This window comes from Phaenicophaeus curvirostris, chromosome 1, assembly GCF_032191515.1.
Source record: "Phaenicophaeus curvirostris isolate KB17595 chromosome 1, BPBGC_Pcur_1.0, whole genome shotgun sequence".
NCBI classification, from domain to species: Eukaryota; Metazoa; Chordata; class Aves; order Cuculiformes; family Cuculidae; genus Phaenicophaeus; species Phaenicophaeus curvirostris.
In genome coordinates this window covers 166,748,047-167,036,404 of record NC_091392.1, presented here as the reverse complement: position 1 = coordinate 167,036,404, position 288,358 = coordinate 166,748,047, and the positions used below count along the sequence as shown (strand labels likewise).

Sequence of the window (288,358 nt, the reverse complement as noted above, 5' to 3'; positions counted from 1 at the left end):
CAAAAAAACAACCCCCGATTATTATCCAAGCACAAGTGGTATAAGATCATTTATCTTGATGGATGTCACCTTAGAGCACATATTATCCCTATCTCTCAAAGTGTTTTTTCCCCCTTATTTCATCTCTGACATTCATTGTAAATTTAATGATCCACATACGATTTGCTGGTGTCTCAGTCTGGTGTTTTGAATCATGAAACTAGTGCTAAATTTATGGCACTGCAGTACCACTTAGTGAATCATTAAGCAGTACAATGATTTTAATGATTTGGATCATACTGGACCTCATCACTGTATAATGAGGTTCCATTTAGTGTAAATTTTATGTAAAAATTCAATTTGCAAACCAACAACATGAAACTACAACATTTTTTCTAACCTGACATTGTATTTATTTATTGGAATTTCCACCAATGTTTCACATGGGGAAAGAAAATGTTACCTCATTACAAAAATAATCTGTTACCATCCTCACACCACTGGAAAATACGTACTTTCAGACTGGTATTTTTGTAGAAATATGCTCTTGAACCTCTAAAGGGTCCTGTTTTAGATATTAGAGTATGCTGAATTCAATTGCTATATTACTGATTTGGCTAAGCACTTGGAGAAGTGATCGTTCAAAGGGCCAACAGACTCCCAAACCTTTCTTTGCTGGAGAGGATCCATGAATGCAGAGGGGAACTTTCCTTACTGCCCAGCTCAATAGCACTGGGTCACTCCATTGCTTTCCAATGGTTTCCAATATAATCTCTCTTTCTCAAAATGAAGGCTTTCCCTGTTGAATGTTCACAACTTGTTTCTCTAAAACACACTAATGGAAGTTACTAGATATATGCTGCCAACGCAAATACAGATTCCACACTTGGAGCAGTTTTACACTACAGAAAGTGTAATGGGTACAGTGGAACCAATGTATTGTTAGAATAAATAGAAGGTCGTATAGAAAGTTTCCCATTTGTAAATTGGCAATTTCAGACACTTTTTCAGTAAAGTTTTCTTCCAAGCCAATTTTTGTCATACAAAAGCAATCTAAAATACTCATTGATAATACTTGGATCATTCTCTAATTCCATTTCAGGTAATCCCTTGGTAGCATTAACTAAAGTTGTTGGGGCGGAGTTCTAAATCAGAACAATCTTAATGGGAAGGAAGTACAGTTTTTGAAAAGACTGATGGTTTTTCAGTTCTTCTCCAAATGACACACATTTGAGGAGACTGAGATTTAGTGAATTAAGTTATTGAAGCATTACGTTATTTTTGAGGTGATGGAAGAACATGGGGATATTCTAAAAATCCTTACATTAATTGAAGTATTAGCTCAACAGCACATGGTCGCTCTGACTCTAAGTACTTTACAGATGTCACAGGGAAAAAAGAAGTGAGTAGGATGAAAGAGGTTTTATTTTCCTCCAAAGGAAAAATGCATGCAAGGAGTGATAGTCACCATGCAATATATCAAATATATATAACTGACAAATAAGTAAAGTAACACAATGACCCTAGCAAAAGCTGCAAGAAATGCTCATGCTACAAAATATCCTAGAATGGTGCAGCCACTTTTCTTCACGGCTACCCAACTCAGACGACCAGTGTTCTCTTAAACAGCATCAGTGGTTAAGAATTACATGATACTACTCACCTGTGCATTTTTTAAATGGAGAGGAATGAAACAGACATAGAAGCTCCTCTTAGCCTTTCAGCTTTCTTTTCCATGGTGGAGATACAGGCACACTATTTTATGGAACCAGAAATATTCAGTAATCTGACTTGAGAGACAGTGAATCTTGCTCTGTAATGTTGTGGTACAGCTGGAAAGTACAGTAGAAAAAAATACTATATAAACTCTTTAGCAAATAATTTGAAATATATTTTTTTAAAAAAAATACTATTGAATCCACATTTACTTGTAACAGTGTTGTAGCCACAGGACTGCTAGCTCTGCAAAGCAAAAACTGTCTTTAGCCATATATACTATGCAAAAATGCCCTCTGCACTTTCTCTAAGTATAAGTTTAGGAAATAACAAGACTTGCTTTCGTCTAGCTGAAGGGATATACACATGCACAATCTCATATATAAAACGGATTCAATAATACTCTCAGCCATAGGTTTATGAGTATCAGAACTAAACAAGCCCAATTTCCTATGGATTTGTGTCAAGCTCTCCTGTTAGACTATGTTTTCGGTAAACCCTTCCTGCTTACAGACAGCACTTTTTGTGAGGATCCTCTGTTATCTGACAATGGATGAGCAGTGCTTGCAATCTTTTTTTTATCTGAGTCATTAGTAAGGTCTCTCTCTTCAACTTTGCAATCAACATTACACATATCCATAGATTCATGATCCACGAAACTTATCCTCTGCTGTGAAATTCAGTCAAAACCAGCTAAAGCGTATTAAGAGAGGAGGGGTTGAGGGAAATAGTCAAACACACCTAGAATGAAATATCATAAATGCAGAAGATCTTTTCCCTTTGCAATCAAAAGAAAAACAGAAAGTTGGGTTGGAAGTTTCCTCAAAGGTTGTCTTTTGTCTAAATGAGGTGGAACATTGTAATTTGTTCTTGCCATGATCTCAAAATTTCATAACAAGATATTTTTAACATGCTGTATCAGCCTAGCTCAGCCAGGGCATTCAAATTAATTGGCCTGCAATTTATTTTAAAGAGGGTGCAGCAAAACCAAGAGAAGGCTTTGGAATCTCTTAAAGGCATCTTTTGTTGTAGCATAAGCCAGAACAAAAATCTTCCTAAAGAGAAAAAAATCTGGTCTGGTGAGACAAAGTAAACTATGAAGACTGACAAAGATACTCCAACATACGTCTACCTAACAAACTCTGCAATTGTCAGCTCTTAGTGGTGGTTTCTTAATGAGAAAGGGATTTTCAGGATGAATAAAGGTCTACTCATCCATCAGTATTGGTCAGCTCCTGTCGACTAACAAAACTCTGGTCAATTTTCCCCAAACTTGATAGAGTAATACAGCCAAAGATAATTAATTTTAATAACTCTTTCAAGAATCAGCAGGGAGGCTACTAAGGGTTTCCATGGCTGCTAAGCCAACTGGTGTTTGCAGACGACCTACTGATGCCCATGCAGCCTGGAGTCAGTAAGAGCTCTGTGGCCACTTGCACAGGCAGAGGTTCAAGTGTATGAAAGCTGACTGTGGGCATTAAAGCAAGGAAATTATAAGAGATGTGAAAGACAATTGAAGGCAGTGTGGTAGGAAATAGAATTATTTTTGATGTCTAGAAGATATAAGATTCACACTGCCGCTGACTAAAAATCCCCACAACTCTAAGAAAAATTGTTTCTGATGTCTTGCCAAAGTAACTTTACATAGTTAATAAACAAGTAATAGCCTATGCTCTGGAAAACAGGAACTAAAAGTAGGGTAGCAGCAGCACTAGTTATGTTACTACAAGGGTTTCTTGAGTCATTCAGATTATCCAATTCATCTGGACTATACAAGTAATGTGACCCATACAAACAGCGTTCATAACAAATAATACTTTGAGCCATTCCTTAGCAAAGATTAACTAACTGACAGGTTAGGATGACAGTTTGTTGTTTTCCTGAGCAGCTTTGTTCCAGCTCATACAGAGTGCACAGTTCATCCAACACAGAGATTAGCTATCTAAACAGACAAATAAAGCTTTAAAGCACTTAACATGATGCTATTCAGAAAAAAAAAAACCTGTTGTTGTAGGGTTTGGGCTGTGAGAAGGTAATGGTGTTGAGGAAAAAAACCTATTGCTATTGCCAAAGGTGACTTGTGATTCTGGCCAACAGCCTAAAACTCCTCAAAGGTTAATGTATGTTTCAGAATATTTCATGTAAAACAGACACTTTAAAATCAATTTGAATTATCCACCTCATAAATCACCATTTTTTAAAAATGTTGGCTGGAATCCATCTGAAACTGAAGTTATTTCTTCTACAAAGTACAGATCAGTCATATATAGTCTTTATTTTAAGGGTAAGACCAAAGCTAAAAAGTTTCAAAAACACAGTTTCTGAATGTGAAAATATCATTTTGTGGCTGTGAATTGCAAAAAAAAAAAAAAAAGGGCCCAAGCTATCCCTGAAAACAAAAAAAACCTGACAAACTGCTCCTCCCTACACACACACTCAAGGTTTGTCACAGATGAGCTGGAGGAGGATGAATAGCATTCAGATACTGGAAACTCTATGTACTCTTTAATTTCCAACAGCTTTTACTTTTTTGCCAATTGCATTTCTGAGGAGCCAAGGACAAAAATAATGGACACAGTAAACTTTATTTTGGCACCTTACCCACAATCTGACCAGATAAACTTGTATTTTTCTAGGTTTTAACAGAGTCACTTGTTAAAATAACAACAATTAATTCTGCATAAAATTTAAGTTGTATGCTGCTGTTTTTTTGAAATACTCTAATAGTTTACAACTTAGTTATCTGGGACTGTGTGTGTATCAGGGCATTGTCACCTCCAACATCATCTTAGTATGTTTTATCCAAGATCATAATGCACTTCACATGATCTGATTTTTTTTTAATTTGACTTATAATTGGTGTGTAATAAAAATCTCTGTCATAAAATCAAAGTAAATTTTCCCATTGGATGATTCTCTATCTCTTTGGTCACTGGCATGTATTCACAATGTTTTTTCTATGCACAATAGCACCACTGCAGCCCTACCTCTTCTTATATGATCTTAATTTTATGCTTTAGTGGCAACTAACCATATGAAAACCAATAACAAGCAGAAATGTAGTTGGCAGTGGAATGACTAATATCACAAGAAAACCTGAATGAAAATGACAATTAAAAGGATTCTGATAAAGGGTATCACCAACAGCCTAGTAATCTAAGGAGGTATTGATAGACAGAAAGATTATCAGAGGTCCTATTTATAAGAACACATGGACTTCAAATGAAGTGGAATTTTTTATTAATTCTGAGAGTGCAAATAATTTTTTTTTGTATTTTAAAACCTCATATTTTTCAATTCACAGACATTTGCTTTCCAAAATGGTTTAACTGCAGATATTTTGCTCCTTTCTTTCTCTGTAGCCTCCATGATATTAATGAAAAGTAACAATATAGACATTTACAAGGTAAATATTATTTGTACACGTGTACATATGCATGCATTTAGTGTACAGTGTTGAAACAATGGTAATGGTAGAAAACTTTTGGAGATAGTCCAGTATTTATGAAAACCACAAGGAGTTTTTAACTTGATGAATACAATACTGTAGTTAAATAAATTGTTTCCTATACTGTTGCTAGTTATTAACTTTGATGCTGAGTTCTAAAATATTATTAGCATTAAAAGACCTGGGATACAACATGATTTATCCCAAACCTCTGAACTTTGTTGTTAGCCCATTGTTGATCTTATCATTTGGATTTTAAAATATCTGACCAGGGATTTTTTCTGCTCCAACAGTTTTAATTTTGCAAGCCACTGGACCTTAATGTGAGCTAATCTCTTTACCTATTTTGTATGTGTGGAGGGGGAAACCTAAGAAGACTTTTTTTGTTTAAAATAACGAGTTTATGTGCATGCACAGCAATTACTGACATTTTACAAAGTTCATATTGCTGTACTGCATATCTCAAACGTCTGTATCAGGGCACCAAAGAGGTAAGATCCACTGTGAAAACAGAGTCTAAATAAGACATTAAGTTAATACAGGAGTGAGTCCATTTTAATAGTGCAATTTTTGCTTTATTGCATGATACTTCAAAGAGGCTTGAATATAATTGTTTTCCATTTTCCTTCTCTTTTACACTAATAAAGTCTGTCCTAAGGATATTCTACCATGGAAAGTAAATATATTTCTTGTACCATGTACAGAAACTATAGTAAGAGTTGCATTAGGAAAAGAGGGTGATGTATGGAATAGATGACGTATTGGTTTCCATGTTCTGTTTAACACTGACTATTCACTCAGCACTTAATGAGGAACCAAAACAGTGAGAATTTTGTAACTGAGAAATATGAATAATTTTGAAAAATAAGAAAAGTGCTACAAAATAACAGTAATAATAACAATCGTAATAACAGGATACTCCTCAAGCCTGGATTTTAAGCTGCCATTCTATTTCAAGGGATCTGCAAAGTTTGAAATCATGCTTAGAATATATGAGAAGTATTAGAAAGCAGTATTTCAAAATATGGCACTCTGAAAAGGCAAAGTTCAACTATGTATAAACATAAGTAACCTATTTGCAATTTGTCCACCTTCATGATTTTGTGAATCTCGGCTGTGCCACCACCAGTCTTCTCCTCTCCAAACTGAAGAACAGAAGCGTTTTGAGTCTCTCCTCATAAATCAGCTACTCTGCCTTCTAATTCTCTATATTCTTCTAAAATCTGTTATGTCCTTCTATAGAGAGGCCAGAATGGCCCACAGTACTCAAGATATTGAGCCAGAAAAGTCATAAGCAGCAGGAAAATGACAGATCCTGTTTGGCTATACCTTCCCCTCTTTGAGATGACCAATCTTTTAAAGGCTTTACATTTATGTGCATTGAACCTCATTTGCCACGTTTTTGAAGACTGACTCAGATTTGTTTAGGTCGTTTTGGAGTTCTCTGTCATCAATATAAAATTTTACTCAAAAATGTGTCATCTACAACCTTGGAAATTGCTTTCTTTAGTTACTTCTCCTGGTCACTGATGAAGATGTTCAATAAAACTGGCCCAACCAACTATCCACATAGCATCTCAGCATGGTTTTGTCTCTATTCTGAAGAAGACTACTAAGTTCTGTCCTTTGCTTGCTGTCCTCAAACCAACTTGCATAAAGGAACCTTTCTTCCCATCCTGTGTCAACACAGTTTCTTTAAATGGGGAAAACTCGTGTCAGAAATGTTTGAATACAGAAAACTTTCCAAGTCTGTTGAAGGAACTTGATGCATATTTTTGCAAATAGCTATCGCAAATTCCAGAGGTTTGAAGTTATAGGGTTTTTTAATTGCTTTTATCAAAAACTATAATCTTGGCTATTTTTCTAGAAGATCAAAACAGCATGGAAATTTCCAATGTTAAAAACAGTTGCCACAAATAAAATAAATGCATGGAATTTCACACTTTTACTTAAAATGCACCATAAGTCCTCTAATATTTATGTACAATAGGGTGTAAATTTAGGACTTGCTCTTCGTGCCCCTGTTGTAGTTAGGTTTTAAAGGACATGTGGTGTAGTGCAACCTTAGCAGTGAATTTTCTTGTTTTGATGGTTTTCTGCTACAGGCATAACATTACTTTTGTGACTATATTGTTGAGAGAATTCATTCACATGTTGATTTCTAGCTTTGAAACTTGAAATTCCTTTCAGAATATACACATTCATGGAATCTCAAAACTAAATAATTGAATAGTGTCTACAGGTAAATTATCAATAAAAAAAGAGTAGAATCAGCTCAAAGACCATAATGTCAGACATCATAGTGAATGCTGTTTTTATTATGCTTCAAACTGTAGTCAGAGACCAGCATTCACTGTTGAGGGAGTGGTTTGGTTTTTCTCTTTCAGAATCTTCTCCTTTTACATGCATGCATGCTCCCCAAGTGAGCATCCAGCCTCACATCTTTCTTGTTCTGGTGTGTAATCCTCAGTTATCCTCTTGTACTCAAGTCCCTGAGTTAAGTCACCTTTGGTATCTGCTGTCTTTATGCAGTGGATCTGATTTAGTTCAGACATTTTTCATTTTACATTTCAAGAAGATGTTTAGCCATCGTCTAGTACAGAGATGATTCAATCCTTAAAAAAAAACCCCAAACACGTTTATTTTGCAGATCTAAACAAACTATGTATTGATAAGGTATTCAAAATATGAAAAAAAATCCCAGTATGATATAGATGCATAAAAAGGATTTCAAAGAGTTTAATCAGACTGTTAAGCATACGTTTTTTACTGTTGCAGGGTCATTCTTAACTAGTGTATGAAATACATTGCTAAAGATGATATATAACCATATAGTATTTTTTTTTCTTTTTAAATGCCCAGTATAAGACCACACAATTGAATGTTTTTTAGTATCTATTCTTCAGGCAAGATGAATTTGCCATGTGTTTCAGAGGACATATGGTATCTCAGTAATTCATACTGTATCAACCTCCTAAACAGATTAAAACATTTCTTCTTGCATGACAAAAGCTGACACTCTGTTTCCCTGGCTAGTAATATAAGGGACATTACCAACACACAGCAGCAGAAAACTGTATCAACACATAATATTTCACCAATACACACTACAGGCATCAGTTTTGCCAAGAGTCATGATTTTATCTTGAATCTTATAACAGTTAATTTTTTACCCAAAGTACTAGTTCTTGAACAGTGTAAATAAATTACAATCTCAGTCTGGGCGTATTTTACAAGTATGTCACTATCTTTTCAAGGGACAGTGAAAACATGTTCTTTTTGCCCCTGAAAACCTCAACAAATAGAGAGGAAAGAAGAACTACTGATTTTTTTATTCCTATTTTACCTCATGTTATTTACTGTAGCTTAATATCTGTGGAAGGAACCATTCAAAATCTTTTAATTTGGTGATTGGCATTACTGTGATGAATCACGCTGCTACAAATCAATAGCATCTTAAAATTAAAAATAAAGCATTAAATTACTTCTAAATTATCATCGTATACCAAAAATACCATAGGATGAGTTCAGAGAAAGCAAACGTTGAAATTCATAAAGTATTGTCATTGCTTCTTTGACAATGACGTTAATGTTTGTAGCCAGTTTCATTTTTTCTTTTAGAGTAAATTCTGAAAAAAACTATCCTAAGGTGTACAGAAATGCTGGAAAATTTACTTTACAAACCCTATCTAAGTGTCCTACATTCAGCATCAAATCTGTCAGGTAGAAGTTGCAGAATTGTTAGGTCAGCACTACAGTTTTTTACTAAGAAATTATCTCATTACAAAGAACTTCTTCAAGTCCCCATTCTTAGAAGTACTCTTGGTTGCTCATCCCTGTCCTGGTCAGCACTGGGAGTAGATCACAGTGTAGCAATCCTCCCAAATGAGCCATGAAGACTGATAAAATACAATCTCAAGTAGCTGCTGGCACCTCCCTGTCAAGCTCACTAATGAGCGCTGTGTTACTGCTAGAGTCAGCTGTCACATTATCTCTAGGCTAATAAACGGATCCAGTGACAAACAATACACAAACAAAAAGGAGCTGATAAAGGATCTTTCCTTTTAATTCCATTTCCACGTGTCCCTAGGACACAATCAAGTTGTTGGTAGAGATTATTTTCAGATTGTAGAAGGAAGTTTTTTGCTGTTTGCCAGTTTATGCATTTATTTACTTTTAGTTGTGAGCAACAGAAGACAGATAAGTAAAAATACTATGGTTCTTTGTTTGAAAGTTAAATCCAATAAATATGTAATATTTGAAAAAAGAAACTATTTCCAAAAGCGATTTTCATGCTTCTCTCTGTTTCCTGGTTGTGACTGGAAATGTGACAGGTATGCCAAATCTCAGTATGAAAAACTTAGCTGAGGTATTCTCTGCACTAGAAAAAAACAACAGAAGGGATAATTACCTACAAAAAGTGGGTCACAGAAAAATTAATTCCTGATTGCACGTATGGAAGATTTAAGTAACGGCAAGGTACCTCTGTAAGCTTAATTCAGCACCCTTGCTGAGAGTTTGAACATTGACAATTCCAAAGATTGTTCTACCAATCAATGGATTTGTGTGACATGAAATATTAGAGGAAAGCCAATTTCTAAGCATTCATTAAAAGCACTTGCAAATCCTACCATGTATCTGAACTCAACAGTGTTAATTTTGGGAATTATATATCTGAGAAAAGTGCATCATATATTTGTCTTTGTGCACAGATTGTACCATAAAGAAGCTCAAAAATTACCATGGCCCAAGAATGCAATTTCCAATTCAATAAAAAAAGAAAAGGAATAGAGAGGAAGAATTGATGAACAAAGCTAGAAAACACATCATACAAAACCATGAAGAGTGAAAACAAATTCTTCTTCCTTGTGAACTAGATTCCAGTGGGAATGAGATGCCTGTTTTGTCAGTTGTGCAGCCACTTCTCATACAACCATGGGGTGTTGCAATTCAGCTACTCTGTTTCAGGCTCTGAAGCAAAGCAGCCCTCAGTGCTCACAGACTTCCCTTCCCCACCCTCACTAATGTCCACCCACAGCTTATCTCCTGCTGGGTCAGTGCCAGTCCTTTCTCTCTTTGTTCCTATCAAACTTTCCTTTCTTCATCCACCTCTGCACATGTTCCTTCCAGCCTGCCCTTCTCTGGTTCTCATTCTTTCTCTTCTGCATTGATTCAGAAGACTTTTGACATTTGAAAATGTTGATGTATTTGTTAAAGAACCAATATGCCCTTCCATAAGGATAACTTTAGCTGTTAAACACAAGTTAAAAACACGTTTTGTTGCATGTACCAGGAAAAGGTCCCATATTCACTTGAGCACTAAAAGCAATGAGGCTTGCTTTATCCCATTAAACACTAATTCCTTACCTATAGAATTGTTGCAAATATCACATACAACGCGGAACGGTCTGAAGATATTTTGGAATTCACACTGAGCTGGAAATAAATGAGCTTTGGTTTCTTTAGTTTTTTTCCATTGTCATTTCAGACCTGCTGTAGTGATTATTTCAGGAAATTAAGTTCTATCATTTAGTTGTAGTTATCATAGATGATTTTGAGTAGATTTTTTCCTTTTTCAGATCTCTTAGACATTTCATACAACAAAGAAAAGGAATTTGAACAATAAGGATGTTCACAAAAGATACCAAAGTTGTAATAGAGTTTTTCTTACTGATATCTCTTTATATTTATCATAGGAAGAAAAGGCTAATATAGAAGAATAAATCAAATATTTACAATATGCAGTATCTGGGGAAAACATTATTAGTCATTGAATTAATGTCTTACCTACCTGGACAGAAATTCAAGATGTGATTTAAACTTACAATACAGTGTGTTCTGTAAGTGACACTTCACAAGGAACATGATTTCTAAAAAGAGATACTTTAATATATGCGTATTAGTTCATGAACATTCAAGTGTACCTACAAGTGGTCCCCTCTGAAATCCAGGTACTCTTCTCTATAAGATGCCTTGTGAACTGTATTCTAGAACTAAAATAGAATAATGAACAGTATAATGTTATGTGAGTCATGCATGAAACAATACATACCCCTTTGTAATAGTACTCAGTGTGTCAGGGTAAAGATCCTCTTACAAAAGGGCAGAGCTTTGCTCTTATAGTTTCTGCAGTTCTTGAGGCAAATTATTCCTTGAATGCTTCTCCATATGTCTTGTACTTTGTGCTATAAACGCGAATGTCATAGGTGACATACAAAAGTGTCATACACTGTTCACAGCAGAGATAAAATCCTGACAGTAGATATAAGGAAATATTTTTCTACATAGCAATTAATACAGTTTTGTATTTCTGCATTCTTAGACATGAGAAGTTCAGGCTATTTATATCGGTTACCTATAGATTTATGGTTGTAGATAAGTTTGTCTAAGCTTACTTGCATCTTGCCAGAGGTTGACAACAGTAGACAACTGTTACAAACCTCTGCCTGCAAGTCACGACTACACATCTGTTACAAAGCAGTAATTTTTGAGAGTTAATTCTTCTCTTACAGCTCTCAGTTATCCATGTAAACTACTTGCTCTCAATCCAGTTCCTACCAGCCCCATGAGAAAAGAGGTTGTCACTGTGGTTTATTTTAGAATATTTGCTGGTAATTTCAGAATGATAAAACTTGGATAAGAAGAAGTCAACATTTTCTTATCCCAAAAAACATTGTCCAAAATTTTAGTCAGGCACATTTTGCAACACAGTGGGAAACAGCACCATTGTTCTAGAAATAATTCTAGCACTTCAATTTTCAGCAATTTCTTGCTTTTTAAAAAATGGGAGCAGCACTACAGTAAAGAAATGGATATCCACACAAATACATGTGAACAGCAAATCAGAACTTTGCACATTTTTTATCTGGAGAGCTTGCTTTTGTTTTATAAAAACACATACATGAAAGCCAAGCTGCTTCTGTAAGTATACTGCAACAACAAATAGTACTGCTGGCTATCTCTGCTTTGTTTTTATGTCCTGCAGAGAGTGACATCTGTGTGCAAATTAAGAACAGATTTGTGTAAGCTAGCTGTGAATGCAATATTTGGGAAAAAAAACCCGAAAACTTAAATATAAAATAATAGATGCAATAATGAATTAATGTAATTCAATTTCAAAACACCTATTACTTTCCAGGTGTACACATTGCTAAAAATCAAAGTATTAATTACTAACAAATCAAAGTGGTATATTTTAATAGATTATATTACTTCAAGTACTTGTGCTTTTAATGGCTAAAGACATCCTCATTTTGTCCTGGACACAATATCTTGAGAATAAAAGAGCTGGTAGTTAGGACATAATGTATACAGAAAAGTTTTGGGAGGATTTTATTTTGCATTTGCTCTAATCTTGTCCACAAGATGAACAAAAATGAACAGCTGGAGCTCTATAGGTGGCTCCTCAATGACAACTTTTCCGCAAATTTCATCTGGAAGGGAATCCAGTTCATGCACTCTAAAACTTCTCTGCAAATACTGACCACAAAATGGAAAGTGGAAACAGATTGGATACTGTCTTTAAAAGGTATTCCTGATCTGATCTAGAACAGTAATGCAGGCCCATCCATTAAAGTCAGCTGACTGAAAGCATTGTCTGTCCCCAAACTCAGAAAAAAAATTCTTCAAGAAATGAGACTGTGAATGTATTCTTCAAAACAATAGAAATAATATTTGTAGTTTTTATTTGAATTTGTACTTTCAAATCTCTGGAAAGGCTAGACATCCAAGTTATTTCCATGTGGTTGCCTACTCCTACTTGAAATTAATAGGATATCAAGTTGTATGTAATGCACAAATGGTCTGCGGAGCAGGAGCTGCCTTAATGTTCAATTAATGCCCTGCCTATGAGGGAATTCTGTCATCATTTATGTAATGAATACCTTTTTCTGGAGAACTTGCGTAATCTCTGCAAAGCCCACCATCTCACTGAACCTGGAACAACCAAAAGCCAGGAATATTAAGTGGGATTCAATTGCCTAAACATTGGTGTCAATTGCCATTTGAAGTGTCCCAGATCACCCAAGGCATATCGAACTAGCAGTAGTGTAGAAACCATAGTAGACCTACACTGTACTGGAGTGATAGGCAGAGGCCTGAGTAGGACACTTCTAGACTCCTAAAGAAATGCTCAGTACCTGGGAATTGTCTTAGCATGGCGTGCATTGCCCTCACAGTTTCTCTCAGTTGGCTATGAGGGAAACTAAGGTGCTAACTTAGAAGAGAAATATAACATCTGTGTGGCTAAAGTTTTGGGGAGAAATGTTCTCCACAGTTTGTTGAAGAGAATACCCTGCTGGGAGGGGGCATTTCTTGCATTCTTTGTGGCAGACATATGATTTACACTTTAATCTCCCTCTGTCTACATAATCATTCTAACACCTGAGCTATTAAAATAATAGCACTAAATCCACTGGCTACGTTTTCAGAAGAATATGGGGCAGCAGCTTTTGCTGTGTCTTTGCTAGAGACTGACCTTTTCCCGTTAAAAATGTCCAGTGCTGCAGGCTGCTTAGAGAAGACAAAGAAAAATTTGATTTAGTGATCCCAACAAAAATTAAATACGAAACAGATACGAGACAGCCCATTCTGAAAAAGTGAGGCAGCCAGAATCAGAGCTGGAAGCACTAGCAGGCCCCTTCTACCAAAGCCTGAGACAATGAAGCACTTCTGCAAGACTCTTAGAGCAGGCAGCGGGCAGGTGTGAACAGTACCAGGAGAGTCAAGGTTTCTGGCTGAGCTGACTAGCTTTCTCATATCTCCTCTTTTAGGTTTCCAAGTTTAAATTCCTCCTCATCTGCTGCCCAGGACACTAGAAGTGTATGCAGGAATGTGCTAGTTACCTACCAGGGAAAATATGGCTCCAAATCCCATCTTTATTGAACCTTCTGCCTCTGGTTTTTAGCTTTATGTAGCATCCTGAATCTTACTTACTGACTTCTCCTGCTATCTTTCTTAATTATCGGCTTTTGTTATTTTCCCCTTCATGTTAACAGTGAAATAATGAGTTAGACAAGCGTTCTTTTGGAAGTGTACCTCCCGTTTAAAATATCTGAGTCTGGTAATTCTTAATACACACACAGCAGCAGAGAGATGCTTTATTCACGATGTCATGGTACAGCTATTAATGATACTCAGAGGACTGAGAATTACCATTTCGGATATGTCCAGAGCAGTAAACTGGTAAACAAGCCTACAGTTAGTGCTATGGATGATTTGAATCAACAAGGGTGAAAAGATTTGGTTACTCTGTGTATTAGTGTTAATAGGAATAGATTATAGAGGAATATTTGTGATGTGACCTTCTGTGCACTAATTGAAATAGTATTCAGAGTCAGCAGTGGAGTAATCAAGTTAAACACTGAATCATAAATCATCATGAAAAGTGCTGTCACAACTTAGCCATTAATGCCCTGTATTGCTGGGCAGCCTTACGAAAATATCTGCTATGCCGATCTTTAGGTTAATAGGAACAGAAATGGCATTTAAAGACTATTTGGATCAAATCTGCTCCGAGGTTGAAAGTGTTACTCTGTTAATTTACTGGTAATTTGAAGTGATGTAGTTAGGGTTAGAAGCAACACAGCTGAGCCCAATATAGCTAAACAAAGCATGGCAGGAATTCATCTAATGTTTATTTAATTGCTGTAAAATGCAACACTGATACAAATTTAATATCTATATATGTGTATCTTATCTTTGTCCATCAGCATAGAGGCCAAAATCAAGCACACAAAAATTTAACTTCATGGTGTGGTTATGTAGCTAAAGCAATTCAAGAAGAGACTTCTATGTATTTTATAAATAGATGTTAAAATCAAATTTCACTGTTTTTATGAAAGCTGAAGGACTTTTAACAAAAGATTTGTATAAAACTAAATGCTTTTAATTACTTTTTAAATGTAGAGTTCTTTTAATCTTGCATTTGCAAGCTTACCAGAATCAGAGATAAATGAGGTTTCCAAATGCAGTAAATTTCTTTATAGTAATTCTGTGATTCAGGTTTGATCAAAATAATAAGCATAAGAAATATCACAGCTGGAATGATGTATACTTTTTGTAATAAAGACCTATGTCTCAACACTGGCAAAGCTTGTGCTAATTTGATTCGTTACTCATCAGATTACTTAGACAACTAGATGCATAATGTTTGGGGGGGCATCTATTTATCATGATTTGCCTCAAATATTGTTAATTAACATTAACATAAATTGCACCAGGCATCTGGTATAAAGAAACTCATTTTAAACCATGAGTGAAGCCAGTATTTTCAAAAACTTCATAGATCCTTGCTTCGAGAAGGCATCAAAATATACGATCATATAAATGTGTGCCAAATGCAGCCATGGCATATTAAAATCTGGAAGCAACAATATTTTATACAAAATGATTTTTCATAAAAAAATCAGCAAGTATGGTTCTCTGTAAAATGTGTCTATTCATGAACAACAAAGCATAGGGCAGGGGAATTTAGCTCTTATAATGGACTGTAAAATTAGCTCAAGTGTTTGGCTAAGTCCAGTTCACTTTCTTACACTTATTTTTTGTTCACATGTCTATGAAGTACTTCACGTTATTGAGATTAAGTTCTGTTGTCTAGTTTACGGTTGTAAATTAGATTACTGTTATCCCAGAATTTCCTTAAGTAAATTAACAACTTTTAGCCATGAAGTCCTAGGAGTTTGTCTTCTTAGCGATATATGATAAAGGAAAGAAATTAATAAGGGAGCTACAAATGAATAAGGACATATAACGTATTTCTAAACACAAAATTACTGGAAATAACTACTAAGTAAAACTGCCATAAAATCTGTCTGGGTTTGCAGGGACCTGACATTGTTTCACACACAGGTTAAGGAGATTTCCATAACTGATTTGTTCTGAAACATTGAACGGCGTTGGAATTTGGTGTATTTTCAATATTTGCTTGTGAATTTTCATTCTTTTCAAGTTCAGATGTCACATATCATAAAATAACAGATAGATCGGATGTGGGATTTACCTCATGTAACTTCAGCTAATTGACAGGGATCTAACCTGATCTTGGAAGTCAATTATGAGGAACAGTCACTTAAAGGAAAAGATTCATTCACTTACCTTAAGATGGAAATAGTTGCCCTACCAAAGTGCCTAAATCTACTACAGATGATCACATAGGCTAAACCTAACCATCCTAAGATGCCAGATTTGTCATCCGGGACAACTGGAGCAGGATTGGGTTGCTTTAGAACAGAAACTAATACTATCTGAGAGAGAATACCTCAAATGTCTGCATCTGTCTGGGCCAAGAATCATGGTATAGATGAGAGAACCTGCAGGAACAGCAGCTGAAGGTGGAGGAGATAGCACAGAGCATCTCACATAATGTTAGATGCCTCTGAGTAAGTAAATAAAACGTGTCCTTGCTGGGGCGTGATGAATTCCACCCATAAATTTGAAAGAGTTTTCAGGCAAACAGTTGTGACTGCATACTACTTGAAAATTACTTTAAAAATACATGGGAGTAGAACGTACTCTTGCTACAAGCAAAGCAATGAAGTTCAGGCAATCTAGGTTATTAACTGGTATACAAGTTTAGGATCAATCTTAAATTGCCCAAAATTATAAGTGAAGAGGATTAGCTTGCATTCTCTCACCACTTTTTCTTTGTTTTATTCTATTCTTTCAAAGGTAACGTTTAACATAACTTATCATCTTCTTTAGCATCTGGCTGTGTGAGGTAAAAAAGGAATGTTTTTGTTTTGCATCATTTAATCTGAAACCTTCCAGAATTTGCCTCACAAGTATTTATGAAATTTTGCAGGGCATTATCTAAAAAGCCAAACAGCTGTTCCCAATTTGTATACATGGTAATCCTAAATAAAATTACTAGAAAGAGTTTCTTCCCTCATAGAAAATACATTTCAAAACACCAGCTCAATCTGAACTCTTCTTGATATTTTCAATGTGTTCAGTTAGACCTTATTTGAATATTAAATTTTGACCACTAAAAGTAAATTAAAAGCTCATTAAAATCTGTTTCTTGGTATAACCTTGCTGCAGAGAAGTACTATAGTTGCTTTATAATAATAGCTCTGGTGGACAATGAGAAATCGATACTCAGAACAATTTTGCAAGTCTCGGCAATGGAAGCTGTACACACCTTCACCCTGAAAGTCAACTCAGCTGGCGAGTGAAACAAAACAGGTTTACCACAATACAACTTCAAGGCAAACTGTCCTCCGTGGTCTTGACTGATCTTAAGGTTATCCTGCAAGAATATTTTCATTTCAGGATACGACCCCTTCCACACAGAAAACAATTTCTAGGCCCCTTACCCTCTGGGTGATGGTAACAATCGATACCTGAAAGAGTACAATTTAATCTTTTTAGAACTTTAAGTAATAGGAGATTCCAAGCAATTAATTTCACAGAGTTTTATGAGAAATTACAATTTATTACATTTTCTGGATATGTTAATTTTTAGCAGTTATTGCCAAATTCAGCCTCAGTATAAAAGGGCATAATTCTATTGAAGGCAGTGGTGGTATATCAGTGCTGTATATTCCCTATTTGGACAATGAGGCTGTAAATAACCAAATACATCAAAACTAAAAATTGATTACTCTATTTTATAGTCTCTTAGAGTGAATAAGTTTATGATTTAAAACCATGTCATAATAAAACTGTGCCGGGAGGAAATCAGAGAGAGAATGCAACATAATGGGCCAAAATCAGTTTTCAGGCAGAACAATCACATTAAATTCCACAGAATTGTGCTCATTTGAGAGTTTATTTTGTTTTCAAAAGAAGGGGAAGATATACTGCTGGTTTGCTTTCTTGTTTGCCTATGAAACAATATTTTGTATACTCGATGGTATCCTGTGCATACTTTAAAATTAATTCTTAAATACAATTGGTTAATAGAAAGAAGATGTTATAACAATAAACAGCATATTTCACACATTTTGAGTACTTGTAACAATCAATAGATTAGAAGCTGAAACTTGCTCTAGGAACACTTTAAAATAATTAGAACTGTTGGCCAGAGAGGAGCCATGAACAAAAAAAGCAAATTGCATTTTGAGACTAAACAGGCAGGTCTTCCAAGGTACAGTAAGTGGAGAGCTGCCACCTGCTAATGTCATTTGTGATCCCTAAGTGCCTTTTTCTTTAATTGTGACATTTGATGCATATTATTTTTATTATGTTCTCTTATTCTGACTGTATAATATCCTTACTTATTAATGATTGTTTTTATTGCATCTAATAATATTCACATTCTTTGCATTTGCCTCTTACTATGTTGCCTTTGCAACCTGTACTACCAGATAGGTTCAGTGGAATGAGAGCCAACACCTGGCCTCAAGGACTTTGAAAATTGTTCAAAATTATTTACACAGTTCTAACTGGAAATCTTTCTTATATATTTATGCATACACACAAGTGTGTCTGTTTCTGTACACATAAATAAAACAAAAATAAATAAAAGGTCAATGCAATATAGATTACACAATGTAGCTCAATATTCTGCATTGCTATAATCTTATATAAATCCAGCTTGCACAAATGGAGCAGGTGCTTTTAAATTTATATACATAAATGTAAATAATGCATTATTATGCACATACAAATTATATTTTCACACACTCTGCAGTTTACCTCATTTGATACTGAAAAATACATAATTTCATTCTAGGTAATGATAAAATAAAGGAGGGAAAAGACATATGTTCATTTAAATTGTTAAAGCTGAACTTTTTATTAGGTCTGAATTAAAAATCTACTGTAGTGACCCTGTCTTACACAGTATAATTCCCTAAAACTTCTAAGTCACTCAATGATAAGAGGCCGATCTAAATGCTTCCACTGCATTAATCAAATACCAGGTCTAATTAAAAGAGCCATGCACAAAGCTTTTTCAAAATGTTGCTAAGGTATTGCAATAATTTCTGATCACCCAAGCCTGGAAGACAAATAATTAGAGCTGCCAGAGCATTCTGATGAGTGATGTCAGCATCTCCAAGTGACCTTCCCTCCACTAATTAATTTTCATCTTAAGAAAAGAGACCCTGTTGTTGCACGTTATTAATTGAGTTCACTAAAAGATGCGCCTGATTAATTTTTGTTGATAATACTTGTCATTCTATGCAGCGGCTGTAATCATTCTATTGGGCTTTATTTTTTTAAGTTGATCTAGGTCTTTTACTATGTGACTGATACAGTATCTTCCATACAGAATATTGTGCGTAAGGGCATAGTCTATAATGTGAGCACACAGCTTTCATTGTCACTAATAGTTTAAGTCAAGTGGAACTTTCATGTCTAGTTTGCTAACTTATTTTCAGTTAAGTTGATAGAAATTTTCCCTTCTACATCCTGAGACTTCCTTCAGTTTCCCAGTTTAAGAGATTCTCACCTTTTTTGACTTACTGTCCATATCATACCTGCCTTTGATTGTCCTGCCAGATAAAGAGTACTGTGTGGATGTCTCGTAAAAAAATACCCAGGAACTCAAAATCTGGTAAGAGTTCCAGGACAAAGCCATGATCATGATAGCTAGTGGAGCCAGAGCGCCTCATCCACAATGAATTATCAAAATCACAAGTTTGATCTATCCCAAGAAGAATTCTCCCAGGCAATGGTCATGTCCATTTTGTAAGAGCAGGGCTGCAGACTTCAGTACAAACATGATCACTGTGGGTCTTTTGGTACAGGGTGGGAAAAGGGAGATGTGTATTGCCACATGGGTAGAAATAACGATGCAACATCAAGGACAGTTTCATTTGCAAATTTAGATGTGGCTACAGAAGAAAAAATGTGATGAACTCGCAAAACATAACTGAATAACAAAGCTTCAGATACGTAACTCAGTTTTCCATTTCTCATATCAATGACATCTCTTGAACCCTCCTCTGAAACTCATCTAATTTGTAAAGTGCTTGCAGGAGCAGGGAGAGATGAAAACAAAGACAACCTGCAATTCACAAGTTTCTTTCACTTCCTTAGGCCATGCTTCATAGCTTCATATAATTTCATAAAGGCTAGTCTTATGTAATTCTGTATGTGAAGAGACCTACATGCTTGAAAATGTTGGAGGTCTGAAGTGCTCATGAGCTCCTTGCCTATAATGAACACACCTGAACATAAGGCTGTGCAATAATACGCAATACATCACCAAGGATTTTTCAAGAGGTGAAACTGATTTCCTGTTAAACAATCTTAAAATGTATAGGCAATGTAAGCCATGAAAATATACATATTTTTCCCTACTTTGAGGAGTGTTTTAATCATGTTTTAATCAAGATAGCCGTGATTAACAATTTATCAAATATCAATTTAACAACAAAGATTATGGAAATTTTCCCTAAGCCAGCAAACAAAATATGATTAAAAGAGTTCTTCGCAGCACTCTGTTGAAAATATGCATAAATCTATTGTTCAGCTATGTTCTAGCACATGAAGGGATGAACATATTGTAAAAACAGTAGGTTACCTGTATCGAAAGAAAAAAAGGAAAGGGAGTTAAAATTGCAGTAAAAATAATTATTTACAACAGATTTGACGGTCTCTTTTCTTCTACATTCAAGCCTGGATTGTATTTTCTGCACCTCACACTGTGATGATAGCAACACTGTACCTTGCTTATCTTTGCAAATGTCCTTTCCTGAGGTGTCTGGTTATAAAGTTTGATTGATAGGCAGCTAATAAAATTATCTGAATGTGGAGAAATGTTTGTTATGTTGGAAATTTTTAAGTACCCAAGCATGTTCTTAAAAGCTTAGTATTGAATTTTAAACCTGTGATTGCTCTTCCTAAAATCTTCTCCAAAATAAATGGTTTCTGCATTTTCCTTTTGTTGCACCCTCAACACCATACCTACAGCTGCAATAGCAGCTTTGATTTTTCATTAAAGAAGATATTGATACATAAGCAAAGACATTAGCAGAGAACTATTGGCTTCATCTCATTTTCTTTGGTTTTTCTTTCTTTGGCTAGATATATAAACACAGATCACAACTGTTAGATCCCTTTTGCTACATCAAATCGCTTTTCATTTATTCAGGTTTCCTTTGATACTTTCTTCAAACAGATTCACAAAACACTTAAAACACAAACAAGCATCTTAACATAACTAAGCTATTTGCCCCAAGACCTGGAGAGAAGATGGTAAAAAAATGTTTTGTTGTTTGTATTCTTAAAAACTTTGGATACTGCCAGAATGAGGATGGGATCATACACACAAAAGACAACTTTATAAAATACCCTTGAACACTAAAAATAATTACCTAGTATATTCACTATTTCACAGATGCTTATAATGGTTAATACAAAAAAAAATCAAGTATTTAAAAATATTTTGTCTTCATTAAATATATAGTTGATGGTATGATCACCAGGAGGAAGTAGTGGGTTCAAGCATCCTCAGATTCATACTGAAGTGAATGCACACATGCACCCACACACTTTAGCTCATGTAGCAACCTATGGGAAAATAGATGTCTTCCTGAGAATCTCTAAGAGTTAGTGCTTTCCCTGTGTTAAATACTGAGTGTGTATGAAACAAAGAATGAATCTAGTAAGATAGAACACCTACACATAAGCAATAGATTGACCTACCTAGGTTTTATATGTTGTTTTCCTTCTGTTTCAATGCCATTAGGCCAACACTAACTTTACAGTTATGCCGAATTAACTCCAAGCTGTTGCAGGAAAGGCTGTGGTTTCCTTTTCCTTCTTCTTCTTCCTCTGGATAACCAAGTGGTTGCAGGATGAGCTCATCCACTGCTTGGTGATCCAGTGGTAAATAAACTCTGAAAAATATTTTTTTTAAATGCTGTTTTCTGTCCTCTCAACCTGCTGAACTAATTCCCCCTGCTTATACAACCATTTGATTCACTCTAACGGCATGGTCAGGGCCAGGGAGCAAGGAATGTCTCTTTCAGAGGCAGCTTGGCATGGTATTGAGATCGCATCCTCAGTTTTACAGTCTGGCCATGTAAATATGGCTGAGCAATGTTTCTCTGCCAACAAAACTACACTTCCTTTCCCTCCCTAGATGGGAAATTTCCAACCCCACTCCTAACTCCAAGAAAACTAGTTGTCTGGTCTTCTATAAAGAGATATCCGAGGCAGAAACCAGGTCCCAGCTGTAGCTATCTAAATTAGGTATCTATATGTGAACTAGATGTCAAAGCTCCCAACACATGCAGTGGAGGACAAGGATTTCTTTACATCCTTAAACAGAGGTTGTTTGGGAACACCATACAAAGCTTAAGACAACTGCTTGAGATTGGCAGATATAACATAGGACCTGCAGAAGACCTATGCACTTAGGGAGAGACAGCCAGGGACTGATGAAATACCTTGAGCTGTCTCAAAAGGCATTAGATACCACTGTAGAGGTCACTGGCTATAGAGATATTTTTGCCTGCTGTAATCAGAGCTCAGGCATCTCACTTCTGTTTGACTACAGCTAGCTATTGGATTGTGAGCTGAATTTAAAACCTCTTTAACAGCTCCAAAAAGGCAACTTTTTCCAAAATCTTTTTTTCTTCAAATTCACTTTCTATGCCACATGCTCCAATCAAAATACCAGGTTAGCATAATGTAAGAAAGTCATTCAATGCTGCCATCGTCTAGCTCAATTTTTATATTTTTTATATTTTTCTGAAGAATCTACCACCTCATCAGCTTGCCGACACCATTTAGCATCTGAGAAACACACTTTCTTACTCCTGTACAAAGTGACACTAGTTTGTCGAAAGCACTGCACCTCACGTTTCCTTCCCACTGAGAGGAACCCAGAGTCCCTCCATGCAATTCCAGTCAAATTACATGACAGAGAAAACATCTTTTCAGACTACAGAAAGGCCTGACAAATTCAACAGAAGTTTAATCTCCTCCTACTGTGCTTTATCAGTATACTTCTAGTCATGAAAAATGGGCAGTTTTCATTTCACTGTCCAAAAGAACAGTCTATCCAATCTACATATCAGCATGAGTCCTCACTACCTGCACTCCTAGATGTCTGGAGCCATGGGCAATTTCAATCAAATACAAACCAATAAGCTCCTAGAGTTTACATTCAGGTGGGAAACAATCAATATTAGTGTCAGCATTCAGGGCAAGTTTATGAATGGTGCTTGTCTCCATTAAATGTTAGAGACCCCACACTGGAGGCATCTCCAAGGGCTGCTCCAACCACAAGTAAAGCGGGTCCCAAGCTACTGGGTACCAGAGCATCCAGTCAGGAGCCACAGGTCTGTAGAAGCCTGACTTCACAGGATTTGTCCTGACTCCAGTTGTGAAGACTCAACTCCACACCCCAGCTGCCATATTTGTGTGGTCCTTTTGACTTTGTTGGGATTGTTCACATGTTCAGATGGATTAGGCCAACAGGCTTACTAGTGATGGATTTTATTCTGCATGACTGAAGGAACAACATTGGCTCATCATATGCTGACTGCTACACATATGCATCAAGTGATGACTTTTGCCTTCTGACCAGAGCTGACTAAATCTATGAGTTATGGATGAGAGACTTTGCTGTCTATTACACATCCCCTGAGTCTTTCAGTCCTTCAAATAGTCTCCAACATTAGCACTAGGCCAATGACACACAATGATAAAGTTTTATTGCTATTGTAGACTTTTCCAATTTAGAGTACTCTCAGAGTCATCTTTGTGTGTAACTTTATGCCAGCTATGCATGTATACACCGTGTATGTGTAATTGTTTTGGATGATATAAGCTTCCATCAGAAAGAAGATAAGCTGAAATTACCAAATGTGTTTTCATCAATGACCTCCTGTTAGGCTCAAGAGTCACTGGGTTAAATGTCAATGATCTGATATCTACCCTGTAGCAAAGCAATCTCTTTATTCACAGAATATCTACTATTATACTGAGTACAAATCAGAGCAGCTGTTTTCCCATTTACGAGATTTATATAGCTATTTAAAGAAATTTTTCTTGTGAAACCACTGATAATATCATCTCAATAGTAAAGTGAATGGTTTGAATCAAATTTTCTCCAAGCTAGGCACCAGTTTTGTGCATCAGCAGGAAGTTTCAGAACATACTTTTTATAGAAATAAAGATATATACAGGCATATTAAACTTATCTTTATCCAAAGCATGATTCAAATCTCCTATTAAGGCTTTAGGTTACCTTGTAGGATGGAAAAGGAAAAATAGTACCAACACACTGACACATACACATAAAAAAACAAACAAAAACCCCCAAAAGCAAACCCGCAAAAAAACAAGCTAAAGCAGTCCCAGCAGAACTAAGGAAAGACCTTGTAACCCTTTGCTGTAGTTATGTTTTTTTTCAGAAATATTCTTAAAGGGTCCTGTAGATAAAAGAGGAGGCCAGACCTCCTAGCAGACTGTAAAATAGTTTGACTGGCCAGCTGATGATTCTCACTCCATCCAGAGCTGGTTCCCTTCCTCCTGCTGATCACTGCCCCACAACTATGAGACTCCTGCTGCTCATCACTTCTACCCTCCTATTTAGAAACAGAAAAATGTGCCCTGCCAGTGGCCTTTTGCACTTCTGCCTTTGCTCATCTTCTAGCTGTGGTGTATGCAGTGGTCTTTGTGACCCCTACTTTCTTTTTGTTTGCCTTCACCTCTCTCTCAAAGACGTTATGAGAAACAGAAAGCACAACATGTGTCCAACATCCTGAACTGCCTCTGCTCCTCTGCCATTAAGGATCACATTGTCAAGCCAACAATGGCTCTGCTGGCCTCTCTTTTGCTCCCTGGGATACAGACCCATTTGAATTTCCTGTATTCATGAGCTTCTTATTACTTGTTCTCCAAAGTTCTTCGTATACAAAACTCTTCCTATTCTCACTCTGGGAGATATCAGTCTTTTTTTCTCAGAGTAAGAGAGTTCACCCATTATCATATAATGTAGCCCCTCTTCTTTGCACAATAGATAAATATTTCCAACATTTCTTTTAAAGCTAACAAGGAGAATATGTTAGAGTAGAATCAACTAACACTCAACAGCAGTCTCATTATGGTCTCAGAATGGAGATGGAAGATGAGGGTAGGGAGAAAGAATGTTAAAAAAACTCTGGATGTCAATAATTAAAGGTTCCAGACAAGTCTCTTGTGCCATATTATGCTTTGTCACTCATTATGTTGTAATCACAGGTGAGAGGAACAAGCTCTTCCACACAAACTGGGATTAGAGTCATGAGAAGACAGGGACTTTAATTAGCTGCAGTTCTAACTTTTAACTATTGCCCTTGTAATAATAGAAGGATTCTGTTTCTCTGATATAAAAACATATCTCCTTCTACATACCTTCTGCTTCTGTACCGCACCCTAGCTGCTCACAGTGCTGAGGATTTTCTTTTGTGGTTTCTTTTTCTGATTGATTTCCATTTGTTTCATTTTTTCTTGACATATCAGAAATCATCAATCACATAATTAAAAAGGAGCTGTAAAATCATGATTGATTGCTATCCAGAGCAAAGGAACATGAAATCTCCACAACAATTGAGTATGTTCTGTGAAGGGCTGAATACCTCTCTGAGAAACCAGCCTAACTGGTAACGCCAGCTTCACTCATTTAGAGTGTTTAGAGGAATTTTTTTTTCATGATAAATTTTACTTTAGAGCTGCTAAGAGAAATCATCAGAAGTCAGAAAATGAATCCTAAAAATAGTCAGTGGTTGTTCTGACATCTTTATTTTAATGAATCTTTTATTATACATTTACACAATATATTTCCATAGGAAGAATTGCCACATTTGTTCTACAAGATGAACAGTTGTCCACGAATGAGACAGCTGTTCTGTTTCCTCCTAGCCTCATACTTCAGCATACAGTCCCCTGCCTCGTGTACTGAGCAACATCCAAGCCTCACCTCAAAAATAAGGGTTTTTTTCCTTGATAGGATTTGATTTTATGATACATGCAAAAAGTGTCAGAAAACCTCACAATCATTGATCAACGTATGCATGTTTACAACACTTTGGGGGATAGGAATGCAATCTGCATTATCAATTGTTTGCTCCATTGAAACAAAATGTCTGCTTTGTTTCAGACGTCCTTTAGATGGCAAGTGTAAGTAAGTAAGCAAGAGCCTTCTTCACAACGCTGTGGCTGCATTCTTCACATCTGCACATTTTTCAGCAGTCAGAACTTACAGATTTTCCCAAATACTGCATGCGTTTACTTTGACTAACGTAGCATTTGTAGCAAACGAGAGATCTACTGTTAAAAAATTCAGTGCATAAACAAAAAATGTGTTTTGAAGATCCTAAAAAGCCACAAAACAGGACTTACTCCTTTCCAAATGTTAACTCCTATTAATCACTTACGGACATAAGACATCAGTCCACATAAACTGTAATATTGCACCATACGTAAAGTACTAAGGCATTATACTGGACTATATATAAAAAAAATCATTGTCCGGTTTTTGTAAGATATCCAAACTTTTCTGCTTTGACACCCAGACAAACTCACATCTGGGCAAAGGACAGCCCAGCAAATTCAAGTTTGGTATAATAATCAAATGAAAATTGAAACTTCAAATTGAACAAAGAAGATATGTGGAAAAAACAGGATTTTCTAGAGTGAAGCATGGGTTTAATGATGTTAATACATAACAAATTTGCCCAGGGAAAATTAGAGGCTTCTGTAAGACATTCAATCTCCACAGAAGTATGTGAAAATATTCTCTGAACAGACTATTTAACAAAGTTCATCTAGTTACAAAGGTCCAGTTACATTAAAATACAAAATCTCCTGAACTGAACTAAGTGGCTGAGCCAGGATATAATGAATCTTGCCTCATCCCACAGCCCACAATGCTACACTAATTAGCATTTTCAGTCCACTGCCCATGGCTATGCTGTTAATTTTACAGGCTTTTGAGTAACTCCTCTGCATCATTGTGGATGGTGATGTATCTTCTGGAGAGACATGAAGTTAAAAATGCTTTTGTAACCCAGAGTTTGCGGGAGAACCCAGAGCTCAGAAGTCAAGCTATCTTTTCCATTTACAAATACTGGATGCCAAAATCACAAAACTAAAATTACTGCAATTTTGCCAAAGCCAACCCTGATTTTTAGATCTCTGTTGAAGGCAGTTTTGTAGCTCAGAGAAGCAAAAGGAGCACTTATTCCAAGCGTGTGAAAAGTAGTAAATGGGCTGCACTTTCAAGAGGCTTAAAGAGATGGTGATGAGAAAGGGAAAACACTTGAAAGGGTAATGCTAAAAAAAAGGTAAAAATCTTTCCTATGGTTCCAGACTACCAGTCCTATAACAGAATGTTGATTTCTGTATTGCCCCATTAACAGACAAGCACAAAATATGCAACTGAATTCACTTCCTCAGTTACCTACACAGTCCCTGGAACCACTCTTTGAAACTCAACTTACATTTATTATATAAAACAGTGTCCTTAAACATTCCCTGAGTAACGCAACCTTAAATCTACTACTACTACAGTAGTAATGGTGTTCAAACTAACAAAATGACCTGTATGTTAACTGCCGTACAATCACCTATAACTGATCAGTTTTATCAGATCTGAAGTCACCATTTTGTAAATATCATTTTACATATGTCACCATCTTTTCCTCCAGACAAATTCATCAAGCTTCAAGGGTTTGCTATACTGGATCCATGTCATATTTGGATTTTACCTATAGTACAAATGCCATTTGGATAGATTTCTTGTTTGCAAACAGAAAATGGCAACATGTCTCATTACATGAGTTCTTCATTGTTGAACAGCCCAACCTCCCCCCGCAAAAAACACCAACAAGAAAATCTGCCAAAACAAATAACTAACTACCTGAAAACATGGTATATGAATTTTCTTATGGTTATAGTATAGATGTGAATAATAGAAGAGATCCATATATCATTAAAAGATGCTTTTCTCAGATTTCATTATTTTTTCAATCTAATTTTTATATTCACATGGATATTTTTAAGGTAGGACTGAAAATCAAATGCCAGGTAACAAGTTCAAATTTTTTTTAAGCTATTCTTTAAAAAACAGTATGAATTCTAATGTCTTCCATACATTTCTAATTGTGGCCTAAATAAATGACTGTATAATTAAAATAACATACTTTTATTTATACATTGATGCCTACTATTTGCTACTGTTATGCATTTACAGTAATATTGTGGGATATTGTATTGACCTCCTGATATGATATTCTTTTTTTTTTTTTTTTACCTTTGTGGACTGCATTAAAATCTGCCTGTAAAGGGTAGAGTGTGTCTACAGTTATAGTGGTGTAAATTTGGGACAAGTATTTGAATGACAGTGAAGTTTAACTGTTTTACTGAGTACCCAATATGGCTGCAGGAAAAAAAATTCAGTTGTGGTAATAAGGAATACAATAAGAAAAACATGGCAAGAATTGAGACAAGCCTAGATGCTTAAAGCTCATTTCTCTTCTCACGTAACTAGATAATTAGAAAAATCAGAGTCAGTGACATAATTTCATCTCACACATCAACTCTCTGATTAAAATGTATACATGGGGTTTGGCATCTGACTCAAATAAAGCTATTCTTGTGCTCTCATAGGGAAAACACAGGCACTATGGGGGTGAATATACAAGAGAGAATGGGAAATTACACGATCCATCAATACTGAGGAATGGGGCAAGGATGTATAGCCTAAAATGAAAGGGTCACAGTAACTCAAAAAGTCCTATGTGGACCTATGTGATGAGAAACATCTTATATGTCATTTACTAGAGCGGCATTTAAAAGAATACACTGCACAGGGTTCCTCATTATTCATTAGAGTTGAATCCCCATTCATTCTCCTTTATATGCCATCCTGAATCTGCCCTACAGTGTCTTTTACAGGGAAATAACAATAAACTCTCTTATCAACAGCTTGTTGTAGCAGATACAATACATGGAGTACTGAGATCAAAAAGAGCATGAAAAGCATTTCTGCCAACATCGTACAAAATATTGAACATCTGCTATATCTGGGATCCTGGGAGTTGTAATTATAATTTTTGAAATCTGCACACAAGAGTTATAAATATTAGAACTGTAGCCTGTGAAAGCCATGAAATATTTAAGTTGTTTGGCAGGCTTAAGAAAAACTCATAAACTTAATTTAAGCAGCCAAACACTGTATTTTTACAGATTTTACATCTTTCATGTCATTAGTCATATAAATTAAAGCAACCACAGAGCAGCACAGAAGTTACAATGGCAAGTCCTGTGTGTAAAAAAAAAGGTCAGCTGGAGATTTAAGACTTTCACCAACACTTCACCTTTCCACTTACCCTGTATTTCAATTCTTGTATTGAATTTGTCATAGGTATTTTTAACGCATCCATTATCTTATTGTCTGTCAAATCCCAGAAGTCTGCTTAATGCTGTACACATGTATAAAGACAGTGGGCTAGATTCACTGGCTGTTTGGCAATGCAAAGCAGTCTCTAACCCACCGTATTTAGCCTGTTATGTGAGGTCAACGGCTCCTCTGAGCTGTTAATGAGAAACTCAAGAGTCTTGCCCACCTTTCTTGCTCTAAAGGCACAGAGGGCAAGGTGCATCCACATGGTGATCTACCCTTGAGGCAAAGCAGGTATCTCACACAGGCTAGTGATGAAAGCATTGAGGAAGGAGCCTAGAGAGCTTGGCAGGAGACAATAATAAGTTACTGCCACACCTAACAAGGTATCATGAACCAAACCAACATAATAGCAGAGGAGGAAGAGTAGTAAGAGAAGTGAGAAACATGAAGCTGTGCATAGGGGACTTTTCAGTTTGTTACGATCTTTTAAACTTGTTCATACACATCAGAAACATGCTGGTGAAAAAATAACTCAGTTTAGACTAGTAAACGCAACAGTCATTTCACAGAAGCCAAAGTATGAAAAGACCCAAAGGCAAATTCTCATTTCTACAGTGTGTGCTCCACCTGTTAGATAGCCATATGCTACTAGTGAAAATGTAGCTCTGCAAAAGGATTCAGGGATCTCCAACTGTGCCACCAAAAGTGAAGAAAGGCATTAACCTGAAAAGAAATAAAGCAAAGAATGGAAGCATGAGAGCCAAAATTTTGCCCTTTATAAATTCAATATTCAGCAGAGAACACCACTCTGAACAAGGAACTCATCTGACATCGGAGATATTACATTGGGTTATTGTAAGGAAAACAAAGAAGAATGTGCCTCAAGGGGCACAAATACATACAGCCTATTCACAGAAATTCTCCTTTGAACTACTGAATTATCAGTAAACAGACAAACATAGCCCTGCCTTTGACTTACCTAATAAAACATGTACTTTAGGGCCAGATGACATGGGACTATGAGACATTAGAGTAGGTATTAGTTAATTTAATGAACCTAATTATGATCTGACTTACATATATTTTACACCAGCATAATACCATTGCATTCAGTGAAGCCATTAATGAACTGCACCTCTGTGTTGCACTGCCAGCAGATTCTCTTTGCAAAAGTACTGTATCCAGACTGAGGCAGATATACCATAATCAGAGGATCACTACAAATACAGAGCCTATCCTATAAATCCTTTTTCTAGTTGCCATTTTAGGATTAGAGGAAAAAGCTGTGCCTGGAATGTCCCCCATGCTGCAAAATTGCATATCTCTTCTTCCAGATAAAGTCTGAGTTTCCCATGTTGTAGCTACTTCTTCAGCCAAAGAAGATAGTGATACAGAAAGAAGGGCTTGTAAAGTTCTCTGGAGTGCTCACCTTCTTTCATTAACAGGGAATCTGGTCTCTGAATACAGTCTGGAATTTAGCGCAACTTTGCAAATGTCTTTTGACCCAAAGAGCAACCCCTATTTGCACAGAATGGCTGTGCATCTGAACTCATAATCCTCTTCCCAAGAAATTCATATGCTGTACAGCAACTGATTCACTAAATATCACAGAAAGTGTGCTTGAAAGTTCCACACACAAAGTATTTTACAAGAATTTTGTTAAAATCAATTATTTCAAAACATCATTTCAACAAATGTCACTGCCTGTCCCATTCTTTCATGCACACATTAACAATAATATTTGTGTTAGAGCATACATCACATGCAGCCTTCACTGTCCTCATTTTCACATGCAACACTGAAAAGCTATTTCTTGTCATTCTTGGCACAGGCAGTTTTAAGTACAATCATATGCTTGGTTTACAAGAGTTTTAGTGGAACAAGCATGCCCCATTCCCCTGACAGACACACAAACATGCATACATCCATCCAGCAATGAAAACATCAGCTGGGAGTCATCGATGCTATTGTTATCATCCTCATTCTCTCATCTGAAGTCCTTCCTCCAATAACTGTTTCTTTACCCAGTCTCATAGATGTGATATTATAGAAGGGCTGAGTGGACACGTATGAGGAGTTTGCCTTTTGTACTTCCCTACTACTTCCCTCAATTTTCTTGCATCTACAGGGAGGAGGAATCAAAAGCTTGGAAAGCGGATGCCTATCAGAATGGAAAACCTACATAAGACCCAAAAAGACTGTAAGAGACCCAAAGATAATGACTGTGTCTCTGCAGTTCCCTGCCTCTCTTAAGCTTAAGAATTTCTTAAGCTGCGTTCCCATCTTGGGCCAAGCACTCTGGCAAGTCTATCGTGAAGAGTTATTATTCAGCTTCAACAGCAACTATGTTATAGCATCTGTATAATCATAGGTCAGTACTGAATTCCCACCTCAGCTATTATGGTGAAAAATTTCTTCAAAGATCATAGAATCATAGAATAACCAGGTTGGAAGAGACCCACCGGATCACCGAGTCCAACCATTCCTATCAAACACTAAACCATGTCCCTCAGCACCTCGTCCACCCGTGCCTTAAACACCTCCAGGGAAGGTGACTCAACCACCTCCCTGGGCAGCCTGTTCCAGTGCCCAATGACCCTTTCTGTGAAATTTTTTTTCCTAATGTCCAGTTAAATTCCAGTTAAAATTAAAATTGTATCTTCATAAGATAACCAGTAAAATACTCCTAATGAAATTATACGAGGAGGAATAGAAAGTTATTTAAAGCAACAAGGAATCCTTCAATTTTTCTGTCCAGAGGAGGGTCAGGAAGGCTGATCAGAGGGCTGGAGCACCTCCTATATGAGGACAAGCTGAGAGAGTTGGGCTTGTATTGCCTAGAGAAGAGAAGGCTCTGGGGAGACCTTGTAGCAGCTTTCCAGTACTTAAACGGGACCTGCAGGAAAGATGGGGAGGGGATCTTTATTGGGGAGTGTAGGGACAGGGTGAGGTGGAACAGTTTTAAGCTGTAAGTGGGGAGATTTATATTAGATGAACAGTTGGACTCGATGATCCGGTGGGTCTCTTCCAACCTGGTTATTCTGTGATTCTGTGATATTAGGAGGACAATTTTTACAGTAAGGGTGGTAAGACACCGGAACAGGTTGCCCAGAGAAGTTGTGGATGCTCCATCCCTAGAGGTGTTCAGAGCCAGGCTCCATGAGGTTTTGAGCATCTTGATCTAGTGGAAAATGTCCTTGCCCATGGCAGGGGAGGTAGAATTGGGTGATCTTTAAGATCACTTCCAATCCAAACCATTCTATGATTCTACAATTCTCTGATAAGAAGCTGAAATAATCATTATGAGGCTTTTCAGACAGCATTACAGATTTTTATTTCAAATGGTGGAGGGCTGAATTTCTAGAAAAATAATTTCTTATTTTTCCACAGTAAAAATCTGATAGCTATGATCTCTGCGTCAGTCATCTCTGAATCTTAGTTACTTTTATTTTCACCTACATTTCTACAGCATTGCATCAAGATGCCTGTGTAATATTAGGTGTTTGCAAATCCTAATAATAAAGATTTTAGGATGACTTAGCTACATCCCTAGGAGTTCAGGCAAGCTTCTATACACCTTAGCTGGAATCCAAGTTCTTGGAAAAAATAAATAAGCAAAGGTACACTTTTGATAGATATTAAATATTTTTTTAAAAACTGAAAATTAAAAAGAAGTCATGGTCACTCTAACATGGCATTTTTAATTAGCCCAAAGATTAAGCTAAACTGCCCTGAATATAGTATAAGGCTCACATGGTTTTGAAATTATCACTGGCCATGTGTTACTATATATTAAAAAAAAAAAAAAAGATAATTCCCAAAGGATATGTTACTTTATATTATTGCAATACTATGCGGGCTGGACTTTCAGGTGGTTTAAAAATTGGCTGTACTGCTACGTCTGAAGGTTGGTGATCAGTGGTTCAACATATGGCTGGTAGCCAGTAACAAGAAAACCACCCAAGGGGTCAATACTAGAGCTGTACTTTTCATCATCTTCATTAATGATGTGGTCAATGACACTGATTGTACCATCAGCAAACCTGCAGATAACACCAGTTTTAGAGAGACTGGTTGACATGATGAATGGCTGAGCAAGCCAACGATGTGGTTCACCATGAGTGAGGTGCATGAGGAAGAGTGTGACCTTCAATATGCTCCTCTGAGCAATGTAGGTGAGCTTGCACGCAGGAAGCGGTCAAGTGTGTCCTCCCCAGCTCAGGAGGGACGTGCAGAAACTGAAGAAGGATCCGAAGATGGTAGCAGAGATTATGACAATCGTCAGGGACCTGCAGTTCACAGTTTATGAAGAGAGACTGAGGGGGTTGGATTGGTTTAATCTAGCGAAGAGGAGACTGAAAGATGATCAAGCAGCAACCCACAATTACCTGAAGAGTAGTTACAAGAATGAGGGAGCCAAACTCTTCCATCAGTGGCAGACAATAGCAAAGGTCAAAGACCTCATGTTTTGGTTTGCAGATTTCCAAATGGGCATTAAGGAAAATATCTTTGTTGAGAGGGAACAGGTTGTCCAACATGGCTTTGGCATAGCTATTCCTAGAGGCCTTTAGCACTCAGTAAGACACAGTCCTGGAGGATGTCTTCCAGTATTGGTGATAACCACACTCAGAGCATGATTTTGCATTAGATGACTGCCAGATCTCCCTTCCAAAGAATATATCTGTGACTCTCAGTTGTTTCTGTGACTGCTGGAAGTGTACATTAGCCGGGAAGACTGCAAACACTTTTGTAAGAACTCGGTGACAGCAATGTTTTAATCTGTGTTTAACTATTAAACATAGTAACATCACTTAAATCAAGGGGAACAGGAGTAGGAACACAAAGTATTTGTTCACATTGGCATGTCCAGGTGGAGCGACTTGTTTATAGTCTCTCTATCAATAATGTGGGGTCTCTACAGTGAGCATGAGCACATAGTACGCATGCACAGCATATATACACATATAAGTCTTGTGTACTGTTCTTAGTCACAATGAAGCCACAGGAATTCAAAATGAGCAACTCAGCTAGGACAGTGAGGACAGAGGCAGCAAGTTGTCAAGAAGCAAAGGGGAAAAACCCTTCACTCATGCCAAGGCTTACAAGAAGAGATGTTTGTAGCACATAGGAAACAGGCAAGTACAGACACATGCACACACAAATCCCCATGTGAGCTGGTCAGATTGAACAAGGGTAATCATTTTAATCGCCCAAATTGCCTGACTCCACATGGTGCCATCAGAAGCATTTTCATTTTTATCCAAATCAATGTCACCATTTTTCTTAAAAATCAATGTGGAAAACAAAAGCAAGGGTAGAGGAAGATGCAGTTACTGAGCCCTCTGGAAGCCATCACAAGGCAGGATGTCAGCAGGAACACCAGACTGTTGACTTTAGCAGCTAGGACATGTCCAAAATCTTGCAGATGAGAGACACTAAAAACAGATAGAGAGAAATTCTGGTTTTGTACTTAAATTAAAATAACTTGCATTTTGGTTTTGTTTTTTTTTTTCAATTATAAATTCTCCTTCCCCAGTCTTGTACCTAAAAATATAATGTTCAGTCTTGTTGAATATATCTTTCCTTCACTTTCCCCTAATTTGTATTAGACAGCAAAGTGGCTTTAAGTGAAAATTCAGTGAGTGTCTGTCTTATAACGCATGTAAAGAACTGACAAAGTCAGGGACACTTGCTCCCAGCCTGCAAAAAGTTATTGTGAAATCTGAGGAGAAAGTGCTTTTCAGCCTAGCATGTAACCTGTTGAAAGCAGAAAACTGAGGCACATTCTGCAGACCCATAATGTGACTGAGGGAAACTCTGAAAATCTGTTAAAAAATTACCTTTCCATAGACTTCTGTTGTAAACCTGGCCATCTAATATTTACCACAAAAATATTTGTCCAGAATCTCCAGTTTTCCTTATTAGTTTTCTTTGAAAATAATTTTATTTCTTTTATTTTTGGAGGAGAATGTCTGTCAGCACACCTTTACTGTGGGCTTCCTTTCTGGTTTCCAGAAGGAGCTCTGAATCAAAAAAAAAAATAGAAGTTTAACAGGAGCAGTCTGGGATCTATAGAATTCTCCCAGAAACAACTGCAAATGCATCCACAGAACACATCACACAGTCACAGCTATCCAGCAGCATGACAGCTATAACTAAACGAGGGCAGTCATCAATCCTTTAAGAAACATGCTTTGACTTAATTGAGAGCCAGATTGGTTTTGCCCTCAGCAGTATATCCTCGTAGTATTTTTTATATGTTTCAAAGAAAAACTGACATTGAATATGCCGCAAAATATTCAGATCATAAGAAATTGTCCTGTCACGACCTAATAATTCTGAATTGGAACACCCACATGAATTTGGGTTAGAATGTCTGGGATCAAGTACAAACACTTCACCATCACGGGCTTGCAGGTAGTTCAGAAAATCCTGCTGCATGTTACCTAATGTCAGGCTTCTCAGATGAACAACCTAAATTCTCCAGATAACTTCCCCATTAGAGGATTGGTATTGCAAATCTATGTAACTGAATAAGGTTATTCAAGAAGCACCACGTTTTGATAACAAAATCCTTTGTGATGATTATCTAATAGCCAGCATTTGTTCAAACACTTTTAATAGACCCTTTTTATCACATGCAAAAAGAATTTCAGTGCTAGTTCAGTCTCCTGTTTCATTCTGTCATGAATCACTTCGTAGAGACATTTAGAAGTCAATAATCCACTGTAGCTTTGATGACAGGTGATTAATTTCTACATTTTAGAGACATAATAAGATTTAGCAATAAAAAGGCCTTGAAGTAACCTACCAAACAGCTTTAATCTCAGCCTTGGGACTGTTGCTAAATATGAATGCTTGTACACAAATGTGGATGATTTAAGTTAGCAGGTTTTATTGCAGACTTCTTGCCTTTTCATATTAATCTTGCTTTACAATCAGGCTATCTATACAATCAGTTTATGCTGAATATTGTTTCTAACACAGTACTTGGGGGAAGAGAGTTAAATTATTTACCCACGAGGGCTATATTCTACTGAAAACTAGTTTTACATGCTTTTCATTATGTGGCTTACTAACACTTTCTGTGAGGCAAGGTTAGATGAGTAAAAAAAAAAAATAACTCACAGACACACCTAACGAGTCAGTACCTGACTGCGCAACCACGCAGAGCCCTCAGGGCTCAATCCATCACACAGTGAAACAGGTAGGTGTATTTTGTTAACTTCAGCTGGCAGATCACTGTAACAGACATATTTGAATAAAAGAAGAAATTCCATGCTCTCAAGTCATGTTCTGGCTGTGGATATAAATATACCTATACAGAGATATACCTCTATAGTTCCTTATCCAGCTTTTCTGAGTTCTTCCAAATATTGCCTGGATCCTTTTCTTTCAAGAGTGGTTTTATATTGAAAACAGTGTTTCAGAAAACTGAATAATTATTCTTTTAAAACCTCAGGTTCTTGGGTTTTCTTTTTACATGTTTAGGAATACATCTTTCTACACAAAGTACTTTGGTTTGAAATCTTTTTGTCTATAAAACACTAAATTTTCACTGAAATTCCCTCAGCCAGAATTCTCAAGATACATTCACAAAATGGTTCTGTAGGCTGTTTCCCTCAGGGAGAACAAAACTCACAATGCTGCAGCAACTGCCTTAGAAAACCCATTTGCTAATGCTGAACTGTGAACTTTCCTAAATTAAAAGGGGGCCTAAGGTGACTTGCCTAAGTTACTGTTTGCTGGTGATCATATACCTTCCTGTGTAAAAATACACCGACAACAAGCACAAGCAGCCTTGGTAGCTGGTAAGACAAAACAAGTCAGAGAGCTCCTGTGTCCTTCTTGCAATGTGCTAGCTTTGAAGAAATCAGCCCCTGGATGAAAAGGTGGTGGAGGAACAGAATTTCTCACATCTAAGAAATTTAAACGCGGAAGAATATCACTGGTACTATGCTGCTTGTGCTCTGTATTTTGTGAAAGGCAAAGTACTAGCAAAGATGGAATGGTTGCTACCTCTCTCAGTCTCTCAACACCTTTTGGGGTGAAAAAAGTAAAGGGGAAGAATTTCCATTGCAGAAGGAGTAAAAACGTCAGACATCACCTAAGAAATCCCTAAATATGGGAAATTAATTTAAAAAAGAAGAACACTTTAAAAATGAAAAACCAAAACACATGTGACAGAAGCAAAAGCAGCAACAACACCTCGTTCCTGCCAGAGGCTTTGGGGAGGAGGAACAGAGGCCTTAGCAATAATGACGAATGGTATTTTATCAAAGACAAATGGTGGCAATATTGCATTTCACTAGCATCTATTAAGAAGCCATTTGAATTTTAAACTCATTTAAAGTAAAGGAGATTTCAATGTCAGGAGATGCGGGTTATGATGTTTAGGACAAGCGCTAAGTGAGGGGGCAATTGGAAAGTTGTGGGATGGATAGAAGGGACTAGCGGTAGTGGTGAAAAGAACAACAAGGAATCTACATGAAGGCGTAGGTGGTACTTTTTGGCTAAGCATAAAATAGAATCAAGGAACAATTCTATATCCTAGCCATATTCCTTTATAAAGGCAAGACACAAGTGTTCTTTTCTTCCTTGGTAGAATTTATTTTCTGCTGGAAGTACTCTCAGGCACCTTCGTTGGAAGGAATCATACTATGCTCTGTTCCCCATTTTAAATGATCAGGAATGAGATCACCTTAGTCCTAATGTAACTCCTGACTTTCTTTATAGATTTTAGGTTTATACATTCTTTTAGTTGCAATTTTCAATTTGCAGTGCTACAGACTAGGGGAAGTGTGGCTAGAAAGATGCTGGTGAGGGGGCTGGAGAACAAGTCTTAGGAGGAGCAGCTGAGAGAGCTGTGGTTGTTTAGCCTTGAGAAAAGGAGTCTGAGGGGAGACATTATTGCTCTCTACAACAACCTGAAAGGAGGTGGTAGAGAGAAGGGAGCTCTTCTCCCAAGCGTCAGGGGACAGGACAAGAGGGAATGGCCTCAAGCTGTGCCAGGGGAAGTTCAGACTGGATATCAGGAAAAAAATTTTCATGGAAAGGGTCATCGAGCACTGGCAGAGGCTGCCCAGGGAGGTGGTTGAGTCATCATCCCTGAAGGTATTTAAAAGATGGGTAGAAAAGGTGCTCAGGGACATGGTTTAGTGGCAGGAAGGAATGGTTGGACTTGATGATCCAAGAGGTCTTTTCCAGCCTGGTGATTCTATGATTCTATGATTCAATTTTACCCCGCATTCGTAAGTACCAACTCTTTTATTTCCTTCATTTTTCTTGTTAAGTAATAGGAATGAAAATTAAAATCTGCTCCTAAGAATTTGACTATGAGAACACGACACACAAGAAAAACAGTGATTACAACTAAAGCTCTGCTAAAACCACAATTAAAATTTGTCAGACCTGTAAAGGACGTAAAATTTGGGACCACTAATGAGGGAAACAGCAGGAAAACAAGTAGATACAAGTTAAATCTGAAGGCAAGGACAAGTCAACAAAGGACAAGTCAATCCATGACTGAGGCTGATGTTGAGTTATGATGTAAAGGTGAAAGGAAAAGCGAGAATCACAGAGCCATCCAAACAGGATGCAAAACCCAAAAACCCTCTGTGCATTTGCAATGTGTAAAACTCAAACAGTTCTCACAGGCAACGTACAGAATATATTGATTAATTTCACTATTTGAGCATATCAGTTTTGCACTTCAGATTTTCCAATAGTTGTGCCTCAGCAGGGAAAAGAGCTGCTTCTTTATGTAAAGTAGCAAAATTGTGCGTGAGGATAAATACATATTAAGGAAATGAATCATAGCAAGAGACTGGACAGTTGAGGCAGATTAGACATATCAAACAGCAAATGGAGGGGTGAGGTACTGCAGTGGAGCTGCCTCCGCTACAGAGGACAGGAAGAATTATGACATTTATGCATTTTCATTTCTACAGGTGGGGACCTCAAATCATTCCACGGGCTAGACTTTTAGTATCTCTAATCTGATCCTGCTGAGGTACACAGTTGGTATAATTCTGACTTGTCAAAAGAATGCACAAGACACACTTAAATCTCTTCATGGCCCTAGCATGAGACATTAAGTTGGAACTACTCGTGAATACAGTAGTTTTTTCAGGATATTATGTCCCAAGCAACATGTTGCATTTTCAGTTTCCAAAATTAATTTTTCTTTATAAACTATGTTCTTTAATTCTTTGTTGTTTGGTTTGGGTTTTTTTTACGTAGACCTCCAATGTGATATAGATTATTTGAATTACTGTGGAAGGGCATTTCTTATTGATCACTCTGCTGAATCAGGTGATTCATGATACAAATTGCCCAAACATTAATTTTTTTTAGATCTAAGGGATTAAATCCTGCCTCTACTCAGGTCAAAAGAAATAAACTGGGGTTTTTTTAGCTGCTAAAAATACAACATATCCCATACCATTTTAGGATATCTCCTTTTTGTCAAAGCAAAATACCGCAGAAAAAACTAAAAGCCCAGTGGCTAAGGAATTTTTCTAGGAATTGTAGCAGTTCCTGAAATTCTAGCCTACACCTTAATCCAGTGAATTCTATTTCAAAGGAACACCCTGCCTAATCTGCCCATTATTGTGAGTTAGGAGTCTCTTTCATGAAAGTTGTGTGAATCTCCTGCAGTCAGTTCTGGAGGTTCAGTGTCAGGGGGCAGAGTAAAACACTTTAAAAAGCCCAGCATGGGATCAAGCCCCTTTAGAAAAATAAGGAGGGACAAAATGCATTTCAGTGGGTTCTGCAAATTTGTTAAATAGCTATGCTACTTTAAATAGTTATTTCCACTGCATGTAATCATTACGAGCTGCTCCTGCTTGCTGAGCTTAATACAACTGCTCTGGACTACTTCTGTTACTGGCTGCTAGATCACTGCAAAAACTCAGTATTTTTGGAATGGGGACTATGACATGAAAGTGTCATTGCCACAAACAAGCGCTAATGGACTCGTTCTTTTTTCTTTTCCAGAAAACAATTGCAAAACAACCCATGTTTACACATTTCTTTCTCTGTCAAGAATGTAAGCAACATCAGTTAATACATGCTCTGGGTATGACAGGCAGCTCTGATTTGCCCATGTTTTCTCCTGCATGACTGTAAATCTCACTGTGTTTCTATGTTTATAGTCTAGTCATTTTTAACAGAATACACCCCAAAATATTTTAAGACATATGTGGAAATAAAGCTTATTTAGATCATCCCATCTCACACATCTAGTTGTATCTAGCCAGCAAAAGAAATGGCAGCACATTTCTCGTCTTACCGTCATCCTACCAGGCCTCCATCCCTGTCAAGTTTTCAGGGAAAACCATCCTCAGGTTTTTTGATCCTTAGACTTGAAGCAATTTAGCTCATATTTTAAAAGCCCCATCTAGCTGAGGAGAAGATATTTGTCCACTAGATCTCAGAAAAGATGTCTTTTCGCTCTCTAGTTTTCACCACAAATTTTATTGGTAGAAAGTTTCTCCCAATAAAAGACATTTGAGCACCAGAAGAACTTTTGCCCATAAGAGTTCAAAGCCTTTCTACAAACCACCCCCCCCCAATATTGTGAAAATTTCCAGTCCTCTGTATTCATGGATGCAATTTCTGCTTTGAGAATCCTGTAAGTAAGTGCACCTTTGATGCTGTGCTTTTTTTCAAGACACTCTCCATGGGAGAGCTGGATGTTGTGCGGAAGATACACTGATCATGCAGAGTAATTCCATCACCAATATGTTTAGGTATTTACTTAAAACCAGATTGGTATGACAAGCAGTCCTGCAGTACGCTGTGAGCCTACGTGGGAAATACGGCACAGCTGTGAAGGAATGGGCTCCAAGGAAAGGGCTTCAAGGTCGTCTTGAAGCCATAGTGTGCTGAGCATGACTTACCAACTTTTTGAGCATTCAGGTGCAAACAGAGAGTGGAACAGCACATGAGAGAAACCATTGCCTTCTGTGAGTAGAAACCACAAGTCCTCCATCAGGATAAACACACACAAGATTAACTACTTAGCAGACTGGTATCTACTTCAAAAGGTGTTGTAAATGTTGCGTTAGGAAGCACTGATCGCATAAAGGTCTGTGCAGTCCTCTTCAACCTGCTGTGCTCAGCATATCCAGACTAACTGCAGTGTCACCCTTGACTATATGAATCACAAAAAAGAGCACACAGGTAAGTGCATTGTTCAGAATGAATGACATGGCTGAAACAGGAGCTAAAGTGCAGTGAGGTATCAATTGTAGAATATGTTCTTTGGGATTGGATTCTTTAACAGAGACATTTATACATCCAACAAACCAACGTGCCTACATAAGCAAACTTTTTCGAACGACAACTTCGTACTTAGTTTATTGCCGTCTACCACCCCTTGATCTCCTTGGGTATTACTTGCCAGGGACTAAGTATTGGCTGTGTTGATTAAATGGCAAAGCTCCCACAGAATTCAGGATTCTCGGTATTTTATCCAAATTGTCTTCTTATCCATGCATTTAGGACTATTTCTTTTTATCTTTCCAACTAATTTTTACAAGATGAATTTTATTTTATTTCCTGCTGATACCTGAACCACCATGAGGTTCTTTGGCTTTGTCTTCTGTGGATGCTGATTTTCATATTCTATCTCGATTTAGTACTGTCTGTGATATTTATGTATTTTCATGCCTTCAGAAGCACAAAAACTCAAAAAGTAAAAGACATTATTGTAAGGGCTACAACATATCATATGTGTATCACTAGTAAATTACACAAAAAAACTAGTTAAAAGGTGGACTTCAGGAATGAAGTTGTAAAACAATTTTTCACTAGATATACTAGCAGGCTGAGCCTGTCACTGCATCAAGCAGGAGAACCAAACTTTGCTATGCTGAGAAATTGCTATGTGAGGAAACCTAATATATACATCTGCTGCTGAAGCAAATGACAGTAGCTTCTCTGCAGGCCAAGCCTGTAAAAGCTAATGTTAGCAAGATGTGCAAGACTAAATAACAGGCATCAGGGTCACACATCTTATTAAAATCAGTATTTTAAAAACTGCTTGCTTTAAACATTTACCTTGACATTGTAGATTATCTTTAATACCAAGGCAGCTCTTATTCAGTTGACCTCCATCTGAAGCAGCTAAATTCCAGATATAGGATTGATTTTTGGTCTTCTTTATTTAAAGAAAAATATGAAGCAAAAATAAAGCTTCAATATATTTAAAATTTATGCTTGCAGAGACAGATGAGGGAGAAATTCAGCCAGCTTCATTTTGTGCTGAACTAGATGAGAAGGTTGGGCAAGATATATTTTGAGGGGAACCTTCATCAACAGATAGCCTAGATGGTTATAATTAGCAATTTGCCCCCATTTCAACTGTGTTTAGTATAATTCACAGTCTTAGAGTTCTTCCTGACTTGGTAGCACTATTTAAACTGCAGTTGTTCTCTGCAATATCTGCTTTTGAGATAATGCTGTAGTCTGTAATTCTAATCAAAGTTAACATGAAAAGAAAAGCTTTGGATTCTTGCAGGTATTTGTTGATATAGTAATAAGAAATAGTGGCATATATATACTTTAATTTCAAATTTTTAACTGTCAAATACTGTAACATTTTACTGCACCCAGAATCTAGACACATCGGAAACCTAAGAGAAAACCACAAAAATTATACTCTTGTAATAAAAGAGCAGAGCTCCAAAACCTGAAGTTTCTCTAGGTGTCAGGTAACAGTCCAACAAAACGCTTACTCAAATAACCAATCCACACAGACAAAAATTGTCAACCACAGCTGGTAACTGAAAGGTCAATTATCTTCCCTTTGCAGTCAATTCACATGATTCAAGAAAAAAAAAAAAAAAGCCATTAGAACAAAAGAAAAATGAGCAATCTAAACAATATTTTAACAAAGTTTGCTTTATTTCTTCTCTTTGTTACTGTTGAGCTCTTGATGCTCACTAATAAAACTTCAGTAATATCAGCACTAAAGTTTTGTTTCACCTGTCAGCAGATAAGTAACAGTTTAGTAATGCCTTAGGGTGATTGATGGCAAAGTAGCAAAAAAATAGCTAGTACTATAAACCCTATTTACAACATCTAAGAAGAACCTTGAAAAGATAATACTATGGATTACCTTTGTGTTATTCTCTATACTCGTTATAAAATTTGTCACGGGGTCTTTAATTGTCTCATTTTCCATTTTTTATGGGTTTTGTCATGACAATAAGTTTTCACATAATTCAGCGTCTGCTAGATTGCTACCAACTATACGGCAGAAGTCCAAATGTGTTAGAGATGCTGTAGTGTGGTCATCCAGCTCTTCAACTCTTGTTCACCTAGTGATAAAATTTGTGAAAGAAGAGCAACAGAAATTTTTATGCCCTCCAAATGAGCAGCCATTGCCTACCTGTTACTTTCACTACCTTCTTCTTTCTCTTTCCCTGGGCTGTCCACTCAAGGACTAATCAGCTTGCAGAGGAGTTGGACCTGTGTAGACCCCTTCGAGGTGCCAGTGAACCCCGCACTTTTACTTCGGCCTCCAGAACTCTGAGTTTTTCTCACGAACCCAGGATATTCCTACTCTTCTTTTTCTTTTAATGAAATCCAAGACCCTCAAAGAAAGACAAAGGAAGGGGAATAATGAAATTACCTAGATGCTCAGTAGGATGCATAAAATGCACTTTTTCCCCATATTTTTTCATTTTGAAGTCAATTCCAAGTTGTTTTCAGGCGAGTCATGATGTTTTTTACTACCCATGGTTCGCAGTGTGGATGGCCATCAATAAGTGTTGGTGTAAGATAATCAAAATCTTGTCTTCCAGCAAAGACATTTATAGCTCCTAGTGCAGCTTCAGGGAAGGTTCCTTAGAGCCTATCTGGCAAAGCTCATGAAAAACACTTTCTTCCCTCTCCAGCTGGCTCAGTAACTCCATTTCATCCTAGAAGACTGTGGTTTGGCCTTAATTATTCAGATTTGTAACATTTTGCTTGCACTACAGCAATGTGATATTTGAGTGTAAAGACCAAAGTCTAAGTCCAAAAGCTGCGTAACAACATATTACTATTACTTACGTTATACTGATCACTGCAACACATTTTGTTTTTCCTGCTCCCTACTTTATTTACAGACTTAGGCATACTAAAATAGCATGTAAAGCAAAAGGATGAAGACAGTTTTCCTCTTTGGCACAATCGAATTTCCTTCAACATAAGTAAAACTTCACTTTTTGGAAGTCTTCAGGCAGTTCCAGAATCCTATAACAGCACCTACAAAGAGAAGAACCACCAGAGATTTCACTTTTTTTCAGTAAAATGTGAGTTTATCTCCACTGATGTGTTTCTTCTGACATAAACATAAACTAAAATACTTATAAATACATGAATACTATTTAAAAATTTTTAAAACATTTTTTCCATTATATTGACTTCTCTTTCTGAAAGATGATGATAAAACCAGTATACAGCAGTTGTTAGTCAGTACCACTTACCATGCCAGAAATCACTTATGATGAGTCTGAAGTGAGAACCTACACAGGACAAATTTGTTAATAAATGACATAGAAGCTCTTTAAAATAGTGGCTGGAATGATATGTAGGATTATTTCCCAGTAAATGCAGTTGCTATGCAGAGATTTTCACTATCTGATAGGGTTTAGGATTCTGGCAAACAGACAATAGAAACAACAGAGTAAAGAGAATAAACTCAGGAAAGGTCTGTTTCTGTTACCATTCTTTGTGCCCTCTCCTGTATTTTTGGATTCAAAGTAAATGATGGAAATTGATGTAGCTATTATTCAAACCCTACCTCTTTTACGACCACAGTCACAGAAGTACCACAGACTCTGCACCAGCTTCAGAAACCATACACAGAAGTCAACCTGTGCAGAGATTGCAATGCTGCAATGTAATCATTCTTTCAGAAAAGGGAAGAGACACTGACCAAAAACGTATCTTGCACCAGCAGGGCAAAATGTTTAACTGTCTGTGGCCAATGCATTTATTAACTCTTGAGATAATTTCATTTCCAGAATTTCCAGTTCTGAGGAAAGACTACAGATAAAGAATAACAACGCAAAGCAGCTTCTATAGCCATGAGGAGCAAACTCATTAGTGCTCAATGCAGCTTCATTAGGTGCAATAATAATAAAAATAATGATAAGACTGTATAAGAAAAGAACAGATTATGGATGAATACCTGACTCACTGCATGTTTATTCAGGAAGAGAAGTAGTCAAGTGTCATCCCTTCCTCTCCTGTGCCGCCTACTAGTATGAGAAGTAGTTAGGCCAGTAACGAGGAAGGAGGCGAGGTGCAGATGGAATTCAACAGGAAGTATCATGTCCCGTTCTCATTAGTCATTGTTTTTATCAATGTAAGGCCACCTTTTAAGGCATGTATAAAAGAGCAGAATGATACATAAACAAAAAAGCCTGTGTTCTTAAATACAATTCAAAGTGAGCTTTCCTAGGAGTCATGGATATTGGGATACTGAGTAAACAGGCCTTCAAGGTGTACACGTCATTGGTATTAATAGGAAACAGAAATGTTCAGTCCTTCGAACAACCAAATCTTCATAGTTAATACTTTGGTCTCCAGTTTTCATTCCGCAGTTTCTATTGGATGGTCTTCCTCGACTTCCTCTGTTTAATACACACAGAAAAGCAAATAAAATGGCTGTAACTCCTGTTATACAGGTATGAAGGAGATGAGAACACGTGCTGCAAACTTTGCTGACATGATATTGCCTATTATACTACAGGAATATGTGCTGCAGTACAAGATGTGCAATCTGATGCACAAACCTGACTGGTAGCCTCTGGGAAAGCCTGCCTGGACCTAAGAGATTGGGGAAGTGTTTGAGGAGGTGTATTACTATGAAGATGCTAAACAGGAGAAAAGTCTATGAGTATAGTTTATGTTTTTATATATATATATAAAAACATATATATTTATATATTTTTATATATATATAAAAACATATATATTTATATATTTTTATATATATATATAGTTTATAGTTTCTGTGAGTATAGTTTATAAAATTTAAAATAAGCCAAGAATACACATACTTGGCTGCTTTCTTATTTATGTTGGTGCAAGAAGCATAAAGAAAGATCAGTATTTATCCAATATATCACAGAATCACAGAATCACAGAATAACCATGTTGGAAGAGACCCACTGGATCATTGAGTCCAACCACTCCTGCAGGTGTTGATTTAGTGAGATGGGACAGACAGGTACCCATAGTAATCTCTCTGTGCCCACTGCCCAAAATCTGGAGTATACCTTGTCCTTGGCAGTGTGATTGAGTTGCACGGCTTGTGGCTCTCCCAGTGCTAGAATACAGATCTTTCTCGTGACATTATGCAGGAGAGACTTGGGTAAGAATTTTCAAGTGAAGTGAATTTTTGTGAAGTGGCCTACTAGAGAACATATGCAACTGGTTTTCTTTCCCTGAATAAACCAGAAGTGTTGTGATCTTAAATCACCTTCTGCTAGTGCATAACGCCGCAAAGGAATTTGTGAGGTGGAATGGCAAATGAGAAAGAAAATGAAAAATGAACAACATTTGGGTGCCAAAGAAGACCAGAAAATTCTTCAACAGAAGGAAGGAAGAGAAAGTTTCTCAGCTTTTATTCTTACCCTATGACTCCCAATATTTGCATGCTAAACTTTGATCTTACAAAGGACACAGAAATCCTTAGTAGGACAAGCAGTTAAGTACATAAATTTGATCTCCCAATAGCTGGCGAGGAAAGAAAAAAAGAAAACCTTGTAGATAATAAAGTATGTGTACCATTCTTGAGAATTATAAACAATTGGAAAAGAAAATTATAGCTTTTGTTTTAATTTATATTTAGCATTGTTAGGTTTTCTTTGGCAAAGTGTATTCAGCAATAGTTTATCAAGGTAATTATTCAACTAGTAAATCCCTTATCTTGAGCACTGCCTCAACTTCTTAGTTCATTATTTTGTTCCCAGAAATAAGGTGGGAGTTTTAGTACATTGTACGTTTCACATTAGCAGGCTTTTACCATACAGTAATAGGTCTGTTTAGCATTAAATGTTTAATGGGGGTGGAGGGTGGGGGAGAAGCACAAGGAAAATGTATTTAAAATGATACAATGAAGCATTGTTCCCTTTGTGTCATTGAACATGGGCCAAATATACCATTCATTGGTAAATACAGAGCTCTGACATTTAACGCTGATATTACAGAGTGATGTTTTCAGAGACGTATGTTCAGTAACTGCATCACATTTACAATTGTCTTTTAAGTTTTAATTTCAGTTCAAGCTACTAAATCACCATGAAGGCTTATTTTTAACTTGTTATATAAGAAGCTTTTTTTAAAAAAAATCAAGGAAACATCTCCAAGTATGAAATATGTCAAACTGAAAGCTGCTAATTTTATAACTTCAGTATAGTGATTTTTTTAATTGGTTTTTTGAATTTTAATGCAAGATAAAAAGTGTTTCTTGTTTTTTAGAAGTTTTCAGATTTTATTTTTAAGCTGTTCTAAGGGAAGTAGGAATTTTAAGCGTATCTATTGTGAAATATAAATTAGATTAGAACACATGATCCCACTAAGCCTAATTGTCTCAATAAAGCTCTGGGAAAAGTTATGATGAAACTGTAGAAAGAAAGGATAATGTACTATTATTGAGTTGCTCACACATTCCAATATTTCAGTATTTGTTCTAGAAAACCTATTTTCCTCAATAGCATATACATCTTAGACAAATTAATTTTGCTTCGGATTGCTGTGGGATCAGGGTTTGAACAGAGCAAAGCCAGTTGCCATCTGCCTTGACAAGAGTTTCTGCGTGTTTCTTCTTGAACATAATCACATCTAACACTTCCATTGAACTCCTGAAACGTGTAGTCACCAGTGCTGAAACTTCTCACATTTTATGGGTCCCACTCATACTTGCCTGGCATTGCTCTTCCCCTTCATCTCTAACACCACCAAACATACTGTGTAGAGTCACCACCGAGAATTTTCTTCCAAATCCATGTTAGACCTCTAAAGTTGCCCTCTATTGCAAGTTCTTTCCCCGTGGACTTAGCTTCCTCACTGGCAAAGTTCAGGCTCATCCTTTGTTTATTCCTCACATATCTTAAAATGCTGTCATCACTCTATTGCCCACACATTTTGCTGCCCCAATCCTCTTACTTCTTTAATCATTATTCCAGTCTTTTCACTTTAGTCTTTCATTCAGCCTTTAACTTTGGGGGTGGAGAAGGATTACAAAGGTACATGGGACCCCACTACCCTAGCTTTAAGAAAATCTCACCCACAAATGGAAATTCAGTGACAAGGTGAATGTAGTTAAGTCACAGTCAGCACATCTTGCACGCAAAACTGGTTTCCCACTTTTCAACATCACTTTACAAATATATTTCTGTCATCTCAGTTCAACAGGGCTAAAACATTCTTGTTATTTCTTCGTTATTCCTTTTCGGTTTCCTCAGACAGCACTTTAGTCTATACCCCAAATACCATGCTTATACTATGCAGATTCTTTATGCATGTCTTCTTTCAGACACAGCCTTTCTTACATACTCACATAATTAGGAATTTTTGCACAGAGTTTCATCCTTTCATGCTTGGGAGCTCTCCATAAACATCTACCTTCAAATCCATTTGCTTCAAGGCCTATGAAAGACCTAAAAGCAGTTAGATTAGTAGTGGTTTATAGTAATTTGAATGCTGGGGACAGAACACAGCTTTTTCGTGTCTATGAGAACAAGTTTGAGTCTTCATACATTGTTTAGGAGATTATAAGCATCTTATTCTCCCATTACAGAAAACACATGCTAACTTCTCCAGGGATGGAAAACAGATTAAAACTTCCGTCTTTCAGCCTAACTTCGTATTTTGGTAAGCCGTCCTATTTGTTAAATTTGTAGGACTGTTAATGAAATTGTAAGGTACCAAATGGTGCTGATTAAGATGAACAAGTATATCAGTCACTAAGGAACGGGCTCATATTTGTCCATCTCAGAAGAATTATTAAGTAGCATTGTGTTATATGATACATTCAATTGACGAGCTTCTCATTGACCAGCACCCCCAAGTCCTTCTCTGCAGGGCTGCTCTCAATTACATCATCCCCCATCATGTACTGAAATCGAGGATTGCCCCGACCCAGGTGTAGGACCTTGCACTTGGCCTTGTTGAACCTCATGAGGTTCTCACAGGCCCAATTCTCCAGCCTGTGCAGGTCCCTCTGGATGACATACCGCCCTTCTAGTGTGACAACTACACCACTCAGCTTGGTGTCATCTGCAGACTTGCTGAGGGTGCACTCAATCTCACTGTCAATATCATTGATGAAGATATTAAACAGCATCGGTCCCAGTATGGACCCATGAGGGACACCACTTGTCATGGATCTCCATCTGGACTTTGACCCTCCTCTTTGAATTTACTCTTTGAACACCACCATCTGACCAGTTTCTTATCCACCGAATACTCCACCCATCACATCCCTGTCTCTCGAATTTAGAGAGAAGGATGTTGTGGGGGACTGTGTCGAAGGCTTTACAGAAATCTAGATCAATCATATCTATTGGTTTACCCATGTCCGCAGTTACACCATCATAGAAAGCCACTAAGTTGGTCATACAGGATTCTCCCCTGGAGAAGATGCGCTGGCTGCCATTAATCACCTCCATGTCCTCCATGTGCTTTAGCATAGCTTCTAGGGGGATCTATTCCACGATATTCCCAGGCACAGAGGTGAGGCTGACATGTCGGTAGTTCTCAGGGTCACCTTTTCTACCTTATTTAGAAATGGGCACAGTGTTAAAACTTCTTCCAGTCACCAGGGACTTCTCCTGCTTGCCATGACTTTTCAAATATTGTGGTGAGTGGCTTGGAAACCACATCGGCCAGTTCCCTCAGGACCCTGGGATGCATCTCATCATGCCCCATAGAATTATAAATGTTCAGGTTCCTCAATTATTTGTAATGAGTGTATCAGGCTACTTGCTTGCTACGAAGAGAACCAACAAGATTAAAGTTAACTGCAGTTTCCCAAACACTTTGATCCAAGTTGCAGCATTAACTTAATTTTTTTTGCCTAAAACTAACAGCAATATAGCAATTTGCTATATTAAAGGATGTAAATGAGCAAAACTAATTGCATTCCTAAGTCTTATTAACACACATTTTATTCTGAGATTTGAAGATGTGAACCCTCAGGTTTGCTTTACCTAATTATATGGAGTATAAGAAATGAAATGATACATTTGTGAGGAAAGGCATTTCCCATTTGAATTTTGTACATAAAAATTAAAATCATGTAAGGAAAGGAGATAGTTAAAAAAAGTACTCTTACCACAGTATTTTCATTCAAGAGTTTTTATCTCTCAGAAAGGTAGATCTAAATAGTTGTAAATCTGACGAAGAAGTTAATTATGAGGGAAAAGGGCCAAAAAGTGAGGAAGAGAAGAAGAAATATCATTGGTTTGACAACGATGGCTGCCAGAAACAGCTTGCAAATCATGGAACTATGCGGGGCCGAAAAGTTGACTCTAAATTATGGTGAGACTGGGTCTCTAAATCACTGAGGAGCAAAATTATTTCAGTAGACCTTTAATTTTCAGTTATTGAAAGTCAACATCATGGCAAGCAGCTGCAATGTTTTACAGCAGACTATCATGAAAGTATTTTATTTTTCATTTCCCAAAAATGTATGAAATTTTCAAACACAGGTGAAAATCAATCATCTCACTAATCATATAAAAGGCAGCTCCCTTCCCAAGTGACATATGAATTCACAGGATAATGAAGGAGATGCACAAAGTCACCTGCTCTTGCGCCTGTATTGTACTGCATTTATCCATGCACTCCCAAGTGCTCAACCAGTCAACAAACAGGGTTATTTTAGCAAAGCCAGCAGCATAATGACGAGAAAAGAACACTCATTGAAACAAGCAACCTCTTTCATTCCCCAGCTCCCCATCTCCCTAACGTCACTTTCTGAACACAGCATCTTCTTTATCAGGCAACTGGGGACTTTAGCATCAAAACAACCAATAGCCACTGATTAAGTTTTTGCAGTACTGCATAGGACAAAATTCCTTCTGCTTTACGCCTTCTCTCTCTGGACATACAGAATCTCACCTAGAACTAAATCTCTAATCCCTTAAACAGTACTAAATACTAAGCACAAGGGTAAGACTAAAGTTTTACTTTTTCTGAGACATTAGGCAGGTCTGTGAGTATTTGCTGTTTGGAGCCCAAAACCCTTAACTGAGAAGAGGTCCCTATCTTTTGCAAGATTTCCCTTGCATTTTCAACCAACAAAAACGCTGAACACAACAACACTATCCACCTTCAAGATTCAGCTTGCCCTTGAGATAGCGGATATCTCTGTAACACTGAATAAAACGAAATCAACACAAAAGCTCAAACCTTTCCCCATGATTTTCCATCCTGTCTTACTACACAACCTGGATCCTTTCAAATTCGGACAAAGATTTGTCCAAAGGATAACACATAGGAACAGCATTTACAAGGAAGTATTTCTAGTACTACTTTGGATATAGCTGCCCTTTCTTAGAGGCAGAGAAGAAAGCAGATGCCAAATAACTTTAGCCTTTTCGGATATTTTAAATGCTACTAGCAGCAGAAGTTAGAATTGGGTGCTGAATCTCACATGTCTTAGTCATGTTAACCTGCCAAAATGTCCCTGGCTTCCTCTAGAACAACAGCTCAAGCCAAGTTGAAAGCTAAGCCTTTGTATTTGCATAGTTCTTGACCAGATTGGTGGGCCAGATTGGCATGACAATGCCAACAGAGTGTTTTGGAATCATGTGTACTGTCCAGATTGGAAAAAAAGTGACCTTCAGATATTTTTGATCAATTTTAGTGTAAAAACATTTCCCAGTCACTAAGAGATTAAACTCATTCTTCATTTGTAACTAGAGCTACGCAAATTGGTACGCTCAGTTGGTTCAAGATCCAATTTTTTATTCTCTTAACTCTCTTTCTTTCAATTCCTTTCTTTATTTTTTTAATAGAAACAAATTTTTATTCCAGAAATCTGAAACATAAAAATGAGAGATAATACAACTTCCTTTTTTACTTTTTTTTTTTCATTTTCATTCTTCAAATTCAGAAACAGTTTTTGGCTTTTGTCTCTGGATTTATTACCAAAAAAGATCTTGGTTTACTTTTGCAGATTTCTTATTATAACATGCCTTTTTTTCCCTGAATTCCACATTGTTTTCAGAAAAGAATACTTGCTGTATTACTGAAGATGACACAAAAAAACTAGAAGGTCGGCTGGTAATTCTCAGGCACTGTCAATGCCATGATCTTAATTTCTTTGTATTTCTACTTTCTGTTATATCATCTTTACATTTATACGTACTTACATATAACCCACAAAAAAATCAAACAATGTAGATTTTTTAGAAAGTAAAATGGAGAAGGAAAAAGTAAATATCTCTTTTCCAGAAGAGTAAGATTGTGTGCAAAAACTCAAGAGATATTGGCAGAAATCTGCTTCAAAACTTGGTATCTGAACGTAGAAATGGCTGTTCTTCAAAACTTCTGTTGGAACCTCAAGTCAGAAGAAGTTATTTTCACAATCTGTTGTATATGTTTATCCTAGCAACAAAATCAGGATGGTAATGTATATTAAAGAAAACAAGATAATATTTTGTCCTGTTTTAACTCAAACTATAGAGATCTAAAACTCTTTGATTTTTGTGGTTCGTATTTTGAATTTATTTTTTTTTAATGAAAGCCCAAGAAAATGCACAAAAGGAATGTAGTGAACAAAAAGATGAAAAATTACTGAGATGCCCAAAATAAAAATAATATAGCAATGCTGGCAAAGCTAATTGCAATCGACTAATTCTCTTCAATTAACTGAAACTTTATAGTGCTTTAATTCCCTCTCTACTTTACGTAAAATATGAAGAGGTATGGCCTTAACTAGATCACAATCTTTGAGACTCTAAATTCCTCCACCAAACCTAAGGACTCTTCAAAGAGGATAACCCTAATGAAGAATGAGGTTATTCTGGATCCAGTTCAATGGGATGAGCCAAATACGATTAACACCATAAGGCTCCATCTATAGAACATCTTGTACTAACAGTATTAGAAATATTAAGTCAGGAGGACACAGACCATACAACAAAATACAAATACAGTGATTTTCAGGAGGCTGATGTTGATAGGAATTAACTACTACAGAATTGTTTCAAATTTCATAACAGTGTAACAGATACCTGTAATAAAATTCCATAGGATAAAACTGCTTCTCCAGATTTGGAAATGCCTACAAAAGCAACAAAAACAAGGAAAGGTGAATTAGTTACCAACAATGCTGAAAAGGTAGAGGTTCTCAACAATATCTTCACCTCTGTCTTTAAGAGCATTTTTGGACCCCAGTCACTAGGAACAAAAACCCAGAGCAATGCCAACATAGGCCCACTGTTAGTGAAGGAACAGTTGGTGTATGTACTGCTACAGGAGCCTGACCCCAACAAATTGATGGGCCTTGACAATATCTACCCAAGTGTGTTAAGAGTTAACCAATAACCGTAAAGTATGAAATTACAGTCTTCATACAGAAGCTACTAGAACCTGCAATTTTAAGTATTTTCTTCTATTTTGTACAACTTGATACTATGTCAGCGTATTTCCATTAGGCAAACCTATTGAAAATTATTTTACCTATTGAATGAAAATATTTCTTACATTAGAAGTTTAAATAGGTAGTGAAATTAAGTTCGACAATTATACTAAGATGTTTTTAAACTACAAAGACAAACAATCATAATAAAAAATGTTCCTGTTTAATCTACAAAATAAGTACATTTGATTTTAATTATCTGGATAATGACCAAGCAAGTACATCAGGCACATCCTTTCCAAGAGATAATGAAAGGCACAGAGGAGCAAACAATATCCCTGAGAACAGACCAACACATTCTGACTCTAAAGAGGACTCCAGTAATGAAAATCCGTCTTTTGCAAATGACTCATCTTCTGAGGACTGCGGTGAAAATGTTGAAAATCAGGATGATGCATGTGAAAATAAAATTATCAATATGAAGATGAGGAACAGCAGTCTATCACTGAAGAGCTGTTTGATAATAATGAAATTGAGGAAACAGCTAGTGGTACAGAAACAAATGAAAGAAGAGGAAATGTCAATGATAATAGTGAATCAGTAACTTTCTTTAAATACAAGAGGAAGAGATAGCAGACAGTGAGGGAATACACCAGACAATGATGTCCCTGGCTCAGTAATGAACTGAAAGGGCTAAAAAGGTTAGATTAGAAGGAAGAATAAATAAAAAAAAAAAAGAAATAAACTTCATGGATGAACTAAGACTGCATTCAAATCTAAACAGTAATTTAATTGCAATATTACTATACCCAGATCCCGAGAGGGGCTCAAAAGGATGAATCAATGAGAAGTGTAGGTGTTCAAGCCCCCTTGGGATCTGGCTCTTCATCTTTCCTGAAATTAAGACTTCTATTGACTTTACAAGGAAACAGTCATCTGTTTATCTTAATCTCCACATTAGTTGATGATACTAGCAGCAGTACTGATGATAATGTACCTGATATAACACCACCACAGGAAACTAATGATAGTAATGAATCCTCTTGCTGCTGAGGTACAAGGATGCAAGCACATACATCTCTTTAAAAAGAAAAAACTCAAACAAACAAAACCTAAAAGCAGATTATTTTTTAAATTAGTGTTTCCATTACCAGTGTCTTCCTGCTGAACACATTTATTTGTAGTTCTTTTTTTCCCCACTCCTTAAACATATATTTCATAAATAATTTTTAAAAAATTCAGCTGTTTCAACTCTTTATTGTCAAACTTCCACAGAGATTTAAAAAGACACTCGGTTTCTACTAGCTCTGTCTAATTATCATTGTGTAATGGCTGATTAATCTCTTTCTTTCCTTTTTGTCTAAAGATAATCAGTGGTTAACTGGTATATAATATCAGTTCCTGAAGCATCTAATTCTCTGTCAGACCTATTTTTAGAAGCTTGTAACTTGACCATAAATTATCACCTTCAATTGATTTTAACTGATATTATTATTAATATTCTTTTAAAGAATGTTAAGAACAAAATCAACAGAGAAATTTTACTGAACTTTTGACCCAATGTGCTCTTCATAATTTCATAGCAAATGTTGCATTTTTTGTCTAAGCTTAATCGCAGTATTGAAGTGGTGCCCACCTTTTAACTTTTAGACAACTCGATAAAAAACAAACCAAAACCGAAGTATTCTTTCACACAACACACAACTATAATAAATTGTGCAATTCATATTGGATGTTGCAGAAGCCACATCAAAACAAAACCACATTAAAACAAAATAATTTTAAAAGCAATTACAAAAAATCCTGGAAGTATTTTAGAACTGTTAGACATTAATCTTGCAGATGAAATCACCAACTGAAGATGTAACATATGTGTAGGATACTATGTCAAAGGTTGTTTAATGACATGCATTGAATCTGTGTAGATAACAAAGAGAATTTATCCTTGTTGCAAAGCAAGAATTTTATCTCTAGGTGGAAAGAGGTAGAGCAGCACTGTTTTTTGAGCTTTAGACTTCAACATGTTTTAGATATGAAAGCCAAGGATGTGTCTCAGTGTTGTGGTTTGAGCTGAATTCGATTCAGTTTTGTGTACATTGAGTGCACCTTTAGCAAGTTTGTGGATGACACTAAGCTGGGTGGAAGTGTCGATCTGCTGGAGGGTAGGGAGGCTCTGCAAAGGGATCTGAACAGGCTGGACCGCTGGGCAGAGTCCGATGGCATGAGGTTTAACAAGGCCAAATGCTGGGTCCTGCGCTTGGGGCACAACAACCCTGTGCAGTGCTACAGACTAGGTGTAGAGTGACTAGAAAGCTCCCTGGAGGAGAGGGACCTGGGGGTGTTGGTTGACAGCCGACTGAATATGAGCCAGCAGTGTGCCCAGGTGGCCAAGAAGGCCAATGGCATCTTGGCTTGTATCAGAAACAGTGTGGCCAGCAGGTCCAGGGAGGTTATTCTGCCCCTGTACTTGGCACTGGTGAGACTGCACCTTGAATACTGGGTTCCGTTCTGGGCCCCTCACCACAAGAAGGATGTTGGAAAGTGGAAAGTGTCCAGAGAAGAGTGACAAAGCTGGTGAGGGGGCTGAAGAACAAGTCTTATGTGCGGTCTCACCAGTGCCGAGTAAAAGGGGAGAATCATCTCCCTGTATCTGCTGGTCACGCCATTTCTGATACAGCCCAAGATGCCATTGGCCTTCTTGGCCACCTGGGCACACTGCTGGCTCATGATCAGTTGGCTGCCAATCAACACCTCCAGGTCCTTCTCCTCTAGGCAGCTTTCTAGCCAGTCTTCTCCTAATTCAGGTCAAAGAACATATTTAAGGTATCTTCTATAATCCTTGAGCAAACTTAGATTTGAATAAAGAATGAGCTGAGTAGGTTTTGGTAATACAGATGTGTAAAAATCAAAGGAAAAGAGCTTCCATTCACTCCTTTGAGCTTTCAGAATGCCTCTAGGTCTTTCTGTTAGAAGACAAGAGTCCCTTAGAAGGATCAGAAAACAATATTCTCTTTGGAGCCATTTAGTATCTGTAATACAGTTGCCCCTTTATGAAAAAAACCTTAATTTTACTGATGGATAAATTTAATGTAAAAGTGCTTAAGATAAAAAGAGCATTTTAGATCTCTTAGCTTTGCAAAGTCAAGCACAGACAAGATGTACTTTTTATTTGAAATGATGCAAACTATCTTATGTTATCTAACCATCTTGGCTATGTAACCAAGCACTCCAAGGGCTTGCCTATTGGAGTGGTAAGAAAGAATACAAGAATTGCCAGTGCTAGTCCAAAATTTTACAGAATACATGCAGTAAATGTATTCAGGACCCCAGTGAACAATGTTATATAAAATAAGTCCTCAGAAGATTCGTGCAACAACTGCAGGGCAATCCACACTTAACATGGGTGTAAATACAACCAAAATATGTATCAGGAAAGAGGTGGCAGTTCACCAGTATTAATGCAGCTTCTTCTTTTCACTAAAGCCAGATGCCTAGAGTTTGAACATCTGCTCCAAAATCACCACACCCAAGAGGTCACAGAACAGTCCCTTTCCTCATGTCATAAATTGTAAACCTGAAGTGCAATCAAAGCTATAGTGTCCAATGAGATCCATCAGAGTTCTAGGCCTCTCCAAACAGCAAGGACATAGTCAATACAATTGCCTACATGATTCTAGAAAATTGTCCACGTGACTTACTACAGAGAGGTACAAAATAACCCATCTCTCCCTGAAATATTCATCCTGAGAGAAAAAAAAACCTCGATTGTTCTGAAATCCAGTGGTTTAGTCCAAAATATTTAAACAAGGCATACAGTCCAATTACAGAAGATATGTTAAAGACGCTGTAAGAACAACTGAACTCTGCTTTATAGCTATGGTAGAATTTTAGAATGCATTAAAAATTTAAATTTTGAAGTTTAAAATTTTAAAACCTCTCCTTGTAGTAAGACTCTGTTATTACTCAACACCTGCTTTGCAGATACCCAAGAAGATGACAGTCTTCAGGAAAAGGAGGGATGACCCTGCTGAGTGAGGTTCCTCAGCAGATATGTAACACTATGACTACTGTTCTAGCTTATTCTCTTCTTTCCTTTTCCTTCCTTTCCTCCACAACAGTGGGATACTTTTTTCTGTTCTGAGATGTACAAAGCAACTTTCTGAGGGTACTTTTATGAGAAGAGGTGATTCACTTTACAGTTTTGCCTGTCGAGTTTTGGTACTGTTAGAAGGATTTATCTCAGCTAACTTCAGCTATCTAAAAGTTAATTTTCTTAAATAAGATTGCTATCCAGCATCTTCTCATTAACTATAAGGAGGAAAAGTACCTTCAGAAGGCACGTAACTCTAAAATGTATGCATAGGACATGCAGGGGCATGCATCACTGAAAGAAATCTTTATGAGGACAAAATTTTTGGCCATCTGCTGAGTAGTGCTGGATGTCAGGTTCTTGCAAGTCATTTCCAGATTTGAAAGGGGCAAGGGAAAGAGTGATTTCAGTCTCCCTCTGTCTTATATGTGACTTGTTTTACTCCCACACACGCGCACGCATGTGTAGAAACAAACACAGAAGGTAGCTAATTGCATTTAGCAAATACAGGACTGTGAATGGCTTTGGTCATAATTTTTCAGCAAGTACATTACTGGGGGGAGATAAGAAGAATTACTGTAACTGAATTTAATTGGAATTAACGTCTGACTCTAGAACACCTATGAAACACTGTGCAGCCCTCTGAATGTCAATGAGACACCATTTACCGTGAGGAGTTGCCTTCCTCTTCTTCTAACAAAGCTGAAACTGCACCTCCTCTCCTCTCACGGTCTGAGATCCTTGGCTACTTTCAGTGCTATTAGAAAAATAAGTCTTGATAAATAAAAGGAAACATTAGCATTCCCAGCTCCAGCACTGAGAGTTGGATTGGTACCAGGGAGCACAGGTGGTTGCTGTTTTGAGACAGGCATGGGTAAAGAGCAGTTGTATACATCTTGCTCTTCCCTCCAGATTCTTTTTCCTTTTCTTTTCCCAAAGTTCTCATTTGAAGCTTGGCATGAAATGGCTTAGAAGCTGAATCTGAAAGCCTAAGTGCAGCTTCCTAGTATAACTGCTGTCGCCAAGCCCGCTGAAGCAGGATAGGAAGGGAAACAGGAATTTCCCCTTTGAAGCCTTGCTTTAGTGATCCTGCCACAACAGCACTTCAAAGAGAAGCTGTTCCTTCCCCTCTCAGGCCAGCATCCACCCTCAGGAATCTTTACAGAGGAGCTGGGCTCATTAAAACCCTAACAGCACAGGAAATGGTGTAAAGAACCAAATGAAGTTAGGCACTTCATTTATTTATTTTGATGTAGGAATTAAACAACATTGTCATAAATCTGGTAGCAAATCCTGGCCACATCAGAGAAAGAAGCCAGCAAACATTTCCGAGGGAAAACTGAAAGTCGCTTTAGTTCTCTAGATAACAACAATTCTTCTTTGTTAAATCTCATCCTAAAATCTGCTTTACAACAGGCTGGCTTAGATCAAGGCAAAACTACAAGAAGGCAAATCCCTGTGGAGAAGAGCCCAGACTATTTTAAAAACAATTGGGTTCCAAAGTTGGACAATCTGCTGACAAAAGGATGCTACCTCTTTAAAAAGGAGTTTCAACTCATCTGTCTCTAATTATTCATGTAAATTAAATTCTACAAGTGAAGAAAAATTCATAAAAGTCATACTTATTCATCTCAGAGGGAGATCTGGCATATGAATAGTGCCTATAACCTCAGAAGGTGAAATGTAGAAAATATCACGGGCAACTCCCACCTCAAGTTAACTGAACCAAAAAAGGGAGAATCCTGATGTGAAGGAGACTTGAAGGAGATCCTCCCTAATCGCTTCTTAATAGACTCACAGCCCTGACACAGGAAACAAATCAAGAATTCTGAGGACATGTAATTGTTAATCACTCGCATTCACTATAAAATTCAGTAAGAATGTAGAAGCACAATGAACTTTATCACACTGAAAAATAAAGCTTACTGATAAGGGTATTCACAAGCATCTATAATATACTAAAGTAAAAGCTCTAGTCATGACAATTCCATTGTACTTCCATAGTTATTTATTTGCTTCCAGTAAAGTAGCGGGGGTGGAAATAATAATAAGTTGTAATCAATATATTTCATAAGCAATTTTTTCTGTAGGATTTAGCAAACCTAGATTTATAGTTCTAACCTGTTCAAAATACTTATTAGACTTCGAAAAGATGAAGCAGACTGAGTTTCTCTGGGAAAATAAAAGAAGACCATGAGAAGAAATTGAATTATTAGCTCTTACCACAGCATCACACTGTCTTAATGAACATTGCGTCAGAGTGGCATTGCAACTTGGAAAACTGAAATTTAGGGTTATTTTTCATTTTTGCTCTCCTAGAAAGGAACAATGGTGTCTGCAAAGAGGGTGATAGAAAGCAGTTAGGAAGTCTGTAGAATAAATCACATAATTTGACACAAAAGGGTTAAAAGAACAAACAAAACTATATTAAAGCTATTTAGGCAGGTGTTTATTCAGTGCCAAGACAGAAGACCCATACTTATCTCCTTTTCATTTAACCTTCCTATCCAGAGGCATGAAAGAATACCGCAATGGGGTTACCTCTGCCCAGAAATATACACTAACAGAAGTGGTGCAACCCCTGGTGAGGTTTCCAGATCATGTATGGTTTGTTGATTTATTCCACTAAGCCTTTCTAGCATAAATAGAGCTTATGCTGACAAAAGAGTACTTTAGTTAGCAAAACTTCTTAAGCTAACTCCTCAAACAGGAGCACTAGCAGTGAGAGCAAGGGTTTTTTTCCTGTTTGCTGTTGCCACTGCCTTCACACTTCACCTTTTATCAAAATGGAAATACTGTGAAAAGTAAAACCACATTCTGACCAGCAGAAAATGCAAGCCAAAGTTTCTAGTATAGCCCCCATTGGAATATATATTTATGTACATTTGTATACCAATACAACTTCATTCATTACAGAGTGAAAAGAAATTGTTCTGATACAGAACTTTATACTTAAACTGATGCAATTTAACTATGAATGCAGTTATATATACATATGGTAAACGTGTGTGTTTATATGCATATGTTTACAGTGTGTATATATATATACACAAACATTTACCATATGTGTATATATGTATCTGCATTCATAGTTAAATTGCATCAGTTTAAGTATATTAGTACAAAATAAAGACAACCGCTCCACCAGGTAACAGAGCAACACAGACTTCAAGTGGAAGCAGAGCCTCATACAATAGCAGAATTACAATATTAGGTTGAGATGAAAGTTCTGAGAAACAGCTTTGCCCTGTAATTGGGCCAGTTACTGGTTCCCCTTCAGTGAGTTTGCTGACAGGAGCCCCTGTCTTCAGAAGGTTCGGTGCCACAATTGCCTGCTTCAGCCTCTCCCTGAATCTAATTGCCTGCTTTCTTGTGTTTCAGATAGAAAAGCTGATTGCCAGGTATGAGGGATGGGAAGGATTTTTCCCATACCACCAAACTGCTCTGTGTAGTTTGGGTTTTTTTCTGCCTTCTACTCATTGTCCAGCAGGTCTGATTTTGATGGTATTTAAACAAGTGTTGCTGCAACCTTGGGCTGCGTGAGGAGGTTGGAAGGGCCCCAAGGGCTCTGCAACCTGGTAGGACACCAGCAGATGAATCCTGAGCATATATATTTATAGCAGGACAGGGGATATATTTCTGCACCTTGAATGGTTTGTGTCTCGTTGTGTGTCCTGTCCCAGTGGAGTCCCTTGCGACAGATCAGAGGAAGTATGGCTGTTACTATATACCACATTAGAAGTTATTATTCCCAGGTGAGATCCAGCTTCGCCAGCAACATTAGCTGGTTTTACTCCAGGGAGATTAACAGCTGTGAAATACAGCTACAGCATCCTCATTTAGCCAAGTAGCATGTCTCTTACCAGGCACATATCCAGGGCTCACTCCGCTCACACACCTGTGCCTTAATAACACTTTACTTATGAAATTTCAGGGGATACTGAAGGTTTTTCTATGGTATTGCTATTCTAAACTCATTTCTGGAAGGTTTATTTAGCTTGTCTGTTCCACAGAGCTATGAGGTATAACTCCACACAAAGACAGGGAGGTCATACAGGAGAATAACCCCCCTGGAGTTCTTCAAAGTCTGGCAGAAACTTGTACAAAATCCTCAAAAGGTTACTAGTGAAATACTGAAATTCCCCTACCTATGACTGATATATTTAACAGGCTCTCCCAAACTCCTTCACAATCAGGCTAAATGTATTCAGCAGTATCAAAATTAACATGACATACTTTCCCAGCACAGAGATAAGCAATATTTCTGAGGTCAACAATGTAGAAAATAATTTTCTAAAGGTAAAATATTAAATTATGTCCAATGCAACGTACAGATAACCACAAAATTTCACAAAATTTTCTCCAATTGTATCAACATCTTAAGTTTCTCTTGCATGGACTTATTCTAGTATAGTTAGAAGAGAGATCAAAACTGGCCTTGCAGCTCAAAGCTGGTTACAAACTTAACTATGAAGAGACTAGTGTATCTCCATAATTAGCCCATCAAACAGGGAATGTACTTGTCAGCCAGTGAATGCATATACAATTATTCAGCAATGTTTAAAGGAGTAACGGAGTAAACACGATCAAAGAGCATCCAAGAATTAGGGATACATCATTTTAATCTCTGAAAATTGCGCTACACATCAAATGCATGACAAATAGAATAAGTAAGAGAAATGTTTGATTTATAAAGTTTGAATACCACCTAGGGGCTATGGTGATATTATGCACCAAAAAAATAAGCAGAATTTAAGTTTAAATTTCACCCTCAAAACTAATCGATTTTTATTTTCTGTACTGCTGAAAAGAACAGTGAAACATAGACCCAGCTCATGTTTGAGTTTTTCATTAACTGCTCACATCCCACAGACAAAGTTTCTAAACAGCTGAAGGAAGCCCTAACCTATCCTTGCAATTACAATGACTTAGTTGTATCCACACTCCTTCATGCATCTTTTTCATTGATCTTAAAATTCTGATAATAAAATAGCTGATCTTGCTTATCACTAAAACTTAGCTACAGTTAACAGAGTTTCTTCCAAACTTCTTAGCTGCATGTAAAACACTATAAAAGTGTAAGTGATTTCTGCTGTGTGTTTGATCATACAGGGTAAACAGTTCTCAAACTTCCCAGTCATCATCTGCTGTTAAGTGTTCATACTTCTGCGCAGGTGAGATAAGCCAGGTCAGTCTCCCTGGGCCCATTTCCTTACAGCTGTGCTTGTTCTTGGCTCACGCCACACAGTATCAGCCTCTAACATCTACACAGATATGAAATACTCCCACAACAATTCTCTTTGCTATCAGGTGTTTGGATCTTGAGCTGTTTGGTTGTGTCAGATCAACCGCAGTATATTTACACCAGCTGGATACTGAGGCATTTGGGTATAGTTCTGAGTTGCAGAAATCTAGAAAGAACAAAGAGAAATTCTGAATGTAGTACAGTTCAGAAGCAAAACCACTGGCATACTCTTTCTGTTTGTTGTTATTTAAGTTAAAGGGGAAAAAAAAAGCAGGCAAAAAGCAAGTCTGGATTCTGCTTCATTTTTCTATTTCATGTTAAGGCTAAGATGTGGCTGTCACCTGTCCCTGCTCATGATTTATGTGGGGTGAATCAGCTCAAAACCTGGGTTTTACCCCACCTCTCAAGGTGGCAGTATGAATACACTGCTGACTTTGGCAAAGATGGTCCATGAAGCCAGAAGATAACACAACAGGATGGGACAGTGCAACTTCTGAATGGTGACATTAACACATGACATGAACACGTGACATTTATGCACCCGAAGTCCTGTCCCTTCTGTGTGAAGCTACTGTGCAGCAAGATCATACAAAAACATTTATATAAATAATTCTGCCATTAAAAAAAAAAAGGATGCTGACAAATCATGGTGTAAAGGATGTCTGCCCCTCTTAATTAATGCAGCCCTGCAACAGTACCCTAACTCAACCAGGACCTGTCAGGGTAATCGTCTTCTATCTCAAAAAAAAAAAAAAATACTCCAAACCCAGATTCTAGTGGCTTTTTTCCGAATAAAACCACACAGATACAGTTTTATGACCTAAATGTAAATGACAGAGGATAGAATTGAAAGGGTTGATAAATAGCCATACCCCTCGCCCACTGGCAGGATGTGTTGTTTTCCTTGGGAGAAGTCTTACAGGGGTTTCTTCCTTGGGGGCTCTGGTTGTGTTGGCATCTCCTGTGTCGCGCAGGCTCCCTCCCTACTCCCTAAGGCACCCAGAAATTTTCCCCCATTACTCTCTCCCAGGGATGAGCCAAGCTCTCCCTGCTCATTATGCTATTCCAGTGTATTCACCAAATTACAGGAAAAAGCTTTTCTTGGCTAGCTCTTTAAAACAAAGATGACACACATTGATGAAAAAACAGCAAGCAAGTGCATAAACCAGATGTCATCTATCACAGGTCTCCCCGTCCTCAAGTAACTGACAACTCAGCTTTATTCCCTCTCCTGCCCTGTAGCTCACGGTGTGCCTCAAAGCTCACTGAAAACAGATATTGATCCAAGATGCTGCAAGGATAGAGCCTTTTGAGCAGCTTTGTGCCATCATTTTTCCTAAGGATCTGAGAGTTTAGAAAGGCTGGGTCAGCTCAGAGGGAGCCAGGATTTAGCCCAGCACAAGCACAAGAGTGGGAATGTCTGCCCTAACTGAATACACCCAGGACACGCTTTCTCTGCAGACTCACTGGCACGAAACATTTGCTCTCTGTAAAGGTATATTTTTTTATTGCTCAGCCACTCTCAACTAGATTAAGGGTTTTTTTATTACCTTCATCAACTTAGTATCTGTCACTTTCAATTATACCGACTCATATTTAAGAATAATGCTAATTATTTTAAATGTGTTTGCTGTAAATTCAGCCTATGTTAAGAGCTATAATGCAAATCATTTGTGACTTGAATCTTGAATTGTAATTTAAAAAAGGCTTTGTATTGTTTGTATTGCCATAGTGTTCAAAAAAACAACGAGGATCTGGATGTGGCTGTAGGAAAATTATAGCAGACACATAAGAAGACTGGCTTCCTGTCTCAAATAACTCCCAAATAATAATAATAAACAATTAAAAAATGGATTGAAATGATTACTGGTCCTGAATTTGTATTTCAAACATCTCTTCTATCAGACACACAATACTACACAAGGAAAAGGAAAAACCAGCAACAAGAAACAATTAATATAGTTAATTTTCATAATGATTTGGTTTTTTCTAAATAAATATATAAAATGTAGAACTAGCAAGTCTTAGCACCCACTCACTTTTGAGGTGCAGAGGCACAAGCAGCAGACGTTTCATAAACATTTCAGAAAATACAAAGCTCTTGAATTGAGAAAAATCTATACAGTTCTCTTTGGATTTTCCAGAAGTACTTTAATCTAGGCTTTCATTTTTCAGCTTTCAAGTTTTAAATATAAAATATTACTCCCATGGTTAAAAAGGGATAAAAGGACTAAAATCCACCTTATAAAGAAAATGATATTGCAGCCAATTTGTAGGGAGATTATTAGTCTCTGCAGTTACACCAGCTTCTCAGAATAAAGCAAACTTAGAACTAAACATATATCAGTTATTTACAAGCTGGAAAATATCACAGGTAAAATGAGATAGCAGTGACACCAGGTCACAAAATGATCGTAGTAAGACTAAGATCTTTCTGTGATGTTTTAAGGGCTGGGGAACAGAAAAGAACAGTTGGAAAAAAAATCTATAAAATGTTAAGCCAGGAAGAAACAATCATAGAATCATAGAATGCTTTGGGTTGGAAGGGCCATTTACAAGTCATCTAGTCCAACACCCCTGCAGGAACAGGGACATCTTTAAACAGATCAAGATGCTCAGAGCCCCATCCAATCTGACCTTGAATGTTTCCAGGGATGTGGCCTCCACTACCTCCCCGGGCAACCTGTCCCAGTATTTCACCACCCTTGTTGTAAAAAAATTCTTCCTTATACCCAGTCTCAATATACCCTCCCTTAGCCTAACACCATTGCACCTTGTCCTGTCACAACGAGCCTTGCTAGAAAGTCTGTCCTCCTCTTTCCTGTAGGCCCCCTTTAAGTACTCCAGGACTGCTATAAGGTGTCCCCAGAGACTTCTCTTCTCCAGGCTGAACAACCTCAAGTCTCTCAGCCTGTTCTTACAGGGGAGATGCTCCAGCTCTCAGATCATTTTTTGGCCCTCCTCTGGGCTTGCTCTGACAGATCAATGTCCTTCCTGTGCTGAGGGCTCCAGAACTGAACGTGGTGCTCCAGGTGAGGTCTTACCAGAGCCAAGTAAATTGGCACAGTCACCTACTTCAACCTGCTAGGCACGCTCTTTTTCATGTCAAGAAGATGGTCAAGAGCAAATAGGTAGCTATGGATAAGATTTTGCCATCTGCTGAAGAATTAAATAGAAGAAAGACGTAGCACAGCCACATCCAGCTGAGGACCTCAAACCTATGGCTTGGTCCAGAACGCTGGCTCTTGCTGTTGTCACTTTGATCACACATTTTGATTTAAAGACTCATTTTCAGTGATGCACAGGGAAACACAACAAGGCTTTTCACTTCCAACACTGTTTATAGTGTGTCAATCTGTACCTCTTAGACTACAGAGACTTGTGGCCTTGCTAAAAGGTCAGATTTAATATTATTGTGCTGCAAACTTCTACTGGAAGACAGTAGGTAATTCCTGCCCTGCCTCACTTATAGCATGAATATCAAGGCTAAGTGGTTTTACCCAGGCAAAAGCTAACAGAAGGTGCCAATTTCATCTCCTAAAGCTTATGAAGGCACAAGACCTGAAATCCCCTGAGCAAACATGTCAGCAAGCAGCTATTAACCAGCAGAGAGGCAACCTGACTTATTGGCTTGCAATAAGCTTACATGTTATATGAAACCAAAACCAAGACTCTGATCCTCAGTCTTTGTGTTAGGAAAATAGAAAATACGTAGCATTTTGATATGTAAAGTAAAAAAATAGTGTTTGTCTATTTGTTACAATTATCAAGGGATATATTTTCGGGTAGGGCATGCTTTGTAGAGCTGTATTATTCCCAAGTATGTGTTATCTGTTGTGACAGAATCGATATTACAAGGGTTTTCTTTTTTGCTGTTCTTAGAAAAGTCTAAAGAATATTTCTCTGCACAGACATAGTCATCTAAGTGGAAGATGTGATACTCCATAGAGAAAAGTGCATCTCAAGAAGCCTGTATCCCCAGATTTCTATTGTCTATAAAAGAACTCATTCACTAATTGTTCACAAATTAACTTTTGGAAAAAAAAATCATGGAAAGCATTTAAATTTTCTTTCAAAATCAGTGTATAGTTTAACTTCCCATCCCGCACTTACAGCCCTAAATCTGGAAGATAACCCCTACCTTGCTTCTAGGTAACCTGGGCAAAGAAATATCAAGCAAATGCCTGTGATGGAGTCCTTAATCAACTCGTTTGAAACAGAGCCGTGGACATTTGGACCTCAGAAGCAAGATCTCTGCCCACAGAGTGGAGGGAAAGAGTCAGCAAAATATCCTGTAGAAATAATATGGAAAACCTTTCAGTTGTTTGGCCCCAAATTTATTATACTGGTGCAGTTTAAGGCGTATTTTAATGCCAGACTGGCAGTGATGCCAACATTCGCTTTCACTGATAAAGAAGGGGAAGGCACGCAGTAAGCTGGGGTTACTGCTAGTAACTCCAATTTGAACTGGATGTTGATGACAAATATTTTCTTTCCATTCTGTTCAGGATGGGAGACACTTAAAATGCACACCTGAACCTCCCTCCATGCAGACTACTTAGCACATTAGCTTGCCCTAGAAAACTACCACATGGGAGAAGTCTTTTAGACAAATTTCCCCTAGCAACTTCAGTATTCCTTGTGGCTAGAAACTGCAGTGACCTCAGCAAAGCTGCTGTCTTGTGTAACTGCTCTCACCCTACAGAACAGTTGAGCACAGTCACTGTGTCCTCAATTCAGCCATAGAAGAGATAGAGCAATAACCTCCATTTTAAGCCCCCTGGGAGTACTTGTCCCCGCACTTGCAGAGCAATGTGCTCATCTATCCCAAACACACACCATGAAGGAGGTAAAAACCAAGGAAGGTACTGAAATGTGTTCCAGATAGCTTGATTTTTACTCCATGTGTTCATAGGTCACTTTCCATAGCAAGATGAATTTAAAATAGAAAATTCAGGTTTCATTCACATAAATACATGGCATTTCTACTTAGAATCATAGAAATATAGAATCATTTATGTTGGAAAAGACCTCTAAGATCATCAAATACAACTATCAGCCCAACACCACCATGCCTACTAAACCATCTCCCAAAGTGCCATGTCTACTAGTTTTTTAAACACCTCCAGGGCAGGAAACTCCACCACTGCCCTGGGCAGCCTCAGCCAGGGCTTCATCACCCTTTCAGTAAAGAAATTTTTCCCTATATCCAGTCTAAGCCTTCCCTGGTGCAACTTGAGGCCATTTCCTCTCTTCCTATTGCTTGTTACTTGGGAGACGAGACCAACAACCACCTTACTACAATCTCCTTTCAGGTAGTTGTAGAGGGCAATAAGATCTCCCCTCAGCCACCTCTTCTCCAGACTAAATAATTCCAATTCCCTCAGGTCCTCATAAGACTTCTTTCCATTCATTTTGAAAACTGGTTTAAAGCCATGATTTTACACTTAAAATGTAAATGATTGCATTTTAAAAATATATTAAACACAATTCCCTGAAATAGCTTTAGAGTACTTCTCTCTTCCCTCATTCTCTTTTCTGTTTCCACTAACTCATAATTACTAGGTTGTATTTACATGGTTTGCTACATCCACCACACAACAGAGCCTCCTTTTGTTTGTTTACCCCTTAACCAACCAGCTTGTGACAATAATTTGGTTTCTAGACCAACACAAAATTACTGGAGTAAGTAATCTTGTTTCAAATTCTCACCATCTGTACAGAATCTCAAAAGCCAGGTGCTTAAAAATATCTTTGAGAATACCTGTGGAAAAACACCGATCATCCAGATATTCACATACCTACAACACTAAACACAGAGAAGGGGAGCTTTGAAAATTCTGGCATAGATTTCAATGCTTCCTGCAATAACCTTAGATAAAATGCATTGTGCGCGTGCTTCAAAACTCTACTTCAAACACTTGTGCCAGTGAAATGCTGCCATTTTAATTCACAGCGAACAGTGGATCACCTGCTGAGTCCAATGTTGGGTCTAAAGTTTTCTGTCATTTAAAAGCAGTCTTTTGACTTAAATTTAAAATCAGTGGCTTACACAGTGAATCATTACAAATCTCTTGCAAGCTTTTAAATCAATCAGTCAAGCTTAGATAGCAGTGATTTGGAGAATCATAGCTCGGAGGCTTTGGGGCCTTTTAGTGCAAGGGCAATAAAAGTAAGCTATTTTGTAGATTAAAAGAATAGTGGTTCGTTTGCTTTTTAACTCCCAAGGACTACCCAGGTTTGACTAATTTTACCACAATATTTGAATAAAAATAAAATATCCTTTACTGAATATTATTCTCAAACTCTAAAACAGAGAATAACACATACACAAAAAAGCTCATTTAATCTTAACTATAAAACTTGGTCTACAATGAGCCTTTACTCAGAAGATAAATTATTTTCTGGCTAATAATAAAATGCTTTTCAGTGCAAAGGTAGCTAGAGAATTGCTGCATTGGTGGCAAAAGTCGTGCCAACTAGAATTAAAGATGCTTAGCATTTTCCATAAATACAACACTTTTTTCAGCTGCTCATAACTCTGGTGGAGCTGAATCATGACGCTGTAATTTTCTAAGACTCTGCCTGGTTATATCTTGTTTCTTGGAGAAGAAGGAGCAATTAAACAAAGGATTTTGGAAGTTAGTCAGAACAAGGTTAGAGAAAATTTTTATTCACAAAAACTGTACTTGACTCCATACATCTTCCACAATTTTTCCCATTTGTGTAGGTACTGTTGGTCATCAGTCGTGCACTTTATTTACCTTCATAACCTCTAGTGTTGGATGAAAAATGCCTGTTTATGAGAAATGTTATAGTATTTGATTTGTTCTGTCTCTGCATACTTTTGTGTGTGTTTATACATACATATAGTATGTATGTGCATAAATTATTTACATATGTGTATGTATATGCACATAAATATACAAGAATATCATGGAATGATAAAATGGTTTGGGTTGGAAGGGACCTTAAAGATAACCTACTTCCAAACACCCTGCCATGGGCAGGGACACCTTCCACTAGATCAGGTTGCTCAAAGCCTTGTCCAACCTGGCCTTCAACACCTCCAGAGAGGGGGCACCTGCAGCTTCCCTGGGCAACCCGTGCCAGTGCCTCACCACTCTCACAGGAAAAAATTTCTTCCTTATACCTCATCTAAATCTACTCTCTTTCACCTTAAAACTGTTACCCCTCATCCTATCACTGCACATCTTGATAAAGAATCCCTCCTCATCTTTCCTGTAGCCCCTTTGAAGTCCTGGAAGGTTGGTACAAGGTGTCCCTGCAGTCTTCTCTTCTGCAGGCTGAACAATCCCAACTCTCTCAGGCTGTCCTCATGTGGGAGGTGTTCCTTGGATCATCTTTGTGGGCCTCCTCTGGACTTACTCTAACAGATCCATGCCCTTCTTGTGCTGAGGATTCCAGAACTGAACGCAGTGCTGCAGGTGAGTTTTCATGAGAGTAGAAAGGCAGAATCAACAGCTGCTGTGTGTATTCTTTTACTTTTCTTTTCTTTTTTTTTTTTCAGTTCTCACACAGCAGAAAGGAAGGCTGCCTGTTCATTTTGTTCTGACATCTCCTCTCTGCCAGAGGTGAAACTTCCAGAAAGAGAGGTCTGTCCCTTTCCTGACAAAGTGTTTTCTTTCCTGGGAAATGGAGGAGATGAAGATGGCTAGGGGTAGGTACACGCAGTATGGGCTGGGAGGCTCCTGAAGGAGCAAAGGGCAGAGGGGAGGGTGGAGGTAGCCACAGCTGAGACTTTGGGGTGACAGAAAGCAGGTTTTTACTGTAACCAGAGGAGTTTGTGCAGCTTTGTGAGGAAATTAATTTTACCACTTTGGAAAGCCAGGATGCAGAAAAACAGGAATCAACCCAGAAAGACACAATGTGGAGAGAAATTTATTTTCAGATCTTTTACTTCAAGCAGTGCCAATGAATAAAATCTCTCAGGGCAAAATGTTTTTCTTCACCTTATTATTACATATTATAACCAAACCAAGCTTTACCAACTGGAAGACCAGAGCTGTGTCTTGACACACTCACTCCACTGCCTCCCTGCTGCAAGTATTCAGCTGAGCCTGGGTCCTTCTGCCCTCCACGTCCAAGGACTTGAGTGCCTGCTCTGGTCTGGGATCTACATCTAGCCCTCAGCTGCTGGCACAATTAACTAGCTTTGCTGCAGTCTCCTCAAGCTAGGTACCCAGCTGGCTCTCTGTAATACAAAAGAAGGAAGAGAGAGACTTTAGGGATCCGTGAGTCATTTTCCTCTTCTCAGCAACACAAAGCGCCTTTGGCTATGGACCTCGAGGACTATGCTCTATGCCACATCCCTAGCTCACCTCCGTGTTTCAAAAGGGAAAGAGACATGGAGAATGAGAAATGACAGATAATTGCTTGCTATTCACTACGATTTTTCCTGATGTGGTGTGTGCAACTCTGTGAGGAAGCCAGGGAGCAGCCCATCGTTACAGCTCAGTAAAAGCCACATGCAATCAGCACCATGTTCCATCTGCTTGAGTCATCTGCCTTTGATAGCATCTACTGCTGGTTAAATCAAAACATAAACTCACTAACGGACAGTTACAATATTTCTGCTGGAAAGCAAGTTTTTCTGTCGCATCTGACGACTTGTACTTTAAACAATAAAATGGGTATAGACAGACCTCTAAAATTATTATGTCAAACACAGCAGTGCACACAGTCATGTTGTGCAACTATATATTTAAGTTAGATTCTTGTAATGAATACTGGGCTCTTGGCCGCCGTCATCTCTTACGATAATGAGTTTCACGTATTAATTATGCATTGTGTAAAAGAACATTTCCTTTGATCCATTTTAAATGTTGTTCTTTGACTGCATGGGGAACTCCTCCATCCTTGTGTGGTGTGATGGTGGGGGGGAACCAGCCCATCACCTGCACTTCTCTTGGCTTCAGTGGGACTTGGATGCACTCAGCCTCTTGAAAAAAAATAAAAAAGGCTAATTTTGTGACTTCTTGTAGATTTAGGAGCCCAAACTTATGTATTCCACACAAAAATAATCCTGCAGTTAAGCATAACCAATGATTTTCTTTTGCAATGACTAGTCCCCTCCTGCTTACACGTCAGAGTCCGTCAAAAATGATCTGAGGGCTTGAGCATCTTCCACATAAGGATAGGCTGAAATAGCTGAGATTGTTGAGCCTGGAAAAGAGAAAGCTCTGGGGATACCTTACAGCAGCTTTTGAGTACCTGAATGGGGACTGCTAGAAAGCTGAAGACAGACAATTTAGCAAGGCTTGTAGTGACAGGACAAGGTGAAGTGGTTTTAAATTAAGGGAGAGGAGATTTAGACAGGATATAAGGAAGAAAGTTTTTACAGTGAGGGTGGTGAAACACTGGAACAGGTTGCCCAGGGAGGTAGTGAAGGCCCCATCCCTGGAAATATTCAAGGTCAGTTTGGATGGGGCTCTAAGCCACCTGATCTGGATAAAGATGTATCTGTTCCTAAAGGGGGGCATGGACTAGATGACTTGTAAATATCCCCTCCAACACAAAGCAGTCTATGATTCTTATGATTATTACTATAATGCCTAACTTACGCATTAAATTAATCATGTAAGTAATTTAAAACCTATTTTTCACACAATAGGCCTAAGATAAACCCTGTGTAGTCAATAGAAACGATATGTATATTCATCATCTTTAGATCAGACCTAAGGTCCATTTTGTTCCTAAAATAAACCTTGCTCCAGCAAATTTTGCTTGTAATTCCCTGAGCTTTGTGCCTTTCTGTCTGTGGTGCTGTATTAACATGCTTTTATTGAATTATATTTCTCATTCATGTTAAACTGAAAAAAATTAAGAGCTTGCAGCAAACTAAATTCAGGTAGATATAACATCATAGGAGCAGCGTTTGAATAGAAACATGAATCGGGTAATAAATAGCTCACTTTGATCATTGTTTTTAAAATCTCTTGAACCATACTTTGATTAGTTCTATTTAATATTTAACATCTGGTTAGTCAATTTCAATCTGCAACGAGCGCTGCTGGAAAAATTCTGTGCTGACTAAATACATTTATAATACTACAAAGCTGACATGTAATTGATTTTTGTTCCCATAAAAGGATTATGTTAACTTTTCTTAATCCATATATTAGGGTTTTGTGAAGTCCAGTGAATTCACACTAGGGATACTAAGTGTTTATTCCCTATCAATATTTTATGTGAAAATGATAGGATTATATTTTAGCCTAAGTACTGCTTGCTAGCTTTTTCACCGGAGAACAGCTGAAATTCAGACAATATTACAGTGCTGTTATAGCATTGATAGAGTGAAGGACTATTTGGAGTTTTCTGGTTTACATTAGCCAAATAATAGCATACTAGACTTAAATTTGGTCTGGATGTAAGCTACCAAATATTGTTTCTCCTTCTGCTAAAAGACATAAAATTTTTAATTTTCATAACTGAACAAAAAGTATTCAGCTATAACCTAGTTAAAGGCTTGATTTAGCGAATGCAGTATTTCAGATCAATGTGAGTCTAGGAAGACAATGACAATGAAAACTACCAGTCACCAGTGATGCTGGCAGCACTCAGTTGCCCAAGGCTAATTCAACCAATTTGGTAATCCTGTTTATGTCCATCCTAACAGAATAAGTATCACATTAATAGTATATGTAGTGCCCTTAAACAAATGCAGAATTAATAAAAGACACAATCAAAGTCTTTACCTGTCTCAGGTTTATTTTATGAAAAAAACCCCGCTTAATTGATCAAGACACGACTATAAATAGGGGGAGTACTAAATCAGGCAGGGTTAGTTGCCAAAGGATGTCACCCCTTTTGCCACAGTCAACCCACCCCTAACCTAGAACAGTAACTCAAATAGGCTTTGCTCCAAATATTAGTCAAAGAGCGAGGAACGAAGCAATATCCACCCCTCTATATATTATTGGGTCATGAACCAATGCTCTGATCCAAGGCCAAGTGCCATAACCACTTGCTCAAACCCTCACCCAACTTGGCTTTGAGCACCTCCAGGGATGGGGCATCCATGACTTCTCTGGGCAACCCGTTCCAATGCCTGCTCACCCTCACAGTAAAAAATTTCTTCATAATGTCTAAACCTCTCTTTTAGCTTAAAACATTTCCCCCTTATCCTATCAGGGCATTCCCTGATAAAGAGACCCTCTCTGTAGGCCCCCTTTAAGTTCTGGAAGACTGCTAGAAAGTTTCCCTGGAGAGGCAATCTAATCTAGAGTGAGGGGCAATGGTATGTACTTGTACACATTCCTCTCAGAGAAAAATCAGGCCTCTGCTTGCAATCAAGAAATAAATTTCTGAAGTAGAAAATTATTAAGCAATAAGAAAAATCCAAAAATTAGTGTCTCCAGCAATAATATAGCCTATTTTGTGTTTCTATAAATTATTTTCCTTTTTCTTTTATCTTCACTAGGATACAGATTTACAGCATAAGAGTAATATTTACATGAACTAGGAGGCAACTGCACTTTAAACATTTGCTGATGTAAGTTCTTCCTGCCTTTCAAACTACCCACACTAGTAAGAAGGAAAGTCTTTCACTTTAGTTTGTCCAGAGCATCCAGAAGGTCCCCTGCTTAGCACATAAGCAACAATTTACTTGCTTAGGCCACACACGAATGAGAGTTTTATAGGGAGAATACCCTGATGTCAATTCCATTATGCTAACGGTGATATACAAAATTTACATTATTTGCAGTGATAAAAACTTGAGAAACACTGAGGCATCTGTTTTGGAACAAGGATCCTGCAGCGTACATAGCTAACTCTGAACACTTCTTTTTCAAAGTTAGCATGGGGCATATAAATGATACATGACTTCAGGGCGTTTTTCATTGAAAAAACCTGTTCCAGCCTCCATTCCGCCTCTGAAAGATCATCCCAGTATATGTTTAGACTATTGAAATATAAATATATGATTCATGTCCCTGGACATTGTTGACCAACTAATATGATCCTTCTCACAAGTCTGTAGTATAAGTTAAGGACAAATTTGTTGGTTTTACTGAATTCCTCCAGGTATCCTGCCTGAACAGACTTGATGGCATTGTTGTGTAAGGTCAGAGTTGGTAGCCAAACTCATAGCAAAAAGTCCTTCACCCACTATTGTGGAAAAGCAGACCCTGAACTGACACTAAAACCCTAGGTGGGAAATTTAAACCTTAAGTAAGTGGTCAGTTAATCGCCTGCAGAAGCAAAGGGACAGATAGCATATTTGGTATGCTAATAGAAACCTATTTACTGCAGGAAGTGACAAAAACATCAATCAAATCAGAAAGGGCTATTAAGAACTGTTAACTCCCTTTCAGATGAGCAATGATTTCTATTGGGAAGTAAATAAATATTCATGACAGGGAGCCGTGACAGAAATCTCACCAAAATTACACTCTGGCAAGGCTTCTGCACCAGACAAAGCTTAAGGAGAGGCAGTTGGCTTGCATTTTGGAGGGGAATTGAGTATTTAGAGAACTCTACACATGGGTCTATTTCTGTTTTCTCTTTTACTTCCTTGAAAACCTGCTGTAGGTAGAGTATTCCAATATTGTCCAGTAATTTATTAAAAACTGAGATTTTTAAGGATGTAAATTCCACTAGAGGCTCCTACCCCGCATACTTGTTCTGGTATCTTCTTAAAAATGTCTTTTTATTTTTCCCAAGACAAAAAATCTTTTAAGAATTGATACTGGATCTTGATATCCCATGCAGGGGATCATATCATTTAAAAAGGTTTGACATTTTACGCATGAACAGGACATTCTGCCTACAGCACTCTAACTTATTTTGAGAATAAAAAGTAAAAATGGTCATTATGCATTTACAATCTCCCAAAACCAGATTGGAAAACAAACAGTTGATGGTTTTTCCTTTATTTCTATATGTAAGAAATAAATCTTTACCTCCTACTTCCTCTTTTTAGGCTGACTTATGGGAAGGTAAATTCTGGCTTCATCTATTCCCTTTCCAACAGTTCAAGAAAAGTATACTTTTGCCTTATTTTAAGAAAAAATTATCAGTGTGGGTTAATAAATTTCACTACAAATGTTTATTATTAATATATTAAAATATTCATTACTAATACACTGGTGTATTAGTAACGTAACATAAAATTAAATAACCTACTTACAAACATGGCAGTCTTCCATGCCAAGTTTCAGCCTGAAGCAAATTTTTGTGATTAAGCTATGAACGTCTTTAATATTGACATGACCTTAATATACTGTCTTAAATGTCTCCATCTTCACGATTTGCTTTCTTTTTGCTGTGTCCTAGGTACGTTGAACATCAGTTCAGCTGACAGAAAGAACACAGGACCTATAGGAATCCCAGATCCTTCTGGTGCAATCCTAGAGTCAAAATACTCAGGTAAATAGTAGGAAATCTCAGGTAAAAGCTCATCTGTGTGTGGGCTGCTGAGCCTGGTACTAAATGTCTGCAGGCTCTCAAGCAATTCTGCTTTTCCTCTTTTCTCTTTTTTTTTTTTTATTTCCCAATGCCTGCAAGAATAAGGGCATGCTAAGAGTAGGGGAACTGAATCTTAGAGTAAGGAATCACCCTGAACACTGATTATATGATAGTCAGGCTATGTAATCGGAGTTCAAGAAAATCTCTGCCTCTCAGACGTGGAGGTGAAGAGGTATTAACTGCACTGTTTTCAGCAAAGTTGAAAATGATTGTAAGTGCATCTACCCATTTCAAAACTTCAGCCTTAAGTGTGTGCTTCATTTTTTGTGAGCATCCTAGCCACCAGCTGGTATGTGTATGGGGATGCACATTCAAGCTCAGCCATAACAACTGCACAAAACTCTTTGAATGTAATTTGGATGACAGCCTAAACCAAATTTTTCTTTAGTTAAGAGAAAGCATCATCCCATCTCTGTGAAAAACTGTACCATACATGCAAGTCATTACAGGTATGAACCAAAGTAGATGCATTTGCATGCAGTGGTACAATCAGCTCTCTCTCTAAAACTGTCATTTTTTTTTTTCTGGTTATTGGCAATATTACAGTCTCAGTACAGTTACCAAATATATAATGTATCTGTATGTAATTACATTACTGCAGTTCATCTTATCACAATGGACAGCCAGGCAGATTCAAGTGCTACCATCTGATTGCTCTTCATTTCTGTTCTTCGTTTCTATTTTGTAGAAGTAAGTTGTATCAAACACTGTATAACTGCTAAATGATTGCTTGGAAGAAGGCAACTAAGCTCATGTCTGTTGTCCTTATGTCCTGTTGTTCCTTTTCAGGCAAGGTGTCATCCTTTATCAACACATTTCCCCGCAATCCAATAAAGGATAGAGAGTCTCCTTAGCCCTCCTTTTGCTGTTAATGTAGTTACAGAAACATTTTTATTGTCTTTTATGGCAGTAGCCTGATTAAGTTCTAGGTGGGATTTGGCCCTTCTTATTTTTTTCCCTGCATAACCTCACAACACCCTTGTAGTCCTCCTGTGTTGCCTCCCCCTTTTTCTAAAGGTCATAAATTCTTCTTTTCCTGAGTTCCAGCCAAAGCTCTCTGTTCAGCTAAGCTGGTCTTCTTCCCTGCCGCCCCATGTTTTGGCACACAGACACAGCCTGCTCCTGTGCACTTAAGACTTCCTTTCTGAAGAATGTCCAGCCTTCCTATATTCCCTGGACCTTCAGGACTGCCCCTCAAGGGACTCTGTTAACCAGGCTCCTAAATAGGTCAAAGTCTGCCCTCCAGAAGTCCAAGGTGGAAGTTCTCACCCCCCTCTTCACTTCTCCAAGAATCAAATACTCCATCATTTCAGGATCATTATGCCCAATGTGGCCTCAAACTACCACGTCACCCACAAGTCCTTCTCTGTTTGTGGAACAAACAAAAGTAAAGCTGGGGAGGGACTTTTTACAAGGGCATGTAGTGGTAGGATGAGGGGGAATGGCTTTAAACTGGAAGGGGGAAGATTTAGACTAGAGATTAAGAAGAAATTCTTCACAATGAGGGTGGTGAGACACAGGAACAGATTGCCCAGGAAAGTTGTGGATTTCCCCTCCATGGAAGTGTTCAAGGCCACGTTGGATGGGGCCTTGAGCAGCCTGGTCTGGTGGGAGGTGTCCCTGCCTATGGAGGGGGACTGGAACTAGATGGGTTTTAAGATTCATTCCAACCCAAACGATTCTATGATTCTATGATCTACCCATTTTTTTAGGGGGACAAATTGTAATTCATATGTCACCATTCTCAGGCGTTTCCGTGACTTCTAACACATTAATAATCCTCGTATTTTTGCCGCTGCACGGATCTCCATCCCCTATCTCCACAGAGACAACAGACCAAAGGACATCACTAGCACACCATCCCTCAAACACTGGTATGCAACCTCCAGGCTTATCTCTAGCAAGCCTGTTTTTATCCCTTTCCCCCTTCAGATCTAGTTTAAAGCTCTTTCAATGATCCCTGCTACCTCCCATGCAAAGATCCTGCAAGACCTCAAAAATATGGTGATATTTTATGAGTTCACTACAATTTCTTCATTATAAAGCTAGTAAGTAATATGTGGACTTTCAGGGAATGAGAGGCAATGTTGTTGCATGACTCTGAAGGTTACGTCTAATGATTGTGGTTGCTAAGTATCTCTGTTCTTTCCATGCTAGCAGTCTACACCAAGACAAGAGCTGACACTCTGGTCAGAGTCAGTCAAACTGGCCTTTTGACCAGTCTACAGTTCATCAGCCCTTTTCATTATGGAAGCTGTGGCATGTGATTAGAGTAGTTGTCTCTCGTAAAACAAATAAACATGTACAGCTATCAAAACCTTTCATCTTCATTCGAAGATCTGAAAAATATAGTTAGTGTCAAGACCACTTTCTTTGCAAATATCTGCCTTTGAAAATATGAGAAAACACAGGCCAACCTATCAGGGTTGAAGTTTATCTTAGTTTTTACAGACATGACAGTAGACTTATGAACTGTAGGTGCTCTTAAATATCAGTATTTTCAAGACCTTTGGAAATTTTAAAAAAAGAAGTGCTGGGACTGAAACTGTAACAAGCAGCTGTCAGAGCTAGAGACATAAAATTAAATCTATGATCTTGTAACAAAATCAAAAGTGACAAACCTGCTTGGCAAATATAAAAACAAAAATTCAGTAATACTTACATATCTGATCATATTCAAATTTAACTAAATAATTAGCGTGAAGAGATTTGCTTGCATATGTAAGTCAAGTAACTATTTCTTGCATCCCTGAGTGCTGCCTGACAATACTATCCAAGTAAAGCCCACTCAGGTACCTACCAGGTGTGAATTTGTAACCAGATTACATGGCTGAAATCTATTTTGGTTAATAACCAGAGGGATTATTCCCTATGTGGATTTAGCCCAACCCCAGAGAGATCTAATCTCTTTAATGGTTTGGTTATCAGAAATTGTACCATATCTGTAAATTCAGTGTACTTAGCTACTTAGAATATAGGTGACTATAGCACATTTGTGAGCTTCTTTAGGAACCTAGTCATATGCTGTGGTGGTTTGGGTAAGTGTGTGCAGTTATAGTCACTCTTGTCCCCTCAGAGCTGCAGGGCCAAGCGTCGGCCACATGTTTCTGATACGGAAAGTGTGGGCACCACTGGAGCTCAGCTTTCCCATGAGGCTCAACATCCCTGCCCCTGCCTCAAGATAAATCCAGGCTGTAGAAGAGCTAAAATATGCTACTGGCGGGACTGGGTGATTTTCAGTACTGGAATACAAGAAATAGGTTGAAATGGATTAGTGTAAAAAATGGAAGGTCACAAAGCTGAAGGCTAGTAACAAGAATATGGATTATGAGCTGATAGTTTATAAATTGGAAATGCCAGAGGAGAAACAACAGGCTGTGTCAGTCAAACACAGAATACTTATGTGTGTTTTAGTCTGAAAAGAAGATTCCTAGAGCATATCAGGGAAGATATATCCAGCAGAGAAAGTACAAAATTAATGTCATACACTCAATTCACATTTCACCTGGAATACTGTGTGCAGTTCTGTTTATTCAGGAAAGATGAATTCAGATGGAAAAAAGGTCTAGAAAATGGCTTATAAAATAGTCTAGGGAATGAGGAGGAGAAAGCAGAAAGGAGACTAAAGCTGTGGTCGCACATCCACACATCACTTCTGCCAGCATAAGTGCAGAGGTGTGCTGTTCCTGCCTCCATATCACTGCCCACCCCTGTCAGGGGACTTGGACCCCCAGACCTGTCAGCTTCACTCCTCGGAAATTCACCGAGGGAAAAGAACAGGTTGAGGAAGACTAACATGGATGTAAAGTGTACATGATTTAATTCAGGTGGGGGTTACTCGTTCTGTGTACAGAGATTATGGAGCTGCTTTCTTGTAGAAGGGTTGAGGGCAAAGCTCTTTACTGTTTTCCAAGAGGAGGATGGTATTTTAACAACTGATATTACATTGGCAGAGCACCCTTACAAGCAAGGAGATGGACACAGGACTGCCAGAATGCCTTCCAATTGCGTGTTCGTTTACCAGTCCCATACTTGTTTCTACGTATATGAAAGACTTCAGAGATTTATGTCATTTTTTATCTTTACTGCACTAAAATAAAAGTAATAGCACAGCTCTGGAAGAGAAATATTCCTCCAAAGGAAGAAGAATTGATTCATAAAGCTCGGCAAATTACATTCATTGACAAATTAACTCTCTCTGAGAGATCAATATCAAAATTGTGCTGCAACTTGGGCTCCATTCCATGTGTCCCACAAAAGGGTAAAATCCCTGCTAAACTATTCCTTTTATAAATGAATGGCGATTTTATCACTCAGAGGACCTAGAAGTGGCTAATTGATATTTAGATCTCTCCTTTTGTATCTCATGCTGAATATGTAAATGTGTGCACACAAGTGTGTGTTTGTGTGTGTGAATAAAGATGCAGAAAACTGAATTACTATTTATTGCTTTAATGAGAATAGTCTCCATGGTGCACAACTGTTATTCAACTGAAATGGCAACTGCTGTGTAATAGTTTATTTAACAAATTTTGGTGACCATATTAATGGAGGCAATGTAGAAAAAAATTAGCATTTCAAGAAAAAAATAGGAAAAGATTTAACAGATTTTATACCAGTGAGCCTCCATTATTTTTTTCAGGTAAATCCCAGGTTGCCAGAAGATGTCACATTCTTGTTCATATCACCTCTACTCTGCTCTTGTAAGACATCTGGAGTATTGTGGTCAATTCTTCAACACAGGATGGACAGGGATCTGTTAAAGTGAGTCCAGAGGAAGCCATGGAGATGATCCAAGGGCTGGATTACCTCCCATATGAGAACAGGCTGAGAGAGTTGGGGTTGTTCAGCCTAGAAAAGAAAAGGTTCTGGGGAGACCTCCTAGCATCCTTCCACTAACTAAAAAGGGACTTTAGGAAAGATAGGGAGGGGCTCTTTATCAGGGAGTGTAGTGATAGGACAATTCATAATAGTTTTAAGCTAAAAGATGATAAATTTAGATTAGATATTAAGAAGAAATGTTTTATCGTGAAGGTGGTGAGGCATCAGCACAGGTTGCCACCAAAGTCGTGGATGCTCCATCCCCGGAGGTGTCAAAGGCCAGGTTGCATGGGATCCAGTGGAAGGTATCCCTGCCCATGGCAGGAAGTTGGAGCTGGATGATTGTTAAGGTTCCTTCCAGCCCAAACCAGTCTATTATTCTGTGATTTTTGCATCAATGTAATTTCTGTGTTTCACTTTGCCAAAATATTCTGCCACTCACATTTAGCCTTAAACAAGCAAAATTCCCTGAGGAACCTACTCCCCCAAAGAAAAAAAATCAGTAGTCATCATTTTAGCAAATGGATAGAAAAAGAGGAGGCATTTGATAGTAGACTTCACATGCTTTGGATGGCTGGTATTTTAAGCCAGTCATAAACTCAGCCTCACTGGCCTGTTAAAGAGGGATATGGCTGCTTTGCAACACCAAAGCAGTGCAAAATGGATAGAGCACATCAGTGAAAATGGTCCCAGATGTCTTAAATAATAAAATAATATACTAAACGCTTTGCAGTGCTAATGTGCCTTGTGCACACAGATCTCAAGGCACCTTACAGACATTAATGAATTAAGCCCTGTAAAGTGGGTAAGTATTATCCATATTATGCCCAAGGGGAAACTGAGAAACAAAGATGTAAGATGATGGTCCAGGAAGTCTGTGACAGACGTGGGAATATAATCCAGGTCTCTTGCTCCCCACTCCAGGGCTGGAGCAACAAAACGCTCTCTAAATTCATCTGTCAGTTACTTTTTTAAGTAGATTTAGTCCTTATGAAATTGACAGCCCCGAAGTCTGAAGTGCTCTATTAAACCACAGCACAGGTACATCACCAGCACTGACTGCGTATATTTTTCTCATGCAATCTCAATAATAAGTATTAAATGCACTTGTCTGGAGTCTGCAGGTTGCTCTTTTTCTATCCTGCCCATTCAGAACTCAAATTTCTCAGTAGAGGTTATTGAAATACATACCAGCTGGAGCTTGCTCTAATGTGAGCATGTAATAATAATTGGTGACAAATAATATGTGTTATTCAGGCTAAGGACCAAGAACAATCCATTGTCACACTGGTATGCAGTTCAGTTCACCTTTACCAGGGTAGATTTTTGCTCAGAACTACAAAACCCACATCAATTGCCTCAAAACTAACTAATATTCTTAAGAAATTGGACTGTGTGGGTTTTTTCTCTCTTCAGAGGTTTGAATTCTATTACAACAGACAATTCAAGCAATGCCAGCTTTACTGCCACTATCACAGAACCAGTCAGGCACAAAGGGACCTCAAGAGGTTTCTGGTCAAACCTCCTGCTCAAGCAGAACCAGCTCTGAAGTCAGCTCTTATAAAGCCAGTCAGGCTTTATCCAGTCAAGTCTCAAAACTCTACAAGGGTGGAGACTACATGGTTTCTCAGGGCAACCTGCTCAAATGTTTGGTTTTCCTCAGAGGGAATTGGTTTTCCTCACACCTATCTGGAACTTCTGCTGCTTCAACCTATACTTTTTCTTGCCCTATATCTCTGAAAAGGGTCTGGCTCTGCCTTCTCCAAACCAACCCATAGGCACTGGTGGACTGTTAGGTGCCCCTGAAGATGCTTTTTGCCCAAGCTGAACAACCCATTATACATCAGGTTGTCATCTGCCCCATCCCTGGAGGTATTCATAGAATCATAGAACAACCAGGTTGGAAGAGACCCACCGGATCATCAAGTCCAACCATTCCTATCAAACACTAAACCATGCCCCTCAGCGCCTCGTCCACCCGTGCCTTAAACACCTCCAGGGAAGGTGACTCAACCACCTCTCTGGGCAGCCTGTTCCAGTGCCCAATGACCCTTTCTGTGAAAATTCCCATCAACAACCACAGCAGTCTCCTGATATATCTGCCAGCTTCCTTCAGCATCAGAGTGGACCATTCTTAGGCTTGGAGGCATTTGCCTTTAAACATCTGCTGGCTTTCCTAAGCTCCTTTGCCCTTTAAAGCTGCCTCCTGTAAGATCTCACCTTCCCTGAGTAAGCTAAAATCTGGTTGCCTTAAGCCTGTGGTCTGTACTCTGCTACTTGCCTTCCTCACTCCAGGATGTTGAAATGTATTGCTTAATGGTAGCTATGCCCAAGATTACCACTGTCTGTCACATCCTCAACCAGTTCTTCCATCAGGACATCACCTTACCTAGCATCTGTGTTAACTTGTGCCCAACACTCTTCAGAAATGTCCTGGACTGCTTGTTTCCTACTTGTAACTTTTTGCAGGTTAATTGCTTAGGGTTTCTAATACAGGGTTTTCCAAGTAACTAGTGTCCCAAGCTAACAGCATAGACCAAAGACAGGAGTTGAGTTTGTGATTCAGGACCTGGACTTATAACCTTCCCTCTAACAACCAATTCTAATTAGAAATAAGGCATTTTAAAAAATGAGATTAATTAACTGGTGGCACTCTTTCTTCAGAGATGTTGCTGACACACTGTCACTTGAAAGCTTTAAATTTAAATTATATATTTTCTGAAAAAAATCATTATCTATCCAAAAGTTACAGCTTTGACGTAGAAACCACTTGGAAAAAATCTAAAGCATCTATTATGCATGACAGGCAAGCTTCAGATTAGAAGTTTATATGTTCCAGTCTCATTCATTATCTGGAAATCCCACTCAACTTACACATAAACCACAAGGCATTCATAAGAAAAAGTAGTTTTTGCTGAGCTGGGTTGGATTAAAGACAGTGACCCATTGATAAAAAGCTTTGTACCTCATAGTGATTCCCTAACTTGGACCAGTAAGTATTAATGTTATGTCTTCTAGAATGAAGCTTCTTTTCTGGAAAGATAAGCATTTCAGTTCAATTTTTGGCCTTTATTGAGCACTCAGGCAAGGTTATCCATCCCCTGGACATAAAGGTAATATTGCTTGCATACATTGCTCTCAATCCCAGATGTGTTTCAATAAAATATTTCAATCTCTTCCTAAACTATAAACAAGTACTGCAAAAATATTAGCCTAGATGATTTTCTAAGTGTGCATCACAAGTGAAAAGTTCAAACCATTTTGCAAAGACTTGGTATAACTTCTGCATTTTTTGTACGCAACGCTACCTAAAATTGTCATAGAAGATTTTACGTTTTCAGTCTTGAGAAACTCGGTGCCTGCATGGAGAGATAGGAAGGAGAACAGCAGTCTGCTGTGTTTTATCAGGAACTACTACCTAGGGAGCTACCTAGAAATGCTCCCAAGCTCTGGATACTGGTTCTTCATGTTACTGAACCATCAGAACAGATTTTGCTGTGGTTTTGGCCCAAGTCAAACAATTTTCTTCCAGGCATAATTTAGGAGACAGCAAGCATCAAAGAGGATGATGAAGTGGTAGCATTTACAAGCACCTACCTTGTTTTGGAGGGTAAAGATTTTAACAGCATAGTTACCAACGATTCTATGCCTATTAGCCTTGATGCCAGGGGGCAGTCCTAAAAATATTTAAAATTTACTATTTTAAATCTAGCCTCTAAAAGACACAACACAGACTTCACTTCTAAGGTTGCGAGAGCATTTTAAAGGCAGCAGAATGAATACGGGACATTTTTGCTTTCTTTTGGAAACAAATTGAGGACTAAGGACTGCAGACAACATAGCCAAGCTTGACCTACTGTAAGGATAAAACCTGGACTTTTGAGTTTAAAGCCATAAGCACTCATTGTGCTTTTTTTGCTAGGCACCATGATCTACTCTGTTAATAAAAATACTATGCAAAACGTATGTGTTACTTAAGCACATTGTTAGGTTTATTCTTTTTTATATTAACTGCAGTACTGTAAGCGGCGTTTGGATCTCCTATACTACAAAACACATTCTGTTTATAGATTTAACTCAGTGACATTGTGCAGGTCTTATTTTTCTTATTTGGCAAATGGATGAGTAGTAGTTACCTAGAGAGATATTTAATAATAAAGATTATGGAGGACATAGAATTGCATAAAAAAATCTCTTGGCTTGGAGCTCAGTGCAAGTCTTAACCTTGGGTGCAAGTCAACATATGAGAAAGAGGCATTTTCATCCAGAATCAATTATCACAAATGCTCCCACAGTCACAGCCAAAATCACATTACTCACAATAAATTAACAGTACCTGGCAATTCTTTTTAAGTGCCTATAGTTTTAGATTTAGAAAAAAAAAAGGAAGAGTTAAAGTGCAGTGCAAGGAAGGAAGATTATAACTTACTATGTCCTCTGCTGTGCCCTACCCTCTTCTGTCAAAGCATCAGTCTCCTGTGTCCATGCTCCGTGTCCCATAGCACATTCCACTCCCATTTTGGTCCCTCTACTCCTTACATGTTTCCTTTGTTTGCTCCTCAGCACTCTTGTGCTTCCTTGCTGTTCCTCTACATGCTATCTTTTCAATCATCCCTCCGCATACTTACACTCGATATTAATAATGAATCTTCATCCTCTTCCTTCTTTTACCTTGAAACAACATATATTGTACAAGCTCAGAATCTAGCTTCAGAATGTTTAGATTTTTACTGTACTTTTTTTATTTGAAATTATGTGTAACTTACAGCAGGTGAAATTCCAGGCAGACTGGCTGGTACTGATCAAGATAAGGAGCAGGCAGTGAGGCTGTTCTCAGACAGGAGGGTGATCTTGCCATGGCTACTCACATTGGCTGCCACTTCACAATAGATCACTGGCTTCAGCAGCAAATGTCAGAAAAATAATTCTGTAACTATTTGCCAAATTATATATAGGATGAATTTACCTCATATCGAAGCATAATTAGATGTTCAAGGAAAGTAAACATGAGTTGAGAAGACTAATGCAGATTCGCCTGTGCTAATGCTTGAGGAAGAAGAGGCTTAAGATAATATTAAGGGTGTAAATACCTAAAGCACACAGATTACTCTCTGCAGTTATTATACGTCAGGAACCATAGACTGGTAAATGTAGTGTTAGTAAACTGGTTAAATGGGGATTGCTTTTACATAACATAATACAACTAAACCCAAATGACCAGCATCTCCATAAATCTTTACTAGTGCTTTTCCACAATGACAATCAAATAATATAACAGCACGCTAGCACCCTTCACTATCATGAGTGTGCGTTCACAAGCAATGGCTTTGTGATGAAAGAACATCACATTTTCATTCTTCACACGGACACTAATTTTTAGTGGTCTACTTTTTTGTAGGAATGATGCTTTGAGCAAGATAGTAGCAAAAAGTTTTCTGAAGTTTGTAATCTTGAATACTTGATGAAAGATTCAAAATCCTAGTGCTGTTTTTCAAGCCATCCTTTTGTTTCTAGGACACAGCAGTCAATAGAGGGAAATAATGCCATGCAAACTACTTGGCCAGTTTGTGTCATAAAACACAATTTGTTTTTTCCTAATTGATTCACTAAGACCTTTTAAATTACCAAAAACATTAAGAAAGCTGAGAAAAGTATCTTTGAAGAAAGTACAATGCAAATATTCCATGAGAAGAAAATGAGACAATGTTAACAAATAAAATGAGTTGCTGAAACTCATTTGCTTAATTCTAATTAAGACTGTTTCTGTTAGTTCATGCACAACTGGGTAAAGAAAAATAGTGATGCAGATAGGATTCCTGCTTTCAGTAAGAAAGTATTCCTGTACAATCTCGCTTATCTAAAAATAAAAGAGAGCACCTTTTATTCAGATCTTGTTATTTCTCTATCAGAAGTACACTGGGATAAGAAAAGCTGCTTTTACCATAGCACTGAGGCAGAAAGAACAGGAAAATGTAAGGTAACTGTTCTCTAATATTCATGTACATCAATTACATGCAATAAATTCCCTGCTGTTTGAGCACAGACAGAATCTCAAATGCACATATACTTTGGCTATTAGAAAGTATAAACCAAACAGTGACAAACAGTGACTATTTGTTGTTTAGATTTATTTTCTGAGTAATATAACTGGGTGAAAAAAAACCCAACCTAGTATTGAAGGATGTATCATTTTTAATCTCAGTGCTCTGGCTACTGCCAACATCAGATAGAGTGTCTTATTGCAATAATTCAAAGACCTCTCTATTAGTTTCTCTAAGCCTTTAAAGTAAATGAAGCTTTTAGAACAGGAAATGTTACGCACATTCTCTAATTCTCCTTGGGTCTGGGACTTAAATTTATCTTGAGGAGAAATTCAAGGTAAACTGTATTTTACTTAATGCGTTAATCTTTTTAACCATTATTGTTTGATACACTATCCAGGGCGGGTTTTTTTTCTTTTCAATACCTGCAATAAAAATTGCTGTTCCTCCCTTTTGCAGTTAAGCCGTACTAGCAGCAGCATATTAAGGTTGGGAGCTGCTACCTAGCATTACCAACTTTGGGAAGTGATATTCTCTAATTGCTCACATCCAGCAGGTCAATATTCGCTGTACTCAGAAGGGGTTAACGGTCTGAATCCACTGGAACAGTGTTTCTTGAAGAACAATAGAAAAATCATTAGTGTGTTAACTGAAACAATACCATACTTTCCTCTCTATTGTTTAACCTTTTGTCCACATTACAAATATCTCAGTGTAGTTCTTATCTTTGACCTTGAGGGACTGTAGCTTTATCAGGGCTTCCTTTTAGATCACAGATGACCTTCAGCTGATATCATTGAGCCCTGACCTGCCTCAGTGATCTGCTCGCACAGAATACATATGCTGAACAGTGCCGGTGTGTGCAGTAGGGGTAAGTGAATTATTTACAAAAATTTGAGTTGACACCTTTTATCAAATGTGGAAAGATGAAGACAAAACAGCTGCTATTGCTGTCGTAAGCAATCTGCTGGTGATTGAATAAAAGTGTCAAGAAAATGGCTGCTTGATGGCCTTTTGTTCTCTCTCATCCAGCTTGATGTTAGTTTGAGCTGTCAGTTAGGAATCACGGCACAGTGATTTATCAATAGGCTGAGTGACCTTCCCGTTCAGCCTGCACTAGCGTGAGAAGACAGCACCCTCTGCTGCGGGCAGCCGCCTCTCCGCCAGCACCCAGGCACCGCTTCCCAGCACGAGTGGCAATATGAAATCATATTCACCTTTTTTTTTAATTTTTTTCTTATTTATTTTCTCCTTTTTGTTTTATTTCTATCAAGCCTTGAGCGCGTAGCTGGGAATGCTCAGAGGAAAAAGAGCCGTAGCCGGCAATAAGGATGCACAGGCTTTCTAACAAAAGGAAAAAGGATAAGCGAATCAATCACTGGTACTCGGTCATAACAAACTTGCTGTAATTACACAATGGGATGTGGAAATATAGCATCTGTGAGACAAGGCCAATTTGTGACACGGGTTTGAAATATAGTGGTTATCTTATGCTGGATAATTTCCACACTATTCGCATTTCTTCTATAGCTCCCATTCTTATCACTGTATTTACTCTCAAATACTCTCACACAATAAAGTATTGACTCCCACGAAGTCATACGGCTTTCTTGAACTTCTGGGACTAATGATGCACTCGGGATGTTTCTGGCACCGCACTTGTCCTCTCTAAGAAGCTGAGCCTCCTTCCACCCAGAAAACAAGCTAGGAAAGCATCAGTCTCCTCTCTGAACTCACTAAGTTCCCAGTGGCAGCTGCTCCCAGCAGAGAATTTAACTTCTAGCAAGCCTATGCCAGGTCTTCCCCCTGCATGTAACATTCCTGTCCCACCCTCCTCACAGCCACCTTGCACTCAGCAAAGCCGGGTGCGGGTGAGGACCCAGGCAAAGGCAGCCTGCAAGCAGCCAGACCCACCTCCACCTCCCCTGTTGCTTCAGCAGTGCACCTCCTTTCTGCTAACAGACCCCAAGATACCTACAGCCAGACTATGCTTTGCAAAGCATTAGCTGCTTTCAAAGATGTTTTCTTCAGATATTGCCCTCTGGAACAATTCTCTCGCCTCCAGCTTCTTTTCACAGGTTTCTGTTAAATTTAGATATGACTTAGTTTTTGATTCCTCTCTAGTAGTCTTTTTTCTCACAGTTTGTGGACTGATATTCCTGTAGTGCATAGCACAGTGCAAGTCCTTTTTTTCATTTCTGAAGGTCTTTATTACAATTATCAGCTGGAACAGTAATTGTTGATACTTTTTAACTTTAGTTTTGATAAGGCTAAAGTAAGGAGCGATTTGTTTTTTCTCGAGTACTCCATTTTTCACACTTTCATGCACTCACACAACCCACAAATCACCTTTGTTTATTCCTAGTGGTGGAGAAAAAACCCAAACCAGTGACTCAGAAGGGCTAGTGTCATTTTGTCTCTACATACAGAATTTAAAAGTAATTCTGTGAAAGAAATTTCCCTTAAAAACTACTGTGATAAAACAATGACTAAAACTCCCAGCAGCTGCCACTGCTGAGAAATTTCCTAATTTTTCTTTTTTTTTTGTTAATTTTTCACAGCAGGGCCTTTTTTTGTGTATATATTTAAGCATTTCCTTTTAGGACCCACCAGTTAAACCTATTCTTAGCCAAGGTTCAGCTCTTAAACCTATTCATAGCCAAGATTCAGCTCTTAGCTGAAGTGTAGTTAAGTTTTGTGAGTCTTGTGCATACTCATCCAGGCCAGATCCTGTGGCTGTTTCCATGTGGCAAGAGACTTTCACTGATACAAAGACCTAGATTCCAGGACCAGCACCAAAGAAACATCATTTGGACTAGGAGAGAGTTCCTTTGGATGGCACGTAGCTGCGCAGCGTGTTGATGAGGAGAATCCAGACCAAAGGATATCCATGTAGTATCCCAAACTGATGGGGTATTAGAATGACAAGAAATATTCTAGTTACAAAGGGACACGAATTTTTATGTCTCTGTCCTAGGCAGGTGCAGTCAGCAGCTGAATAAGAGGTTCACATTTATCAATACTTGTCTCAAAAAATAAACCTTTTTCCCATTTATTTTTCATAGCAGTTTCCTTATTTTTCCCTTGGTTTCATGGGCATGATTTTCATTTACATTCCTGTTCAGTCAGAGTCAATGTTCTGAAATAGGAGTTAGGCTGTTGTTAATCTGACAGAAGTGAAATCAGAATAATGGCCAACATTTTCTAGGCAGACAAAGCATCTTGGTTGAAGCAATCTTTGTGCTGAGAAACACTTTGCTGGTTCAGATGAGGGTTACCAAACTGAAAACTGTGTGTAGGTCTTAAAAACAAAGTTCTTTAGATCATGAAAATCTGCAATAGGACATTCATCTATAAAGGGCCTGCTCATACACTGTCCTCACACCACAGCTAATGCATCAAAACCTGCAATGGGTTCTGTGTGACAATTTTTCCCCCTGGTTATAGAAGATTTTCTATTGTATCTACATGTTCCACTAAGATGTCTTGAAAACTTGTGCTGTGAGCTTTATTATTAGTTTCTATTATTTCAGTAAAAACTATTACAACATTTTGCACTTTCTTGTGTTTAAATGAGCATTCACTTAATTTCCTTGGTTTTTATGTACACACATTTTTTCTCTCAAACTTTAAAAACCCCTATAATAGCTGTCAAAAAGAGATGTGTTTGGTGCTTTAGTTGCAAAGATCAGCAGAAATATGGAGGGCACACATCTGTCATTTGGGATTATTTTCATAGGGCTAGTGTTCATATTTTCAAACAAAGATGTTGATAATTTGCACAAAACATACTTAGATCTTTCACTGAAGCACGTGAAATAATTTTAAAAGTATTGAATGAGCACAATTCCCTGGGCAGATGAGGACTTTTTAGGTGGCACGGTGGTACTATCGGTTAAGAGGGCTACACAGAAATTCTCCATTCAAGATGCTGTTTTTCTTGTAAGAACAAAATTAATTCTTAGGGTGAAAATTTTGGTGTTAAACTTCTTCTTCTCACCTTTGTTGCCAGTCATCCCTCTCCTTCCAACTCTCATCCTCCACATGCTGAAGCACAAATATGGGGCCTGTGCAGAAACTCTCCCATTGTCTTTGGCGTATGACAAAGATGTTCTTAAAGAATGTCAGTAATCCATATCCGCAGTGGCTGAGGGAACTGTGTGGGGCTCTTGTTTGGGACTGTAAGATACAGCCAGCAGGAACAATGTACAGCAGTTCTACAGCAGGGTGGAGTGAGAACTGTTTCAAGCACAGTCCCAAGGAGGCATTTCTAGGGGCATTTACCAAGTAGTTAAACTCCAGTTTACCATTGGAGCAGGGACTCCTGTTCCCAGTAAGCCTATCTCAGACGTGAGTGAATTTCAGATCTCTGAAACTATGCCAGAAATACTTATAAGAGACTAACATTTGTCAGATTAATTCCTTAGACATTCTATCCACACTAGATATGCCCTGACACAAGTGAAAAGGGCTTTCCTTCCAACTGGAATTGAAATTTGTTTTTTCTAAATGTGGGTGTCTACGTTGCAGCTGCAACAGTGTAAGTAAGCCTGTTGGAAGGAAAGCAGGAGACAAATGGGATAAGGACTCTATGATAAGATATTGGGAGAGGGACTGAGTAAAGCAGGAGATATAGATGCTGGGCAGACAGTTTGGGAGAAGAGTTTGAGTGAATCCTGTCTTCCCACCATCCAGCTTCTTGTCTAATCTGTTGTTGAAAAGCCTGAGAAGAAGACACTGAGCACGATTTGCTGAGGAAACAGGGAGATGGATGTTGAGGAGTTGTTGAAATTAAATAGAAAAGTGCAGCTTGGAGAACGAATGTAATGAAGCAAGGAGTGGAAGGGAAACCAAAAGTGACTATCTACAAAATACACCACATTGGCCCTGCAAGACATCTACATTGTGAAACTCTCTTTATTTGTATGCCCCACATAACTCTTGATGTATTCAGTGAAGAGGATGAACCTGCTGAGCTAACAAGACAAACATAGTAATCTAGTATTCCTGCCCATTAACTCAAGTGGCTAATGTTTTTGTGATCGATGTCCACCATCCAGAAAGCACTACCGACGGCTGTTCATATGACATAGACTGACATTTCTGGGTAGGATTTTTTCTCAGTTTATTGTCTGAGAAATAAACGAAAATGTGGTAGAAGAATTTACAAAGTTCTGCCACTCAAAGACTGTAAAATACCAAAATTAAAGTCATTGACAAGAACTCTAATTTGCCCCTGTGCCTGTACTTTAATAAGTCTTTAAATTGGCATCATCACATTCTATTTTTCCCATTATTGCATTCAGTTCCTGTTAAGGCTAATGTTCAGTTAACAAATGGGTATTTGATATTGTTGCCTCCTTACTGTTTAGTGTATGGCCCAAGGTCTTGCCACATATTGTTCAAATCCTGCTCTCAATACAGAATTATTAATTTCCCCAAGGGCTTATTTGTAAAACTTTCCTAAATATTTCTTAGGCATTAGAGAGTTCACTTTCTTACCACCTCTGGGAGATGAGTATCATTATTCCCATTTTACATTTGGGAATAATGGCACAAAGAATGTGGGGCCCAAATTGTTCAATAGTTTGGGATGTTCCGCTTAAGAACAACAGGACCAAGTATTTGTGAGCATGTAGCATTCTACAATAAAATTACAATTTACTTCAATTTCAGTTGTGAGTGCTTATTGCTTCTGTAAATCAGACTCCAGACACCCATAACACAAGAAACACACAATTATTGACCACCTGTTCAGTGACTTGCCAAGCATCCCACAGGAATTCCGTGACAGATGCACAGATAGAGTAAAATTCCCTGTGGCTGCATTCAGCTCCCTTAACCATGACACCTTCTTTGCTATTTTTACAGTCTCTTATTTTGGCCACTATGTGTGGGATTATTTCATCAAACTTGAACCACCTAGAGGTTAGCCCTGAGCTGGTCATCATGCCTCTCGGTAGAAAATAGTAAGACTGGCTGAATCACTAAACTTCTGTAAGAATAAATGGGATGGGAGAGTAGGTGCCCATCATTTCCCTATCACTACAGGGAGATTCTAGAGTAGTTTAGAATATATACTCAGCATTTAGAAGGGTAATTTACAGTAAAATAAATCCTTTCCAGTATAACTTTCTTTTCTGTAAGAAAACAGCACATCCTTCACAAAAATCTGATAAATGTCTAATGCTCACCTTCACCTCTGCAACAAGTAGTGTCCCTCAGGGGTACATACTGGGACCAGTGCTGTTTAATATTTTTCATCAGTGATAGAGACAGTGAGATCAAGTGCACCCTCGGCAAGTTTGCAGATGACACCAAGCTGAGTGGTGCAGTCATCGCACCAGAAGGACAGGATGTCGTCCAGAGGGACCTGGACAGGCTGGAGAAGTGGGCCTGTGTGAATCTCATGAGGTTCTACAAGGCCGAGTGTGAGGTTTGACACCTGGGTCAGGGCAATGCACAGTTTCAGTACAGGATGGGGGATGAAGTGATTGAGAGCTGCCTTGCAAGAAGGACTTCGTGGTGCTGGTCGATGAGAAGCTCGACATGAGCCAGCAATGTGCACTCGCAGCCCGGAAGGCCAACCGTATCATGGGCTGCATCAAAAGAACTGTGGCCAGCAGGTAGAGGGAGGCGATTCTGCCCCTCTATTCCTCTCTTGTGAAACCTCATCTGGAGTACCGTGTCTGGTTCTGGAATCCCCAACATAAAAAGGCTATGGAGATGTTGGAACAAGTCCAGAGGAGGGACACAAAGATGATCAGAGGGCTGGAGCACCTCTGCTGTGAGGACATTCAGACTGGATATCAGAAAAAAAAAGTCATGGAAAGGGCCATCAGGCACTGGAACAAGCTGCCCAAGGAGGTGGTTGAGTCACCATTCCTGGAGGTATTTAAAAGATGGGTAGACAAGGTACTCAGGGACTTGTTATAGTGGCAGATAGGAATGTTTGGACTCGATGATCTTAGAGGTCTTTCCCAACTTGGTGATTCTATGATTCTATGATTTTATGATAAATACAGCAAAAGTTTTGTACATGGAGCATATGAATAAAAATAGGCTCATAATGCATATCATAGAATCATAGAATTCACTGTCATGTCCTGTGGGAGTAAATTAAGCCATAATCCCAGCCTTATCTCAATCTACATAGCTTCTAGAAGTACTTTTTGTTACATTCTTTCAACACTGGTTTTGCAAGCAAAACCCTGCTTAACTCAGATAGGGCATGTCCTTGTCTCAGTCCTCCCTGTCATCTCTTATGCACATTACTGTCTGTATTGTCACATTTTCTGATAACAATAAAGAACCCATGTTCTGTATATAACAGAGGGTGGAATTTTCAATCCACAGAGAATCAGCTCAAATTCAAACCTCAGGTCCAACTCTTTGGTAAAAGCTATATCATCAGGAGCCCTTAGATAAAAAAGTCCACAACATGGCTGAATCACTGAGATTGAATCCAGATTTGTGGGAGTCTAGTAAGTCAGGTCTGTCATAACAGGCTACGTTCTCTGCCTAAAGGAGTGAAATGAGTGGTTTAAAAGAGCTCTAGAAAGCAACTCCACTGACCTAAATCAAGGCATCTGTATTGTACTCCACACCTGGAGTCTCACCCTTAGAATAACGAAAAGCCAAGTGCTTGACTCAAGCCTTCTCCAAGTGAAAACCACTGAAATCTGTCAATAAATTCTGTTGCCTTGGAAAAGGTTGTCTCAAGATACCATAAATGCCAACAAAGTCACAAAAATCAGTAGGGAAGCCAGCATAGTCTTGAGAAGAGGTTACACCTGAATGTCTGGAATGAAAGAGAGATCCTAATTCAAACAAAAGTAAATGGGTATTGTTTATTTGTCAGTAACACTCTCTACCTGGATTTTGTAGCTTGCACAATTTACAGTTGCTGTGTCAAGTGTCTTGGCCAACTCCATATGTTGCCTTGGTAGTTTTATTGGGATAAAACAAGAAGGTGCTCTCCAACAGCAAGATTTTAGAGCACTGTAACTGATATAGTGTAAAGGTAAACTCAGTTATGCTGGTCTGAACACCAGGTGCATCTCCAGATATTCATAAACAACTGCACAACAACCAGGTGCACAATATCAGCTACACACCCAAGGTGTATCAGCCAGAGAAAGTGGTAGACTGCAGCTGCTGCTATCTCCTGTGGGAAAGAATGCATGTTCATACCACTGAAATTAGAATAATAGAGCACAGCACAAAAGGTAGAAGAGCTGCTTTAGTGCTCAGAGTGGGTTCCAGCTGAATTATGTGCAAACACAGTTCACAGTATAACTCATCAGTTTCTTGCTGATGAAATCCCCTGGGCTGACTCTTCGTATATCAAATCAGTGGAAAACTTCATCAAAAACAGGAACAGAGTCAGGTAGGTCTTGTCAGGGTTTAGAAAAGACACAGGAATACAGCTCATATCCAATACCGCATTGCCTCTGTGTGCTCCATTTATTTTTCCTAAGACTTTGTACAAAAAGGTGCAGCCAGAGTAATCCATTTCATGGGTTAAAAAAGTGAATCTTTTCCAGCCTACAATAATTTTTACTTCACATTGTCTTCAATCTCTATGTCTTCAATGTGCAGGGATAGTTGTCTGCCTTAAATCTCATGTACGTATGCATCATGACTTCTTCATAAAAGGACTGTAGAATGTTGAATAATATGTAAATTTTATGTTGTAATGAATTGGGTCCTAAGATCTTTAAAGGTCAGACACCTGATATAATACATCATGTTCTTTAATATCAACTACAAAATAACCGTAATAAATTTTACCACTACCATATCCTCACACGCTGTTACCCACAAAGAAGCACCAAAGGAAATGTGTCATTTGTCAAAACATGTAGGAAAACTGACATGTGTACAAGTAATTTGGAAAGTATTGCTAAGGTTAGGCATGGTTATACAAGTTACAAGGTTGACTTTTGAGGGAAGTAACACACCACCAAAGAGCCTGTTGCTTAAATTCTTTAGAAGATTCATTATGCCAGAAGGCTATTTCCTTTAAAGTCAACTCGCATCTAATGAAATGCTTGTGAATTAAAATTAGCTAGCAGAAGCTAGACACATGGTGAACTGAAATTATTGCTTTTGATGTGGAGTAAACAAAACAAGAAGCTGTAACAGGCAAACCAGCTCATTTAGGCACATATTCAGAAAAGCCTTTAAGAGTATTCTTAAAGCCCAAAAGTTAAATGTGTTTAAATACCTCACTGAACAGGAAAGCCATAGACGTATGTTTCAATTTCAACATATCCTTGAATGTTTATTATAAAATGTACTGAGTAATTAGGTTCAATAGGTATTTCCTTAGCAGAAATAACTCCCAGCAATATTAATGCAAACCCGAGGAAAGGTGAAGAAAAGTGTGAAATATACATCAGAATTGGCATGCTGTGACGACTGGACCAAAGACTTCTTGGGCACCCTGCAGCATCAAGAAGGATAGGACAAGAACAAAATAGTATGTGGCTCCCTGGAAAATCTGGACAAAGATAATCTGTGAGTTAATTTACTGCTTCTTCACAGTCTGCACAGGTAGACAGCAAAGCCAAGGACAAGCAGTACACATACTCACTGTTTTCTTTTCTCAACCAATTTGTGCCTACCATTCCTGTCTTTGAAATGTGAAGGCAATGAACCAGTTACAAGCTATGAGAGTGGCAAAATCACCAAACTGTACTTTATAGAAATAATAAAAAAGTAGGAAGAGTCCCTGACCTTCTCAAAGATAGCAAAAGGAAACTCAGAAATGGTGCAGATCGTGTCAGTACAAGGAAAGATGCATCCAGCCATAAGTAACACCATTGGTGAGGTTTTGTCACGTGACTAAAGGAAACTTCTTCTTAAGTCAATTAATGGTTTGTTGTTGTTCTATGATTGCCATCATGCAATGCCAGGAGTATGACACGTATTTCTGGTCCTCTGGTATGCTCCACTGATGCAGGGTAGGATTGCATAGGATTTTTTTCTTCAGATTCACTCATTTCACCACATCCAATGTAGGTATCTACTTGAGAACTGCATGTCCAAGTCCTAATTAAAGAAAGAACCAGGGCTCTCGCTCCAGACCATCCCAGTGAATCTCACACTGCTACTTCAGAAGGTCTCACCTGAAATGGAGCTGAGCATGCATGCATGGGGTATGAATGGAGCAACTGACTGTACTGTGAACTTCAACACGTAGCTCACATAAGGTTGTCTGCAATGTAGATGTATTCATTTAGATAACAGAGTCCCAAGGTGACTCCCACACTTCCTATTACTTCCTACTTATCCAAGACCAAACTGTTAATCACTTATAAGTAATGACCTCAAAATGCAGTGTCTCCTGCTGAGAATATCCAGAGCTCCACACCCCAGGCAGGGATGGTGAATGAATGGGCTCAAGTTTCAGCCCTAATGAAAACTCCTTCATCATTAACCACAAGTGAAACCCCAATGACCAGCTCTTGAACAGGAATAATGAATGTGATGCTAAATTTTAGGCACTTCTCTGTTGTCATTCATAACGTGTTGTTATATTCTTGTTCTGCTGAGTTACAGCCATGGTCACTGGCAGAAAAACAGTCCCCGAAGAGAAAGCCTCTCTGAAAAGAAAGTATAGAGGAGGGGTCCCCTTTGGCTCTCTTGCAGCAGGAACAGATAGACAGGAACAGAAACAGCATGAGAAAGAGGGAAAATCGGTGAGATTCCATAATGTCTATATTAGGCAGATTATACTTGCCCACCTTGCAAAAGTCTTTAGAAACTTACTATTTAAGTCCTTACAGAAATTTACAGGGGATGAAATATGCACATTGTTACTTTCTTATGTATTTCCTATGTCACTGATTCTTCTTCTGATACCAGCATCTAATCATCAGGTATTAAAGAAAGAAGAGATTCCCCATTAGTGGAAAACAGATGTATAATATAGGGTTAGCACCTGAAGAATATAATTTTAATTTTGCCATTTCATAAAGAAGCCTTAATTCATAAATGTTAATGACACTGAGGTGTAACAGTCGTTTCCCTGGAGAAAGATTAGACCTTATATCATACTGTATATTGTGGGACTCAGTTTAAATGTGGTTTTAATTATCATGTACATTTGATGAATTTTTTAAAGTTGATTCCATTCCACTTATGAAAAATATTTTCATTTACATCAAAATTTAGGATTTTACTGTACATAACATAAACATTCTTTTTTAACCACTAACATTTTTGTTCTTTTAAGTCATTGCAGTTCACCACCAGAGAGTGTGTGTATGCAATAGATTTTTTCATTCACTAGTGTTGTTTACCACAATGTGTGATGCACAATCTTCTAAAACAGTTTGCAACATTTTAAATTAATTCTAATATAGGTTTATCAGTTCCTTGTTATGGTGCAGAACTTATATTAAATTCTGTGATCCATAAAACCTTTTTTGAATGACACATAGTTTAGTTTTTCATTTAGAGGCTATAAAAGTGTTCACAAAAGTTATGTTGGAAAAAAAATGATTGAAAGTGCTAAAACACTGTACAGAATATAAAATCCTTTCATAGACTTTTTATGACACATGAAACATGAGTCTTAAAGGTTTAATGTTACTGACTTTTATACAAGGCTTTTTAATTCTTGATTCCAGTTATGGTTCTGCAAATGAACTGTGACATTAAAAAGAATCAGGCTGGAACTGCCTTAGCTTTCTCTCTAGATGAGTTTCTCCTGGCCATGAAGGGTTCACATAATCTGCCCCACCCTGCCCACGTCTGGTTAGCGTTAACTTGCTTTAGCAGCAGCCAAGTGTAAATCCTGCACTGCATTAAATCTGTCTAAGACATAGCATCCTACTCAAATTTGTCATTAAGTTTAGGTGGGCTTACAAATTATTAAGAAGGGTGAAGTGCTACTTAATTTCCATTTCTCTTGGTATTTAATAGTGTACTACAACAATTGGGCACATAGTTTAACTGACTGAATACAGAACAAGCACTGATATACATACTCCAAATAAAGAGAGATGAAACCAGTTATTTCATTATTTGCACAGGGGCAAAGAAGCTCATGCTGTTGGAATCAGTGGAGGAACAGTTTTTTACACATTACAACAACTAGTGGAAACCAAGTGTTCACGCATGAACCACTCCCCCAGCTCACCAGATTTTCCAGACTCTCCAAGGAAGCAGTGTCAGACATTTTCTGGATCCTTCTGTGCACGGATCTGTGGCTAGATGACAGTTGTACACAATATGCTTCCAGCCAACTGCAGACAAGACCATGTTGGAGGGTGTTCCCCAGCAGTGACCTGCAGCACATATACCATATTAGGGACACTAATGGGTGAAAGAACTGCAGTTTTAGTTGAGTCCATACCTACACAGGTACTTTGAATACTCACATTCTGCCTGAAAAGCAGTTCAGCTCCATTGGCCAAACGACTTAGGAAGGCAAGAAAGTGATTGAACCTAGGTTTCTTTTGACCTGGACATTTGCAGATGCCCCCTTCAAAAGCTCTATCTGAGCAAGTTGTCTATACAATCAACATAAAGAAAAAGAATGAGACTAATTTCATTCTGAAATAAGTATCCTACAGCATTACAAATTTCTCTCCGCTGAGTACAAAAGCAGCTAGGATGACTAGGTCAGCTGTAGATGTATACATCTGTACATAAGATGAATCTTGGCCTTTGAGTCTCTTCAGAGCAGCCTGTCAAGAGATCTTCGTTGTAGCAGATTGCACCCATGCAAGAGTTGCATCATGCAATTATTCCCCTTCTGCTGCTAGCAGTCAAGAGAAACAGCTGTGATTTTATCCATAAAAGTAAAAAACATAGAATAGGATCAATTATTTGGCCCTGTATGCACGAGGCATGCTGCTATTTACATCTACACAGCTAAAATCCTTTTATTTCTAAACAAAGTAGCCTTTCCTCTACTTCTTTCTGAGAAGAGCCTTTGGCTCATGCAGAACTCTGCCCAGCTAACATTACAGAGAGAGAGGTAGTTAGTATGGTCTCTTGCTTGCACAGATGGACAAGATGGGTGATTCTGGACTATGCTTAAGTCCAGACCCCAAACCTGTTTATTTCACCTGTGCTGATATAGTCAAAGGTTGCAGGTTAAGAAAGATAGGAATATTCTATGTTCTCCCTTCATTAATGTGTATTTAATTCCCAATACAATTTGATACAACAGAGAAGATTAAGATTGAGTTTTTAAGGACAGGGGCATCTTTTGACTGGTGCAGTTTTTTTAGTAAGTGCTGCATACCTGGAAAACAGGTCATCGCTACGTTGTTATTGTTTCCATTTAGATTTAGATTAGCTATTAGAAGAAATTTTTTTACTGTGAGGGTGATGAGGCAGTGAAATAGGTTGCCCAGAAAAGTCATGGATGCCCCATCCCTGGAGGTGTTCAAGGTCAGGCTGGTGATGCTTTAAGCAACCTGATCCAGTGGAAGGTGTCCCTGTCCATGGCAGGGGAGTGGAACCAGATGATCTTTAAGGACCTTTCCAACACAAGCCATTCTGTGATTCTGTGATCCCATTACTATAATACATACAAATTCTGTTTGTAGCCCAGGTTCATACAGGTTATGTACTAGGCTCTTTACAAAAAAAAAAATTGTAAGAAAAGGGAGACTCAGATAAAGGCCTGTTACACGATACCTTTTACAAGATTACATTCAAAATCCCGTTGCTTGGTTGCTAAGACTCAGAAAATTAAAAAATAATACCAAAGTTTTAATTTTTTCTCGACTGCTATTACTCAGTAGGAAAGCTGCATTGAAATGTAGGTACTTCTGGCATTTTAACCTAATACTGGACCCACTACTCTCTGTTGCCATTCCCATGTTTTACAAACCTAGTCAAAAAGTAGGAAAATGTAAGTATGTGAATGAAATACTTCATTTTAATGTCTCAGATGCCTTTTTATGTGTGGGCCTATTTCTGCTATAGAGGAGTGCAGAGTAAAATCTCTTCACTGTCTTCTGCAAAACTAAATTGACAAAAAGATCTTTACAATAATGTTATTGGTTTCTATTTAAAAAATATATATCATGCAAACTATCTCACAACAGAACAAAATGTATACACACTCAAATGCAGAAATTACCAACAACCTGCTGGTCCTTTGCCTCTTAGTGTACCTTTAGGTTGCTAGTTGATGCAGCTGTACTATTATCAGTACATGTTATGATCAGCTGGAGCTCAGTACCTATTTACTTTGGGGCACGATAAACTCAAAACAGCTATTGTAGACTCTCATGCTTGCTTTATACTTCGTTACAAAATTATTATAGCACACTTAAGCTTAATTTCAGTGTATGCCATACTATAAGTTGGTGGAAGGGAACCTCACTGTTCTCTACAGGGTTCAAAAACTACAGTAAAAGTTTGCCAGCTTTTTTTTTTATTATTCCAATTACCAAGTGGCAAAACCACACTTACAGCAGAAGTTAATAGTGCATGATTGTGAAGCAACAATCTTGTTCATGAGCACTGTGTCCAGCAAATGCTATGGGCAATGTGATTCAGCCACTGATGAAGAAAAATCCACTGCCGTTACCACAGCACATTGATCTATTCTGAACTAGTTTCATAATTTCAAGGTTTGCATCAGTTGCTATTGAAGATTTGGCAAGCCCATTAAAGGAAGATAGAAGCAATTTGAACACTGTTTATCAACTTTAGCAACCAAACTTTATTTTCATTTTCCTTTTTAAGCTTTTTAATTTAGCTTTTGCCTAGAGAATGTTCCTGAGTTGTGTTTGTAGGAAGAAATATTATTTTTACAGTGTGAAGCAGAAGAAAAGAAAAATAAAGCTATAAAGTGCCATGAAAAGCTGTCTGCTACAAGCGCAATATTTCTCTCCTGACAGAAAAGCTCCATGTTCTTTTTCCAAAACCCCTCACTAAACTCAGAAACATCGATCCAGACATTTCTATTGCTTCCTTGCTCCACAGGTTGATTACATACTTCATGAAAACTCAGAGCTGTTGTAAATTTTCAAACAAGAGAAAGCCTACCGCTTATCCACGCCACAGCAGAGGGGCATTTCAACTTGCCTTATAGCTTTCCCATCCACCATATGTATTCACTAGCTCAGGACATATTAAAATATTAAGTAATGTCAATCTCTAATGCAAATACAAATTAGAAGTGATTCCTTCCTTGCTTTCAAATGTCTGTAATAACAACCCTTTATTTCAGTGATTAGAAAAGTCCTTTATTTGCCAGAAAAAGTAACAAAAAATAGCTGAAAGAACCAAAGTCAAAAATCAAGGGTTTTTATTGTCATTGCTTGAGTATCAGTTCCCTTTCAAAAGTATCAGGCTAGGTTTAGTCCATGGTGTAACTCTTCCACCTTATCACTTTCAGTGACTCCTCCTGTGCCCAGTTTCAAGTGCAGGTATACGAGGAGGGGGTATCTTCTTACAGCAGGTCATCTTGGTGTCTCAGGCCTCCCCTTTCTCCTTGCTTTTTCTTCGGGACTTCTTCACTACAACACAGCCTTTTTGAGCTTCTTTCCATAAACCATTCATTTAGTTAGAATGAACCCCAACTGACAGCTGCCTTTTTCTTTTTTTTTTAATTTTGAGGAAGGGAAGGTTTGAATTAAAGTAGAATTGAGAGAACATCATCTTCCAGGAAAATGTGTTTTATGAAAGAAGCAAAGAACTTTTTGATCCAAAATACCAAAACCAAAATAGTTGTTAACTACAGTAATAATACAGAAAGAAATTGTAACCGACAGGACTATATGAGAGACATTGGAGAGAAACAGAAAGAAAGGACATTTTCTTAAGCTATTGAATTAAGGTAGTGACAATCGGAGAAAAAAAAGAAAAGACACAGAAGTAAAAGACAGCAAAAAAATTATTATGTACTGAAAGAAATTAACTCCTTGCCAAAATTCTGTAGAGGTGCCTAACCTGGATGAGTGTTGAAAATAAACAACACAAAAAAGTGCCACAGAGATACAAGGCAGTACAGGAGATAAGCAGCATTAGAGAAAAGTAGGAATAACAGCACTAGTAAGGAAAACAGAACTAGAAGGAATCAAGAGTTGTTAATTCTAGCTTTCTGCTATCCCAGATGTAAGCACTTACTACTGAGAATATAGCTTTCACACTTTTAGAATTCACTTTTGTTCTGTGCTTCTTTCCTTGAAAATTTCTTCTGCCTCTCACACGCATTTTGTGCTTGTCTCTATAGTTCTTCGCAAGATATCTAATCTTTCCTGTCATTTTGGGATACTTTTCTACTTGTCTTCTCTTCTTAGTATACAAACTTAATTTTTTCTATTTATAACTAAAGGAAATTCCAGGTCTCCTGTAGCTTTGACTGCCTAAATCTACATTTAGTTTACTTCATTATCTTACTTGAAATTGTTCAAATTCATGCTTTTTTTTTTAAATTAAGATACTCAGCTACAGATATACTTCAGCTTTTCCTTCTCTTGAATTCAATTTCAATCAAACTCTGATTTATTCATCCAAGATCAGCTTTTTGATTATGTATTTATTTTTCACTTAAAGACAGTCTAAGCTTTTACTAGATAGTTCTACTATCTATCTGTTCAGGAAGAGTTGGTGAAAAAAACTCTGACACACTTTCAAACAAAAGACATTTTTTTTCTCATAATTCATAGTCAAACTGCAGAACAGTTAACCACAAGAACTTTGTGGATGCTTAATGGTTACATGGGTTGAAAAAACAAATGGACAAACTAATGAAGGAAAAAATGAAGGTCTAGCAAGTACAAAAATGTAGCCATTATGACTAAAAGTCCCTGAGCTGTAAATCAGTGAAAGGTGTGCTGGGCACATATCATCACATGTACTTCTCTAGGCATTTGCTGTTGGCTGTGTTGGAGCTGGGCTAATGGGATTTCTGCTTCAGCATGATAGAGCCATTCTAATATTGCTATTAGCACCACTCAGCTTTAGTACAACTTGGCTTTGGTGTATATTGGAAAAGAAAAGTAGCTCATAATGACTGAACTTGCAATATTTTCCTTCTCTCTTACTGCAATAGAGGACTGCACACAATTCAAATGGGATGAAAAGCATGTATAGCCAACTCCTAGCCCTACACCAGAACTTCCCTTTTTTTAACGATTCTGGATCAGATTGTCTTTTTTTCCTTGGAAACTCTCTCTCCAGGGATCTGTGAAGATATAAGCTCCACGTAGCAGGCTGAACCAGAAGGGTCACAGCTGTAGATGCCAGCTAACAGAGGCAAAGAATTTAGTTCCCTTGACGTTGCGCACTTTACTACATCTCCTCAATATTAATCCTTTTCTAGATGGTATTTTAATATACTTGTATCATAATGGGAAAAGCCACCAAAATACTATTAAATACAGGGCCTGTGAAAAGCTGCTGTTGACTAGCAGGATTTGGATATTGTCCATGGTGTTGATCTATTCTGCCTGCAAACAGAATTAAATTAATGTCAGAGTCCTCTGGCCAATACATATCTACATCCACAAAATGGAAAGCATCTTGATTCATGCAATAGTGGCACTGAGCTGACTAAAATAATATCCTTTTCACTGCCATTATACTAACACAATATAATTGGGGAATTGCTAGGGTCCCTATATTTAATTTTAGTGCCTCAGCAAATGATCCTAATAGCCTAATGGCTAGATACTGCTGTTGCTAATGCTGTTCAATTGACTAGGTTTCAAAGTGTATCAATGAGTCTTTTAAGTATCCACTAGAGCTGTAAGGTTTCAGATTACAGCTCTTAAACTATATGTGATCTCTAATGAAAAAGGGGGGAAAAAAGGAATTGATAAAGCAAGCGAAGGCAGCAAAGTCAGCAAAATTGCACAGGCAATCCAACTTCATTCTATAACCGGGTGAGCATATAAATTTTGTTCGGTCAGTAAAAAATACGCCTGGGATACTAAGCAACAATGCAAATAATAATCCATTTTTTAATAATTAAATCTTAGTTAGTTCCTCATTTGGTCACAATGATGATTTTTTTTATAGAACTATAAGTATAATCATGGGATTTGTAAAAAAAGATTGCCTTGTAGATTTTTATGAAAATTAATGCATATCCAGTATTGATCCTGATTTGTACATGTTAAAACCAGCCTCCTTGGATAAAATATTCTTAAAGTCAATAATATGCTGTAATCTCATGTGGCACTAACAAAATAACACAAATGACAATTCATTTTTGTTTACTTGTCTCCTCCTTAATGGATTGATAAATTTTGTTAAAAAAAAAAAGAAAACTACATCTTGTTGCATAGTAGGCATATTTCTAAAACAGTTCTGATTGATTTTTGGAGTCATTTGTGAAGGAACAATCAATCTCTAGGATTCTTTCCTGCAACATATTTTAATGGCTGTTGATGTATGTTGTGCATATCACAAACAATCAAAACGTGGCACTGAAGGTCTTAATCCAACAAAAACTTTACACTTGCTTCTCTCAAGCATTTGATTCTTCCAAATTTAGAAACAGCTCCAGCAAGGCACAGCTGTTCTCACAGGTTGTAAGTTAAGCACACGTATTTGCAGATTCTAGCCTAAAAGAAGCAGAGATACTACATAAAACAATGCTGTCATCATCAGAGTTTATCTGTGTGCAATGCCAGCTGCATTTATTTCAAAGTGCCCCAAATTAATATTGCAGTTCTTTCACTTTTTCAAGTAGCTGGGTTTTTGCAACCTCTTGGAAAGAGAATAAGAAATTGTGAAAGTGCTGTCACGATAGTACTAAAAACTACATGTTTTTACTGAGGCAAATTGAACAACCTTGACACTATTCTTCTGCTGAAGATAATATTACATTTCCTTAGTTATGGCAGAAGGAGATATTCCTATTGATAGGAACAGTTGGACTCGATGATCCAGTGGGTCCTTTCCAACCTAGTGATTCTATGATTCTGTGAGAGAGAAAAATAAATTAATTTACTCTGCCAATACTAACTGCTAAAAGGAAGTAGGGTTCCCAGGTATGGAGATGCTTTTCAATTCTGTTGGATAGGTCAAGTATTTTCACAAAAGCAATCTCAGTTGATATTTTGGTATTCACATAACAGAGAGAAAAACTCAGTAAATGGTAGTAAAAATAAAGTCTGAATGGGGCAATTGTACCAATTTATCTTTCAGAGCAGAGGTGGATTTGGAACAGCATTCGCCAGCTATGAAAGAGTTCAGCAAACAGCCAAACCAAAATTCTATATTTGGGCTAAAAGGTAGAGCTCCCATGGCATCAGTCTTATTTCCAATAGGGCAAATTCCACACTGGAACTTGAAACTTGAGTTTACCGCTGTGGGAACACACTCTTCCTCATGTGAATTTAACTTTTTCTTGAACAAAGGACAAACAGCCTCCATACAAAACCATGTTGACACAATTATGATTTTTTTAGAGTGAAAAGATTAAAAAAACATTTGTTGGACCAGACTGTAAAGCACCATTAAGTTCAGTACAAATGTATATGGACCCGATCTATGGAAAAGTTGGTACTGCTTTGCATTAACTGCTGTCCAGACACTCAGTTTCCCATCACCGTGTGTTTGTGCTGTCCTTATCCCACAGTTCCTGAGATTTAGAAGTGATCCAGTGGTACTAAAGAGCAAAAAAAAAGCAAAAAGAGAAAAAAAAAAAGCTATTTCCTTTTCTAAACAAAGCCTCCTCCTTTTTCTCTCTTTTTAAATGTTTCACTTTTAAGAAGAATCCCAGTCTTCATAGGTTTTCTACAGCAGGAAGAATAGTGTCAGTGCCTGGCAATTTTTAAATAAAATTAATAACAAATTCATAACAAATTATTGTCAAATTTATAATGTTGCCTTTTTTTTTCTTGTTTTCCTGCTTCTGAAATAATCTAAGAAACTATTATTTATTAACAAAAGTGAAGAAAAATGTTTTATATGTAAACCATATCAATTTAACAAATTACACACCCTTGAAATTTCAGTTTAAACCAGTTAAATTCTCTGGCTAAACAAGACTGCGACGTTGCTCCTCCTTTGTGAGAAGATTTGTTCCAGAGACAGATTAACCTATATGCTTTCTGGTATCTGTAGGTATGCATTAGCTGAAATACCTTCTTACCTCTTCCTGATTCAATTTAAGGAAAGAGATTATTTGCATTAATGTTACCTATTAGGTCCTTTGGTTTCTTTTTGCCTTAAACAGCCCTACTCCTAGTCTTAAACGCCTAGAAATTCCATCCGGCCCTCCACCATTCATTAAAACAAACACTGCCTATTTGATTATTTGCCATCTCTCCACTGAAACAAAAGGGTAGATTGTCTGCCCTGGGAGACACCTGGAAGGTGCATGGAGTACAAAGGCCAGAATTCAAAGGAGTTCCCAGTATATTCAACAAGCAATTACTTCTGCCTGTGATGGGAGACTGTCAGCTTCAAACATGAGGCATTCTTTGGAAAGATTAGTCCAAATTACATTTTATTACAGTGGCCTCCTTGCACGGCCCAAACTTCATCTCGTTCTTATTCTAATGGAATTCAATCAAGGGTATTAATATATTGTTTATGACATGTTTGGAGTTCTTGTGTTATCAGCACGCATTCATGAGAGAAGCTTCAAACAGGATCAGATAACAGTGAGGTGGATGTTGGATGTTGGACAGCACAGGGGATTTTATCATCTTGTTGAACCAGTGGCAGTGATTAAATTAAACTGTCTGAACAAAGCTTTTGCATGTCAGGCTGTTGAATGGCAAAATGAAAGAGTGACACACTTCAAAGATCAAGGAGAGAAAAAGCTGGAAAACCATACTTACGTAACTTCTTATTTAATATATAAAATAACTGAACCATTGGCTGCCAGGGCTTATACAAGCAAATAATCAGAACAAAATATTTTATGCATTCTAGCATGAATTCGCCAAGGTGCACAAAAAGATTCTCATATCTCTGTTTCTTCTGTCATCCCAGTGAGCACCACTTTGAGTCTTACTACTTTTTCCCCACCATGCTTTTAACAAAATTCCAGAAAATGTGATTTATTCCAATTTCCCTTACAGATTAGTTTTCAGATTTGCAATGTCCAGAAGCACAATTCTTACATCTTTTCTACAATGAGCAATACCAACATCTGTAATTTCATAGACACCAGTAGGCCTGTTTGTGGAAATAAAAAGTGTTCATAAAATCAAGGGCTAAAATAACTAGACCTCAAACTCCTGAAATGCAAGGTGGTCAATAACTTGTATTACCTTTTAATATCACTTTTTTTAAAAAAAGTAAAGAGGTGATAATATGGAAAGACTGCTTGAAATAAAATAAAATAAAATAAAATAAAATAAAATAAAATAAAATAAAATAAAATAAAATAAAATAAAAATTAATGAACTGCATGCTATTGCCTGAGAATGCCTGGTTTCTGAAAATAACTACTTTAGGCAAATTTCATTTGGATAAGTGAGATTTAATGTGTAAACCACAATTTATAGTATAGCATACAACTTGCAAATATTTTTGGTATGAAGTCAGATATCTCCCTTCTACCAAATTTTGCATAAACTAATACTGCTGTCGTTTCATCTATTACACTGTGATCTCCATCATAAGAAGTCTTTCTTCTAAAATCCCAAATAAGGGAGTCCTAGATTTAAATTAAATAGGCTGAACAGAAAAGCAATTTCTGTTACAAGGTTTAGCTGAATCTTCACCGAGGATGGATTATTGGCTAGGTGTTCATTTTCTTTAAAAAAAAATCATTACTAGCATAAGTCAAATTTTACGAAACATTTGAATGATTTTCTTTCATTCTGTGCAGAACCCAGAATAGGTCTTGACCTTAATCAGGGTTTTAACATAATATGAATTATCATTTCTTATCAATAATAATTTCATCCTATTGCTTTACTTTGCACATTTAAACAAGCTTTAGTATGCTTTCTGCATAAATAAATAAATTTCCTTTATTTATACAGCAAGATTAATTTGTTTTCATGTGCAAAAATGAAAGCATCCTTATTTTTATCAGAGCTGTGACTTAAAAAACATCTTCAAAACTTGCAGTGTTTTTATTTGGTAATAATATTCTTCGATCTTGTAGAGCCACAGTGCAATGACATCCATTAACATTCAAAACTAGAGAATGCTTTCAAATTCAAATCCACTTGAGATGGTACAGTAGCAGAAATGGAGCCTGAGGGAAAGAATTTTGAGAATAAATAGAGGACCAACCCATTAGAATATTCCATTGTGTATATCAGTTTTCATAATTGGTGGTACATATGTGTGCATACATGTTTGTATTTCATTGCAGCTCTATGAATAAATCAAGATGTAATATTTATGGTAAACAGGCTAAATATGAGAAATTTCAGTGCACTACAGTCTTTATGTAATAGTACAAAGACATTGAATTATCTGGTGCATATTTAAGCATATATCCATGTGTGTTCTTATTTAAGAAAAAACACACAATAACTTTCTAGATATACCTCTTTATGGTAGACATTTCAGGAATTTCAATCTATGATTTACTGTATGCATAATTCTAACTTTTTTATCCTCCTCTGTTTCTGTCTTCAAATAACACTATAGATGAGAAAACTTAATAGCCGAGTAACATGAAATGTTGTACTTGCTTAGAAAATGTAATTGCTTAATTATCTTTGCAAAAGTTAAATATTAAATGTTCACTGCTTACAGAGGATGGCCAATCTGACCAAAATAATGTAACCATTTTACTAAACCACAAGTCTATTTTACTATTTTTTTTTAAGCTATAATTCAATTTAATTTTTCAAATAATTTTACCTAAAATAAGTATAAAAATGCTGGCTTTAGTATCATGCAGATTTCTAGAGTGTGCTGAGATGAACAGCATTCCAGTGGAAGGAGTTCAAGAAGCTCTTCTCTTTAATTTTAGTTCTGCTACCAGAGAAGGCCAAAAAACAGTCTCATTATTCATGCGCATATTCATATAAGACAAGGAGAATGTCACCCAGGTTGTATACCAACTTACTACATTCCTCTGTGCTGCATTTTTTCAATGTATAGAGTAAAATAAAAATCACATGGTATTATGTACACAGGTAACATTTTTTTTATTGTGCATTTGCATATGTATGCATGCACTGTGTATATTCTTTATTCTTTTACTTCCCTAATACAGGTGTAATTCACCAGTAAGTAGGTTGAAAGCATTGAACAGCCATGATAATAATAGTTGAAAATTTCCTCTGGTGTCTTTCAATGACTATGTGATTTACTGACACTTTGCAAATCAGATAACCTTCAGATATTTGTAGTATAAGGTCCTCAGCCTGTGAACATTTATACATAAGATCAGTTCCACTGCGTTCAGCAAAAATATTGCATGAATAACGGCAGTTGTGTCTCTGAGACTGGAATCCATCTGATCAATAACAAAAGGCTGTGTCTAATCTAATCTAGATAATTAGCAGATTAATATAATTTGATTTATCTATAACAGTAGTCTAAAACAAGTCAGCCTGTGCCCCAAAATGTTTCTGTCCACTAACAAACAAACGTGCCTAAGGCAGCTAGCTCAGACCTCATTGTGGCAAATGTAAAGTTAGACAAGGTGAATCTCAAAGCTAAATATCTGCAAAGTCTGGTTTGAGCATATGAGAGAAAATGTCTCCATCCTGAACGATTCAAGTGCATGGGAATTCTTCTATTACTCATAAGAGAAAAATAAATATATTCAAGAGAGGATTGTAATCCAAAGCAGGAACAAGACGAATGTTTTCATGGGCTATATAGGTATGAAAGAATACACTAACGCTCTTTGAGACATTCGTTCCTTATAATCAACCTTTCTTAAGTTGGTTCGCTTCAAATAATAGTAACTTATTAATTGTATTCAAACAGCAAAATTCAGACTTTTTTCCCTGTAGTTGTGCTTCAGAGGTGCTATTAATCATGGAAATATTCCCATTTCAGGGAAAATGACATTTGAGCCTCACTCCCTGTATTGCTAAGGACTTCCAAACACTGTATAGAGTCTGAGGAGAGTTGCTTGTGAATTCCTTTCTTACCATACTATTCCAAAAGAAGTCATGGAGACACTGGCTTTAATAGTCCCATGTTTTCTGTGTGCTAATTCATGAAAATACTTCAAACTACTATCAAAACAGTGGAGTCCTTTTTATCTAGTAAAAGCCTCATTTAGAAGAGCACGCTACAGCACGACTTTCTGCAGCTATAGGACACATTACTTCAACTAGAAAGCCTGAGGAGTCTGTTCCCATTCCTAATATCTAGGAATGTTCTAATTATTCTTAAACACGCCTATTAGAAATATTAGCACATCAACATAAAGCAAAGGAAAAGGCAATTTAAAGTGTGCGAAAGGAGCGAGGCAATATTTTACTGCCTAAACTATATGCTTGTGTTAATACTTGTGGTCAGAATCCATCATCATGCATCAATGCATGCCAGGTTGTGCAGGAAAGAAGCACTACTCTAACTGGCAGCCATAACATGGATCAAAAGACCAGAGTGATATGCTAATTTGGTTTAAGATGAATAAGCATGTCAGCCACAGCATTTTATGTAAAACAGAACTTGTGAAGTTTTACAATCGGGTAGACACCGGAAAGGAATTACAATAATCCACCTTGGAGGTGACAGAAGTACTATATGGATTAGCATTTCAGCCGTGGCCTGAGAAAATATTATCCCCAACTCAGCAACAGCAAGCACATAAATGAGTAAAAAGCATAGTGAGAATGGCATGTAAACAACCCCTAAAGAACACAGAGTAAGATGACTATGATTATCTCTGGCAAGGGATATAGGGGAAAAAAACCAGCTACAGACAAAGAACAGGAGGAATCCATTGAAGTACTTATACGTGGCTTTTATCTCCATAGTATCTGCAACACCTTTGTGCCCTTATCTGAAGGCCCTTATTCATCCGTGCATTTAAACTGGCAATTTCAGCTGTTTCGCGGAGAGCTAGAAACTCTACCCAATGCCTGGCAAGAGAGAGGGTGACTCCTATGTCTCACAGCACAGGGCTGTGAGAGACGTTAGTTCCCAAAATGCTTCTGAATGCCTAGGTAGTTGCTGTGGCCCCCAAAGGTGTTGCTCCCTCTACCTTTGCTCATGAAATGAATGAGGGATTTTTCTTTTTCATATGTAATTTGATACTGTGTTCTAATAACAGTTCATACCTCTTGGCATGAAGATTACACAAGGAGATGTAGCAAAATCACTGGTGTATAACACAGCTGCCTGCTTAAAAATGGGAAGTCACACAGAGAGCACAGTAAGCCCCTGAACTTGGATTTGAGGTGGCTATGAAGAAGATTACAGAAGAAATTAAAATATTTAACATTCCATCTTAAACATTTGCACTTTAATAAATACTTGTACAAGCCTGGGAGCATTGGTTAGGCCTCCGTCTTCGAGAGAGAGGAAAGGTAATCTTTGCTGTTTTCAGGGCAATTATTCTGGACACAACTTTAAAACCCAAGGCTTATATTAAATGTATATACCAGCATTTCTGTGCCTCGTTTTGAACGAACAAGGATTCGTCAAGTGCTAATGTACCACATAATGTTTCCTTAGGGAATTATGCTGGACACAGTATGAGTCTAATTTAAACTATTATAGGAATAGAACATAAAAAATACAAGGATTATGCATTTTGATAAATATGAATATAATTTCTTTTTGTTTCACTGGGATAGATTACACCTGGACAGGTGTTTTGTGGGGACATTGCCCATGAAACTGATTAACCTTATTCTACTGAATGCCAACAGGCATTTTAATTGAGAAAATATTATAGCACATTCGGTGTCAAGTAGTTTAATGGTGTTTAACCAGGTGCTAAATAAGTGTCAAATACTAAGTTCCACACTTCTAATACGTAGGTTGCAAAATAAAGATTAAGCTGGTATATTTCACATTACATAACCAGGCACAATCCTTGTACTGCGTAGCAAATAGATAAATAAATAAGGCTTAAGTGTACAGGATCTAATCAAGTAGACCTAGGTTCACAGCTTTACTAACACATGAAAATATTTATGTGGGAAATATGCAGGGCAAACCCCACTGAACTAGCATGCATAGTTACATTAGTATTCCATATATTCCTGCAAAGTTTATGCTTTATATTAATTTACAACAAAGAGCAGATTGATAAGTAAATCAGTGTAAGAGCTGTATGAGCTTCATTACAGAACCACGATCTTTTACTGTCACTGTCTTTGTCAGTCTGCCTTGCTACTCTTCTCTGTGTTGGATTTGAAATTGGCTTGTGAATTTTTTTACAGAACTGCAACAAGTACATCACTCCCCCTTTTTCTTCTCAATTTAAGTAATGAAACATTATAAATGTCCCTACCTTTCTGCCTGACTCAGAGCAGCAGATAACAGAATATTTTCCTTCATATTTTTGTAGTTCAGGATGCTTTAAATTTTGTTGAGCTGCTTAAACTTCTCACCCTCTGAGGAATGACTTTTACTCTTCAAAAACATTTTGGACAGTTGAAGAACATCACAGTCCTGGTCCCTCCTGAGGACTCCTGGTTCTTGTGAGGTTTGTAGTTGGAGCGTATAGCTTGTTAACAGGCAAAACCTTTGGACTCATACAATGCCTGGGAGAAACTATTTAGCTTGCAATAGATTTGAGCTATGCTGCTGTAAGGGAAAAATAAACAAATAACAACAAAATGTATCTTTCAATGCCTATTTTTATATAGTCTCCTCTAGACAAAAGAATTAACAAGACACTTGCAACAGTGCCATCTGGTGACTCCTAGTCAGCCCTAATAACAGGATGAATTTTCAACAGTTACAAATTTGTAGTATAAAAGATACCCAAAATAATCAGAAATGTCTTAGTTCTCTTTTTATTCAATAAAAATCAAATGTATTTCAATCTTGGATTGATTGTTGATCTGGAGTGAGGGAAATACTCTGATTATCTTCTGTATATATAAACAGCAGTCAAAAGAGTAAGACATACAATAAAGTAAAAAAAAATTTAAATATTACATCGTGTATTACATACTTGAAACTACAAAGGATCTATTTGTGTTAAGGTAAGTAATGGGACGAGGAAAAACATAAGCAAAAGATCCTTAGTCTAGCACAATATAGTCTAGAATCTGGAGAAATAGGATAAACCTTGAATTAGCACTAATATTGTACGAATCTTTCAAAACAGGAACTGTGATGACCCAGGTAACTTAAGGCTAGTAAGCACCATAAAAAATCCAGAGGAAACAATGGAAAGATAATAAACTGATGTGGGATTCAATTAATAGAAAATTAAGGGAATGAATGTAATTAATGATGGTCAACATGTTTTTTTGTAGAAAATAGGTCTTGTTAAATAAAACTTATGTCATTCATTGATTGGATTGTTAATTTGGTTTATAAAGTTAACTGCATACTTTTGGTCTCTGGTAGGAAGTTTTGACTTTAGAAAGCTTGATACCTTTTTTTTGTTTGTTTTAAATGGCCTAAGAGATCTCAGTAAAAACTCTTTTCACAGGACTCAGAAATGGCTAAATCTTTCAAAGTTCAGTTTCCAAATGCAAAGAAATCATTGAACTTGGCTTAAATAAGGCCAGGCTACAGGAATGTGGCCATATTACATAATGCAAGAGCATACACAAGCACGAGCACCCATTCTGATTTTAGCAGGGTGCTGCAAGGATCAGTAGCTGACCTGACACTTTGTCGCTGATAACCTGGAATTAAATTTTAAAAAATATTGCTGAAATGGTTTGTAAAATAGACAAAACCCAGGTGAGTGATAAATGTAAAGACAAGGCAGACAGACAGAATGATAAGGGCTTAGTAAGGTGGACCAAATGAAATGCCCAGGGAGGTGGTTGATTCACCTTCCCTGGAGGTGTTTAAGGCACGGGTGGACGAGGTGCTAAGGGGCATGGTTTAGTGTTTGATAGGAATGGTTGGACTCGATGATCCGGTGGGTCTCTTCCAACCTGGTTATTCTATGATTCTATGATTCTATGAAATGTAATACATTTTAACAGACCCACGAAGAGCTAAACGACTGGGAACAAGTTGGGCCATACATGAAAAGTGAAGGACCATGTCCTGCGAAACAATAACTTCGGAAAGGATTTACAAGATCTCTGAGAAAACATAATTCAATCATAAGTGTGATACTTGGATCAAAACAGAATAGGGCAGAATGATGTTATCTCCACATACAGCACAGGCAAAAGTGCTATCAGACAGAGGGGAAGGCAAAAAAAACCAGACAGGCCACAGAGAAGACCAGAATATGCACTGAAGAGAAGAAGAAAAATGCTTTACAGAAAGGAAAATATTTTCAGCTTATCAAAAAGAAGATAGAGTGGTGAGTTTTTAAGAGCTCCCTCAGGAGAAAATCCCACAGACTAAAGGGTTCTTTAGTTAAGAAGGAAAAAGCATGACAAGCAGCTGTGTACTGAGCTCAAGCCAGAAAAATTAAAACGAGAAAGAAGGCACACAAAGCTTAATAGTGGAGATGATTAACTATGGAACAAACTGACAAAGAAAGCAGTGGATACACTACCTCTATTAATGTCTCCATCACAAGAATAAATGTCTTTTTGGATATGCTTTATCTAAACACAAGTTATTGAACTCAATAGAGGGGCTGTTGGGTGAAATTCAAAGGCTTGTGAAATACAGGAAGTCAGAGTAGACGATCTAATAGGAATATTTGCAAAGACTAATCTTGGCCTCAGGATACTCATCTCCTTGGGCTACCTCTTCAGTCAATAGAGAGTTTCCTTTAGACAGCAATTCAGAGGTGAAGAATAACTTTAGTGCTCAGATTTGCCCCTCTCCACTGAAAGCTTGCCTCTCTCCACTACCTGCAAAGAAAAACAGATTTCAGGATAGTTGAAATCTGGGTTTTTCACTAAAACACCACCACCTTAAGGTATAAAGTTACAATAGTATTAAATATTTGGGGAAGGGCTTAGTAAGTGAACTGCAGGGAGGGTGGGGACGGGGATGAGGACAGCTCTCTTTCCACTAATTAGTCCTTGATAACCTAATCTACGCTGGGAGCCGCAGTTTGTCCCTGGGGGATTATCACCTATAGCAAAAGGCTAAAGATTAACATGGCACTTCTTCCCCCTTCCTTAAGTATCCTGGTTTAGGAAATCTAAATCCTTCCTGCATACCTCTCTCATTTTGGGAAATACAGACAAGCAACAACTCCAGAAATATATTCGGTGGATGGAAAGGAGTGCAGGTGGCAGAGCTCATCCTGCCTCTAATTTCTCTTTTCACTGCTGGAAATAGTACAAGTTGTCTTAGTTCTTACCTGATCTACCACATCTAATAAATGTGGCTATTTCTTTTAAAATGTGCCATTACAGTACTGGTACATCAGCTGGTGTATCCTCACCAGGATGGCCTATCTTCCTACATTACAGTCAGTCTGTGTGCTGCCCTTATCTTGACTGTGCCTTCTTGCCTTAAATATTGTGGATTGCTGAGCACCTACCAGAAAGTACATGAACATCAGGAGGGAAAAGCTGGAGCAGCTGTAAACTACAGAGGGTTGCAGAACTTCCATCAGCACAGTTTCTAAGAATATTTGTATAAAGTTTATTACTCTGAATAAAAAAAAAAATAAAAAATGTAACTACAGCTTTGCTATGCTGAAAACTCATTTTGTTGTAGCTATTTTACCACTGGTATATTTTGTCTGAGTAAAAATTAAATGCATAAAATACAAAATATTCAGTGTTTTAACCTCAGTTCTCTCCTTTGTGTCATGCAATCAATAGCACATATTTTTATTCTTCCATCTAGTTTTGGAATGTTTTAAAAAATAAATCAAAAGGTTAAAATGCAGCAATCCTTCATTAAAATGGAAATTGATCCTAAAATACTATTCATTAGAATCCATGCAAAACTAACAGAGGGTTTTATAAAGTTGCCGCAGTGATTGCAAATGTTTGTCTGCCATCTAGTGGAACATGCAACAGTTTTCAGTAATATTTATCCTCCTACTTTGTGCTCTACAAACACTGGAAGTTCCTAAAAAAATAATTACAGAAGTAAGCATGAAAAGCATGAAGGACAATGACAACAAACTTAATCAACAAACTTTAATTGCTGCAAAGACAAAACAGTCACCTTTGTGGATACAGAAGTCTGTAACACAAATCAGGTTGTGTCACCTCGTGATTACAGAAGTTGGGATGGGCAAAGATAAATATGTTGAAAAGCAGGGTAAAAGTTCTGGTTTTTACTCTGAGATTTTTTACTGAAGATATTTTGGGTAAACCTAAACCTATAAACAGAGGCCAAATGTGACTTGGATAAATAGTATTCAACACTGCACAGGACAGTAATAATAAAGAGCAAAGAAAAGTTGCATTTTAAAAGAATGAAGGATATTTACGTGACATCTCTACACACAAGATTGGCATACATACGCAATGCATTAGATACGTACACTGCGTGGTGTAATACTCTGAAGGTATTTCAAGGATACATAAATACAAAAGTCTGTGCACGAGGACAAGGAACAGATTGGGCCATGCAGAATATTGTGCAACTTCAGCCTCTCTGATAATACTGCACATATCAGGATCAGTCAAAATAATTCCATAAATCAAAATTCTTTCCAGGACAAAAATAAGTTACCAGGAAAACTCCACTGAATACTGCCTGATTATCTTGGGGAAATACTATCCCATCTGCAAGAAAGGTTGGAGGGAGGGACCCAGGAAACTACAGGCCTGTCAGTCTGACCTCAGTGCTGGGAAAAGTCATGGAACAGGTGATCTTGAGTGCTATCATGAAGCACATGCAAGAGAACTGGGTGAGGTGTTTAAAAGACGGGTGGATGAGGTGCTGAGGGGCATGGTTCAGTGGTTGATAGGAATGGTGGGACTCAATGACCCTGGCAGTCTCTTCCAACCTAGTGATTCTGTGATTATAGAAATGACTGCTGAAAACCTGGAAAAGATTAAGTCTGACCCTCTATAATGAGACGTAAAATTGAAGGGAAGGGAGACCTATTTCAACAAGAGTGCCCTCCTGTGGGAAAGCTAAAGGATCTGCCCAAACAATAGCATGTCTTTATGCTCTCCATTCAGTCACAGTTAAGGTGAACAACGTCCATATTTACTGTTGGTTCATATCCTGTATTGCTATTTCACTAACTTAAAAAAAAACCTCACAGGATGCAAGTCACTGCTGAATTTGGCCCAACATACCTAAAAATGGAACAGCTGCTGAAAAGTTGTCTAACGAGAGCAAAGTGATGGACATTGATTGACAGAGACTGGAAGCTTTATTACTGATGTCATTCTTAACAGTGAAATGCATAGCCTAAGATACCATGCTAAAAATACAAGCCATATTATCAGTCTGTGTATGTGCCATACATATTTTTCTGCCTTCAATGCTAGTGCAATCATCACAGCATGTAGGAATAAATAGCTGTGCATGTACCTTGCTGAGTTGTTCCTTTGCCTGAGATTGGTTCCACCTGAATAGTGAAGCTAAACAAAACATTCATTTTTTAATTAAAAAGTGCTTGATTTAAAAAGAGCCTGAATTTTTCTTCAGCCTGTATTCCTGTGTATACAATATTTTATATGATTCAGATCGTATCCTGAATTCTCCCCAAGAGAATAGTGAGGCTTGCTTTTATATGCCCTAGGAAATGTTTGTCTAGATATTTTTGTTTGTATCTTTATGTCAAAATGTGTAAGACCAGTGTCTGATTCTCCTTTAAACCTGTTTCAAATCCTACGCATGCCGCAGTACTGTATTTGCAAGTGATTGATATTTTTCCTTAACACTGTTCTTGAAGCATTTACGTCTTGACCTTTATGTCTAAGGTGTATATTATTATAACACCCCAGGATTTTCATAGCTGTAAATCACAAATTATAAATAACCGCCTGCTGCTCTTGATACACTTAGAGATCAAACCAAGTTTGCTGGTCACAGGAATGAGACTATTTCTCTGTCCTTGATTAGTTGTCCTCCACAAAATTATAATATCCTGTTCACAATCATCTCCCTCATAAGGTAGCTTGGGAACAAAACCACGGGATGTACCAAGCAGAAAAATGAGAAAATGAGAAAGCAGGAAAAATGTCACCAAGAGCTTTTCTGGGAGCAGTGGGATGGAGCAACAGTCAGTGAGTCTGCTCCTTCAAGTAGCATACTCACAAGCTGTGACAACAGGCAGTGATGGCAGAGGGTGTCAGCAGCCTCATTGTTTCACCACTGCCAGCTCCAAGGCCAAAGAAAGAACTACAACAGTACAAAATATTTTAGCATGGCCAGGTGAAGTGACAGAGCCTGATCGACAGGCCTAGAGCAATGTGGGTAAGCCATGGATGATTCATATTGCGTTGTTATATGTAGTGTTTAATCTGTAACATCTCACATTGCTGTTATCAGTGTGATTGTGCCGCGCTATTCTTGGTCCAAGAAAGTGTGAGAAAGAAAGGCAGTAAGCAGCTGGGGCCAGAGACTCCGCATTTTTGGGGTGATGTAAATTGTTTGTTCAATGGCACAAAAGCTAAGCCCCTCGCAGCAAGGAGAGGGCCTTGAAGCAGTAATCAGACAGCAGTACGGTTTTACTTCACGATTTCTACTTCACAAACCTATTTTCTGCATCTAGCAGGAACTCTTACTACAACTTCAAGAAATCCTCACAGTGAAGTAGCTGTTTATGCTGCTTTAAAAATCCTTCTCACTTTACCATTTTTCAAGAGTTGATATTTTCTTTTTTACATTTTTAAAGGTATTTTTTTCCAAAATCCACTCTCAAAGTAACAAGACAGCAAAACAGATAACAACACGTGTGTGTTTACTGCATGATAACAATGGTGTGTTTTAAGTGAAAATTGCCCTGCATAAGTTGAAGGATACTACCTCAACATCTCGCATGTAACCCTATAAAAATAAAATACCTAGCCCACTAACATTTCCACCAAAGAACGTTCAAATGGAATTCAGTACATTTTGTTTCCTTTCATACTTTGCCAATAAAATCCCAGGTTCTCCAGTTTATTGTTTGCTAGTGATGCTAGGTGACTGGTCTTCAATTCTTTTATCACCTTTGCTGTTTTAAAGGTTGAAATTACTTTGGCATAACTTTAATTCTTCATAATTCTCTTTAACTTAAAGTAATATTTGTGGTTAAAAGATTCAAATCCTCTTCTGAAGGCACACCTAAGTCCCTAGCTCAAGTCATGCACAGTGATGTAAAGCCCCACTGTTCAGCATTAGCTCTCTTTAAAGCAGGTTGTCTACAGCCACACCACATAGCATTTTCTCACAGGTCACTGCTGATTCTCAAGTTACTGTCACTTTTTGTCACAAAAGTATATTCAAATAATGAAGGCTGCAGGGTTTCTATAGCATGGAACTAGAAGCATGGAAAAGTAGATGGCAGTGTTTGAAGCTGAAAAGCATTGAGGAACAATGGACGCACCCAACCTGATGAAGCTGGGAGCAGTCCTTAGAGTAAAGTGTGTACACAACAGCAATCAAGTTTATCTCAGAGGGAATTAGTTCATTGACTGAAAAAACAAGTCTAGGACTGAACTGGTATTTGCTCAGCTGGAGAACAGCCAGTGGGCAAGAACATTAGCTGAGAAACATACACGGGCTTTTCATGAATGCATATCTATTAGGCCAAGTGTCTTGGCCTGACCGTCATCCAGCATTTTTATTTTTGTTTGCTAACAGATTTATGTTTTTTTCATAACTGCCTGAGAAACAAAGCCTCCTTAACATTATGATGGAGATTTCAGGATCATATATTTGTCTTTTCACATTAGTACTCTACAATCTCTTGCAAAGTTAACTTCCTACTTAAGTTTGCATTTCTAAAAATGTAATTATACAATTACTAATGTCCGGATCCTGAAAGTTACCTAGAATGCCATGCTCACTGGAGGACTGGATTCATGACTGCACTTAAGCGCTCACAGCTGTGCTATATCCAACACTAAAGATTGGTGGTATAGGAATAAGAAACAACAAGTGCTAGGCAGGACTGCATTTTATTTACAATCACTGAAAAGGAATGGGAATAAGCAGTCAATTCCCACCAGAGGTCACCAGTGGTACTCTGCAGTCTTTGCTACGTTGCATGCAGTAGTAAGGCTACAGCAAACTGTGAAGAACTGCAGAAAGACATGTAACACTACACCTTGAAGCCATGCTCACAAAAAAAATATCAAAAAAGCTTAAATAGCAGCAGCAGAATAGATAAGAAACCATTTTCTTATGAAGTAGAATTCCTGGATGCAAGGATATTTACTGGAAAGTAACATGCTAATCAATTTACTGTGTATACTATAAACAGTTGTTTTGGCATCTGTGAGGATTCCTAGTGCTGAATTAGAAGATATTCCTATAACTGTTTAAGACTCCTTGATTTCCACCAACCAAATATATATGGTTTGAATAAGAAAGAACAATTTAGCCTTAGTATTTTTAGGTCTAATAATCAGAACAAGTATAACAAACATAGCATCTGAACCCTGTAAAAAAAATTCCATGTAATATAGAATGTAAATTTACATAAATTTCTGCTGGATAACTGGAGTTCCTTTACTACTGAAGTTAAAAAAAGAACTTTTTAGAGCAATTTGATTCAAAATGACAACCCATTATCTACATTATCAAAAGTGCTTTATTGCATACTTTTAGATTGAGACTGAAGTCACTATCCTTACTCTAACTTACAATAAAGTCAGGATAGGCTTCATTCTTATCTGGTCTGTAAAGCAAAAGCAAAACTGTACACGTAGCTTTTCACCAATGCAAGAGATAAAAGCCAGGATATATTAGTATATATATTATAAAGGATGCATTACCTAGCTACACTTGTTATAACATCTGTTGCTACACGCTAGTAAGTTCAGCAAGTATCCAGTATCTGACACGGTTTAAAAAATACTTGATACCAATGAAGAACAACTGCATTATATTCACACACATCAAGTCTTATTAAAAAACCTTTCAAAGCTGTTCTATTTACCATCTTTTTCAAGAAGATTACAGAAATACTCTGAAACTTTCACACATACACATGCACTTATTCTTCTGAATAGTGGCAATCTTCAGACTCTCCGTTAACTTTAACTTGGCATTCTTCTCACACAGAAATCTTCTCCCATGTCAGCCTGTCATATTTTCAGCGGCCTAGAAACAGAAAAAAACCATTTATTGCCAGTCACCAAAAGCAGACACCACATAGATGAAATTTAATCTTTTCTTGTAACTATTTTAATTTACCTAGAGAACTTGAATGTCTAAAAATATACTCCTTATGAAAATTAGATCATGTGTAGTGTCTCCAATGAATACTTCCATTTTAAAAAAATAATACTGTCAACTGCCATTAGCCTTTATTAACGTAGCCATTACTGCTTGTTTCTGTTAAATTGTCTATCCTGTATCTGAGCAGCTTGTGTGCTGTACATTTTACCCTAATGCTTTCAAGAACTGTTCAAATGCATTAATTTTTTTCCTCTGGAGTTTACTTCTTTGTACAATTTATAGTAATTAATACTCTCACTCATACAAATAAATTAGTAACATAAAACTTAGAAGAATGACACTCACCATAACTGCATAAATCACACTGACAATTATTTGATCACAGTCACAAGTAAGTATCTTTATTACTGAATAAATGAACCCAGCCAACAAAGTACAGTTGTTGGAGACTGACATTTGTAAATTTTAATCCAGTTATGGGACAAACAGGCAAAGGATAGCAATGGGAATGATAAACTAGTAAAAGCAAAGGAAACAGTGAAACAGCCCTAAATTACTTATATGCACATAGTTAAAGATATACATATGCAAACATTTAAGCATGTACACAAATATAAATTATGCATGAGTACAGAAAAATGTTAAGTTATAAATTAACTAAAAACCGGTGAAAAATAGCCCTGACTAGCATCCATCAATTAAAAAATCTGTAAGTTTAATCTAAGAATCAGAATGCAGTCTTCCAGAACAGAGATAGGTAAGCTAGATATGTTTCCCTTCTGTCTCCCCAGAAATAAACAAATATAGGATACAGTAGGTATCTTTTACATACATATATATGTATATGAAATTATTTATATATAAAATTGAAGAAGATAAAAATATAAGAAATCATGTTTAGGTAGACAGTAAAAAATGAAAATCCTTTAAAAGGCAAACAATGATTTTTTAAACCATAGTTGCCTTCTCTACTACCTAAACAGGTAAACGCAAAAGCATGAAAAGGCCTACATAGAAGTACACTATGAAATGACCTCTTGTTTGAATCTGGAGCAATTCGAAGCACAGGTTAATGTGGTAAAAACAACATATGAAGATGACATTAGCATGCTGCATACTAAGTAGGCTTGAGCTTCTAGAAATGAGGCGATATGGATTAAAGGAGAAAGCAGCAATTTATTTGCGATATGATGCATATAAGGGGGCAAATGGTGGCTACAAGTGCCCAGAATAAAAATCTGTGGGTTTTTGTTGTTGAGTTTTTTTCCCACTCAAAGGAATTAATTATTTCTGAAGAGATTTTATTAGCACTTTGCATTTCTTCGTGTCACCTTCAGTTGTATTCATTGCCTTTTCTATGGAAGAGTTCATTTCCTTGATGTAAAAATGAGTTAAATCTTAGTACAATTCACAAATTGAAGTATAGCAAATTGAACATAGATTTGACTCTTAAAAACAGATTTGTAAGCTATTTAAGCAAAAGCATTACCTTCAGAGCTTCTGTAGCCTTACGTAGTTCTTTAATAACAGATGATAATGCTTCTGGATTTATCCCCTGCTCACAAAGCCGCACACAAATAGACAATGTTTCCATATCCAAGCCAGTGTTTAGTATTCTTGAAATCTCAAACAGAACTGCAACAGAAAAAATGAAAGCATTTTAGACCCTAGAGCCTATGAAATTCACTCATCTAAAATGTTACTCATCAACATTTAATTTCCACGCTAGAAGGTGAACTTGACAGTTGTGGAAAGCTCTTGCAGTCTGAACTTCAAGAACAGCATTCGTGCCCAGCACAAGCTAGTAGCCACAGCTTCTAACCTACATACCATGCTTTTCTGGTTCAGCAAACTTAATACTGGATAGTGGGGTTTGAAAAAAAAAAAAAAGTTACAAACTCAATAATTAACGTGCTTGCCAACTATTTTAAAAGCAAGCTATAAGAATACTACATGTTTTTGAACTCCAGATACTGATTAAGTCCTACTAAAATGGACTGGAAGCACATTCTTAAAGCTTTAACAGAGAATGTCAGATTTTCCAGCCACCTGTTCCATAGCTAAACCTGTCTTTAGGTCTCATATTATTAGTGGTTTAAGGACAAGCAATACAATTTTTACATGACTCAAAAGCAGCACCACATGCCAGTATGAAATGTTTTGGAGGAGATGCCAGTCAAATTTGGGCAGAAACAAACATATTTCCCACTCTCTCCTTCTAGATCTCACCTGGAGGACCCCTTTTCTCTAATTCTTCTAAACAGTTTGCTGTAACTTGTGTATAACTTACTGAGATCTTATTTCTTGTTGCTACAGAGATTTCCACCCTGAGGCTAAGACCCTAACAATACAGGTTGATTTTGAACAGGTGGTATTCGTGCTGTTTCTGTAATCACAACTCCTCCAGACTAGGGGAAAGTGAAGTAGGTAGTCTTTCTCACCATATAAAAGCAGCATGGCAAGTCACTACTGTCCACTTGACAGTTACAATACTCCACTGCAGCACACCCTCAGTCACACCTATCCAGATCAAGACATGAAAGGCCTAATCTGTCCAGTTAATTCCCCTGAAGATGCAGGGAAACATCAGATGCTATGAAAAATACTTCCAGGTGTAACAATACTCTTGAAGCTCAGACAAGTAGGTTGGATTAAGAATATTCACAAGTTTAAGACACAAACGCCATTTGTCAGACCAAAGCCCTACCTACAAGCCACAGGGAAGCTTTTTAGCTCCCAACAAGGCTTTCTGTTCCCACTGGCTTGAAAGCAGTTTCCAACACATTACACATGCACGCCCTGTCCACATGAAAGCACCTTCAACAGCCAGATACAGCAATAACAAATTGATGCATTTGCAGTAAAATGCCATTGAACATTAAGAGCTACAGAACTGACACCTTCTCAGAAACAAACAGTTCTTGCTTTCTTTAATCATCTGAAGTTCATCATAAAATTCACTAAGCTTGTGATGTATCTGAAGGCAGAGCAGTAACCTAACCAAAGGTAAGTTGTTCCAATTTCCTATGTCAGCAAGAGTTGTGGTCACCAGTTTATAATAGGTGTCGAGGCAGCATCTTTGGCAGAAAGGCGCAGCGATTTGTCCACCAAAAATATTGAGCTCTTAACAGCAATTCTGCAGAGAAAGGCTACTGAACATTTATATCTGACATTCTAGATTATGCATTTTACTTGTCTAAATTACTAGATATAAAAGAACACTTTAATATCAATCCAGTTACTTCCATCAGGTGCTTACTTTTTATGCAGTAAGTTAAGATGCATCACAGATTTCATGTTTTATTTAAAAAGGTCTAAATAATTATCTTAAACATATTTTTGCTACTGCTTATGATGGGCCTTCATCAAGAAAAATCTAATTACGTGGACAGCTATCAATGCTTTACATTTGCAGTTACTTCACCAAATATTCTTAAAATGGAAATTAAAAGATTGTTACTCTGAACAGTAAAAAACCAAACCAACTTATTTATTGAATGCAGTAAAAGTTCAATCATTAATCTAAGACTCTACTTAACAAAATCTTTAAGGATTAAGTGTAGTTTTAAGTTAATAGAAATTTCTTTTCTTGTAAAAACACCTGACATCAGGAAGAGATTAAATTATGAATGTCTATCCTAAATAAAATATACACATTGTTACATAGGAAGCCTGGGCTCCTAAATCTGAAGGCTAGTACACTTTCTATAGCAGTTTTCAAAAGCCTTTCTTTGTTTTTAAATCCACATATCGTCCCATGGATCTAAAGCATTCCTGCAGAAGTGCAGAAAGTACAGTGTCAGTACAGTCAGGAGAACTTAGTACCACTGTCCTTCCCAAACAAATCTCTTTCCATCTGCACAGAATGGTTTTATCCTCTTGAAGCATCAGAGCAGCCATAATAATCCAGCTGGTCATAACTTGCCTCCAGCAGCAGGTCAGAACTGGGTAGATGAGCAGCTGAAATGCTGATTTTTACACCAGTTAAACTCATGAAGGTATTTGCTATGGAATTGTTATGTTACAGCAGCTATAGCTATAATACAAGGGAAGATCATGAGAAATAACAAACTCAAAGCAATGTCCCCCTGCACACAATCTCTAGTCCCTCATTAGAACATTTCCAGATAGAGTTTTCTTATTTAACAACCCTCAGGGCACTTCTTGGCAAGCTTCCACTGTGCCTGAAATCCCTATGAGCTTTTGGCATAGCCCTTCCATGGACTTCCGAAGTTTCACGCTACGTATCACTAAGATATGTCTCCTCAACCTGCCAGCTTTGACTTCTCACAATCAGGCTGGAAAAAGAAAGTGAACATCTGATCGTTACTCGCCCCCTTGACATTTCTCATAGCTTATAAATCTTGGAAATATCTCCCACTACTCCCAATGCCACTTCTCACATTCTCCATCCTACAGAAGAACCAATTTTTTGTATCCTAAGCTACTCTAATTCTGCAATTAACTTCTCAAGTAATCTACTTCAGTAGTCATCCGCAGGAACAAGACTATAGAATCACAGAATCACAGGAAGGTTTGGATTGGAAGGGACCTTAAAGACCATCCAGTTCCAACACCCCTACCACAGACAGGGACACCTCCCACTAGATCAGGCTGCCCAAGGCCCCATCCAAGCTGGCCTTGAACACCTCCAGAGATGGGGCAGCCACAGCTTCCCTGGGCAACCTGTTCCAGTGTCTCACCACCCTCATCGTGAAGAATTTCTTCAACGTCTACTCTAAATCTTCTCCCCTCCGATTTATAGCCATTCCCTCTAGTCCTCTAGTCCTAGTCACATACCCTTGTGAACAGTTCCTCTCCAGCCTTCCTGTAGGCCCCCTTCAGCTACTGGAAGGTCACTGTAAGGTCTCCTTGGAGCCTTCTCTTCTCCATGCTGAATAACCCCAACTCTCTCAGCCTGTACTCACAGCAGAGGTGCTCCAACCCTCTGATCATCTTTGTGGCCCTCTTCTGGACTCGCTCCAACACTTCCATAGCTTTCTAATGTTGGGAATTCCAGAAGCGGACACAATACTCCAAGTAGTTTCACGAGAGAGGAGTAGAGGGGCAGAAACCTCTTCCTTGACCTGCTGGCCACACTTCAATTGATGCAGCCCAGGATATGCTTGGCCTTACAGACTGAAAGTGGACATTGCCAGCTCATTTCAAGCTTCTCATTAATCAGCACCTCCAAGACCTTCTGCACAGGGCAGCTCTCAATCACACCATCCCCCATCCAGTATTGAAACCAGACATTGCCCCAATCCAGGTGTAGGATCTTGCACCTGCCCTTGTTGGACCTTGTGAGGTTCACACAGGCCCACTTCTCAAGCTTGTCCAGGTCCCTCTGGATGACATCCTGTCTTTCTGGTGTGACAACTGCAGCAGTCAGCTTGATGCCATCCGCAAACTTACAAAGGGTGCACTCGATCTCACTGTCTGAATCACTGAAGAAAATATTAAACAGCACTAGTCTCAGTAATGACCCCCGAGGGACACCACTTGTCATGGATCTCCATCTGGACCATCAAGCTGTTGATCACTAATCTCTGAATGCAACTATCCAACCAATTCCTTATCCATTGAACAGTCTATCTATCAAATCCATAGATTCATATAGTGGCCTGAATTGGTAGTGACCCACAAGGATCAACGAGTCCAAGTTCTGTCCCTGCATAGGCCAACCCCAACATTCACACCAGGTTATCTAAGGGCACTGTCCAAATGCTTCTTGAACATTGATGAGTGCAAGGCTGTAGATCTAGTCTTTCTGGACTACGCTAAAACCTTTGACACAGTTTCTCACAGCATTCTGCATAGGAAACTGTCAGTCTCTTGCCTCGACAAGTGGACATTCTCCTGGGTGGAAAATTGATTGGATGGCCTGAACACAGTTGTGGTAAATGGAGTTAAATCCAGCTGGAGGCCAGTCACAAGTGGTGTCCTCCAGGGCTCAGTGCTGGGTCCAGCCCTGTTCAATGTCTTTATCAATGACCTGGATGAAGGCATCAAGTGCACCCTTAGCAAGTTTGCGGACAACACTAAGCTGGGTGGAAGTGTCGATCTGCTGAAGGGTAGGGATGCTCTGCAAAGGGATCTGAACAGGCTGGACCGCTGGGCAGAGTCCAATGGCATGAGGTTTAACAAGGCCAAGTGCCAGGTCCTGCACTTGGGGCACAACAACCCTATGCAGTGCTACAGAGTAGGAGAAGCCTGTCTAGAAAGCTGCCTGGAGGAGAGGGACATGGGGGTGTTGGTTGACAGCTGACTGAATACGAGCCAGCAGTGTGCCCAGGTGGCCAAGAAGGCCAATGGCATCTTGGCTTTATCAGAAACAGGCACCTCTACCATGGGGACAGGCTGAGAGAGTTGGGGCTGTTCAGCCTGGAGAAGGTTCCAGGGAGACCTTGTAGCAACCTTCCAATACCTGAAAGGGCTACAGGAAAGCTGGGGAAGGACTGTTTACAAGGACATGTAGTGACAGAACGAGTGGAAACGTCTGCAAGTGGGATTGGGGAGGGGGTTTAGAGTAGACATTAGGAAGAAATTCCTCAACATGAGCGCTATAAGGCACTGACACAGGTTGCTCAGGGAAACTGTGGCTGCCCCATCCCGGGAGGTGCTCAAGGCCGGGCTGGATGGGGCCTTGGGCAGCCTGGTCGGGTGGGAGGCGTCCCTGCACTTGGCAGGGCGGTTGGAGCCGGATGATCACTGAGGTCCCTTCGCACTCAAACCGTCCCACGACTCCATGACAAGCCCCGAGAGAGCCGGGTCCCGCCCCGTCGCCGCCACCCACCGTCCATGGTCTCCCGCACCGCGTTCAAGCTGGCGGCGTTGCTGGCCATGGCGCCCCGGCCCGCGGCCCCCCGGAACCGGAACCGGAACCGGCACCAGTACAGGCGCGCGCCCGCCCCCCCCCGCGGCCCCGGGTGTCGATTGGCCGCGCAGGGCGGGGGGCGGGACTCCGTTCGAATTCGTGCCGCGGCGCTGCCGCCGATTGGCCCGTTCGAGAGCGGGGCTCGCAGCCATTGGCCCGGCGGCGGCTCCCGCGCGCCGCGATTGGCCCGCGCGGGTGGGGGGCGGGGCGAGTTAAAGAGCGGCCCCGGCGCGGCGCGGCGGGCGCTGCGGGTCCGGGCGAGTATGAGCGGGGCGGCCCGGTGACTGGCGAGGTACCTGCTGCCCCCAGGCCGGGCGGCTCCGGGCTGGGGGAAACGGGGACGAGAAGGGCGAGGAGGGCACCTCCCCGGGGGAACCGTGCTCCCGGGCAGCCGCTGTGGCAGCAGAGCCGACGGTCCTTCTACCCCGTTCTCCCTTCCTTCCTTCTCCCCCCGCCTTCCCTCCCCCCCCCCTTCTTTCTCCCCCCCCTCCTTCCTTCTCCCCCCTCCCCCCTCCCCTCTCCCCCCTCCCTCCTTCCTTTTCCCCCCTCTTCCCTCCTTCCTTTTCCCCCTCTTCCCTCCTTCCTTTTCCCCCCTCTTCCCTCCTTCCTTTTCCCCCCTCTTCCCTCCTTCCTTCCCCCCCTCTTCCCTCCTTCCTTCCCCCCCTCTTCCCTCCTTCCTTCCCCCCCTCTTCCCTCCTTCCTTCCCCCCCTCTTCCCTCCTTCCTTCCCCCCCTCTTCCCTCCTTGCTTTTCCCCCCTCTTCCCTCCTTGCTTTTCCCCCCTCTTCCCTCCTTGCTTTTCCCCCCTCTTCCCTCCTTGCTTTTCCCCCCTCTTCCCTGCTTGCTTTTCCCCCCCTCTTCCCTGCTTGCTTTTCCCCCCTCTTCCCTGCTTGCTTTTCCCCCCCTCTTCCCTCCTTGCTTTTCCCCCCCCTCTTCCCTCCTTGCTTTTCCCCCCCCTCTTCCCTCCTTGCTTTTCCCCCCCCCTTCCCTCCTTGCTTTTCCCCCCTCTTCCCTCCTTGCTTTTCCCCCCCCTCTTCCCTCCTTGCTTTTCCCCCCCCTCTTCCCTCCTTGCTTTTCCCCCCCCTCTTCCCTCCTTGCTTTTCCCCCCCTCTTCCCTCCTTGCTTTTCCCCCCCTCTTCCCTCCTTGCTTTTCCCCCCTCTTCCCTCCTTGCTTTTCCCCCCCCTCTTCCCTCCTTGCTTTTCCCCCCCCCTTCCCTCCTTGCTTTTCCCCCCCCTCTTCCCTCCTTGCTTTTCCCCCCCTCTTCCCTCCTTGCTTTTCCCCCCCCTTCCCTCCTTGCTTTTCCCCCCTCTTCCCTCCTTGCTTTTCCCCCCCCTCTTCCCTCCTTGCTTTTCCCCCCCCTCTTCCCTCCTTGCTTTTCCCCCCCCTCTTCCCTCCTTGCTTTTCCCCCCCTCTTCCCTCCTTGCTTTTCCCCCCCTCTTCCCTCCTTGCTTTTCCCCCCTCTTCCCTCCTTGCTTTTCCCCCCCCTCTTCCCTCCTTGCTTTTCCCCCCCCTTCCCTCCTTGCTTTTCCCCCCCCTCTTCCCTCCTTGCTTTTCCCCCCCTCTTCCCTCCTTGCTTTTCCCCCCTCTTCCCTCCTTGCTTTTCCCCCCTCTTCCCTCCTTGCTTTTCCCCCCTCTTCCCTCCTTGCTTTTCCCCCCTCTTCCCTCCTTGCTTTTCCCCCCCTCTTCCCTGCTTGCTTTTCCCCCCTCTTCCCTGCTTGCTTTTCCCCCCTCTTCCCTGCTTGCTTTTCCCCCCTCTTCCCTGCTTGCTTTCCCCCCCTCTTCCCTCCTTGCTTTTCCCCCCCTCTTCCCTCCTTGCTTTTCCCCCCCTCTTCCCTCCTTGCTTTTCCCCCCCTCTTCCCTCCTTGCTTTTCCCCCCCTCTTCCCTCCTTGCTTTTCCCCCCTCTTCCCTCCTTGCTTTTCCCCCCCCTCTTCCCTCCTTGCTTTTCCCCCCCTCTTCCCTCCTTGCTTTTCCCCCCCCTCTTCCCTCCTTGCTTTTCCCCCCCTCTTCCCTCCTTGCTTTTCCCCCCCTCTTCCCTCCTTGCTTTTCCCCCCTCTTCCCTCCTTGCTTTTCCCCCCTCTTCCCTCCTTGCTTTTCCCCCCCCCTTCCCTCCTTGCTTTTCCCCCCCCTCTTCCCTCCTTGCTTTTCCCCCCCCTCTTCCCTCCTTGCTTTTCCCCCCCTCTTCCCTCCTTGCTTTTCCCCCCCTCCTCCCTCCTTGCTTTTTCCCCCCCTCTTCCCTCCTTGCTTTTTCCCCCCCTTCCCTCCTTGCTTTCTCCCCTCCCCTTCACTCCCTTCGGCTTCGCCAATGTTTCTTTTATTATGGTGGTTTTCTTTTGTTGGTTTTTTTTCTGTTTTGTTTGGTGGTTTTTCTTATTTGTTGTAACACTTTTCAGTGTTGTTTCTTTTCTCAGTTTTCCTAGATTCTTATTTCAACTGTTCTTCCTACCAGCCTTATTTATCAACTTTTCACGTCAGCAGGTCCAAGCCAAAACTAACTTAGTTTTTGTTTGTCTTTTAAATGTTTTTTTGCTCCTTAGAAGTGGTTGATCATGTCCTGATATCTTCAAGTCAAAATTATAATTTCCTTTTTTCCCCACCTGCATTCTCTTTTCTAGGTATAGTTTAGTGTTATGGGTGATACACGAGAAGCTAAAATGCAAATAACACCAGAAACTCCAGGACGAGTCACATTCCTGAATCCTTTTGAAAGCCCCAGTGATTATTATACTCTTCAGGAGCAGATTGTCTCCAGTCCTTTGGTGTTTAAATCAACAAAATCCTCATCTGTAAGATCTAGTCTTCACTTGCCCAACTATATGAATACAGTGTTAATGTTTTGAAATGCATTAAAAAGTCTATTTTATTTAGCATACTTTATATACTAACCCAAAGAATTCTGGGGGTATTTGGTGTGTCTTTTGATTGCAGGAGTATCCTGCTTTTAATAATAACATTGTCAGCCTTCTTACCTTCCCGTTGTGTTGTTTTTTCCTTCTTTAGCTGTTAGGTGCAGCAGTAGATGAGCATCTACCCACTGAGTGCTAAAACCAGTTGGAAGTAGAAAATGGACAGTTGTTGTATGTGGCGCTGTCATCCTACTTAACCTGAAACAAAGCCAGCTCCTACTTATGTGCTAAGTTGGCTGGATGCAATTAAAACTTAATTGCACTTCTGTTTTTCGAATACCTACTGGAACAGTCTTTTGTAATTACATGTTAAATAAAGGGGTGAAGCTGCTTTATTTTTTTAATTGGGCTTTGTTTCGAACTGTGCATGGCATTGACTGAGACTTTGCATGGGGTTACAACTCCTAAGCCTTCTTGGAAATGTGTGGTGAAAGGAAGGCTGATCTGTTATTTGATAATTTGGGTTAGATGCAGACACTGGGTTTTCATGGAACTGCAAGTTTGATTATGGCAATCTAGAAGTAACTAAATTTTATCCCAGGTTCTGTATCTTTAGTAGAAAGATATTGTCCTCAGAAATTATTGTCCTCAGAAAGATATGTCCTCAGAAATTGAGAAGAAATTGACACTTCAGTTTGTAAATTTTAGCTGTAACTGTTCACTTCGTGTTATCTTGTAAATCAGTGTAATACCCTACCAGGATAAAGAAGCTCGATTGACTTTATCCTGTGGTTTTATTTTTATCTTTTCAGTCTAGCAAGCATTAAGATGTTCCTTTTTTTTTTTTTTTCTTTCAGACACCAGGAAAATTTAGATGGTCTATTGAGCAGCTTGCTCTAATAAATCCTGTGGAAATTGACTCGGAAGATGTTCGACGTCAAGCAATGCATTTGAGTCATGCTAGGTAACTTGCCATCTGTTTTGCTGCAGTTAACTTAGCTTGAATATTAGAATGCTGTTCTTCTGCTTTATTGACATTTCAGCCCAGCATTAAAGACTTATTATTCAGATATTTTAAACAGATTTTTATGTGCCCCTGATGAGGATATGGTATTTAGATGAGGCTGCCTCTGTATTGCTTTTTTTTCATATTAAGAATTGCTGATCCACTCTGATTGTAGTTTGGAAGACGGCCAGATAAAAGCAGACACTGGAAGCAAGAAAATATCTTGCCAATGATTATTACCAAGATACCTCTCCTTGTCTCAATGCAATTAATCTTCCCAGAGTGTTCCATAGTGAATCCTATAAAGTGTAAGCTTCTCTCGTCTTGGGGGCTTTTGCAGCAGGGTAGACATGGGAAAAGTAGCTAGGTAAGCCAGTACTGTTTTTGAAAGGTGTAGATTTGGCTTCATGTGAAGGAGGGAAGACCCATAAGCTTGTTGTCCTTGAGGAGAAGGAGATGGCCCTTGATAGGAATTGATAGGAATGGCTGGACTCAATCCAGTGGGTCCTTTCCAACCTAGTGATTCTATGATTCTATGGCTAGTTACTTGAAATAATTTGGGGACCTTGATCTCAACTTTTCGTTTGTCTGAAAACAACTTCCATGGGCAAAACAAGTGAGTAAGTAAAACAGGCTTGTTATTCACAGCTCACCTTGAAGTCTTACTGATAGTACAGGACAGCATGCCAAGGCAAGGCTGCCAGTGGTGAATCCTGTAAATGCTGCCGTACATTTCTCAGATATGAACTTGAACAAACCATTTTGCCTCATGGCATGAAGCACCACAGTTACAGAAAATAAAAGTCTGCCAATCCTGTTTATGCCTATAGAACTCTCAAGTCCTGTTAGTGAAATGAAAGACAGACAAAGGGATGGTTAGGGCAAGAGGCCTCCCAATATTGTGAATTTGACCTATTGTTCTTACTGTCTGACTGTAGCTAAGTCTCTCATTTTGAAAAGGAAGAGTTATATGAACAAATATTGATTTCTTGCTGCAGTGGAGATGTAGAAAGAATATAACTGTTCTCAGCTCTATTTGTCAGTTGCTCTGTCTTAATGTTAATCATTTTTCTTAACATCTTGATATTCCTCTAGCAGTCAGTAGGTTTCAGACTAATGTTTCTTACATGTTATAAAGCCTTAAGCCTCATGTTTTTAGGGAGTTGATTACATTGTTTCTTGAAACCTATTAGGAGACGCACAAACTAGGTTTAATTTAGGTGGCTTGGGTGACGGTTCCAACGGTGATTAGTAGTATGGCCTATAGATATAAACATGCATTGTCTCAGTAGGTCCTTTCAGTCTGTCCCACTGTTCTGTACCCACTGTGATTTTTATTTTGAATTGTCTGATATCATAGGACCATAAAATAGTTTGGGTTGGAAGGGACCTTAAAGATCATCTAGTTCCAACTCCCTTGCCGTGAGCAGGGACGTGTCGCACTAGACCAGTCTGCCCAAGGCCCCATCCAACCTGGCCTTGAACACCTCCAGGGATGGGGCAGTCAACACTTTCCTCGGCAACCTGTTCCCCCACCTTCATCATGAAGTTCTTCCTTATGTCTAGTCTAAATCTGCCCCTCTCCAATTTATAGCCATTCGCCCTAGTCCTATCTCTACAAGCCTTTGTATAAAGTCCCTCTGCAGCTTTCTTGTAGCCCGTTCACGTACTGGAAGGTTGCTATAAGGTGTCTTCAGAGCCTTCTCTTCTCTAGGCTGAACAACCCCAACCTGTCCTCGCATGAGAGGTGCTCCACCCCTCTGATATGACTAGGAAGTGTCTAGTTTGTCTATGTGTAGAGTTGCTGTGCTCATGTTTGAATATTGCAGTGTAGTACAGACTGAGGTGGTTATTTCTTGTGGCTGGAAACGTGGTTAAATGCATATAGATGTATGTGCATGTATGAGTTTGGTGACTAATTTTAATTTACATTTCATAAATACTGCTTTATGGAGTGTAACTATTTCAAACTGTTAAGTCTCCATTATGCAATGTAAACAGTTTGGGTAGCAGCACAGAGTAAAATCTCATGAGCACTTTCTGAAGTTTAGTATGTATCAGTGTAAACCAGGTTTTGCGCAGTATCAGAGTTTCCATAAACTGGGCATCATCCATATGCCGTGTTTACTGCACTGCTTGAGACTAGGACAACTTTTTTCTGGCAGACTGTCTTAGTGAAAAATAGTCTGTCAGTAACTGAGTAGACACAGTGACACAGTCCTGTCCACTAATTTTTCTCCTCTTTTTTATTTAGCCTGGAGAAGAGGAGGCTGAGGGGAGACCTCATTGCTCTCTATAACTACCTGAAAGGAGGTTGTAGAGAGGAGGGTGCTGGCCTCTTCTCCCAGGTGACGGGGGACAGGACAAGAGGGAATGGCCTCAAGCTCCGCCAGGGGAGATTTAGGCTGGACATTAGGAAAAAATTTTCACAGAAAGGGTCATTTGGCACTGGAACAGGCTACCCAGGGAGGTGGTTGAGTCACCTTCCCTGGAGGTGTTTAAGGCACGGGTGGACGAGGTGCTAAGGGGCATGGTTTAGTGTTTGATAGGAATGGTTGGACTCGATGATCCGGTGGGTCTCTTCCAACCTGGTTATTCTATGATTCTGTGTTAAGCATTGAAAAAATTGTACTGCATCTTGCATGGTCTGTCAGAGTTGCAAGTGCTCCATTGCTCTAAAATGCTTACAAGACTGGCTTGTTTTTATTCTTGTTAAAACACATGACATTTTCACTGTGGTGTTTTCCTGGAGTTAAGCACTAAAGGCAAAGCATCCTCTTGTGCACTAACCAACACTTTTAGAGGGAACTGTTTTCCTGGTTCCCCTGTTTCTCCCTTGTAATCAGGCTTGTAAAGACTCTTATTACTCGTGATCCACTATGCATAAATATACAATGATCGTATGCTTATTTGCTTGGTACAATAACTGGATTTTGTGCAAATGTTTTCATAGAACTGTCATTTTGGCATCTGTGCAGGTCTAGTTGAAGATGGCATGTCCAAGTATGCAGATCTATTCAAAGTCTGATTAGCATCAGAGAAAGACGGCTTTGAGGGAAAGTCTGTGTATATATTAGGTACATCTATATGTGTTTGTGTACCTAACAATGTCTTATCTGACTGACTTCTAAAATTATTTGGGGATAACTCAGGTCCACTGCAGTGTCTGAATGTATAATGCAGTTCAGCAAAGATGATGAATAATCATTGATTCACTGTAAAATTTTTGAAGCTTATAAATTATAGTAGTGACTGAAAGTGACTTGTGGGTGGCTATTAAAGGAAGTGCAGTTGTAGAATCTCACATGTCATTTGAAGATGACTGAAGTAATTACAATAGTTAACCTAGGTTGGTTTTCTCTTTTTTTTTTTAAAAAGCTGCATGAGGGAATGTGTTAATTGGTTCAAACTGAAATAGAGTATTGTATACTGAAAAAAATATGGGAGAGTAGCTACATGAAGGGGGGAACTGCTAGGAAAGTGGGCAGTGTCACGAATTTGAGAATGCAGACATTCCGAGAGTATCTTCTGTTGCTCTTTTTGTTCCTTACAGCTGTTTTTTATTGTTTAATTTTGTACTGACAAATTTTTACAAGCCTAATCTAATGACAACTGTAACAGTAAAGTCCATTCATTTGACAAGTTCAACATAACTGTATGGATTGTTTTGGAATATCAGTTATGATTGAGCTTTTGTCCTGTTTAAGATACTTGCTGATACAAGGAATAAATAGAGGATTTGTAAGTATGTACTTATAAACAGTACAGATCTTTTTCAAAGGAACTGAGGTAACTTACAAGTGCATTTTTATTTCTAAACTTATACTACTATATTATTGCACATAACAGTAAAAGCATAAGATTTGATGTGGTTTCATTTATAATGTTTCTCAAGCATCTGTGAAAGATTACATGGTTGGACTTTACTGGTTTTTTTCCAATTATGTGATGGCTTTGATAATGGAGTTGTTTTTTGTTACTCAGAATTGATAAGGAGACAGAAGACAGAAGGCAAAAAGCCATTGAGGAGGTAATAAAACTTGCTGTGCTATCAAGTATTGATTTGTTTTAGCTACTTATCTACAAAAAAAGATCCATGTCTATTACAGGATTTCAAGGATTTTAAAACTCAGAAGCCAGTTCTGTTTTACTGGTCAGTAAGAAAGTAATTTTGTGTCCTCATCCCTTGCAGTTGGAGTTGGAATCCATACAATCTTTTTCTTCCCATCTTCTTTCATACACCTATGTGTGGAAACAGCAGATTTTTCTTTTATGTTGCTTGGCTAGTGGAATGTACCTGATTTAATTTTTTTACTCTCCACCTGTCTAGCAGAGAAGAAAATCTTCACTATAGAAATCTTCAATATTATTTCAATTTAAAAACATGAAATAAAATGAGGCTCTGATAGGCAAGCCTTCCTTAGTGTTATTGACCCTTTCATATTATGTCATGCTGTTAACAGTTTCTGTCCCTATAGACAAAAATGTGTTTTCTGTTCTTGTAAAGGTGCTAGCTAGTTGACCTGCAGCCAAGATAGTCTGCTGTTCTAAGTCTGTATTAAAAAGGGCATTCCTTCTTTGTGAGGCATAAACTAATGGATTATGCAGTTGAACAGCTTGAAACCAAGTCTCTGATAAAAATTATGCCTTTAATCGTTGGGTATTTCAAGCTGATTTTTTTTTTTCGTTTGCTTTAAGTCTCGCTTTTATTGGGAGAACAGGATTTGCCATGTATTTCTTGGAGTTAGGTAATAGTGCTCATCTCAGCGTCAGGGTGTTGTAGAGTGGAGCTGTGGCAGCAGATGCAGTTTCTAGTTCAAAGTACTCATAAATGTTTTACTGCTAGTTTAGTCAAATACACTAATAACATTGCCAGAAAGCTTTCATTGTCTGCTTCTTTTACTATTACTGCGGTGTCTGAAGCACTTCTGCAAAATACCTCAATTGTTAAAATACAACAATTTAACAAACTGAAAATTGGAATAAGTGCAGTAAGTATGGTAGAGAAAATTCAGATTTTAAAATTGATAATTAGTGTCAAATGAAACTTCTGTGCAGTTTTTTCTCTGCAGTCTTGAAAGATCTAAGGTGGTACATGTCGTAAGAACTTGGAAGTTGTCTTCAATTCAAATTCTTTTTTCTTTAATCTCTCTTGGCCTGAAAAAATGAAATATTTGAGTATAAGGGATAAGTATAGGATTGGGAGACAGAAGAGTTAAAATTGTAATACAGAGCACTGAGTAGTAAAAGTGATGACTTAATTTCTTCTTGTTCAGGGTCCAAATCTAAATTTAAGTTGAGAGTCTCCAACTTAAAAAGATGCTTAGATGGTTTCTTTCTATTCTACTCTAGTTTTTTACAAAGAGACTCATAGTTCCATCTCCCTGGACTGAGCATGAAGGCAAGCAAGTTTCTCAATTTAATTCAACTAGAAGTAAGTTGCTTTTGTGTGTGTGATTTTTAGCTGTTCTCTCCCAGTGCTTTCTTGTTTAAAAATAAGTTATTAATCCATAATATTTCAGAATTTCTCACTTTTGTAGCCTTGCTTCAAGTTTTTAAATCTTTTTCCTTTCTTAACCTGTCTCCAGCCAGTTTAATTTACACTCATAACTTTACTGTGTCAATACTGCTAATAGCCACATCTCCTGCTTCATCCCTCCCTCCCTCCCTCCTGCTTCATCCCTCCCTCCCTCCCTCCTGCTTCATCCCTCCCTCCCTCCTGATTCCTTCCTCCCTCCCTTCTGCTGTCTGCACATCTGACTTACTCTGACTGCTTTCCTGCCAATACAAATGTATAGGAAATGAGTACCTTTCCTTATGTGAATTCTTGTTTTCCTTTCAATGTCCTGCTAGCTGACTATTACTGTGTAGGGTTGTGGGGTTTCTAAATTTAATTTATACCTTTTATTGGATTTTATTATTAATGCCGCTGTTAAAGTTTATGTTTAACCAACAGAATATATACCAAGTGGATTACAGGCTGCACAAATGTCAGCTATAAGGTGCTGTTAGCATTCAGTATTATTTGCTAGTAAATTATTTAGTTGGGACTTTTTGAAAGATTTGGAAGAGGCTCACCTGTTAAAATATTTTATCAAGGAGATGCAGCTTGTGGATAGTGCATTTTTAGTTGTCATTTGTAGGATCATCACTTCTTGGGCAGAGCCATAATCCTAGACCTGAGTGAGTGGTGAAAGAAAACGGTCTAGTGTGTTCCATAGCTGTATAAAATAAGTAGAGTGTTAGATTTTATTTTTGTCTGTGTGTTGGACTGCATGATTTTCTGGAAATGGTTTTTACTTGAACCCAGCCTCTGTGGCTAACAATAAACTGAGTTTAAATCTGTAATGTAGAGAAGCCTGCAGGAGACAGAGATTTGAAGCAAAGCTGATTCTATTTCACTAAGTTTTTCTTAATAGAAAGGTGTTGAAATTCTCTTAATCAGCTATAATGGTAACTTTTCTTCAGTTCTCCTTTCTCATCTTTCCCAGACTTTGGTGCAAAAATTTTGATTAGTTGTATTAAATATTCTAACTACTGCTGCTAAGATTTCAAAACTCTATATGCAATGCATTCTTAAATTTAAGTTCTTATCTGTTTTGCAGCCATAGATCTAAATAGTATTTCTCCAATTGGAAGACAGCTAACTTTGCAGCCTGGGAAAAGCAATGGTGGGTAAAAGGCAACGTCTGAAATCACAGGCTTTCTTTGAAGTGAAATAAACCATTTTTAATGGCTATTTAATTTCAAAAGGGAATTTTTTTGTTAATATTACTGTAGAAACTTTTTTCTTGGAACTGTGTGATACTATTCATTATAATTACCTCATAGTAATTTAATTCTATTATACTCTTTCATATTTTCTCAGAAGTAAAAGTCCTCTGTAGACTTTAGAGAGCATTTTTTCCAGTTCAATATATGCACTTTTTCTATATTAAAGTGCATATAAGCCTCAGGTTTATGGGTAAATTACAGTTTCAAGGAACCTTTAATGTGTTGGATCATTTTGGGTTAGAGAATCTTTACTGCTTTCTCTGCCAAATAAATAGCAGAAATCTTAAGGCATCTTTTAAACTATTTCATTTCAGATAACTAAGTAATGTTTTCCTCCAGGGTGTTTTTCTGATCTTTCTCCCATTTTGTTTTGAATCCTTTCTTTCTTCAGAGACCTCTTTCCTCAGTTAAGAATGTCTCTAGAGGCTTTTATGTTACAATCCTTGTTTTATCTCTATGCCTGAGAATGCTGCATATGGTGTTGTCGAATTGGGATCCTAGCTGTAATTAACACTTTTTCTTATTGCAACTTTAACTTAAATAGCTCAATTCCAGTGCAATTTGAAAGTGATTTTTTGTTTCTACAGTTCTAGTAAATGGTCACTGCAAGCTAATTTTGTTGGTTTTATTCATTGCAGCTGCTTGCCAGACAGTACTGTCTTTGCCAGTGGATTTTAATTTAGAGAAAATACTAGGTATGTCATGCAATATCTAAATTTAATTATAAATGTCTAATTAGAAAACTTGGGTTTGTATTCTTTGGGGTTTTTGGTCTTAAGAAATGTTGAAAACCTAATGTATGAATGAGAGTTTTAAAGTATGTGTTCTAAATAGATGTTATTGTGTGTTGCGTGGGACATATGACTTATCTTTATGTTTACACTCAAATCATATAATTTAAAAGGGAAAGGATATGGAGGACAGTTGGAAATCGCTTAACAATTCTGAATGCATAAAAGGTATTCAGCAGAAGACACCCTGCCTCTCCAGAACAGAGCAGTTATTTAACTTGGCAAAGCTGTTAGACTTGCAGATTGCTGGACATCAAGGCTCATAGCCCAACCTTGCCTTGAGCAAAGTTGTGCTCTAGTTCTGTGCCATTAATTTAACTGAAGCCGTGGTTGTGACTAGTAGTTGTGCGGAGGCAGAAAAAAGCCGTGATGGCCCAGTGGGGAGACAAGAAGTCCAAATTAACAGTCTGATTGTAACTGCTGTATCAAGCATTTGTTGTCAGCTTATCAGGCAAGAGGGCTGGAAAGGCTTGTTCTCAACAGTTCAAATATGGGCATAGTGCGTATGGCCACCTCATTTTTTTGGCTTCTTTCTATCCCAGTGTTGAAGTTCACAACCCTGATTGTGGATCATCAAAATTAAAACTGAAAACCACAACCATATCTATTGCTTTTGAGTTTTGTCTTAAAAATGCTTCCATCAATGTATAGTTTGTGAATTTATGAGAAATTTAATCTACAAGAAATGTCTCAGTACATTGTAAAGCTTCTTTGTTACCATCTCTGTGCTTTTCTACTGTAAACTGCTTGTTGCTTTCATTTTCTTCGAGTTGAATCTAGTTTGCCTTTGTATCATGATGACCATCAAAGCACATGGGATGCCTGAAAAAGGGTCTAGTGTTTCTTGAGTAGTATAATAACCCATTTTTCACAAGTCAAATGTGAAGAGTAATACAAATTTGAGAGAAGGCCAGTAAGTAGATGCTTAGTCAATATTTTTTTTTTTAATGCAGGCTCTGTATCAAAGGATGATAGGCAGAAGTGGAACCTTTGTAGACAGGGTCGACTTTTTGTAATGACAACAAGTGGTTCTTTGGGATAAGTTTAATTACCTGCTGTGTTGATAAATTAGATTAAGTGTTTTAATTTAGTTATATATGTCTCTGTAGTGGACGATGTTTTTATTTCTTGCATTCTTATCGGAAACAACTTCTCCACATTTCTAGGTGAATATTTTAGAACGGATGAATTTGCAGATCAGTCTCAGGAAAATCTGAGCTCTTCATCACTCAGAAGAAAGCTATTTCTAGAAGAAAATGGAAGCGTATCCGAGTGTTTGTCCCCTTCTCTACATAGTCCATGCAGCAGTCAGGCACTTGGAGTGATTTGTTCAATTGACATATCTCCAGTTCGGTGCAGAAGCCCTCTGGAAACATCTAGCTCAGTAAGTAGCCTGGCTTGGGGGCTGGATGGGATGTGACCTAGCTGACACAAGAGTGATTCTTAAAGCAGGTTTTACAGATTTTGTGTTCTAACAGACTTGATGATGAACAACCATTTTTTTTAATATGGGAGAGTACGGTATTAGACCAAAGGGTTGTTGTTTTCTTTCAAATTCAGGAAAAACATTATGGGAACAAAAAAAAGTCTTGAAAGAATACATTACTGACTCTTTATTATATCAAATTCTTATGTTGTGCTGCTGTTCTTTTGTATAGAAGGAATTATACTTTAATTTTATATTAGGAGAAGGAAGTAGAAACTGATACATATTCAAGACTTACTGAAAGTATGTTGAAACTATTTTTTGCATAAAATGCATATACAAAATAAAGGCATTTTTAAATGCATGAACTGCTGTCTGAAATACTATTTGATATGAGAAAGTGGTATAATTATTTCCCTTCTAGTTCATAAACTCATTTATGGTGGAAGGAATGACTTGCAGGTCTTTGAACACAGTGCTATATAAGGTTTTTTTCTATTCCATTGATCAGAGATTTCCAGTGAATAGACATTTATTAGAAAACAGACCATAAGGTCTGGTTTTCTTTAAATTAAGCGACGTGAATCTTATTCCCCAGGGGACATAGCACAGCTAAACTCTTTTAGGTGCCATAGTTTCATCTGTTTGGCAGCTGAAGTGTGTTTAAAAAATGTTACCCCAGCAAAGAGTGTGGCTTAGGAAGAAAAAGTACTCGTTATGTTAACCTAGTAAAGAATTCCTACAACATAACTGTACTGCTGAAAGTGAATTTTCTTTTTGTACCATATTCTTAAGCAAGATCACAACCACTATTCTTTTTCTCTTGGGGAAAAGTATTTTGTCTGCTGCTGAGTTAAATAATTTGATAACATGGATTCCATTCAAATATAGATAGTGGCTGGCTTTCATCTGCATTGTTATGAGTAAGAAACTGAGTTTAAATGCTTGGCTTTATACACTAATAGCATTAATTCCCCATTTAGGCTTTTCATAGTTCTTAAGTAGTACAGATATTATAGTCTTAGTTGGCATTATATGACAGTTTAAGTCCACTGCTCTTATCCTGTGTGGAGGCATAAAGTCCAAGTGAAGAGCTGCAACTGGAATATTTAAGCTAAACTAATGATAGAGATTGTCACTGAGCAGTTGCAGAGGATTTGCTTTCCTCAGTGCTGCTGTATTAAGCTTTTTAATTAGAATACTTTATATATGTGTGTGTATTAGTCAGTTTACATTATGAAAACATGCCTTTTTTATTTATTTTTTTTACCAAAGGGTCAATTTTCCTCAAGTCCTATTCAGGGAGGAACAAGGACTTACAGTCTGGGAAGTATAACCAGTCCCCCATTTCCAGAGGGATCTCCTGCAGAAAATGGTTCTACATTTTCACCAATTCCTTTTCATATAAGAAAGACACCACTGTCAGGTATGATTTAATTATATATGTATTTTTTTATATGTGTGTTTGTTGATTTATATACTTTGATATTAAAAAGTGATGTGTTCTTAACCAAACTTTTTTCTATTTGGAGGTGACTTACTGTGCTTGGCAGACCAGCAGACTCCTCCTGTATGACACATTTACTGTTTAGCGGTGAAATATCTTAATGATATAGGTGTATCTGCTTGCAAAAGAAGGGCTAGGGGAAATCTTTTAAAAGAAGGAATTGAGTCATAATAGGAATGAAAAAAATTTAAAGGGTTAATCTCGTGTGATGAGGATGTTTAAACTCATGCCTGAACTACATCAGGTCACAGTTCTGCTTTAGCATTCTGGAAGCATTTTCATTGGACAAAGATCGTAGCTTACGTTTTCAAATCATGTGACATCAAGATTACTTGAAATAAAACTGTCTGGTGAAGAAATAGTAGACATTTTGTCCTTGTTGCTCTAGAAAATGTCTATATTTTGTTTCATCCATTGTCTGGAAAGATTTAACATCACATTTATATGCAACTCTGCTCTGAGCTTTGTGGTGTTTCACCACCATTACACATGGAGATTGGATAGGTTTGATTTTCTTGAAAATTTTATTCCTACCCTGCATTCTTTTAAATTTCTATAGAATCTGTGCAACTATATATTTTATTTTTGGAAGAAAGCCACAGAACAAGCCTTCACATGTTTTTCTTGTGAACTACTTGTGGTATTGCCATTTGAAAATGGAAGGCCTTCAATACAAGAAGCTGTGTCATAGGAAACACATTTAGTGGTTAAAACAGGATTGAAAACTTGCCTTTACACTGATAATTGAAATGCAGTTTAAATTCCCCTTTGGAGCTGGGAGGCCATGCTCAGTGAAATACTAGGTAGTCTGATAAAACTATTGGAAGACTGTAGGGTTTTGAGGTTGATGACTAACTTGACTAGGACAACAGGAAATGGCCTCAAGTTGTGTCAAGGGAGGTTTAGATTGGCTAGTAAATAAAAATTCTCTGCTGAAAGTGGTGGAGCATTGGAAGAGGCTGCCCAGGTAAGCAGTGGAGTCTTAATCTCTGGAGCTGTTCAAAAAACTTGTAGATGTGGCACTTCAGGATGTGGTTTAGTAGGCACGTTGGTGTTGATTTAACTTGATGATCTTAGAGATCTTTTCCAACTTCAGTGGTTTTATGATTCTATCTCCATCTGACAAAGAATAGACTAACTTTGGTTGTTTTTTTGTTTTTTTTTTTCTTTTCTGTGAACAGACCAAAGAAAATTTAAATTCTGTTCCCCAGATATTCCTTCTTCCTCAAATAGAATGACACCTCCAAGTACAAGAACTCCTTATATAGATGGTTGTTCTCCAATTAAAAATTGCTCTCCTATGAGACTTGGAGCATGTAGAGGAACTGCCCAGTATCAGACTTCTGTCATTAGAATACCAATTACAGTTGAAAATCATAGCGAGGCTGAGGAAGACAAGGAAAATGCTTCTCCAGCAGAAACTGGCTTCCCAGAAATGGTTAACGGAGTAAACCTATGTCAGCAAGACGGTGATACTTTTGCACATGGTACACATCTCGTTGTAGCAACTATGTCTATCACACCAAATTGCACGGAAGCTTGTCATCAAAGGTTGTTGTCGCTTCAGGATATAGAAGGCTCAAAGGAAAATAATACAGTAGATATGGCTGATGCTGCTGAAGCATCAGAGGAAAACACTTGGATAAAAGACACAGTTGGCAACAGCAATGCACCCATGACCAGCTTTATGACAGGGATTACTTTCAGTATTGAAAACTCTCGCATGTGCATGTCACCCCTTGCAGAAAGCAGCACAATTCCCTGTGACAACAGTAGTATTCAGGTAAATGTAAACTTTTTTTTTTTTAATTTTGCTTCTCTGTTATGTATGCCATTCTGGAAGTAACTGTCTATATTCTCTTACTGGATGTGGCATGCAGGTTGTATTGTGTCTCTTATTCCTTTCCCATCCCCTTTTTCTTCTCAGTGGTGTTAGCATAGCAATCATAAATTATTTTAGTGTTATTGTGGACAGTAACACATTTAACTTTATCCAAGTTAAATCTGACAGGCCAGTTTTCAATTTGTTTGCTATTAACTGGTGGTAGTTGGTTTGTTGGATTAAGTTCTGATAATTAAATGCAAGTCATATCAGGTATGAGAATCTGAGGGTGAAAAATTGGTGAAAAATTGCAGTCTGTTTTTAAAGCCTTGCTTCTTGCTTTCAGGTGGACAGTGGGTACAATACGCAGACATGTGGAAGCAGCATTATGGATGCTGTGGGGACTGAAAACAGTTGCAGAGAAAATGATGTGAATACCAACATGCTTCAGAATAAATCTCAGCTTCTTAGAACAAAGGTAGGTGTTAAATGGTGATACAAAAGTGATAGGCTTCCCATCTAAAGCATCCATTCCCTATTTAATTTATTTTCAGCAAGCCTGAGGGAGGGGAGAGACTGTCGGATGACAACAGAGCATGTTCACCTAGTATCATTTAAAGTGTTAGGTTGAAAGCAAGAAATAAATGCAGGACAATTATTGTAAGCTGGCAATAAAATTAACATGTTCCATGACAAAGCCAAAGGTAGTTTCAGAGAAAACTAAAGTATCTCCATAAAAAGTAGTTGAGGCTGCTTATGGCAGATGCCTTGTGCTCTAGCTCTTATTTTTTTCTTTTCTGTTTGTTGTTCTTCCTCCTTTTTTTTTTTATTGCTAAGTTTTTAAATGTTTTAAATGTTGCCTGGGGAGAAACATGTTTTTTTTTGAAAAATTGTCTGCCTCCTCTTTTCATAAACTAGCCTCAAGTTTCGTAGACCATAGCTGGTGTGGGGACTTGGTGGGGAACTTTCTGCTTGTGTAGTTGTTTAATTACTTAGACCAATCTTAAAAACAAACAAACCAAAAAACTGCAGAAAACAATATTTTTTCCAGCCAAGGCTCCCAAGCTCAATCTTATGACTGGTGGGAAGGAGTTTTCCTTCTTCCAGAGAATGGGAAGCAAGGCTAGTTTAATTTAACAGGCTGCCCAGGGAGGTGGTTGAGTCACCTTCCCTGGAGGTGTTTAAGGCACGGGTGGACGAGGTGCTGAGGGACATGGTTTAGTGATTGATAGGAATGGTTGGACTTGATGATCCGGTGGGTCTCTTCCAACCTGGTGATTCTATGATTCTAATTGGAGGAGAAAGTCAAAGTCATCTCTCACTTAGTAATTAGTCTTGCAGTCTTATAAACGTAAGAGTTTATGGTTTACAACTTAGTATTGTTTACAGATTTTTAAGGGGAGACAGTACTGGCAAGCTCATTCAGCCCTGACGTAACTTCTATGTCTGACATGCTAAAAGCCACTTCTCTGCCAAGGTAAAGAGCAGATTGACAGTGTCTTGCAGGCCACTGACATCGAATTTTGAACTCACTTAAGATTACTGGAAGAACAGATGGATATTTTATCTTTAATGGCTAAAAATGGCCATCTGCTGTGAGGTATTGCCATAGTACTCTGTTGGACATGGATTATACATGTGAATGTAATAATGAGAATTGTTTGTCTCAAATATCAAACCTGTCCTAGAGACTCATCCACATCATGCAGCTTTCTTCTTCCACTGCTGGTCTTTCAATTGCTAGATCCCAACTTAGCCCATTTGGATTAGGATTTAAAACAGTTTTAAAACTAATTTTTCTTTATTGACCTAGGAGAGCTCCATTTTAAACCACAAGGACAATCAGTTGCTGAGAACAAGATCTCCAGAGAAGCAATCCTGTTTCCAAAAAGCAAAACCAGACAGTACAGTATTTGGTCAGAATGCAACTTGCAGTACTTATGCCTGGAAACATAAAAATGAAAATCCAGTTCAGGGATTTCACAGAAACGGTATGTAGTTTTCTGGAGAGCTGAAATTGTGCTCTCTGATATTATATGTGTGACCTCAATTACCTGGATTATACATAGGATTTTGCTTTTTTAACTCAAATGTAATAAATTGTCTGGTATGTATTAAAGGAGTTCTTAAATAATGTGGGGTTTTCAGGTTTTGTTAACAAATTTCTTGGTATCATTAACTGAGCCTTTTGAAAAGGCAGCTAGACTTGGTACAAAGAAACCATGGTGTTCTTCAGAATTGTGATTCGGGTGGATTTGGTGAGGAGCCCTGTTCTGAAAGTCACTGGACAGGAACAAACAGCTGGGGGTGTGGTGGGAGCAGGGCTGGGATATGAGGAGTGTCAGAGGGGTGTCTGTCAGTCCAAGGTAATAGAGATGGAACTCGTCTGTGACCTTCACGAGGAAAGAATAAAACCAGCATTCTAGAAATGCGTCCCTGGAATACATGTATGTTTTATAATAGGCTGCAAACTGTTGAAAATGGGTGCTTTAATTAAGTTTTCCCTGTGAACAGCTTCACGAGAACTCCATTCCAGTTATGGAAATTATGCACTTTTCCACAGTTAAAAAAAAAAAAGTTTAATTACGTTACAACAAAATAAGCTTTATGTCAAAACAAGCCTTTTAGCAATTTTTTGAGCAGTTTTTTTCATGGTTTGATAGGAAATTGCAACTCTGTCGGTTAGCTTTACCATGTACTTAAGGAAAATGAACTGTTGGCTAATGAAAAATTAAATATTAGTGTTGTTACTTCAGTAACTGTATTAGTACCAATCCTGAAGTTGATCACACTGCTCCACCAGTGTCTCTTAAGAATGCTTGTGCCTAAATGGATGCCCTGGTGCCCTTCTGAACAAATATAAGAAGGTGTGGTTAGGTTAACTGGTCTCTGTACATCGTTAAGAGAATGGTGCAGCCTTCTTTCTGTTAAAGCAAATGATTACACTTTAAACCTAAAGGGGAAAGTAAATTCCTAGTACTTTTACATTGTTTACAGATATTGCAAAATATTTAGATAAGCATTCAGGTATATCATTAACTTTTCCATGCTGTTTATTGTAAAAAGTATTAATAGAAACAAATTCTTGATATTTTCAAGAAAACCATTGATGAACAAAAGTAATGGAACGAGGAGGGTCTGGAAGCCCAGAATTCCCTTTGCCTCATCAAATCATATTGATTTAAATTTGATATGATTTCCTTTTAAAAGAACCTTCTGGAACTCATAAATGTGAATAGGGTGGAAATCCATATGTTAATCTGCTACCCCTGGTGATTAGGAGGAGGAGAGAGGAGGGAAATAGTAAGACCTCAGTGCTTGTAGAGCTCTGAAGTGAACTTTGTTGGATTAATCAAACAGATAAGTCTGTTCTACTGCATGCTCTAGGTGAAGGAGTCCTCTCTTTCCATAGCAAGGATATCCAATCCCAGGATACTGGGTGGAAGTTCTGCTTCCTATTGTATTCCACAACCCACAGAAAAGCTGGTAATAAAGGGATAGACTGTGGCTGCCGAATATCTATGAGCTGGTCAGACCTAACTCTGAGGGCAAACTGACATTTGTTGAAGATCTTCAAAGCAGAGGTGTAAACAGAATTGCAGAGCATTAAAAACCCTCCCCCGTTAGACCTGAGACCTGTGCGTAAGTGTTACATGAACAGAACAGTTCCCGAAATATTTTCATTAATAATTCAGCAGTGAAGGCTTTCTGAAAGACATACTTAAAAATGGAAACTTCTATACCATCAATAAAGCATCATTTGGTTTCAGTTCTCACACTGTAAATATAATTGCAAAAGTTCCTTTTGATTTCTAACCAGCCAAAGATGCCAGCAGTATTTTTACTTCCATAGCAATTTAATCAATATTTCTGTAACACATCAGATTGATGGTAATGGAACCTAACCTCCTGAATGACCTGTTTAATGATCTTGAAACAGTGCCCTGCTAAAATACACTGAATTGGTAACTTGTAGGGAATTAATTTTGTTAAAGTAGAGAATGAACTTGGACTTTTGGAAAATGAGTTGATTGAATGGTGCCTTTAAAGTGTTCCTGGCTTTGCCTTGTAAGGTTTGTAGCTCAAAAGAAGACAAACTTTGACCACAATTTAAAACGTGACCCTGCATCCTTTCTGTTTCTCATAGTAATTATCTAACAAGAATCAACTGAAAGGGTGAATTTCAGATTTCTGGACTGCTCAAAAGATTTACTTTTGCAAGTGTGATTACTAAACATAGTAGCAGTGTTAACACAAAAGGGAAGATGAGAAGCAAGGTGGTCCAAACTATGATGTTTCTGAACTGTTCAGCATGATATGTATAATTAAGACTTTTATTTTTTTAACTAAAATTTTTGATTCTTTATATGTTCAATGATCAGAGGCTTTCAGAGTATTCACAAACAAATAAAGCAATCAGAAATACTTAATTGAACCCTGTCTCAGTATTTTCTTAAAGGGAAAAGTAACAGCAGAAATGGGTGAATGTGAGAAGTAATTAAATATCCCCTGCAAACAAATTGCCTGTTTTGTAGTCCTCAATTAGATGGGAATAATTTATTTTATGAAAATAATGTGTATTTTTTTAGGTCTGTATATTTGTTGTCATTTTTTGTGGACAGCATTGTTTCTGTAGTTGCACATAACGTATTGGTTGACACGTTGCACAACCTAGTAATCACTTACATTTGATTAAGTTCAGTGGTTTTTAGTAAGAGTCCTTTAATGTGCGAGTGTAAATTATGCAATGAAACAGAATAAAGACATCTCTTTCATACTTAGATCGTTTAGGGTTGTTTTTGCTACAGTTTGCAGCATCCTTTGAGTGCTGCCTGTAAGATGTGTCTGTACATTGTTTGTGTTGGAGGTCTTAGGGTAGAGCAAGTTCAGTCAAGGACTCAGCAAGCTTTTTGTTACATGCATACAGTTAAAAAATGGTTTCAGTTGCTCTAAAACACAGTACTGGATTAAAAGCACAGGACCAGTGTTGGATCCAGTGCTCTACGTGACTTGCTTGAAACTACATTTTATTTTTAAAGTTTCTGGAGACTTTTAGAATAGTGGTGACAGGATTCAAATGTCTTCAACATGGTTTTTTAGAAGAACATGCATTTTTTGATGTACTTTATAAATCTGATCAGTGACAGCACACAGAGCGAGCATGGCCAAGTGACAACCACATCTTGATCAACTGTGACCCAGTGAATACCCAAAGAAGCCACTGAGGAGTAAACAATGGGTACAGAAGTTTGTGAGCTGTAAACTCTTGGAATATCTGAGGAAGAGCTGTGTCTTGGCTCTAAGAGCTATGATTTGGCAGCAACAGAAGCCATCTATGAAAACTGCTATAATCCCAGGCACTTTGGAGGACAGTTTTATTGAAATAAACTTTGAGAGTTCAGTAGCAACCACCTTGAAATCCCTGAGGTGGCAGCTCAGCACTGAATCTACATGGGCACTTAAGATTACTTAAGTCCTACAGCACATAAACAATGTTTTATGACTGCTGCCAGGTGCTGCAGCTTGACCGTAGCAATGCAGTTCTGGGCACAAAATGGTCAGGGTTTATTTTGAATCATTTCCATGAAACTTGTGGTAGCTTATTTGTAAATTTCTATGTAATACAAATATCACTGATGGTTTCCATCCCTTCATCAGGGTCTAAGCAATGGTTTTTAAGTCGCCTTAATATGCAGAACAAAGAAACTGTACTTTTATGGTATGGTTTCTCTATCCATATTGTGTGCATATATACACACAGCTAATCTGGTGTGAGAGAGAGAACTTCCCCTCTGTGGAATTTCATCTTTCCATATCGCACTTCAGACCAGTAACAAGCAAAATTACTTTTTAGTCCTGAAATACTAAAGAGAATGCACTGAAGTCTCACAGGATAGACTCTAGAATGGTCCTAAGGCTGTTAAATAACTACAGAACTATTCCTTCCCTTTGTAGAGTCATTTATTTGGACCCACAAGACAAAATAGTAAAACTATTGTTTTCCTGCAAATGTGTATTCTTTAGAAGATTTTTTAAAAAGTCAGTTTTACAGCTTATTAAAATGTATATTTAAAAGTAAACAAGATCTGTTTGTAGCATTTTGCCCATAGGGAAAAATTTGTAAATACAAGTAACTCATAATTGATTTCCTGTTAACTTTTACATCCAGCTATTTTTGTAGCTTCTTTTTCTTTTTCTCTGGTTCATCCTTGCTGCTTGTCGCTGTAGACAGAGTTGCAGACTCATCACTCCCCGATATCTACAGTAAGAAAAGATTTAGAAGTCAAAACATTTTAAACTTGGAAGTTTAGCTTACACTATACTGATAAAACTTGAGTTTACTCATACAGACCTTTTACAACCACTGCATCAACATCAGAAAACTCTGTCAGCAGCTTATCTGAAAGACTGTCTACCTTGATTTAACAATTAATGCACTTAGCTGAAGAAAAAGCTAAGGGTAATACATACAGTAGCAGCTATAAAGCTGCCTAATGGAAAAGGACTTGGGGGTGTTGGTCAACAGGGTCTGAACATAAACCAACACTGTGTGCAGGTGGCTCAGAAAGCCAACACCATCCTGGCTTGTATAAAAAATGATGGGGCCAGCAGAAGTAAGGAAATGATGATGCCCCTGTACTCAGCACTGGTGAGACTGCACCTCAAATACTGTGTTCAGTTTTGGGCCTCTCAGTACATGGATATGGGAGGTGCTGGCGTGTGTCCACAGAGGGGCAGTGAGGCTGATGATGGGTCTGGAGCACAAGTCCTGTGAGGAGTGACCAAGAGAACTGGAGTTGTTTAGGCTGGAGAAGAGGGGGCTGAAGGGAAGACTTTATTGTTCTCTACAACTACCTGAAAAGAGGTTGTAGAGAGGTGGGTGCTGGTCTCTTCTTGCAAATAACAAGTGACAGGAAAGAAGAAATGGCCTCAATTTGTGCCAGAGGATGTTTAGATTGAAAATTAGAAAACATTAGTGGTGAAGCATTGGAACAGGCTTCGCAGGGAAGGGGTAGATTCTTCATCACTGAAGGTGTTAAAAGAATGCATAGAGATGGCACATCAGGACATGGCTTAATAGGCAGGGTGATGTCAGGCTTACAGTTGGACTGGATGATCTTAGAGGTCTTACCCAAACTTAATGATTCCATGATTCTGTGACTAAACTGGCAGCAGTTCTTTTGCACCACCTTATATGTGCCACCTTCTCTCTTGTTTGCCTGCCTTAGCAAATACTTATAAGAGAAGGAGTACAAATGAAACAGGTGAAAAGGGCTCTTGGAACCTAACAATTTTTATTTTGCTTTTAAAACAATTACCACTGCCACATTTTCTGAAGTGCTCCTCCTGTTAGGCTCAGGACGCTGCAGAGCAAAGAGGCATTGTGCTTTGGTAAAAACAGGAAAAACTTTCAAAATAATCAGAAAATAGACTTTTTCTACAGCAAGGAACAAGAAAAATAGAGAGCCCTTATTCTTACAGAGAACAACTGGTCCTCAAGGACAGAGATGATCACAGTGTGCTACCCTATTTTTGAGAATATGGAAATGAGTGGCATCCAAGCACAGAAAAGTGAAGCAAGCTATGATGAAATACAGTAATTTAAGTAGGGTTCATAAAACAACTGGACCAAGATCAGACACGTGTATGCTTTTCTACACTGCACTCTGTGTAAGGGTCTGATTAGTGAAAATATTAAATGCTTCAGGAGCTTGATGCAAGGAAGCTAATCATGAGGACTTCAATACCAGGTAATGTTTTATGTGAAGATGACAACAGCATAGACCAGTAGAAGAGAATTTATTTGTGTTAGAGTAACACAAGCACCAATACTGGAATTAAGCCTGTGGTGGTAGGCAGAAAGCTATGGTTTTGGTCAGCCAGGTAAGGTGGCAACTCTTACGACATGCTAAGGGGTAACAGAGAGGCTGTGAGAATAAACAATGTGGTAACAATAAGTTACTTCCAGCAAACTACTGTCACAAGAAGGCTCAAAGCTGAGTCCAGGTTTTCAGGTGCCATAAAAGCTTGTTTCTTTGAGCAACCAGTCAGAGAACCCAGAAAAAGTAAGAAGTAACTCTTGCCTGAGAACCTGCATTAACAAGTTACCCACAGAACTGTCCCGAAAATACTGATTTCGGTGTACATGCTCAAAATGTATCACTATGGTAGAAGGAACAAACCCCCAAGCCTTAAAAAGCATTACATCAGACATTACAGACACCCTTTAAAAATTGAAAGTCCTGTCCAAATGAAGACTTAAGTGCAAAATTAAAATAAACAGGCAAGCCAAAAAGACTGAGGAAAAGTAGTAAAAATTCTCTTTCAGAGAGTGAGAGGCAGGGAATTCTTCCTTGCTCCTCCATCAATGCATACCTTGATGATAAAAAAACCCTAAAGCAGGCATGAATAATAGGTCATCAAAATGTATTTGAAGCACTGAATAAAATAAAGAACAACATCAAGAAAACTGTTACAGATGACCATCATTAAAGTTTAGAACAAACCGGTTAAGAGGATATTAACAGTGCCAGGACTAGACACTGTACATCAAAGAGCTCTAAAAGGAAGTGTAAAAACTGTCAGCAAGCAACTGTTGGTGCACATAAACCCACTGCTGTAAGCTGGTCTGGCTACTGGATAGAAGGAAAGACGATGCAGTATTGCCACATAACACCAGAGAGCACAGACAGTGTGGCCCTGACTGTATCTATGATGTACTGATGTCCAGAGCTGGCATTAGCCTTATTTTGTGTCTGTTTTCAAGGACAAAATTTCTTAAGGGACTGGAGTCACTGCAAAAGGAGCATTATGGAGTTGTGCCCACAACAGCAGCTCTGACAAACAATATTGAGTCCCAGCAGCAGGCAACTTGGCAGTGTATTAATTTGCAGCAGGATGCAAGGTTTCTTTCTACTACAAATTTCTGTATCTACCACTGCCCTTTGAAATTATGAATGTTGCCTTCAAGTCAAGCTAATACAGCAGCAGGTCAAAGGAAGAAATATTTACATGTGTTTGGAACAGATGATTTCTCAGGGAAAAAAAAAAAGTTTCACTGTATAAACAAGGACTTATTACTTATTTGGGGTTTTATCTTTCCTCCATTCCTCAACTACTGCAACCACCTGTTTACAAAAAAAACCCTCACATGTAACTTAATGATAAGTACACAATCTTGTAAAAGCACGAAAAGTACCGAGCAGGCCTGAGGTGTGAGACTAGGTGAAAAGACCAGTGTCCCAGAGACACTAAGCAGCCAGAACTGAAAAGCCTTAAGAACAGAGACACAGTTATTAGGATGTTACAGTTCTCTGAACATTATCACGACAGAATTTTTTTATTGTGAAAGTTATAGAAGAAAGGACTGCTATTTACAGCCAGCAATTATAGTTTCCTCCTGAGCCACCCATCACAGTTGCACAGTAATTTACTGGAGCTAAGAGAAGATCCTACTGAGTTTTGGCAGATTTTCAAAAAGGAGATTTGATTACAGAACCATAAAATTCAAAAGATATTACTTTAGGAAATCATCATCTTAGCCATCAGTGGCAATATCCCTGATGGGCCCAGAAGGGAAATTTAATTTAGAGCCCTTCATTGTTTTCAGCAGCCAGTGACAGCAGACCTCTGTTTTATTGAGAGCAGATATGAAACAATAACTACAATCTGCTGCTAAATGATATTTTTTCTGTTAGGTTAAATCTCAATTTTACTATATGCTTATTTTTTAAGATTACTGAAGGGTAATATGCTGCTACGAATCACAAATCTTGTGCCTTACCTTTGGTTCTACCAACACCATCCGAATTTTCTGATGCTGGATGTTGGAAGCATCTAACGTAACATTCACTTTAACTTTATCGAATACATGTAATGTTGTGTCTTCCACAGTAAGTGATGGTATCTGAAAGTTCAAATTTTGTGTAAATACTCACTGCTTGATGCTATATAATATTTTTTTAGGAAGTTATTAATGTAAAATAAACCAAAACAGAACACGAATTACTGTCCTGAATGTTCAGTGTCATATGTGGTACATACATTTTTGCAGTATTTACTCAGATAATTAGATATTAGTAGTATGTATTACAGTAATCAATTCCTGTCAGAAGCTCTTTTTTGAAACTTACGAAGACTGCAGTGGCAGTACTACTACAGATCAATAAATCTGCATTTAGAAAAGCCTCTCTAACCCTTCTAAATCCAACTAGAATAGATTGAAGTAATTCTGTTCACTTACCAAATGAAAAAATATGGGTAGTTAGGAACAAACCTTATAAAACACACCTCATTGTTGTAATCCAGTTTTGGTGTTGGTTTATCTTTTTCTTCAAAGAAGACCGTTCCTTCTAACCCATACTTAGGGATCAGAACCACAATTGCATTTTTTCTTACAAATAATATATATGCATCTTCATTCACTACTCCTTTGCTTTTGAAGAACAGCTATAACAAAAGCAGAATACACGAATAAGAAAAAAAAAAGCACTAGAACTTTCTCTTTTGGATTACAAATATACTGGTTTAGAAAATAAAACCATTCAAAATAAAAATCCATACTTAGTGATAATTACATATCATATATTGAAAGCAGATTAGAAAAATTTCATAAGCTGTTTATAACATTAACTGCAATATTAAGCATTCATCATATTTATAAAAGATTCAAAGTAAAAAGAATCCTCAATGTGCAATTATTGTAAATTTTTCAGAAGCTTTTCCTCAAAGAAGCAGCCCTCATTCTTAATCATTCCTGCAGACTTGCTTGTTTTCACTCTACAAAGCACAACTCTATTGCTACAACTCAATGTTCCCTCCTTTCCTTTAACATCAATATGAACTGTCCATAGTTAATCCTCCCATCTCAGAACTACTCACCTGCGTATGGAATGCAACAGATGCTCTTTGTGCATATTGAGCCATTTTATGTCGGTAGTTGAGATTTTTACATATATCTGCTAGTTTATGCTTATCTGTAAGTTCTGGGTAAGTACTGTCTGCTCCTATGGCCACTGCCAAAAGTCGATGTACAATAATGTCAGCATACCTTCAAAGATGAGATTAAATGATCAGTGACATATAACCCCATATCTTCTTTAAAAAAGAAAGTTTCTGAATAGAATTGTTTATATAAATCTTATAGATGAAAAAGCTTTTGTAATTATGACAGTCTGCTGATAACTCCCTCTATTAATTCAAGATCCCTGTCTTTGCTGACCACAGATACGCTCTGCAGAGTCAGAATGAACTGTACTGTTTTCTAAGAGAAATTCTTTACAATATTCTACTAAAAGAGCCTGTGTTGTTGAATGTTTACACAGAAGAATCAAAGCTTTAGTTTTAGACTAAAGAATGATGTTTCACCATGGCAGCTTAAGCCACTCCCTCTTCCCTTTGCCATGAACTAGACAAATACAGTGTAAGATGGTATTTCAATCCGATTATTCTGCCAAGTGTAATCATACTTGAACTTCTTGCCACATTACTTTTATTGGACCTTTGGCTAGGAACTTTTAAGACATCTTAGCAACTAAAATTTACTATTAGGACTCCAAGAAGCCCCATAAATTATCTACACAAATGCACAGGAATCTTAATCCACCTCTAAGAGATTTCACCTGAAATGTTTCTAAGGAGCAAAACACGACGATAAATATTTTCCTCAAAACTTGGACACTTGAAAGAAAAAAAACCTCATTTTGCAAGAGGTATGATTTCATTACAGTGCAACAGCTACAGAAGCAACTCTCTAAAAAGCAATGTTTTTTTAAGTAAAATAGAGTCTCCTCAAAATTTAAACACAGCTTCCACCTGAAAAATGACTGGCCAAATTCTGCCTCAGTGTCTGGTTGACTTTGTAATCCTAATTGATCCCGAAGTGCATTTCTATGCCAGAGGTATGCATTAAGGATCCATTTCTCTTATTTCTATGAGTCTTTTAAAAGAAATTAATCAGACTTCAGGAGCCATAGACAGTGCATGTAGGAGCTTAACATGAAGACAGATCACCATGTAAAGCCACTGCTGTTTCAACTGAAATCTAAAGCTGAACATAAGCAGTATTTTGTTTTAAATAGACAATATCACAATTTAAAATAGAATTTCTTCACAAATAAAACACTTCCTTTTGTCCTCTGAAACCTCTGTAAAAAAAAAGTACCTTCTAATGGGTGAGGTAAAGTGGGTATAAATAGGTGAGGCTAAACCATAGTGATGAAAATCATTATCCATTCCAGAGCAGAAATAAACAGCTTGCATCATGCAGCGCGTGGCCAAAATTCGTAGCAGTGTGTTTACATAGGGGAATGCAGCAGATTCAGCCTTGTCTAATGATTCAGCTAAAGCCTTTGCTGAATCTGTCTTAATTTCCAAATTCTGGAAGGACAAGGAAAAAAAAAAATAAAAAAGGTCAGGTATTACTAGCAAATTTTAGCAGGTTATAAGCAGAAATACAACAGCTACATCCAGGCTAATCTTAGCAAGCGGCACAGATATCACACCTAATAACCTAATGGAATACCACTACTGCAAAAAAAAAAACAAACCCCAAAACCAAAAAAAAACCTAAAACCACAAAACCATGCGCAGATCCTTCCATCTTTATTACTAATGCTCTGCAAACAATGAAAAGCTAAGTCAGTAGCCCAAGAATTCAGAAAAGGCATACACTCACAGCGAAGAAACTCTTCATGATAATACTAACACGTTTTTTATTTCCTTTGGTTTGATATTTCCATCTTGTATTTAATAATCAGAAGGGGTAAGAAAACAAAAATTCTCATCCAAGCACAATGTAAGCAGTAATCAATCTTGCTGTATTTCCTCCACAAAATTATTAAAACTTATACTTGGGAAAGTGATTTGTAAAACTACTACAGTAAAATCTGTACCACATGACATTAAGTTTGTTCCCTGTATGCCAGTGTTCCCTAATAAAAATTCACATAGTATAAAAAAAGTTTCATCACAACACCAGCTGATATTTCCTATCCTTTATGTATACCACTGACAATAAAATATGATCTAGACATCAAGTTATGCCTCTGCTCTGGTAGAATAATTGCATATTTTTTAAAAAAGTGTAACAAATATAGCATATCAATATTGAATTTTGATAGTTCTGTTAGAATAGAGGAAAACCACTTTGGTTTATTAAAAGTATGTTTGTATATGCATAGGAATTTAGCTGTCCAACTAAAACAGTACCTTAAAAATAATTTTCACACCACAAATGAAATAATTATCATTATTGCAGTTTTATAGGAGCAGAAAATTAAACGGGCTGGATTTGGCCTTATCTATTAATTGTACACTGACAGAATCTGAGTTTCTGTCTTGCTGATGGGGAAAAGAAAAAAAAGAGGGTGGGAAATTGCAGGGCAAAGAAATATGAATAAAGAAATGGGGGGCAGTTGAATGGAAAGGAAATATGAATACCACCATGTCTAGAAAATTAACTTTAAAAGTTTACCTCAAACAAAACATCCTGAAATTGGAAAAATCATGTTTCATACTTGAATCAGACTTGTTTCAGGCTAAATTAACCTCTAGATGAACTAAGGAGAGGATGGAAACTATATAAAGACACATGAACACATTTTTTTACCTCCTGACTGTAACAGAGATGCTATTTGATGTGACTGAACAATTTAAGTACATTAATAATGTATATGATCCAAAACTGGCTCAAAAATCACATGTGACTTGGAGAGTAGGAACATTCACAGCACACAAGAGTTATAATACAAAAGTTAAGATGATTTGCTTTCTTCACCTAACAAAGGGTTTTAAAAAAACCACAAGATTCTTCCTTGCATCCTAAAGGTACATGTATCTTGCAACAACTACCGGCAATTTCAAAGTGTAGCTGATACACTTCCAAAACACTGCTTTCCAACCCTTATTCTCAGGCAAATCACAAACCAGAGAGAAAACAGAGCTTTTAGTAATTAACTCACTCAATTAGCACAGTAAAAACTTGCCTTGGAATTTGCAGCCTTCACAAGGATGTCATAATTTGACGGGGGAGGAGCAGGATGTTTCCGGAGCAAGGCAAACTCTGGGAACTCATCATAAATTTTTTGTGCTACTGAGATATTCGCAAGCAACATAAACTCTTCAACCATTGAATTTGTTTCTCTATCAACATAAAAGATTTTGCATTGTTAGAAAAGCATTAAATCATATTTAATCTGACTGCCTAATGAAGAAACATTCCACGACCCTAAAAATATTATATAATACTAGCTACTGGGTTTGAACACTTATAGAATTGGGCAAACGTTTTTAAGATTAAAATCATAGCAATTACTTATTAAGTTTCAAATACCAAGTCAGAAGAAAACCCCTCATAGTCTAAAATAACAAATTACATTAAAGTGTTCTTTAAAATACCCCAAAAGAACAACAGATAAGACACTCGGTATCTTCCTAAGATTACTCTTCAAATATTGCGAAGTTTGCAAGCACCATGCTGCACACCTAAGTTGTGACAGCATAAATGAGTTTAGATTTTAGCACACAAAGTATCTAGATGAATTAACTAACTGAGGAAAACAAAATGCATACTTGAGCTCTTTAGTCTGCAGATCAATAGGATCATGAGTCTCACTGTCCATGTGGAAACGAACTTCTGGTGAGGAAAGAGTTAAGGCTCTGGAAGAGAGGTAAGTAGTATTAACAAATTACAGTACAGCAGACAAAGCAGCTGAGTTGCAAGCCTGTACACACCACCTGGGCATATCATGAAAATATAATTTAACATTAGCAGAAATTTTAAAATTTAGCAGAAAGTAAAAAAAATCATGGAATTAATGTTCAAATCAGCAGAAATTATGACGTTGACACACACCAATAATGGCTCCTAAAATTTCAAATGCTACTCCTCCGGTTGTGTTTTTATAATAAACGTCTGAAATGCACATTGATTGACCTCGTGAAAGAGGAGTTAACATGCAAACTTCATAGTTTTGGGGAAGTAGGTATAGGTGTTTTTATGCAAAGCAAAATGGCAAAATATTTCTTTCAAAAGATTTTCACTGGAAAGATGGGCACAGAGGACCATTATACACTGTGACAGCAAAAAATATCTAGAAGAAAAAAGGGAAAAAGGTTAACAGGGACACTGCACAATTTACCCATTATCAATTCTTTTCTTCTTCAGAATTTTTGCCAATTTGTTTAGTCCACGTAGGCTTGTAGTAATATCATCATTCATAGTTGCTGAATCAATTCTCATCTGTGCTTCAGCATAAGTAAGAGAAGCCTTGAAAAGGTTTAAGAAAAAAACAAAAACACAACACAAAATAGACATTAGGACACATAACTGACTACTGAAAAGAAAAACATAGTTCTGTCTTGCAGAAACTGCAGTTTGCTACCAAAGATGTTTCAAAATAATACAGAGCTTTGCATTCGGCACCCAAAAGCATGTCATTTTCAAAGGATAACGGAGAAAAGACAGATGAAGAAACACCAAGCACGTAACAGTATTTTTTTGTGCTGATCACTGATGTATTTTATACACTAGAGGTCTAATCTTCAGAAATGTACTAAACACCTACAGAGTCCACTGAATTTAACTAGCTAGTAGATATATTGGACATGGTGGGTATGTAACAATATATTTATTCTTTTCAAATGAAATATCATAAGAAAGGAACTGCACAAAAACCACTACAGCCTTAGAAGTTTAAAAGAACAGGAGAAAATCAAACATTTACAGGATTTAACCATCATTTTCTAATTCTAAGAAAATATAAGTCAATGAACAGAAAGAAGAAAACTTTATTATAAAGGCTGTTGGTCACTGTTTTTATAAAAAGTTCTCCAGCTTCTTTTCATAAGTATAATAATATTTACTTGACTAACCTTGGAATTAATAATACTCTTCGTAAATCTTGTTTTTAGAATTTCAGCCTTATGGTTCATCTCCCAGATACATGAAAATGCAAGCCTAGAGAGGAAGATTGGGGAATCTCTTGAAATCCACACTTAAACATAGAGAGAGTTTTGTCATCATCAAAGTATGGAACACATGTGTATACCTGTCCACATTAGATCTCAGGGAGCATAAATTGGAACTAAGTAACTCTGGAACCATATCAATCCTCTGCAAAGTAAAGAATAAAAATCATGACTAGTTACAAGCACTTATTTTACTTTCCTGATTTTTAATATGCCAAAAGCTTGGAAATAATAATTACTTTAGGTTTTTCACTCAGATTTCTGAGAGAAAAGTAAGCTACTTCAGAGGAAATTCATTCCAAGATCCATTTTAATAACTGGGTTATTTCTAAAAAGAAATTGTGGTCTGTGCAAAATAAGTTAAAAATAAACAGGACTAAGCGTACAGTTGTAATAAATACAAATAATAGGAAACAATGGAGACTTAGTTATCACAAGAAAAAACAATGAAAAACGCAAAACCACTTCTGCAATTTCAGATCAAAACTAGAACAGGAGTCCAATTTTAGAACTACATGGTCTTAAAGCTTCAAACTGGTGTTGAAAGAGATATTCTCCAGATAAGGAATTTAAAAAGAAAAGAAGTATTTTTCCCTCTTGCTGTGCTTTCTGAATGACAGAAAGAACCTCCATTTTGATAGTCTGAGGCAAATTAAGTGCAGCCCAAAGGAGGCTACCTTCCCCCTGCCCCCTTTGTTTAGAGATAACATCTCCACTCCCAAGAATTAAAACAAAACAAAAAATCCATCCAATTCATTGTACAAAAAACTTTTCATACAGAAAACATTTACCTTTTCACACAGATATACTGTTGTTCCTCTTTTTGCCGACTCCTGATCCAAAGCATTTCCTGGGCGAATAAAATGGCTGACGTCTGCAATATGTACACCAACCTAAAATCCAAGCATATTGTGCATCTTATGAACATGAAAGCAACTTTCTCAAGTTTTTATTTACAACTCAATTTCCCCATTCTCAGTTCCCTTCAGCAGCGACTTTATTTAGTAACAGAAGTAGTTAAAGCCTATTATACTGATATTAAAAAAACAAGAGTTGCAGTAATTATAAAAAATAAGGGCATGTGTACATTTAGTGGAAAGTTACAGTCATTACTGATGTCTGGCAGTTCCAATACCTCTTTAATTTTCTTAAAGGCTCACTGCAAATTTAGTCTAAATAAAGGAATATCTTCAACTTTTCTATTGATAGTTCCTTTCCCTAGCTATAGATATCCACATTTATACTTAGCTAAAGCAGTAAATATATTCTGTTAATTTCCATGCCAAATAAGCAAAAAAATTGGCTGAATGTAGATGACATTAAATTCCCACTTCTGACACTGATGTAATGCAAATCAACTCCCTTTCTTTTTTACCATCTCACAGTTTTGTGAACAGCATTTATTTCTTTTACAACAGATCTGGAGCTTTGCTCATGTAACTTACTGTTACCACTACTACACTTTTCACAAAATAAAGGAAAAGGTAAATAAATAAAATGACTGCCTTGATTTAAAAGAAAAGGAAAAAAAAAGAAACAATACCTCTGTATTTCCATTTTCTAATTCTCTCCAATGTAATGCATCATCAATATCCGTACAGCCAGGAGGATCAACACTACAAACACACAGATGCCTTAAGTCCTCGCGGTATTTCATATCCTAAAATTGAGGAAAAGTTGTTTTCAAGAACATTTTCCACATTAAAGTAAAAATGATCATTTGAGGAAGGCACCTTCCGTAAGATTTTCCAAAGCAACTAAGTGCTTTCACAGTGGATTTTTTTTGTCCAAGGACAAAATTCACAGTAATATTTATTTAAAAGATCAAAACAGACACGCAGAAACTACAGTGACAGAAAAACTAAGAGTATGATTGAGTACTGAAAAATCTTCTATTCTATAGCAAACAGGAAGAGGAACAGAATAAAGCCACAATCTTTGCACGATCTCAGAACTACCAGGACCAGGAACCAAGATTTTTTAAGTGCAATTTTGCTGGACAATTGTTTAGGATATGACTGCTCACAACTAACTTCAGCTTTCTAAGGCTTAGATGTCTAGACAGTTCAAAGAACTGCACACTATGGAAGTATCAACTTTTGTATGATGGCTACAAATACATCTCATATCAGTATCTTAGACCAGACAACTGATGTTTAGACAGCCAATTTACACAAAGATACCGCCTTCAGTATAGAAGTACGTAATGAATTATAATAAAAAGTCCACCTCAAAAAATATTAAACCACACGAAATGTGTAAACGCTCAGCCCAGCCCAACACAAAACAGAAAAAAACATAGCTCAGCCCAAAAAAAACCCATGTCATACTCAACTCGTTCCCTGATGACATTTTTTTCCTTATATTCTAAAGCACCCATTACCCATATTTAAGCTACAAGGCGAACATGAAATTCACTAATGGCATTTAAAACCAGCATTTTTGGAAATCACGATTTCTCTTTTTCTAATTACTTTGCTGGATAATAGTAGGATATATTAAAGTCTCCTCTCCTCAGATTATTTTAGCAATGACACATGTTGCTACATTTGCTTACAAAGCTATTTAGGAAGATGAAAAAGCTTAAGGGTGATCTCAGAATTTTTTTATTTTTTTTTAATGAAGCCAGTAATATGTTTTTTATCTGAAGATGTCTATCCTGAACACAGTTTTAGCAAAAACCTAAACTTGCAGAGACCTTTTTTCCCCTAAGAAATCCAGCTGAAAGTCCACCCTAAGACAAAATGGTTTTAGACACCAATTTTCCTTTATTTTTGGTGCACTGTGATATTCAAGAATGTCACAGTTTGATTTCAAGGCACAGTAATTATTACAAAAAATTAAAAATTGTTACCTGTTCTGTAATGGTCCATGGCATTTTTGGTAGGAAATTAAGGACACACTGTGAAAAAGGCTGATGAGGAACGTCATGTTCAAGCAAAAGAACTTCTGTCTCTGTCTCTTTATCTCCAGCACGTCCCAAGTTCTTTACAAAATGACCCTAAGAATATACATACAAATATATACACATGCAAACAAACCAATACTGTTTGCCCAAAAATAAGTATTTGAGACCATTATATGATAGGTTATTACTATTTTAACCTACACAGGAGTAATCTTCCCTTCTTCAATTAACCCTCTCATCTTTATGAGAGAAATTTAATTTCAAACATTTAGCTGACTCAATAAGTCTGAATTTTGTCCTTCCAGCTCTTTTCCTAGAATGGCAATAAATGAGTAAAGCCACAGTGAAAGGCTCCCTTTTCTAAGAACCCAGCCTAAACAAGGCAGTACCTAGTTAGCCTAAATAAAACGCCTTAGTTAACATACATGTTCACTGAAGAACCTGAGGATAAAGCTTATGATGTATGATAACCCACACCTGGATTTCGGTGGTAGGAGTACACCAAATAATTTGAGGACTTCCTTGAGTTGCACCATCAAAAATGGGACTCAAAGAACTTAAAATTCATGTCAATACTTTTTGAAGTCAACTAAGCATTGCAGATAATAAACATCTTACCAAATAAACACATAAAAATTGGACAGATAGAAGTTCAGAAGAAAACACTTACATTAGGATACCTGGAATTCCTGGGCCAGCCATCAATAGCAACAATTATTCTTTGTCCTTCCAATGTATCTGCTTGTCTCGTTTCTATTCGAATGCGAGGAATTCTGCGATCAGCTGGTGTAAACAAATGTCGCCTTGCCTATTAACAGACAGAAAAAGGAACAAGTAATTTCTAATTAAGAGAAAAAAAAAAAGCCACACTTGATTATTTCCTTACCTCTTTGATCTGTGATTTGGAAAGCATGCCACAAAACGGCCGCCAGTTTCGTTTTATTATGCCCACTACTTTTCCTGTAGGTCTCAGCATGTCCTTGTTAACAGAAGCCTTCAGCTGGCAGAAAACACAGAGGTTAAAAACGCTGAACTCATGCTAACATTTTTGACTACAGCATGTGTCTCAAACCTTGGCAGTAACAACTTACGCGTCCAAATAATGCCATAAATTCTACTATGGCTTCTTAAACAGAACTATGTCTCCCTGTGCTTTGCAGGGCTTCTTAATATTTTCACTATGTGATATGACTACCTTGTTAGTTTCCTTGTTTTTGTGAAATAATGTTTATTAAAAAGACCAAACAAAAGAGCACAAAAAAAATCTCTGTAAAAAATGTTACCTTGTTGCACTGCCTCTGCTTACTTCACAACTATCTCTATTTTCTTTTCCAAGCTATTATTATAATAATTTTTACAAACAGTTCTGTCTTGCCTGAAAACTCTTAAGTAATTCTAAAAAGAGTAATTAAAAAACATCCCCATGGAATTCAGTAGGAAGATGGTGTCTCTAAAGAAATAAAATTATTTGTCAGACAGGGTATACATGTGTGTGCACTGCACACATGTTAAGCCGAAATACTACAAAAAGCTTAAGAATATTTTACAACTAGTTCAAAACATATGTATTGCCTATAAAAGCCGACTGACATCATGATATAACATCTGTTCCTATTCTAGGAAATCCATCAGCGTATAGCTTTGAATTATTACCCAACTGCCACTCAGTAACTTCAGATTTATTAAGTATAACAAAGTAGTGTGGGAGTTTCTGGTTGAGATTAATTTAAAAAAAGTAATAAACATATTCACATCTTTAATGCAGCCACAGGACTACAATTAAGTTTTATAATTTCCATATTCAAAATAGCTTTTAGGAGTCAGTATAAGAAGGATGTATAAATCTAAAGCCTAACAATGCTGTCAGGATACTACAGATTTCACCTCTCTCTTAACACAGGTTAAGTAAAAAAATATTTAATTCATACAATGTTTTCTTTCTCCTCTTCATTTTCAATGTTGTCCTCATTCTGGCCATCATCCTGCAAGACCACTGAGGATGGTGCAACCCACTCATCTTTTGCCAGCAACTCCACAGCTACAATATCTTCATGAACTGCTCGGTTTAAATGTTTCAGTCCCTGTATAATTATCTGGATTTTTTAGAAAATAAAAAAACAGAATGCAAATATGGTAGCAACGGAAGACCCAAATCAAAGAAGTATAACAGAAGAGTATCCATGTGTGACAGGCTCTGTGCTCTAAAGAATATTTTTAAGGCATGTTTCTGAAGCATTTTCTTCTGCTGAGATTTCTTTCAGTACTGATCACACTATTTCAGGATTCCAATTGCCTGTAAAAAATTGATTTGTTTTCCCCAAACTACTTTTTTTTTTTTTCTTTTTAAATCACACAGTCTTTCTCTTTCTGCAGGGCAGCAGACTCCACAGACTACTGGGAGATAGGAATAAAAGAAGTGGTGAGCCAGAAAAGCACCTCCAGCTGCCACTACAAACAGGGAGGGAAGAAACAACTGCTGCTGTTTTCAAACAGCATCTGTACAACAGAGAATCCAGCAGGCAGACAGCTGAGTAACTGCCTGGAGGCAAACAGCCAATCTACTCATCACCAGGCATGAAAATAGCAAGAGAAATAAAGTTGGAGAGCCTCACCACAGTGAGGGTCACCTCATGAGCGGGCTCACCAGTTTTTATGAAAATCCTCCTACAAACCTGTTGCTATATCTTTCAGCATATATTTCAAACTAAAAGAAGTGTTATAGTCAAGCTGGAAAACTACTAAAAATTAAGGCTCAGATTTTATCAAAGCACAAATTATAAACACAGTTCTTTTTCCAAAACCAGCCTAGTCAACATTTGTATACTGTATATCTATAAAAATAAACAAAGCCAAAGGGTCAGAAAAACACAAAAGAGGAAAAAATACTGTAACGCTTCTTTTTAACAACATACGTCACCATGAAGGAATTACATTTTAAGTCATTACGGAGGCTACCTGAAGTTCACAGCATTAAGTGAAAATGAAAAATTTACCTCTTTATTTTCTTCAGCATCTCCATGAACCCAAACAGTACCTTCAAGATAATTCTCTCTGCTTGCTCTGAAGGCTCCTTGGAGGTAAATACCAGATTTTATCCCTTGCTGTAGTTTGCTAAGAGGAATATGTTCTGGGAAAATTATTTTTCCACTCTCTATTTCTTTCTTAAAACAAAAGGAAAAAGAAAGCAAGGAAATGTTCAGTCTTTTGCATTCGTAACTACTCCCTAAAGGGAGCTCAGGAACATGACATTCAAGCTAGCAAACTCCAAAACTCCAGCTACATGAGGGTATGAATATGCACAATAATGAAGAACTACTATTAAGCAGTAATTTTTCTAATGAAGCATAAAACTCATAAAGAACAGAGAAATGTGACAGTTCTGGGAATGCCTCCTTTTCTTTTCCTATTTCATAGAATCACCAGGTTGAAAAAGACCCATTGGATCATTGAGCCCAACCATTCCTATCAAACACTAAACCACATCCCTCAGCACCTTGTCCACCTGTCCCTCAAACACCTCCAGGGAAGGTGAATCAACCACCTCCCTGGGCAGCCTGTTCCAGTGCCCAATGACCCTTCCGTGAATTTTTTTTTCCTAATGTTCAGCCTAAACCTCCTCTGGCAGAGCTTGAGGCCATTCCCTCTCGCCCTGTCCCCTGTCACTTGGGAGAAGAGACCCGCACCCTCCACTCCACAACTTCCTCTCAGGCAGTTGTAGAGAGCAATGAGGTCTCCCCTCAGCCTCCTCTTCTTCAGGCTGAACAACCCCAGCTCTCTCAGCCGCTCCTCATAAGGCCTATTCTCCAGCCCCTTCACCAGCTTTGTTGCTCTTCTCTGGACTCGCTCCAGAGCCTCAACATCCTTCTTGTGGCGAGGGGCCCAGAACTGAACACAGGATTCAAGGAGTGGTCTCACCAGTGCCGAGTACAGGGGCAGAATAACCTCCCTGGACCTGCTGGTCACACCATTTCTGACACCAGCCGAGATGCCATTGGCCTACTTGGCCACCTGGGCACACTGCTGGCTCATGTTCAGTCACTGTCAACCAACACCCCCAGGTCCCTCTCCTCCAGGCAGCTTTCCAGCCAGACTTCTCCTAGTCTGTAGCACTGCATAGGGTTGTTGTGCCCCAAGTGCAGGACCCAGCATTTGGCCTTGTTAAACCTCATGCCACTACACTCTGCCCAGTGGTTCAGCCTGTTCAGATCCCTTTGGAGCCTCCCGACCCTCCAGCAGATCGACACTTCCACCCAGCTTAGTGTCATCCACAAACTTGCTAAGGGTGCACTCGATGCCTTCATCCAGGTCATTGATAAAGACATTGAACAGGACTGGACCCAGCACTGAGCCCTGGGGAACCCCACTTGTCACTGGCCTCCAGCTGGAGTTAACTCCATTTATTGCCACTCTTTGGGCCCGGCTATCCAACCAGTTTTGCCTGCAGTTACTTAAAAAGATAATGCTCACTTCTACATGGTTTGGACAGACTGACTAAACATATACTTAATTAGGAAAATACTAGCATAGCATTGTGTAGCAAAGGTACAGCATAAAGTGTAAGTATGCACTGTAAGCTGTATGGAATATTATGAAAACACATTACTGCGACTAAACTGAAGCAGTCAGACAATTAGTTAAAGCTGAGTGAACTACAGCTAATTGCTGAAAAGATCAGCTAAGCCCTCCGCTTTCTTTCTCTCTTGCATGTCTCATACCACTCTGTTTGAACCAACTGATGAAATTAAACTTCCTTTTTTTTGGCGGTGTTAAGTTTTCAGCTGTATCAGTCTTATGTGAAAATATAAGTCTCAATTCTGATAAATACAAAGCACAAGGAAATATAAGAGGATGCAGCTCAACTTCAAGCTGCAGCCTGCATTTGATGTCAACTTAACTGACCATAAAAATCAGGACTTTTGATAGAAAATGCTTTTGATAAATAAATCAACATAACTTACATAAACTTAAGCTAAACTTTCAAACAGTACACATGAACCAAATACCTAAATGGTTTGCAATATACACTTCTGTAGTTGCATTTTGTTTCCATTATTTCTAATATTTATACACATTCTTTAACCAATTGATTTTATTCTCATCTTCATATCAGTTAAAGAAAGTAACTGGCTTTTTACAAAGAACAAGTTGCCCACTAATATGCATACATGCAGCAGTAAAGCAGCTGCAATGTTTCATTTTTTCTCTTCAGCTGTCAGTCACGCTGCCAACATAGTAATAAAGTCTAGAATTCTCATTTTCTAAAATGATGCTAGTGGCCTGACATGTTATCCAATAATATACTGCAAACCATTTGTGATTAAATAATTTATAAAAAAAAAGAAAATAAAAACGTACCCCTTCATCAGATACACAAGCAAGACGATCTACAAGATCAGGATTAGCTGTCAAGCTTTTTATATACTCCTCACCTACAAAAGCAACACATAAATATTTATGCAAGAGATGCATGGGATTTAGGTATGAAGACACTGCTGAGACTGCATATCTGAGCAATAAATGCAACATATATGACACTTCACTTACACGTATAAGCAGTTATCCCTTCCTCTACAGCTTTCTCTTTATTAATTCTGTCGTTCGTTAAAAAGATAACTTGGATTTTCTCCTCGTCCTCTATTTTCTTCAAGTGTTCGTTGTACCATTTTACTGCTACCCGAATGGCTCTGTCATTGCGGTCATTAGAATTTTCTCCTTTCTGTTGCTCTACGTATGTTTCTCTATATAAATAAAACAGGAGCAAAGAAAGCAAAACAAATGCCAACATCTATCCATACTTACACAAATGTTTCAGGCAAACAAGATTGAGATTGTGAGGCTGAAAGAATCACTGGGGTACCAATAACCCTACATGCCATTGAAGAAGGGACAGGAGAAAGAGGAGTCAAGAAAAATAGCAAGTGTCAATTTATAATACAACCTTCTCACAGACAACTGAAGAGAACTGCATTCAGATGCTAGAACTATGAATTCAAGACTCCTAGAACTACGATACTGCAGTAGTGGAAACTATTCGTGAGCACAAACAAAGGCAAAATAATTACAACTTCATATTTCAGAGCTTCTTGTCACAAACCCACAGGGTTTTTTTTTAAATTTAGTGTCCTTTAAAAAGGATACTAAAATGGAAAAGCTTTTTTCCATTGCTCAAGTTAACAATCTTGTCTGTAAACATCATTCATTATCCTAATCGCTTTTTCATAATATAGATATGCTTACACTAATTATAACCCAGAAAAGCTCCTGGAACACGTATTTCCCAATAGGACTTCTTATAAGTATACAGTTCTAAACATTCTAGCCTAATTTTTTTGCCTAGTTGACATGTTACAGTTCTGTTTCCCAGTTTCTTTTACTGGACATCAGTATAACTTTGTTACACACTATTCCACACCTTACCTATGATGTTCATTGGTGAAGGAATAGAAATGCTTTTCAGGGTTTTGAATCACGTCCCTAATTCGCTTGTACACCGGTGCACTCCGATGCCTGACTTCTTGTAAGACTGTCTGTAGCACAATGACATTCTTAATAACGGGATCTTCAAGTATATCAATCTGAGGAACAAAATGGAAATGAATCAAAATTGCTAAATTCTATCCAATAACAGGACTTGAAATATTTGGTTTACATGTGAAAAGCTAACACGAACAATGAGTTTCACTACTTCTGGCTTTATCTCTCATGGTTGAGAAAACGAACAGTACATTAAGCTCTCTCCTCCAGCTTGTGGGCAAAAAGATAAAACAGGATTTTCCAGCCTCTTTGTGACCTGAATTTTGCTGAGGTGAAGACAGAGACTCATCCTGACTTCCATCAAATTAATCCCAAATGTTTTCAGGACTTGTATCAAATTTAACGCCAGGTATACACTAGAAATTTCATACATTCTTGTGAACTGTAACCTTTGCAAGCAAAATATAGCTATGCACAATCTGACAGTAATCAAACATAACTTAAACGCTGTGGCTTATGTCTTTGGGAGCAACGCAAATCTTAAACAGAACCTAACCAATGCTACACAGTTAACATGGACATATGCATGGGTAGGCTTAAGTTCTCCAAAAACAATCCTACTGTTGCACAGTAATTTTAATTTCCATAGATTCAGATCAACTGGAATTCTGAAGCTGCTCTTTGTCCTTTCAAAGTCTGTTTTTTTTGGGGAAGTTTGTTAAAAACCCCTCAGCACTTCTCTTTGCCAACTCCTGACAGCTGTAGCGCACAAGAGACACAACACACACCAAAAATCCACGCTCCCAGCAGGAGAAAAATGTGAGCTTGCTTTCCTAAGCTTGGGGCAGAGAACTGTGCAAGCCCATCTCCAAAAAGAGAGCAATAAAGCTCTGGAGGGCATAGCTAAAAGAATTAAAGGCCATGACAGACCAAGCTTCTCTGCACCTAGTGTTCAGATGACCTAAAAGATTTAGAGCGGCGTTCATAGGGCAAGAAATCCAGTTTTATTCTATGCATAGTCTGAATTACCAGGCCAAATCTTACTGTTGAAATCCTGTTCCAGTTGCTAGGTAAAATCTTTTACTACTGTTGACAAAACTTCCTCATCCCTGCAGCTCCAGTTCATGGCAGCACACTCTGAAACATTCAGCGTGCTCTACAGTATGTACGTACAAACTTTGCCACCAGACACCAACAAGTCTATGGGTAACAGGCTGATAAATATCCCTTAGCTTGCTGTTTGGCCCTGGGAGAAGGGGGTTGAGGGGTGTCAAAGGGTGCCAGTCCTGAAGGGGATGGGGAGAGCCGGTCCCGAAGAGGGGGGGAAAAAGGGGAAGGGGGGGGCAATTCTGAAAGGGGGGGAGGGGCCTGATGGGAGCGGGGAGCAGCGGTCCTAAGGGGGGCGCAGGGTGGGGGGGAGGTGAGGGGGCCGTTCCTGAAAGGGGGGGTAACCAGTCCCAAAAGGGTAGGGGGTGGCCGGTCCTGAAAGGCAGGGGGGGAGCCGGGAGGGAGGCAGGGGGGGAGCCGGGAGGGAGGCAGGGGGGGAGCCGGGAGGGAGGCAGGGGGGGAGGCAGAGAGAGAGGGAGGGAGGGAACCCGGAGAAAGGGAGGGAGGGAGGGAGGGAACCCGGAGAAAGGGAGGGAGGGAGGGAGGGAGGGAACCCGGAGAAAGGGAGGGAGGGAGGGAGGGAACCCGGAGAAAGGGAGGGAGGGAGGGAACCCGGAGAAAGGGAGGGAGGGAGGGAGGGAACCCGGAGAAAGGGAGGGAGGGAGGGAGGGAGGGAACCCGGAGAAAGGGAGGGAGGGAGGGAACCCGGAGAAAGGGAGGGAGGGAGGGAACCCGGAGAAAGGGAGGGAGGGAGGGAACCCGGAGAAAGGGAGGGAGGGAGGGAGGGAGGGAACCCGGAGAAAGGGAGGGAGGGAGGGAGGGAACCCGGAGAAAGGGAGGGAGGGAACGAGCCAGCCCGGAGGGAGCCAGCCCGGAGGGAGTCGGAGGGGACGGAGCCGGCCTTGACTAAAGGGGCGAGCAGGGAGCTAAGGAGGCCGGTCCTAGAGGGGCTGGAGGTCCTGGAGGGGCCTGCCGCGGCCCGTACCCGCTCACCTGGTGGAGAAGGAGGTTGGTGTCGGGCAGGAGGTAGTGCGGGCCGGGGCAGAGGGCGCTGGGGGCGCCGTCGGGCCGCGCCTGGAGGCCGCGGGCGGCGGGGCAGAGGCGGCAGGCGGCGGCGCCGCAGGGGATGTCCTCGCGCAGGTAGTGCTCGCGCACCACCTTCACCACCGCGCCCGCCCGCGTGCGCCGCAGGAACGAGCGCGAGGTCAGCATGGCGGCCGGCGCGCTCCCTCCCGCCGCCGGGATGGCCCCGCCCGGCCCCGCCCCGCCGGGAGGCGGGAGGCAGCGCGCGCGCGCGCGCCAGCGTGGCCGCCGGCGGAGGTAAAGCGGGGAGCTCGGCGGGCGGCGCGGGGGTAAGGATGGGGTTGGGGGGGGGTAGGGAGTTGTTGGAGCGGGTCCCGAGGAGGGCTGCAGAGGGCTGGCTGAGGGAGATATGGGGTTGTTCACCCTGGAGGAGGGAAGGCTCCGAGGAGACCTTATAGGGACCTTGCAGTGTCTGGAGGGGCTGTGGGAAAGCAGGGGAGGAGTTCTGTATCGAGTGGGGGGGGCTCTGCATCGAGGGGTGCGGGGATGGAATGAGGGGGAATGGTTTTAAACTGAAAGAGGGGGGATTTAAGTTAGGCTTTAGAAAGAAATTCTTCCCTGTAAGGGTGGTGAGGCACTGGCGCGGGCTGCCCAGGGAAGCCGTGGATGCCCCATCCCTGGAGAAAGAGTCATAGAATAGTTTGGAGTGGAAGGGACCTTAAAGACCATACAGTTCCATCTCCCTTGCCACGGGCAAGGATACCCCACTAGATCAGGCTGCCGAAGGCCCCATCCAAGCTGTCCTTGAACACCTCCAGGGATGGGGCAGCCACAACTTCCCTGGGCAGCCTGGGCCAGTGCTTCACCACTCCCACAGTGAAGAAAGTCCTCCTTGTGTCTAGCCTAAATCTGCCTCTCTCCAGTTTATACCTGTAGCCCCTAGTCCATCATTACAAGCCTTTGTCACTCCCCAGCTTTCTTTTAGGCCCCTTTCAGGTACTGGAAGGTTGCTATAAAATCTCCTCGGAGCCTTCTCCAGGCTGAACAAGCCCAACTCTCTCAGCCTGCCCTCATAGCAGAGGTGCTTCAGCCCTCTAAGCATCCTTGTAGCCCTCCTCTGGACCCGTTCCAACAGCTCCATGTCCTTCTTATGTTGAAGATTCCAGAACTGGACACAATACTCCAGATGAGGTCGCACAAGAGAGGAGTAGAGGGGCAGAATCACCTCCCTCGACCTGCTGGCCACGCTTCTTTTGATGGAGCCCAGGATACAACTGGCCATCTGGGTTGCAAGCGCACATGTTCAGGGCCGGGTTGGATGAGTCTTTGAGCAACCTGATTCAGGGAAAGGTGTCCATGGCAGGGGGCGATGTGGATCTTTATGATATTTATGGTCCCTTCCAACTCAACCCATTCTATAATTCCATGACCAGGGACTGGCACAGGGCACTGGAACAGTGCTCAGCATGTGTGGGGGTGGGCAAGGTGCCCGCAAGGCTGGGCAGCTGGTGGGTGAAAGAGCATCTGCTCCACTGAGCTGCCCCCACCATGGGGAAGGGGCCAGGATGCTGCTCTGTGGAGGTGTTGGGCATCCCCATGGGAGGAGAGGTGCCCAAGAACTGGGCATCCCACTGGGAAGAGCTGGGGCCCTTGGTGCAGGGCAGCTCGGCTGGTGAGGGCTCTAGCCATGGCATCCCCTTATCCTACAGGACCTTGAATAGCAAGTGTTAGGGTATGCATCTCTTCAGTAATAGCTGTGGGCTGTTACTTGGCACCAAGCGGTTGTACAAGTGTGTGTGACTGTTAAATAACTCACTTTTGGAAAGAATCGGAGAATTGTGGAATGGTTTGGATTGGAAGGGACCTTAAAGACCATACAGTTCCAAGCCCTCCTCTCATGGGCAGGGACATCTTCCACTGGATCAGGCTGCGCAAAGTCTCATCCAACCTGGCCTTGAACATCTCCAGGGATGGGGCATTCATGACTTCTCTGGGCAACCTGTACCAGCGCCTCACCACCTTCTAAGAAAAAAAAATCTTAATATCTGATATAAATCTCCCCTCTTTTTCTTTAAAACCACCCCCCCCATGCCTGCACTCTCTGATAAAGAGGAGTCTCACCCATCTTTCCTATAGGCCCCCTTTAACTACTGAAAGGCTGCTCTAAGGTATCCCTGGAGCCTTCTCTTCTCCAGGCTGAACAAGCCCAATTCTCTCAGGCTCTCCTCTCATGGGAGGTGCTTTAGCCCTCTGTCTCTTCCTTTTATTAAGTTTTTGTTAAGAACTAGCAAGATGGCCTTGTAAAAACAATGGAGTTACTTCTCCAGATAAGACAGTGATGGGCATCAAAGTATTCCTTAACCAGTTTCTCTAGCTAGTCTTGTTATGGTCCTTATAGGACGTGCACTGACTCTGTAGGTGTCATGGGTCTCAGAATGCATGATGAATGATGTTCATCTGATGACAAGTGGCAGATGCGCATCTTGCTTTGGCTGTAACACGTTACTAGTAAGCTCAATTCACCCCAGTATTTAGCTTGTTGCAGTCAAAACTCTTGTTAATGATTATTTAAGAAGAGAGTTCTTGGGCAGCTGTCCTTTTCAGAGCTTTCTAAAATGTTGTTCCCAGGTGAACAATAAAATGTAATAGTGAGCTGAGAGGAATTGCTTAATGGTGTGGTCAACTGACTGGCTAATTTTTTGTGATGCCATAACACCTTTCACTTAATTGTTTTGATTTTTGCAGTTGATTCTTCAGAGGGATGATCTCAAAGTGTAACTTCAAAAAGCTTTGCAAATAGTGTAAGAAAATGTCACATAAAAGCTCTAAAGAAGTCAAGAAAGTAAACGTTTCTAGCTCTTTGGAGTCTGAAGATATTAGCTTAGAAACCACAGTACCAACTGACGATGTTTCTTCTTCTGAAGAAAGAGAGGGTACTGTTAAAATCACTAAGCAGCTGATTGAACGGAAGGAGTTGCTGCATAATCTTCAGCTGCTTAAAATAGAATTATCTCAGAAAAACTTGATGATTGACAACTTGAAAGTAGAGTATTTGACCAAGGTAAGAAATGTTGCTTCTTTTGTGATACAGTCTTTTATTTCTGTTGCTTTTAGAATATGGTAGAACCTTCCATTCTGAAAAGAATTTCTATGCATTGTATACTGGAAGCCTAATTACTTTTGGTTTGCTTTTTTTGAAATGAGAAAAAGGAGGAAACCAACATATGTAAACCTTGGATGACTTGTCCACCATGTTATACTTACATGTGGATGAGGGGGATCAAATAAGCTTTCCTTTTATAAAACCAAAAGGAAAAGACTGGTATTCCTTAAAAAATTATTAATAATTTTGTCACTTCTAATCTGAACGTGGAATACAGGAAAGTCATATGAATGCTCTTCAAAGATCTATTATATTAATGAAGATGTGGCTAGAATATACCAACATGCTAATACTAGGACAGTTTGTTGTGTACAGTTTCCAGTAATATAGCGTGGAACTCAGAAAAGTGTAAAAGCTTTGCCACTTTTGTGTGCAGTCAATATTTACAACTTACATAGTACTAATTGTGGCTTTCAGTGACTTGCTTCTCTGAGTTTAAGCCTAGTTTGAAACCAGCTTGACAAGTACCTATTTGGCTGAAAAAGATGAATTGTAGGAATAGGTCTTTTTTATAGTTCACTAGGGTAAAACCCGTATTGTATTTTATGAAGCCTCAATGTATTTAGAGGTCTTGTTAGACAATCATTATTGTACTTGTCAGTGCATTGGGCTCTCCACTTTTTTCTTTGAAGTTGTTCTCTTTGTCAATTATGTTTTAAAAATTACCGAGATAACTTCTTTCCTTCACTTTGTATTTATATTCTTTATATTTAGATTGAAGAGCTAGAAGAGAAGCTTAATGATGCAGTCCATCAAAAGCAGCTGTTGTCTTTACGGCTGGATAGTCAGCTGGCATTACAGCAAGAAGATGCTAGGTAAGATCGAAGTAAAATTAAAAAAGCTTCATTTTTAATAACTTATTGATATGAATTCAAATTGATTAAAGGGCAGTTCATGGAAAGTGATGATTATGATTTACAGGAGTAAGATTTCTTTTCTGGGTTATATTAGTACATCCATTCTAAAAATGGAATCTATGTATTTGATTTACACAGAAGTAAATTATAAATAAGTTCTTGCTTGCTAAAGTTTGTGTGTTTGGTTTTATTGTTACCTGGATTCAAAATTCAGTAGGAACTTGGAGTAAGAATGTTCTTTAAACCAGTAAAGAACAAAAAGAGTAGGTAGAGTACACAGACTTTCCATCAATTTAAAGTGAATTTTTAATAACTCTGGAGCCTGGATGACTTGGGAAAGGTAAAGGGATAACATTTAGGACATCCAGTTAGGGTTGCTTATTGGTCAGAAATGCATTCAGTTGATGATGCAAAGTTACATTGGTCCCTGCATTTCTGAAACATTTTGAATTAACCTACAGCTGAAAATAGACTGTCTAGTAAGGCTTCTCCAAATTACTTTGTCAATTAAATGTTTTAACACCCCTAAGAAATAATGCTTTTCTTTCACTATCCTAATATTCTCATCTCACAGTAGAGGATATACCAGCTAGCAGGATATGACTAACTCAAAGTCGTATTCTGTAGTAAGCCTGGAACAGATTTAGGGATGTTAAGCCCAACCTGAGATTAGAACAAAGTCTTTTGGCTAAGAGCAGCTGACTCTCAGGAGAATGTCTCTCGTTCCATACGCTTACTTGCACCAGGGTTGAATATTTTTGTGTTGGCCATACTTGAGTTATCTGAGGAGTGCTCAGCCTGAAAGTGCTAATGTACAAAATGTTATTAATGGGCATAAAAAGCCTGAACTACTCTCCTTTCTTGTCTCCTTTTTCTTGTCTGTGTGTAACCTAACTTTTCATCTTTGTTTAATGGAATGGTACACTACGTGCAGAATATGTCCTTGTGGGACTGCTTTGTTGATCTGGGATTTTCTTTTGCTTTTTGAAACAAATGGGCCAGACATTGCTTGTAGTACTAGCAGAGCTAGTATTTTAATATTACTTTTAAAATAATGTAGGAATTTATTGCAGTTTGAAGAGTGATGTAATTTGAATATGGTTTTGGGGGCTAAAGCCTTCAAAAAACTAGGTCAGTCACCTTTGATTTAGGTTTAATAAAGAAAACACTTTGAAACATCTTTAAGTGGCATGCAGTTTCTCTTGCCTATAGTACCTTATCACTGGTGATAATAGTAATGATAATATTTTAAGGCTGGAAGTAAGTTTGTTTAAGTCTAGTGATGTTTGTTTGTTTGTTTGTTTGTTTTTAAAGGACCCCAACTTTGTATGTTGGGTAGGAAATGAAAGATTGTGTGGCCACAATGGGCCATAAGCGTGGTGCATATATGCTGAAACTTGACATGACACTAATTCCAGTTACTATTGCTTTATCTGGTGGTTCAGTAATTCCTTGGGTTTTGTGTGGAAATATATTCTGCCTTTTTTATGTTTTTAACCTTTTATTTAAGGCTAATTAATAAATTTAAGTCAGCATATATGGAGATAAATTGTTACTTGTCAGGTTCAGCTTTGTCTTGTCAGTGACTATGAAGTACCTGGCTTTTTGTGTGTCCTTTGTCTGATATGACTGTGTAAACATGGTGGCATACACTCTTGTGCTAATTACCTCATCTGTTAATTTTTCCCTCTGCAAAATAATCATAACACTCTCCCTTGCGAGGGTATTGTGGAGGTCTGTCACTTGTATTGCTCCCTATTTAACATCTTCTGTTTTCAAATCGATCTTAAAGAAAACATCAGGCACTAATGAAACAAGAAATGGAAACTATTTTACTGAGACAGAAGCAACTGGAGGAAACGAATCATCAGTTAAGGGAGAAGGCTGGAGATATCCGTCATAGCTTACGAGATTTGGAATTAACAGATGATTGCTATGAGAAGCTAAAGTCTCTTCCTGAAGATCAGCTTTCTATCCCTGAATATGTTTCTGTGAGTACTGTGTTTTGTATTGGTTTAATACAGCTGTGTCCTGGGTTTAGTTGGGATGGAGTTAACTTGCTTCATAGCAGCCTGAATCTTGCTGTGCTTTGGATTTGTGTTGGTAGCACACCAGTGTTTGTTCTTGCTAAGCAGTGCTTGCACTGCATCAACGCATTCTTTTTTTCCCTACTCTGCTTCCCCCTGTCCCCAGTGAGCAGGTTGAGGGTGGTCATGAGATTGAGAGGGGACACAGCTGGACAGCTGACCCAAAATGGCCATAAGAATATTGCATACCATCTAATCTCGTGCTTGGCAATGTAAACCAGAGGTAGAGGATGAAACAGGAGGTGTGGGCATGTGGCTTCCAAGGTGGTTGTTGCTCAGAGACTGGCTGGGGACCTGTCTGCTTGTGGGAGGTGGTGAGTGATTCTTTGCACAACTTTTTTGGTCTTTTTTTAATTACTCTCTTTCCTTCTCTTCATTCATTTCCTTCCTGGATAAGAAAACTCAGCATCAGAGTTTTGCTTTTGTTCTTCCTGATTTCTCCTCTGTCCTGCTCCTGCTGGAAGTATCAAGTGAGTGAGCAGCCATATGGGTGCTTGGCTGCTGACCAGGGTCAACCCACCACAAACTGTAAATTGCTTTTGTTTAGAATTAAAGGAATGTACATATAGTAGAAGCTGATCTATACTCATATGATTCTTACTCTTCTCCAACTAGAAATGGAGGACCTTCAGAGGCATGTGTTCTTCTGGATCTGCTTGTTGTGACTGGGTTCTAGTAAAGGGGGGATGATTGGTGATGATATAAAATATAGCAGGCTGAAAATAGGAATTTGAAACACAGCTTGCCAAACCACAAAGTTCAGATGGCTCTTGCAAACGCATCTTAGCTTCCCCTTATGCTTTCCATCTGGCCCTTTTAAAAGTGTACTGTAAAGTATACTTCTAAATCAAGAAAATGAGTTTTGCAAGTTTAATTGTGGCTTATAGGTAGATGGAGGGACAGGGGAGTACTCTGCTTGCAATAAAAAGGCAATGCCTTTGTAATCTGTGGGATATTTTCAGAGCATTCTTCTGAGCTCACTTCTGAGAATAAAAAGGATTTAGATACATAAACATTAATTCACAAAATTATTAGCGTACTTCTCTACAGAGTTAGTTATTAAGGAAGCTCTAAATAATATAATGTTTAAAACTTAATGCATTTGTTGAGGAATGCAAGCTGTGTGAATGAGTTCTCTTGATGGATGAAAATTACAGTATACTGTGCTCTAGATATTTACAGAAATGTAAAATTTGCCATTCTTTCCTGAAGGATGTTCTTGGGAACATCTTTTCAAAACTTGGACTTTAGGAAGCACTGAGAAAATCTTAAGGCTCTGAATGGTCAGCAAGAACACTGAGCTTTGGTGCCTGTTACATTATTACCCTCTCGCTGTCTAGTGTACCCACTGCCTTCTACAGAAGTACCCAAGGGTTTTGTGTTGATTCCTGCACCACCATGGTTGACAAAGCAGATTTTTAACACAAACTGAAATCCATGTCAGTTTGCTAAAAATTGGTGTGCAGGAAGCTCCAGGACTTCAGGAATTGACTGACAGTCAGTACAAAAGTCTGTGCAGGAAGGCAGGACAGAAACCAGGAGTTAGTTTTCTTGCAAGTTGCTTCAAGTGAAGCTGTCACAGCACAATTAGAGTGTTTAGGTTGTATTTGTGAGTGGAAAGGGGCTCTTGTGTGTTTATAATTTCTTTGAGTTATTCAGATGATACAGCTGCTGGGAGGCTACAGAACTGTTTTGCATATCCTGTTTATGCATCCATTTGGCTTCTGAGGGCTAGGAAAAGGCTGAAGGAAAATTTAATTTTTCTGATGCTGTTTTCTGCTTTGCTTACCTAAGGGGAATTGTGCATTTCTCAGGCAGATAAAATCCAGACTTATGTGCAGACTAATACTATAGCCTACTGATAATAAGGTAAAATTCTTCTTGGTGAGAAAGAGTTCTGCTTAGAACAAGAATTTCCAGACTGGTTTTCTTTGGGTTTTTTTTTTTTGATTTATCAGTTATTAAATACTGTCATAGGATTCTCCACAGTAGAAGTACATGTACATATAATCCTTACAATTTATTTGAAACTTGATATACTGGACAAACAGCAGGAAATGCTTAGATGCAGATTTTGTGTAGAGAGATATTGCAAGTTTAAAATACTAGAAATAAATGTGAGATGTTTTTCACTGTTCTTCCACAAAGGGGTGCAATAGTGACACGTTAGAGTAAAGATCAGGCAGTATTTCATGGTGATGACAAAAGAAAAGTGATGTTTTTTTTAAGCATCTTTCTCTTAAAATCATGCTTTTTTGTGTTGAACTTGCATGTAAGAAGTTAGAGGGTTTTTAAACTGTTTATGAGAATTTTTTTTTTTTTTAAGGAATAGTATGTGCAAAATTTTAAAGCACTTCAGGTAGTTTAACTGAGAACTGAGGCTGGGCAGCTGAATCACTCAATTTGTTCGGTTAAGTGTGCCTCTTGTGTACTCTCCTGTAAAATTTTTCAGCAAGTTGTGAAAGTGATATCTGTGATATCTGTGGATTCTGTTTGATCCATTTTTAATTGTTGTGTATTTCAGTTGCATCAGTTGTTTTTGGTTTAAGAAGTTAGTTAACTGTTGCAAATATTTTCAGATAACTCCATTTAACAGAAGCCAACTTCCTTATACTCTGCACCCACCCGTTTTTAGCTTCACTTTATATGAAAAACTAGAGTTATGGGCACATGCGAGGAGTTTTTAAAAAATTGCCTACAAAGTGGTAACATTTGCTTTACAGCACATCAATATAGATTTGCTGGTTTTAACATACACAGGTTTTTCTGTTATCCTATTACAGTAATCTTTGTTTCTCCTGTGTTGGCTTGGCACAAGGCAATGTGTGCTTTGACTGCTTAGCTGCATGAACGTTTATTGGCCATCAAACAAGCTAAATAATATTAAATTGAACTTCTGTTACAACCTTCCTCTCGTGTCCTGCATTCATTTGCTCTTTCTTATTACCATGGGTTGACCTTTTCTTGGGAAAGCTGTGCAGATACGTTTATACCTGTATGCTGTGTCGTCTTTGTTTGATATTGGGTAAACTGGTTTAGGGTTGTTGTGGTTTGGGAAGTAAATATGGCATTATGCCATAAGTTAGGTTTCCTAGAAGAATCACAGCAAAATACAAGAACTTAAGAGGAAAGCTCAGTGTGCTTTAAAAGAAATGCACAATGCTTTAAATGGTTACCAACTAGTGACAATCAAGGTTATTATTAAGAAGAAATAAAACATTTTGTAATCATTCTTTTTTTGGGAAAAATAAAAGAGGATTTGATTGAAATTCAGTTGCTCGGTTTCAGATGTAATAAGACAAGTTCTTAAAAAATCCAGAGAGACAAAAACAGTACAGTGGAAGCTATAGTTAAAAGACTAAAATTGGATTCACTGCTTTGCACGCACATTTCTAAAGGGTTTTTCTTTTTTCCCCTAAGGAAATAGCTGAAGCCTGCATGTAGCTCGGGTGTTAGAAAGAACCCACAAAACTAACTTCACTTTTTGATTTCATGCAAGCCCATTAGAAGCAATTAGATGGGCATGAAAAAACTCCCTAAATATTGAAGGAATAGAATACTGCGAGAAGGAAATGGTTCACTGCTTCATTACTAAGGCAGTAGCATGCAGTTAGTTCATTTCCCAGAGAAGAAAGACAATTTATAGTTTTAAGTGCAGCCTATGGTAGTTCAGTTTGTCATTTGGAAGTTTCAGAACATGAACAAAAAATTATTGTACATTATTTTGGGTTTAATTCGACTGTAGTCTTAAAAACTATCCTTCATTTTGTTTCTATATGCGTAAACTTAGGCATAACAAATTGAGAATCCCGTGTTACCTTCTTAAGAAAAAATAAAACAGCAACTATATTTAGGGAAAGTTTGCTTTTTTTTAAATAAAAAACCTAACTTTAAATTTATAGCATACTTCCTGTTATAGCTTAAGTCCTATTTTAGCTTATGTTTGCTTTACTTCTAAAAGTAGGGATGAAAAGTGAGCTCTCTTATTAAGTGCAACAAATTCAAACAACTGCAGCTTTCAACAAGCACAGTATTTGGAAAAACTTAACCAAAAAACCCACCACTTCTTAGAAAATTTCACTTTTCAGAAGGTTTCACTTTTCTGCCTTACTGCTTCTGTTCCAGTCACGTTGCATGCTTACTGTATTGCATAAAGCAAACTATACCTTTGTTTACATAGTGAATTCCCATGGCTTCTGTGTTTTTATAGGATTGTATGCTGTCAATTATATGGAATATACCTGGAACTTTTCTTTGTATTCTGCTTTTTACAGGTAGCAAAACAGAAACCTGTCTTCCTTGTGCATGGAAGCGTATCACAACTTGCTGTTGAATGCTTACTGTACCTGTGCTTCTTTGCTTGTATTTCTTTAATCGCACATCAAACAAAGCATTATTAATGGGGGTTATGGAGAAGCTTTTGCTTGTAAATAGTGCTTAATTATCTATTCCTTTCTCTTTTCTTTTCATCCCCCAAACCAAACATTCTAAGTTATCAAGTTAACGTGGGAATAATAACCTCTGTGTAGAGGTGTGGGGGTGTATAGGTGTATATTAAAAAAATCTCTTCTTTGTTTTGTCTCTTTCTTTTTCACTACTCTGTGGTTTTACTGCTCTGTTTTCTAGCATTTTTTTCTTGTTCAGTAGAAATATTCTGGAAAATATTTATGAATCTGAGACTTACTTGTCTGAGACTATGCTATGGCGGTGCAGGAGAAGAGAGAGGAGTACCTTTTATAATTTTTTTTTGTTTTATATATATATTCTTATATATTTAGATCCATAGAATTGCCAGGTTGGAAAAGACTTCTTGGATAATCGAGTCCAACCGCTCCTATCTACCACTAAACCATGTCCCTAAGCACCTTGTCTACCCTTCTTTTAAACACATCCAGGGATGGTGACTCTACCTCCTCCCTGGGCAGCCTGTTCCAGTGCCCAATGACCCTTTCTGTGACAAATGTTTTCCTGATATGCAGTCTGAACCTCCCCTGGTGCAGCTTGAGGCCATTGCCCTGTGTTCTGTCCCCTGTCACTTGGGAGAAGAGGCCAGCACCCTCTTCTCTACAACGTCCTTTCAGGTAGTTGTAGACAGCAATAACATCTCCCCTCAGCCTCCTCTTCTCAAGGCTAAACAACACCGGTTCCCTCAGCCGCTTCTCCCAAGGCTTGTTCTCCAGCCCCTTCACCAGCTTTGTTGCTCTTCTCTGGACTCGCTCCAGAGCCCTCAATATCCTTCTTGTAGCGAGTGGCCTAGAACTGAACACAGTATTTGAGGAGCGGTCTCACCAGTGCCAAGTACAGAGGCAAAATAACCTCCCCAGACCTCCTGGTCACGCTGTTTCTGATACAAGCCAAGATGCCCTTGGCCTTCTTGGCCACCTGGGCACACTGCTGGCTCATGTTCAGTCGCTGTCAACCAACACCCCCAGGTCCCTCTCCTCCAGGCAGCTTTCTAGACAGTCTTCTCCTAGTCTGTAGCACTGCACAGGGTTGTTGTGCCCCAAGTGCAGGACCCGGCATTTGGCCTTGTTAAACCTCATGCCATTGGACTCTGCCCAGCGGTCCAGCCTGTTCAGATCCCTTTGCAGACCCTCCCGACCCTCCAGCAGATCGACACTTCCACCCAGCTTAGTGTTGTCCGCAAACTTGCTAAGGGTGCACTCGATGCCTTCATCCAGGTCATTGATAAAGACATTGAACAGGGCTGGACCCAGCACTGAGCCCTGGGGAACCCCACTTGTCACTGGCCTCCAGCTGGAGTTAACTCCATTTATCGCCACTCTTTGGGCCTGGCCGTCCAAAGAGTTTTCCACCCAGGAGAGTGTGCGCCTGTCCAGGCCAGAGGCTGACAGTTTGCTAAGCAGAATGCTGTGAGAAACTGTGTCAAAGGCTTTACTGAACTCCAAGAAGACCACATCCGCAGCCTTCCCTCATCCACTAGGGGGTCACCTCATCATAGAAGGCGATCAGATTAGTTCGGCAGGACCTGCCTTTCATGAGCCCATGTTGAGTGGGCCTGATCACCCGGTTCTCTTGCATGTGCTGTATGATAGCACTCAAGATCACCTGTTTTTATATATATATTTAAAAATCCTTTTACAAGGTTTTTTTTCAGTGCTAATTTAGCAGAGTAGAATCTTTTAGAGGCTTAATTGCATGGTGCAGCTACAGCTATATAGCAACATGCTCCTGCTTGAAAGCTTGTGTGTGTGGTGTGTCACATTCTTCCTGGCTATGTGCTGTGCCTGCTTCCTGTGCTTGCTCTTACATTTTTTCTTGATGCAGATTCGGCACATTGAACTGGCAGAAAACAAAACTAATCTCTCTCCATTTCTGTACACCCCATAAAAATTTATATTGGCTTGAGGTTAGCAAATAAATTTGGTGGGACCATGTGCCCCTTAGCAAATGTATTTTTTAATCTGGCAACCTGACCAGAAGCTGCTTCAGTTGAACAGAAATGTAAATCTTTACTTTTATTCCTCTTTGTTTATTCAGTACCAAACACAAACTGCTGTCAAAGGCTAAAGAAGACACTGCCTTTGCTTTAACATTTTCCCCCAGCTCTTGCGCCTAACCAGGTTCCTAGTATGCACTAGAATTCGTTTGTTGAATTATTTCTATAGAGTATTGAGCTGATTTATTCTGAGGATCATCATTTTATGATTGCAATGTTGCTAGTCTCAATTTTGAATATATATATATTGTTTTTCTAGGTCCGATCCTATGAAGTAGTCCGTTCCTTAAGAAAAGAGCTAAGCGATCTACAGATGAAAAAGGAGAGCCTGACAGAAGAACTGAGTGGGTGCAAATCCCAACTGAAGTGTCTGACAGAGGTCTGTACACCTTAACTATCTCAATTAATCATAGAATCATAGAATCACCAGGTTGGAAAAGACCTCTTGGATCATCGAGTCCAACCATTCCCATCTAAACCATTTCCCTGAGCACTTCGGTTTGGGTTGGAAGGGACCTCAAAACTCATCCAGCTCTGCCCTGTTGTCACGGGCAGGGACACTTCCCACTGCCCAGGCTGCTCAATGCCCCATCCAACCTGCCCTTGAACACCCCCAGGGAGGGTTTGGGTTGGATGGGATAATAAAGGTCATCCAGCCCACCCATCCCCTGCAGCACACATGGACATCTTCAACCTGATCAGGTTGCTCAGAGCCCCATCCAACCTGACCTTGAATGTTTCCAGGGCTGGGGTTTCTACCACCTCTCTGGGCAACCTGTGCCGGAGTTTCATCATCCTCAGTGTAAAAAATTTCTTCCCAATACCCAATGTAAACTTAAAAAAAAAAATATATATAGTGAAAAACAGATTCTCCTAGTCATTATTCATGTATCAGATATAGAAGTGTTTTTTCAGTATAAATACTTTGGGGGGAGGGAGGGAAAGGGCAAACATGCTCTTGCATAACAGCTAGTTTTGTATTTATGGATGCACTGTAAGGTTTGCTCATGAGACTGTTCAGGATAGAATCTTACAAGTGATGTGCTTTCTGAGGGCAAAGATCAAGGCAGGGAAGGTGAGAGAGGAGATCCATCCAGAAGTTGAAGACACAGTGATGATTGAGTGTATGGTTTTGAAGGCGATGGTGTTTTGCAGTAGTTTTCATCACTTTTTGTTTTAAAAATTTGTTTTAATGGATTTTTTTAAGAATTCTTTGGTGTTGTAGTTTCTCTGTAATGCTTTCAACTTTTTATATTTTAATTTTCCTATTAATTTCTATACTAAAAAAAGTCATTTGATTTCAAGTAAGGTATAAATGCCAGAAGGAGAGAAACTAATTGTCTAAACATGTTGAAGTTTTATTTTCAAAGAGTAAAGGAGTTGAAACAGTATGAGGCATATGCTGGGTTTTGGGGTAATTATGAATATATATATAGCATTCCGAGTAAGTATACAGCTAGAATGGTTTATATTTTAGCTTAGTTGCCCGTAAATCTGGAGTTCTGATAAGATACTTTCAGCTACCCTGGTTATGTCTTATCATGGCTAGCTAGGACTGAAATGCCACTGTCATTTTGCTGCTTCTGAAGTTATTCTTTAGTTATGACTTTTTTTTTTTTTTCCCTCAAAATTTACTTCTAGAATAATCTGGTGTGAGGAGATACTAATGATACAGGTTTATCTTCTGAAACTCGTATTATTTTGTTTTCTCTTTTTGAATAAATTAGAGAAAATAATCAGTAAAATTCATGCATTTATATCCTTCAGCATTATTTTGTTTATTATTTGTTTTATTATCCCTGGTCAACTTTGATTTACATAAGCATTTTCCTTCATTGTGCTTTTAATGTGCTCTGAATTAATAAAATTCTACAGGAGTATTTCAGCCTTCTGAGATTTGCTTGACATCTGTGTTAATTTTTGCTCCAGCAATTTAATAGGATAGTAGATAATAATAATTACAGTTGTGCTAGAAACAATTTTCTTGGTACATTAACCTTTCATTAATATAGAAACTTAGAATTTTCTTCTTTTTATACCACATGGTGGCAGTATCCACCTTTCCCACCGATTTATTTTTCAGAGTTTGAAGTTCGCTGTGCTTTGCTTTTGATGATGCCTGTGTTGAACTGAGGTGTTTCTTTGAATGCTTATGCTGCATTTGCATAATCATGCTTAAAATGAGAGACAATTAGCGAGAGCGAATACCTCATTTAAAGAAGGAAAAAAAACCAACCAGGCAAGAGATCCAGATGTTGAAACGTCACAAAAAAAAATAAGCTTACAATTGTTAGAAAATTATTCCCGAAGATCGTCAGCTTTCACATAAGATCACTTCCTACAGTTCTTCCATACTTGTAAAAAAACCACTGAGAGCTTTAAAGAATAAGTTATATAAATGTTGATATTCACGCAGAAATAAAGTCATGCAAAATATGAGAGAATTGGGTATAGACTCGGGAAAGTTTACCTAGCCAATAAGGAATTAAAAGAGCTTAAAGGAAAATGTCTAATATGTTAAGTCAACTCTAGGAAAATTAAAATTTGAAATGAATTTATTAAGACAACTATTGCATAACATCAGCTGTTATTTTGTGGAAGGATGGCTGTAGTCCTTTAATTTGGTGAGAGGAAACAAGCTCTAATTTTACTGCTCGTTTGGAGTGTGAACATAAGATGCTTAGATTATTTTGTTTTCTCTGCTCATGAGCTTTTACATACTGTTTTGTAAGAAAGCAAAGCAGCATGGTTCTGTTCTCTGAACAGAAGAAATAGCTATATCAGTTATTTTGATGAGCTGATATAGCTGAGTATTGGTTATGTAAAAGCAGATCAACAAACCCACTAAACCTTATTTTGCTACATGCTCCTATTTTTTCAGAGGGACACAACCCACCAAACAAAACCCAAACAAAATTCAGAGGCCAACATACCTAATCTGCTACAAAAGTGACTGCAGTGGCCAAATGTTGTGGCCTCTCAGCCAGCTGAGTTGATAAGCATCCAGCTGTACCACCTAGGAAGCTAGGTTCTGTAAAAACAGAATTGTCATTGTAGCCTTGTAGAAAATAATTCTCTAAGACCTAACAAATCCACATATTCTTTAGGCCATTTATTAATTCATTTGTATTAGAAAAACTTTTATTTATAACTTCAGGGCACAAAAGACATCTTTCATATGTTTGTCATTTCTGTTTGTACTCTAGTTATATGAAAATACGGTTTATTTATTCAGAAGGGGCAGAATGTCCTATGTGTGTATCAGCCTCCGTTAGCCCTCATTTAATTCTTGGTAGTCTTACTACTCAGCCTACTAAAACTCTACAACTTTGTTAGAAAGTCCTCTTGTTGATTCTCTGCAGCTGCTCAGAGTTAGCACTTAATCAAAGCCTTCTGAATCTGTAACACAGACCCAGTAGAGTGAGACACTGCTTCTGACAACTGGTAGGAGAGAACAGCATGTAAAGACTGATTTCTAGCAGTGGAACAGAATCCGACAAACGCAGCTAGTGTCAGAATATGTTGGTCACCAGATCTTGGTGTTTTTTAAATGGTCAGTGTAAGTGGTTCTGCAGTACTATCACTAAGTAATGTCTCTGTACATTGTTGTTGCATCTGTGATTTAGACCAGTGCAACTCCTCTGATTTTAAGTGAAGCAGCAGCAATGGACTGGGAGAAGGTGATGGTAAAAGTGATGTTCTTGTATTGCAGTGCTGGCTGATTTGTTATGAAATGCGTAGTACAGTCTTGTTTCAGTCCTCCTTTGATAGTGTTCGGTACTTCAGGTACGAATAATGTTGGCATCACCACCTTTGGAGGTACAGACAGGAGAAAGTCCAGCTATAGTGATGTGTTACTAGGAGCTTCCCAGAAACAAAACTATCTTCTGATGTGTGTGTGTTCCCATGCTGAACATTACTGTGCTATTTTCAGAGTTGTTTTTTCCGAAGTAGTTAGAACCTTCCCTCAAACAGATGTAATTGACTATTCGTGTGTTTTTCAGGGCTGGGAGAGAGTCTGAGCAAGAAATTCTGATTTTCTTCGTAGTTCTAGAAGATGATGTATAGCTTTCTTCTTCTGGCTGCAAGTTTCTTGGCAAGGTTTTCCTGGAATTTGGTCTTGATACAGTTTTATCAGGGCTTCCTCTCTATAGTTTTTTTTTTGTTTGCTTGTTTCTCTAAAGTTGTCTTCAGGACTTGCCATGAAATTTATGGTATGTTGGTTATCTAAAAGCTATGGTTGCCTAAAGCTGGATGTGTGTAGGACAAAGATTGCTTTGAAGACCTTGTCCCTGAATGAGGATTAGTAGCTCTTAGATTTTGCTAGACAAACCTAAAAATGTCCTGTGTGATAGTGTTTTCCAGCTGGAGGAAAAACATTTCTATAGTCTTTAGAGAATGAACTAAGCCATTGCACTCAAAGGGGAAGTTGGCACTAGATGTATGTGAGTGTTGTAAAATTGAGGCTACTTATGCCACTCTAGAACTGCATTTGCTAAGATTTCTTCTGAAGCTTGCACATCTTTAATTAGAGATTGTACTCTAGAACTGTTCCCCAGCTCCCTGATGCCAATTTCTTTCAGGCCATGCTTTGATTACTTGACATTCACATCTCTCTCTAGAAAGGACAAACGGGTTTCTATCTTTAGGTAAGATGTGTGCCTTCTTTCCTCATTAATGTTAATATTTATGTTGTTCAGGGAAAAAGCTGCAAAGAAAAACATTCAACCAATAACTGTTAGCTTGGGGCAGCAGTTTAACATTCCAAGACTCAAGAAAACTTACATATCTATGAAAGTTCTGGTTTTTATCTAATGTCTTTCGACTTCTCTTGATGTACCTGTGGCTCACATAGGCTGCTAGTTGATGTTCAGAAGCAGCAAGTGGCTTAAATCTGGTCTCTAATGTAGTGATCTTTGGGATATTTTTCACCTGAGACTATTTCACTGAAGATTCTGATTAGCTGAGATCCAGACAGAAAGCTTTTTATTCACCTCCACTTTATTTTGCAATAGAGGCACTTAAGCCAAAGCTTTTCTTTCTTACCAATTTTCCCTGTTTTGGAAGTAGCTCAGTGGTTTTGTTTATAATTTTAAGTGGCAGATAGTGCTCCACATACAGTCCTTGGCAGGTTACCAATTTCATATCGACATACTAGATGAGATGTGTTACTTGTGCAGTTATGTATAACTTCATGACATTTGGGCAGTTGTATTCAAATAAATAATGTACTGACCAGTAATTTCTGAATGCATACTGCGTAAACAGATTGAAGCAGAATGTTATCTTTACTAAGTAGGAGCACCTCATCCAAATAACTTGTTTTTCAAATCACAATGATATAGTAGCTTTAAGTTTACCTAGGGTCTTTAGGTACCTTAGTATATGAAAAGAAAGTGCTGGCTTGTGTAAAGGATCCTTCAAAGATGAAGTTCTTTTAAATAAGCTTTTTAAAAGCAGGATCACTTTCTTCCTCAGGCTTTTAAGTAGTCTGTGTGAGGAAGTCATGCTAGTTCTGCTTGATTGGCTGATTAATTTTTCCCCTGCATTTCTGTAATTTATCTTCTTATTCCCAACTATTCTATACACTGCCGTGTATCACGTGTCACTAATTATTCAAGAAATGTCATCCAGTTTTTGTACTTGAAATTGAAATAGATGTTCATTTCAGTGACTGCTATAAGCTGCTGTTCATTCCAGATGGAGGATAACAGTAAAGCTTAATATTATAGTACTGAAGACTGACATTAAATTGTTAGGTTCTCTAACAGTTTGGCTTTTAAATGGTGCAGATCAGGCAAGTTCAAAATCTTCCTGCTTGAAACGTCCATCTGTTGACAGTGTTTGTAGACCAAATGGAACTGCTTCTTGGTAGGGACTTCTTCACGTGCTCTGAAGAAACCACCTCTACTGGTTAGTACTGGATCTCTTGGACAACTCTGTTACAAAGAGTTGTCTTTAGGAAACATTTGCCCAGGCTTCTTGCACAGGACAGGTTGGTTTGTTTTAACCACCTCATCTGTCTGAGTTGCTACTCTTTGCAGTAGCAAAAGCTAATAGGAAGCTGAAGAAAAGCCATTCATTGTTGGCAGGATCTTCACAATCGCGTGCATGTGGTGAGATGTTTGTCCTTTAGTTTGTTAAGGTTTGTGGACTTACTGAGTTATGCCTATGTATTGGTGTCATTTCTGGGAACTCATTCATATCCTTGAAAATGTTCGGTATCTTGACCCCTTCAAAAGCCCCCTTTTTGCTTCAGCAGGGCAAAGCTGTTCATTGAGACTTAGAAGATATCTCTCGAAGTTGAATTGAAAGATAAAGCTGTTCCATTGCAGAGATCTTTAAACCAGTTCAGGGTATATGGACCTTGTTATAAACTAAATTAACTTATCATGTACAAAGCAAGGCTTATTCTTGTTAAGGACTGGTAGCTTGATTTTATGTCTTTAAGATGTATAAAAGTCCAGAAGCTTTTCTATGGCCTACCTGGAGATGTGTGTACCATATAGGGGGTTTTGTGTGTTAGCATATAGGCTGTTTATTAGTTTGCCTTGTCACATTTTTTCCTGTGATTAAAATACAACTTTAACTTGCTAACCTTTTAAGTGTTAGAAAATGGTAATCTATGCAGTAGAATTAGTATTTCTTCAAAAATTATGGTAGATCTTTAAAAAACAAACAAAACAAAATAAACCCTCTTTCTTAAATTAGAAGGAACTCATTTTGTAGATACGTAATTGTTATTGGGTGCTTTAGAGCTGTTTATGACGAATTTGTCCAGAAGTTAATAAATTTCATTTAATACTTCTGATAGCTACTGATTGTGTAATGCTGTAGGAGCTGCAATACCCCACTCTTGTGAAAGGTATGTGAATTCCAGCATGGTATTAGCAGCAGAATTGCACAGGTTATCCCTGAAGGAATTGTATCCAAGCTTAATCTTTCCCTTTGCACTTAAAAGTTAAGTGCCCTCACTACCATTTTCTATTGCAAGATCAGTGATGTTTGCACTGTATAACAGGGTACTTGCACCTCTGTGTTACGTATTTGAAACTGTATGCCACTTGTAGACAGCACCTTTAAAAACATGTGGCAGAGGCTTTACCGTTATGGTAATGCCATCTTGGTAAAGTTTGGTGTGTTAGTTGATTTAAGAAGAAAGTGTTCTACAGTGTTAATTTGTTTAATGTATGTCAGATAGTAAGGGTAAACATAAAAATAAGCGATGTATACCAGTATTTTATGATGAATAATAATCATATCTCTAAATGACGTGTTCTTAATGATACGCCTTCCAAAATCCTCGTAAAATCTTTCTCAGTGTTGCGATTATGTAATTGTGATCTAGTGTGATTTAGTGCAAGTGAAAATTACTAGATATTGTGAAATAAAAATGAAAATTTCTTCTATAACAAGAGAAAAGTTACAGTATATTTAGTATCTCAGGGAGCTTTTCTGTGTCTTGGAGGCATTTAGATATTTTATGCAATAAAGAATTCTGTTGATCTTTCACTTTGTGGTGCCTGTGAATTTGGTCAGTGTTTCCTTTGTGTCTTTCCATCCATACCCTGAAGTATTATCCTTGTGTTCATCCCTCCTAGGAAACTATTTAGGAAACATCCTCTCCATATATGCTGTTGTCCTACACTTTTCTTGTTGTTAAAAACTAGGTAGACACAATTGCTATCCTCTTACACCTATATAAAATGTAGCTTTCAGTTTATTTTAAAAATCTATACAATGTCCATCACTCAAAATACATATAACTTACAGTGACTAAATGGTTGGTTCAGTAGTCACAGCTTAAGGCAGTCATTGCTTGAAGTAAATATCAGTGTAGCTGTGATCATTTCAAAATGTTTTACCTTCTAGAGCTATGAAGACGAGAGGAAGAATCGATCAGAGCTCGAGGTTAGATGCCAGCGCTTAACACTGGAACTGGCTGATACCAAGCAGATGATTCAACAAGGTGATTACAGACGAGAGAACTATGATAAAGTAAAATGGTGGGTATCTCTGTAGCTTAGATGTTCTGCTAACATACAAATGTTAATAGATAAATGTCAACCTTGATTGACTGGAGTTTTAATTTGATTTTTTGGCTAATGCACGCCACAGATATTCTTCCTTACCTCAATCTACTGATGTTTCAATTGTCTCCTGTACTATACCGCAATCGTAAAATGAAGAACATTTTGAAATCTGATGCATCAAGTTATCTTCCTAAAAGTTTATATTTGGGGATTTACTGTGTTTTCAGAAGAGCCTACCAGTCTCATTGCAGCTAAAGAAATCAGAGTTGTCGATGCCAAGCATTTTAGAACAAGTACTTTTTTGTTTTTTCCTAGGTTAAAAGCAATGATCAAAAAAAGGCCCTGTGCTCTACTATGTGGTGCCTACACAGTGAATTAAGAGGGTGGTGCCTTGGGAATTAATAGTTTAACTGCAGGAAGTTACGGTGTCTTTTTCTTGTTTAAAATACAGATTTGGAAGTTCTAGCCAATGCTTTGAATGCCCATCTTGTAAATAACAATGGCAAAATAGTGAAAAATATACTCACAGGAGTGTACTTCACAGTCCAGCTCCCAAATGGCTGTTTTAGTGCACTTGCAAGTAAGAGAAATATGGCCCTTGGCACATTTGTTGGGGAATGGATTAAAAAAATGGAGATTATGAATAGAAAGCACCTCTTCAGTCCCTTAGCTGTTCATACTGAATGAACTCAGGCACAAATGACTTAGAACTCCTTCAAATGACTTAATGGCAGTCTTCTGAATAACTGTTCACAGTTGTATGTACTAAAACAACCTTGGAATCTAACTGGAAGCTTTTTGCAAATGGGATGAATTGGTGCTATGATTTGCTTCCCATGTGCAACTGCATCTTAAGTGGATTGTAATAACTTTCATGTGAATAGCACCAGTGTTTAACAGTGTACGTTAAAAATAGTCCTGAGTTGAAAAAGGCATGAATGAATGTCCCAAAACTGTGTTTGAGAGAGTAGGTTGTATTCATCTGGGTAGGCAGAGACGAAGGGGAGGGGAGAGCACAGTTGGCATGACTACGTAAGGATTTTTGGAGCATTGCAGGAGTTAATCAGTTCCAGGTTTGTTTCTGCCTTTAAAAATGCTAAGTCAAATCTTGTAGTTATCTCAGTTTCAAAGCTATCCTATGCTTAATATAAAACTGGTTAGCTGCTTTCCAAACTGCAAGCTCATACTGGCTCATTCATTTCACTGTTCTAACAGAGCCAGAATGAGTGGAGACATAGAGCTGCTTCTTTGTGCATATGGAGAGCACTTTTTTTCAGGGCACCAATATAATTTTTGCAGCTGTGTCAAGTGTGTTTTAATCATGAGAAGAGTATTACAACCTCCTCTAGTATCAAGGGACTGTGTACAAGGGAGAGTAGCAACTGAGAACAAGTATACATTGCTTTCTGTTTGATTGGGGAGATGAGAATGATTTTGCTTTAGCTTTTCATCTAGCTTAAATGTCAGCAGGAGATTTGAGAGAACACCATGGAAGATAACATCAAAAGCTGCATAAAGCTAAAAGGATGGATGAGGGTACTTGGAGATTGCTAAGAGAAGAAAAGCATAGCCCAAAGTTACACTAAAGAAGAATAATAGGAGGAGGATAAAATAATTTTGGATAGGAATTCAGGATTATTTAGGATTATTCTTTTGAAACAAAGAAAATTAAACAAAAAAATCTTTTGTGTAATAAGATACTGTTGCAGGTGTTAATAACTAAAAAAAGGTAGGTTTATCCTTAATTGCCTTATGAGTGAGCAGCTGGAACGTGAATGACTGGTTGTAAGAAGCCCATATCATGAACTGAAAGAAGGCTGAGAAATTACAGATGCACAGGAATCCTGTTCATTACACTTTATGTATCTAATGGTTTTACTTTATTTTAACAGTGAACGTGATGCATTTGAATATGAACTGTCAGAACTCAGAAGAAAATATGAAATATTAGAGGTGTCACACAAAGCACAAGCTAAAGAAAGAAATGACTTGTCAAAAGAGGTAAGCGTAAAGATCTTATTTCAGTAATTGTCTATTTCTTCACCTCAGGAATTTGATTCTTTGTCTGGTCAAGTCTTTCAGGATCACCTATAGGATTATGCAATAGTTTAGTTTAGTATGGTCCTCAGGAGACCAGCTGGTGCAACCATCCCATGCAGTGCAGAGGCATCTTTGGTCAGGTTGTTGAGGGCTTTGTCAAGTTTTTAATATCTGAAGGATGGAGACTTCACAGCCTTTCTGGACAGTCTGTTCCAGTGTTTGTCAATCCTTCTTTCTGAAAAAGTTTTTCTAAAATCTAATCGGATTTGTTGCAGTTTTTTTCTGTTACCCCTTGTCCTGTCACAATGCACCTCGAACAGTGTGTTCCAGTTGGGCAGGTGAAGATACCACTTACCCCATGCAGATTTCTCTTCTGAAGACTGTAAAATAGCATAGGGGTAACGGTTTTAAGCTGAAAGAGGAGAGATTTAGGTTAGAAATTAGGAAGAAATGTTTTCCTGTGAGGATGGTGAGGCACTGGATCAGGTTGCCCAGAAAAGTCATGGATGCCCCATCGCTGGACGTGTTCAAGGTCATGTTGGATGGGGCTTTGAGCAACCTCATCCAGTGGAAGGTGTCCCTGCCCATGGCAGGGATTTGTAACTGGGTGATCTTTACTCCCTTCCAATCTGAGCCATTCTGTGAATCTATGAAAAAAAACCAAAAACCATTTCTTTTGACCCCTTGTACATCATGTGCTACAGTCCATGACCACCTTGGTAGAGCTCTTCTGCCCTTGCTCTAGAATGTTAATGTATGTCTTTAGGGAGAACTTGGAATGAGACATGGCACACCAAATACAGTCTCACAAGTACTGATCACAGGTAATAATAATTTTCTTCAACTTACTGTCTTCATTGTTCCCAATACACCCTAGTAGGCACTTGGCCGCCTTTGCTGTCAGGACACACTTCTGTCTCATGTTTAGTTTGTTCAATTAATATTTGCCCATCCAATTAATATTTTGCTTATTTTTATGTAAAGATATTATGGGACATGGCTGAAAGCCATGCAGAAGCCCAAGTAAATGGCATGGACAGCTGTTCCCCCAGCACCCATAAAGTGAACTTTCTTGTCAGGTTTGCTAGGGATGGTTTGGCCTTGGTAAAGCCATGCTAGTTGTTTCCAGTCATCTTTTCTTCCATATGCATGGGTATGGCTTCAGGCTGCAGGCAACATGGCTTGTCTCTAAGGATTGGGGAGAGGGGGTTGTACACATTTTCAGTTGTTTAATTAGTTGCTCAATTCCTTTGACTCTGGTATCTCCCTTAAGTAACCTTTAGTCCTTTTATGACTTAGGAAGGGTAAATTCTATCTAAACCATGTATGTGGTGTCTTTTTACAGCTTTAGGGGACATATTCCTGATAAGTTATTAATTTATCAGTCTTTGAACTTGACATATGACATCCTCAGGAGCTTAAACGGCAAAAATATTTAAGGTGGTAAAACTGCAGTTTGCTATCAGGAATGAGCAGTTGAGCCACTTTATCAATGCCGTGCTCCGTGGCTGCTCTCTGACAGTGTTTGCCTTAAACAGAAGGAGGCTATTCTATCCAACACTATATTCTTCTTGGAGTAGTAGAGATGACTGATTGGGAAGGCGCTTACAGGAACTCACATGTATTCATGTTTCTGTTTGGCTTCCATTCACCCTTCTGTGGCAATACTGCTAAATGAAAGTCAAAGCAAGACACACATAACCCTCTTTGCCCTTGGTGCTGGCCTGGAGCATTACCTTGTCCGTGACAATTGTGATATACTTTAGCCTCAGAACTAGGAGTTTTACCATTTGTTTTTGGAGCAATAGTCCAATTAATGCCCTTAAAATTTTCACTTCTTTTTATGAGAATGTTGTAGCCAGTATGATGGCAGATTGGCACCAAGAGTCAATATCAGTATTTTTGACATGTAATACTGTGCAGTACTATCAATATTCACTACTTCAGTACTGTTTAGATACCAAGGTAGATTAAGGGGCACTTTGCCTCTTTTGCAGGTGCCAACTGCCAGAAATAAATCATGAAAATTTATAAAATTATAATTTTATTAAAATCTTTTTTTCCGCTTAAAGTTTTACCAGCTTATGTTAAGCAATAGAGGTTTGGGCTTTTTTTTTTATTCAGAAAGGAGTTAAATTTCACAGATAAGTGTTAAAGCAAAATTGCAAATATGTGTACATAGATTAAATACTTATCTCGAAATTCATGTTAAAGTGTTCTTTTTAATGCTTTTTATAGTTGGCAACCATACAACAATCCCTCAACTTGGTGCAAAAAGATAAAGATTATCTTAATCGCCAGAACATGGAGCTTAGTGTTCGCTGTGCACATGAAGAAGATCGCCTTGAGAGACTTCAGATTCAGCTAGAGGATGCCAAGAAAGCTAGGGAAGAAATGTATGAAAAATATGTTGCATCCAGGTAAGTTATCGTGTGTTCACTGCTGTCAGTAGACAAGATATTTAACAGTTTTCACTTGTTTCTTGCACAAATCTTGTTTTATTAAAAAAACAAAACAACTTTCAGAAAGCTGGTCTGTATTTGTGTGACTAGAAACAGGACACATCTTTTGCGTCTTAATGTGCATCAGGAAATATTTTTTTAAACCTTTGATAGAAAACCATAGCAAAGATGTCAGTATTGAAAGTTTATGGCAACTGTTTTCTTAGGTGTTTGTAGAAATTTACAGGGGCAACAGTAATTAATTACAAATGAGAGAAAAGCTGTCTCAAGTGTATATGTTGCATATTTCTCCCACGCACCCCCACCCCCCGCCCTAAATGATCTTTATTAAAACAAGGAGTATCTGAAATACAATCTTAATTATATATTATAATAAATATTTAATTTTCACAAATGTTTAAAATAAGACATATTGTGCTTCTTGTCAGCTATTGGAGCTGATATCAGTCTTTCCTATCTCACGTTTGAGTACAAATTCCTTAAACGTAGCCTTGAGAAATAAACCAATTGTTGTATGCTAGCCGCAATGATAGTGTCAAATCCTTATGCTATTTGAATTGGTATAGATGTATATATATGTATAAGATGTTGAACAGGAAACGCTATGTTATTCAACTACATTCCTTGGTACATAAGTAACGCTGTACTACAAAATTTCAAACCACATTTAGATTTTTCTTATACAGAGTTCGAGTGTATGCAGTTCATGTTATTTCCCTATATCTAGATGTCAAAAAATACCTTGTCAATATATATCACAAAACTACATCAAATGTTTGCCTGTATGTACTTCATTAATGAATATAAACCCCTTTTTGGTTGGTAGTGTCCTTATAAAAAACAACTGAGGATTGAATGAAAGAGCTTAGAGTATGAAGTAGATTCAGCTTCTATTCAGCTACTTCCTTCTCTTTGAATCAAGAAGATGGAATTGAAAACATCATCTATAAATGTTGTGTCCTTGTATAACTAAGAAGTGTGCTAACAGGACTTGCCTGTAATGCAAGTCAAAGACAAATTTTTATCTAAATGGAAATGGAGAAGTACCCTACTAAAATGATCAGCTATTGAGTTCAGCCCATATTTCTTATCAGAGCTGTTGTTAATGTTATTTTTCCTTTCAATGTAGTTACTTAAACTTTTTTTTTTATATATATTTATCTCAGAACTATATTCACTTGGAGCTTCTGCATTTTTTTAGTAAGTTTTTAAGCCTTGTTTTTAAATGGGGCTTTATAAGTAATGTAGGTCTGAGCAGTCTTCCCCCAGAAATGTGCTTGTAAGCACTGACTCTTGTAGCTAGATTTCTGTTCCTAGAGAACCAGTGTCAAATCTTTATCCTATAATAATGATGTAGAGGCAGTTTTATGGAGCTGTCTCCATTTGAGTGACCTAGAAAGAGACATATGTAGTAGCTTATCTCTACCACAGTTTGGGCTGCCCTCCTGCCCTCCTGCCGTTTGGAATATCAGAGGTTTCTGTCTCTTGCATTTTGATACTAACTAAAGAGAAATTCTGGGAATTACTTTGCCTGTACGCATTTTAATAGTCTATCATTGGGAATCTGTACTGTTACCAAATGTCCCTCTTGACTTCATTGGTATCAGTGACTCTCTTCATGATGCTAGTTTTCATAGGCAAGATGTTTACTATAACAAATCGGGCAAGTATATTTGCTCTCCTCTAGGGACTGTGATTGTCTTTTGCACAGGAGAGAAGACAGGATAGTGTATTGAGCAGCATCTATAGGACTGTGCTGCAGCTCGGGCAGCCTGGGTTATGTTGAGGGTGTTGTTGCTGACCTGCTGATAAAGAAGTTATTTCATAATGTAAAAAAGTAGCTTTGAATGTAAAAATGTTAATGTAAGATTTCTTTTGTCAAATGGCAGTAATTGGATCCTTTTGTAAAGCACTTTAAAATCTGCATGGGATCTGTGATATTGCAGAAGCTATCCCTTCTTTACGTTTTCCCATGCATGTGTATATACTTTTTATGGGTTTTTGAGACTGTGTCCCATGATGGGAACTCGAGTTTATTCAGCAGTTTAAACCATCCATCTCTCAGGTGAAACATCTACAGTATTAGGTTTGTTCTGGAGAGTTCGACAGAGTCCTGTTTATGTGTTAGTTAAATTAGAGAGGTACAAAAGTGTAGTGCAGGAGAAAACTGTACCAATTAATAGACTCTCTACAGTCCTTAGTGCTACCTGGAGGTGACATCAGTTTGGGTAATAAGCATGTATTTGCTACGTTTTGAAGAACTTTTAATGCTTTTTAAGGCTTTTTAATGCTCAATTCTGCCAAATTTTTAAAAGATACACTTCAAAATACATTGAGGTTGTGACAAGATGAGTGGCAGAAGCTCATATCTACAGTTCTTGGAAATCTGTGTGTAGGCACAGACCAACGTGGAGGATTTCTCTTTATATGTTGAATCTTAAAACACAATCCATAGTTGTGTTGAAATGTTCAGATCACATTTAGTTCATTCACATGTGTTAAAGCCTTATGAATCATTGACCTGGGAAGAAGTTCGTTAAAACCTTAAGCCTGAAGAAGACAAAACAACTAAATAAGGCAAAACCATTTTTAGTTACTGCTCAAGCAAAAGGCTATCGCAGCAAGTCAGGAATAAAAATCACAAATGAGTCCTTTGCTTCAGCAGCAACTCAATTGGTGTGTATTAAAAGGCATTGGTAGGGCAGTCAAGCTATATTCTTGGAATATGCCCTTTACTATACCATTTGTTTACTTCAGTCATCATAAAGATAAGCATCACTTTGAAATCTTTTCTGGTGACATCACTGTGCATATTCAGGTCTTTTCCAGATTCTTCTAATTTTTGCAGTTTAACTTTCCTGACTTTTGGCAGTTTTGCCATGGGAGGGAGGGTGTAATTTCTGCAATGACAGAGATTTCTTTTTGGCAAGTAGTAATGGTAACAGTACATTGTCTCCATACCAAGAAAATGGTCATGCCTATTGATGCTGCAAAGAATAATTCTACCCTGAGCCCTCATCTTCAGCATTTTTTTGCTACATATCAGGCTGTATAACACATCATGAAAACAAAAAGTTTGTAACGGGAACCTTGCATTCCACTACAATGTGGGGTTTGGGTTTTATTTTAAACTTCTTAATTGTACCAGAGATCTTCATGAAGTCTTTTGCTGTAGTGTAGTGCGCTTGAGGAAGAAGAGGAGATAAATTTACCTTGAAGGGTCATCTGAAATTCAATGTCTCGATAAAAAGACGACAGGAAAACCTAGACAGTGAGAATTCTGATATTTAAATGTTTGGGGCTTTAGTTGATTATGAATGAGTTCAGGGCCTGCTCAAGTACTGATTTCTAAAAGCCATGGGCTCTCAAACAGTTGGAAATCATAAGAAAACTAAAACTTTTTACAGTTATAAATGCACATTTGTTTATAAACATGGTTTTATTTCCAAACCTGTAATTTCTACCAGTTGCTTCAATGCTGGATGATTATTCTTGAACATTACCTCGATGCTATAAAATTTTAATGTACTTTGCTGTTAAGTACTTGCAACACAAGTCTTTTTTTTATAGTTTTATAGGAGAAATTTTTTATGGGATTCCTTACAGTTCGTTATAGGCTTCCAAAGTTACAAAAATGTCAGTATTACTCTGAAATGGCATTCTTTTATCCTCAAATCTTCCGATTCCTGCTGCTTAAAAACTTAAGAATCTGTTTTAATTAATTTATATGTGATGTTAACAGGATAAATTCCCAAATCTTGACGTTTTTTGACTTCATGAATCTACACAGTATGTGATCTCCAGTGTTTCTTGTGACGTTTTTCCCCGCATGAGGTGGAAATAGTACACAGCAAAGTCTCATGGTAGCATGGCAGTTTTGTAAGTTAGCAAGTTAATTAACCCTTACACGCTGATGAAGAAATTAGGAAACTTTGGAAAGTGAGGAATTCACCTTATCTTTTTAATTAATGGAACTACTTCTTGTAGAGGCTGATAAAGAATTTCTGGAAGAATGTTAAGCATAATGTTGCATGTTAAATCAATGTCAAATTACATTGAAAAAATTAAAATGGTATGCAGAAAGATTTTATTTATACTCGATTTAATATTATTTCTTCCTGACTGATTTTCACTCAGTTTGCACAACAACATAGGCTGTATTTCAAGTAATTTGGGAAGAAAGAGAAAGAATTAAGATAAAATCAAGAAGTCTCTGCTGTACTTGTGTAGCTGTACTTAAGTTTTGATATTTTGGCCAGTGCAATTAATTTTAAATTCCGATGTTGTGCATTTGTTCACTTACAGAGACCACTATAAATCAGAATATGAGAAGAGACTGCATGAAGAGTTGGAACAGCTAAGGTTGAAAACAAATCAAGAAATCGAGCAGCTAAGAAGCACTTCAAAAGAGATGTATGAACGTGAAAACAGGTAGATAAGATACAGGCAATAACGTAATTAGGGCAAAAATGACTAAGTGCTGTTTTGTTCTTTGGTGTAATCCTCGTTGCCTGGCTCTTTGAGAAGTTATCAAAATGTGAGAATTTAAGTCCAATTATAAAACTGATGATTAACTAAAATTAAATGATACTTGTACAGTAAATAAACGGTGATATATTTATTTATTAAATTGGGTACTTGCAACATTGTCAATGAAAAGTATTATTAAAATTCATGTTCTAGGTAAATATCACTGAGTTTGAGTTTATTCATATGTATAGTCTTAATTAATTAATAGAAAACCTGTTGGTTTGGCTGTCGTGCTGTATGGACAGTCCTGAAACTGTGCCAGGGAACCAGAGAAGAAGGTGTTGATGCAGAAAGTAAAGCAGAAAAAAGAGGGGAAACTAATACTTCTTTTGCCTTTCTAGAATAAATCTATTCAAGATTGCTCAGAGCATTATGATTCACAAGAGTATTGCTTTCTAATAAATTATCATCAAATCCTCTTCTGAAGAACATCGTAGTTCTGCAAAGACTGCATATTGAATTTTGTATGTGTGTCATCTTGTTGAATTACATGGAATTACATGTAGAGTTAGGCACATGCTCTTTTAGGCCCTTAAGGATCTAAAGATTTGGACTTTAGGCACTTTTTGAGCTTGTTTTTTTGCCCCTTTTATCCCTTTATCATGGGAGGAGTGCTTAATAATTATAACTTCATTGTACATGTCCTGGAAGTGTCTTGTGGAGAAGGAAATGACTGTAGTAAAAAGATATTTGTGGCATCAGCATCTGTTCCTCTAATAGGTAGTTTTGTTACTGCTCAGAAGAGTGAAAAAAGAACATGACTCCTGCTGTCTGTCTTCCAGTCAACTGAAAGGTTCTAATTAAAAATAATTACATCATTGTGTAGTTTTGCAAGTGTGAGTAAAATACATATATATATACACACACACGTACATCCACACCACTTCCTGTATGCAAATCTATTTTAAACTGTAAAGTATGAATTTAAACCTCCACTGCTAGGGTAGATTTGACAAGGGTCTGTGTAGCATTGAGAAAGCTACTGAAAGATGTTTTGTGTGTATCTGGAGCCAATTTATGGATGCTTTGTTCATCATTTTGAAATAATTACTTCTGAAATGTAAATCCCATGGATTTGACTTCATATTTTGCCAAAAAGGATTTTTAGTGTATGTTCTTTTTATAAAATGGTAAAGAATCCACCATAAGATGCTGCTTCCCAGCCTGACACCCCTTATTGGCAAGACATATGGAACCCCAAATCGTGAGCAAAGCAGTTTGGCATGAAATTGTGTGATTTGGTGAGATGCCGATTGTGACTGAAAATAAAGCAAAGATGTTGGTTTCATCTTCAGCTCACAGCATGGAGTGGTATTACAGCCGAGCTAATCTACTATTCAGTTCCTCTTTCTTCTTTGTCAAGCCTGGTGTGCCTGATGTTCCCCTTGAATTTATTAGCACTTATTTTACACTTGGATGAGTCAGTTCAAGAAGCTCTAATGGTGGGGGAGACACCAGTAAAAGGGTGATGCTTTCATTCTTAATTTATGTAAGTTTCACTTACTTGGTTGTAGTAAGCATTGGCTATGTTTGCATTAGCAAGCATGAGTGAGTTCGCAGGATGTGTGAATGTCTGCATGAGGTTTGACTTTGGGTTAGCGGTAGCCTGTTCCAAATAATCAAACTCAATGTAGTAGTTTGGAGCATGTTAGATGCTCCCCCGGAGCACATCATCTGACTTGGTTCAATCTGACTGGTGTCCAATTTGTGTGCTCTGCAATAGTTTGCGGATGTGAACTGAAGTACAATGACTGGCAGTTGCTAAGAGGTTTATTTCAAAAACACATTTGTCTCCTTTTTCTTTCTATTGCATTTTCAATTGATTAGCTGTTCAATTAAGCAAAATTATTTATTGTCTAAAAGAGTTGCTGTATGTCTCCTGCAGTTTCATTTTTACCTCACTTCCTTTACTCTAGTTTTAAGGACACAACATTCCACTGCAACAGTGAGACATAATATGCTTGATCTCAATGCTATTAGCAAAATTAATTAGTGTGTTCTCATACTTCTGTGTGAGTCAATTTTAAAGAATCTACTCTCAAGATCAGCCCCTGAATTTCATCTGTAAATTCTATAGCCTAGTAACTCACTTTTTAAAGAAAATTTTATCTTTCCTAGCCAGTTAACTGTTTCATAATTCTGATGTTGATTCTTTGTAATTAACATTTTCTTATTCACATTAATTACTTCGGGTTCAGAGAAGTGCCATTGATAATGTTTCCTTAGTCTAGAAAATAACCTTTCATCCAAAAATTATTTACCATCAATGTGGCTAAAATGACCTCAGAAAACATTTACATGGACTTCATAATTTTCAATTTGCCTATATAGCTTGACTTTTCTTCTTTTCTTCAAAATTTGCCTGAGACTCTAGTTTTATTTTGGTTTAAGTCAAAAAGTTCCCATGGTGGAGGGGTGAAGAAACAGCTTTGAGTGGAGAGAGCGTGACTGCATCTATGTTAGCAGTTTAGATCAGATGAACAATATGGTTTTGAAGTGAAACCCTCTCGCCATTGCTGCTTGCTGCATTTTTGCTTGCCTTGCAGTTTGTGCTTGAATTTGCGGTATTGTGCTCACGTTTGTAGCACATGAACAGGATTCCTCTTAGATCAAACAAAATTGGAAGAAGTCTCTAAGATCATCTAATATATTCCAAATGCTTGTGGGTGTTCAGGTCATGGGAGCAAACCAGAAGTAGCTTAAGGTAAAATCCTCGGAGATGGTCATAACATAGGTGTCTGGTCCTAAGCAGCCACTGTTTGCTCTGCAAGTCAGCTGGTACTGTGTTGTGGTAAATAATGGAGATGCAACTTGTAAGCAATATATAAGCACTCCTTCCAGTTACTGCAGTTTATTGGAGTGGTATGCTACAGGCAGACTACAGGTTAACAGGCTATTCATACCTATGTAGATTTTGAATAAAAGTACTGTATGTGTTATTTTTTGTATGATTCTACTCTCATTTGTTAGTGAAATAAGATAGTTTGCAAGTTATTTGGTTAATAGAATAAAAAAGTATAGATTGATTGCAATAAAATATTTGTGTTATTTATGGTTCTATGTAGATAAAAAATTATGCCAGCAATGGAAGCCAGGAGGAGATAGCAATAATATCCCATACCTACGTATTGGACTAACTAGCCAATTAGTTGTATGTGTAAGCAGGATTTCTATGCCTAGTTAATCTTCTTCTCTGTCATAAAACTTGTCAATAATTTCAGCTAGGAGGACAGCATTCCTCTAGTTAGTAGTGAAACACCAAGCAAAATTTTTTTAATTTATTTAATGTCTACAAAAAAATAAGTAATTTACAGTTCTAGTATTCTAGAATTATTCGAATATTTCTACATAGAAATAGGTGGTTTGATTGTTGTTTTTATAATTTTGGAACTGGAAACTTTGCTGGCACATACAAAAGTAATCTGGAGTCAAGTCTTTAATGAATATTTGTACACACAGACAGCTCTGTCATTCGATGAGAGTTGAAGAAGGTAATACTGGAGTTAAAACGAATCAGTAGTAATTCATGAAGCAGAAAAGCCTTTTTCCTAACAGATTCTTGACAGAATAACTTTTGTTTCCTTCAGAAATTTGAGAGAAGCAAGAGATAATGCCATCGCTGAAAAAGAGAGAGCAGTTATTGCTGAAAAGGATGCTTTAAGAAAATATGATCAACTCTTAGAACAGTAAGTAGCTTTTAAAATGCACATTAAAAAATCTGTAGGTATAGCTATATTTGTATCTAAGGAGTTTTAGGTAGGAGGAATGACTGCTTTCACTTTCTACTTATAAAGAATAGACAGAATGACACATATTTTGTTTAAAGAAGTTACAGATTTGATTCTAGCAGACATGGGGTTTTTTTCCATTACCAGTGCAGTTACAATATGAAAGTTTGATTCTTCTACAATCCTGTAAAGACCAGCAAACATAATTTTGTATCTCATAGCAATAACATGGCTTTCACACTGTACAGTGGCACTGGTCAAATTCTGAACCTGTTCTGTTGTTCTTTTTGTTCTTTAGTTGAAAGAAGAAAATTATCTTGTATGATTCAATGAATAATTTTTGTGAAGTGTAGTTGGAGTGGAGTAGTCATGAACAGTTATGCGTAATACATCCTTCTATTTTTACTGCTGTCTCTTCTTAGTTTTTCATATTTCATGTATAAAATAGATCATCCATAACAATATACAATTTTATTCCTATGGAGAAGGAAGTCATGATTGATTTTCTGCCTGCTTACAAGCAGTCTTTCAATCCTGATCAGCAGCACCTTGTCTTCACTTTTTGTAAAGTTAGAATATTAGCTGTGGTAAATTATGAAGTAATTTAAAACTAGGGACTAATCAAAGCTGTTTTGGGTAAGTTTATTCTGTGTCCTTAGTTTTGGACTTGATTAACTGTTTAATCCACATCTTATTTCTGAAGGTTAAAGGCCAGTTCATTAACGAATTGTGCCACCTTGTGTACTTGATGTGAACTGAGGGGCATGGTTTAGTGGTTGTTAGGAATGGTTGGACTTGGTGATCCTGTGGGCCTTTTCCAACCTAGTGATTCTGTGAACTGGGTTTGCTTGGAATTGTTTTGAATTACAAGTAGTAATCTGTTAAATCTTGTTAACTTAAGCATATACACAAATTAAAGCTTTTAATTTTTATGTATAACTCCTAAATTGCAGTGGTGATATTACTGAAGTAATAGCACTGCCCCAGCATAGCCACAAAGGACTAACAAAAATGCCCAGGCTAACTAGTGTTGTGAAACAGTGGAGGTGGTTCTAGAGTCAATGAGATGGTTCAGAGGACTTGATACGCATGCTGAGTTTCAGGAGGCTGAGTTTCAGATTAACTCTAGTTAGGGCAGAATGGGCCCAAGGGTGCTGAATGGCATTTAGTGGTTAGAGTGCATTATAGGTGTTCTTGGATCCTCAAAAGGAATTAAGTTAGCAAATATTGGGATGATGGTTCCACAGTGCAAATCAAAATGTGGAAATCAGAGCTGGTTAAGTGGGGTCAACAAGGAAACTTGGTTCAAAACTGATCTCCCGAGTCTAAATAAAGTGCTAAGTTGAGCCAGCTATTTGTTTCTTTCTGGTGAGACTCGTACCTTTCGCTGTGATAAGACTTGCTATGACATGTGGCAAGTTCATATCTAACTGGAAGTTCTTCTCTAAACTAGGTCTGGTGTACGGTAACTTGAATATGCACACATGCTTGGTTTAATAAAAATATCAGCTTTATAATTCTCACCATATTTTTTTTTAAACTTAAGGGCCATGGAGGAAATACTTCTCTCTTCTGCTATATTCAATCAAATGAGTTATTTTTTCATAATGTTTCTTGGTTAAGGAGGGAAGTTACCTTGCAATGAGAAACATAGGAGGAAGATTTAGAATACCCTTAGAGGGTAACAAAAGAAGGTTAGCAGTATCCTGTTTGTTGTTGCCTTGTTTGATACACTTACGCTTCTGTCCTCTGATAGCCTTTTTTTAACTCTAAGATCTCCAATTAAGTAAAACTCTCCTCAGTTTAAATAAGTTGATTAACACTTATTTCTGGAGTTCAGAGGAGTAGATAATTTCTCAGAAAATTATGCTTTTTGAAGAAAAAGCTTCTGCTTGGGAAAATGGAAACCCTATACTTCACTTCTTTAAAATGTAGGTGTCTCTTTAAAATTACCTCCCATCTAACCACAGTACAGGTGTCGGGACCATGACTTTTTCCACATTCCAAATCATCTATCTAAGTATACTACAAAGTAAAAAACTGGCATGATGAGATGGAATAAATGCTTTAACTTAAAAGACTCTGAATTCTGAATTTACTATGGGCTGACATGTGGCAGTTCTGTGGAACAGGAAAATTATCTAATACCACCAGAATGCCCTAAGATAAAAAAGGAATACCCACGCTGTCCAATTCCATATTTAAGTGATTATAACAGCTAGTTCTACTTCAGTGAAAACAAAGTGACTCATCATAGTTACCACTGGTATCATAATCTGTATAAACAAACATGTTTGAAAACTTCAGAAGTATGTGGAATGTTGACTGGCCTGAATGGTGGTTAAATAAAGCTCCTGGCAAATCTTGTGATCAGAAGTGTAACTAATACCACTAATACCCAATTTTCTAGTCAAATGCTGTTATTTTCATTTTTTTACTGATCTATGTGGTAGCTTTTTGTAAACAGCTGTTTACAAATGCCAAGTAAATACCAAAGTGATAATATGAAAGAATCTGTTGTTTCAACTTTAAAGTAGGTCATTGCTAGTCAGGATGTCTGGATGTAAGTTTTGTTGCTCTCTTTGCTGTTATACAGCTCTAAATCCTGTATGAGACTCCACATTGCATTTACCTGTGACACTGATAAAAACTTAGTTGATTTGATATTTTGTCTTCAGTTTTGGTCAGTGACATGTAGTAAAAAAAATTTATGGTCAAATGGAAACATTTTCATTTTCTTTCAAACTGCCGGTAATGTGACTTAAGAATTTTTTCTAATTATAAAGCTATATTTCATCAATTGAAAGTGCCTCGGGGTTGAATGAGGAGAGCAATTCTGTAGCAGCTCCATCACCTACAAATATACCAAAGTTTAGAATCTAAATATGTTTCAACTTTTCCTTCTCTTGAATATTCCTGGAGTGTTATTTTCAAACTATTGACTGTTAATCTGTTACTTCTCCTTGCCAAAAAAAATCCCCAACCCAACAAACCACCACCACCAACAACAACAAAAAAAGCACCAAAAAGCGGAACTGCATTCTGATTTCCTGTAATTTTTTTTTTCCTGCTGGTTAAATTTTCTAGTTTCATGTAAGTTGCAACATCAAACTGAAATGGTTCCTTTGTTGAAAGTGGACTCTTGGGTCTGATAATGACCAAGAGCAATTCACCACAGGGGATGCTTACAAGAGCCATCTCTTACCTTTAATTATTCATTTCCTTTAAACTTTGAGGAGTATAATGTGTTTTTCCAGGACTGTACTGCTCAGCTCTGTCAGTAGAAACTGGTTTTAAAATTCCAGTATTACTAGGAACACAAGGGAAATGCATAGATGAAGTGTTTTTACAAATTCTTATTTTTTTCTTAATGACAAGGAAAAAAAATCTCTGTGCTGTTACAGCTGATTGCTGCTCACATAATATATTCAAGGGGATTTTTCTTTTCTTGTCTTTGTAATTGTAAAATGAGAAGAATAGGAAAATGAAGAGAAACAAAATGTGTGTGCAGTAAACGGAGTAGGCAAGAAAATTGTTACGGCAGCACTATTCCTTCAACTTTGTAGTGGGCAGTAGTTATAAAAACCTCTTGGTTTTGTAAAAGCTAGTGACGGGTTTAAATTCCTGTCTCTGTCTATGAAGTAAAAGGATATTTGTAAGTATGTCATTTTTTTCTTTTTTCTTGAATGTGCAGAGGTGATAAAAGAGCATTTTTAGACAGTGATTTTATCGTTGGGTTGAGTTTGGGTTGAGTAAAGTCAGGATGATGGCTGCAACAAATAGTCTAAGGAGTCTAAGGATTATTCGAAGATTTCAAAGGATTTTGGATTAGTATTTAAACATTTATGGACTTATGTATATATAGCTCAGCTATTTAAAACTATTAGATTTGTATGCACAATCTGCTACAGGTAAATACACCTTTAGGAGTATTTTTAGTGTTTCTATTTAGAAATGCCTTTCTTAAATGAAAAGCAAAATAGAATAAGTCATAGACATTTTTTGGTAGCAGTTGTCTATGCTTCATAGATTTAAAAAAGCATGCAAAAGTTCTTTATGTCTTTTTGTGTGCTTTTCTTTCCACTCAACTGCAAGCATTGTATACTTTTTGGAGACTTCTTTTAGTTCATCCATTAATCTTTATGATTTGAGTCTTTTTTAAACCCTGTTTTCATTGTTCTTCATTATTGTGGTACTCTTTAGAATTCATTCGGAGGTGAGATTGATGTGATCTAGATGTATTTATGTGTGTCATACTCTGTTGGTGATCAATTCCATTCATAGAATGGGTGTTTAAATTAGATGAAGTTAAGATCCCTCTATCTTCTTATTAATTGCAGACAAGCCTAGAGCACTAGCTTAGATGAGAAGATGATTGCATGAATTTACTGAATAAATAAATATTCTATTTTGGATTTAGGACCTCTACTGAGTATGCATGAATCTAATTTTTAGATTAACAGTTATTACATTGTGCATTCATTGTTAACAGAAACATTAAAATTAATTGTTTGTTCCTTCTATTAACGTGTTTTTGTAAACCAGATGTTGCTGACTTCAATGACAGGATTCTAATCTTAAAATGAAGTCAGTGTATTTGTGTGCTGGACTTACTGTTAATATTTAAATAAGGGCCTAGTATTTCTTCCACAGTATTTGTATAAAATGAGAAATTAAATATGAATTACAAGAAGATCCTTGCTGAAAAATTCTGACCAAAATATTTGTTTGCCGAAGCTGCCTTAACCATGTATTAAAAACTACTGCCATACTCTTTTTCTCCCTAAATACAGCTGCTACTTTTATATATGAAGTGCTTTGAAATACCTTGAATTGAAGAGCTATATAGATCTTGAAAATTACTACTGCTTTAAATCTTTAGTTTGAACTAACTTCATTAGTGTTTTCTAAAAAACTTGGTAACAATCATTGCTGCTGCTGTATTCATTTAGGATTTTTGTAGTATGATGTGCCTATGTGATTTTGATAACATTTACAATTTTTATCGGAATAAAGCCAAGCGCTGTACTGTCATAGTTAGACTTTGTCTAGATTTCAGCCCTATCCAATGTACCTACTACACTTTTCCCCCAAAAAAAACTATTTTCATCTTGTTCTCCTCATGAGAAGGTACGAGGTGCAGCTAAAAGGGTAAAATTCCATTAATGTCATTGAGACTGCAAAAAGACACCCTCTGGGAAGTTCAGAAGCACTGCAAACAAGGCAGTGAAAGGATCTGGAGTGGTAGAATGGTGGAGAAGAAGAAAACAAGTCTGTTTCTGAGGTGATTTGGTCTAGTTTGTTTCCAAGCTGTAGCAGCAGCACTGAAATCCGTAACAAAAACAAATCTGTGCATCCTCCATTTCTACTGAAATAACTGAGGGGGCTCCTATTCTCTTTCCCTGTTCTTCTGAGGATATGGTTATTTGGAGTTTGCATCTTAATGGATGATTCTAAGCTGCATTTTAATAAAGAGAAGGAGAAAACCTGATTAACCAATTTGATCGAAGAGATGAGCAGTAGTGGTAGGAAGCCTGCACACTTGCTAGGGCATCACTGGTTATCTTTGTTTGTTTCCTAATAAGGATCTGAAAATTTTACATTCTTAGCTAAGACAGCGTTCTTTGAGAATGAATGCTTTAAGCCCTGTAACCAGCCACCTCGTAACTGTAACTGACTTGATGTTGTAGAATTATCAATGTCAAGACTCATAGGAATGATAAGTTAGGCTGATGGCTGACCTTTCTGAGCTTCATTACATCTGCAACGCAGGCTTTGAAGTTTGTTCTCTTACTGTGCAAGGAATGTTCAATGATTATATTTATAGCCCTAGAAATCTTTTTATTTCAGTTCCTCTTGCTCCAGCTCCCAAGAAACAATTCTCACAAAATATTAGCCTCTGAAGGATGCTTTGGGAAGGTTGTAATATGAACATATCCTTGTATCATAAAGATTTTCCTTAAGCCTTGAAGTTCTCATTTTACCTATTCATTTCCTGCTAACCAAAATGCCTTAATCTTAAAACATTAGGATTAGTAAAGGCAAACTGTTAAAATTCTGTTATGGCTATTATGCTGAGTGCCAAAGAAACTGTTTAAGTCCTCAATTTTTTGTTTGCCTGGAAAGGTTGAAAATGTATTGGTGTCCTTTGAGAACAACTTAGAAGGCAATTATAACTTCCTTCAAAGAGGCATTATATGGTATAAGGGTGCTGGTGCTTAGGCTTCACATATTTCTTGAATTATAGGATTGAAACTTCCACTGCAGTCCATGATTTTGCTATGATTGTTAGTATCTGTCATGTATACACGCATTTTTGTGTTTCACTGTGCACATTAATGATGATGGGATAACCAAATAGTATTCCTTTGGTACTCACTACCAAATAATGTTTCAGGTGCTAAAAGTTCACAAGGGTTCAAAAGAAGGCCGAAAAAGCTCAGAGAAAAATTTGAGAATGACTCTAGCAAGTAGAAACCGCATCCAGTTCAGGAAATCTGTGAGCTAGAAACAGTTGAGCACTAGTGGCAGAGGATTATGGAGAAATATAACCTGTGCAGAAGTTTTTCTTGCTCTTCTCAAAACATACGCTTTTGGCTACAGTTGGAGACAGGATTATCAGCTGCGTGGGCCTTTTGTCTAATATACTGCAACTGTTCTATATAAAGCTATTCTCTGTAGAACAGAAGCTATGAAACGCTGGGAAACTTCTCACCCTGTTTGCTGGATGTGCTTTGTGTTGCTTGAAAGTCTATACTGGATGTAGTGACAAGATATAAGTAAAAGCATTTATCTGAAGATGAAGTTTTGATTTGATTTTTATATTTTAAAAAACATTGTTACGTATATCAGCTTATATATGCAAATATTATTTATTTCCGGAACCTTTCTAACCATCTGAGCATGAAGGATTAAATAAGCGCGTGAAGCCCCTGGCAGCACTGAGTAGCCCAAAACATTAAAACTTCAATGGCAGGCAAGAAAAGAACCTGTTTATAGGAAACTCCCAAGTACAAGTCACAAATAATAACGTTACCATGAATACATGCAGTCATTGTTAGCTGCATATGTCTACCAGAACTGTGCATTATAATGCGTGTTCAAAAGCTATACTCCTCAAAGCAGGGATACTGCTGTGTTTTTTATATGACTGTACAACAATTTTTGTATTCAAGTGATGACTATTTATATTTCAGCCTAATAAAACCATACAAGTTTTCTATTGATAGTAATTATCTTCTGGAATTACATTCTGAATCTGTGGTTACATTCTGATTACCTCCTGGAAAACAATATGATGCTAGACTCGTATCTGGACAACTAACTGTTGAAGAACAGTCTGTCCAAATAGATGTTTATATGTTTTGAGAAGGAAGTTACAGCTTTGTAGTCTTACCGGCCTGGTAGTCAACTCATAGGAAACTCTGAAACATTAGTTATGAAGACTAATGAGAGAGCGTTTTGGGCTGAGTTTTGGCCGCCACTTGTCTTCCACAGAATCACAATCAAACTTTTGAGAAAAATGTTAGGTTGTTAGGTGTAACTGGAAGCCTGACTGCTGCTCTCCACCTAGTCTGCACTTGCATGTTGGTGATACCTGTTCCATGTAAGTACGTACCATGAATAAGGAAAATGATGGCAAATTGTTCTGGAATTGAGGGTAGCTACTCCATTTAGAAGTAAAGGACCATCATACTGTGTTTATGGACATGCTCCCAAAGCAGTGTACGATGGTGAGCCATTCTGCTTGCAGGCTGTAAGCCTTGGGCTGTTTGCCTTGGACTTTAGTCCATCCAGCATTGAGTTTGCCTAAGTAACCTTAATCATATCGAGGACTTCCCAAAAGAGAGGGACATATGATATTTGCATGTAGTGCTCTCAAGTGATGAAACCACTATTCACAACTGATGGAACAACCATGCAAGTCCTTGGCAGCCTGTTTACTGCTTTCTCTCTTCATGAGTCATGAGGCTTGTCTAGTGACTGGTCCCTCAATGAGGAGGGAATAGGAAGACCAGGACTGCAGGGCTGACTTCCCTGTTTATGATCTTATTCCTAGACAAGATTTCCTCAAGAATGTCTCCCAGACTTTGTCAGGGTTGGCTCAGAGAGTTGTTTACATTCAGGGAGACCAGTAAATTTGTGTTTTAAACTGCATGCCTGCAGCACTGAAGTATTGCATCACTTTTTGGATAGTGGGAAGACCATGTCCCTTAGTTTACTCAGTGCAAAGCTATATAGATAATTTTTATAGCTGTTTGTGTTCCTAGCGAAATGATCTAAAGGCACAATTTTGTCTATTTATGTGACTATCTGAGTAACTCTTTAAGAGTGTTCTGTGAAACCAGTAAAATGGACATGTGATTAATGGTCAGTGCATAGTTAACCAGGGTTCAAGAGCTTGCTAAGCAGTACCTTGGTCCTGGATAGCTGTAGTGGCCCAGGTTAGCAGCATTTTTACCAAACATCACAGAGCCATAGTGGCAATTGCATGGGACATGATGTTCGGATCATGGGGACACCAAAACAGTGGTACAACTTTGAGTTATTTATGATGTCAGGGAATATGCAGGGGGGAACTGGGCTTATATTTGGGGGGGGGGATGGGAGGAAGAGAAAGAAAAAGAAAAAAGTTACTTACAAACAGGACTTTAGCAAGACCGAGGTTAAGATGGGGATATTTGTTCTGGTGGCCCTCTGAGGTGTTACTGTATGAAAGTAGATATGCTGGACTGCTGGTGATGATTAGTGAGAGGATTCATAGTTCTGTGGTTGGAGGAATGTGGTGAGAGGCAGTAAGGACTAATTAGCAGTAGGACAAGAGGAAGTAGCCTCAAGTTGTGCCAGGAGAGGTTTAGATTGGATATTAGAAAAAAGATCATTTACTGAAAGATTGGTGAATCACTGGAGCAGGCTGTCCAGGGAAGTGGTAGAATTACCATCCCTGGAGGTGTTGAAAAAAACCCCCAAACACGTAGACATGGCATTTTGGGACATGGTTTAGTAAGCACAGTGGTGTTGGGTTAATGGTTGGACTTGATAATCTTAGAAGTCTTTCCAATATCTATGATTCTGATTCTATGGACAGAGAACCTGGGAACTGAAGAAACCCAACAGACATGCAATGGAAGAGTGCATATGAAAGAGTAATCAAGGGGCTGTACTACAAAGGCTTCTGTAGTTCTTACCACTAGGTAGAATTCAAAAAGGTGTTCCTCATATGAATATAAGGTGCCCAACACTTTCTTATAAGCCCTTTTTATTAACAGTTTATTTAACTTGAAAGGAAATTAACGTTGACAAATGAAGATGGTGTTGCACAGGCCAACCTGCAAACTCCTCTCACAAAGCATGGAGAGCGTAGGGACTGTGTTTGTGTGCATTCCTTATGTATTTTCCAGAAGCTAAAAAATTGCCATAGTTCATGCCAGCTTCTCACCCACAGAATATATCTTCGTATGGGCAGCATAACTTGAAAAGCTCTCTCTTAAATGGAGGTAAACTTTTCCATCAAGTGCCAGTCAAGTTGGAGAAATAAGTGTACTAGAAATTTGAGATGAAGATTGGACATTGTGCACAATGATTATACCTGTCAGCCATTTAGTATTTTCATAAAATGTTAAATTTCATAATTTATATATAAAATGTAAACATACATAGTTGCACTTACATGCCTCTTCTAAAATTTAAATACTGTATAGATTGTCAAAATGCTGCAGCTCTTGGCTGATATTTTAACATAAATACTACTCTGTGTGTGTGTGTATATATATATATATAAAATCTAGTTTAAGCTTTGATGTGGAACTTGTCATCTGGAATTGTTTTCATGGATATTCTAATTGGTTTATGGAAAGTGTTTGTTGCCATGGGTAAACAGATAGAGAAGTGCACTCATTCATCTGATTCGTCCCTTCTGAAACTTTGCTTAAAGTTTGCTCTGATTTCTCTGAAATCTTAACCTTTAGAGAATTTAATCTAGGTCATAAATTTCAAGATGTTTCAAAAAGTTACATCTTGCCATTTTACCTTGGATACATTGCTGGGGTCATCAGAATTGATTGTGGGTTGTAGACAGGGGAAGATTTTGTCCCATTCAAACCAAAAAAATTATGTTTGTGCAAATTTGTGACATAAGTAGATAAGAGTAAGTAGCGTATTTGCTGCAGGGTACTTAGATTTTTCAAATGTACGTATGAATGGAAAGTGACTGATGTGCAACAAGTTAGGAAAGAGATACCTTATGGTAATTTGTTTGCCTGCCAGTGTTCTCCCCCTGCCTTGTGTTTTCTTACTTCGTGAAATAATCAAATCTTCCTGTTGCTCTTTGTCTCAAATGGTTATCTGTTCATACAGAACAACTGTATTAAAAGTTTTAGTTTGTCCATTACAGTAAGCAAAAATAAAAACCTATTTATTGCTAAAATGATATCTTTTGGCAGATCTACTTGTGAATTATTTTTAAAGATGGTTTTTACATTTATCTTTGTAAGTCTCTTTTGTTATGCCAGCTCTCTAAATCTTTTCATAAACTTCAGTTAAAAGAAACATATTTTCCATTATTGTTTTAAAATATAATGTTTACTGGAAGGGAAATCTAGTGAATTCCCACAGATGAAGTGTGAGTGTATTTCTCCCACTTGTAAATGAATTCTTATTTCCTACAGTACATATCCTGGTACCACAATGAGTCATTTTCAACATGTTTTAGTTTAGCTTCTAAAACATTTTAAAACTTGGCAGATACATGTAAATGAATGTTGCATCCAGTTTTAGAAACTGCTTCCAAATAATATTTTACTAACATGATGACTGTGAATAGACCTTTCAGAATACAGAATTGTCCTTTGTGATAAGCCTGAAAACACTTACAGAGGTCTCTTTTTTTTTTGTTTGGGTTTTTTTTTACCTTTAACATATTTTGGATTAACCATCCTGCAGAACAGGGAGAACACTTTTGTGAAAAAAACTTAAGATTTACAGGCAAAGTGTTGTAGACAGAGTATTTATGATAGCTTTTTTTTTAGGTGCATGAACTTGATTTTGCAGAATTTCATGCTATTTTATTTTACAATTTTACCTTTTCTAAATAAATGCAGTGCCACCTCTGTTAAAATACAACATTGTTTAAGGTTATATATGCCATTCCACACTTTTGATATGTTTCCTGATATGTTACCTTGGCAGTTCAAATATTAGAACTAAATAGTGTATATGATTTATGAGTAATAGAGGTGGAATGGGAGAAAAATTGGGGAAGGAGATCAGGCGTACTTAGATTTAAAAGCAAACAAAAAACCCACAAACAAACAAACAAATCCAACTGAAAATCACCACTGTTCCATTTGTGAGAAAGTTTATTTTCATTTACTTATTACTTAAATAATCTTTCTTATTTTAGTTTTCTCTTCCTGGCTTCCTGATACCTGGAACATTTCTTATAATGGGACCTTAGATACTTCACTCACATGTTGATACCTATGCTTAGACACACTCACATTTCTGCAGTCTGGATTTGAATACCACCCAAATTTTTTTCCTTTTGTTTGCAGAATTTGTCTTATCAGTTTAATGTGTGTGGTAGGGATAACTTTGCAAGTCTGATTATTCTCTGCTCCAACTTCAACCATCTGTATGTTGTCTGCGATGCAACACCATGTTGTCAGCAAGTTGTTCTTACTGTAATTATACAATCCTTAACAATTCCTTTAGCTTTTTATTAGAAGAAGATTTCAGAGCACATTTAAAATTCGCATTGGTAAGTTCTTTCATTTAAAGATTTCCTGGAATCCCTTTTGTCTTAGTTGCTTGATGTAACATATGAAGGAAGCTTATTTCAAAATGCTTCACCACCACCACACTCTACCACAAATTGTTCTTATTTACTTTTCATTAAGGAGAAAATTGAAAAAAGGATGAGGGAGAAGTTATTTTAGGGAATTGAAAATCTTAATTATTTTGTCAGAAGAATTACAAGTCCACTCTTCCACTCTTTGTCTAATTTGTGAAACTTGCAGAAAACTGATGATAGGCAAAAGAGGGAAGGGGAAAAGATGAGGAGTGATGAAAGGCATAATGTGAAGAAAAGAAAGGAGATAAGACAAAGGAGATAGCAGCCATGAAAGATTTGAATAGGATTCATCTCGAGTGGAGAATAGTTAGTGCAGTTTACTAGTATTTTTGTGGAACAGTGGTCTAAGCCAGACAAAGGAAAACCAGTTGCATGAAGGGATTGGATGCATGGAAGGCAGTGTCCTCAGGATGGTGGCCGAGTCCACTTCTTCCATTCTGCCAATCCAGTTACTTCTGTATAGCTATTTGTAGAGGTGGGGACTGTAAATCATATTGAAGGTAACTTATTTGATAGGCATTTTGTTCAGTACAAGATGAGCATTTCCTTCTAGTTGTAACACTGGAAGCCCTTGAACATCCATTTTCAGAGATCTCAGTTTTGTTTGTACCACTGTTTCAGAATTTTGTGATCTTGAAGCATTTTTTTTAGTGCAATATACTCTCAGACTTTAGATGAGTTCCAATATTAGTTTCCAAGAAAATGGAGTAAATGCAACATGGATTTCAATATAGATTTTACTGTGTCTGGCATTAGACTTGTCTAACTTTAAATGCCTGTGCTGGGATGAAACTGTGTCTACAAGGTACTTGTTTCTTTCCATTGACTTGTAAAGGGAGTCTACACAACTAGATGAGATGTAGATACCTACATTGTAAACATCTGAAGCTAGGTCAGGTGAGTCCACCTGTCTTTTCTGAGTTACGTGAGGTCGGTATAGACTCTTTTCACAAGTTCATGTGTTTAGTAACCTTTATGTTTTACCATCGTTCTCATCAAGTCCTCATCCAGTGCAGAATTTTTAAGCCTTTAGGCATTTGTCAAATGCTGGCTATCAGATTGAAGGATTGGGAAAGATTTTGAATGACAGAAGTTTATTGAAATTATGTAGGTCTAGAGTTGTGATTATGCAAATAATTAGATCTGGTTAATGGAACTACAGAGGCAGAAAAATACTGTACTCCTTCAAAATTTTCAATCTTAGCTCTCTTACAGTAACTGGAAAAGATACCACACCCAAATGAAGAGGAAGCTTCTATTTGTCTTTTTAGAGAAGAGGAGAGAAAGGACAGACAAAAATTGGATAATACACCATATTGTTTCCGTAATATGAAGTGCATGTAAGTCCCTTTGGGTCTAAACGTGACAGCACAATTGAACAAGAGATGCAATAACTGTACTTAAAATATAATGCAGGGTTGGTAAATACAGGTTTGGCACATGCGAGTGGCTTTCCAGCAAGTTGTCATAGTGATATCTGAGGACAGATTTTCCTTGACTAGATTCCACTGAAGTCTTACAATACCTCCTGTTCTCAAGCACCACCTAGCCTCAGAGGCACTTAAAATCAGTCAGCATTCCAAGTTGGAGCACATCTAGGTAGAGGTCCCTGCTCGGAAGTCTCCTGATTTGGAAAGCTAAGTGCTTATTTTGATATGGATAGGGAGGTGCTTGAACTCTGTTCAAGTCCCTGAAGGGCCTGTTTTTATTAGATCATGGCTAACTCATTGAAAAGCATTGAGTTCACTCCAGAGCAATGTTAGGAGAGGAGATGATGGATAAGCTTGCCTTTTTTCTTTTTTATGTGCTTTGAGCACTTGTCCAGGAAGTTCAAGACCTTGGTCCTTTTTCTCTCAGTCTCTCTAGTTGTTTAAGCAGGTTTTGGTGTTACCTGAAAGTTATGTAAATTTGCCCAGAATTATTTGCAACAGGTGTTGATATACGTAATACATGAGATAAGCAAAATGCCACAAAAGAGGAAAAATAAACAAATTTGGGTTTGTGTTTTTTTTGTGAAAGCTGATCATACAAGTCCTAAAAAAACCCCAACCCCTATAAAAAATGCAATTAAAATTTTTTTTCCTATGTTAATTGTCTTTTTTGCATTTCTTTTTTTTCATTATTAAAAAAAGCAACAATAAACGTACAAATGTGGATACTGGCAATAAAGAAGTTACTTATAAGGTTTATAAACATAATTTTGAGAGTAAGCCTTTTGAGATCATTGATTGTTTTGTCATTACATGTAAACATGTTTTCATAAATGAAATTGATCTTTGATATTCCTAATGGAAGGTGTTCTAGTTGTCGTGTTCAGATAGAGTTTGAATTTCTGTTGTAAGATTATTTTCTGATGCCAGCATTCTGATTTTCTGAGTTCTGATGCCAGCATTAGTCCTTAAATATCTGTTGTTTTGCTCTCTTAAAATCTTAGCCAGACTTTATTTTCCTAGATTGTAGCTTATCTGACTTCTCATGGGATAAATTCCTTGTTCTCCTGAACATCTGAGTACCATTTCTTTTAATCATGACCTTCCTTCAACACAGATAACCGGAATTCTGAACAATGTTTTAGATAATTTCCTTGTATGACACCATCATTTCCACTAGATGTACCTTAGTGATTCCTGGAACTGTATGTGTTTTGCATAGTTGGATCATGTTAGCTGTTTAGTTATACTGATACCATGTAATGAATCAATCTAATCTATCTTTTAACCCTCTGGATCACAGGAGCCACCGCCTTAAATTTTCTAGACCTGCTTTATAAGTCCTGGGTTTGTATATCATAGAATCATAGAATAACCAGGTTGGAAGAGACCCACCGGATCATCGAGTCCAACCATTCTTATCAAACACTAAACCATGCCCCTTAGCACCTCGTCCACGCGTGCCTTAAACACCTCCAGGGAAGGTGAATCAACCACCTCCCTGGGCAGCCTCTGCCAGTGCCCAATCACCCTTTCTGTGAAGAATTTTTTCCTTATGTCCAGCCTAAATCTCCCCTGGCAGAGCTTGAGGCCATTCTCCCTTGTCCTGTCCCCTGTCACTTGGGAGAAGAGGCCAGCACCCTCCTCTCTACAATCTCCTTTCAGGTAGTTGTAGAGAGCAATGAGGTCTCCCCTCAGCCTCCTCTTCTCCAGGCTAAACAACCCCAGCTCTATGCATTCTCTAGCATATCAGAGGAGAGGCACATTGCTTTGAAAGATGTGAGATACAACTCAGCTAAATATAAGTGTACTCAGCATGGGTGCTACAAAGGATTTGCAAACTTCTGAGATCTCATTATAGCAAGTGGATGCTCAGTAAGCACAATCAATGGGGTTTGGAGAGCCATTCAGCTGACCAAATAAAAGTTGCTGCTTTGTGGCTACAAAGGATTCTCTTTATAACCCTTTGACTGCGGTGACTAGATTTCTACCAGACATACCGGGGGTCTAAAGTAAAGGTAGATGCCTAAGCCTTTCTAAACTTTGATTTTAAAAAATCATAAAGTTACTGAGATTTGAAGGGACCCCTGGAGAGCCAGTTTCCCAGGACTACATCCAGATGGCTTCTGAATATCTCAGAATGAATGGGATGAAGACTCTCCAACTTCTTTGGGCAACCTTTGCAAATGCCCAGTTGATCTCACAGTAAAAAAAAAAAAGTTTCCTAATATTCGGATGGAACCTCCTGTGTTTCAATTTGTGTCTTTTGCCTCTGTTCCTGTTACTGGACGCCACTGGAAAATGCTTGGCTCTGTCCTCTTTGCAGCTTCTCAGTGGTCTTAAATGTAAGCAGCTGATTTAGTAACGAACTGTATCATCTAAGCAAACAATGGAGTCTTTCATGTAGAAGCTGTAAGTAGTCGTACAATGCTACAGTAAAAAATGATATCACATGAATGTCAAGGAATCTCTACAAACTCAGCCCCTACCTCACTCTCATAAAGGAAGCATTTGAAGCATTTCAGAGTTGGATTTAGCAAAATTCAGTTGACATGAAGTATAAATATATCTTATGTTAGCAAGATAAGAGTTGGTTGGCTGAGTAGGTTTTATTTCTATTTTCCTGTTCCTTTCACCTTTCCTACAGCATTCTCTAGACTGAGATGTGATATGACAAGCAACAATTATTGAAACATGTTTTTAATCTATATTTTTATGACCTTTTTGAAACCATTTAGCTCTTCAATGATGTGTCAATAGCATGCAAAAATTGAATTGCTTAAAAAAAGAAATTAGGTAGGTTTCAGAAATAATAATTTTAGCTCTGGTATATGATACTAATCAATGTGAACATGCATTACTGAACTGTTCTGGGGGAAAAGGTTTGTGAAAAGCACAAATACTTGTAAGTTGATTTCTTGTTTTTATCATTTAATACTCCATACAAACATGTCAAGGCATTTTTTTTCCATATTAGTTAGTTATGAAAAAGCATAAAATAAATTACAGTGGGTTTCTTTGTAACTTTTGTACTTGCATAAGTTTTAACTTTTTTGCCTTTTAGAAATCTGTAGATTTTAATAACTTTGTTTTGCTAATTGCTAGTCACATGGGCTGTAGTTCTGTGTGCCATTAAACATAAAATCTCTGATCTTTAAGAATGCCTTTTTAATACACTCTGGGGTTTAGGAAGACAGTAGTATAAATTATGTTACAGTTCAAACAATAGGCTTATATTTCACTTGCCTACTGCAGTTTAATATTTTACCTGTGCATTATAGCTCATTTGTGAAATTATTCGACAAGTTTGAGCATCGCTTCTTGAATTCTGTCTTAGGATATTAGTACTTATTATTTTTCCATAATGTTTGCAATTCAAGCAGGTTTTGTACTTACTTGCCTTGGCCTTCATACTCCACTCACCACCCTACAAAATAAATCTTTGTATATTGAAATCGATGCCAAGATGCCAGCAGTACAAATTATAATGTATGATTCAAATTACAAATTCTTAGAGCATTTCTTGGTGCACTAGTACATTCCTGTAAAATGACAGATAAATTTATATATGTAAAAGGACGAACACCGAAAAAATTGTTAATGTTGCTTGTGTGCACATTTTGTATCAATTCCACAATCTTTAAATATGATAAGAAAGGATTAGTGCCACGTTAATGTTATAATAGTACATGAACAATTTAAATAAAGCAAATCTTCTGAAATACTAAACTAAATCTGTTTTAAAATTAAAACCATGATATATTTTCCAAAGTAAAAATTAAGCTTGTGTATCCATGGAGGAATATCACAAAGGAGAATCTCTTAAAATAAGATAAAAAGAGTTTGAAAGGTAACTGAAATGTGATTGTGCCAAATGAAAGAATAGTTTTACCAATACAACACTGATGCATACAAGTGGTTTTCCAGGTCTTCATGAAAAATCTGAGTTCTAGCCCTAACAACTGAACTGTTCTCAAGACTTCTTCCTGTTGCTATTTTTGTCCTTTTTTTTTAACATTACAATTTCAGAAATTTCATCTTTTAGTGCATGTTAATAATGAAAATACTTTGAGAACTAATAATACTTTGAGGATGCCTTGAGAAAAAGATTTTAATACAGTCCAAGAAAGCAGACATATAATTTTACTTTTGAAAGTCACTGGGAAAAAAATGACAGCATGATTTCTCAGTCACAGAGAGTGAAAGAAACATATTTTAAATAGTACTGGGGAAAGGTTTCTTTTATCTTCTTGAGTCACTTCAATGGCAAATGTCTCTTGTGGGTTTTTTTTAAGGAGCCATTTTGCTCTCTTATATTCTTTTGAACAGTTCCAACCTCTACATTTCTTTTTTTTTTTTGAAGCTTCATAAAGTAATTTGAAGTTAGTGAGAGATGTAGAATGGACACTGTACTTGTGGAGACTTGAGTTCATAAGAGAGCAGTATCAGAGCTCTAAATATTATTGCTTCTGTTGTTGTAATTTAAAGAATGAATATGACAAAAATATTTGCTATACCAATAGGCTTTCTTATATCCATAAAAATAAATGAATACACAAGTTAAAGTTCTCCTTGTAGTATATATTTTAATTACTTTCCCTTCCACAAAGTTTTCATCCTATTTTCTCTCTTAATAAGTATACCAAATGCTGCAGTCTGCTGTTTATTTAATTAATCATATTGCATGCCATGTTTGATCATGATCTGAGAGATGCGTTGAATGACTTTAAACACATGCTTCAGATTCCTATAGGTCCATAGTACAGTTGTTGAACATACCCTGCATTTCTGAAGAAGCAAAAAAAGATTGCTCACATTCATACAAGAACTTGCTTCCAAGCCAAGAGTGACAGATGCTCTTACAGCTGAGAAATGTAGTGTTTTAGGAAAACACTCAAACAGTAGTAAACTTAGGTCAAAGTGGAAAAAATGAATTTAAGATGCCTTTACCTAGAATGGAGTTAAAGGTACTTGAGGTGTGGATGTTTGTTTTAAAAACTGTCAAGGATTATGTTCCAATTCAGTAAATCTGCAATATCTGAATGAAATAAATAGTTCTGGTCTCTGCTTTTATTAATTTCAAATGTGCCTCATCCCGTATTCCTTTTTTAAAGTAAATATATTTGCAAGAGGTTTTTTTATTGTTTCTATTTTCATATTGTCAAGTATGTGTATATGACAGCATACTAAGGAATGGTGAAGAGGGGAGTTGTCTGTACATAATCCAAACTTTTGTGGCCTGGATTTGACTTTACTGTGCCAAGGCAACATACTTGTCCTATTTTAATGTTGACATGATCAGCTAGAGTCTTTAAATTCATTCCATGTGCTATAGAGAATAACTCACATGAGAGATTGTTTGTCGTTTTTAGAAAGAATGTATAAGATAACAGAGTAAACAGAAATTTGAAAAGCAAAGAAAAAATATTAATAAGACAAAAACATTGAGTTATATAGCATGGTGTATAATAATGCTATATCTAGCATTAATACAAACTATTGTAGAAAAATGAGAGAGATAATGGCACATACTCAACAGCACAGTACTTGATGTACCAAAAATCCTGGCACACATTATTGCAGTGAAGTAGTGACAATTTTGATTCATAAAATACCGAAAATGTGTATGGCTTTACCTAAGTTAGAAAAACAGTTGTTATGAATTTTTTATTTAAAAAATAAAATCCCTAAACATGTCATAGAAGTAATAACCTCTCAAATGTGACAGACATTAACTTTACAAACCTGCAAGTAATTCTTTACCATTCAGTAAGGAAACTTGGTAAAGGTATTTTTTGTCATTTGTCACAAAAAATATCAAAATGTCTTCAATGGGTGCAAAAGCTATGATTCTACAATTATAATGATTTTTATGAGTTGTTAATTTATAATGTTGTGTATGGTGGTAAATGGCAAATAATCAGTAATTCATTTGGCTTCAACATGTGTTTGTATTTTCCATAATCAAGCAAATTCTGATGAATTGTGTTACATCTGTGGCTAGGGAACAGAGGAAGTAGTGTTAAGATAGGGTAAAGTGCTAAATATTCTGTGTTTTCTCAGTGTTGGTGTTACAGATAGAGCTTAATTAGCTTGATATTTTTCGTTATTCTGAAGGTGTGAATTTCCCTTGAGAGTTCGAAGAAAATTTTTCAAGCAGTTTAAACCACAGGCCACTTCAAAATAATTTTTTTTTGCTTACTTTGCTTTAGAAAGGAAAAATGGATATTTTGTGCAAGGTCCAGAACAATGGGGAAAAAAAAACCCTGTTATTAATTCAGAAAGAGTCTCTTCTGAATGAGTCTGTGAGCTCCTTGACAAAACCAGGAAACCTGGGTGGGAGGTCCTGTTTTGAGTAAAAGCAGTTTTGATTTTCAGTTCCAAAGATCTTCGTTCCCATGACAGAGACCTTTTACCTCATCTGAGGACTTCATTCCAATAATCTGCTGATGTAAGGCTTAAGCTTCACTCTGAAGAATGGCTTATACTTCCATATCCCTGGAACTTAAGAATAGGAAAAAATATTTTCAAAGTCCTGTGCCTATAAGTTCAGCATCATTCTATGAATAATGATGGTGTGACACTATTTTCATATCATTTGCTAACAGAAGTCAAAATGAGATCTCCTCACTTAGGAAAAACTGATCAAATGGAATTGGTTCATCAACTGACAAGAGTATTGAAACCATTAGTACATAGGGTTGATTACTTGTTCCCAGTTAAAAGATAAGTAAAGCAAGGAGTGTGGTTTAAGAGCTGTTTCTAAAGAACTTGGTGATAATACAAGATTGGTCATCTTACAGTAGGCATCCACAAGAAATAAGTATAAATCTTTCTGTTCAAATTTGGACAGTCAGGAATGAATTTGTGAAGGTTATTTTATTTCCTAGCAGCGAAAGCTGCTGACTGTTTTTCCTGTGTTGCGTTTGCTGACTAGAATCATCTGTACAGTAAATCCCCAACACCCTGTAACAGTAGGGATTCTGCTAATGGAAATATAACTAATAAAGTTCTTATTATAAGACTTTCTATGTAGAAGTTTAGGAGCCTGCTAGTATTCTTGAAAATTTTGCTTTGAAATTGGGCCATATTTGTCAGGTAAGCCTCGGATCCCTCCCCTGTCAGTAGAACTGCTAAACTGTTAGAAGTAGAGGTTTCCTACTCATCCCAGGCATTGGGTAGCCTGATATGAGGAAGTATTTGTTGATATGTGTGTGGCTAAGTCAATCAGATTTTGTTATGTTACAATTGCTAACCTTTTTTGAGGTAACGTGAATAATACTTCCTTACATACTGTAGTTTGAAATGTTTGGCCCTTTAACCATATCAGGCAACAAGAATTTCTTTCCCTCTTATTCTTCCACAGTGAAGTTCTATGCCACTTGTATATTCGACATGCTTTCAATTGATGTTAATAGATTCAAAACTTTGTGTGTAGCAGAGTGATCCTAGAGAACCTTGATGTCACTGAACTTTCTCACTGGATGAAAAAGCTCTAGTATTTGTAATCGTGACCCAATTGAGCCTGTGCCACACTGATGTTTCTTAGCACATGTTCACCCCTGAAATTTGCACTGTTGCTTTCAGAATGATAATTCTGCAGTTTGAATTGGAGATTTCCTCCCTTATCCATAGTGGTTTTCTGAGGAATTCTACTTGGTGGCCCTAATCATAGAATCATAGAATCACCCAGTTGGAAGAGACCCACCAGATCATCGAGTCCAACCATTCCTATCAAACACTAAATCATGTCCCTCAGCGCCTCATCCACCTGTGCCTTAAACACCTCCAGGGAATGCTGTGGACATCCTGAAGTGCAAATCAAATTTACCTATAGCTGTTCTTTAAGGTGTGTTTTCTTATGCACTTTCACAGCACACCCTCTTTATTGCTTACCTTTTAATTTCCACTTACAGTTACCAGGAATTCTGAGGTTGGAAAGAAGTGAAAATACGGGCCAAACTCTTATCCCGTTTACGTAGCAGCAAAGTATTAGACTGTGTGCCCCATTAGTATTGCTGAGACAAGCACGCTTCAGTGTCGTGTACGTGTAAACACTGCATCTTCAAGAACAGCTGACAGTAAGCAGATTGTTTTGTTTTCCGAAAGACTGACTCCATGTTGAATTAAGGCATGTTGAACTGTTAGCCTACTAAGTGGTTTTAGATTAAGCTCAGAGTCTGGTTTCAACCTGGTTCAGACAGTGAAAGAATGGAATGCAAAGAATGGAGTGCAGAGTGGAATAGAGTTTAAAATACTGTGGAAAAAATATTAAACACCTCCATCTACTTAAACCTTCTTGTAATAAAGATGGCAAAAGAATTACACATTACACAAAATAAGGTTAACTGAAGTATAGTAGTGACTAGACTGTTTTTCAGTATTCATGCAGAACTGCTAATTAGCATGGTCAGACTGAGGTGCCAAAAGGGAAATTAACTTTTCCTATCTCTGTCTAAGTTGCCATTGAATGGAAGTCTTTCTTGTGAACTATGAGGGGTTCACAAGGGTTAAGCCATGTTTTGATAAACTGTTCAGTGAGTGGATTCTTTTACTTTTATGGGAGCAGTTAGTGTTAACAGTATGGCTTTGTTAGAGGGAACTTCCCAGCTGCTGTTCAGTGAGTACCAAAATTGCATCTTAAGTTGCTTCATTAGTTGCGTGATAGATGTAGCCATATTCTAGGACTTCATCTGGAAAGAATGGACGATGACAAGGGTGAAATGATACAGGCACTAAACACAGAAGTAGGAGATTTCTATTCCACAATAAAAAGATGTCTGCTTTGATATGCTACCATCTGAAAGTTAAAAAGGAAAGCTTATAGTCTCCAAGTACTCAGCTAAGACAGGGAGTATTTGGAGATCAGTAGTGTCTTGTCTTCAAGTCCCATTAGAAAAGACCTGAAAGAACAAAAATTTGTTTTCAAGTCCACTACAAGAAGAAAGAAAATTCTGTTTCTCAGATGTGGTGGTTATGGGGTTTGTGACAGTTCAGCTGAACAAAAAAAAATATTTCAGTGGTAAGAGAAAGTATAGAGAAAATGGGAGGAAAATGCAGAAAGTAAGACAAAGGTATGCAGGAAGGGAATAGAAAGCTGGATGTAATTAGAGGAAGCAAAGAAACAGAAAACTTGATTAGTCTAAGAATTACCTGCACTAAAATAAATAAATTTCAGTGCTTTTTGCTGTGGTCTCTCAGGAGCCAGGTGATGGTTATATTGCATCTAAGACTTTTCTTAGAAGGTATGCTTAAAACTTCTATTGCAAAGCCTGTTAGTATCACCAGAATTCATGAATTCTTACTTTTCTTCTTTTCAAACAAGAATTTTATTTTCTCTTTTTTAATTTTTTTTCACTGCTTCCCACAATACTATTCCACTTAGATTAATAACTTTAGTTGTAGAAAAAATAGAAAAGCTGTATAAAGGCAAAGTTGTGTCTGTAAAAATTTTGTTAAACATGTCAGACGACTGATAAAATATAGAAAAGTATGTTGCAAAAGCAGATATGCTCAAAAGTGGACACAGCTTGGAGTTAACTGATTATTTTTCAAAATAGTTACTGCATTTTTGAAGTATTTTCATTTTTTCATACACGTCTCAACAGGTAGTATACGATAATTTGATAACTGAAGAATTTATTGGGATAGGCTGCTTTATAGAAAACTTAGGTTCATTGGACCTTTCCCTGCTTAGAAATGAAGAGAAATAGTATTGTTTCATTAGTGTCATAAACAGCTTGGTGATTTATCCATTCAGGATTCATTTATTACTCTGCTTGAAGCTTTTAAGGCCATGCAGGATGTGACTGTAGCTCCTTCCTTTTGTTTTGAGCTGCATCTTCCATATTCTCTTATGTTATTGATGCTGTTTTCTAAAAGTGTTTATTGTTCTTAAATCTTCTGAAAAATTCTCTGATTGATTTTAAGGACTTGTATAGTTGTCTTTGTTCTTCCATTAACGGTAATTTTAATGTGGTTCCAGTTATTGTCACTGCATAGGAAAGAGTATTTCACATATCTTAGTCTTGAAAGAAGACAGATCCAGTAATGGTCCCCCTACCTGTTGCTTGTCTGTCAGTCATTTTAGTATCCTTTGCTTGTGTGAGACCCATCTCTGCTAGCTGTTACTTATCTTATCTTTCCATCCTTCGCTCAAAAAAACTTCCCTGGGTTGCACAGAAGTGTGCCTGGGGGCCTGCAGGCAGCTTAATGGAAATTCCTTTAAGTTCCAAAAGACTGATGGAAATCTGTGTATTTGTCCAGTACCATACTTAGTTTAAAACAGCTGCTGGCAGTATAGTTATTGTAGTCTTTGGTACATGATTTTTAATATTTTAATAGCTTTCATGTAGCATTCAAGAGCTAATAAGGAAATGCAAATTATCATGTATGATTATATGTCATCCTTCTTGTCTTGGAAGGGAATGAATGGGGATTTTTGTAAACAGCCAGATCAGTATTAGCCAGCAGTGTACCCTGACAGCATCCTGAACCATATTAGCAGGAGAATAGTAGAGACCTGAAGGGATATGTCCAGTCTGGGGACATCCAGTACAAGTAACGTAATGATAAACTAAAGTGAATCTAGTGGAGAGCCACCAGAATGGTCAGGGAGCACTTGCCCCATGAGGAGAGGCTGAGGAGGGGATTTGTTCACTCTGGCCACTGGGACACCTAACAGCAGCTCTGCCAGTGCCTGTGAGGAGGTCACAAGGAAGTCGGAGCCAGGCCTTTCACAGCAGGGCATGTTAGGAGTATGAGAGAACATCAGTTGAAGCAGGAGATTCCAACTTGAGGTAAGGAACAACTTTTTCACTACAGCCAAGCATTACTGTGGGCAATCTCCATCCTTGGGAGTTCCCAAGACTCCAGTGGCTAAAGCTTTAAGCAGCCTGGCTAGGTTGACCTTGCTTTGAGCAGGATATTGGACTAGATACCCCATGAAATCCCTTCCAACTTGAATTATTCAAGAATTCTGTTTTGTATTTGCATTGTTGAGATCTTATTTTTCAGGTGCAGTTTTACTTGGGAGTAAATGGAAAAGTACGCAGCAATATGCTGCCCTCTTGTATTTTGATTTTGCTTATTTCTTAAGTCACTGCAAACACCAAGACCTTGCATTGCATAAATTCTTTGGGGAAAAGTTGGTTTGCTCTCCACCTTTGCTAACTGTAGCACTTTTAGGAGTACATCCTTGACAGATAACAAGGTATGCCTGTACTTTGAACTCTGCTTATCAAGACATCAAACCTTTTGTGTGAAATAAAGGACATACCAATTATTTGCTAAATTATGGCAGCCAGACTTTCAGTGGGGAAAATGAAGAGAAGGAGCAGTCTTTCTGCTGATGCAGTAGTTGCATATATCTTCTTTTTCATGTTAGAGAAGCTTTGTCTGATGGACTCCAAGTTAGCCCTGTCTCAAAAGAATACTTCCTGCTCTTGTTTCTCTCCATGTTTATTTCTGGTAAACTTCTGTGATGACATTTTATTTTCTTGCTTATTTTCCCTTGCTGATCATCCAAAAAGCTCCTTTTTTCATCACTGCATGGAACAGAATTTTAGTTTTGATATTCTTAATTACATGCAAGTTACATTTGTGTGATTAAAATGTGTATATTTATTTCTGACTGTTTCAAGATGGCATTCCACAGGGGGTTTTTTTCTGCTTGTAGCTGTCTGGTTTTAGTGCTTTTTAGGTTTTATTTGTTAAAAGGAGAGACATTTCAATATTGCTTTTGTCATTTATGTAACAGCTGTCCTATCAGTCATTTCACCTTGACTTTTTCCCCTTTCTATGTTAATGGAAGTAAAAATCACACATTAATCACCTTTTATTAAGTATATACTTACATCTAAAAGTATCTTAATGAATTTTCTAGTAAATCATAGAACCACGGGATATACAACAATGGACAATAAATGCTATTGTGGGAGATAGAGGTTAAAATTGCTGATACATATGTATGTTCCTTTTTTTCCTAAACAGTGTGGAAATTTTTAATGTGTAAAATGTGACCTGAGTTTCATTATTTGGATTGTTGTCTTCAATACTGTTTCAGTGAGTGTGTTTTGTCAAAGTTATATGAGATGCTTAATTGCCTTTTACTCAATAGTTGTTTGTGTTTAGGACTACAACATATCTGTATACACATTGTATGACCCCTAATACTGTCTCAAAATATCTTTGCAATCCAATTATAATTTTTTGGGCTTTAATTATAAAAAACTGCTTCTGCAACCTAGTTTGTAGAAAGACTAACAAAGGTAAAGGATTGGAGAGAATATGAAAGTATATGCGGTTCATAGACCAAAGTGTTCACTATGTCAGTCATGCAAATGAGTAGAAAAGTTAACAAACTTTGTCAATATGACATGCATGTTTGGAAAATTTATTTCTTTGAATCACTTTTAATGGGTTGGGATGCCATAGGAAATGAAATAGGGAATAACATGCATATAAAATGTGACTGAAGACATGATACTGTAATAAATATGCTTCAGTTTTTTTGCTCTTGGATTAAAATATGTGCAATAGACAAAAACCATATTCCAGAGCAGGGATCCTTTTCAATATGTCATTTAGGCAACACAAAATCTAATCATGCTTCTTCTACTGCGTGTCCAGATGTGTGTTCCACCTTGGTTCAGCATGTTTCTCATACTTTCAAGATTGGAGACTTTTGCCATTTTACGTGCTAGTACACAGAGATGCAAAAGATAGTTTTGTGCAATGTATCGAGGCTCTGCCAGAAACAATAGAACTGTCCAGCTTCTTTTGACTGCTTTTTGCTTGACGTGGAGCTGATGCCATCTGCATCCTTTAACTTGGCTGTCTTTCCACTTTAGATAGTTGTCCCATGCTTAAGAGAATTCTATTAAGCTATTTCCTTTGCTTATCTCTTCACTAGGCTCTAGAGAACTCATTAAATAGCCCCTGTGTTTGAAAAAGAGGAATCTTTTATCTTTCTTTGGGATTATTTTGAAATTTTATTCAAACGATTTTTTGAGGTGATTATTTCTGGATTCATAAACTAGATCTCTGTGCCTGTATCTCCTGAAATACCCTGGTAGGTATTCTCTGACCAACTGTGTATACTAATGATTTCTGTTTTGTTTTTGTACAGTTTCCTAGATTTAGAATTCATGATTCTCAGAAACATAAATGTGAACACATATGTATCTTGACTAAACTGTATAGGGAAAGAGAAAAGCAACTACTATTAGACTTCTAAAAATTACCAGATGACTCTGTTCTTCTACTTACGCATCTAAAAAACGGTGTAATTACATCCCATTCCTTATTCTATGCTTATTGGTTTCTTCAGATCCTTTCTTTTTGTTCAAGATGCTGTTATTAATATCTCTATACTGGTATTTGTTAGGCTATTTCAGTAGTTTTTGTGCTCATTTCACTGAATCAAATAACAGAAGTGTTAAGTTGCTGGTGACTTAAACCAGGTAATAACAGTCTAGGCAACTGACTAAGCAAACTAAGCATGCATCAGCAGCACTGAATTGAGTAGCAACCACATCCTGTTTCATTTTTTAAAAAAAGTGTGACAGGAGTTACTCATCTTTTTTTACAGTAGTTCAAAAGTAATCGGGCACTTTCAGGAAGTGAAAGACTGGATTCAGCATCCATCAGAGCTCCAGGACTGAGATAAAACTCCCTAATGAAGTTTTATTATTAAATTCTCATGACAGAAGTATAACTCCCAAGCACAGACTAGGCTTGGCTAAAGCAGTCTCTACTGTCACTGTTGAAGCTGTGTCTCAGTGCAGGAGTAAATCTTCAGTTTCACAGCATCAGAGTTAAATAAAAGGAAGCACAATTACATATTCCAGAGACAAGCTAGTAAAGATGGATTTCAGTCCCTGCCACTCAGCATGGTTTAGCAGATATATCTGAAGCAGATTCATCTTTCTAATGTTCATTTTTCCAGTTCTTAAAAGAGATGGAACACTCATTGTGGTAATTATGTCACTGTAGCTGTCCTAGTGGAATAAACACAAAGATAAGCAGCTACCTTTATAGTTATTCATCAAGATGTGCCTTTTATATGTATCTTCTACAACCCCACCTTTAACTTCCCTCTTTACTAGTCATGTTACAGGTTAGTGAAAAGATCTGCACAGCAGCGAACCTGTTTCCCTAGCATAAGGCATGAGAATACATAGTAAGTATGCAAATCCTCATTGCACACTGCAGGGAAAAGTGTCCGGTATAGTGTAGACTGGGCATTAGTCTAATAAGGGTAGAAAGAATACCTGAGGAATATATGGGTTCTACAGACTGAAGAACTCCACTTATTGCATAGGTGATTTGAAGTTAAAGTGTCCTGAAAGACAATTAGTGTAAAGCAAGTATTTAGCTTGCTGAATCTGGGTGTTTGGAACTAGCACTCCTACAAACTGGAAAACAGAATGTGGAAGTGTTGCCTTTAAGGAAGTTGTTTCGACAGAATGAGGATCAGAGGCCAGTACATAACAAATGCTTAGGATACTGCAAAACACAAAAATCTGCTTTTAAGCAAGCAGCTTTAAACAAAGCTTCTAAGCTTTCTGTCTCAAACAGATTTTACTAAACCACATGCAAAAGTACTGTATGTTTAATTACTTGATACGAAGCAAATGTAACATCTGGCAAGAACTTGCATGTTAAATCATGTTTACCCTTTAGCATTTAAGCTATATGTTTCTGGAGTTTTTTAATAACAGTCTAAAGCAGGAATACTGTGCTGAAAAAATTCTAAGCATGTTATTTGGGGAAAACATTTTAAGTGAGAACTATTCCAGCAAACAAATTTTTCATTGTTTAAACAATTTGTAGATGGCATGCTTTATCTTCTGTTTAATCATTATACTCAGTACTTTTTTTTCCTTTTGTTGGAGGTATTTAAGTTTATTGTTCCTAAGTGCGTTGTTATTTTAGTCCAGATTAGAAATAGACATATTTGATGGATACTAGGGAAGGAATAAATGGTACAAAAGATTGAAAATGCCTATAAAGTTAGTGTAACAATCTACATAAAATACATGTATTTAAATGAAGAATGAGTTTTCTTAACCATTTTGTAGTAAATATTAAAACAGGCTTATGAAACGAGCCAGATACATGTTGTGTCAGACTTGTGTTCAGTGCTTCAGAAGCTGAGAAATGAAAACATGTGAAACCAAGAATCAGAGTTCCTACATTTTTCGGTTACGTAGTGGGTAGCACGTGAACTCAGTTCATGGGAAATTTTTGATTTCTCAGAAACAAGCCAACCAGTTTTTAGTATCAAGAAAAAAAAATTGAACCAGTGAAAAGAATTTTTGAGTGCCCACGTTTGAACTGAAGTCTCTGTTTGCTGCACGTATGGGCAGCGTATGTGTAGTCTGTAATAACTGAATTTAAATTAGACTGAATTTAAATGAGACTGCTGTTACCCTTTATATGACTCCAAGAGGCACAATGAAGAGTAAAGAAAATTCCCTTCTGTGTGAGGAAGCCTTAACAGCCAGACTCAAAAGGTAAAAGGCAAGGAAGTTAAACAGGGATTTGAACCTCATATTGGGCAAAGTGTGGGTAGGATTTAATGAAGGATGCTGAACTATGAAGGTAATGTAGGAATAGGGACAAAGAAAACCAGCATGTGGAGAGTAGGGCTGTAAGATAGGAATGGACATTGAATAGGCGAGGAACACAGTTTAGAATGAAAACAGATGCCCTGGGTAGAAAGACTGAAAGCAGAATTTGAAATCAAGAGAAATCCAGGCTGGCGCTGGGACAGAGGTGGGAGGGCAGGAACATTAGATGACATGTTGGGGCTGGAAGTGGGAGGTTTGCAACAGGACAGGTTAGAGAGGAAATATCTATAGCATTTAGGTTTTTCTGCAAATATGGCACTGAACCAAAGCGCAGACATTTGTACAAATAGGAGAGTATATTGTAATTACTCTAAAGATCTTAGATCTGGGACTGATGCATCTGTGGAGGGGGGTCCATTTTTAAACTTGAAAATTATATCTGAAATATATCCTAAAGAGCTTTAGGTTGGTACCATCAAGTTTGCAAAACTAGAGAGGTTTTGTATAATAATTAGTTTTGTGTAATTTTGCTAGGACTTCCTTTGGAAGATGTATTATTTGTATTTACTTGCTTGGCATTCTTTCCTATTAACAAGCTTAATACTAGGATCTGCTTCTTCTTGAATGCTTCGTTTTACAGATTTATTGTCTGCTAAGGTACTTCACTGTTCAGTTACACTTTTGAGGAGTAATGCTGTACATCTCAGTTGTGTCAGTGGGATAGACTGGTTAAAAGTGAGTCTATTTCTGTTAGGTAAAAGCAGATTAGAGTTGCTGTCTCAGTACTTATGGGGTGCTTATAAGATGTTGGAAATGTCAAGTGAACACATATAATAGAAAACTTTGAATATCAATATTAGATTAGGCTGTGCTGGATGTGTTTTAATAGTTCTTCCATTCAAAGAACAATTGACTGCCATACTTTCTTCACTAAACAGACTGTATGATTTTACCATGAAATCTTTCCAGTTGCTCTCATTGTATGCAATAACTTTTGAAAAGTTATTGTCATTATCCACCACTTGCAAAAACAAAATCCTCTGCTTGAAAAATCTGAAAACCATCCTTACAAACCCCAGTTTAAGTATTTCTCTGAATAGTCCCTCTTCTGCTTTAGTTTGGAAATAACCTTTTGATAACAATTGTGTCACTTTGCTTTAGCAAACCTCAGGTTTTATTGACTGGTCATCCTGACGACAGAGACGCACAATGAAGCTGAGACCTCATTGTAGGAGATTCTTATATGTGGGGGGTTTCCTGTTTTTTTTTTCATTAACTCAATCTGTAATTTCCCTTTCATTCCCAACCCTTATTCTTTTGTGAGACAAATACTTCTGTTCTTTCACTGTATCAAGTTCGCTAAAATTCCTTGACGGTGGAAAATTCTGCACACCTGCATTCCACTATTTTCTTTCCCTAATAGCAGTATTAAAGAATAGGGTGATTTTATTTTCTTTTGTTTTCCCTCAGAGGCCATCTAGGCAGATTAAGGAGTGTATTTTGACTTTGTGTTACATGACTGTGTACACACATGCACAAACACACTTGTGCTGAAATAGTAGCCAAAACACCAGCAATAATGTTTGGCCGAATAAAAGCAAATAAGACTAAGAAACGCTGAATGGTGCTGCAGTGGAGGAATTACTAGTGAGCTCAAGAGTGTAGTAAGGTCAAAAGAAAACTGACCCTTCTTACCAGTACAAAACAGGTCATACACATGTAACCTGCTTCAAATTTCCAAAACAAAGTACAGGATTGTTTTTCTGAAGTCGTTGTTCATGATTATAAACAGACCAGAGAACTGTGGACTTCTCTGGAAAGCATAGAAATTGGGTACAGAGAAATATGTATAGCCTGTATTTATGCATGTTTCCAGTGTGTAAGCTCTGTACCTTGCCATTGTACCTCAGACTAACTGAAGGTCTGAAGCTGTATATAGAAAGGCTTTATTTTGTGTAAAGATACAAGTTTGTTGTTGAAAGACAGCATATATGACTAGTAAATAAATTTGAGTGTTGCATTGCACATCAGTTGGCTGGATGACAGTTATGTGTACAGCAGAACAAATTTAGTGTCTGCAGCCAATGGTACAAAATGTACAGCATGTAAGAGTGCTCAAACTATTTATATGTGGTAAAATGAAAACAGGAACATACAGTCAGGGAGCATTGATTAAATACTTGAAAGTATCAGCACTTGAAAAGCATCCTCCAGCAAAACTGACAGCTGTAGCTGATAACCAGATAGATAATAGGTATTTACGAGTTTGAGTGCAGTAACTCCATTTGAGAACAAATGTCATGCTATTGAAAATGGTTTTAAAAAGAGCGACATTTTCACAAACTCAGTAGGCAGAGTTTCCAGTCTCTGCTCACACAGCCTGTGTGGGAACAATCTCTTTCGTGCATTTGACTGTTTACTCATACCTCCAAATCAGATCACTTTTTCAGGTGAGGCAGCAAACAACACCCTTAGGATTCAGTTCTGAGATCCTCATGAGTCTAACATGAGGCAAAAGGGTAGGCTTTTCTAAAGCACTTAGTATCAATTGTCATGATTTCCACAGAGTTTAACACAGATGTCTATGGAGTGATTATAAAGGGCATCATCATGACACCTGTTTGTTCTGTTCAAGTTAATTCCAGTGAAAATTACTTCCTCTTTGTGCCTTAGAAACATTCCTACATCTGAAATCCTCAGGGAAAATATTTGAAGTAATCCCCTTGTTTTTGTTAAACACTTTCAATCCCACCTAAAGATCAGGTGCTAAATAGGATGGAATTGTGTTGCAACTGCTGGCAAATGACAGCTAACATAAGAGCCATGCTGTGTTAGAGCAAAGGTTTAGCTGGCATTCTAACAATTTGTTGTTAAGTGACTTCTGTGTGAGAAGTACCATCTTGCATTAAATAGTTGTCAAAGGATTTCTCTGCTGTGAGTTTGTTTAGTATCCTTTTAAGTAAGTGTTAATATTTAGCATCCACAGTGTCTTATGGTAAGGAATTTCACAGCTTTCATGTGTGAAGAGGGACTTATATTTGTTTTCATTCTTCCTCAGATGGCTTTATTAGATGCCTTTGCATTTATCTGTTGGAAAATACAGCTGATTCCTGTTCTCATTCTCCATGCTACTCAGGATGTTTCCTTATGCCATCTCTTTTCCAAACTGTACAGTCCTAGCTTGCTTAAGTAATTTCTTCCACATAGTGCAACTGTATAATTGTGTGTTGCTGGTTGTCAAAGGCAACCCTTATTACTCTTCTCTGGTGCTTTACCAGTTCTGTTACATTCCTTGTGAGGCGGGGTACTGGAGCGGTAGTCAGCATTCGGTGTGCAGGCAACAGTGTGGAGTTGTGAAGTGACATAGGGATTTCTGTATTTTCTCTATTGCTCTCACAGTAATTCCCAAAATGTTGGTTTTGACCGTTATTTAGAACTGAGCCAAAACTTTCATGGTTTTATCTAATATAACCCCAAGATCTCACTTGTGAATGAAAACAACCAGCTAAGACTTCATAATTTTATGTATATGATTAGGATCATTTTTACAACCTATGATTTACTTTGCATATATTTCCTTTTAATTTCATAAGCTATTTAATGGTAAGATCCATAAGGTTTTCTACTGTTCTTCATATCACCCTCTCTTTTCTACAGTCCAGTAATTTAATATTCGATCAGCAAGTTTTTCTACCCTTTATTTCTGAGTTTGTTTGTGAAATACAATGAGTAGAAAGAAGGTAGTCCAGTGCTACGTTGTATACTATTTATCTGCCACCTATAACTACCTTCTAGTGATATTCTCAAAAATATATATACTTTCTGCTTTTTGAGAAGGACCTGTGATTCTGGATGACTGAGGAAATAAATACACCCTTGTGATCTGACATTTCTTCATGTCTTTGGGTATTGGAAAAAACAGTGTAGCTGATATCAATGGTGCATCCTCTACGATAACCCTTTGGGATATCTGGATATCACCAATATCTAATTCCACTTCTCTCTATGCCGTGTAACATATGGTGATGAAGATGGGAGACAACATCATCTTAGTATCCCTCCCATCAAAAGACTTCAGTGTATACTTTGTGTGCCAAGAAAGAAATTCACATTGATCTAACATTTTTGAAAAATAGGGTACGCTGTAGGGTCATTGCCATTATTGTACATTAGCTCTGTATTCAGAAAAGCCATGGAGAGAGTTCTCCACGTGCTGTGTTTTATTTTCATTATAGTACTGGATTTTTCTAATGTTTCAAATATAGGTTATAATAGTTACATAGAAAACCATATTAATATTTAATAAACTCTTAGAAATGCTGTATTAATTTCTGAAATTTATAGCTGTAATGAACAGAACTAGCATGTGTTCTAAGTTTGTTTATTTTTGAATCATCAAAAGTTTTTTATTTTTCTCTGTTTTTTTCTTTTTCTTTTTTAGGTATAGACAAATACAGCTAGGCACAGAAAGCAAAGTGGCTGAACTTCTTCACCAAAGTAAGTTGAAGTCCTTTGAAAGCGAACACATTCAACTCCTGCAACAAGAAACAGCTAAGAATCTTTCACAGTGCCAAATGGAATGTGAGAAATATCAGAGAAAGCTGGAGGTATGTTATATAAACGCTTTACAGGGCATTACATAGTTGTTTTCAATTAGCCAGTAAAATGGAAAGGCTTGGGGGAAAAGTATCAAAGAACGTGGTTGAATTAATATCTTGACCAAATTCTGCTGAAACAGAATCTAATGACAAAGTTTATTATGTTTGACTAGTTCAATGAAAACTAGACTTAAGGGAGAGGGAGGAGGAAAAACAATCTCTTATGGAGAGATGTTGAAGAGAGTACCTCATTCCTATGAGGTATGTTTATTCTTCTATCACAGAGCTGCTTATGTCAGCCTATGTGTTTACTGTAGGGATAGGAGACAATTACACTATAACAGTTGTGGTGAATTCAGTGTCATTATTAAAAATTAGGATTTCTAATAGCATTGTTACATAATAAAACCACTTTTTACTGATATGCAGTTCTGGAACAGATTTTAACAGCTAAAGAAGTCAAGGAGAGTATGGTGTATGTGGTGTTTAAATAACCTAACATTGCTAATGCTGTCATGGTGGGTTGACACCCACCCAGGCAACCACTCTCTCACTCCTCCTCCTCAAGAGGATGGTGGAGAAATAAGGAGGAAAAGCTCGTGGACTGATACAAAGACAGGGAGATCACTTACCCGTTACCATCGTGGGCAAAAAAGACTTGACCTGGGGAAAATTAATTTCACAGAATCACAGAATCACAGAATAACCAGGTTGGAAGAGACCCACCGGATCATCGAGTCCAACTGTTCCCATCAAACACTAAAGCATATCCCTCAGCACCTCATCCACCCGTGCCTTAAACACCTCCAGGGAAGGTGACTCAACCACCTCCCTGGGCAGCCTGTTCCAGTGCCCAATGACCCTTTCTGTAAAGCCTAACGTCTAGCCTAAACCTCCCCTGGCGGAGCTTGAGGCCATTCCCTCATTCACTTATTACTAGTTAAAATAGATTTGAATGGTGAGAAACTAAGACAAAAACTAAACCATCTTTCCCCACCCCTTTCTCTTCTGGGTTTAACTTACCTCTTTCATTTCGGATTCTTCTACCTCCGCCTTCCTGAGCAATACTGGGGAATGGGGTTGCGTTAGTCCATAATGACTCCTCTCTGCCTTTCCATCCTCCTCACACTTTTATCCTTCTCCAGTGTGGATCCATCATGGGTGGCAGCTTCTTTCAGGTGAAAATCTGCTTCTCTTCGGGCTCTCTGCGAGTTGCAGTTCTTTCATGGCATGTCTACCCACTCGAGCGTGTGGGCCTCTACAGACTGCGGTGAGGATATCTGCTTTGGTGTGGTCTTTCATGGTCTGCAGGAGGACATCCTACTTCACCATCATCTTGTCCATGGGCTGGAAGGCAAACTCTGTTCTGGCGCCTGGAGCAGCTCCTCTCCTGCTCTGCTTGCTTCAATGTTCATACTTCTTTTTCTCACCTTTTTCCCCTCCTTCTCTGTCTGCTTGGCATTTACTGCCAAGTAAATACATTCTTCCAGAGGCACCACCACCTTGGCTGCAGGGCTCATCTGTGCCCTGTGCTGCGTTGGTTGGAGACAGCTGCGTCCATCACAGGGCAAACCCGTTCTCTTCTCACGAGGCCCCTAAAGCCCCCACTGCCAGCACCTGGGCACCAGCACTCAGAGCTTCTGTTTACATAGAGTTGAGTGACTTGGACCTGTTTATCTCTACAAGCTTAGTATTTATCATCTTTCAAAAATGTGTCATGTTCTTAGTCCCAAAATCATATCAGTGAGTCCAGTTTGTGAGATTTAATTGAGATGGGCAGTGTATGTCTGAAACATCAGGATATAAAGTGAACAAGACAGAATAAAAAACTTCTTTCCAAGTGTCAGCTATGGCAGCCTTCATGTTTGGGAGAAGGATACTATTCTTCAGGTCTCCAGATTTCTAGTGCTGAACTCAGAGAGTTATGAGAAGGAACTGTAGAGTAGAAACAGAATTAGAGAGTTTTAGATAAAATGCAGTTTCTTGTTTTGTCTGTATTGGAACATTCAGATCCTGGCTGCTGAGGTTAATTGTGGTCACAACCACTGGGAGTGCCAGTTTTGCTAGACTTTGAGGTTGCTAAACAGATCTTTAATTGCACGGACATGTCTAAACTTTAAGAAGATAGTTAAATTTGAGTTATATTTCCATTTGCTTTGTGGATATTTATTTGATCTGAAAAACATCTTGAGTATTTGGCATTTGATTCTACTAACACTTTTGGCACTTTCAAAGAGAGAGAGACGCTTTGAAACCAGTGCTCTTTGATTAAGAAATGTTCTTGCAGAATTTAAATATTGATGTCTGAAGCTTTCACTTCTGTTCCTTCAGTCTGAATTCTTAAGTGTTTAATTTCCTTTCTTACATGTAGTATCCACGTACAGAAGGATTTTTCTTACCCATCTTACAGGCTATTGATCTTTACTAAGGTAATAACTAGTATCCAGTGGCTCAGCTACAGCTGCTTTGTCAACCAACTCTTGTTTTTAATTGGATTTCAGCTTAGTTTCCCTTGTTATGTATGCTAAAACTAGGAAACAGATGGTTTATATGTTACCAGATTTTAACCTATATGTTTATTCTTCTGTGACCCTAGACCTATCTAGACAAGTGACTTGTTTCTCTAAGCGTTGTGCATTCTTGAGTGGTTTTGACAGTGAATCTGGTATCATTGCTGTATACCCTATGCCTGTGTTTCTATATCTCAAGTTCCAAAATCAATTGTCATCTTGAATGTTTATGATTTTTCTTTGGGAAGTTAGTGTTAACCTTAGCTAGAGTACTACTTCATACTGCTTTACCTGTTTTGGTGGGATGTTTTTCTGTGAAGCATGTAGATTACCACTTTACTAACCGAGGGATTTTTTTTTTATTCCACTTGGTTTTTAGTATTTATGTTGTTAGTGTTGTTTTCTATTTCTAGCCACTATATCAAGCTTTAGTACTTATATGGACATTCATAACTTTTGCTTTTGAATATGTGCTTTTTAAGCTTAGTTGATCAAGTGGGATATGGTTTAGTGTTTGATGGGAACGGTTGGACTCGATGATCCGGTGGGTCTCTTCCAACCTGGTTGTTCTGTGATTCTGTTCTGTGAAGTGTTTACATTAGTCCTGAATTATAATGACTTATTACCTTTCGATAATAAGTAAATAATAAGAATTTGATGTATCTTAAATATTTGATTTTTGTATTTGTGCATTTGCCATTCTGTAAAGGAACTTTATTTTTTTTAAATTGGTAACTGAATACTGAATCCGGTTAAAGCAATGAAAAGAAATGCATTTACACTGTTGTGATTGCTGTGTATTTTTTCATCTGTCGTCTTGCTTTTCCTAACTCTTCTTTAAAATTCTTTTAGCTTTTTCAGAAAGAATTTCTTAAATCGCTAAGGCCTTAGGAGATAGGCATAAGTGGTAAAACCTGAGAGCAAATTTATGCAAGATGATACAGTTGAAAAAATAACTGCTTTTTAAAGTATTTTAATCTTTCCTGTGCGAAAGTTCATCAAACATTTGGTATCGTGCTGCTGAGAATTTTACATGTATTATATTTTGCCTCTTTCATAAATAGCTGTAATGCTGAATCCCTGATATTTCCATTATTCATTCTAACAGGTGCTTACTAAGGAATTTTATAGTCTTCAGTCTTCTAGTGAAACACGCATTATTGAACTTCAAACACAGAATTCTGAGTTACAAGCAAGGCTAAATACTTACGAAAAACTTGAAAAAGAGCTTGATGAGATAATATTGCAGACAGCAGAAAGTAAGTTTTGTCACAAATTATATCGTATCTGTAGGTGTTTCTGGCATTATAACAAGATATCTTGTTTCTCATGGCACTTGGGAAGTATTACAGTGCCTGTCATTCTCCTTCCTTATGCCTGACAATTAAGATGCAGTAATTATTTTGGTAGAAAATATTAATGACATGTTTCTAAATGTATTTGTAATTATGTATGAAATAAACATGAACTTAGACATATGAATATTAAAAATCCTCTCTGTATTTCTTTTTCCATCATTTTTTTCCTTATTATAATCATCCATTATAATTGGATATGTTTTTTGGGATTCTCCTGTTATTTAAGGAGATTTTAAATACCAGGAGACCCTATTTGTTGACAGACAATTATAGGTTTCGTAATACAGTACAGTGATTAAAGTGAATTAATTGGGGGGAAAAAAGCTGTTCCTTATGTTGAATTAATGATAATTAGTAGCTGTTTGTGGCAGATTGGTCTGTTCCAAGTACTAAAATACTGGATCAAATTTAGGCCTGATTACTTTAGAAAATTTTTTTTCTACGATTGGCAAAAATAACGATATCTGTTCTTAAATGCAGCAGAAGTTCTCTATTGATTTGATTCTCAGCCTCAATAAATCCACAAAGCAAGTAATTTCTAATTTGAAACTTTTCCAAGGAGAAGATAGCGTTCAGAATGCTGCTTTCTGCTTACACTGATTTATATTTCCTTGTTCAGCTTGGATGTCAGTAAAAGTTTTATATGTAGCTAAATCATTCTTAACTTCTTATATATGTATTTCAATTAGAATTTATATTCTGTGCTACAGAATATGACTTATATAAAAATCAAGTTTCCAAATAGACCGTTCTGTTAAAATATGACTCTGTTTTCTGATTTTGTTGGAGAGAAAAGGGAATTATAATTCAATGTTATTTCAATATACTTTCTATTTAATAACTAACATTGTTTTTTCTTACTATTATTATACTCTATTTGATATTGTAAGTTGAATTTACTAATAATTAAGACTGAATTCCATCAACACAATGAACTTCTCAGGAAAATTAAAAGAAATAAAGGTATTTCTTTTTAAAAAAGCACTTGAAAGAAGAACAGACATACTTCCTCCTGTGTCTCAAATTATGTCCCAATATTTACATGTCAGAAATAGCTAAAGGTAGAAAAACAGTTGAAGGAAAGGAAATTTAATTGTTTTTCAAATTTAATATGGTCTGGAAATACTCTTTCAGAAAATATAATTCAGACTGCAGCATTGTGTCAAAGACAATTAGAATTTTCTATGGAATTTAGTGAGAATAAGATTTTACTTTTCAGTCTTGTGATCACTTCTTTGTATTTCTCTACCATACAATATATTTTTTTCTTCTTCTTCAGTTATGTAGCCTCTGCTGTTTTGCAATATTTGGGAGTGCTAGTGGGAGTTAGTTCTCCGGACTTAAATAAACTGTATTTGCACATGTGAGGTTGCTTCTGGCATATAATCATCAGGGTTTTTTTCTTTCCTTTGGAGAATGTGCATGTGGAAGACATCGCTGAATTGTGACTGTTATTCCGTTGTCATTATGTCTCACTTTATTAATAATTGAAATAACATGAAACAGTCTATTCAGAAAACTACCAAGTATTTATGTAGCCACTCCTTACAGCATCTGACTGGTTTCTACATGATTAGCAATAGTAAGCTTTCTTGGCATTTATCTGTCTTCCTTTTCAAGGTAAAATCTTCACTTTGGGGTATTTTTGTTGTAGACCAGTTGTTTGATTTTTTTCTTGCCTCCTTTGGTTTGTATCTTTTTGTGAGAAAGGTTGAACCTATCTCTATCCTCACAATGGCACTTTTTTGCACAGTAGTGTAAAAAACTGTCATTAATAATTGTCCCCTAACTTGTAAATGTAAAGTTTGCACCGCAAAGTTAGATGAAGAGCCTGGAAAGACAGAAAAGAAGAGAAGCATACGCTGATACAGAACATTAGTTTGGCTTGACGTCTACAACATTTCCAATTTTGTTTTTGTGTTTGTCTTCGCAATCTGACATTTGCATGGACACTACTGACAGATAGGAATTTGTAAAACAGGCTCTTACAGGCATTTTTCTGAGACTTAGAGCACTGAGTTTGTAACTGAAAAGAAGGATTACAACAAATAGAGGTTAAATTATTTTTTATGTTACTCTGAACCAGATGTATTTAAGGCACTGGACAATTCCCTGTCGTAAGTAAGACAGCCTTGAAAATCTGAAGTTCTAGTGACTTTGTACAGCTACATCAGTATACTTTTTCTGTCGTACTTATGGCTTAGAAGCCATAGCATTGTGCAAATTGTTGAGATGATAATGTATTTCTGATTTTGAGGCACTTGAGCATTAGGAAAGATGACTCAGATAGGACTGTCACATCATTTCCTAGATTTGTTTCTCCTGTTCCCAGGTACTTGATTCATCAAAGCTGTTGTGTGGTGCCTGGCCTGGTGTTCACTTGTTCTCCCTCTCTCTCTCACACCCCTGCCTCTCCCCTTTTCTCTTTGTCCACCTTTATTCCTCCTCTCTGTTTCTCTCTCTCTGCCTCTGCCAACCTCACACACACTTCTTATTTTCTTTTTTTTGGGCCACTTCTTCTTACAGGAGAGGAAACCTAAATTACACGAGCTGAAATATTAATCTGTACACATTTTAATCTTGCTGCTGTTGGGATTTCTTTTCAAAGCAATTCCAATGTGTTTTAAATCCTTAGAAACATATTTTCAGAAATCAATCATCCATGGAGGCAGAGATTATTTTGAATATTTGTGCTTTGCATAAACATAAGAATCATTTTCTTGCCCTTCTTTGAATATGGGTATGGCATTTGTTTTCCTCAGGTTATCAGAAATTTCTGATCACCACAGTCCTTCAAAAATGGTAGTCAACAGCCTAACAGTAACATCAGCTCTCTCAACAACTTTGGGTTTGTCCTTTCTGGTCCCATGGATTACGTCTAGTTAGCTTAAGCACTCCCTAATTTTATCATAGAATGCTTTGAATTGGAAGGGATGTTTACAGGTCATCCAGTCCACCCCCCTGCAGTGATAGGGACACCTTTAGTTAGACCAGGTTGTTCGGAGCCCATCAAACCTGACCTTGAATGTTTCCAGGGATGGGGCCTCCACTACTTCCTCCTCATGTATTTCCTCATGTATGCACAGAAAATTAATTCTTTAGAAAAAAGCTCAAAGCAACCTAACCCTATACTGCTGAATTAAACTTATACTATTAGTATATATGTTTTGACCGTGTTGATGAAATGAATAGTCATGGACACTAACGTCTTTTCCTTTACTTTCATATTCCATAGGTCTTTTGTAATAAGAAAAATAATAAGTGAAAAGCCTGCCAATGGTATAAGAAGCAAATGTAGGGCACTGTATTAATGCTAATTGTAAACAAAACGGCTCAAGTCCAGAAGTTTACACCAATTGAAAAATCTAGCTTCTAGAAAAATGTTTGCATGTGTTTATGATTATATATCAAGTTCCTTAGAAGTTTATAAGTTATTTCGCTGTAACTGTGTTTTTCAACAGCACTATTATGTAATTTTTGCAGTGGAAGATGAAGTTGAAGCGGAAAGGGTTCTCTTCTCATATGGGTATGGTGCTAATGTACCTACAACAGCTAAAAGACGACTAAAGCAAAGGTAAAAAAAGGTCTCCTGAATTTACTTATTCAAGATAAAGTAAATGAAGATAGGTGCATTATGTTTTGTCTTAGAATCCAGCCAGTTTAATTAACATAAGGAGTTTTTTTTAATGACTTAATTATACAGGAATAGAATGAAGCCTAGGACCTGTTGATGTGGTTGATGCACATAAATAAGCATATACATATTTTTCTAGGTCATTTGAAGATCTTTCATTGTCTTTCAGAAAAATGAATATTAATTGTATAAAATTAAACAGCTGTAAAACCAGCCTAGTTACATTATTTACATTATATAATAGGAAATAAATTTTTAATACTCTAAAAATGATTGTTTGTAATTGTAACAAAAAACTTGTCTGTCAGAAAATTAAGAAGGCCAAGGTCTCAGAGCCATCCCTATTTCATCCTTACAGGATTCCAATTCTAGTTCTTCAGTTCACTCTGATACCATTTGATTAAAAGATAAAAATTATGAATAACATACCTCTTGATCATAGTAATTTCAAAGTAAAAATTTATGCTACATATTTTCTTTAAAAAAATAATAGTAACATTTTAATGGCTTATGGTGAGCATAAAAAAAAAATCCATAACCATGTTGTGTGTCTGTTCTAGGAAAATGTTGAGAGTTCTATAGTATCATTTCCTAAATCTTCAGTTCCTTCCTTCTCTGTCAAGAGTTTTGGAACTTCTCTGAGGTCCAGTTTATATCCTTCTTTTTACCCACCTTATTAATTTCAGTTTAGCTCATTTACATAAAAAAGAATTATGCTAAATGACCTTTGAACGGTGAATCCTATGATCAGTAAGCCAGGATTTCAGATGTGTTTGGAAGACACTTCCTGAGCTTAGACGTGGCTCTATCGGAATGCCTCATCTGCTCCTCTTTTGTTCCAAAAAGCATTGTGGATAGAGCTGATTTAATCCTTCATAATGGCATTGGAGACTTCATAGTGTTTCTTTATCTGTTAAAATTAAGAAGATTAAAAAAGTCATAAAAGTCTGTGTATGGTTTACCTGCTGCTGTTCTGACTCAAGGAAAACTGCCATGCAGATGATATATGTGATGGCTTTGGCTCCCTAAGCTTTAAAACAAGGTCTCTGTGACACCACCTTTGATTGGTGTTTAGAGCCAGTAAAGAAACACAGGTAAGTTTTCTGCTCTCTGGGATTGCTTAAGGAAAGAGAATCTATTACAAATGTGAATAATCTTCTTTTTAAAGTCCTCTACCTGCTCTTTAATTTCAGACACATGAGATCCTAAGTAAAAAGTGCTTACAAGTTCACAGCAGGCACTTCAGGCTCTGGAGCTTTATAGAAAGGCACCTGTTCAAGCACAGTGCATAATGGGGTCTATACCTCTTCGCCTATTTGCCAGAAACAGCTATTTTGTTACTTCAGATGAAGGCACCATGCACCCAGCATAGTAAATTATTATATAGAATCATAGAATAGTTCGGGTTGGAAGGGGCCTTTAAAGGCCATCTAGTCCAAACCCCATGCAGTGCGCAGGGACATCTCCAGCTAGATCAGGTTGCTCAGAGCCCTGTCCAACCTGACCTTTGATGTTTCCAGGAACAGGGTATCTACCACCTCTCTGGAGTCCCACAAGAGCAGAGGGGCAGACTCATTTCCCTCGACCTACTGGCCACGCTTCTTTTGATGCAGCCCAGGATATGGTTGGCCTTCTGGGCCGGAAGCACACATTGCAAGGTCATGCCAAGCTGCACAGGGAGATGGTTGAGTCACCATGCCTGGAGGTATTTAAAAGATGGGTAGACGAGGTGCTCAGGGACATGGTTTAGTGCCAGATAGGAATAATTTGACTGATAGTGCCAGATGGGAATAATAATTGACTGGTGATTCTATGATTCTCATCAATGAGCACCACCAAGGGCTGCTCCCAATCTCCCATCCTGTACTGAAACTGCGGATTGCCATGACCCAGGTGTAGGACCTTGCACTTGGCCTTGTTGAACCTCATAAGGTTCACAAAGTCCCACTTCTCCAGCTTGTTCAGGTCCGTTTTTAGTTCTAAAGAATACAGTCAGTGGAGTTTGGAGTACATTTCAGTTCAATATCCCAGAGTCTCTCTTAGTGGAATGTTGTGGATAGGACTGAATGATGAGTAACAGCTTGAAAGACTTGGTTAGATATCTGGAAGCAGGGCCTGCAATTGCATACTGAATCTTTCAAGTGCTGCCTATTGAACTGTTGGATTGATGAATTCTTTTTTATTGGACATGAAAAGCAGTTAAGGATCTGATTTGTTAACTCAGGTGTCTAAGTAAATGAGTAGTCCTTTCTCTTCACTTCTAGTTTGTGTATCTGCATAAGAGTTCATTTTTTAAAAAATGGCAATAGCATTTAATTATTTAGCATATTAACTGTCAGCAAAAATAATTTTGCCTCTGTTCTGAAAATGATGAAATGGTACATTTTTCAATGTAACACTTCAAAATGTGTAGTAATGTGATGATTTTTTTAAAATTATTTAAGGAGAAGCCAGTTACAGTGATTCTCTAAAGTTGCTAAAAAGTAAATATAATTCGTTGGAACATTTTGACATGATTACTGTAATTGTGTAGGATTATACAAATTATATAGGTAAGTACTTTATAAAAAATATTACAATAGCATAACTGTGGGAAAGCTACTTCAGTGCTGCTAAATTTTGCAATACTTTCATTGTTAACTTTGACCATTCTACATGCTTCACTGTGTGGTTTATATAAACTAGTACTTAAGCTTTAGTGAAAAATTAAGGCAATCAAGTTCTGAAGTATAAATGTGAGATTTTATTTTGCATATTTCTGAAAAAATCAACTTGAGTTTGTTTTATATTGGCACAGTGTTCACTTGGCAAGGAGGTTACTGCAGCTAGAAAAGCAGAACTCATTGCTTGTAAAAGATCTGGAACATCAGAAGGAACAAGTAACACAGATTTCACAAGAGGTAAATTACTGCTACAAAAAAAAATCAAATCCATAGAGCCTATAAACATTGCAGAACAGCTGTGCATAAAAAGAAATATTGTCTAAACAGTGTTTATTATCTATTTGATGTCAAAAAATGACCTCATAATTAACCAAAACTCTGTTAAACATTTTCAAAGAAGTTTATGTTGTATTTTGAAACGACAAATGAAAGAGGGATTACTTTACAGGCTAAACAAGAATGTAGGCCAGACAGACAGCATTTTCACTTCTGAACTGAAGACAAGCTAGCCAAACGAGTTTGTTCTGTTTGATAGTTAATTGTTCAATGAATACCTCATTACTTCTTACACAGCTCTTCTCTTAAATCACTTTTGAAGATATTTTTGTAAATCCTTTTCTACATTGTTCAGTTTTTGAATCTTTTGAATACGTAAGTCTAGGTAATGTTCAATATAAGCTGCTTTTTAAAAAAGCTACCTTTTTTTTTTAACTTTGTGACAGTTTAATTTCATGATTTTTTAAAATTCTGTACATAATTCTTGAAATCACATATTACACTGACATGGACAACAAACAGTAAACAAAACTTGGCTTGAAATCTCCAAGAATTACTGTAAACTAGTTGTTTGAACTATTTTTAGTATTGTCTTCTAAGTGTCTCTTAGGAAACAAAGCACTTCTAGATTCAGTATGAGATGTTGCCACCATATGGAATTTCTAGGCTGAGGCTGACTGTTTCATATCCAGGAATATGGATAACAGTTATATTTTTAAAGCCGTTATAGGTATAAATTACGATAACTAGACCCAAGTAGTTAACAATGCAAACACTTCTATTTTCTCCATATTTTAATATGACATTGATTTTATCTATTTTGTATGTGTATATGATTATATATATATTGTTTCAAGAAAAGGCACATGAACAGTAAAGTTTTTGTACAGTTTTTTTTTTAGCAATATAAATATACCTTCTTAGGTATGTCCTAGTGATTTGTGTTTGACTGAAACGTATCTTTCAAATCTTCTTGACTTGAAAACATCAAGAGACTTCTGAATCCAATGTTATCTTGTGTATTTTTCTCTATCACCATTCTTTTGCTGTCGTTAATAAAATCTATGCTTTATTTCCCACTTAAATCTGTGGGTTACACTTCAGTACATTTCTTCTTACGCACAGTGATTTTATATTTGCTTCTACATCATTAATGAAAGATTCAGTACTAATAACAGTAGTTCAAATTCTTGCAAAATTTTCCTAGAACATCTTCACCTCATTTTAATATCCTATGAGATGTCACATAGTCCTTTCTTGATCTTTTATGAGGTAATCGTATAGTTTAAATCAGAATGTCATCCAGTACAAAGTTAAATGTCTTGCAAATACCTAATGCAGCTCTGCTAAGCCTATTAACATTAAACTCATAAGGTTAAATACAATCATTTTAGATCTGCTTTCTGTTGAACTCATGACTGCCATTCAGGTCTGAATGCTTCATCAGATTTCTTTCTTTCTTTTTGTTTTTAATTTTGCGTATGATTAAAGGCTATTTTCTCTGATAACAGTTAAGCCATTCTGCTTGCCATTGATCAATATGTGCACAAAGTGTTTACACTTACTACTAATGAATCAGAAATGAGTTCATCATTCTCATTTTATACAAACTGATACTTAGTCTTCTTTTGAAATAGAAGCCAAAAGATTCTATTGAAAAACTTCTGTGTTTTCTTCAGCATTTCTTTTACCATATCTCTTCCATAATGGGTTGTACTGTTTCTGGGATTTATTTGCTCCCATTTTTCTTGTAAGAGTTCTGTGCCTCCTAGTGTCAACTTCCCCCTTGAAATTGGAGCTTTTCTTGAAAATTTTCTCTATTTCATATTATATAGTGATTGCTGTTACCTTTATATAGTTAAAGTTTTTAAACTTTAAGTGGCTTACTGTCTTTACTGCATCCCCTGAGCTAAGATAGATTTTTACTCAAAGCTAAACAGAGATCCTGTAGACTCCAACATACTCAAGTAGCTCATTATTATTCTTTTGAATGACAGTTTGTTCAGTCATCTAGATGAAATCTAGAATGTGGATTGAAAGTTGATGCCAAAGTGATTGGACCAACTTTTTTTTTGAACTTGGATTAAATCCTGGTATTTCACTGCAGTATTTATGATACAACTTTTTTTTAAGGTCTTTAAAAGAGGGAGATGAAGAAAAGATTGTAACAAATAAAAGATTGTAATAAATAAAATGGATGCTTTTTCTAGGATTATTTTTTTTTTGGACTGTCCTTAACCAATTTCTGTTGAGCTTTATAGAAAGGAATCATATTGATCTTGTGGGAAAGTCCAGCAGAAACATGAAGGAAATATCGACTTCTCCATAGTTTTAATCATTTGTTGGAAGTCTTATGCAATGTGCCTACTTGAAAGTTGGAACCCTATGGAAAAGCTCAGCTGCTGAAAAAAAAACTGGCCAGTCTTCAGTTAGCCCCATTATAACTTGTCAGGCTTTATTCAACTGTGGGATCCTGTCTATTTTCAGGTTGTGATACACCATTAGAAAGGAATTGTCTCTTAAAAGTCCTCTTTCTGTTGCCTTGTGTAGCAGTGACCTGCAGTGTTAAAGTAGGTATTGAGACTTATTTCACACTACAGGAGGTTTGTTGATCATGTCTGGGACAAACAGAATAAAAGAATTCGCATGACGTGACCCAAGAAGGATCCTTAGCTAGTGATAATCAGTTTATGGCCTCTGCTCACTTCTTGCTACTGTCAGTTTAAGTAAGTGGAAGACTGTTTATGAGCTTCTGCAAAGTAGTGATCTGCAATTGCTACATTTAGTGTCCAATCTAAATTTTGCAGTGAATTCACTTTGCAGAGGTTTTGAACCACAGTGCCAGAATTGATGGATGGACAGTCTTTTGTGTCTAGAAGGCTAATGTGGTCTTTGGGGGACTTAAAAAGCAAATTCTGAGTCAGTATGCAGTAAAAATGGCATCCTAAATAAAGATATTCACTAATATGATATATTTGCCTGGCTGCTGAGTGACTTTTTCCAACCTTCATCATGACCATGCATTTGTGCTTTTTGTATGCCTTGATTGAACCATTTTTACCAAAACCATGTTTGCATCTCACTTGAAAGAGAGAGTTTAGATCAAGGTGAACAGTGATGAAATCCTTCAGCTTGATAGAGATATCCATTTGAGGATAAATAATGTCCAATTGCAAGGTATTACAATTATTTAGTCTTATACATTAAAGCAGAGAGAAATCAAAGGTGCTTACACCAACAGAGCTTTTGCTCAAGGATAATGCTTAATTTATATACATGTGTGTATATTAGTAAAAATTAGTGCTTTATCGATTACACTTTAATGACAACCTCTTGAGTTTATAGAATTGAACACGCAGCTAAGCACCACCATGGAGAGGGAAGAGGTAGCCTTTATTCCCGTCAGCAGCATGCTTTTTGCCTTGTAAATTTAGCAAGTCAGCAGATGACTTAGCAGCATCAAAGAAGCTTACACAACCTCACTTGTCCCGTCCCATTGAACTACTTTAATTCTTATCAGTGAGAACAATGAGGAACTTCATACTATGATAACAACATCCTTTGAAAGTTCTTAGATTATCAAGAACAGGATTCCAAACAAGATCTGTTGGATTAATGTTCTCCTATAAAAGCAGCTTCAGGGTTTGATGCTCTAGTTTTTAGACCGTCCCAGAGATTAGTACTCCATGTCTTGGAAATACCCATTTGTCATTTGAAGACCCTCTATCGTCTTCCTGAAAGAGATCTTTTTGATAGCTTCTACTCTTAGACAAATAATAGCTTTTTGAATTGATTATTAATTTATTGAAGTAAATTAGTTTCTTCAAGAAGATGATTGCCTGTTTTTTTCACTTCCCTTCAATAAACTTGGAATTTTACTGTGGACGAGAATAGGTATTTCCTGAAAGAACTAATGTATTTAAATAATACTTAAATATTTGCATTAATCCAAAGAAGTGAAACCTTATTGTCTCTCATTTAGCTTTTTAAAAGATGAGGTGGAGTTAAATCCCCGTTTAGTAAAGCCAGCGAGATGAGCAGGCAAAGTTTTGTCTATATTCTGGTTTTTAATGAATGTGACCTTTACATTAGAAGTTCTTTGCACATTTAACAATAGATTGCAGAAGAAAAATTGCGATAAAAATATAACAGAATCAGAGAACAGAATTTTGAAAACTGTCAATAGGAGAAAAGTCTAATTTTAGGGAAGTACTGAAATATTCTTGAAATGGGACAGTTCTGTTGCGGGGGGTGGAGAGATGTTCCGTGCTTGTTTGGAACAACATAAAATAGGACAACTGTCTCCTGAGTCTGATTTTGCAAATGCAGATTGTTTAATTTATTGAGAAATTTTATAAATTAAGTGGAAATCTTAAGGATTTTCCATTGAATTAGTCCCATTAGACCTATTTGAACCTAAACTTTAAAAGATTTTAATTTATTTTTTAAAGAAAAAAGTTGGTATTCTTGGCTTATATGTACGTCTCCTGCTGAAACTGCTAGATCTCGATATGTGATTTAAATTCTCTATATATTTTAGTAAATGATCTTGTTATATTGCAAACCATATCATGTGAGCTTTTTCAACCTAGTAATCCTAATTTGTAAAGGGAATAGGGTTAATTTTAATAAACTTTTAGAAAGGTTTATTTCCTCCTTATGGGTATGACAGTTATTTTATACTACTCTTGTAAACATCCTGTTGGATTTCACTGTTCATATATGGCAACTGATTAGAGGAAAGGGGGCTTTTCTTCCATTATTACTGTGCTTTTATTTTGGATTCAATTTCTGAGCTCAAAATTCCAGTATATAGTATAGTATACTGTTTTTAAAAAATCACGTGGTCAATAGAGTGAACAAACAGGCCTCGTCTTTACTAATTTTTGTCAATGGAAGCTGTTACATTAAAACTCTTGAAAATTCAGATTAGGAAAGTGTAGCGTGTGGTAGTATGATAGCAGTGAAAAGATCATATAATTAGAACAGAAAAGTATGAATATTATGTACTAGATTGTAATTTCAGAGTAATTTCATTTTTTGTGTGAAATAACAGGTTTGGGGTTTGTATTATTATGCAATTGGTAATAATCAATAATATCAAATACTAATCAAGTAATTGTGTTTTATAAATCATGAAATTTATTTTAGTAACACTTCTTTTTTTGGCAGCTTGACAGAGCAAATTCTTTGTTGAGTCAAGTGCAACAGCCATACAAATACCTCATTGAAACTGTGCAGCAAAGAGATTCTCAAATAAGTCTACAGAAAGAACATATTGCACAACTTGAAAAAGATGTCAGGTAATTAAAATCATTGTTTCTTTATTTTAAACAGAAAGTAGGATCACTTATGTGTTTATTATTAGAAAACAGTTCTGTCATTGTCCATAAAGTAGATATTGACACTCCATCGTTGACTAAGTCCAGTCTTTATACTGGAACACTAGCATCTGTGATTTCTCACATATTATCAGAAAAAGAGACTTTAGGTTTGGAAAAGAAGCAATGACAGTGAGGTTTAAAGTGGGTTTGGAGCTGAGAAGAGCTCTCGTGAAGCAAGGAAAGTTCAGAAGTTTAAAAGGAAAGAATGACACACCAGATGTGCAAAAGTAAAATTAAAGAAATAAAGTTGGAGAAAAACAATAGACAGTGGTAAAGGGTATTTGTGACATAACTCCAGCAGACTTCCTCTAGCAGTAGCTCTCTGATTTGGTGTTATATCTAGCTGTCAGAACTCTCTGACCACTGAGCAACTTCCCTCCATCACAGAGCTTTATAAACTGTGTTTAACATCTGGATCCCAAGTAAGCTGTTATAAAATAATCTGCCTTTTGATTTTCACTGCACTACAGAAAAATTAGCATTTTAACTATTAGGTGTTTATGTGGTGTCTTGGTTTAGGAAATACATACATTAACAATTATGAAGCATTATTATGATTGTATTATGAAGCAATTGCATTAAAAATACAGTATTTTTCCAACTGAATCAATGAAAACAGAGTAAGTAGGACACACCACAGCTAAACACTTCATTCTACATACTGTCTTACATATGTGTCTATTTGGAGTGTGCTGATTGTTTGGGATAGTATATTTTTTGCCTTGAGGAATACCTAAAAGTGCTTATTTTCCACTTAAATCTATACATACATCAATACATATAGCAATAAACTGACATATTCATTCATACTTCCTGACAAGGCATCTTTCACTGCCCTTAACTTTGATTCAGTAAGAATAGATATTTTTTTTATTCCAGAGTCAAGTGCTTTTAATATTTTCCTAGATTTGATACAAGAAAAGCTTCAAAGGTAAATTGTATTTTTCCAGGAGATGAAAAATCACAATATTCTTTACATATGCAAGATCTTGCTTTCCAATTATGAAAAAGATCTTCAAAGAATTTGTCGCTAGCCAAGTAAATTTTTAGATTATGGTAACATGAAAACGTATTGCATTATTCACATAGTGGTCCAAAAGTCTCTCAGAAGCTAGCAAGAAAAGGGAGTAAATAGGTGAGGTAATTTCTGAAAGTGTGTATTTGATGCCTTTAAATATGTAAGAACTTAAATGCATTATTAGCATTGATTCTTTTGAGTCTTTATGGATCATTACAAATAATCTGTATGCCCGGATAGTGTTCCTAAATTTAGCCTAAAATAAAGGTACCTAAATTAGGAACTTAGATCAGCTTCCCCTAGTAGTTCATGGAGAAAGTAGCATCTCCAAAAAGCTGTTCAGATTTTGGATTGAGTGAGTCATTTACTAGAGATGCCTGTTTCTCTCCATTAAATATAAAGGGAATTTTGGGCATCTTGAAGTACCTGGGGATTAAGGAAGAAAATGGATCTGCACCTCAGTGCGGGCATTCATAGAAAACATACCAGCAGTACTCTGCTGTGGTGAGCTGGAGTGTGCTCACTGCTCATCCATGTTTCTGTGAATAAAAGTGTTGTCTGACAAAAAAATATTTTTATCCTTGATCATTTTACAGTACATATCAAATGTTTTCGTAAAAAATTTTTTCCTGTAGTTTCCACTATTCCTGGTAGTAAACCAAAAATAACTATTATTCCCTTATCACAAGTTCACCTCAATTTTGCTATAGTTTCATAGGCCAGTGAAATTCTTGGACACAGCCTTAGGACTTTTGATACATATCAGTAGTTCCCAATTTTGCTATTCATAACTCCATATTTAAAATAAGTGTCCTAAATTGTTAGCTGATATTGCCTGCAGCAGAGGAGAAATCATGATCTGGTATAAAATTAATAATGTTTGTCCTTTCCTTTTCCTTAAGTGAGATGAAGGTTAGAGGGGGGTATTTCTAACCAGAGAACCATTACCTTCCAGCAATCTTTTGTCATGAGGATAGCCTTTTGGAATCTGCTGATGACAGTTTTAAATTAAAATATCCCTTTGGTCATTTCAAATTATTTTGTGGACCAGTCTAGCTCCCAGCTATTCCAGAACTGAATCAGAACAGGGTTTAGTAAATTAATGATAATCCTTACTGAATATATGCCAAGTGAAGCTCTGCTGGATCAGAAGATTTAGACCACTATTCCTATCTGTCTTAGTTTATTAAACAGCATTTTGCTGGTTTGTGTGTGGAATATCTTTGAGAGGATGAGTTCAGAGAATTAATGCTCAAGGAGGGCCCTACATTCTGCAGATAATGTTGATGCTATTAGAAAAGTAATAGTTAAAACGCTAAATGCTTGTGAAGCCTGGTTTCTCTGTAGCTCAGAGCTAAGGGAAAAAAATAATACTTGTAAAGCCATTTCAAAATGGAATGTTTTTTTCAACCATTACCTACAATTAACAGTTAAGACTGGAGTTCTGCAGTACCCTGTATAAGTCGAGGTTTAATTATGCTACAGTCACACAAAGTACGTTATTATTTTTTTGATTTTTACATACAATAGATGCATTAGTTTTATTCCTAAAAGGCAGTTTTACAAGTATTAGGTAATGGAAAAATAATGTTCAAATTCTTTTTTTCAGATAGACCTTTAAAATAGTGACTTATTTGCATGTATGTATAGTTTTTAAATCTCATATTTGAGTACCAGGTTGTAGACAAATTAACATAATGTTCATATGCCTGCACCCTAACAATCAAAACTGAATATTTAGTTTTATCCTCACAGCTGCCCTGTGCTTGGTCATGCTTTTCCTTCCTTTGTGTTTACAGTGCCAAATCTGTGGTGGAGAGAGAAGTGTTCATTTTGTGTTGTGTTCTTATCTCATCTCCTCGTGATGAGAGATGATTCTGTATTACGTAAACCATAAATTCCTTAAGCAGAGCAATCACACCTGTGTTATCAGTGTCAGTGTTGTCTATCACCTGTTACTTGACTTGAGTGTGCAGGGATCAGCAAGGACTAATTTACAAGTGAATTTACTTTTTTAGACTTAATCCATAATTGGCTTCTGTGCACAGTGATGATGGCCAATAATCTTTTTAGAACATACTTCTAGGGTTGTTAGGTTCCAGTACATTTCCCAGGATAAAGAGTCAGTACTTTCTTGCAGCCTTATAAGTGTTTCACAGCAACCTGCAGTGCTTCATATTTCTTTGTCTATTGAGAAGGCTCTTGGTTGCTACTGGATGTGGGTTTGATTCTGTGATGAAATAGACAGTCTTGATGAAATCAATGCAAGAGGAAGGCAGCTATGAAGAGGGCTATCTATGACAACAGTCTCTTCGGTTTGGTCTGTGGATGTTCTTGTGCCGTATCCATTTTTTCACAAAATGGCCTAAAGTGACTTCTAATGCTGTTGTTCCTTGATAGGCAACAGATGTGTTCAGAGTTCTCCATACTGCATCATTCTGGAAGTGTCATTTCTAACAGCAGTAATTTTCGTAAGAGCGGTGGGACAGATTTAAGCAGATCATTTTGATGTAATAGTCTTGAGAAGTCCTTGAGATCCATGTTCACTTTAACCAGAGCAGCTTATATGCCTTCTCCTTAAGCGTCATACCTCTAGAGCTAAGGCATCTTCCTCACTTGGAAGGAGTACTCAAATAGTACTCAAGGATGCTTGTGTCAACCGCTGTCAAACTGAATCATAGAATCATAGAATGGTTTGGGTTGGAAGGGACCTTTAAAGTTCATCTATTTCTAACCCCGTTGCCATGAGTAAGGACATCTTCCACTAGATCAAGTTGCTCAAAGCCTCACCTAAACTCTCATTGAAAGGATAGGAATAGTCAGAATAGGTACCAGACTGAATCAAGGCTGTAAACTATTCCACCAGAGCCAGAGATTGTTTGGTGGCTTGCTGACAAGTGTATCTGTTCTGGACCTCTTTCACATGGCTACATGGATCTCCAGCCAGACCTTCACAAAGAACTGCAAGGGCTATTGTGATTGGGGTAAATGTTTAGCTGAGCAGCTGTTACTGCTACTGCTTATTTCCATGAACAACTTAGGGACTCATCTCCGGGTTATTGTAGGTGTACCGTTTTCAGTTTTGGTCCCTGCTGTACAAAAAAAAGATGTGGACAGGCTAAAGGGGGTCCAGAGAAGGGCAAAAAAGATGATGAAAGCATTGGGAAGCCTGCCATATGAGGAAAGGCTGGCAGAACTGTGTTTGTTTAGCCTTGAGAAAAAAAAGGCTTAGGAGAGACCCTTATCAGCATGTTCCATTATTTAAAGGGTGTCTACAAAGAAGAGGGAGACTCCCTTTTTACAAGGAGTCACATGGGAAAGAGATGGGACAATGGGTACAAGTTATTCATGGGGAGATCCCAGTTGGATACGAGGAAAATTTTTCACCATGAGAACAATCAGCCACTGGAATAATCTCCCAAGAAAAGTGGTGGGTTCCGTGGTACTGGACACTTAAGATTCAGCTGGACAAGGTGCTGGGCCATCTTGTCTAGTGCTTTTGCCAAGAAAGTTTGGAGCAGATGATCCTTGATTTCCCTTCCAGCCTTGTATTCTATGGCTGTATGAGATGTGTGTTGTTAAAGCTTAAGATTCAAGTGTGGAGACACAGTGTACTACCACTCAAAGATAAAAGGAGAGATTGTTTAGGGTAGTTGAAGCTATGTGAGATGTTGCCCACAGGTATATTTACTACCACTCTTCTTCTACTCTCCTTCCCATCCCCTTAGAATTCTGCCAGGTAGGCCACAGGCTGTGCTGGCACTTAGCCACGTGCGTTTGTGCGTTGAGCCATGCACCTGCAGATGCACTTCAGATAGAAAACCTTTGGTCTTGAGTGACAGGGCATCTGCAGGGTGAGTTTATGGGTGGGCTGCACATCTCAAAATATTTTGTTAAGTAACTTCTCATTTATGTTAGTCTACGTAGCACTCTCATTTATAAAAGTAAATAGCAATGGTTAATAAGAGCAGTGGTATGTATGAAGATGACTCCTTCCTACGACAAAGAAATCTCTCTGGTATACAGTTCTCTAACCAGAAATGAAAACATTGCATTTAGCACTCCTTTGGAAAAGAAATGCCTTGTAACTATGTCGTGCTGTAGGAAAACAAATTTCTGAATTTCATTCTTATGTGTGTAGTGAAGTAATTGTAGTTTTAGTACATAAATTCCTTCTAAAAACATCTAGCATCTAGGTTTATAAATAACTGGAGACATTAAACAGGACTTCATTCATAAAGAGAGGGTATTTATTTTAAATGCAGTTACTCAAATTTCTCAATACTGATGGCTGGTTTTAAAAGTGGTTCACTTACCCAAAAGCACTCCTCAAAAGCCTAACTGTGTGGCAAATCTAGAAGCAGTACAAGGTTTTTGCTCACTAAGAAGCTATGTACTGAAATGTTCCTAACCTAAACATTTTGGGTTCTCTAATTGCCATCCAAACATTATAAAGCTCAGCATGCAGTGTTAGCTGAGTTTTTCCCATCCTAGAATGGGCAGTGAGCTTTTTATGCGAACATTACTATTCTATGAAATGTGTGTCATCTATTCCAACACTACTGCAGTTTACTTGAGAAATGCTCCAAATAAAATCTGTAGGAATATATTTCTTCTTTCTTTTTCTAGAAACAAACATTTCCTGACTTGTTTTACAACTTCTAGAAGTTGTTGGGGTTTTGTTTTTGTGGTTTTTTGTACAATTTGGAAAAAGTTGGGGTTTTTTTCCCAATTTGGACACTGCACTGGATGAGTTTTTAAGACACCTGAAGCACTCCAATTAAAGTCATTAAACAACACTCTCCTAAATGCCTTTAGAATCTGATCTGTAGTTACTTAGTCACACACAACAAAAGATTACGTTTTTTTCATGTATTCTTTCTTCTAAAGAATTACTATTTACAGAAATGTTTTATCTCCCTCTCTAACTACATGACTTAAAGAGAGAATTTAACTGAACTTTAGAAATTAGCTGTCTGCTCTAAGCTATTTCTCTGTTGCTTGCAGAGAGGGGATGGCTGCACTATATTATATATTCAGTTTTATGTACAAAACTTTGACGTATACTGTTTCTATGTTTTATTTTTTTATATTTGTATGAGAACACAAAATGCAAAAAGTAACACAGGGTTGGATTTTAGTTTTCAGCTTCATCATACTGTGAAATTAACAGAAAGGTACAGTCCTTACTTCTTAAAGCATTTGGGGAAAGCACTTCCCTGAAAGGAAACCTACTTTTTCTTTTTATTTTTTTTTTTTTGCCAACTGAATAATAAACCCCAGTAATATATAAAACCCTGTTTATTTAGAGTGTCCAGCATAAGCACACTATCCAGAATATCTAATAATAGAAGCTTCTGAACAGGACAGTAGTTAGTATATTTAGACCAGAGATTTAAAAGGTGGCTTAACTGCACAAATTCAAAACACCTTAAGAGTTTGAGACAGGGAGGTGTTAGTCTCTATTCTCCAGAAAAAGCAAGTCACCTAAAAATGTCAAAGGTATGATATCCAAGCTAAGTTGGCTTTGGATCCTGAGTAAAGCAAAACAAAACAAGTCAGTGGTTGCTATGAGCAATGTGTATGTATATGATAAGTGTCTTCCATGATGTGTCCTGCATTCCTAGTACCTGGATTCATACCTGTTTACATTTTGAAAGCACAATGTAATGAAACTGAATCTCCTCCCAGGTGTTTTGGTTTCTTCTGGAAACCCAGGCAAACAGAAAAAGCAGGAACTGCACTGCTCCAGCCACAACTTTAGGAGCCAGTGTTATATGATGTATCACAAAGGGCACCTCTCCACACTCAGGATGGAGCAATCCCTGATTAGGACTGTGGAGCACAGCATGGTCTACATTGCCTTGCAGTGTGAAAAAGGCCATTTGTGTTCTTAAATAACTGCAGGGATATTAGATCATTTCAACACAGTCTTTTTCTCTTAAGCGAACAAGTCATTGGAAGATTTATTGTAATGTTTAGTACTCTAGTACTTTAATACATCTTTGTATCATGAAGACTTAAAAATATGGTTAGCTGAAGATGGTCAAGAACATCCTGTCTCTTCAAATAAAAGTTATAACTCTTGAGCTCAGGTGTGATAAGCTGGTTTGACTAGACTCAGAGGTTGTTGTTTCAGAATCACAGCAAGACAGTCAAGGCACACCGTGGGTTTCCACTGTACATGGTAAATCAAGTTGTTTTGGTGATCCATGTGAAAAATAACCTTTAAAAAGACCCCAGCTTCCATCCCAACCAGTGAATTTGCCTACTTATGTAGTCACAGATTTTCTAGTACCCACACAAAAGGCAGGTTACTACTGTGTTGGTAGGGAAGGCAACAGTTTTCACTTAGGTCTGCTTAAATAAACTGTGAATGTGCTCTCTGATTTGTTACACTGCCAGTTAGAAGTGGATTAGGTTAAACTACTGTTTGATGAAAGTGTAGGGTAGATCCTTACTGACTGCTGATATCCAAGACGCCCATCCAGAATATTTTCATACCAGAGTCTGAAATGGCCAGTCTTCTGGGAGCTTTTGAAGATATTTCTGCTTCACTTCGTCATTAGAGGTGTGAATTTATTATCATTGTGTCTGATAACTGCTTTCTCAGGCTTCCTTCTGTCTGCAAGGATGAAAAAGCCTAACTATTGCAAAACTACCAAATCTGTACTCTGCATGTGCTTTGGTAATTCTGTATTCATATGTATGACAGAAAACACATCAAGTGCTACTGAAGGATGTAGCAGTCTAATTCCTACATTTGACCATAAACAAAGAAAATCAGAACTGTTCCACATGGATCAGTCATGTCATGTTGTTACAGAAGGTATGAGTACTTTAACTAGAATAGGTTCTGTACTGGAGGTGAAACGAAACCTTGAATATGAACTTCTGGTTTAGTCATAAACATTGATGCTTATGCTTATTCAGCACACTATTTAAGGCATAAAGGAACTTTTATTATTGCTTCTCTAATAACTTCATGAGTCATTCTCTAAAAGGATTGGTTTATGCTGTTAGGAAGTACAGAAATCCAAGAAAAACTGACGTATCAGTAAGTTACAACAGATGAACTCAGGAAAAAAAAAAGTACAGCAATTTCATCATGATTAAAAATGTCACAGAAAATAAAACTCTTGAAAATATTTTAAAATCTTTGTAGTTTTTTTCATAAACGTTGCTGCATTCTTTGAAATAATTCAGACAACTAAGCAATTTGGCCAAAGCACACGTTTTTTTTGAGAATTAATGAATGCCTAGAAGGAATTGCCAGTCACAATTTACAGTGCAGAGCTTGCAAGGAGCTGCCAGAAGATCTCTGGGGGAAAGGATGATGTTGCTTATTTGAAACAAGCAGATAATACATAGTCAGTTAAAGGAAAGTTTGATTTACTTTTTTGATCATTTCTGGATTGAATACTGAGAATATGAAATAATCTGTGTTTGCAGCACGTGTAATTGTTTCATTCTATTTATAAAGTTATAATACATTTACTTTTGAACTCCTGACCTGTATTCAGTATGACATATTTGCACTTCATAGGCAGAATTGCAATTTGCATAGTTGTTAATTTATGTTATGGTTTATGTTATAGTACAACCTTTTTTATTAAGTCATGATAATGGCATACGTAACATTGGTCTTCCAAGAAAATCTCTCTGGCTGTTTTAACAAGCTAGATTATATATTGGCATTATGCATACATTAGTCTGAAGTTTATTGTTGGAAACTGATGTTTGAACTAAATATGAAAATATGTTCAATTATATTAGAATTGTTGTCCAGAATCAGAATTTGTATGCTAAGCATTTAAAGTGTTCATATTCTGTAACTAAGAAAACAAGGACAATTAACATTAAACTTGACATTTTGCTATAAAAGCATGCCTTCACGCTAAAACAGTTTTCATACTTGGTTCACAGGACAAACTTGATCCCTTGCATTATCCTGGAATATTGAATTAAATTGGCAAGAATACAGTTACAATTTCTGCAGAAAACACACAGCTAAAAGGGGATGATGTTGTTGTTCTTTGTATTTAATATTTTCAAAATTCTAACTATTGTAATGTAAAAAGAAATGATGCTGAGAGAGTAGTGTGTGCTGCTCCTAGTGACACATACAACAACAAAATCCACACTTTGATATAGAAGTGTAGATATAAGGAGCCTTACTTATTAGCTCATTATGTTCAGAAGAAACCAAGAGATAATAATAACAGAAGATTCTATTAGAATTACCCTTCAGAGAATCAAACTCCAATTTTATTTAAGATTTAAGTATTTCTGTTAGACTAAAATAAAATTTTGTATATATTGGTACATTCAGACACACTTATAAAAATTCCACTGCTTGAACATAGAGAAGGATCATTTGATACAATTACTTGAGCAGATTTTCATTGTTGCCAGTATTTAGCTTTAGAAAATGCATGTTTCAGCCAGAATACAAGATTAAAAGAGATTATCTGTTGCTATTACTGCATTTCCTATCCTCTTTCTACCAGTCTTTTAAATAAAGAAAAGACAGCTTTGCTGCGTGTCAAGAATCAAATGGCAGCAGATTTGGAGAGACTTCTAAATCACAGTGAGGTAATCTTCCTGTTTTAGCATTACTGCTATAAGTGCATTTTTTTTTTCTTTTCTCAGCCTTAAACCATGGGAAAAACAAAATGGTTTACTTTGGTTTGATTTATTGTTTTTTTTTTGTCTGTGTCGTTTTCAGAAACACAGGTGATCATGTCTCTCAGTTGCTAAATTCTCTCTAATGACTCAGTTTCACAGAATCACAGAGTGGTCAGTATTGGAAGGGACCCCTGGAGATCATCCAGTCCAATCCCCCTGCTAGAGCAGGGTCACCTTTCTTTCTTTTTTTATATGTACAACAGACATGCCTTACAAAGTGTTTAGCATTTTCAAGCATTTCATGAATATTCAGCTAAAGGTCATGAAATCTATATGCATGTAATCTACAGGCCTGCATGTGCCAAACTATGCCCCAAGATCTCCCCCTGTTTCCAGGTCAGAGACCAAAAGTCTCAAATGCATTGTGCAGTTCATTTCCAGTACACACATCTGAGTGTCTTTCCAGCTCCAAAAGAGGACACAGGGAGAGGAAACAGGATGATAGTCACACAGGCTTCATCCAGGCAAGAGTCAGGGTACTTGTTTATACACTTACCTGAGTTTTATCCAAGCCAAGGAGTCAGGTTGTTCCTGACAACCGTCAGATCTAAAAGTATGCAAAATCTTGCCATTTAGACACAAATGCTCTATATGGGAAATCCTGAAAGGCTTCTGTCAAGGCTTCTCTCTGAACAATCTTTAGAGACTTAACATGTCATAAAGTATGAGAGAAAATCTGTCTGCAGGTTAGACGTCTGAAACCAAGGACAGAAGTAAATGAAGTTTACCAAAGGGGTCCCATACACAAATGATCTGAAAAAGGGTTGATAGCAGTATGGGAAGTTTGCTGAAGCTACAGAATACTGAAGATATAAAACCAAAAGCTGACCAAGAGCAGCTTTTAGATGATCTCCTAGAGTTGCTGAATGACTTGGCAAGGATTTGCAGAGAAAATACAACATTAATGAGTTAGAAATTGTGAACATGAGGAAAAATAACAGAAGTTGTATATACACAGCAGTAAGACCTAAATAGCCAGTTACCTGTTCAGAAAGATCATCATAGAGTCGTTATTACCAATAGTTCTCTGAAAATATCCTTTCAATTCTCTGATTTGGAAGAGAGAAGATGGGGAGATTGCTTTCAAGGAATGTACAAATGCCCTAAATTATCCTGTCTGAGAGTGCATTATCACTCGTTTTAATACCGTTATTTCCATAGTAAACTGACTATCCATGCACATCTTGAAGTGCTCTGACTCCACTTCCAAAGCTCTCCTCCTGCATTTCCTTTCCTTGCTGTTCCTCCAAATTCCCTCCTTAGATCAATAAACCAAAGCCCATGAATTGGTCATGAATTGGTCCAAACCAAACAAAAATGATATCACTGACAGCTGAGTCTGAGTGGGACCCGACTTTAGTGATAATTGTACTAATTCTGTTCCCTTAGTGCAGATCCCAATTACAAAACAGTCACCTTAAAAGTAAAAAGACAACAAGCTCTAAAGTTGTTTACTTTCTATGCTGAATTCTTTTGATGCATGTTTCCCTGATGCAATTTCCTCCTAGAATAGTTTCTGCACTTAACCCTCTAAAATGATTGTAGCGCTTTTGAAGTTCCATGCATAAAGATTAAAATGGTCTAATCACAGAAGAGAGTCATTGAACATGCTTCCCAAAACTGCAGGTGTCATTGACCTGGTGGGATCATATGGAGGTGCATCATTCAATAGCTCTTATTTCTGGTTTCTGTGTCCACATCATATCTTTAAATTTCAGATTCAAGCCTGAGGTGAAGGCAAATGTTCAGTTTGTTTTATATTGGGGTTTTCTTTTTCTTTTTCTTTTGGGTGCTAGTGATTTTTTTGTTTATATGGAACCCACTGGTCTCTGTAAATATAACAGAAAATATTTAAAGTATTTCTAAATAGTTTATAAGCCTTATCATTATATTAATCTATTATTGTATCATTATGTTAATGATATGAAAAACACTCTGAGGAAACATGACTTAATTCTATAAACATGTAGTGAATTTTCTGGATTTCCAATATGATAGGGTCTTGGCAAGCTAATTTCAAATTTATGTCTTTCAAAATTTCCTGTTCCTACTCCTCCTCTCGTGAGCAGTGAGTAGTTCTGCTCTCAAAGTAGTTACGCCTTGGGTGCCTCGTTTTAGTAGTGCCATATCAACCAATGTGCATTGCAGCTGATTAAAATCAGTAGGAAGTGATAAATAAAGGTAAATAAAGGTAACATTTTAATTTTTGTGGGAAAACATAAAATTTCTGCTGTAAAGCTATGTGACATTGTTTACATTCCCAGCGGTTTCCTTCTTCGATTAATTTCATCACTTAAAATTTGCAAACTGTGCAAGCCAGGCTGAGTGAGGCAGCCTTTACAAAAAAGGAAGCAAATACTTGAGTCTGAAGCAGACTTCATCTTGCCTGTTCCTCATATGCTGGATGTTAAGAAATTCAGCAACTATTTCCAAAATTGTTATTGTTTTGTCATGTTTCTTTTTATACCTGTTAAAAATAGGCCATATCAGTCATTGTTTTACCCGACAATGATGATGATTTTTCAAGTCACCTAGACTGAAAAGGGTGTAAATACTGAAAAAGAAACATTAAAATACATGTTTGGGGGAAGAAAACTATGAAATGCCAGTACAAAGCACAAAAAAAACCCAAGAAACACAAAAATGAGCTAATGTTGTTATAGGAAAATGTGTGAAAGTAACAAGTAGCTTTTTTGTATTTGTTTGTATGTTAAACTTCTATCATTTCTGTTTATTCCTAATGCAGCCTTTTATTTTTCACTTTTAATCCTGCCCTCTTTGAGTAGTTTTGCAGTTATGAATTTCTCTAAAATGCAGTTATCTCATATATAGCAGCCTTTGTACAGGATATGACAATTATTTTACAATGAGTTAGTCTTCAACTAGGTTTTTTTTGCCATATTAATAATAAAAATGCAGTCACATCACAGTTTCACAGTAACTTTTCATGCTAATAGAAACAACAGTCCAAATTTTCTAATCTTGGGTTAGTAAAGACTTAACTCCATTTAAACAAGGTATGTGTTTTTAACTAAAAGTAATGTGCAGTCTTTAAATACAGATTCATGCAAGTTGAAAAAATATAAATGATGGGTTTACGTGTTCTGTACATGCAATCATGTAATATGATTGCTATCAGTCTCGTTTAGTCATTGCACATACTAAACTGTCATGTCTTGTTTGGAATTACCTTGTTGCCCTCATGTTTGCAAGTAAAAGCATTAGAATTCTTGAATAGATAAACCCAAGATATTCATAGTTAACATACCTAAACTTCATTTTATGTGAAAAGTACAAGCAAAATGCCAAAACAATGTTGATGCTGTCTACAGGGACGTGTTTCAATAAGTATACAGTTTTGACTTAAGGTATTCCAGCCTGTGTGGTCTCAGACTGTATTAACTCTTTCTAGAGTTTGAGGGTTGTTTTTTTTTATTTTTATCTCCTTATGATATCAGTTGGATTCATAATGCTTACTTTGGAGGTAACTGTAATATTTTATACAATTTTAAAATAAAGACCTTACATTCTTAATCTTATTTCTTAGGTGCTTAATCTTACTTCTTTTTTCAGGTATTTTAATTTTGAAAGGAAAAAAATATTAAACTCCGAATCTTGGAAGAATTTATATAGAGCTCTTAAGTGAACTTCTGTTAGAGGAAAAAAATGACACTGGATATTCATGTAGTAAAATTATTTCAAATTGTATAGACAGCTAATTCGATTATGATGATTATTGTATTTTTCTGTGGCAAATTAAAGTGAAAATTGGTCATTTGACTATACACAGTATCAAAAGGTTGGGTCCATCCATGAAGGAGAAGAATAGAAGTATTTCTTTTTTTTCAGACTATGCTGTTGGCCCTAATTCTTAGTTGTTTCTTGGCCTACTTTTTCCTTTTATTTTTTTGGTGAATTATGTAGTAAGTGAATGTGTAAAGCTTTTTCACGTAGCTTCTCAGTTAGTTCATTGAGAATCAGGTGGCACAATAAAAATTCTTGGGTTTTTTCATATGGATAAATGCAAACTTCACTATTTGAGAGGGAGTTCAATGGCATTATCATGAGTGATCAGTATCCAGGAGTTCTTAGAGGTCCACAATAAGGCCTCCACAGTACTACTGCCCCATTGTGCTGCCAGAAGGAACTGGGGTGCACAGTGTTGTGATGCCTTTTGTAAACTCTTCAGTGCATGACAGCAAGTACAATTAGTCCAGCCAAATTTTTCAGTTGATTTCAGACTAAGAAAGTTTATCTTTTGTCAAGATAACCAATAGGGGTTTTAATTGTTTTTCTAGATCCATCAGAAGAGCATAAAACATTGTTTGGAGGAACAATGTTCGCTGTTAACAACCTTCTAGTAAAGTGTTCATTTTTTTAAAAAAGGGAATTTCACATCCAGAATTTTTTTGCATTATTATTTATAGTCTGTGTTCTCTTTTTAATCAGCTGAACTTTACACTTTTGACTTTCTGGCTGTGGATAACCAAACCACACATGCCTAAAAATAGACTTGTAGCCTTGATTCTTCCCACTCTAACTAAAGCATTTACCCCAGATTTGGGCACTTGTTGCCCTGGTGTCTTTCTATAGGCAAGGGAACATGAGTGAGAAAGGCGTTCCTTCAAAGCATAAATCAAGATGAAATGATAGATTATGCCTGATTTGTCTCAATAGCTATAACACTGTCTTACCTTTTTGCTCCTGATTATCCTTTCTTCTCTTGCAGCAGCTCTGGCACATCTGTAGTGCTGCACTAGGACTATTCAGATCACGAAAGAGAAACCTAACATGACCAAAAAGAAGAAAAACATAAAAGCAAATGTTTGTCTGTTAGCTTAGCAGTTTGGATCACCTTTGGAAAGGGTCCAGTGAGGAAAAGAGCAAGTAAAAATATTTGTAGTTTAGTCTTACCTATGAAAAAAGAGAGCATTTAGTGTTCGAAACTGTAGAGTATAACACATCAGGCTCCTGTGCCATCCTTTGTCTGCATCCAGACATTATCCTTTTGTTCATATAGAGGGAATCCATAACTTAAAGGCACCAAAGTGCAATTCTCTGTTAAGTGCTAAATTTAAGTGGGAGGAATCCGCTGTATCCTTCTAGCTGAAACTCTTTATCCATGATTCCTTTAATCTGGTCCTTTTTTTCCTTTTCTTTCAACAGTCAGCCTTTGACTCAAAGAAATATTTACCGTGAGCTCTGTGATCTTGGCACTTCCATTGCCTTTCATGCGTGATGCAGTTTTTAGTATTTTGGAACATCAGAAGTGCAATTTTAGACTATCCATTGGCTTGCAAACTTCAGATGAAAACTTGGAAGCACTCAGATGTTTGGCAAGAAGTTTTAGTAATAATTTTCTGAGGTTACATTTAAGTGGTTATAAATTTGCTATGCTTTGATGTATGGCATTGTAGTATTTCTTCAGAAATCTAAGATGCAGATGTATCATAGTAAAGAAAAGCAATAATGTGCACAAATAAATCTGTTTATTGTAGCTTTTCCGATTCGAAGCACAGAGTATAGAACCCAACTTCTAAAATCTTGAAAATTAACAAAATATTGTTTATGTTTTTAATGTTGAGTTCATAACCAATTGGGTTTTTTGGGGAGAAAAAGTCCCAGCAAGTGTAGCAAATAGAGAGGTTCTTTTAAAGTTTTAAATAGAAATATTGTAGGAGGCATGAAAAGAAACAAAAATGAGACTGGTGTAAGAGATACCAATATAGGACTTTAAATAGATAATCCTCTAAGTGCTCAGATCAGTTTCAGTTTATATGAATGTAAGGGAGTTAATTTACAGTACATATTTAAAAAAAAATAATGCTTGAAATCACTTGTCTGCAATGCAGTCTGGCAGTACAGTAATTTCTAATCTATAAAATAAAACTAAGATTGTGAAACTATTGCAGTAAGAAATAAAAAGGTAAAATTTATTACATAAATGGTGCAAATTAATGCTGTGTTTAATACTCATTAATTTCCTATAATGCAATTGTTTATCCACACATGATTAGTTATCAGAACATAAATATTATGCACTGGTTAAAAAGATATGAAAATCTGCAAATATTTTATCTCCTTTACACATCTGTGCAGTTGCAGCACATTAGCAGCTGTGCATACAAGTGATAGAATGTAAACTCGCTGAACAAGTCACCAGCCATATTGATACATTCATGTGTTGCCGTGCCAGAGCTCTTCGAGTGAAGTTAGCAACCAGAAACCAGACTCTGGTTCTCTGCTATGGGATAAAGTAGAAAACACATGGTAGTAGAAGTTTAAGTAAACCTACTTGATATCAGTCCGTTAAATGGATAGAAACACATCGGGTTTGATTGCTATTTGTTTACTTAAGTCTGGTTGGCTTATGTCAGTAAATTGTTGTGTCACTCGAATTGAGTGCTGAACCTGTCTAAATATGTGTAACTGAATTGGTACAGATCTTCAGTTAGACAGGATTATAATTTATTTAGGTTAGCCATTGCAAGCTCCTCTTCTTTTTGAAACATGTTAAAAGTATAAAAAACTCTTACTGAGCTGTTCTTACTGAGGATAGTCTACCAGGTTAATATTGAAATGCTGATTGCCTAAGTGATGGTGATATTGAACTTATTTTTCCAGCTGGCAGGTCAGAAGCTTTCCAAATCTGATCAGTTATGAGTAAACCTAGTCTTTTTTTCCTACTGCTTATCTCTTCCCCCCTTCCAGGTTTTCACGGTTTCTTAACAATATGTCAAAATAATCCTGCTTAGTAACTGAATATTTCTCTGAATATTTCACCACAGTAACTGGACACCTCATAAATATTATCCTGACAACTTAAAGTAGACAAGTATCACTACCCTTGCTTTTCGGAAGCAACAACTACAGTGAAAGAAATGGTGATTTCTAAAAACTCCCAGAATTTGTGGTAGAGGTTGAGTTAAGAGTTCATGTGTCCCAATGCAGGATCTTAATCGCAGCCATCCTTCTTTCCTTACGTGTTGAAGTTCAAAAGCCTGAAAAGAAGATTTCTGTTGTATTTGTTCGTCCTATCTAGATAAAAATTAACTCTTTTGTCTAAGCCATCTTCTTACATATGAACTGATTGTAATTTGGAAGTAGTTTCACAAACAAATTACATTTTGACTTTTTATTGTTCTGAGCATTTACATTTACATTCATTTTTTAATCAAAAAAGGCCATTTTCCAAAGTCCTGTGAGTCTCTTAAAAATGAAATATAATTATCTTTTTATTTGAACTGTCAGATGGATATAAATTTTTTTAATGTAATACTTTCTGAAAAACAGAGAAAAAAAATCACAGCAATCTGGAGCTCTTATGTGAATGAGATTAAAAGTGTGGCTTATTTCGTCCAAGCCAAGTATCTGATGAGGTGCAAGAAAAGAGAGAAAAATAAGGCAGAGTGTTGTGAAGTTGACAGAAGAATAGAGAAAAAGACAGAACAAATGAGAGAGAAAGGTGAAATTAAGAACAGAAAATAGTTACTTCATTATCTCTAAAATGTAGAAAATCTGACTTCTTTTTTTGGTGTTATTTTTTTTTAATAAATGGTTACCAAATGTATTTTCCAAGTGTGTGTAAGATTGGAGAGAGTCCACGTGATCAAGGAGGAACAGATACTGATTAGTCCTGTTAGGATACACATAGTTTGTTGATGGCTCTAAGAGTTTTTCAAGGAGCTTCTATAAATGATCAGGCTAAGGGTCCCGAGCATTTCTATAAATCTTGATGAAAGTTTGACTTTAAACATAGCCACATGAGTTATCGGAAGCATTTACAGTTCTGTGTTCCAGTGTCCAAGAATCTAGCGCTGTGTCCTGCAGAAACCCCTGTTACTTCTCAGTTGTTATCCCATTATCTGGCCCACAAAAGTGAAAGAAAGACAGGTGCTTTCATTATTCTTCTCCTTTTTTCAGGAAAAGCAGGGTCTCCTGAAGCATCTGTGTTTTACCTTACTTTGGCCAGTCACTCTTATAATTCTCATGTTTATCTTCCTTACTTTTGTAGCCCCCTTGAGCGGTGGGGGTTTCTCAACAATGACCTTGATGAATCCCAGTGAGTTTTCAGCGTTTCATTATTAGTCATACTTTAAAGTATGGCTAATATTACCCTTGGCTGTGATTAAGTTATGCTGAAGAAGATTGACTGGAAATAACCTAGGACAGAAAGCCAATGTGTTGGATTTAGGAACCTGGTGAGTAGCAACAGCTGCTATCTGCAAAAAACAGAGGTAGAGAGAAGTTCAGAGGCTCATAAAAAGCTTTGGAGTCATAAGGGGGAGGGCAGTACGTGTTTAATCAGGGATGGAGGCTTAGTGGATAAAAGGAGAAAACTGCTTTGTTGGGGGAGAGGGGAAGGAAGGGGCATCTGCAGGGAGGAGTTGGGAAGACACAACTGCAAGGATGTGATTGGTAACAGGTGCTTTCAAACAACCTCTAGCTCTGCCTCTTTCCCATCTTTTCTGTGTAAAAGATTGTACATGATAATGTCAAAACTATTTGTGTTTCTAAAGTGAATGACTTCCTGCTCATCTATGTGCTGCAACTTGTTTTATAGAAAAAAAAATGCTGATGTACAATGCTTAGATCTCTTTTTAAATGTTAAGCCACAGAGTAATTATCATTTTTCTTTTGCTACGTTTATGTTCCAAGATTCTAGTTTCTATTAATGTTCTGAATGTTTTCTAAGTAGATTACAGGGACATTTCTGCATCACAAGTAAGCCCTGGAGCTATTCTCAGCTTAAAGCTTGGAGAAACAAAGTGACATTTACATTGCTAAATGAGTGTAGAGAAGTTTCTGGCTCATTTTTTACAAGGAAAACTATGCTCTTAAGCAGTATTTCTCATTTTTTATCTCTTTTACTGCTTTCAAGCTTAAAGACTTGAATTCCAAATAGTGCTGAATCTAGGAATAGGAAGGACTTAACAGCTGGGTACATTCATTCTTTTCTCGGAGCTGTATTATTCAGAATGTCTTACTAGCTTTCATATATATTCTTTGAAGAATTATCTTCCCATTTGCATTGGGATGTAACATGCTTTAAACAATTGTATACTAAATGGTTACTTCTACTCAGCAGTTTTTATTTATATTTTTTTAGAGCCTTAGAAACTATAATAACAGCACAAGGTTTAGTACTGCCAGTTAATATGTCAAATATAAATACATTTTGTGCTCTCAAAAATAGGTTTGGTAGACAAAAGCAATATGCAAATGTTTATGCATTGTGGGATTGGATCAGCTTGAGTATTTTAAATTATATGTTTTTGAAAGAGACAGAATCAGTTAAAGTGATAAACGTTTAAACAAGAAATCATTGGCTACTGAGCGATCTGAAAGTCTTCAGTTTTTTTGAACATTTAGCTGATGTTCTGTTACATTCATCTTTCCTGTACTGGCTATGAATATTTCCATCACATTATGCTGCTTATCGAGCTGTGTAAAAATTTTATTTTGTTCACTTTATTGTAGTATTTGAGTATTACCATGTGGAAAGTTAATTTATACAGGGAGATTCAAACTAAAAGGTAACCCTCTCAGAAAATACAGTCACTTCTACATTATAATTTATGCAAATAAGACTCTTTTGACATATTATAATTTGTAACATCTGTTTCCTTTAAGTAGAACTTACTCAAGAAAGCCGACTTTTTATTAAACTCAAATTTGAGTAAATGAGTGTCGCAATGACTCAGATTAAAACAATATTTAGGGATTTAACTGTAGTTATAATTGCAAAGATATTTCTGATCTTCAATATAAAAATTGAAAAGCCTTTCAGAATTTGATGTGGAAATTCTGAATTATGAGACAAATTATTTCCTATTTTTCTTAAGAAGTTAAAGACTTAACTGTTAAGAACAAATTTAAGATACAGATGAAGTACAAAAAGATTTTTATGTATCTTAAAAAAAACAAGCTGTTCACTGCAACGACGGGGTCATTTTATTGTTGCCATAGTTCTAAGGCATTTACCTTATGAAACTGGAAGTAGTTTGTGTATCCATATAGTCACAGATCTGTTCGTTCGTTCTAACTTTTTATATGCACTGGGTAATAGAAAGCTCCTGAATTAAGTGTAGCACAGAGAAGCTATCAACATCCTGCATATGGTCTGGCATCTTTCCACCACTCAGTTATCAGGTTCATTTGTTTGATTAGGGCATTTTTTACTGTATTCCAGTTTCCAGCTTTACAATGTGTATCCATGTGCCTAAGATGACCATATGTGCAAATCTCACACCAGAATTCTTGCTGACTACTCATATTTCCAGTACAGCTGCAACTGAGGATGCAACTATGTCAAATACACTCTGTCTTACGGGAGGGATCAAACCATGACTTGTGATGTTTTCTTAATTGCATACCTGGTTATTAAAATCTTCTTTGAGCTCTTTTATGCATGTAGGTTCTTCAACTGACAGGCACAAGCCCGGAGTATTCTAGTGCTGAATTTGCATAATTTGTGCCACTGCATCCTATCCATCTGCAGTAATAAATAGTAGAATAGAGTGACTTACCATTTGCTTCATTCTGCTGTAATGTCAAAATGGAACTTCTGTAATTATTCATTCCAGGTTATAGGCTGTGGCCCTTCTACAGTGTGTCTCTAGCTGTTTGGCAGAAATAAAAGCCATGAAGAACAGTTCTGAAATAATTCTTCATGTGAGTTGTCAGTTCTCTTAAAGAAGATGTTCTAGGTACTACTATTGATTGAGAGTCTCATTCCTTGATAGTGACACATATGTCTCCTTTCTTTAAGGGCTCTCCAAACCTTTTCTTCAAAGTGCTACATACAAGTCATTGCATATGTTGAAAGTTTGAACCAGGTTTTATTTCAGTCCTCTGGTCTGTTATACTCTAAGACATATGTCAGTGATTTGATGTTCTATGCCAACAATCTGTACAGAAGGCTCTGTTTATATACCTCCATTTTAACTACGAGTTCCAGTGTTTAATAAAGAGTGGCACCCATGTAAAGATGATCTGAGAAGTCTTTTGTGAAGTTGAGTGACAAAATAGCAGAGATGGATCTTGCCTAATTTTAAAGGTCTGTGGTGTAGATGTCTGCATCTGAAAATCATAGAATCATGGAATCACCAGGTTGGAAAAGACCTCTTGGGTTATCAAGTCCAACCATTCCTATTTGCCACTAAACCATGTCATCATCATGTCGAGTCATCTAGGGATTTGTAGTCAGAAAAGAAAAACAGGCACTACTATGGTGTAAATTACTCTATCCTCATCTAAAATCAGCAAAATTAATTGTAACCTGTGAATTCCTCACCAACAGAGGAGGAATCAGGCAAGCTACTTTGCCTAGTTTTAAATATTACTGAAGTTATCTAAAGTTCAACGTGAGGAAGTACAAGCAAGAATCTGATCACGTGTCCCAAAGCTGAACTGCAGAGTTCTCACAAAGAACCCTCTCCATCTTAGTATCAGGAATTAAATGATACAACTTTATTTTTAACACACCTTTACATTCATGAAAAATCACAATAGGGGTCTAAGAGGGATCCAAGGAAGAAAATGCACAGGCTTCATAGAGGACAATATCCTTAGTATTTTCTCTACCATCACCTTATATGCCCATCAAGCTTGACCACACTTAACACCCTGAGACAGACAACAGTGAAGACTGTTCCTTCTGAAACACTCTGCCCTGGCCTTTCCCAGACTGAGATCACTTGGGTTTTTCTTCTCCAAATCCTCCCAGGAATATTTATATATTGAAAGGAACTTTGAATTCTTGAAAGACTGGGAAATCTGAATTGAGCTCTTTACAAAACACTGTCAAATGGATGTAGCATTCTTAAATGCTGGTTTAGCATGTCTCAAATCAGTATTCTTTAACATACCTATAATCTCATTTTCTGCACTCTACTTTTCCTTGTGCTGACTTGTTGTTTAAAGACAGTAGCTGCCTAAATGGGAGGATACATGCATGTGAAGACAGATTGCATTGATTTAGCATAAAAATGTTTTTCATCCCAGTTGAGCTGTCTTCCCTCACTTGCATGTTCTGCTATAGCTACTGTTCTTATTGTTGTTGTTATTTTAGAAGTTCATATAGCCAGAAAAGTCACCTGACTGCTAAACTCAAACCTACTATTTGGCTCCCACACTGAATAAAGTCCAGTCTCTGGACTCAAGAGGTAGTGTGCTAAGTCTCTTGCGAAGTAATTTTCTGTCTAGTCCCCTCAATGCAAGGGTGGGTCTGTACAGTCACGGAACAGCAGGGGTTGCAGGGGACCTCTGGAGTTCATCCAGCCCAACCTTCCTGCTAAAGCAAGTTCACCTAGAACAGGTTGCACTGGAACGCATCCAGACGGGTTTTGAGTATCTCCAGAGAAGGATACTCCACAATCTCTGTTCCAGTTCTTTGTCACCATCACTGTTCTTGGACCTAAAGATGTAATCTTTTGAGTTTCTCCAGACTAAGTACATATTTTTATTTTCAGTGATAATATAACCACATGGGGACCATATGGCTGTTAAAGTGAAGAATACAAGCTTTCCAAAGGAGGTCCTGAACATACATGATGTACTCTACCAGTACCGAAGACATATGGATTGGGAGTGGGGACAGCATCTTAGAGCTTGACTCACTAATTCCGAAAGACCCTAAGTTTTGATCAGCATCTTTCAAGGAGGCAAACCTCTGTTCTTATCCGTCCTTCATCTGATTTTTCTGGTTTTGCCAGTTAAATTGGTTTTCTTTTTAAAAGATCATAGTATTTAGCACCTTTTCTGTGTTTCCATTCTTTTACTGGGAATTTATACTGTTTTCTTCTCTGGGAACACTTGTCAGTCATCAAAATTCGGTGGTTCTGCCAGAACCTGATACATTTTCTAGGACAGAAATTTCTTGTTTAGCTTCCACAATACAAATTGTCTGCTTCAAAATGAATTTCTAATGCAAGGTGAAATTTGCAATTATAAATTGTGCATTTAAAGCTGAAAGTAGAATGCTCTTCATCCTGAAAGGAGGTCGTAGAGAGGAGGGAGCTGGCCTCTTCTCTCAAGTGACAGGGGGGACAGGACAAGGGGGAATGGCCTCAAGCTCCACCAGGGGAGGTTCAGGCTGGACATCAGAAAAAAACTTTTCACAGGAAGGGTCATTGGGCAGTGGAACAGGCTACCCAGGGAGGTGGTTGAGTCACCTTCCCTGGAGGTGTTTAAAAGACATACGGATGAGGTGCTGAGTGACATGGTTTAGTGGCAGATAGGAATGGTTGGGCTCGATGATCCTGGAGGTCTTTTCCAGCCTGGTGATTCTGTGATGGTAGAGCTTCAGTTAACTGCATGTGCTATTGTCAGGGTCATTTTTGCTTTAGAGGATACTTGCTGGAGTGCAGCATCCATGGGCTTTCCTGCAAGAGGAAGGAGCCAGATGGACATCACACCCATTGGTAGCTTCTGTGATGGTTTGGTGATACAAAAAACCCATAAAATTTACCATCAGAATGAATTATCTTGAGTTCAGAGAGGCTGAGGGGAGACCTTATTGCTCTCTACAACTACCTGAAAGGAGGTTGTAGAGAGGGGGGTGATGGCCTCTTCTCCCAAGTGACAGGGGACAGGACAAGAGGAAATGGCCTCAAGCTCCACCAGGGGAGATTTAGGCTGGACATTAGGAAAAAATTTTTCATAGAAAGGGTCATTGGGCACTGGAACAGGCTGCCCAGGGAGGTGGTTGATTCACCTTCCCTGGAGGTGTTTAAGGCACGGGTGGACGAGGTGCTAAGGGGCATGGTTTAGTGTTTGATAGGAATGGTTGGACTTGATGATCCAGTGGGTCTCTTCCAACCTGGTGATTCTATGATTCTGTGATTCCTACCTAGCATTTACAACTGTTCAGTTTGATCTATGCGAAGTTTCTTAAGATCATCGTATGATTATTTGAAGGTGCAGGACATTGCTGCCATAAGGATATATATGAACTGAAATTTATGCAGTTGATTCCTGTAAGCCAGTTGCTTTATCTTGAGACTGTTATTTTGCATCTGCTTCCAGAGCATTATGTATAAATATACATTATTTTAACTGCTTATATAAATTTACATATTTATTATAATTATAGACAAACATATATTATGTTAAATGCCTTTGCAGCATTTTTAGTGCATAGACAGGTTTCTTTCTTGCTTTGATTATACTTATATGAAAGACAGCAAGAAGAAGAATCTTTATATTTGTTGGCAACCCACTGAAAAAAAAATGGCATTGCTGTCTTGATAAATATCTATTGTGCTTAATTTAGGCATTTTTTTCATATACTTTTTCAATTATTTACTTAATAAAACAGCATTCCTTTTTATGCCTCAGTCATACCTCGCAATTTTTTATTTTCTTAATAACATAAGCTATGATTTCATTGTAATATTTCATATTATACTAATTTTTATTGTACTGAAATTGGAAAATGTTGGATGCTTTTATGGTACATGTATGCTTGAGTATGTATGAAGGAAAACAAAACCACTCTTAATAGAGATCTTTTTGTAGTATCTATAATTTGAAATACATTTAGATTTTCTGTTGATCCATGCCTTATTTTTGCATTTGCTTTTCTCTACCTTCTAGTTGCATCGCTAGTTGAAGGAATCTAATTTTATCCTTCATATTCCCAACCTGATCTTCAGTCTCCATTTTTCTAGGTACTATTTTAATTATCCATAATAAACAGGTAAAAACAATTTTAAATAAAATATAACTTATTTTTACTTCCTTCGAGATCTAACATCATCATAAGAATCTCAGATCCTTTTCAGATATGAGTAATATGAGCCCAGTCATCCAACTATTTTGCCTTCTTTATGTTTTTAAAACAATTGACCCTTCTTTGGTTTGGTTCTCTTAACACTGTTTTAAACTTAGTGATTTTATTATGATATACAGTTTTGCAGACTGTAACAGTTCCATGACAACAGCACTGATAGCATCCAATCTCATAAATTAAGGAGGTAACATTAACGAAAAATCCCCAAACAGAAAACGTTTTAATTAATGAGCATCGTGGAAAAGATTGGTGCCTGTTCTTTGCCTACACCGAAATATCTTCTTCTCCCTTTGTGTATTGGCAAACAGAATTGTGGTTTCTATTTTTAACTAAGGTTGTTGGACATTACAGTACCAAAAATAAATGGAAATAAGCAAGTCAGTTCTTCTGGTACTATTTACAATGCAATACATGTTACCTTACCTCACCATCTGCTCCTGTTGTTCTCAGTCCATTCTTTCTAATCAATTCTTTGAATTCTAACTAGTTTCTGGTTATGTATGCAAAAGTTTCACTGACTGTTTTATAGTTCAAGTAATCTGCATTAAATGTGAACTAGTGCACATAAGTCAGTGCAATGCACGATGTTAGATTGTTCCAAAGTAGGGACGTATGTATGTTTAGGAAAATGGAGAAGTAAACAAACTGTAGAGTGAATGCTAGTTCCAAAAATGCAGTTCTTTTCAACACAGCAATTTGATACTTCAGATATTTGTGCAAGGGGAACTACGGCTGCATGTCAACTGTTCAGGATGAAAGTTGTATTAGGTGAAGTAGAAGGCTGGGAAAAGTAAATGGTAAAGCAAGTGAGATGAGAAAGCGGTGCAGCTTGTGGTAACTAAATTTAGGTATCTAACAGCTGCAGTGAGGTAAGCATTGTATTTTGCTTAATAGTCAACAGCAGCCTAGTCAAGATGGCTGGTGGTGTTGCAATACATTCAGCCAACACAGCAATAGGTGTCCACTTCTGAATGAGTTGAATCACTTTCCAAACTATGCAGTCTGTAATGGAAAATTAGATTCCTACCTCATGTGTAGATACTTAAGTGTAGACACAAATGTAGGTGTTCCAAGCTTCAGTTAAATCCCACTTAATGTGTCACACAGCCAATTACTTTGTTTTCTGGCATTTGTGCTGGTAGACAGAGCAGTCTAACGTCCTTAACAAAAATTCCTCGCGTTTCTGTGGGCAGACTTTCAGAATATTTAAAAATAGAGTAGGGCCCTGATACTTGTTTTTGTGGGTGACACTCACTGTACATAAACAGTGATATTGTGCCAGTTGTATACATTTATTTTCCTTGTTTCATCTTAACCTACTTTTTCTTGCTAATAGCATTGTTTTCCATGTATCTGCCCTGCCACATGCCCACAGAATATTGTGCAAGCAGGGAGCGGGTACTTGTGTTCTCAGAGTTTGGGACAGTGAGACCAAAGCAGTAAAGACAGGAGCTGGATTAATCCACTCAGAGGCGTTAGAACTCAGCCCTCCAAAGGAGGATTGTTGTCTGGCTCTCAAAAGCCAGAGCCCTCAGACCTGGAAGCCTCAACACACTGACACACAGCTTGCATAGCATGGCTTGCTTATACGTCCAGAAGCCAGCGTGGCAAGGACCAGATACTTCCACAGAGAAACTGGGACATGCAGAGCTGTTCCTACAGTACAGTGAGTCACTGAGGTGAATATTGCAAGCAGACAATTTGCACAGCTGTCCTTGGTCATAGGCCCTGGACTTGACACAGTAAAAATGTATAAAAATTTTAATCATCCATTTCTGTTCATATCTTCCTTTACTGAGTTTATCCTGAATCTAATGCATATCCTCCTACACAAAAGATTCTTCCCATCCATTTTGAATCCTATACTTACTTTCCCCATTTTTGTCAGGGTCCCATTCACCGTGGAACAAGTTCACATATTTCTGCTAAGCACAGTCTCCAGAGCTGCATTTCCTCACTAGCTTTCTGGACTAACTTGTTGGTTTTTAGGACTGAAAAATATTATTGAATCATGGTAGTGTACTAACAGTAGCAGGTAGTGTTTGTGACCTTTTGCTTAGAATTTAGAAGTGAAGCTAAGAATTAAGATTGTGTTAGGGAACAGAGAAGTTTAAAAGAAATGGGTGAAATTATTGCAGTTCAAGACAGGACTTTATTTTCAGTATTTCCTTGGTTGAAAACAGCAAATCTCTTGCAAATGTGTTGGACCAAATTTCTTTTCTTGTTTAGCAGTACACATACCAATGATTCTATTGGATTCAGTGTTTCCTGTGCTATTTTGCCAAGCTTGTTAAGGTCTTTCTCACTGAATGTGAAAGATTTTAGAACAAATATTAAAGCAACTTTAGCGAAATTCACATGATAAATCTGGCTGTGATGCCAAAATAATTTATTCATTCTGGGCTAATTTGATATCCCCACTCTCTGTCATTCCTTCTCATGGCTTCACATTAGAGAATTCTCCTGTCACAAGGGAAGCTCATGTGAGAACTGAGTCTCCAGAGCATGTTCCAAGTCTGAAAACAGACAGGGCTGTCAAGTACAGGACAGATTCTGTGAAGCAAAGAAGACTTTAGACTGTCGAGTGGATGTTAACACAAGAGAATCTGACCCTACGGATACAGGTTTTAACTGTATTTCTGAAATAAATCTGCATGATAGTTTGGGGGGTTTGCCTTGCTCAACCATGCAACAACTATTTGGTCCACAAAATAACGCAGTTTAAGTATAGGAACAGCCCTTGTTAATGTCAAAACATTGTTTATGTCCAATTTAATCTCCTGTGATCGGGTATTTATTTGCTGTATACTTGCTTGAGTTATTTTCATCAAGAAATTCTGTCTATGTGTCGCTTTGGCAACATCTTTGCAGAGTTTACAACTTTGAAAAACATGTTGGCATCAGCTATGCAGTCCTTTCAAACAGCTGCTCTGCAGTCATGCTGTTTCAACATGCCACCACACATGGCTGAATTATGCAAATAGTTAATATTAAATGACTGAGGTACAAGAACAATTTGTACACTCAATAAAGCTGGTCTGTGGGGTGTAACATCCATTCATGTAACTTGGTGTGGGACAATTTAAAGGCAACAACATGATTCTTTTGAGTTTGTATCTTGTATTAAAGGCAGCAGTGCACAGGGAGAAGGTATATGGTAGGTAATGTTTTAAAAAGCTGAGGGTTTTTTTTTAACTCGACATTAATAATGCAATGGAAATAGAATGCGCATCAATGTAGTTTTCTGGCAAATATTAAGAAATAGGTAAGATATAACAGATGTTTGTCGTTTAGCTATAAATATGAGTTACGCTGTTCTCACTGAGAGATAAGATAGAATGTTAATTCTATAGAATGCTAATACATTAAAAGTATTGCTTAATGAAGTCAACAGCATTTGTAATAGCAAGCAAACAAAAACATTACTAGTTAAAATATGTAAAATTGTATTAAAATTTACTTCCAAAGGCTTTTTGACTGACCTTGCCACTCTAGTTCTACAGTAATTAATCCTCTAAATAATAACAGTACAATAAATGTAATATTAATAAATAATGTTTTAAATTCTGTTACTTATTTTGTAGCAATTGCAAACATTACATAGTGGGGGGAGAGGAAGTTAGGTACTTAGTATTGCAAGATGACAGAAGATATTGTCCAGTTAAAGTCACAAAATATTATGTTTTTTCCTTTTTCAATCTATTGCACTTTTTGAATAATCTGTTTTGTTTAGCCAGTTAGTGAGAAAAGGTTACTTTTTTTAACTAACCCGAATTGTTTACAAAGTGGATTATTAGAACATCTAAAAACAGTTTGCATTTCTGTATCCTCTTTTCCTTTTCTGATGTTGGAGCTTTACATTTTTCACAAAATTTCTTTTTTGCTCTGATCTATTTTTGCTGTAGGTCCTCTTAAGGTTTCTCATTGATTTTTCTTTTCTAACCTGGGTATAAAGACATGTACAAATTTCTGCTAATGTATTTATAAAATTTCTATATAAGATCTAGGGCTTGAAAGTACAGTTTGTCACAGTCATTTGAAGTAGATTTGTACACTCTCTCGGCCTGAAAAAGCAAGTTCAAAAGAATTCTTTTAAATTAGATGGAAGCTTAAGTTAAAAGAGATAGCGGGTTCTTTATTACCCAGTAAATGTTCTCTTTTTCAGCCTTTAAGCAAAACAAAATTTGAGTTGTGTAAATCCTACGTGCCTTTTTTATTTTCTTACTTTTTCAGGTGTCCAGTTAGTAATCTTATTAATTATGGCAAATATATGTTCATGCTTGTTAGATTTACTGATACACATTTAGTTTGATGAATATAAATTTATTATTAACAAATAAATATTTAATAGGTTCAAATGTAATTTTACTGAATAACTTCGCATTGTTCTTCTGTGGTTTTATAGGAACTAGCCACAATGAAACAGATTCTAATTAGTCTACATGGTAAACACTGTGAAAAAAATTTACCTCAGTCTCATATTGATGTGAAAAGTGCGACTGCAAAAAACAAATCAAATTCTTCAGTGAAGCTGCTGCCAGAACATGAAGAAGAAAATGTGTTTGTGCCTAAGCCAACATTATTTGTAAGTAGTATGATATAAATAAGTGCCATAAGCTTTTTTTGACAATTCTCCTCACTTTTTTAAAAGAAAAATGTGGGTTCATGCTTCAAGGAGATGTATCATTAAATCAGCTGAGTATGTGCAGCTCTTTGTGGGAATGGTCAATGCTGAGGAGATAAGTTACAGTTTATTATGCTAGTTAGGTATTTGGTAGTTTCTACATCTTAAGTTCTTGGCAAACTAGATTTAAAAAAAATGCCATTATACTGTTACAGAATTGAGAGTAGTTAGCAAAATTTTAATAGCTGAAGGGAGCCACAGACTAAGTATACAATTTTAAATCTACTGTGGCCATGTTTGAGTTGAATGTGTATATATTTATTGGTAAAACTCTGTTTTATTCCTTTAGAAACTAAAAGCTTGGTTTTAAATACTTCAGGTGGCCTGCTTCAGGTTTAGTGCCTCTGATATTTGAAAGCTTCATGAAAATGGCTTTGAAGTTTCTGACTATGACTGTGTGTAAACTGATAAATTTAGGACAGCCAAGTTACAATGCTGAATCACAAAACAAATCATGATTCCAATTTACATGTCTCGAGGCTCCCTTTCTCTGGAGTACACTGGTTGCATACACACTGCACAGCATATGTGCTATTTTAGTTCAAATATACAACCGTATAATGTTTCTTCTTTTTTTTTTCCTGATGGACACTTTAAAATCGGTGTGCTGAAAAATTTGATGTTTCTATTGCAACACATTGGATACTGTTTTTATAATACAATATGTAGTAAATTATTGCATCTCTCGGACATGATGCGAGGGCATTTGGGGATTTTAGAGGTTCAAAATTTGCTTTGATAGTGTTATGACATTGAACACGGGAGTACCCAGTGTTGTCTCATATACAATCCTTCTGGTAGTGCTAAATCATACTGCCCAGACTTGATGTTTGCTGGAGTTATTTCGTGATCCAAAACACAGCCAAAATGTGAGTTAACAACTAGGTTGTGTAGGTGATCCAGGGTGTCAGTGTTTAATCTGTCCTGTCTTACTTAGGAATTTAGAAATGGTGTAGGAATATTAAAAAAAAGAAAAAAGAAAAAAGAAACGTTTTTACATTTAGAATTTGTGACCAATTTATTTTTGAAAAATTCTATAGTCTTTTCAGACTAAGGGATAGGGAGCCAAAAATGGGCAGATGGCACTTTCTTCTGAGATGAGGAAAGAAGTTTGTAGTCCTGTGAAAATCCTGCCAATTCAGGTCAATTTCTAGAATTTTAAAAGTTTCTACAAGTAGAGCAGTTTGGTTTATTTTGTAACTGAAATCTTCAAAATGAGAAAATGATGGGCGATTAAATTGTGATGAGAACCCTTACCACAAGGCCATCTGAATAAAGTCAGTTTTTAAATTGAACGGTTATTAGGTCTTAGAGAAAAGAACAGAATAGAGAGCAGGCAGAAAATGGAACTAAAGAGGGACAAGTTTAGGGACAACAGCCAAAAGAGACAATACTCACTAACACAAAAGATTATACCCAGCCCTTAAAGCAGAATAGTCCTTACCTTGTTTCACCTCCACTTCTTTAGTTTTATTTCTCTAGACAACCAACCACTGAATTTGCCACTAGAATGTTGTGCAATCCTGACTGTGTAGCACTGGCCCATAGGATTATGAAGGCAAGGCAAAGTTGCTCCCAGATAATTCTCTGCCATTAAAATACAGTTTACATTGTCAGAAAACTGCTGAATTATTTTATTCAAAATTAAAATTTATTTAGAACTGTATTTTAGCATAAAGTATTGGTCAGTCATGGCACACATAAGATGTCTTTTCGAAGTGCCATCCTCTTCTCAACTGGGAAATTCAGATGATGCTATTTCAAATTAAATGGATTTATGGCACTGTTGATGCATGTTTTCATTGTGGTAGATATTTTAAAACTAATAATATACTTATTATCATATAATCTGTTTTTTTAAAACTTAGAAGTAGGGAAGTTTTAATACAGATACATAGTAATAACAACCTTGAAAGCACAGTCTTGTTTTTAATTTATTTGCATGAAAGCAAAGAACTCAATTATCACCATGAACTACATAGGAAGGAAAGAGACTTTTGTGTAGGTTGCATGTTTTTCTCTGATTTTCACTGCCTCACAATTAAAACATTCTTTATTTTACAGACAAATAAAGAAGCACCCGTATGGTACAAGAAACTGCAGAAGAAAACACCACCCTAGCATTTTTCCAAAATTATTTAAAATAATTATTTGCGGAGATTTTCTTTAAAGAAAGTTATTTTTACCATAATTATGTCCTTTTTACCATAAAGGCAAACAACTGTTTTGTTTAAACTGTTCTTTCATACCTGTCAAATGACCTTATGCTTCCTAAAGTCATTTTTAGGTCTTCTGTGAATAAAATGTGTGGAAATAACGCCTGCAATGATTTTACTAACATGTGTTTGAATTTTAAAACATAAATAAACACTGGCATATTGTACACATTTATAATCTGGGCAGTTAAAGGGCGCGTTATTCAAAGTGTTCAAATTAATGCATGTTTCAGATTTTTTTGTATTGTTTTTCTTGGCCCCTGTGCTTCATGACACATTCCTTGCAACTATTCTGGCTCATAGAAATTTAAGGCATCAGACTATATCCTACTTTCTATGAAGGAAATTCATGTCAGGTGGAAAAATAATTTCTTATTGGCCTTCTTTCCTATTGGTATAGTTTGTCATTTGATGTCATTTGTTCTACTAAACAGGCATTAAAAGTATTCTAAAGAAGCAATAAAACACATTGTAATTATCAGCACTTATCACATACTTAATGGGCTAGACACACTTGCTCTAGTGTAATTGCATCAGTGAAAATAGAACTATAATGTGTGGGTACGGTAGCATGTAATGGTGAAATCGATAACTTGCCTTATTTAATTGTATGAAAATAAGCCCTATCTTCCAAGTACACAGTCGACTTATTTATTTCACTGCACCATCTACTTAAACTATAGAAAAGGCCTCTTAATATTTTAAAGCACTTTTGACTGCATGCAGTACCTTTCTGTACATAACATAAATATAGGTGATATTACTTAAGTGACTATACCAAAAATATTGCTCAGATTTCATGTAATAAGAAACTTCTTTTTCTTACCTCCTTT

The 288,358-nt window shown here is 37.5% G+C and overlaps 4 protein-coding genes across 7 annotated transcripts; 2 read left to right on the top strand and 2 right to left on the bottom strand.

Annotated features, from left to right (window-relative positions):
- Nucleotides 1-122,344: 122,344 nt before the first annotated feature.
- On the bottom strand, nucleotides 122,345-129,838 carry MZT1 (mitotic spindle organizing protein 1). Its single transcript, XM_069880390.1, has 3 exons — nucleotides 129,756-129,838; nucleotides 124,449-124,594; nucleotides 122,345-122,881 (listed from the first exon to the last, which is right to left on the bottom strand). Exons 1-3 carry the CDS (start codon nucleotides 129,802-129,804, stop codon nucleotides 122,858-122,860), a joined length of 219 nt encoding a protein of 72 aa, XP_069736491.1. The 5' UTR covers nucleotides 129,805-129,838; the 3' UTR covers nucleotides 122,345-122,857.
- Nucleotides 129,839-132,442: 2,604 nt separating this feature from the next.
- BORA (BORA aurora kinase A activator) lies at nucleotides 132,443-149,526 on the top strand. Of its 2 annotated transcripts, XM_069880463.1 has the most exons (12): nucleotides 132,443-132,619; nucleotides 133,537-133,643; nucleotides 137,670-137,715; nucleotides 139,038-139,119; nucleotides 140,291-140,356; nucleotides 141,098-141,154; nucleotides 142,417-142,634; nucleotides 143,952-144,102; nucleotides 145,365-145,966; nucleotides 146,352-146,483; nucleotides 147,819-147,996; nucleotides 149,418-149,526. In XM_069880463.1, the coding sequence occupies exons 1-12, from the start codon at nucleotides 132,464-132,466 to the stop codon at nucleotides 149,504-149,506; spliced, it is 1,884 nt and encodes a 627-aa protein (XP_069736564.1). In that variant the 5' UTR covers nucleotides 132,443-132,463; the 3' UTR covers nucleotides 149,507-149,526. The 2 variants fall into 2 exon arrangements, with proteins under 2 accessions (XP_069736564.1, XP_069736556.1); XM_069880455.1 differs by lacking the exon at nucleotides 149,418-149,526 and having other exon boundaries at nucleotides 147,819-148,019.
- DIS3 (DIS3 homolog, exosome endoribonuclease and 3'-5' exoribonuclease) lies at nucleotides 148,569-173,703 on the bottom strand. The gene is made up of 21 exons (XM_069880403.1): nucleotides 173,457-173,703; nucleotides 171,300-171,457; nucleotides 170,427-170,620; nucleotides 170,238-170,311; nucleotides 167,876-168,043; nucleotides 166,811-166,975; nucleotides 165,769-165,882; nucleotides 165,553-165,690; nucleotides 164,829-164,975; nucleotides 163,518-163,634; nucleotides 162,766-162,867; nucleotides 162,055-162,119; nucleotides 161,879-161,963; nucleotides 161,146-161,273; nucleotides 160,577-160,663; nucleotides 159,991-160,147; nucleotides 158,169-158,383; nucleotides 156,887-157,055; nucleotides 156,296-156,454; nucleotides 155,790-155,912; nucleotides 148,569-152,264 (listed from the first exon to the last, which is right to left on the bottom strand). Exons 1-21 carry the CDS (start codon nucleotides 173,673-173,675, stop codon nucleotides 152,175-152,177), a joined length of 2,874 nt encoding a protein of 957 aa, XP_069736504.1. The 5' UTR covers nucleotides 173,676-173,703; the 3' UTR covers nucleotides 148,569-152,174.
- A 48-nt stretch (nucleotides 173,704-173,751) lies between these two features.
- On the top strand, nucleotides 173,752-287,626 carry PIBF1 (progesterone immunomodulatory binding factor 1). 3 transcript variants are annotated; one of them, XM_069880308.1, is made up of 18 exons: nucleotides 173,752-173,783; nucleotides 176,232-176,547; nucleotides 177,364-177,464; nucleotides 179,299-179,497; nucleotides 186,313-186,432; nucleotides 193,926-194,059; nucleotides 195,979-196,087; nucleotides 198,365-198,546; nucleotides 202,894-203,019; nucleotides 206,706-206,804; nucleotides 240,144-240,309; nucleotides 243,919-244,069; nucleotides 247,652-247,742; nucleotides 250,600-250,702; nucleotides 255,914-256,044; nucleotides 265,654-265,738; nucleotides 285,031-285,210; nucleotides 287,374-287,626. In XM_069880308.1, the coding sequence occupies exons 2-18, from the start codon at nucleotides 176,296-176,298 to the stop codon at nucleotides 287,428-287,430; spliced, it is 2,286 nt and encodes a 761-aa protein (XP_069736409.1). In that variant the 5' UTR covers nucleotides 173,752-173,783; nucleotides 176,232-176,295; the 3' UTR covers nucleotides 287,431-287,626. The 3 variants fall into 3 exon arrangements, with proteins under 3 accessions (XP_069736409.1, XP_069736416.1, XP_069736425.1); XM_069880315.1 differs by lacking the exons at nucleotides 255,914-256,044; nucleotides 265,654-265,738; XM_069880324.1 differs by lacking the exons at nucleotides 265,654-265,738; nucleotides 287,374-287,626.
- Nucleotides 287,627-288,358: the final 732 nt, after the last annotated feature.

Coding starts and splice junctions, on each gene's coding strand:
- DIS3 (XM_069880403.1), bottom strand. CDS start 173,675: ATGCTGACCTCGCGCTCGTTCCTGCGGCGCACGCGGGCGGGCGCGGTG. Junction 164,976..165,552: donor GGAATTCCAGGTATCCTAAT/GTAAGTGTTTTC, acceptor GTATATTCTTAG/GGTCATTTTGTAAAGAACTT. Junction 152,265..155,789: donor TGGTGTTGGTAGAACCAAAG/GTAAGGCACAAG, acceptor TTCTTACTGTAG/ATATCGGGGAGTGATGAGTC.
- PIBF1 (XM_069880308.1), top strand. CDS start 176,296: ATGTCACATAAAAGCTCTAAAGAAGTCAAGAAAGTAAACGTTTCTAGC. Junction 194,060..195,978: donor AACTATGATAAAGTAAAATG/GTGGGTATCTCT, acceptor TTATTTTAACAG/TGAACGTGATGCATTTGAAT. Junction 285,211..287,373: donor TGCCTAAGCCAACATTATTT/GTAAGTAGTATG, acceptor TTTATTTTACAG/ACAAATAAAGAAGCACCCGT.
- BORA (XM_069880463.1), top strand. CDS start 132,464: ATGGGTGATACACGAGAAGCTAAAATGCAAATAACACCAGAAACTCCA. Junction 144,103..145,364: donor AAGAAAGACACCACTGTCAG/GTATGATTTAAT, acceptor TTCTGTGAACAG/ACCAAAGAAAATTTAAATTC. Junction 145,967..146,351: donor GTGACAACAGTAGTATTCAG/GTAAATGTAAAC, acceptor TCTTGCTTTCAG/GTGGACAGTGGGTACAATAC.
- MZT1 (XM_069880390.1), bottom strand. CDS start 129,804: ATGGCCAGCAACGCCGCCAGCTTGAACGCGGTGCGGGAGACCATGGAC. Junction 124,595..129,755: donor GGTGCGGGAGACCATGGACG/GTGGGTGGCGGC, acceptor TTTCTGTTGCAG/TTCTGTTTGAGATTTCAAGA. Junction 122,882..124,448: donor AGGCTACAGAAGCTCTGAAG/GTAATGCTTTTG, acceptor TTCTGTTTCTAG/GCCGCTGAAAATATGACAGG.